At 40.8% G+C, this 288,358-nt stretch overlaps 1 protein-coding gene across 1 annotated transcript; it reads left to right on the top strand.

Moving 5' to 3' along the window:
- The first annotated feature begins 51,361 nt into the window (after nt 1-51,361).
- Nucleotides 51,362-175,377, top strand: znf516 (zinc finger protein 516). Its single transcript, XM_007900570.2, is given in 7 exon segments — nt 51,362-51,611; nt 119,883-122,580; nt 136,322-137,647; nt 137,650-137,916; nt 144,000-144,107; nt 164,496-164,531; nt 173,679-175,377. Coding segments are annotated over 6 exon segments (4,365 nt in total). The 5' UTR covers nt 51,362-51,611; nt 119,883-120,176; the 3' UTR covers nt 173,903-175,377.
- Nucleotides 175,378-288,358: the final 112,981 nt, after the last annotated feature.

The following is a 288,358-nucleotide window of genomic DNA, read 5'->3' as shown; positions in this document are numbered from 1 at the left end:
ATTAAAAATCATTATGCTGAGCATTCAGGGCAAGTATACACCCAAGTGCAAGAAGGCAAATTAAATGAAAACACACCAAATAGGATAAAAATAAAAAAAGGACTTCAACAGAGAAAGATATATAAACATTTTTTAGAGAAAGGAGTGGATGGATGATCAGTGGGTTGAAAACAAAACTGTACGATTAGGGGAGCCAAGAGAGAACTGGAAAGGGACATAATGTGGTTGTATTATGCAAGACAAAATGTCTAAAACTTATTCCAATATTATAACAGTAAGAGAATAATCAGGGAAGATGTTAATACCCTAAGGAATTCAAAGATGAGGTTGAAAAAGAGAATAAACTGGAGATAGTGAGCATATTAAAGAATTAGTTCCTGAAGATTTTTATCAAGAAAGATACCTGTCCGCCAACATCCAGCAAATGTTTGAGTTCCAGGTACTGCATTTGGAAAGTAAAAGTAGGAGACGCATATTCTCCATAAAGAAATCAGAATTTGCCAAGAGGGAAGCCGAAAGAGATCTTGGAGTATTAGTTGACTCATGGTTGCTCACCTTGTCAAATAAACAAAGCAAAGAGCATACAGGGTTATATTGTTAAATCAGTTTAGATACTCAAACGTTGTATCGTGTTCTGATCAGGGTACACCTGGAATACTGCATACAGTTCTGATCACTTACTCCACACACCTCTGTTTACCTAGCAGAAAGTAGGAACCCGGTTGTTAGTCGATTGGCAGATTGCTTTCCGGAGGTAATAATCCCTTCAAATAAATAAACAAATAAGATAATAACAATTTGGTCACTTAATCCACAGCTGACTGTGGGACACTGTTGTGCGCAATTGGCTGCCATGTTTTTTCCACAAAATATACAGTCACCTCACTTTACAGCATATTTTGTGAAGAGCTTTGAGGCGTCTCAACGATGTGATGAGGCGCTATATCAAATGCGAGGATTATTATTATTTTTATCCCCACAACATGGGGGGGGGGGGGGGTGATAGGCCTTAGAAGAATGCACAATCTGGAACTCTTCAGTCTTGAAAAGAGACATCTCAGAGGAGGCCACACAGAGTTACGAGATTGGGAAGTAAAGAAGAGCAGAACAATGCTTTCCAAACACACCAAGACAGCAGAACTAGAGGATACAGGTTTAGAGTTGCAAAGTGCAATTCCAAGACAAACACCAGAAAGTATTTATTTACCCATTGGGCATTTAAAGACTGGGATAGGTTACCAGAAAGATTGCTGAGGCCAAAATGCTGGACCAATTTAGAAAACAGCTTGATGGAGTGATGGGAGGATGGTAAGGTGGGAATTCTGGAAGGATGTGATCACATGGGCCAAAGACTCTTCTTGATCCGAACCTCTTATGATAGCTGTTTATGGACCCTTGTTGTGCACAAAGTAGCCACTGTGATTGTCTAAAGTCACTACACTTGGCAGAAACTTTCTGTGAATCGTTTTGAGATATTTTGACATTACAAGCACCATATCAAATACAGCAATTATTGTTATTATAACCCATTCCTACCTCTGTGTAAATAAATAGTTTCATGATTGAAACACGTGTCCAAATTTATCAAAATAAATCTTTAGTTCCACGCATGTCAGTATGACTAAGATATAAAAGATTTGTTAAAATATATCTTTCCAAATAGTCCTCTTCTTTACCATTCGATTTATGAATCATTTTTGTCTTTTAAATCCTTATCAACATTTTTCAATGGCTCAGTGATGTTGGCAGTCTAAACTATATTTCAAATTGAATGGAACTAATCCACAAAAATATACCTCAAGAGTCCTGCTGAGTTTTAAAACATATTTTTGCACTCTTTGCTTTGCAAATTTTGAGCAAAACGTACATTTATGAGCCTACCAATTCAAACAGTGGGGTGAAGTACATATGATGTGATGTAAGTGATGTGGTAATTTTCACATCACACCACATTTTTCAAACCAGTGTATTTGCAAAACAGTGTGACAGACTCAGAAGCGGTTGACTCTGCATGCGACAGAACTCACAATATCACAAAGAGGTTTGGCCCTTCACATGGAATTATATAGACTGTAGAGCACTGAAACAGACCATTCGGCCCAACTAGTCCTTGATTGTATTTGTACTTGACGTGAGCCTTTACCCCTTCTAATGCCCTCTTCCTATTACCTCTCATACCCTTCCAATGATCTCAGAATACCAACCCAACCATCTTCTCATGGGAACATCAAAATTTTTGCTTAGTGAGTCCAGGGCCTGGCTGTCTACCACTCCTCCTGGTAACCCATTCCAAGTGTTAACCACCCTCTGTGTAAAGAAATAGGAGTAAAAAATGCAACAATTCATAACAGGTTCAATAATTTATTATCAAAACTATTAGAAAAAGATAGAATTTCATTCAAGAATTATTGGCTGTTTTCAGGACTTACATCCTGTGACTTTGGTGAAATGTTCCATAAGAATTTTCAAAATTGTTCAGTCGCTACCTTGGATTGTTTATGAGTATCTGACTGCTGCTGATTTGATATAGCCCTTTATCGTATCGCCAAAGCATCTCAAAGCACTTCACAGGAGTAAAGTCAGTACCCTATTTTTAGATGTAAAAGTGCACTGTTCTCTGCAAACAGGAGAACAGAGATATTCCATTCCAACCATTGTCCAACTCCATCACTGTCTCACCCTTCAGGCCACTGAAACATGCCTTCACTACAACTAGGGTTGACTACGCCAACTCTCTGCTTGTCGGCCTTCCCAACTCTTCCCTCCACAAGCTGCAGATCATCCAGAACTCTGTAGCTCTTGTCCTTTCCTGAACCAGGCTCTGTGACTCCACCACACCCACCCTCACCCGGTTCCACTGAATCCCCATCCCTTCGAGTTTAAAATCTTCAACCTCACCTTCAAGGCCCTCCACGGAATTGCCCCCTCCTACCTCTCCAACCTGCTAACCCCTTATCAATCTGTCTGCTCCCTCCGCTCAGCAGGCTCTGGCCTGCTTGATGTCCCCCACCCGGCCCGCCCAACCATCAGTGGTCGAGCCTTCAGCCTGTCTGCCCCCACCCTCTGGAACTCCATCCCACATTCCCTTCGCCTCGCTCCCTCCCTTGCCTCCTTCAAGGCATGCCTCAAGATCCTCCTCTTCGACCGTGCCTTTGGCCACCCTCCTACCCTCTACTCTCCCTGATCCCAACCCTTCCCTCGCTCGGGGCCTAATCCCTAATCCCTGACCATTCAGCGCCTTGTGATGTCCTCTCGACATGAAAGGCGCTTTACAAATGTAATTTGTATTGTATTGTATTATTGTAATGCTAGAGGGTGTTTGGAACATGTTGGGATTGTCTAGGCAATAGCAATGAGAATAGTCCAGATACTTCAGAGCCAATTACAGTGGTTTGTTAGCATTCTTGTGGACCTAAGGCATTATTCATTGCATCTTAATAGCCTACTTTACATTTTGTTTGCTTAATTGTGGAACATTTCCAATTTATCTATACTAATACAGGGTAATTTTGGGGAGACATTAGCCCTTGTGATGGTTTGTGTGGTCACATTGACTTCCTGTAGCAATGATAGTGCATATTGAAGTTGATCTTTCGGAGCCAGAGAGACAGTGGAGCCTGGTGAGAACTGGGGTGATGGGAGTGTGGAGTTTGGTACCGGCAAGGAAGTTTTGCATTAGCTGGGGTTTATGAGTGGTAGAACTGAGGAGACCGATAAGGAATGCAATGGAAACGTCTAGATGGGTTATAACAAAAGCATGATTAAGGATTTCTGCAGTATTTGGTGTGAGAGAGACTAAACTAATTTACTTCAGTATTTAATTAAATTTATTGTATCAATTCAATATGTGACAAATTATCTATTTCATATATCCTGTAATCTCTGATTGTAATATTTCCACAGGCTTCTTTTTCTTATGTCTTTATAGTAGCTCTCTCTAGTTAGCATCGATTTTTGCAATTTTTTTCCTTTTCAGGTTTGGATCGTGCTTCGCAGTACAATCGCATTATAGAGTGTCTGGCTGTCCAGAAATACTTTGATTTACATGATAATGTAGATCAATAAATTCACTTGGTCCACATACATTTCAAGATAGCTTGCAAAAGTGACCAATGTGCCAGGAATGTAATTTTGCAGACACAGGTAAAGTAGTTCTTAAAGGGACAATCTTTTCAAAAATGCGTTTGACAAATCCTTGTTGATCCGTTGATCTAAAACTTACTGGTGTAATCGTAATACAGTGCATAATTGTGCCACTTATAAAATAATTTGTGCGTTTCATATCATAGCTTCCACATCGGGAGGATGTGGTAACATACTTTAGAGAATTTACTGGAAAGTGCAGTGGCTGTATTTTGAAGGCAGTCATTGAAACCAATTTTGCACACAGCAATGTCTCACAAACAGCAATGATGTGAATGACCAATTTTATCTGGGGGATTTTTGGTCAGTACATTGAGAGAAATTTCCTTCTCTTTTTGAGAAGTGCCATGGAATTTTTAAAATCTACCTGAGCAGACCTTGTTTTTTTAATCTGTCATCCAATAGGTGGCACCTCCATTAATGCAGCATCACTCCCCTAGCAATGCTTTGAAGTGTCAGCCTAGACTGTATGAGTTCAAAGTCCTGACATGGAGGTTGAACCCATAACCTTCTGACTCAAAGATGAGATTCCTACCAACTGAGCCAGGCTGACCTTATTAATAGAAGCTGTGAACACTGAGCAAGAAGTGGGAGGAATTCAGAGGTGATGATCAACAAGATTTTATGAAATGTATTTTTCAAAGCAGACAGGCTGCAATATACAGTAGTTTTGGAATAGTTTCGAAATTGGAATGGAAACTGAATATTTGGCTTCTGGTATCAGAGGGAGTAAGGCAAGCCTGAGTAATAAACTAGTGTCATAAGAGAAGATTGCGCAGGTTTGGGAGATGAATGCAACATTGAGGAGCTTGAAATCAATTCACTGTGGGACAAGAATGTTAAGAGTAGAAGGCATTGGGTAAGACACAATTCAGGCCACAAGGTATTGGAAGAGTTGAATTTTGTGAGTACACACTTGTTTCAACTCGAATTCAAGATCTTCATCCTCACCTACAAGGCCATTCACGGCCTTGCTCCCTCCTACCTCTCCGACCTACTGTCCCCCTACTTACCTGCCCGTACCCTCCATTCCACTGGCTTCGGTCTGCTCCACATCCCCTGCCCTAACCGCCCTACTATCGATGGCCGTGCTTTCAGCCTCTCAGCCCCCAGGCTCTGGAACTCTATCCCCCAGTGCCTTCGCCTTGCTTCCTCCCTTTCCTCCTTCAAGGCCGGTCTCAAGACCTTTCTCTTCAACTGTGCCTTGAGCTCCCCTCTCGACTCTCTACCCCCTCCTCGCTCCCTCCCTTCCCTCACCCTGACCATTTCCCCCCTGCTCGGGTCCCGACCCAACTGTCCAGCGCCTTGGGACGTCCTCCCGATGTGAAAGGCGCTCTATAAATGCAATCTTGTTGTTGTTATTGTTGTAGTTCAAAACCAGATATGATAAAGGCCTCCACTTGCTGGAGTCTAACTTAAACTTTTTCTATGGTCTCAATACATTTCCCAATGGCTGTTAGTCAACATCATTGAATTGCATGTAATTTGGCCTTTCTTTTGTACTAAATTGTCAGTCTCATTTATTCTGGTTACAAATGTTGATAAGTGGAAAATTGGAAATATTACACTGTCGCATTGTTCTTCTGAGGTTGAGATTAAGGTACATCAACCACTGATTCCTCCCTATTGTTGGGGGAGAGTAGAAGGAGTTTTATTTAAGTGGCATAAAACAAGGTTAACTCGAATACCACCCATTGGACTACACAAGAGCTTCTAAGAAGCATTGGAGTAGTGCAACCAAATTTAATTCAGACCCTTTGTATTTGTATTCCTGCAGAGAAAATCACACTGCACCTGAAACCATTTCCTTGAATTGCTTTGAGGAGAAAGGCTTTGCGATGGTTCAGTCCAGATTTATGATTTATGTTTGACAGAGAAGTGTCGCCAGAATCATTGCAATTCATCACACAAAGCGCACTATAAACATAACCATTATAAAGCCACATTAATGCTATAAATGGGCTGGTCAATTGGGCATGATGTGCCAAAAGGAATATCGTGTGTTTCTTTCTAACATTACAATATCTTGCTAAGAAAAATACATTGACCCAAATTATCTGGTTTACTGGACTGATTGAACATTGCAGCATGCCTTGAGCATGTAGTCATTTCCTCATTCTATTGGCAGGTTTCTGGGCTATTCATACTTTTCAATCAGAATGAAACCAGAATTAATGCACAGTGTGATCAACTGTCGGAATGTATTCACTTATTTAATTCCAAAGAGGGTTTTCCCCCCAGACTGTTTGGATAAACAGTGCCCCACATTTCTCGCTCCATCATCAATATTTATAAATGATCATCAAGGGAGAATTTACTGAAAGTCAGAATGCATTGAATTACTGGTGATTGTAAACAATGTGCATATAAAATCCTATTATCCAACCACAAATAAGATTATACAGGGTAAATCAAAAGTTTTTAATTAATAATTATGTTTTTTTAAGACAATATTCGCAGAGAGTGCAGCTATTACAGGAGATATCTTTCATTGTATTCGTGAAAGTTTTTGTTACCGAGTTGATACATGTTAACAGGTACATGGTATGCAGTTTGCCCATTTCATGTAGACTTATGAGTAAGGACTTTTGATTCATCCTGTATTTGCTCGTATGCAATAAAACTCCTTCACTCCTCTGTTTATCAACTATTTTTAGACCCTTTTAATTTGCATTCTAATAGTCTGAGCATCATATGATTTCAGTATCATGGGTTTTGCTGATGTTCTTAAAGGAGAATTTGTTTCAGATATAGACAGCTTTCTTTGCTGTGGATGAAAGAAAAAGGTACATCTTTATTGTGCCTTTTCATGTTGAGAGATCTCAAAGTGCTTTACTTTAACAACTACCAAGTGTAACAACTGTTTTACTTGATGCGGCAACTCTTTCGCATGGAACATGATAGATAAATAAATAATCCTTGCATTAGATATTGCATTCTTCATATCAGGAGTCCATCTCAAAGTGCTTCACATGACTCACTGTAAAATGATCCCCCGAAAGGCCATGATGTGAGTGATCAATTTATTTATCTGGAGAATTGTTGGCTAAAACACTGGGGGAGCCTCAGGGGTGCAACATATTAGTGCCCAAACATAATAATAATAATAATCCTTGCATCTTGATATAGTGCCTTAACACATCTTCGAGATGTCTCAAATCACTTCACAGAATATACTGTAACGTGAATTGACTGTATATTTTGTGGGCGAAATGCAGTAGCCAATTGCGCACACGGTAATAGGATAGGAAATGGAATCACATGAAAGGTTACACTGCAATGAAAAATGATATAAATTGATGATGTTTAAGAAAATAGCTTTTACATTTATTCAACAATTCAACTTGAATTGATGAAGGGTCGAACATGATACTATTTGCCTATTTTTCTTTTTCTTGATTTGTCTGCTGTGGATTTCCACCACTTCTAGCTTTGAAGTGAAAGTGCAATATGCAATGTGATAATTGTTACATCGGTGAAATTACAAAATGGTCCAAAACAATTTCATTATCACCTGGTTTTGGAGTGCAAACACATTCCCCCGTACCTCCCCCACCCTAACATTTGCACAATGGTTTGGGCAAAAACAAATCTTTTTACCACCACATGAAACCTGGCCTAAGGAGTTAAGACAATATTCTTCAGGAGCGACAGTAATGGGAATTGGATCAAATGATTGTGCTGAAGTCATGGTGGAGGGGAGTAGGGGGGTGGGTGGGTGGGTGGAATATCTCCAAATTCAATTGACATTTAAAGACTATTTTGGACCACACTTTTCTGGGAGCGTGAGAATTTTTACTCAAGCTGCAATGAATATTTCACCACTTCATTTTCTATTTTCAGCATTCACAGTGTATGCAATTTCTTTTTATTCCCGATCAAAGTGGCTCGCTTTGCCTCTTGCTATGGAATTGCCAGGATCTTAAAACTGCGGTATCAGGGATCTGGGAGTTATTTCCGAGCTGTGCAGCAATCTAGACCTTCTATGTACAGTATTTCGAAAAAAAAATAATTGCACATTTCAAAACCATTGGCACTCAAGAAATAAATTGTAATTTTTAAAAAAAAATTGAACTGGAGCCCGAGGTCATTAAACCTCCTGTAATACATACTGAATTGGATACTCCTGCTACAGTAATGAATCTTATTTTTCTCATCTTCCACCCCTTCTTTTACCTTTGCTGAAAGCATTTGACTCCTTTATCCTTCAACTGGATACAGTTCCACAGGCTCCAGGCGTTATGCAAATAGCTATGATTCACATGTGAGTCTTGACAATATGTGTTGGGAAGCTATTCAAACAAAAAGGCACTGGTTCGGGCACAGACCTACAAAGGGCAATTTCAAGACCAGCACTAGGAAGTATTTTTTTTACACAGAGGATAATTAATGACTGGAATGGGTTACCAGGAAGGATACTGGACTTATTTAATAAAAGGTTTGATGCTGTGATGGGAGGAAGTTAGGGTGGGTATTCTAGAAGGATGAGATCAAATGGGCTGAAAGGCATTCTTCAGCTGAACCTGATCCTGCTATTCACCAACATCCCCCTTCCAACACATAACCTTTCAGAAGCGTTCTCTGGAGCATGATCTGTAGAAGTGGGAACCCTGGATGAGCTTCTCCTCCTTAACTCAGGGTGCTGAGTCTAATTTAACAATTTAACTTCTGCCACCAGATGAGATTAGCTAACCCAGCGCAGATCAGAGATCAAACCTTTCAACCTGTATGATTTAAATACACACTAAAACATTGCTTGCAGATTTTAAACTCAGAAATCCCAATCACTTGCTCAGTGGTATATTCATTAGGTTATGGGAAATATCTGATTTGTCCATTGCTACCCCATTGCTCCCAGAAATCACCAGTGTCAAAGTTGAGTGCAATATAATCCTTGCCCAATGTCCACACACAAACACTTCCAATAGGGCTCACTGGGTAGAGTTCAGGCATGAGAACCCTTTCATTGCCTAGCTCAGGGCCTCTAAAGCCAACTGAATTGCCTGGGAATAGCTAACCCTGTACAGGCATAATAACATAGTCCACTTATATTGCTCATAGTATGTTTACCAACACAACAAAATTGCATGAGTATTTGCTCCCTCCGCTCAGCAGACTCTGGTCTGCTCCATGTCCCCCGTCCTGCCCGTCCACCATCGGCAGTTGAACCTTCAACCTTTCTGCCCCCACCCTCCATCCCACATTCCCTTTGCCTCCCTCCCTCCCTTGCCTCCTTCAAGGCCTGTCTCAAGACCCTCCCCTTCAACTGCGTCTTTGGTCATCCTCCGAACCCTACCCTTCCTGCCCTCCATCCCTCGTGATCCCAACCCCCAGCTGAGGTGCATATCCTTTTCTGTCCAGTGTCTTGAGACGTCCTCCCAACATGAAAAGTGCTATACAAATGTTATTTGTTGTTTTTTAGCCTTTGTAAAACATGAAAATCAGTTGATGGTATTCTGTGATATAAGTATGCATTTAATATCCAGTTTTGCCGATTCATCTGATGCATCCTTTTGGTTCAAGTACAAAATCCCAGGAGGGAGATGTGCATACCTGAAAATAATTTTCCACGATTGTTTCAGCCAATATGTGTGATTGTTGGCAGTAACATAGCATAATAGTGCAGATAGATCCTTGTTGTCTGCAGTGAGCTGCACTGTGAGTTTCTACAGGGTTACCAAAAAATTGTGGTACTATTACAATGTCTAATAAATCTTAAAGAAATATGATTGTTTTTAGATGATAAGGTAGCTTTATGACTTTTTGGTCACCGTGTACTTCATGTATCATTCTCTCTCTCTCTGGAGGTCGAGCTTTCCCCACAGAAACTTCAGAGGGAAAGTTGCACAAATTCAACCAGTTCAGCCAATGAGTTCATTTTTCAACTCTAGCCCTATGGTCAGGGGTTGAGGGGAAAAAAAATCAAAATAAGAAAGTAAACAAATGCTTTTCATAACAAAGTTGATAATGCATTTGCTAGTCATTAAATCTGTAATGAAATGTTACAGTTTTCATCTCGTTGGAGAAGCTAACAAAGGCTGATTGAGTTTCATTTAGCAAACTAAATCAGCCTTTAGTCCATTTAGTTCATAAGCTAATGTAATCTACAAGTGCTTAAAGTCTTTGCTGCAATGTTTTCTCTCCAATGTTCTCTGATCTTCCTCTCCCGAAAACTTTTGGCTCCTTTTTCCTTCATCTGGGGTTTGGTTCCATGGACCATAGGCACCCCATAATACCTAATTTATGCATTTAATATTCATGGGTGAGCTACGACAATAATAACAATCCTTCCATTTGATATAGTGCCTTTCACGTAAGGAGGACATCGCAATAGATTTACATAGAATGTACAGCACAAAAACAATGGATGAAGACTTACGTGAAGTATGAACACTGGTGCAACTTTTCAGTGCCAGTGTTGATACTCCACATGAATTTCTATCCACTCCTTATCCCCTCCAATACTCTTTTCCCTCACTTTTTTTTTGTTTGGTCTGACACTTGTGGAAACCCATCACCATGCTTAAGAATATTCATGCCAAGCTGAGATTTCCATGCATCCCACCTACACATGGAAATCTCAGAGATGCATTGTTGGACTGGAATGCACATTCTCACCCTGGAGGGTTGCATCCTGCTTATCTAATTCCAGTAAGTAATAGGCACAGGTTGACAAGAGCCAAGGTTTGGGGATCCCAGAGTGTGTGTTGGGGTATTGCTGGAGTCTAACAAGCTAAACTTGCATAGTTTGCCATTGAAATTGCTGTCCAGCAAGCTTTCCCTCTGCTTGTCCAACTAAGACCACCCTACCTGTGAGGACTTTGGCTTGCAAGGTTAACAGAAGCTGAGTGGGATGGCTCCCTGCCCCCAGTAACTGGTCTGCCCTTCCAGGTCCTGCCAATGAGCCAGCCTGGTGGTGAATTCATCAGCAGTGCCCTGGAATACTGTGGATCTACCTGGTTCAGGAACCAGACTACCAAGACCTCCACAGAGTATCTAGCATCGTCGTAAATGTATCTATACAATGGTGTCTCAATACACTTCATTGGATTTACTTTGCATTTTGTAGGCGAATGCGGCAACCGATTTGCACAAGCAATACCCACAAACCACCATGCAGTGGATGACCAATTTTATTTGGGGGATTGTTGGTCAGGACACTAGGAGAAACTCCCTTCTCTTTTTGAATAGTGTCATGGGATCTTTAACATCCCCTGAACAGCAGACGGTACCTCGGTTTAACGTTTCATCTGAAAAAGGGCTGTTAATAAACTATTCAACCATAAGAATACCTTTCACATTTAGGAGCGGGAACCTTGGCTGATTTCACCTTCCCTACCATTGGGTATTGAGACCAATTACAGCACCCAGACTTCAGATAGTTTAAGCCAAACCGTGATTCGGACTGTAACCTTAGCCCTTTATGTTTGAAAATATTTATTTATAGATATAATATTTAGTACAATAGAAATCCAAAACAAACACAGCATCTTCTGTTACAAATTTTTCCTTTTCTCCCGATACAAAAAACATTCCGTTATTTATGGTGCATTCCTTCACCACACATAGGTTGTGCACACGTTTTTTGGATCATTCCCTTGAACACTGTGGGGAGGCGCTCTGTAACCTTAGAACTGCACCGAGTGCTGTTATTATCTACTCAGCCATTGGAGGAGCCTAATTATCTGCGCCTAAGCAGTTAAGGCAATAAAGCTAAACTTTCATCTTAATTTTTTTTACTTCTGTTTAAAGATTAAGTAGATAATAATTAAAACATCATTATCTTCCTCCTTCTCAAAACCCTTTTAAAAACCCACTTCTATGACCATGTCTTTGTTTAAACTTTTTCATGATTGCTGCTTCCTATCATCTCTCTGAAGTGCTTTGAGATGCTCATCCTATGTGATGCGTATAAGATAAAAATCTTATATGCAAGTGGTTGTATTCTGTTTGTGTGGAAGCAGAAAGATACAGAAGAAGAGGTTGTTTTTATCAGACTAAACAATTCTCTACTGAATTTGCCTTCTGCTCATCTGTATAAATTGCAAACATTCAGTCATTTGATGTTGACTGAGATAATGCAGCTTATCCTGTCAACGTAGCACACAATGGTGTATGTTTAGATATGAGGGTTTCTTGATTATAGTATACCGTTGTCAACCATTGCTGTGGTGATGCATTGCTGGTCAGATGTAAATATAAGAAGAATCCTTGCACTTAGTTAATCACTTTTCACATTGGGAGGATGTCCAAAGTGCTTCATAAGATATACTGTAAAGTGTAGTGACTGTGTGTTTTGTGGACAAAACGCAGCAGACAACAAAAAGCCATGAAGTGAATGGCCAATTTTATTTGTGGGATTGTTTGCCAGGACAGTGCATGAGATCTTTAAATATGACAGGGTTGGGTGTTTTAGGGTGCTGGAGTTGTGTATATTTAATACAATGATAAGGAATCCATTCTCCTGTCTCACTGTGCTGTTATGGGCAGAGGCCCCAAAATTCACCATGGTCTTAAAATTTCAAATAGTGAACAATATTATCAAATCCAGACTTACGTTGGAAGCCAGTCTTCTCCCAATTCTTCGTGGGTGCTATGGGGAACCGTTTTCCAAATTAAGAGGGGTTTAAGAATATTCCAAACATCTGCATAACCTTAAAATTTAAGACAGTAATGGCTAAAACCGTAAAGAATTTTAAGCCCTGAGATGGTTCCACACAAGAAGGAAAGTAAAATTCATAGAGAATGCACTCTGACTAGTCTTCCAGATAGGCCAACCTGGATTTCTGAGGCCTCATAGTCTCACAGAAGGACAACTTTCTGTGAAATTTTTGCTGCACTATGTTTCTTTTGTAGTTCCCCCTTCCCCTTCCTCAGCTCCCTCCCCCTCCCCCACAACTTGGGCTCCCAACCAGTCCCATCTTGAAAGGCCCTGTGTAAATTGTTCTTCTTTCATTGGAAGAGGAAAGAAAATGGGGTTCAGATACCCATGAAAATTGCCCATGATGTACTGGCGGGATGTGGTCCCTCTCTCAAATTCCAGTCACACAGAACAGGCTGTTCCCTCCTGGAACTTGCAGTATTATATTGGAACATGAGTGAAGATCAATCTTACCACATTGTTACAGCCCAACTTCCTAAACATATGAGTGCTTTTGTTTGTGTGACAGATATAGGGCATCTGAACCCTGAGATTAGATTATAGCCTCCATGTCACAACCTTGATGTTAGATACATGTTGTTTTCATTTTACTCCACAGGGGACCACAGAATGGGGAGGGGGAGGGGGGTTTAGTTGGGGATTGGCCAGTACTTTTTCTGTTGACATGAGCTGTTAGCGCACTCCCGTACCCTAATACGCATAGGTTGTGCACACATTTTAGAATGCACTTGATTGTTTAATTTATAAAGAGCGGATTCTGGTGATTCAGCAGTTATCCTTCCAGAAAAGCGTGTACATTCACATCACAGCGAGTGTCCATATTACATTGCAAGGGAAGCCAGGAGTCAGGGGGATTGCATTTCACTAATGCTTCTCCAGTTTCTTCAGTTCAAAGAGCACTGTGGTATTAATATTCTGTGACTAAACCATCTTCAGAGTTCAAAAAAGAGTCAAGAAATAAGTGGATCTAAATCTCATCTGAGAACCTGCAATCGGTGCATGATTTAATAGTTATTATTTTTTTGATTTGGAGCCAATTCATCTGCATTATAAAATGGATGTGAATAATTATTTACTTTAAAATATTTATACGGGTCAAGTCTATAGAGGATACTTAGTGTGAAACTGTGGCGTGCATAATTTATCTATGAATGAGGAAGACCTAATAACCAGTGAGGAACAAAGATCTAAAGGCATTATTATAGTCATGAGTGGAATTATTTCACCGGAGTAGGAAATGTGAGCTGGCTCTCACCCCCTTCCAGTAGTGAAAGACAGAGTCTGGCACACTGAAAGGGTATTCAATGAGGAAGTGGGTTTTGAGAAAAGTGACAAGGATGATTCTGGGAATTTGTGGTTTTATGTTACTAGATGGAACTTGCATTTTGTAGAATTTGCATTCTTACAGCATATTATCTTGTTGAAACATCTCAAAGCTCTTCACAAATAATTACAAAAATTTCCTGTAAGTTGTAGTGACTATTTTTATAAGCAAATGCAGCCATTTGCGTCAGCTAGGTCTGAGAAACAGACTCAAGGAGAATGATCAATTACGGTGCGCATCAGGCTGCCTTTCGAAAGTGGCAAGAGCGCCTTATCACGGGTGTGCGGGGATGCACGTGGATGTGGTGTACACAGGGGTGACTCCTGACTGTTTTAAAGGGTGCATCCCAAAAAGTGTGTGCACAACCTATTTGCGGTGAAGGAATGTACCCTAAACAACAAAATGTTTTTTGTGTCGGGAGAAAGGGAAAAATTGTAACAGTACGTTGTGTTTGTTTGGGATTTCTGTTGTACTAAATATCATATTTGTAAATAAATGTATATTTTCGCAAAAAAATATCAATTAGGCTTGAGGTCTGTTCACAAGGACACTGAAAGAAACTTATTTCACTGTTTGAATAATAATAATCCTTGCATTTTCACTTTTATCACGTCGGAAAGGACAACTCAAAGCTCTTAACAGGATTTTACTGTGAAATGTAGTGACTGTCCTTAAGGCTTCGACCATGAGAATTTTCAGGCATCTTGCAGCTCCACAACACCATTCTCCCTGCACTACCTCGCCCAGTCAACTATTATTCATGTGCGAGCTTTCGTTGACAGATTATTTGATCAAAGGGAGGCATCAAAACCAAGCCTGATATTGTCCTTCCCAAGTTTGCCAACATGCATCTTCCAACCAAAGGAGTTTGTGGGATAGTGAACAAACAAAGGAACCTTGGCTTATTTTTTTACACATCTGGTTTTTGGTCACTGAGACAAGTTGTAGCACTGTACATACCAGCTTGACTGGCATTAGTTAACTGCAGCATAGATTGGAATTTGAACCTCCAGCATTCTAGACTGTACAGCCCAGACTCATTGGGTGGTGTCTTTACCCACAAAGGTAATTGCATTAAAATAAAACCTGTTGCCCCTTCCAATCTCTACTCTTGAATGACTTTATTGGACTATTAATTGAATTAACTATGAGTGGAGTTGATATGCAGAGTCTTTTTAAAGTAATTTTAATATATTTAATTCTTTGTTGCCTTCCGCAGCGGAGCTCTAATAATATAAATATCCTTGCATTGGATATAATGACTTATCATGTCGTTGAAATGTCTCAAAGTGCTTCACAAGGTATATCGTAAAGTGGTGTGACTGTTTTTTGTGACTGAATACGACAGCCAAATTGCATGCAGCAGTATCCCACAAACAGACATGGAGGGAATGACCAATTTTTTTTTAAACCCCACAGAACAAATTAACTGATAAAAAGAAAAAAAATCTCAAAATATATGTACGTTCAAAAGCCACGAGAGATTCAGATGAAGGCGATCCTCCGGATTGTTTAGCCTCAAACCTTCCAGTGGGCTCAGGCTGCTATAAAATGGGCAAGCCTATTGTCTACTTTTCTTTTCAGAAGCATTTTACATTTGATTTTGTTCCAAAAATGCTTTTAGAATACTATTTAGTTATTAGGATGAGTGCAGTGCTTTCAGATGAGCTGCCTTTACAAGTAGAGCAATTTTCTAAGCGTTTTGGCATTCAGAATACTGTAAGGTATATGCCGGAGAGTTCTATAAACAGAGCTGCAGTTCTCCTTTCACTTGTCAAAGTCTTTCCCCTGTGATATGTTGAATATAAACACATTAAAGGACTAAAACAATAGACTGGATTTGCAAAGAAAAGATCACACTCTATGTAAATGAGTGCATCAAAGGAATTATCACAATATAAAATAAGACATCTGTCTGAGTGTTATGACACTTTGGTGTCTCTAGACTACGTTACCAAGAAAATGAATCTCTTTGCTCCAATCTCAATAGGTTCTTCTCTCATCCTTTTTTTTGGCGGGCTTCAGGCCCTCTGCCCCCACCCTCTGGAATTCCATTCCACGGTCGCTCCACCTCGCCCCCTCCCTTGCCTCCTTCAAGACCCGTCTCAAGACCCTCCTCTTTGACAGCGCCTTTGGTGCCCTCCTACCCCAACACTTCCTGCCCTCCACCCCTCATGATCCCAACCACCAGCTCAGGTGCGGATCCTTGCCTGTCTGGTGCCTTGGGATGCCCCCCAGACATGAAAGGTGCTATACAAATAAAAAAAAATATTTTTAAAAAGTGCTCCAAATTTTATTGGGGGTGAAACCACATTTATCATAACTGTACAGATGTGTCTGATTAATAAGCACAGGGCCTCTATGGAAAGCTTAAACAGCAAGCAGATGATGAAATTGTAAAAGTTCTGTAAAGTGTTAACAATTTAACTAGTCTACACAAAATTGGCAGTGGAAGAATTTAGAATGAAATTAAATCTTTTTTTCCAAATTTCATTTGGATTTTAATTTAAAGTGAAATTACATTGTTTTAAAATAACTAATTAGCACCAGTTCACTGTAGCACTGATGTTCTGTGGACTTGCAATATACTGTACATGTGGAACACCTAGCTTCTGCTGGTGTCTGTCCACCTTTCCTTGGTTAAAAAAAAGGCGAGTTTCCAGGTCAACTGGTTGCCCTTTATATCATTTTATATCATGTTGCCTTGTAGCTCAATGGTTAGAGCACACGCTTTGCAAGAGAGACACCTGGGTTCAATTCCAGGCAGGGCAAAACCTTGGGCAAGTTTCCTTACTCCACACGCCTAATAATAATCCCTCCAAAAAACAAAACAATGATAGATTGGTCATTTTCAGTCCACGACTGTGTTCAATTCACTTTGCAGTCTATTCTGTGAAGCTCTTTGAGATGTCGAGAAGACGTGAAAAGCACTATATCAAATGCAAGGATTATTATTATTATATATGATTATTATTATTATTATTTCCTGTGTGTCGCTCATGCACACCAATATGCAGGAAGTGCTCCAATGTCACATCCTGTGCCTTGCTCAAATGCTCTATGCACAGAAAGCTCTATACACGGGAACAACATCCTGATGTGTTTGACAACAATGGTTTGGTAACCAAGCTGGGAGTGGAAGCTGATGGCATGGGAGAAGGGAAAGATGTCGAATGGTGCAGTCAAAGATTTTTTCTCAGCCATTTTTTTTTGCATTTTTTTTTGACATGGGAGTTTGAGTTTGGGGACTCAGACCATCATGTTATAATTATTGAACCACTTTTCTCCTTCTCCCCCCTCCCTCATTGAAAGAACAAATTGTCAGAAATTGTAGCATACATAATGATGGAAGAACACATCCATGTTCAAGTGGACTAACTTAATCTAACATTAACATCAAGCCACAGGTTTACAATAACTTGCACTTATATAGAGCCTTTCACATAGTTTGAACGTCTCAAAGCACATCACAAAAGACAAAAGAGATGACCAAGCCAGGAGGCAAAAGGATGTGAGGCTGTTGACTTAAAGCAAGGTAAAAGAAATATGTTTTTAAAGAGAGGGTTGAATCTAAGGAAAGGAGGTGAAGTGGGGAGGGTCTAATACCCATATTAGTTATTCCTTGACAACATTTATCAATAGTAATTGACCCTAGTGATAATACACATCACAGGTGGCAGCATTCACCCCAATTATTTTTGCCTTATTTGTAGCCGTGGCGAATGTTGCCTGCAGAGGGAAGGAGAGCAGATTTAATTAGTGGGGATGGAATGGTTGGGTTTGATTAAATTCAAAGTTCATGCAATGTCTGTACTGGGTTTTTTCCAAGAGAAATCATTAGGGTGGAAATTCATGAAATGGTACATTTTGTGTGGTCTGTGGACGGAGGGGCTCAGGAAGTCAAACAGTCTATTCTAGTGCCAATTTTCTAATGATTGCCCGATAGGCTCCATCTACAGGTTTTTTTNGCTTAATGCTTGAGGAGAGTTGCAGAAAAGGGCTGGTCCTCTTTCTTAACCCAGAGGTAGGCAATAATTTACCATGCTCTCCTCCACAATTATTTCAGCTAAAATGACTATTAAACAATGAAAAAAGCTGTTATTAACTAAATCCACTATTTAAATAAATTGGCGGCAGAACTTGTTTAACTTCTCTTGTAAAGAGAAGATAGTCCTCCCAAACCACTTTGTTGTGGCCATAAGGCTTGGAGGGGGAAACAACAAGTCTATCTTGTTCTTTGCTCAGGAAATAAATAAAACTGAACATTGAATTAGACTGCAGTACAGCTCAACAGCAAGAACTTCCATTTATGTTATGCTTTTCATGTAAAAGAAACATCTTGAAGCACTTTAGGAAGTAAGGTTTTTTTTACAAATAAAAGTGAATGTTATTATATAGGCAAACACTGCAGTTAATCTAAACCAGCAACATCTCACAGGCAACATCAATAAAATAAGTGGTTAATTAATCTGAATTTAATAATAATAATCTTTACATTTGATGTGGCTGCACGGGGTGGTAAGCATCAGGAGCAAATTCATGGGGACACTCTGGATTTCCCATATACTCTGTGCCTTTCATATTGGGAAGATGTCTCAAAGGATGTATTGTGTATTTTGTAGACAAATCCAGGCAGCCAATTTGTGCAAAGCAATTTCCCACAAACAACTATGAAGTAAATGATCAATTTATTTTATCTGTTGGCCAGGAGCAGGAGAAATTCCCTTCTCTTTTTAAATAATGCCATGGGATTTTTTGCAACTACCTAAACAGGTAAACGGGAACTCAGTGAACCATCTCATCTGAAGGACAGGATATTTGACAGTACAGCACTCTCGCAATACTGTATTGGAGTGTCAGTCTAGACTGCGAATTCAAAGTCCTGATGTGGGGTTTGAACCTATAATCTTCTGACTCAAAGGCAAGAGTGCTATCAAGGGAGCCAGGTGAACATCTAAATATGTATTGCAGTACATAATATTCTGACTACATGCAATCTCTTCATAATTATTTTAGTAGACCAAGGAGAATTGCCTATTATTATTAGGCATAAACATCATGACTGTTTTGGGTTGATCCTATAGTACAGTAAACTCATGGTAACTCGACCTTGGCTTAACTTGTCACTACCACTTAAGCTACCATGCTGTCAATATCCTGGCCACTTCCCATGCAAAATGTTAATAAGGGACTCCCCTTTACTTGTCACTCTGCTTAACATGTAACTAGCCACATTCTAGAAATTTTTGAAGTGCTTAAACTCATCCTATAAGATGGCATCTCACATTCCAGAGGTCTCCTGCCCTATGCTGTGAATGGTGCGGGAGCTAGGTGGAGATTGGGTATGAGATAACACCTCCCTATCTCTGTGATCTTTACAATACATTCATACAATTGCATAGTTGATTAAAGACTTTTTCTGTTGGAACAAAGGAGGTTGTGGGGTGACCTGATAGAGGTCTTTAAAATTAAGAGGGATTTGATAGAGTCAGGAGAGAACTTAGTTTAATTGGTCAGTGAGTCAGTGATTAAAGGGCATCAATTTAAGATAAATGGGAATATTAGGAGAATTTATTTCATGCACCAAGCAGTTAGGATATGGAATAACCCAACGGGAGCAGTATTTGAGGCAGAATCCATATTAGCTTTCAAAAATGGAGTTACATAGATATCCAAAACGTACTGAATATGAGCATATGGGGGAAAGGGCAAGTAAATGGGACTGAAAAGACTGCATGCTGAAAAAGCCAGCACAGACATGATAGGCCAAATGGCCTTCTTCTGTACTGTAAATTTCTATGGTTCTAAAACAAATTATATTTAGAAAGCACTTTTCATGTTGAGAGGTCATTTCAAAGTGCTTTACACAGCCAACGTGGCACCTGAACTGTGGTGGGAGGGGGTTATTAAAGAGGGTAGAAATCAGGTAAAGATGACTGAAAGCAGCCCCCACTCTATCTGTCTTCAAATCCCACCTTAAACTTAACTCTTTGAACACACATATAGTCACCTCCTCCTTCCTCCTCCTCCTCTCCCTTTCTCTTGCTTGGCCTCTGACCTCATCATTATAATGTGCTCTGCGATGCTACACTTCGTGAAGGCTGCTTTATAAATGCAAGTAGTTGTTGCTGTTGTTTTGCTCTTGTCAAATTGAGGGAAAAATCTCTTCTATGCTCTTTTATAAGTAGAGTTTTGTGAAATTGAGCAAGAACAGTTAATAACAAGATCCAGGAGACATTAACATTTCCAGCTGAGGAAAAGCAGCATTCCTATTCTGTGTCTATCACCGCATTATATAATACAAGTAATTTCCTGAATTATTCCCCTGCTCCTGATTCCTAGCTTTCATGCAATGCAAGAATGGTTGCACTCCCACTGACAGCCCTGTGTTTAGTTTTCCTGCAACCTTTACGGATATAGTTTTGTTATTGGCTGAGCAGTTTGATTAACGTTCGGTCTCCAGAACAAAGATGCTTTCTCGAATTCACTTTGCTTACTTATCTGTTGTAACTTTTTTACTGCACTGTCAAAAGCATTGAAGCATTTGCATTGCTTCATATCTGGAATAGATTTGATGAATTTATTTGGATTAAAAGGTAAAACCTCAAGGCAGTAGGGCCTCACGTTCTCCAAACATCTGCAACTACTAATTCAAAGCAGTAATTTCTGGTTTGATATACCATTTACCATGTGCTCCAGCCTGCATGGATTGACGAGTAGTTTATCCTAAAGTGGGATGGGGAATGATAGCACATCGAGAACCTCTCCTAGAACTTGTTTAACTGCCCTCGGGGGTGGAGAGGAATTTTCCAGGTAAATCGTTTCTTCCCTGAATTAACCACTCTTTTTTTTTTGGATTCCTTTATTTTTTACCTACTCTAGTAGGGTCCAAGTGACCAGCACCTTAAAGAGTCTAAGTTGAGAGGAAGGTGGAGTAGAGGTTATTTCGGGAGAGAACTTGATGATGAATTTTTTGGCCCCTGCCTGTCTATATAGGGGTCTACCTGGCTCAGTTGGTAGTAATCTTGCCTCTGAGTCAGAAGGTTGTAAGTTCAAGCCCCACGTCTCAGGACTTTGAACCCACAGTCTAATCTGACACACCAGTGCTGTCCTAGAGATAGCTGCATTGTTAGAGGTGCTGTTCTTCAGATGAGATGATAACCAGGGCCCTGAATGCCTGTTCACGTGAGGTGGACTATACCATGGTATTACTTGAAAAAGGAAGGCAATTTCTCCCGATATCCTGGTCCACAATCCCCCAGATAAAAATTGGTTATTCACACCATGGGTGTTCGTCAAAAAGCAAAATACTGGGTTTTGCATTGTATGAGATGTTAGTCCTGTGATCTCTAACTGCTAGGGAACACACACTGTCTCACCTGCTGAGTGCTCCCAGTGACTTCTGTTTTTGTTTTCATCATTGTGGGCAAATCGGCTGCCTGCTTTCACCTGCAAAATACACAGTCACTACACTTCATAGCAAAATTAAGTGAAGCTCTTTGAGATGTCCTCTTGTTATGAAAGGCAATACGTCAAATGTAAGGAATATTCATTCATTCATTCATTCATTCATTCATTCATTTATTTATTTGTTTGTTTGTTTGTTTATTTATCTATTTATCTATTTGTTTATTTGTTTATTTTTTATTTGTTTGTTTGTTTATTTATTTATTTATTTATTTAAGTATCAATGTATCAATCCTTCATCAGGGCATGTATTAGCCAAGCCAAATAGAAAATGAGCCACACTGACTAGGAACCCTGATTTCCACATTTCTGTGCTAAGGAGAGGAAGAAGCAGCAGACAGAGCTTCTGAGCCTGGTTGCAGTCCAACGGCCACTGCTAGGAAGAATGGGTTTTGTGTTCATGAGGAGGGCAGAATTGTTTTGGGCTATAATGTCACTGCTGCCACTGAGCTCACACATGAAGAGCGACCATTTGGGCAAAGTACACAAGGGCAACATGGAAAAAGCAGTGTGTTTATAGCAAATGTAACTACTGCCAAAATATGATGTTATCGTAACTGCAGATGCTCTGTAGTCCATTGTTAGCAATGCTGTAATATTGCTCTACTGTGAGAATGTGAGGTGAAGAACAAGGAAAATGTGTGTGTGTGTATATGTGTGTGTGGGTGTGTGTGGTGGGGGTGGAGGGGGGAAAGAGAACTGCACAAAGATTACTGCCTTCTTAACCAAGCTGTGTCTGAAGCACATGTTTGGTGGAGAATCCGGCAAGTCCACACTTGGAGAGATGCATTGGGGAAAAAGTTATTGCTTTTGCTTGATGCTTATCGTCCCGGGCAAACCAGTCTTCTATGTCTTGAGTCATGATTCCATACGCTTTCAGGGGTGCTTGAGGAGAAAGGCATCTTCATATATACTTAGAATACAAAGCAAAAGTGTACTCAGCATAATTGTACTCCTTAAAGAAATCAAGGCGTCAACAGTCCAGAGTGATGTCTCTTGTATTAAGCACAGCACTGTAGGCCACATTTATATATGCTGCCTGATCATGGATCATAGGTCTTTTTCAATAATGTGGATTCCCTTTGGGGCTTCAGTGAATGGTCTTCAATAGATTTGTATTCACTCACAAAATACACAGTCAATTTACTTTACAATATTTTGATGAAAAGTCATAGACCTGAAACGTTAACTTATTTTCCGCTCTCCATAGATGTTGCCTGACCTGCTGCATGTTCCCAGAGACTTCTGGTTTTACTAATTTACAACATATTTTGTGAAGCACTTTGAGATGTCTCAATGATGTGATAAGATGTTATATCAAATGCAAGACTTATTATTATTAAATTTAGTACTAACTGCTCATGATTAAAATGAATGAGGAGCTTCTTCTCTGAACCCTCTGCATGATACACTATGTGCTGTTTCAACAACGTGCATTTATATAATGCCTTTTACATAGGGTAGAATCTCAGAGGACTATTAGATAACATGGTACCTTGAATCATTGAATCTTACAAACATTGCAGAACAATACAATTTACAGTTTTAATAATAATAATAATAATAATAATCCTTGCATTTGATATAGCGCTTTTCAAGTCGGGAGGACGTCCCAAAGCACTGCACAAAAACACACTGTAAAGTGAATTGATTGTATATTTGTGGGCGAACGTGGCAGTCAATTGCGCACAGCAATCTCCCACAAACAGTCGTAGATTGAAAATCACCAATTTATTATTGGTTTTGGTTTTGGAGGGATTATAATTAGGCTCTGTGTGGAGTAAGGAAACTTGCCCAAGGTTTCGCCCTGCCTGGAATTGAACTCAGGTCTCTCGCTTGCAAAACGAGTGCTCTAACCACTGAGCTACAGAACTCTACATAGACTCCACTCCACTATTATAGTGCTTTTCATGTCAAGAGGATGTCTCAAAACACTTCAAACTGTTGGCTGGGCATGCAAGCCTGGGAGTGGGAGCTGGAGGTTGGTGGGGAGTTTACTGAAACCGCTGTTCACTTGCTGAGGGGCAAGCTGAACAAGATGTTAGGGATGTTAATTGACTTGTCGCTCACTATGTCAAAATAATGTAATGCAGCAATTAACCAGACAAACAGAATGCTGAGCTATATTGTTAAATCAGTTGAGTTTCGATCCCCAAACGTCATTCTCAGGCTTTCCAGTGCCCTGGTCAAACTGCACCTTCAATACTGTAGTCACTGTGACATAAGGGGGCTGCTAAGGACCTAGAGACAGTGTAGAGGAGAACAAAGAGGATGATTCCCAGTGTTAGAGGAATGAGCTATGAGCAACGATTAGACAAGCTCTTTAGATCTGAAATTTCATCTAGTTTTAGCCTTTAAGACATTTTGACATACAAAATGAAGACTGCAGAATTTGAAAAATCCTTAAATTCAATTTTAATTTGGGAGCTGGTTTTCTGCAGTTATTGAACGAGACTGTTTTCCAAACTGAGACTGCGTTGAACAATTTTCCACAATTATGCACAATTTTCAATTTTAAAACAAAAATGGTCTCAGAAGCTAAGACATCATGAAATTTTAGTCCTGTATCTATAAATGCCAGGGAACACACACTCTCTCAGTCTGGTTCAAATCTATAAATCCTACCCCTCTGGGAATCTAAAATTCTGATTTCATCTTTCTAAAATATATAATAAGCCATTACTTATACATGGTGTATTTTTTTTATTTAGAATGCAGAAAATAAGGATCAGAAGATACGTAAGGAAAAAATCTATTGAATCCTTCTATGCCATATGTGGGAATGGTCCATATATGGATATATGATTGGCCATATGACTGAAGTATGTATGCAAACCATATGCTAGTTTTAAGTTGAACTGCCTGAGAGGTTTCGTTTAAGATGGTGCCAATTGAAATAGTGTGGATCGAATCCCACCTCCTCCCCCTCTCACTCTTTCAATAGTCATCTGCCATTTTGGCAACTGCACTTGCCAGCACTCGCCATTCCAACAGCCCCATAGCGCTCAGTCTCTTTTGCTTATGCTTCAAATTTAATTACACTTTTAAAAAAATCAAGCATAGATATGTTCACCCAGCAGCCTGCAAGCAGCAAGGTTAAGTGATACTGTATATCTGCAGATCTACTCCAGTGTCATCCATCTGTGTTGCTATTAAACCAGGATAACCAAGCAGCAATGCTCGATGCAACTTCGTAGATTGAACAACTGAAGCCAGAGTACACAATGGCAAAGTATAGATATGCTGTAAGTGCTTATGATGTTTTAAGTTGATGAACTATTCCATCCATGTACATTCTATTCACCCTTTAAAAAGTATTAAATTTTTACTTCTGGGTTATGTCTTGTGTGTATATTTTTATTCCCCTAAAAATATTGATACCTCTTACATTTTGCATGTGGATGTTTGCATAACTTCAAAATAATATAATCACAGGAATACATTCTGGCTGTCAGTGCATTACGCTCATGAAAATATTAAAGGATTATATTCCGTTTTTGCTGGAAGAGAATTGCTAAATTGTTGAATTTATTAAGCCGCACGCTATGCAAATGATGTAGAATTTAGCAACTACTGTTTCTGACAGCTGTATTTTACCAAAAAAAATTGTTTTCAGACTTAACATTGAGACAAAGCTCCTGTTCTTTACAGAGGGAGGCAAAAAATGGAATATAATTTGCAGTATTTTACATTGTGTTAAATCTCCATTAATTCTGGAATGTATAAAACTGGAATTATGTTAAACACTGGGTCAAAATCTTGCTCTGACTATTGCGGTCTAAGCATATAAAATGCTCATTTGTTCGCTTGAACTACTGCTTGTTCCCTTATTATACTAATTCTATTACAGATGCAGTTTGAATATTCAGGCTCTCTTACTCATACAGTCAGGCACAAAGCTCCGCAATGTCATTAAAATGTTTGCGCTATTCAATTTACAAATACTAAAAGATTCTGATTTAATATGCTCTGCAAAGGATCAAAAATAAAGTGAGTAAATTGCTTACACAGCAATGACTTGTTCACTTCTACGCTCAGTATGCCCTGAAGCCAACAGGAAAGCGGGTCATCAAAATCATCACCTAGACCACATAGAAATTCTTGTATTCACAGTGTTTCAATTGATGGAGATTGTGCCTGCAGCTTCCCCCATGGTTGTAGATTTAACAATACTAAGTAATTCATTAATTGATTCATAGAATGATAGGGAAAGGACTAAGCTCGATAGCAAGGATTTGGGATAGACCTCAGGGAGCTGCCAAACTTCTCTGGGGTTGTCAAACCGATACCCTTTATATCAAGGAGTTTAGTACCGTTTCTCTTGCCACCATTGGGGAAAAAAGCAACAGGCAAATATTATTACAAGTTGCTTTATAAAGAGCCTACAATCGGCTGGAACTATAGGTAGTAAAGTTCTCATTCAAATCATCCTTGTTCATGTCATCTGCGCATCTTATGATCTGTTGAAGGGTGTGGAATCTAGCCTTTTATAGAAATTGTACAGTAACTGCACATTAAAAAAAAGGAGTATTTTTTTAAAAAGGGGGGATTGTATATCTAAATAATAATAATAATCATTGAATTTCATCTTCAGTATCTTTCAGGTCAGGAGGAAATCCCAAAACATTTCACAGAATATGCTGGAATGTGCAGTGACCTGTGTGTTTTGTGGACAAAATGCAGCAGCCAATTTGCACGCAGCAATGTCCCACAAACAGACATGAAATAAATGACCAATCTTATTTGGGGAAATGTTTGCTAGGACACTGAGAGAAACTCCCTTTTCTATTTGAATAGTTCCAAGGAATCTTTAATATCCATCTGAACAGGCAGATAGTACTTCACTTTAACATCTCTTCCAACGAATCACACCTCCAAACATGCTGCACGTCCCAGCACAGTATTGGAATATCAGCTTAAACTGACACTCCAAGTTGCAATGTGGGGCTTTAACCCACAATCTTCTAACTCAGAGGCGAGAGTGATACTAAATGAGCCAGACTGGCACTTACATAAGTGAATATCTCTGCTGTCCATATTCTCACCTACAACAAACTCTACACCTCATCACCCATGTCTTTGCCAGGCTCCACTGGCTCCCAATTGCAGAACATATCAATTTCAAGATTTTCACACTTTCTTACAATCAATTCACTCCCAAATGCCTCCCTACCTCTCCAATCTACTTACACCCCATTCCACTACCCGTCCCCTTCATTTAGCTGGCTCCACTCTTCTGCACGTCCCTCGTCCCCTCCACTTCAGCAACGGTAGCTGTGCGTTCAGCCACTATACTCCAAAACTCTGGAACTCTCTGCCTCAGACCCTCTGCCTTGCCCCCTTCTTGCCCATCCTCAGATCGCATCTGAAGACCTTCCTCTTTGATAGCACAACATTCATTTTCTACATTGTGAATACAGTTACTGTAATTTCATATCCCACTTCTCAGCTGTGATTGAAAAGAATCATAAGCTTGTTATTTTCCATTACAGCAACTTCTTCCACCAAGGAGAAAACTAAGAGATAACATAAATATTATAAAGAAGAATTAAATTTGAAAAGCAGTATTAGGTAGGAGCAAGACTAGTTTTCCGTTGATACAAATCACTCCACTCATTGGGCAATTCACGACGATTCTTCATCTCCAACTACACTTCCCCAACTTGATCATTGTCCTTGTGTTTGTTTTTTGACAGTAAGACCGATCACAACCTCTATTACTTCTCTTAAAGTAAAACAGTGTAAAGTCAAAGAGGGAACATTGTATCATTCACATACATGAAAAGGGGAAATACCTCCCCACACACACCCCCAATACACACATACTATCGATAACTGAAATGACTTCTTCATGTCTCTTATGTATATGCAGCTCCAAACTATGCTGAAATCAAGCTGTTCAATTTCACTGAATGACAGATTCATATTCAAATACTTTGGAACCCTGTAGCTCAGTGGTTAGAGCACTCGCCTCACAAACGAGAGATCTGGGTTTGATTCCCGGCAGGGCGAAACGTTAGTCAAGTTTCCTTACTCCACGCCTCTGTTTACCTAACACTAAGTGGGTACCTGGTTGTTAGTCGATTGGTGGATTGCTTTTCCAGGGTAATAATTTCTTCAAAAAAATAATAAATTGGTCACCAATCCACGACTGCTTGTGGGACACTGCTGTGTGCAATTGTCTGCTGCGATTTGTCCCCAAAATACAATCGATTCACTTTACAGTATATTCTGTGAAGCGCTTCGAGACGTCTCGAAAGCCTGATAAGGCGCTATATCAAATGCAAGGATTATTATTATTACTTCAGTGAAGTACTGCAAAGGTATTGTTTCACAGATCATTCCCTGCCACAGTTTTCTTTTCTACCTCAAGTTGGGTTCCTGACTCCAGAATGTTACCTAAGTGGTTGTTCTTTACATGTGGGGTAACACAACCAAGTCCAATCTTGTTTCACACAATGCACACAAATGCACACTTTTCATTAGAAATGTGTAGATAGCTATCAGAAGCAGCAACCCTTTTTCCTTCCCCTCCCCCACCCCAGCCTCAAGGGACTGAGCCCAATTGCAGCATTCCTTTCACTGCTTTGTCTGAGATCAATTGTCTTGGCAGAGACCGATGATTGAATATGTTATTGATTTTGTAGATTACAAATATCTGTGAAAAATAAATCCCAGGGAAATGACTGCACACCAATTTTCAGTCATCCGTTAAAAGTGAATAACGTAATTAGGAATTCAACAACTGTTCAGTATTGTATTAAAATTATAACTCTTCAATCCTACCACACATTAAAAAAAGAGTCTGACCACAATTAATCATCATGAAATGTAGGGCATTTTCATAGTTGTGAAGTGAGTAATATAATTTTTATTCCATGTGGTCAAACTGATGTCACGTGAGTTCGCACCTTGAATTTGTATTCATCGACTGTTTCACTGATGGAACTTTAATAATAAGGTAGAAAAAAATCAATGTGAGCACATCAGAATGATTTAAAGTTGAATTTGACTCTGAATTGAATCAGAGTCGTTTCAAATTCGAATGCATTTATTTTGCAGATTATTGTACATTTCCCGTCGTCCTGTCTTTTCTTGACTACTGCGCAAGGTCCCATACAGCTCATTGAGAGACCAGCAGCTCACCGTGTAGAGAACCATGGAATGAATACGCATCGTGCCACAATGCAGCACCCTGTGCCACCACTACAGAGTGCCAGCAAATCATTCCATCCACTTTGCATTTCTATTGATTTGACAACTCACCAAGTACCATCAATGGAATTAAATAGGAGTCAAAATCATAGTATTCTTGCATATATTTGGGGGAAGGAATTCCATCTGGGTCCAGACTTACTTCGATTTATGAAGCATTTTCGAGCATCCAGAATTTTGCAAATCTTCAATTACAGCTTCAAATTTGAAGCAGGTTTTCTGCAACTTGTTTTAAGAAAATACAGAAAACCAAGATAAGAATGAATTCAACAATTTGTCAGGTACTAACCTACTGTTGCTTAACACAATCTGGATTCGGACAGTAGCCAGGAATAAGCCCAGAGATGTCTTTCTCTGCGTTCACAAATAGCAATAAAGATCTGCAGAAACCTTCAGACTCGGAATATATTTAGGAATATCAGAGCTCTGTTTTCTTCTGTAATAGGCACAGTGACCGATAGGCAGTGACATGATGTTCTTTTCAGGCATCAGCAAGATGCCTGTATGCCACCACAATCTTACATCTCACTCTGAATAGGGACATCCCCAGGGGCAAGTTAAAGCTGAGTTAAAGCTAAAGTTTCACTTCAGACAAATTGATCACAAAACAGATGACGATTTCTATTGGCATCATATCAGAGGGGAGTTCCTACAAGCTGGAATTAAATATTTCTGGTTTCCTTATTAATAATAATAATAATAATAATCCTTCCATTTGATATAGCGCTTTTCATGTCGGGAGGATGTCCCAAAACGCTTCACAGAACACAATGTAAAGTGAATTGACTGTATATTTGTGGGCGAACGCGGCAGCCAATTGCGCACAGCAATGTCCCACAAACAGACGTAGATTGAAAATGACCAATTTATTATTGTTTTTGGTTTTGGAGGGATTATTATTAGGCGTGTGGAGTAAGGAAACTTGCCCAAGGTTTCGCCCTGCCTGGAATTGAACCCAGGTCTCTCGCTTGCAAAGAGAGTGCTCTAACCACTGAGCTACAGGACTCCACAAAGAAATTAAGTATTAATTAAATATTAAGAAATGTTATTAGAAATTTCAGTACATATAGCCTCAATATTTATGTCTAGAATAATATTTCCATTCGAGGGGATAACTGTATTTTTGTGGGTCATCAAACAAATTCCCAGGGATTATATTTCAGCAACATCTTCATAGATGTGGCTTCTCAGCTTCTGAAGACTTTGAATACTTTCATCTCTACACGTTTGAGTTGTTTTGGGTGGAAATAGCTGCTGTTCTGTTTCATGCCCTGTTTCCTCCTGACTGCAGGGTGCACTCAACTTATTCCAGGCAATTCAGATACTGGGCATTGAGATTGGTTATTACAATGGGATAATCAGAAGCCTGGAGCCACAGCTACATGCCACTGTAGTAAAATAGTAGCAAAGAAAAGGAAATGTAACAGGGAACCAAGAAGCCCGAAAATAATTTGTTGTAGACTGTGTAATCATTCCTCTGTTTCAAGGTCGTAACCTGCTCTTGTCCTTATTTAATCAATCACTGATGTTTCAAATAGTTTACGGCTTGGCTGATACTTATCAAAGTATTTGGAAGAAAAAGTGGTTCTTTAATTTTTTCGAAAGGAGCATTCAGTTGTCATCAGTACAAACCAAAATACAAAATTTGTTGGATCTGAGTGTAGATGTTGGCTGTGAACTCAGGGCTGGGTTATATCAGGGAGATATGTGCAGGGCCTATGCGATTTGTTTTATGTTTGGAAAAAATTGTACTAATCTTTTTGCAAATATGTTAATGCTAATAAAATATCAAAAGGATATAAATGAGCAAATTACTTAAAGGTTATAAATACTAGGGAGAAAATGCAGTGCTAGTCTATAATCTCTTTATAACGTTTAGGAGTAAGATAATAATATAATAATAAGTAACTAGTACATTAAATTGACATGTTGTTTGTGTAAGTGTGTTGTGTCCCGTCATTGTTGCAGTCAGCCCACAATTGAATGAACACATTTTGTAGCATGCACGTGACTTTGAGTGACTCCACTGCTGTATTGTCCAATCTTGCATTTAATTGCAGACTGGGCTAACCCTGGAATCATTCAAGCATGGCCTTATTCTTAATTATGTTACATTTAAGATATTTTAAGGTGTGTTTGCCTCTCTGATAACATTTGCTGGAAAATTCAACTACAATAAATCCCTAGTTTACTGGACTCCGGCTATCTGTTGCTCATTGGTTAGAGCACTCGCCTTGCAAGCGAGACACCTGGGTTCAATTCCAGGTAGGGCGAAACCTTGGGCAGGTTTCCTTACTCCACACACCTAATAATAATCCCTCCAAAACAAAACAATAATAAAATTGGTCATTTTCAATCCACGACTGTTTGTGGGACACTGCTGTGTGCAATTGGCTGCCGCGTTTCGCCCACAAATATACAGTCAATTCACTTTACAGTATATTCTGTGAACCGCTTTGAGACGTCTAGAAGATGTGAAAAGCGCTATATCAAATGCAACAAATTATTATTATTATTATTATGATGATGATTATTATCTGGAATTGGTACCTAGCCAGACATTCCTATTGTGTCCCTGCTTCATTATGCTTGTCAGGGTGGCCAGAGATATCGATTTTGACTCGCTTTGAATCCTGCGAGCAGAAGATAGCTTATTATCTTCTGCTTGCAAGATTCAAACAATTACAATGCTGGTAATAATAATAATAATAATCCTTGCATTTGATATAGCGCTGTCTCCGAGATGGCTCAAAGCGCTTCACAGAATATACTGTAAAGTGAATTGACTATATTTTGTGGGCAAAAAGTGGCAACAGTGTCCCACAAATAGTCGTGGATTGAAGTGACCAATTTTTTTAAAGTAATTATTACCCCCGGAAAAGCGATTCGACAATCGACTAACCACTGGGTTTCTACTTACTGCTATGTAAACAGAGTAAGCATGTAGAGTAAGGAAACTTGCCCAACATTTCATCCTGCCAGTAATCAAACTGTGCCATTTACTGGCCTTTTCCAAAACTGAAAAAAGCTGGTGCAGAAAAAAGCCTGGCAAACAAATGCTATTGATGTACCATTTACATATCACATGTCCTGGGCATTTTTCTGAATCAATTTGGTCATGCATTCAGGATTATGTCTCGCATTGTGATCTAGTTGCCATTATTAATGTTATCTGCATCAAGAATTGCACTAACCTCCTGTTTTTTCCTTAAGAATAATCTTTATATTTTGATATACACGAGCATGTTTCCTGTCAGGAGGACATCTCAAAGTGCTTTTCAGAATATATTGTAACGTGAATCGACTGTGTATTTTGTGAGTGCATGCAGCAGCCAATTTGCACATAGCAATGTCCCACAAATAGCCATGAAGTGAGTGACCAATTTTAATTTGGGAGATTGTTGGCCTTGAAGCTTTCTGCTTGAACGATAACTTCTGGCAGCGAATTTCAAGTTCTCACTACCCTCTGCAAAAATAAATTTCTCCTAAACACCTTTTTAGATTTGCTATTAGCTATCTTTTATTTATGCCCGTTCATTTTGGACTCCACAACTGGAAACAACCTATTAATATCCACGTTATCAAATCTTTCACTCTTTTTCTCCAATGAATCGTTTAGTGCTATGAGCCTGTTACCACTTGCTGTATTTAAACATTGCTGGAGTGGGAGGCAAATGAGTACTAAAGGATGGAATTTTGCATGACCTCTGTAATGTTTTGATGTTTCATGGCAAAAGAAATTGCAGAATTTGGTATGTATTTCAATGGTATAAATGTTTTCTCAAATTCCTTTACTTCTCACAGCCGCAATACTGAACCACTAATTGCTGTTTGCCCATCTCCGTAAATAAGATGTGTTCACTAAAAATAAGAGGCTGCAATAATAATCATATTGACAGATAACTCAGTTAACTCATCACGCTTGTCATTTTTTTTGAGAAAACGCCATTTGGGGAGAAATTCCATCTGGTCTAGATTTACTCTATTTACGTAGCATTTTACCGCATTCAGAATTTGGCAAATTGTTGAATTTCTTTGTTGTTCTTAAAAAGCTTACAGAAAAACGGCTTCAAAATTAAGGCTGGATTTAACAATTTAACAAATTCTGGATGCTCTGAAATGACACAATAAATAGAGCAAATCTAGACCCAGGTGGAATTTCTCCTGATATGTTTTGACACATATGAGACACATTAAAGTATATACAATGTGATTTCCAAGGGACAGAATGCGATAGATAATCCTATTACACAATCTTTATTCAAATGGAATTAATGGAAATCTTACTTGTAGTATATTGGTTCTACAGGAGGGTATTAATGATTCTGTGACACTCCTTGAAAAGAGAAGGGAGTTTCTCCCAGTGTTTCAGCTGACTATCCTCTTCATTCACCTTGTGGTTGTTTGTGGAATCTTTTGCGTAAAATGGCAGCCGCTTTGCCTGCAAGAAAATGGTCATTACTATAAAGGGTTTAGAGATGATTGCAAGTGAAAAGTGGTATAAAAATGCAAATTGCTTTTTTTTTCTAAACTAGTTGTTTACAGACATTTATTATCTGGAACTTAGGCACAATCTTCTGAGTCATGCTAAAAGTGAAAGGTATTTTAAGTATAATTTTGCATTTTTATTTATTGTGTTGCTTTTTGCAAAGGGACTTTCAGCTTTGAAAGTTTAATGTCAATGTTGAAGGTCAGACTGAAAACTTCCACACCTTCGGTCGAGCTGCGACAGTCAGAGAGTAACTCATATTGGAACTGAGTAACTGGCAAAACTAATATCAGAACTTCACAGATATACAAAGTTGTTCTTTCGGGCTGGCTGGATGAAAGCCAAAGCAAACAATATCATTTGTGCTTCACTAGTACATTAGATTCTTGTAAAGCCACATTAACAAAATGTGCTTGTTCTCAATGTTTTCTCTATATTTTGAAACAACCCATTCCTCTCCCTTTCCATGTCACTGGAATTTAATTGTTTTTAATGCTGAAACATAGTCCCAGATCCTGGCAGTGGAGATTCAATATCTTATTTCAAGCATTTAAAAGTAGCTCATGTGGAGAGCTTTTAGATGTTAAGATACGTTTAAGCCACTGAATTGAACACCAAAAATATATGTGACAAAAAGGGGAACTTTCAATACTGAGTTAAAGCATTAGTTTACCTCACTTTGTGGTTGTTGTGGGAACTTGTGCTGTAATCGGGAGTCGATACTAGTTTGACATTCCACTAAGCCTTATAGCATATAAGACTATTTCATCCTAAAATTTTAAACCGCACAGAATTGTGGAGAAAAAGGTCAGTTATCATCTAAAAGCTGGTACTGTTTATGAACCGCAGAAAAACGGCTACCAAATTAAGACTGAATTTTTTAAAATTCCGTTATGTAAAATAGCTAAAACATGGAAATAGGCCATTTGGCCCAACTAGTCAGTGCCGGTGTTTATACTTCACATGAGCCTTCATCTTGCTGAATTCCTTCTAACAAATCCCTTTAGTCCTTTCTTCCCCCATATTTGTAATAAGTTTTATCTTAAATACGTTGCATAATTCTGCACAATCTGAAACTGAGGTTCCAAGGATGTTGGCAGCCCTCCAATATTGCCCAAATGGCTCTTCTTCATGTGAGAACCTAGGTAGAGAAGTACATCTGTAATGGATATTTCATATCATTTACCTCCTTTACATATTATGTTATTACATATCATTTACACATCAATATCGCCTTAACTCTCACCAACTTGGCCGTTCCCTTCACTTCCCTTCACTCCATGTGCCCCAGTCCATCAGCAAGTGGGTTTTCAGCCAATTAACTCCCACTCTCTGGATTTCCACTCCCAGGTCCCTCTGACTTGCTGCTTCTCTCCCTTCTTTCAAGGTACACCTCAAAACATCCTATTTGACTACAGTTTCAGTCATCTTTCCCATCCCCACCTCTTTCAGTTCCCACCCTCAGCTCCGGTACCTAGCCAGAATTGTCAAGCACTTTGGAATATCCTTCTGGCATGAAAGGCGCAAATAAGTATAAATTGTATTGTATTGTATTTTCACCCTGTACTTACATGACATCCATACACATAGAGTTTCTGGCAGTGAAATTATTCTATGGGAGTTGAATAGCAGTCAGGTCTGAGAAGACTTGTTGATTTCCCTTCTTTACCATTGGGCACTGACTCCAGTTGTGGGTCGGCTATCTTATAGCTGACCCACAATACCAGGTCAGCTATCTCATAGCCTTATCATGTCAAAATGACTCAAAGCGGTTCACAGGAGTTACTGTGAAGTATAATTACTGTGTGTTTTGTGGATAAACAGAGCAGCCAAATTTGTGCACAGCAATGTTCAACAGCCGTGAAGTGAATCACCAATTTTATTTGGAAGATTGTTGATCAGGACACTGAACAACTTCCTTTTATTTTCAAATAATGCCACGAGATTTTTAATGTCCACATGAACAAACAGAGGGGACCTTATCACATCAACGAATGGATTTGGGCTGGTAGATGGTTAATCCATCTTACGCCTGTTCCTATAGTGAGTGAAATTGGTCTGGTCAATCATGTGAATTTTTGATGCAATCTTCATTCCATTCACTAAATGTCTTCTCTCAGCAATTCTATCTATAGTGACATTGCCCGGAAAGACTGCCAATCGTAGGCTCCGGCCGAGTGAAAGGTTCTATATCTGCTTCACCACAAACATCCACAGAGTGTGTGCTGTTTCTACATTTTTAAAATCTTTACTTTAAAAATTGATGATAAAAGGCATGATCAATGCAGTCACCATGCCACCAATCACATCTGTGCACACTCCTCCATCTGCAAACCCAGTAAAATTATCTGTCAAAAACAATGCGCCAGAGGAACAAAGCCTCTTTTTAATGCAGAATTTATTAAGTACTCGGATGCACTGCCGGATAATCTTCAACATCATTTGTTGTGTAACCAACCCAACCCCTAAAAAAAATAAACAGTGTTGGATTCAGATACGTAATAAAGCAAAAAAGAACTAAGTAGTATCATGCATTGGCTCTGCTAGCTGGAAGAGGGGGGTATGTGCATTTGTGCTGGGGGTTGGTAAAGAATAACAATCACTCCTTGTTTCTGCAGAATCTACTCTCTACCCTCTCAGTACCGCAGTGCATTTCAATTTCATAGTAACACGACACCCGCCAAGTTATTTCAACTGGAGGAATTTAGTTATTAAAGCTGTAAACAACTTTGAGTTAACTGTGGTCTTTGTTGCGAATCCATTGATATGCTTTTTTTTGTCGGGGAGAAAGCAATCATTTGCTTATTACAGGATTCCTAGCACCTTTTGTTCAAATTAGCTGAACAATTATTAAACTGTGGCTTGGATATCAATGTATTCACTGGACATAGAAATTAATGTCCTCTATTTTTATTTTCAGAAATATCGATTACCGACTCCCTTCCCCCGCCCTCGATAACTGACTCAATGCTGATCTACATGGCCTGTAACCTAAGTGGTGTAACCTGTGGAATTTTAAATGCAGCGAAGCCCTTGGGAGGCAGAGTGAATTGACTGGCAAAGAGTAGAATAAGTACTGTATTTCACTTCAATGTCAACATAACCGATTGGCCTGCACAAAAGTTGACGTGATGTAAGGCAATCAGAGGTTCTTTAAATGACTGAAACTTGGGTAACTGAACTGCTTACAGGAAAACAGATTATAAGATAAACATCTGTTAACAAGATCGTTTATCTCAGGACAAAAATAGGTCAGCTCTTCTTTAGGAAACCCAATTGTAGAATGAGTAGTTCTGTATTAACTAATAGGTTATGAAACTAATGAGCTTCAGTGCTCTGTCTGGAAGCCAGTAAAGCTCTTGCAATCCTTGGCTCGGAGGTAGTTTTATTGTTTTTTTGAGGGGAGCTTGTATGTGCATGCTTTTTATATACAAGCCCCTTGGGGAATTGACTAAATGTCAAAGTACCTTCCCTTCTAATGAGTCACTGAAGCGTTCCACTTCATTTTTTAAGCAGCATTTTCTTAGTGCTATTGAAAATAGGTGGATTTATTTTGATTAACACACCATTAAGAGAGTGGATTAGAGCACTGCAGGGTACAGAGGCCTTTCGTTAATTCACTCTTGTCACTATATGTTTGTTGTAAGCTTGCAGGCTGCTGAGCCACAAAATCCCCAAATGAAGATATAATCCCACACAATGGGCCAAACGGCGTTCTTCTGCGCTGTAAACATTTCGACCATCCAAAATTACTTTGCGCAGCATGGCAGTGAAAGAGTCTCGATGAGTAAAAGCATGGCTGACCAATCGCTGCATATGACTAACCCGTAACATTTTCAGTGCTGTGGTTGGTTATGGAATCAGAATGGCAAGAGTCACAAACTATGCAGTTATTTTGTTTAAAAAAATAAAGCTGCTTAGATCACCCACAGCAATTTTTTTAAAATCTGTTTTGTAATTTAAAAAAGAATTACTCAACAATACCACTTATTTTTTAATGTCGCCGAGACAGGTCAGAGTAAATCCTAATCTGTGTTCTTCATCACCAGTAGCAGCTCTCGCCTTCACATGACAGTTTGTATATTTGTCCTGTAATTTTTCAGGAGGTGAACTGAGAAGAAGACTGTGGCTGGACTCTAAAGAGACATACACTTCCTCCAAAAGTAATTGGATTTACTTTCAGCACTTAGGCAACTACTGAAGACAGTGACTAATGTGCTTTGATTGTAACTGTGTTCAAAAATATGTGTAACATTTCATAACTTCAGGAAATATGATGAATAAATTCAGCCAACATGATTCAGAATGCTCAGGCTAAAGGAACAGGCACAAGTAATATATTCAGTTGATATTGTTGCTGGATTTTATGAATGCGTGGGTTAAGTTCTAGAGGTAACTTCCTTTGACAAGACGCTCACCCAAGGTCCCAACATCCTGTTTAAGTGGACGTTAACGATCCCATGGCACCTGAAAAGAAAAGGGAGTTTCTCCTGGTTCATTTACCGTATGGACTTCTTTCCCCATCTTCAAGTCACGGCTGGAGACCTTCCCCTTCGACTGTGTCTCCAGTCACCTCGCCCCTCTCCCCAGCTCAGCATTGTGCCACTGTCAAGCACTCTGGAACACTACCCTGTGTGAGGGGTGCTATATAAATCAAGTTGCTTTTGTTGTTGTTATGGCTGTTTGTGAGATATTGCTGCATGCAAATTTGGGTATCACGTTTGTTTACAAAATACAATCACTACACTTTACAATAATTCTGTGAAACTCTTTAGGATGTCCTCCCGACGTGAAAGGCGCTATACCAGATGCAAAGATTACATTTATTTTGTAGAATAAGGAGCTCTGAGTTAAAAAAAAGACTCACTTGTTGCTGTTTTGTTTAAGAGTAACTTTGCTGGTATGCCCTTTGTTTTGAATGAAAATATCTATTAAGGACTGACTTTCTTGCACTTACATGTGATTTAGCAAGAACTATAAGACAATAAATATGCCGTAATTTGTAGTGCTGATAGAAAATACTGTATTCTTGTGAGCTCGAGCCTTTTTTAATAGCCCTTTCCTAATAAGAACAGAAAATTCTAGGATATTAAGGGGTGGAAAAATGCACATGTCATGTGATAATTATCCCCAGTGATAGCAGCACATATCAGATTTTCAGTCCTATGAAGGGGATTGTTGCAAAATTTCAAGAGAGATTCGATGGACCATGGTGATGAAACCAAAAACAGTGTTCAACACACTTTCAGCTTCAGCACATTGGTTGGGCCCAGAGGACTCTGTGCTCACAATCGTGGAGAACACAGTTTTTGAACTTCAGAAGTTAGGATAATAATACTGGCTTAATCAGCCTGTAAAGAGCAGTGCTACTACCTCTGAGCTCCTCAAAATGTATTATAGATACTATAATGGAGGATTACGATGGGTGGAGGGTCATGTGGAGCATAAACACTGATATGGACTAAGTGGGTGAATGGTCTCTAATGTGCATGAAATTGTTTTTTAAAAACTGAATTTCTTGTACTTACATGGGTTTTGGAGGCTCCGTGAGCCTATCTTCTCCATTCTCGCTCGGCTCCATTGACTCCCCATTCCACAGTGGATCAAGTTAAATATCCTCGTTCTCACCTTTCAATTCCTTTACAGTCTTGCTCTACTTTATCTTTGTGATCTCCTGAAACCCTATTGACCCGGCCACACCTGCCACTTGTCGCTGCGCTCTTTCCTTTTGGAGCGGTCAGTTCTCTGGAATTGATTAATGTAATTTTTACTGTGTTCTTCACCATGAGGAATACAGAGATCTTTAGGCCCCACCACTGCCAATCCTGTGTGATTCCAGCTATGTTATTTTCCCCCCTCGTCCACTCAGCCTGTATCAAACATAATGGCAGAGTTATTTTCAAAAGGAAAGTGAAATCAGGGCAAACTGATGTGCGCACTTGAAACCAGTCAACAGTTATTGACTGGAATTCTGACATTTCTTAACAGAGTCATTATGATCATTCTTTGTTGTTAAATTCTCCCTTAAGTATCTAAATAAACCATGTATTGCAGTGATCAGTCATTAAGATATTGGCATTATTATATGTTAACAACCTGGATTCTAAGAGCAAGATCAATTGCCACAGCTCAGTAGTTACATCATTACCCATCGACTAATTTAATTTACTAATCTAAGCATTACAGAAGATGTTTATTAGATTAAGGATCCCACAGAATATAATTGATTCCTGTGACTAGGGTCCATTAGGGTCTTTGTACTTCCAGAGTTTTCAGCCAGATGCTTAAGAAACTTTGCTGCACCAGATTCTTTTATTTTCGCTTACACATACATAGTCACTACACTTTGCAGCAAATCCTGTGAAGCGCTTTGTGACATCTCGACAATGTGATAATATGGGCTGTATCAAATTCAAGGATGGATATGAATATTGTTATTTACTTTGGCAATCTCCCACAGCCCCTATGTCTCATTATCTGAACCGAATTCATGCAGCATTCGGAAACCTGTCATGCCAACTGAAATCTCTTCAGTAATTTTCTTTATTCAATTTACTTTCCCTTACCCATCTGACCATGGGAAGCATCACATCTCGGTTTAGCCCTCTTCTTACCCATTGTCTACACATATTTTCCAGTTAGTGATTGGAGCACTGGCCAAAAGTCATCTTGATAGTACAGAAGTGCTGAGCACCATTTGGAGGAGGAGAGGGGAAATGTGGTTTGCAACAAAGTCAGGTCTGAAAAATCTTAAATGAGACTCGTTTCTTTGTTAGATGGTGGTCTAAAAATACTTTCCAACATAGAAAACTGAAGCTATAAATTATAATGGCTAAGATTCAAACCTTGCTAAGTTAAGGTTGGAACTGATTTAAGTTCTGAGAAGACTGAGGGAGAATCCGTTCTCCGGACTGGGGGGAGAGGTGCGGAGGGGTGCTGCAGGACAGGTGAGGGGTAATGATGTCAATCCGGTTGTTGAGAAACAGATTATTAAATGCAAGGATTATTATTATTATCATTATTATTATTAATGGCAGAATGTGACCGCATATTCTGTTCTTGTGTTAATTCTCATATCACGTACTCCATTTGTCCCCCTTTATTTGTTCTCGGCCCTCGATTCCACGAAAATAGAAATACACTGTGGTTCATTACAACCACAATCATAAACTCTTTTAGTCCCATAAACCAAGATTACCTACAATGACAGATCCATTTTATATTCAGAGACTAGTAATAATATAATAATAATAATAATATGTTGTTGAATGGGCATACTATGAAGGTAGATTCCATAACATAATGGCTTATGTACAGTTTGCATGTTGATGTACCTGACTGTGGTGCAAATCATCTCTTTGAACTGCTGTGAAATTGAAGCTGGCCGTTTAAGAAACCATAAAATTTGCAAAGTGAAGAACAACTGTGACAGGTATTTCCTTTCTTTTAACCCGAGACCTTATTTACGAAAATAAAGTTACCACATTTCCATATTCAAAGCATTTGCATGCATGACTGCACAAGGATACAAAATGGTTTCAGTATGAATATGTGTGCTGCATTCTTTATAAACACATGTTCGGGAAAGAAATGTACCCGAGCTCAGTTTGATATTCATATCCTTTCTGAAATATGACCAAAAATTAACCCGGCTCGTGCTTTATCAAAGGAACGTCAGTGTTTTTCAACAAAGTGTCCTTCTCAGCTTCAGAAAGGCAACATTAATACTGGCAGCTCAGCAGCTATTTTGTACCTATCCTCACAGGAAGCACGTGCATTTGTTTTCTTTAACCATTATTCTCCCCTTTTCCTTACTGGTGCCAGGAACCCTCCATATAAATTGGCTGCCACGTTTCGCCAACAAAATATATTTTGTGAAGCGCTTTGAGACGTCTCGAAGATGTGATAAGGCGTTATATCAAATGCAAGAATTGTTATTATACCTCAACCAAGTGGCTTATCTTTATGTGCACCTAGAGAGTGAGTGTTGGGAGGCTTTTCAACTGTTCAGGGTATTACATTAAGGCTCAAACCCGTTCTCATCCAGCATCCACAGACACATTGAACTATAATATTTATTAATGGCTGCAGCTTTAATCTCTTGTTCTGTGATGCAATCTGACTCCTATGATTGTTATTTTACTTTATGTACTAATCTATATGTAGTGTTGTAATCAAAGATGAGCATGTTTTGTGAGCAATGCTAGTTGAGATTTCTTCAAAGTACAGCTGGTGTTCCCAAGTTAGCTGATTTTTGTCTGCAGTTGGTTTTGAATGAATTGCCTAAGTAGCACTTCAGCTACTGACTGCAAAGGGTCACGCTAAGCACATCACTATTGTTGCTCAATTAGTGATAAGGACAAAAGTTTTTTTTAACAAAGATGGTTTCATGGAGCTAGTCTTTCTGACACTCATTTCTCCTCAGCAGAGATGAAAAGGGAATCTGAATGCTGGAGACTGGGACAAAAAAAAACAAATGCACAACAGGTCAATCAGCAGCTGAAAGAAAAAGGCAACATAACGCTAAAATGTTAACTTGTCATTCGTTTTCAGATGCTGAATGACCTTCAAAACATGATCACAGAAGATTTGATTAATACAACATTATCATAACAGATTTCATTTATACAATATGATGCAATCTATTGCTTACAGCACATAGAGTGTTTGGAACATTGGAATTCTGTACCCCATTCAAGAGTAAAATCTTCATAAACCAACAACAACAACAAGATTTCATTTATAGAGCGCCTTTCACATAGGGAAGACGTCCCAAGGCGCTGGACAGTTGGGTCGGGACCCGAGCAGAGGGGAAATGGTCAGGGTGAGGGGAGGGAAGGGAGGGAGCGAGGAAGGGGGAAATGGTCAGGGTGAGGGGAGGGAAGGGAGGAGCGAGGAGGGGGAAATGGTCAGGGTGAGGGGAGGGAAGGGAGGGAGCGAGGAGGGGGTAGAGAGTCGAGAGGGGAGCTGAAGGCACGGTCAAAGAGAAAGGTCTTGAGACCGGCCTTGAAGGAGGAAAGGGAGGAGGCGGCGAAGGCACTGGGGGATGGAGTTCCAGAGCCTGGGGGCTGAGAGGCTGAAGGCCCGGCCACTGATGGTAAGGCAGTTAGGGCGGGGGTTAGGGCAAAATGCCAAAAACCACCCTCGATTCCAGGCAGGGCAAAACCTTGGGCAAGTTTACTTACTCCACGCACCTAATAATAATCCATCCAAAAAACAAAAAACAATAATAAATTGGACATTTTCAATCCACGACTGTTTGTGGGACATTGCTGTGCACAATTGGCTGCTGCGTTTTGCCCACAAATATACAGTCAATTTACTTTACAGCATATTCTGTAAAGCGCTTTGAGACGTCTAAGGCTACACTCTCCACCTCTCAAAGCCAGTCAGGAACCTTGGCGTTCTTTTCGACCCTGAGCTGTCCTTTCTTCCTCATATTCACGCCACAACTGGAACCGCCTTCCATCACCTCCGAAACATCACCAGACTACGGCACTACCTCATCCCTCACGCTACTGAAACTCTGGTCCACGCCTTTATCACCTCAAGGCTGGACTATGGGAACTCTCTCCTCGCCGGCCTTCCCGGCACCTCCCTCCACAAGCTGCAGGTCATTCAGAACTCTGCAGCTCGTGTACTGTCCCGCACCAGGCTTCGGACCACATCACTCCCACCCTCGCTCGCCTCCACTGGCTCCCCATCCCCCAGAGGATCGAATTCAAGATCCTCATCCTCACCTACAAGGCCATTCACGGCCTCGCTCCCTCCTACCTCTCCGACCTACTATCCCCCTACCTACCTGCCCGTACCCTCCGTTCCTCTGGCTCCGGTCTGCTCCACATCCCCCGCCCCAACCGCCCTACCATTGGTGGCCGGGCCTTCAGCCTCTCAGCCCCAAGGCTCTGGAACTCCATCCCCCAGTGCCTTCGCCTTGCTTCCTCCCTTTCCTCCTTCAAGGCCGGTCTCAAGACCTTTCTCTTTGACCGTGCCTTCAGTTCCCCTCTCGACTCTCTACCCGCTCCTCGCTCCCTCCCTTCCCTCCCCTCACCCTGACCATTTCCCCCCTGCTTGGGTCCTGACCCAACTGTCCAGCGCCTTGGGACGTCCTCCCTACGTGAAAGGCGCCCTATAAATGGAATGTCGTTGTTGTTGTCTAGAAGACGTGAAAAGCGTTATATCAAATGCAAAGATTATTATTATTATTATGGAATGATAGAAGTGAGGCTAGGAAAATAATTAAAATATCTTGTTAAGGCTGTTTTTTGTGGAAAGTTCTTTTTTAAAAAAAAATGTAATGCTTTCTGGCTCCTTTGATATATATAATATATATATACATCAGTGGAGAGTCAAATGCCGACTTTGGCCCTACCTACCATTTTCATTGAAAATAACGAGCTGTTTAAATTAACGTGTTCCTTCAATTCGTCATGTCTTGTAGAGATAAAATAGACAACAGTGACAACTCGCACTTATACAATACCTGTCACATAGGAAAACATCTCAAAATGCTTTACTGAGACAGTGTGGGGGTCCAAATGAAGTGAGAGAGGAGTGAAGGGAAATGAGGAGGAAGTTGACCAAAGGTGTGGACAGAGATAGTCTTTCAAAGGGGTTCTCAAAACAGAGAGGTTGTGAGGTGAGGAGACTTTGGGAGAAAGTTCCCCAGGGCAAGGATGCAATGGCTTAATGGAAGGTTTGTCTGCCAATGGTGGGGCAGAGGAGGCTTATTTAGTCATTCCTCATAGCTCATCCCTCTAATACTGAGAATCACTCTCACTTCTACATACTTCATTGCCTCCAGAGCCTGGGCCATCCTCTTCTGTTGTGGTGACCAGAACATTATCCAGTACTCATGGTGCAGCCTGGCCAGTGCAATGTGCAGCTTCACTGTGATTTCTGGGGTTCTGAGCTCAAGTAACTTGGCATCATCTTGTTTCCCTTGTTTATTGCAGCCTCGCACTGTTTTGACATGGTGAGTGATGGATCAACTAACAGCCGTGGGTCTCTTTCAACTTTCCCCAATACAAATATGTATTTTTACTGCCAATATGCAGTACCTTACACGTTTCTGTGTTGAACTTAATTCAGTCCAGGTGTAGACTCCACCGAGCTCTATTTTTAACCTCCTGTCTGCATCCTTTGATTCCATCCTTCCCCCTAACATTGTGTCATCTGCCAGTTTAATAACCTTGCATTTGTTTGACTTGATTTTTTTTGTCTTGCTCCTATGTTTACTTGGTTAACAGTTAACCCCCAAATGTGGCCATCACTGTTGACCTTTGTGTACCCAGTTTAAAGCTACGTAAAAATATTCTTGTCTATAACTGATGTCCAGGCATTGTTCGGGAGGATAAGCTTTGTGGCTGACTACTGTCAAAGCGTACAGAATAGGGAGATCATTAGCATTTCAGTTCTGGGTTCTTATGAATCCTCTTGTAATTCAGGGAAGAATGACTGGATCCTAGTCAGACATGTTCAAAACGCATTTTCCCTTACATCATGCTCTGGCGTGGAGGGCGCTATATAAATCCAAGTTGTTGTTGCTGTTGTTGACGTGGAGCATTCCAGATGGCTGTAAAAACAGTGAAAGACGATGGCACTTTGAATGCAGAGGTCAGCAACTCTACACTTGGCAGTTGTGAGCCACCTGTGGTCAGATTCAGTGCCACACATGGGCAGATTAATTGCAATTCTGAAAATCGTTTTTTTTTAGATATTTCATAGCCTGTGAGGTTGTGATATGAAGTGCTGCAAATGTCACCTCATTTACTCTTATTACACGATAAATATGTACATAGATGAGACATGACCAGATCGGTTTTTCACACTCGAAGTCATCAAACTTTGATGTTCCACATAGTAAATAAAAAGAGAAATGTGGTGATGACTGTGTGAAGATTGTTACTCATTCTAGAATTTCAGGATTACTGTCCAGTTTTAGTGTTGAAAAGGACTGAGATGTTTGCTTTTGACTGCATGAAGTGGATGATGGGGGTCGTGGCGGTAGTGTGGCCTTCATATCCAGGGCGTCACTTGCCCTATCCCCCTACTCCACGGACTCGTTCCCCTCTTTTGAACACCTTACCCTCTGCCATCCCTCCCACTTCTCTCTAAAAATTCTATTACTTTACCGCCCCCAAAAAATCCTCTCCCACCTTCATCTCTGACATCTCCACCCTCCTTGCTTCCTCTGCTCCGACCGTCTCATCATCCTAGGCGACTTCAACCTCCACTTCACCCCTCCTGCTCCACCTCCTTAGACTTCTCCTATCTCCTCTCCTCTCTCAACCTCTCACTCCACATCCACTCTGCTACCCACACCCACAGTCACCCGCTCGACCTGGTGATCACCTAGGGCCTCAGCATCTCGGATGTCACCATCACTGACAAGGCCATCTCTGACCACCATTTCATCTCCCTCAACTCCCATATCCTTCTCCCCACTACCTACAAATCTATCACCATCCTCTACTGCCCGTGGAAGAAGATCTCCCCACAATCCCTCTCCGCTGCACTGGAGTCCTCTGATCTCCTCCCCCTCTGGCCCTCCTCAGGGCTCTGTCCTCGTTCCCCTCCTCTTCACTCTCTACATGCTCCCCCTTGGTGACGTCATCTGCAGACATAGGGTAAATTTCCACATGTATGTGGATGACACCCAATTCTACCTCTCTGCCTCCACCCTGAACTCCAAGACTACTGGCGTCCTGATCGACTGCCTGTCTGACATCAAGTCCTGGACGAGGAACAACTTTCTCCAACTCAACGTCAGGAAGACCGAGGGCTTCCTGATTGGCTCGCGCTGCGCCTCCGCACCTCAGGTGCTGGCAGCATCAGCCTCCATGGCTGCACACTCAACCTCACTAAGCCAGTCAGGAACCTGGGTATCTTGTTTGAACTTGAACTGTCCTTTCTCCCCCACATCCACCCCATGACCGGCACTGCCTACCTACACCTCCGCAACATTGCCAGACTCCGTCACTGCCTCACCCCTCAGGCTGCCAAAACCCTCACCCATGCATTCATTAGACTCCATTATGGGAACTCTCTCCTCATCGGCCTTCCCAACTCTTCCCTTCACAAGCTACAGATCATCCGAAACTCTGCAGCTTTTGTATCTCACGCACCAGGCTCCGTGACCTCATCACTCCCACCCTCGCCCGACTCCACTGGCTCCCCAGAGGATCGAGTTCAAGATCCTCGTCCTCACCTTTAAGGCCATCCATGGCCTTGCCCCCTCCTACCTCTCTGACCTGCTGACACCCTACCAACCTGCCCGCTCCCTCCGTTCAGCGGGCTCAGGTCTGCTCCATGTCTCCCGCCTGACCCGCCCCACCATCAGTGGCCGGGCTTTCAGCCTTTCTGCCCCCACACTCTGGAACTCCATCCCGTGGTCCCTTCGCCTCACTTCCTCCCTTGCCTCCTTCAAGGCTGGTCTCAAGGCCCTTCTCTTCGACTGTGCCTTTGGCCACCTCTCTGTCTTCCGTCACCCCTACACCACCCCTCCCCCATGTTTGGGCCCCGACACCTGACTATTCAGTGCTTTGGGACGTCCTCCCAACGTGAAAGGTGCTCTGTAAATGTAATTTTGTTGTTGTTGTTGATGCCAAGTCGCTGAATTACATGAATAGTTATTCTCTTTATGAAAAAACTTTGAGTCCTGCAAGATTGTATTGATAATGCCGAATATTGCAACAGAAATAGCTAAACATTTACTAGGAATCAAAAAGTAAACCATTGATCAGGAAGTGCGAAATTATGATGACTTTACAAACAATAAGATGACAAGAATCAGAATATACAATGCAAGAAGATACAGCATACTGTTTGTATTGCATGTCAAACAACACTCAAAAAAAAGGCGTGATTGTTGAAAATGTTGGTGGATGGATTAATTGATGGAGTACGAAGACCTGAATTTACACCTGTAAATAACCATATGGAAAGTTCCTAACACAGTATCAACTCAAAGCAGAAGCCGCATGCATCCCCACAGGAGATGGAGGGAAAATAGCTTAGTGAATCATACTTCTACCTTGCACCGTCTAATGCTGTTGTCAATTTGAACATTGCTGAATGCCGGAATCAGACCACCTGTAAAACATTATCTGGAGTGATGCATGATGTGCAGAGACCAAAAGAAAAGGCAGAACAACTCACCTGATGGGTCAATGGATAAGTACACCGCTGTGTGCTGTGGCACCGAGCCGCGTAATGAAGAAATGTCTCCAGTTTTGACCTCTAGTCTTTGATGAGGATAAAATCCAACAGTTTAATCAAATCAGTTACAAAGCATATATACGTTTGATCAAAACCTTTGGGATGAACATGCATGATTGACAGGAGACTGACTGTGCCTGTAAACAATATGTCAATGTTGAAGTAAAACATATTACTATCACAAATTTGACTATTGACATTTATCACTCAAAATGTTAATCTTGTCTTAGTTTTTACAAACAAGTGCCCTAACTGTTTTGGATGCCTTTCCCTGTTGTGGTAAAATTATATATATATATATATGTATATAATACAGTATTTACAAGCAAAATATATTTTTTAAGAAGCTGGTCTGCTCTGCCAGAGTGAATGAATGACAATACTGTACTTTAAATATAAGTAAGTGAAATGTTAGAAACTGAACAATAAAGGTTTGCATTATCCCAGTGTGAATCACATATCATAAGCACTTTTCTTGGAACATTACACCACACTGACAGTCAGCCCCCTCCAACACAATCCTTTTTTGGCTCTTGCCAGCCCTTGCTCTAGTTGCTACACTTTATATTCAGCACTCACTAATCATTCAGATTCTCAGCCATTCTGACCTCCACATTTATTTTAAAAAGTGCTGTATTAAAACGTGTAAGGAACATATCATGAGAAGATGGTTTAATTGTTTTTTTCCCGTGACATTCAGAAAACTCCAACTTTGATGTTGTGGCTTAAGCCATCCGAACACAATCACAATCAGCCTTTCTCGGCACAAATTCTATATGTAGAAGGTTTATTTAAACAGCCAAGACTTGTCGTGACTGTGTTACTTACAGCCAGAAATAAGTAGCAATCGTCAGAGTTTTTGTTTAAAAGAGTGCACATACAATTCCAGTTGCTCAATAACAATAGTATTAGGAAATCAAAGGGTGGAACCTTTTACTGATTTAATAATAACAATCCTTGCTTTTCACATCTTCTAATCATCTCAAAGCGCTTCACAGAATATACTGTAAAGTGAATTGACTGCGTATTTGTGGACGGAACATGGCAGCCAATTGCGCACAGCAGTGTCCCACAAACAGTCGTGGATTGACGTGACTAATTTATTATTGGTTCTTTTCTTGAGGGATAATTATCAGGCATGTGGAGTAAGGAAACTTGCCCAAGGTTTCTCCCTACTGGGAATCGACCACACGTCTTTCGCTTGCGAGGCGAGTCCTCTAACCACTGAACTAGGACTACACATAACAGCAATAACACAGCCATTTGAAAAAAGTTACAGTCAGGCTTGTATGGATCATATAATGGGAAGATGTTTTAATTGGTGGCCGTGCTTTTAGATACTACACACCGAAACTTTGAAACTCTCTCCCTCAAGCCCTCTGCTTTGCCCACTCCTCTCCTTTTTCAGATCATGCTGAAAGCTTTGTTCTTTGACTGTGATTATAGTCATCACCTCCCCCTGGCTTCGCGTCAGGCTCCGCCTGTTAAGCACTCCAAGCCGCTACCTCTGGTGAAGGGTGCTATATAAATGCAAGTTGTTGTTGGTGGTCTATAGTCAAACATGTCTTCAACAACTTTTCAGGGATTGGGCCAAAGCGCCCTTTATATAAGGGTGGCCTCTGAGTAAGGGCTCATTAGGGTGCAAACCAGGCTGTCTGGCTTGTCCCTGGGTGGTTGTTAAAGGGGGTGGTTGCTGAATGAAGTGGTTGTTTGATCAGGGTTGCATTTGATATCACGTCATCGAGACATCTCAAACAGCTTCACAGGATTTACTGTAAAGTGTAATGACTGTATTTTGTAGGTGAACTGTAGGCATTGGCCACTCTAGATAACTTGCATTTAATTAGCGCCCTTCACTGGGGTTCGGGTCTCGGTGCGCTTAACAGTGGCAGAGCTTGATGCTGAGCTGGGGGGAAGGAGAGAGGTGACCGTAAGCATGATCGAAGAGGAAAGTCTTCAGGCGTGATCTGAAACTGGGAAAGGAGGGAACAAGGTGGAGGGATTGAGGGAGAAAATTCTAAAGTTTCGGGGCGTAGTGGCTAAAAGCACAGCTACCGATTTGGGGGCAATGGGGAGAAAGCAGGAAATTGGAATTGAAAGGATTAGTTGAGGCACAAATCAGCCACAATCTAATTGAATGGCGAAACAGGCTCGGAGGACTGAATGGCCTCCTCCTGTTCCTACGTTCCTATGATTAAAACATCTTCCCTTTTACTGTATATTCTGATGGATGGGGCTGGAATCATGCGCGAAAAAAATAAGGAAACGTAATAAAATGTCTGCCTGGTGGTTTCTGGAATATAAGGAGCTTAGTTTACTTTGGCTCCAAGCCACGGTCAGCCCTTCCAAGAAGAGAAACAGGGTTGGTTGGGCTGGTATGATTAGTGCTGTAGCTGCTCAGGGCTTTGTGGAAGTTAAGAGAGTAGATGAGTGGAGTATTGCAGGGTATTTATTGCTCAGTCAGTCAGTCAGTGCAGGGGCGGGTCTGGGCTGCACTAGTTGGTTGAGTGAAACTGCTGTCACTTCATTACTCCTTAGTCTCAGCGCACGTCACTAATGTAATACAAGAAATTAAACAACAGGGGGTTTGTTGTACAATAATCACCAACTTGTACTTCCCACAGGCATAAACAACCTCTTCCTTCTGGTTTTAAAATAGCAATAATAATTATTGTTGTTGTTGTTGTTGTTGTTATTTGTGGGGCTCTGGGGCTGGTGCTGGGGCTCTGGGGCTGGTGCTGGGGCTCTGGTGCTGGGGCTGGGGCTCTGGGGCTGGGGCTGGGGCTCTGGGGCTGGGGCTGGGGCTCTGGGGCTGGGGCTCTGGGGCTGGGGCTGGGGCTCTGGGGCTGGGCTGGGGCTGGGGCTCTGGGGCTGGGGCTGGGCTGGGGCTCTGGGGCTGGGGCTGGGGCTCTGGGGCTGGGTGGGCTGGGGCTCTGGGTTGGGGCTGGGGCTCTGGGGCTGGTGCTGGGGCTGGGGCTCTGGTGCTGGGGCTCTGGGGCTGGTGCTGGGGCTCTGGGGCTGGTGCTGGGGCTGGGGCTGGGGCTCTGGGGCTGGTGCTGGGGCTCTGGGGCTGGTGCTGTGGGAATCACCTCTGCAAACAGGAGAGAGTGAGTGTCAGGAGGAGAGAGAAAAAAGGAAACAATCTTCAAAGTTAAAATCAACTCATCGGATCCCGAGAAAATCCCACAGCAGCTTGTGATATCAACCCTGGGATCTGATCTGATGTGATGTGATCTGCTGCCTCCACCCACACCCACACACACACACACCCCCACAGCCCGTCTGGGTAAGTTGGTGCTGTATTTGCAGGGAGAGGGGTGTGGGGTGTGGGGTCTGGGGGTGGGGGGGTCTGGGGTGAGTGAGTGAGTGAGTGGGGGTTTCAGTGGGGGTTTGGTTTGTGTGTGAAGGACATTTATTTGAAAGAGTTGTAACGTGTCAGTGTTATTCTGTTTGTACAGATAAGGTGTGTTTAACATAAATACATTGCTTACAATACACACACACACACACAAATACACACACACACAAATACATACACACACACACAAATACATACACACACACACACATACACACAAATACACACACACACAAATACACACACACACACACAAATACACACACACACATACACAAATACACACACACACACACATACATACAAATACACACACACACACAAATACACACACACACACATACACACACACACACACAAATACACACACACACAAATACACACACACACAAATACATACAAATACACACACACATACACACACACACAGACACACAAACACACACACACACACAAATACACACACACACACACACAGCCAGAATAAACTGCACAAGTTGCAGTTGTTCCCCAGCCCGGCACTAGGAGCCGGCTCTCGGTTTAGCTCAGGCTCAGACTGGATGGAAATTCAGCATAAATTATATAGGGGTTTGGTTTGTGAAGATACTGGTCAGCACAGTCTGTGGTTAGTGGAGTCGATCCTGTTTTAGAGCCAAGGGGACGGTGTGTGTGTGGGGGGGGATTGCACAGGCGGGTTTTGCGAGCCTTTTTACGAGGGATGTCTGGATAAAATGTAAGTACAGCACAGAATGTGTGTGAGAGAGAGAAGAGAGGAATATCAGAGAGAGAGAGAGAGAGAGAGGAGCTGCTCAGAGAGAGAGACTGAATGAAGGGAGAGAGAGAGAGAGAGAGAGAGATGTGCAGTCAATAGCCAATGTTGGCAGATTGGGCGGGTTCACGCCCAATTGGGCGGGTTTGTGTTGCACTGACTGAACAGATGGCTTGTGTGTATGTGTTTTAAGTGTGTCTCTGTGTGTGTAAGTGTGTGTCTCTGTGTGTGTATGTAAGTATGCGTGTGTCTATGTGTATCTGTATATGTGCATGTATATGTGTATGTATGTGTAAGTGTGTGTGTGTAAGTGTGTGTCTAAGTATGTATGTGTGTGTGTGTGGGGGGGAACAATTAATTTATATTTTTTCAAATTTTAAACCTGCAAAACATTCTTATTCTTGTTTTTCCATCTGAAGACCTTTTCTTGCACAGTTTGACAAAAGCACTGAATTTTCAAAAAGGGAAATGCCAAGTTTTGAGCTTCTCGGCCTGAGATTTTCGACAGTACTTGGCACCGATGGCTGTAAAATGATGGTTATGTTTTTATTTGTGGCAAATAAGTGCTTTCGTGTTGAGGGCGAATTATTTTCCTTTCCTGGATTCAAAAGTTACTTTTTCCCTTCCTGATAATAATATGTTAATGAATAACATTACCTCAAGCTTTGTATTGGTGAATTTGGTGACTGAATTATTTTATCTTAATGATCATTTCAAGGAGTGAGCAGGAGCAGAGGTGGAGGCCAGACTTGGTATTAACTTTTTATAAAGAGGCTAAAACTGTGGCAAGTTGTGCTTTTACATTGGACTTCACTTTTGCTCCCGAGTACTGTGGGTCACAATGACTGTAAAACACTCCTTGCAGGTTCATTTGTTTTTCTTCAATTTAGTTTAGGGTCGTTTTTGTGCCAGGTTTCATTGAGTAACTGTTAATCTGGTAGTTATTATTGAGAATGTAAATATCTTTTGCTCTTTTGTTAGTCTGATCATGATTTTAGGGCTTTGAATACTGGTCGTCATTCGGACTTTATAATATATGTATGTTTTACATTGTATAAGGTCTGTAACAACAGTGTTATATAGCTAAGTAAAGGCATAGGAATATTTTATGTTTCTTAATCTCAGTATTCTCTTTACTAAAACCCAAAATATAAAATATAACAAATAATCTACATTTACACTGCTTTTGTGATTATACTGAAGTAATTTCACCCTTATTTTCTATTGAGTTTCCTTAAACATCCAAATCTACTCTCCATTTGGCGTAAACACTTGAGGTCAATGTAATTTACCCCAGTTACTCTATTCTTGTTTACAGTAGTTGCTGTTACACATATGTGTAATATGTAGCGATATCATATGTAGCGTATCATATCATATCATATGTAGCGATTCATGCTCCATCAACAATTGACTGAATTCACAATGTTCAAACATGCAGGTACAGAATATATGGTCTCCAATTTCACAATAACTTTGCTTCAGAGAAACAGGAACCAGTGAGAGTTATACAAAAATAGGCAAATATGATTTGCCCATCTGCATCTAAACTATGCTGCTTCCAGTTTCTTTGTCTTTTATGCGTTCCAATCCTCTTGACAGTGCTTACGGTCACCATCCCTTTCTCCCTTGCCCGGTGTCCAGCTCTGCTATTGCTAAGAGATTTAATAATAATAATAATAGTAATTTGTTTGCATTTGATATAGCGTCTTATCACATCTTTGAGACATCTCAAAGTGCTTCACAGAATATACCGTAAAATGTAGTGACTGGGCAAAAAGATTTAAGTTGCTGTTGTTGAAAGCACTGAGCTTTAGAATATGGTTCCATGGATAGCTGCTGCCCCATCTTCTCATTATGTGACCCAGACAGTGAGCTTTGGCCTGCTCCTCAGCCATGGAGGAAATCATAGCTGAACTCAATTCTGTTCTCATGTAACATCTGCACTTGCACGCAGAGTCAGTTGCCAGTGAAAAGCAGTGGGAAATCTTGACTGATTTTATTTGCCACCATCTCCTCTAGCTCAAGAGCTCTAAGGCCCATTGTGGCAACTGATGGCCTCATCAGAGAAAAAAATAATTTAGCGCAGAGCTGGATTGAATCTGTGATCTTCTGGTATCTATGGACTATGGGGGTGGGTATGCTGTTTGCTTTAATGGAGAATTCAACAAGTATCCCTCTCAGTACTGTATAACTTTACCACTGAAGGAAGACAACTGCCATAAAATCTAGATTATAATTTTTATTTTATATTTAGAAGGCACCAAACAAGTTTGAAATGGACGAATGATATACCAAATTTACAGCACCAACAAAAACAGTAAAATGGAGAATTTAAAGTATTTCTTGGCAGATTAAATGAACAACACCATCACCATTGTCTAGTAGGTATCTGCTTGTTCCTGAAAAGTCAGCTGCTTGCTACCTCTATTGTCATAGGGACAAAAAGGAGCTGTTCAGCTCTCATTTGCTGCTGCAGGTAAAGTATCAAAGCGAGGTGTGATAAATAGCCCATTTATATTGGTCTTTGTAAACCATAGTGCTTTCCATTTTCAGTGTAGCCCAGTTTGCAAAGGACACCGTGATAACCTATGAATAATTTTCCCAAAGCAGTTCTTGTAAACTTCTGTTTATCAGTGGTCTATGATGAGTTTGTGGGGGTCACCAAATCCAGTTTAACTGCTAGCCATTTCCTCCATAATAGTTGTACCCAATCCACTGCACTGATCTATTAATTAAATACAGATTAAATATAATAGTATATTGCTAGGGGGTTAATGTCATCATTTTAATCATGGGTATCCTTTTCTCTTTTGTTTCAAATGACAAAAAACACAGAAAGTTGAGATGAATCTTATTTTACTGGAGAATACCCGTATCATATTAGAGAAGTATATTAAGATTTATTTTACAATTTAAAAAAACTTCAGTAAGAGTTGCACTGGTAGTGGATTATTATGTCTAGCCATGTTTGTTCCTTTTTAGGGTGAGGGACTTGGTGACGCACAAAATTGCTGCAATCAGCATCCTGGCCTCTACCAATCTTCCTGGTAACCTGCTAAAGCTGTTACTTACTCTCTGTGTCAAGGAATATTTCCTGGTTTCTGTGTTAAGCTTACCCTGAAACATTGCCCTCTTTCCCTGTCCAATCTGAAATATGTGTTTTGTTTCGGGTGTAGTCCACACTTAGCTACCTGTTCATGTTGCTTTGAGAAGCAGATGAGCTAGAACAAATACTGTTGTGTCTTGGATCACTAGAACCAGTTTGCTGCTTTCTAGTTTCATGTTTTGAACTGTTTTGGAGCACACCTTTCAATATTATGTGTGCATGATCAACAGAACAGGGCAGTGGATGCCAAGTGGAACATCACCATCACATTGATGCTCTTGATGATTTCATACATGTCTGGGTAAAGAACAGCAAGGCATGGGGAAAGCTCCGGGCAGTTTGACTGGAGCTCACTTATCCACAATATGACAGCAAACCACTGCTCCAGCTGACAGTATTGACAGAATACAGCACAGTGAACCGGAGAGATTGACCACAGTTAAGCAATAGCTTATTTTATTTAAGTACTCAGTGTACCTGGCTCAGCACTACAAAGCAACTGATAACGTTTGCAGCATCAAGTTCTGCTTTGGAAAGTTTCCTGTTGCTGTCAGGTGGTAACGGATGACTGACTGTAATGTGGTATTTGTAGAAGTACGGAAACATTAATGTGTGGAGTGTTCTTAATATCTGATTGCTGACACATTGTAGCAATACAGATTTATTAAAAAATCTCTTTAAATGGTAATTGTGAGTACTAAAGGCCTTGCTTGTCATGGCTTTCATCTCATTTTTGTTTGTTTGGTGACTCACAGGTTTGGTAGGAAAAAGTTTGACTCAACAAATCTTGCTTTTGCCAGATGAGTCCCCAAAGTAGGCTTTGTACTACTGGAAAATACGGATCATTTGCTTGCAGTTTAATACAGAATTGGTCATAATAATCTACACCAACATTCCACAAATCCTTCAGCAATTTCACAATTTTTCTGACACTTAATACTCACCTAATGTTCGTGGAACTGTTTTAGTAGAACTGTTTTGAATCCAACAAAAACACAATTCTTTGTTTGAAATTTGCCATTAAAAAGGAACCAAACAAACCTGTGAGATAAAATGAAGAACCAAATAATAATAATAATTCTTGTAATTGATACAGAGCCTTATTATGATCACCATTTTTTTATCTGGAGGATTGTTGGACAGGACACCAGGAGAAACTCCCTTCTCTTTTTCAAATAGTGGCATCTTTAATGTCCTCCTAACATATTCTCGTTTGGGAAGAAGGAAGTGGTGTCTCCTTGGAGCTGAACTAGCTCCATAGTGACATGTTTGACAACAGAATGTCAAAATTGAGTCAGCTCTCTGGCGATCTTGATAGTACAGTTCCTGCGCCAGGTGGGTCTGCAGTATTCCAGGAGACTGCTGACGACAGCACAGTTTGGCTGATCGGCAGGACCTGGAAGGACAGATAAGTCATTGGGGGCTCCTGCAAAGCCAAAGCTCTAACGGGTCTTCGCTGGACAGGCAGCAGGAACACTTGCCAGACAGTGTTTTCAATGGCACGTTATGTTGTTTTAGCTGGTTAGAAGCCAGCAGTACCCCAACACATACTCTGGGTACCCAAACCTTGGTTCTTGCCTACCCTCCTTAATTAGATAAGCAGGATGCATCCCTCCAGGGAAAGAGATAGTATTCCATTTCAATAAATATCTCAGGAGTTTCCATGTATAGATGGGATGCAGGGAAGTCTCAGTTTGATTTGGATACTTCTAAGCATGGGTGATGCATTTCTGTATGTGTCAGACACATGGCTGACCCAAAAAAAGTCCATCTGAACAGGCAGATGGAAGCTTGGTTCAATGCTTCATTTGAAGGATGTCACCTCTGACAATATAATTCACCTCCAGCACTGCATTGGAGTGGATTCTTATGTAGCATAGAACCTGTAGGATAGAACGAAGAACAAAACACACTTGTGGGACAGAAGAAAAACAAAATATACTTGAAGGAAGAATGAACAATTTAGGATTTAATTGAAACTTTTTTGAGATTTATTGAATGCGAAATTAGCAAATGAATAATATATCTTGTATTTGGGAATGTAATCTCGATTTGTGTCTCAGAGTCATTGTTTAGTGTGTCATGGTATAAATCATCTCTTATGCTTCCTCTGTCCTGTTGCTGGTTATAACGTTATGACTTTTTAGTTCTTTTAATGAGCTGTGGTGGTAATAATAATCATTGCATTGGATATAGAGTCTTATCCCATCGTCAAAACATTTCAGAGCGCATCAGAGACCTTACTGTGAAGTGTAGTGACTGTGTATTTGTAAATGAATGTCCGGTACCAAGTTAGAATAGGGAATTTTTTTATTTTGTTTTTGTATTTATCCACCTTCTCACTTCCCCTTGGCCAAGGTATTGTAGCATCATTCTGAAATTATTAGTTTGGGATAATTTTCTGAAGATACAATTGGTGTATTTTGGCTAGCAGTCTAAACAAACCGAGCCCAATCTGCCTGCACCTCTTTTCAAAAAAATAAATAAATGTGCATTTATAAAACAAGTTATGTGTCATTCCAAGTGTCAGTGGTGAGTTTATTCTCCAACTCTCAAACCAAGCTGCTGTGATGTAAGCGTTGTCCAAACCCATTATGCTTTCCCTTAACTCTGCACTGGAGACATCAAAGAGCAATCTAGGATGTTGCAGTGTCATCAAATTTCAGGACACCCTAATTTGACAATAATAATAATAATCATCCTTACGTGTGATATAGTGCCTTATCATGGGGTTGAAATGTCTCAAAGCGCCTCACAGGATTTACTGTAAACTAAACTGACTGTACTTTGTGGGCAAAACAAGGCAGTCAATTGCACACAGTGGTGTCCCAATTGTGTAACCAATTTATTTACTTTTGTGGAGGGATTATTACTTCCGGAAAGTGATCCGCCAATCGACTAATAACCGTGATCCAACTTTATTATTTTATGAATAATTTAATCGTTCCAAGTTTTTATTTTTTCAGACTCCAAAGCATATTATAGAATAAGATGGCTTCCAATGCAAAGGATCACAAGTAGGTTATGTTTAGATTTGCAGGTTTTACTTTGCACATGGTTTGGTGTTTTTNCCCTCTAGTTTTTNAATTAAGATCAGACATATCAATGTTCAAAAAAGTAAACTTTAATATTTAAACATTTTAATATCCTTTATCTGTGGTAAATTACACTGCACTGTGGCTCACCTAAATTTGATTCCCCTTTTCAATCTAGAAACCAAAAGCATCCACGAAATTTGATCAATTTGTACATAAGTACTTTTGGAGATATAAATACATGGTTATCTTTTGCAAAAGTAATAAATTCCGTACTAACATTTATTATATTGCCTTTTTAATATAAAATAAGAAACATGGACTGATTTAAACATTCAGCTTTTTTTATTTGAGCAAACTGCGTTTGAAGAGTTGAAGATGAGTCCCAGCTGACAATAAGAAGGGCAGGAATCCTAGGCAGGAATGAAAACTGCAGTCATTTTAAGGTCTCACTCAGCAAGATGTTAAAATGAATAGATCCTGCTTGAGGCCATGCACATCCTTGAACTGCACATACCATTCTCCGCTCAAGTTTGTCACACAACTATCATTTGAAAAGCCACTCTTTTCAATTACTATAAACATTTTCTCTAACAGATAACATGTTTCTTTTGCATGTTTTGAGAACCTTACTTTAGTAATAATAATCGTTGCATTTGATATAGCGCCTTATCACACTTGAGAAGTCTCAAAGTGCTTCACAGAATATACTATGAAGTGGATTGATTGTATATTTTGTGGGCGAAATGCGGCAGCCGATTGATAAATATTTTGATGAAGGTTTGATCATGACAACCCCTACCTCCTCTCCCAATTGACGTGGTCTTGGCTCATTGGATTTTTGGATTTGAGATTTTTTTTCTTTCTTGTCAGCCGCAGAAACTCTCCCCTCTCCCTTGCTTGGCATCCAACCCAATCCTTCCAAGATGTTACCCTACTTGAAGAGTATCATATAAATTCAAGTTGTTGTTTCTTGAAGAAAAACTCCTTGGTTTTGCACCATCTACTAATGCAGCGAATGAATCACAAGCAGATAACTTAAACCAGGTTAAACTATCTTATCACAACTATTCAATTACATGCTGTGGCTAAATTAAATTAGGACTCCAAAGTACGTAAAAACCTAAATTTAAATATATATATAATTGTTTAAAATATGTTCATCAATTGATTTCCTTAATTACTTCATTATTTTTTACTTAAAAATGTAAAAGAACATCTGGTTAAAGCTGCTCTGGGGGAATTTCCATTTTAAAATGGGGAGAGCAAATCCCTCAAGCATTATTGTGTCTCATTTGCAATATTTCTTAATGGGATTCCTCATTAAGGAAATTTTTATGAAGGAATCCCATTAGATTACCGGTCAACCCATGGGAACAGCGATCAGATGTAGATTGTATTGGAGTTGAGTTCCTGTGTGATGTTACCATGAAGTACGTCTATATTTGTACTTAACATTGATTCACCTTTTCTGTGCATGTTTTAATATTTCTTAGAGAAACTAATCGGTATGTTGTTTTTCTTTAAAACTACACCTTTTGGTTTGCTGTACTTAAATACTGAAACAAACCAAATGTGGATTGTCACTAACAATAATTGATTCCAAACCTCTGTTACCAAGGAAAAGGTACGACTTTACGATAAATACATAATATTTAGATGTACTGTACTGGCAGCTTATCTCGCGGCACCTCACAGTAAAATTCTGTGAAGCGCTTTCAGACGTCTCGATGACATGATAAATCACTATATCATATGTAAGGATTATTATTTATTATCTGAAAGTGAGGATGTGTGAGATAACTCAACAGAAGGTAAACAGTTTTATGAACTTCATGCTGGATTAAAATTGTACCCACAATAACACAAGTAATCTTTTAAATTGAGGAACACTTAATGCTCACACATAATGTTCACTTAACTTTTCAGATTATTTTACAAGTATATCTCCTGGCTATTGTTTTGCTTTCAGACTTTAAATATTCTTTAGTAATTGCAGCTTAAATTCTTGTAGCTAGGGAGACATTGCACATAGTCCCTTGGATTCTGTAGAGACTTTTCTTAAGAGGGTTTAGGGTTTTGTTGTACAATTAAGTATTTGGATAGAGCATACATATGTAATAGAGTAAGCAGCACCTCTCTTGTGGGAGATGTCCAATTAATTTACGTAGATATCATTAAGGTATTTAAACAATGATTCTAAACAAAGATGCTTATCCTCTATAGTATTTCTATGCTGGTTGCTTGTTGATTAGGTGCGGTGACTGACACATTGGGAGAAAAATTTCAGCAGTCAAATGGTTAAAGAATAAAAAGAAATGCATTTTTTTTTAGCTGGTGTATAATATTCCGTGGTCAGCACTCAGCTTCAATAGCACAATCGTGGGAAGAGGTGCAACAAGTCACAGTCTGGCATGTGAGGGCCCACAACACTATCTGAAAGAGAAAGGAGTTTTTCCTGGTGTCCCCTGGCCAAAAATCCTCCGAAAAAATGTTTATTCACTTCATGACTATTTGTAACACATTACTGTTATTATTGTTATATAAAATATATACGCAAATAAACAGGGAAAAGCAGGAAAATGTAGCTAGGTAATAAGAAAAAGTGCTTTCTACCACAGCATCAAAAGGCTTGCTCACTTATTTTTGTCATGCAGAATCGTGGCACCTTCAGTAGTTTACATCGTGACATAACAACAAACCCAAAGACGTGACTGGAGAAGAAAGGTAACACAAGGAGTATGTAAGGTTATTTTGTAATTAGTATTGTTGACATCTGACAGATTTCACAGATGTAATAGTTTAGAGTCTTGAGTGAGACACAAATGCAGGAGTGAAGAGACATTTGTGCAATCCAGCAACATAGTCTGTGTGCAATGCAGTACGAAAGTGTGCTGTGAAGTCCTTTGTCAATCTATATAGGAAAGGAAATTCAGTAATTGTTCTCTAGAGGCATTTCATGTTCGTACATGTGTGATTGTCTGCCCAGTTCATTACTGAGGATAGCCTTGGTTTTGTCTTTCTTCTTGAATGTTGCTGTGTATTCCATTAGAGCTTCCACTGGGCTGAGAGAATGCACATCTCCTGCCACCTGTTCAGTAGGTTCAGTAGGTGAAGGATGGATTGTTAAAGGGGGACAATTGTAATGTATGAAGTGATAATTATCACAGATGATATTATCATATTGTCGATGTCTGGTTCAGAGAGACTCTTCCCATCACATCTTTATCATAAAAGTTAAGCCTGAAACCACTTGTGCCAATGGAATTCAGTGGCAGGTGCTAAAGTTGAATTAAGCGTATATCCCGGGAACCGGAACCGAATTCTCCTGTTTTTCATGTTTATGTTATAATTTATTTCAAGCCCCACGAGTGTGATCTCACAGTCTCTTTTGTTTTGCCCACAAAATATACAGTCAATTCACTTTATAGTGTATTCTGTGAGGCGCTTTGAGGCATCTTGATGTGATAAGATGCTATATCAAATGCAAGAATTATTATTATATTATTATTAGGCTGACTCACCAGTGCAGCGCTGGAGGTGAACTGCATTGTCGAAGGCGCTGTCCCTCGGATGAGACGTTAAAAAGGCCCAGTTCAGATTCCAAGGCACTATTTGAAAAGAAAAGGAAGTTTCTCCTAGTCAACAATTCCCCAGATAAAATTGGTCATTCACTTCATGGCTGCTTATGGGTCAATGCTGTGTGCAAATTGTTTGCCGCATTAATTTATAAATATACAGTCACTACGCTTTACAGTTAAATCCTGTGAAGCACTTTGAGATCTATTGACATGTTAGGTTATATCAATACAAGGTTTATTACTATTATTATAAAACTTTGTTGTGAACATCACTAACCAATATCATGTAGCACATTGGCTCTTGGCATTAAGTAACAGTCATTGTCAGCAAATAAATGAATTTGAGACCAAATAACACATCTTATGAATTCATAGTAAGTTATAGAGGTATATATGTTCCTGTAATGTAATATATAATATATGCATATCTGTCTCGTGATAATTTGGGGCCTATAATTTTATGCCGTGATTCAGTGTTATAAGCCTCTTTAGTGCATTACTCAAAACCCTCAGTGTAAAAACAGCTTTGTAATTTCTCTGAGGTTCCTGTTGCTCTCTACAACACAATAGATTTGAGTTACATTATTTTTATTTCATTTTGGGAGTACCATTGATTGTAATACCGGTAACAATAGTGCACAAAACAACAAAAAATCCCAAGTTAAAGTGAAATTAATGTTTTTTTTAAAAAAATTGTGTTTCGCGAAATATTTCTGCCTCTAAACCCATTCTTCCTCTAGCCCACCACCCATCCACTCCAAAAATAATACTCTGCTTGGTATCACAGGTTCTGGTGCATCAGAAATAATTAGTATTGTACCAGTCAGTCATGAAAATTGGTAATGTCATGAATGGAGTCATGCATTTGTGCCTTGAGGACCTTCACCATATGATTTAGACAAAAATTGTGAAGCACAACTTTAAACCACACCTCCGTGGTGAGTTTGGCACAGATTGATTTGAAATAATGGATGCGTGTATTCCACTCTGATAACCACTGTCGTCTTAATGTTGTTTGCGGAAGTTGTTTGTTTTACAGCAATGGGTGTTTCATGTTCTCTTTGTGAAATTTCTCACTAAAATTTCATCTAACTCATACTATTTCCTCTAGGCCCTTTTTTTTATACAGAACTGATTGAAACAGATGGACCAAAAGAAAATAGTACATTCTGTTCTGAAGGTATATTAAATGTAATACAGATGATGTCTGAACTGTTTTCTAATGAAAACATACAAGTATAAAAAAACTGATTAATATTGACAACAGCTTTAAAAATGTTCAGAACAAGCACCAATGCATCTATTTAGATAAATGAATTTAATTTCTGTTTTATTCCTATTTTCCTGTGAATTGAATACAGGATTAAAGTGAATAATTCATCTTTTCATCATGTTTAAACCAATGTGCACTAGAAACTCCGTAGTGCAGTCTGCATTGCGATATAATGAACACTGATTCATGAATTGCAATGACTAATGTAACAGATGGATTCAGAACGTCTAAAACCATCAGCTCGCATGATCAGAATGTAGGATATGAATATTATAGTAAGTTAATCGGAAGCATTGATACATTCATTATGTAGATGACAAGCAGCATGTGTTGCATGCTTTTGTTCATTCACAGGGACACGGTTTTAGCAATCTCCGTAGTGGAGTTGCTTATTTCATTTCAATAAATTGACCTACATTTGCTTTATTACAACCAGGTGGTTGTATATTTTCTCAGGAACTCATCAACAATTCCTCTCCCACCATTCTCCAACTGTGGTTGACCATGGTTAGTGAGTCACAGTTTTATTTTCTCAGCAATGAGCAGCTGTTTGGGTAATTTAAATACACTTTAATTCTGTAGGGTAAATGAAGAGTTATCCTTAAGTGAAAGGCAAATATAAAACTACACTTCTGTTTTAGATGAAATCAGTTTCCCTTCTCCTCGGCCTCTATTAGGAACATTGGGGAATAGGAACAGGAGGAGACAATTCATCCCATTGAGCCTTTTCCCAGTGGTTTATAAAGATTATGTCATATCTTTTAATATTATTTCCCTGCGGTTTCTCCGTTTGCCGTAATGATTTTACTTCCCACATTTTTATCTGGCTCCCACGTCAGGACTTTGAACTCACAGTCTAAGCTGAGGGAGGGAGGACTGACTATTGACTGCATCCTACGGATGAGATGTTAAACCAAGGTCCCACCAGGTATATGTTTAAAGATCCCATGGCACTATTTCTAAAGAGAAACAAGTTTTTCCTGGTGTCCTGGCCAACAATTCCCCAGATAGAATTGGTGATTCAATTCATGGCTGTTTATGGGACATTGTTGTATATACAGTAATTCAACTTTATTATTAAATCCTGTGAAGTGCTTTGAAACATTTTGATGGAATGAAAAGGTGTGATATTAAATGCAAGTCCAATTGATTGAACTTTAAGGCTATCAACTATGCACATCGATCTGAACATTGAGGTTCGACCACGAGCAAACTTTTAATTCTGCACTAATAAGTGCACAGTGAAGTTAGGGAATAACTTGTGTTATACTCCAGTGTGGGTCATCAAAGGTTGAAAGTTTTTTTTCATATTATTTCAATTCATTATTGTTCCTATAATTTTCCGCCAATATTTTACCCACTTACCCATTCTCTCTGGAAGGTAAAGATGCATGATGAGGTACAGATCTACAGATAACAATAGACCAGTGCTTCATGAGCCTATGGTATTAGCCATCCCTCATGTGTCCGTCTAGACAGTGAGAATCAGAAAGCTTATTCAATCACTACTGACCCAGATCTGGTCTCTATCTGACATTCACAGTGGACCTTCAACTACAAAAGTCACTCCACTTTGCACTATAACCTACAAAGTGCTTTGAGGCGTCCATTTGACATGAGAGGCGCTATACCAAATGTAAGGATTATTAAATTATTATGTTATATCAGTTATTTGAATAGTGATCATGAACAGGGACGTACCCTTCCCCCACCTCCGCAACATCACCTGACTCCACCACCGCCTAACCCCTCAGGCCACCGAGACCCTCATTCATGCATTTGTTATATCTAGGCTCGACTACACCAACTGTCTACTTGTTGGCCTTCCCAACTCTTTCCTCCACAAGCTGCAGATCATCCAGAACTCTGCAGCTTGTGTCCTCTCCCACACCAGGCTCCGTGACCGCATCACACTCACCCTCACCCAGCTCCATTGGCTTCCCATCCCCCAGAGCATAGTTCAAAATCCTCGTCCTTGACTTCAAAGCCCTTCGCAGGCCTTGCTTCTTTCTACTTCTGTGACCTGCTAACGCTATATCGACCTGTCTGCTCCCTCTGCTCAGCAGACTCTGGCCTGCTCCATGTCCCCTGCCTGGCCCACCCCACCATCGATGGCCGGGCCTTCAGTCTCTGCCACCATCCTTTTGAGCTCCATCCCACAGTCTCTTTGCCTCGCTCCCTCCCTTGCCTCCTTCAAGGCACGTCTCAAAACCCTCCTCATCGACCGCGTCTTTGGTCACCTTCCTGCCTTCCCTGCCCTCCACTCTCCCTGATCCCAACCCTGCTCGTGTCCAAATCCCTGACTGTCAAGTGCCTTGGGGCATCCTCCTGAAGTGAAAGGCGCTGTACAAATGTAATTTGTTTGTTGGATGGTGGTGGTGGTGGTTTTAGTTTTCTCCTTGCCTGGGTAAGCAGAAGTCAAAAATTTACAATTGCTTACAAAATACACAGACATTACACTTTACAGTACGTTCTATACCAAACGCACGGAATATTTATTTATTGATTTGTTTGTTTGTAGCATATCGAATGGCACCCTTACTAAGTTTAGCTAGTTCGACACAGGGTCAAAGATGTGCAGTAAACCCTCCCCAAACCCTATCTTCTCTCCTCATGCCCCCAAGCCTGCCTGCCTGCCCTATTCAGCCACTCAGTAATGGGGGTGGGACACTTATTTTGTTATAATTTCAGGGTGGCGGGAGGATGAGAATATCAGTTGCGGCAGTGATTACCATATTTATGTTCCCATCCTGGTTAGCAGATCTACCCCTGCAGTACAAACAGCCATTTCGTGAACCAGCTTGTGATTAATTTGATTGCTGAGGCTGGATTATGGCTCTGAGTCTCAACATAGATAAGGTATAAATCTCCACTAATTCACATTTATTATGATCGACTGCAGAATTATACTGCATAAAAAATCTGTTGAATTTTTATATTATAAATTTCAGACTCATCACAGTGTCTATTCAGTTCAGCAAGCGGTAAAAGCTTTCACGCTTTCAACTGGTCTGAGTTGACTTCATTATCCTTTAGATCGGGGCTCAGAGATAATAGTAAACAGCTGTTGCAGGATTCATTTCAAGCACCCACTCACCTACATACTGTATAAAGCATCTATTCCTGCCTCACTTCTTTATGCAACCAACTTTTAGTAATAACAAGACTAGCTTCATTTACAAATTTGCCATCCTATGCAAAACCATGTATTGTATATAAGTACAAAGTAAATAATATATAATAAATCTTGCATTTGATGTAGTATCTTATCACATCATCGACATTCATCAAAGCGCTTTGACCGACAAGGGAACTGTTTCATGGGATTTTACCATGTATTTTACTGTATACTATGTTTGTAAGCTAAACACGACAACTAGTTTGTGCACAGCAGTTTACCATAAACAGCCATGAAGTTAATGACTCATATTATCTACAGGATTATTGTTCAGGAGATCGGCAGAAACTCCCTTCCCTTTTCAAATGGTGCCATGGGACCTTTAACGTCCACCTGAAGAGGTAGATTGGAGCTCAGTTCAAAATCTGATCCAAAGTAGGGAGCCTCCGTCAATGCAGCACTCCCCCAATACTGCATTGGAGTATCAGCCTAGATTATGAGTAGTATTAGCAGTGCACAGTTCTGCCTTTCCTAGTATGAATGAAATACATTTTGTTCAATGTTAAGATGTGTTGGAAGAATCAACAACTCATCTTCACGACATCAAAGCCCCCGTGGGGACCAAAGCCAATAGATCAAATGACCAATAGGGGAATTTTTTTTAAAAAGAGGTAAAGTGAAAATGTTAAAAAATAGACTGAAATACAGTGGTAATTTTTTTTCCCAGAGGTTACGTTTCAAATAGTTGTAAGAATGCTCCACTGAGGTTTTCCTTTGTCTGTATCCAATTAGAAATTTATTACTGCAGTATTTGTGTGCCAGTTGAATATATTAAAGTTGCAGTTTAAGTATTTTTGTTATTTTTGGCTAGCTATTCACAACACACAGTGACATGGGTTTGCATTATTTAAGACCCAGCCAGCAAGTATAGTCAAATATGTGTTCAGATTTCATCGTTTGAGTCCTGTTTGTTGTCAAAAATGTAAGAAATATTTTTCATTTGTGATTTATAGGCTTTCCTTGGTTCTTTTTAAGGGGTAGAGTGTTTTGCAAGGCGCTTTACAAATATCATCTGTCACTGCAAAAAGTTAATATTTTTATCTTTAGTCTTAAATCAAAGCAATGATTTTAATAAAAATGTGAAAATTTCCCTGAGAAGGTTTGTGCTGAGAAAGATTGCAGACAACATGATGGCTGTGCAGTGGAGTACTCAATGCAGGTTATTGCTGGCTTCTCCAGAAATTAAGTCTGTCTGTAATGTAAACTCCCAGACATGAAAACGCATTGTAACATTACCCTACGGAGATGGCTAAGCTTGGTGCTTAATATAATTGGGGTTACACGCATTTCATAACCAGATGTGCTGCTTGTCCTGTATCAGAGGATTCTGTTCACTAATGGATCCAACATTTAGGGAATATGTGATGTGCATTAAGTACAGTTGTGCAGCAGTATGTAGATGCTGCAGTGCCACATGAATCTGACGCCATTGTCATTGACCCAGTGTGAACTTTGAAGTTTACTATCTGTAACTAACGCAGGGGCTGAGCATGATTTCAAAAGAAGAGGGCTCTTCTGTCTTTTGTTTTACAATACAAAATTACATTTGTACAGCGCCTTTCAAGTCGGGAGGACGTCCCAAGCTTTGCATAACAATAAGCACCCCACCACCGATAGTGTATTTAAAATATACTCATTAGTAGGCAAGCATGGTGTAGATTTAAACATGCTTAGGTAATACAAAATGCTAGTATTCTAATGGGTAGCGAAAGATACCAGTGACTACCTAACTTAGCCAAGCCTTTCACAACAGAAATAAGCACAATAACTGTCTGATGTGAGACGATGGCACAAGGTCAATCTGCATTCTTCCCAGGAATAGAAGAGATTTAGCATGAAGCTTCACTGATTCAGTAGCATGTTCCACTGACATGTTTTCTTTTCTGAACTTGCTGTATTAATGGCACATTTCTTTTTCTATTTGGTTGCAAATGATGACATTGCCTCCTTTCATACATTTATATGCACAGTAGTAGACATTACATTCAAAATCATTTATGCATCAGGGGGTTTAGGTAAAAGCTTTTTGTCTGAATAAAAGGCATGTGTGCTTAAACTGGGAATGTTTATCGTCAATTTAATCCATTGCAGATGAATACTTTGTAGTTTCCTGGTGTATGATAAAATGATTTCAGAAAGGGTTAACAGAAGAGGATATTGCAAATATGGATGAGTTATTCAAATTTGCCCACACACATATGACATAATATTAATATTGCACTACTGAATGATTTTGAGAGTGATATTTAATGAACAGAAAATCTAAATAGATCATTATAAAACTCTACTAATCCTATTAAGATAATTCTTATTAGGTTTTTCTACTTTCTGGTGTTTTCTTTTCTTCTTGACTAGAAATTAAGTCACCATTTCCTTTGTTTAATTTATTGCAGAAGTAGTGCAGGATTGTAAAAAAAATCAAACAATGATTCACGTTTCCTTTCAGAATGGGAAGTTAAAACCAAAATGTTGCCTGGTTATTTTAATTCAGTGACTGACCTTGATATCTAAAGAACAAATACTGCTTTCTGTTTTACCAACTCAAGAGCGAGTTTCGAGCAGTTGCTGAACAGTTTGTTTAAAGTTTAATGCTACCCCACCCCCTTTTGGTTTCTGAACAGGGCCAGTTTTGCAGCAAAACTATTCAATTCTACACTTAACAGCTGGCTGTGCTGAGGTAAGCGTATGTTCAGTTTTATTGTGCATGTTGTTTACTGTAATGTTAAGAATGGTGATTGTGATCTTTCCTGTTCTATTAATAATTACAGGCAAAATACAATGAAACGTTTTAGCAACACTCATTACTAAAAATAAAATGGAGAAAGTACTGCCTCACCTCTGTAATTTTAGGAAATGTTTTCCAAACATACTGTGAAATAGGTCTCAGTTACTTAAAGCAAAGTAAATGTTTCTTTCAGGGTTTAGACAATTACTGATCCAGCCATTCATTTCCTTGTTACCCCATGGGCACAATTATACTTCCAAGTTTACAACTTGCTTTTCCCTTTCCCTCCCTACCCTTGCTTTCTTTCTTTATTTTGGGCTCACTAATCCATTCAGCATGACTTAATTTTGTAATCTGAGCATTGTTGTTTCAAATATACTACTCTGTGCAGTAAAGGAAAATGTGAACACCCTCAGACTTTGCAACAAACATTTTAAGAACTGATTGGTTGATCAGAGCAGAAAAAATAAGCAATCATTAAGCTACTTAAGTAATTCTCAAATTACTGAGTTTAGCCTTCTTGATTTTGTCTAGTGTAATACATTTTAAGCAGCACAGTATAAGACTGTTGGCTGAATCAGTCTAGTGTTCCATGATATTAGAGTGACTTTGAAGACTAAATTTCATCTCTGTAGATATGTACCAATATGTGATAATTAGTAGTTCTACCTGGGATTCAAGGTGTGGGCACAAACTGAACTGTAATCAATGGGTGACGGACTTTGTAAATGGTCTTGAAGGCAAATCAGTTTATCATAGGGCTGCTTTATCTGGGTTGCTGTTGGATTAGTGTTGATTAGAGATTATAGGGTGCTTCTCAAATTAGGAGTTGGTTTGCCCTGGGGACTAATATCTAGTTAATAATCATCTCGGCATGGCTGGATATTTATGTCTGGGTGCTGTTAGAGTTCCTTTTCCTTCTGACTGATTGGAGTTTGAAGGAAGATTATTGTACAGACAGATTGAACAGGAAATGATTGGAGCGCATGGTTAGGAAGGACCACCGCTAGTTCTAAGCCAGACGTATTCTCTAAAACGTGTGGTAATGATTTTAACGTTGAAGAGGAAGCCTATCTTTATGGCTACACAATTAAAGGCACAGCACCACCGGTAAAAAGGTTAATAGGATGATGCCTGAAATTTCACACAGTCTTAGGTTGTTAAGACTTTTTTCTTAAAATTTAAATGCATAACTGTGGAAAATTTCCAAATCCAGTTTTAATCTGGAGCCTGATATTCCACAGTTCTTAAAAATAACCAGCTTCCAAATTAAGATAGCATTGATGAGTTTTCTACAATTCAATGCGGTATTAAATTGTAAAACAGGATAGTCTTAATAGGCTAAGACTAGGTAAAATGTCAGGCCAAAAATATTTGCAATGATAAAGTATGTATGGCTTTATGGTTTCATATCTTCAATAAACTTCCTCAATGAATATGTAGGAAGATATATCCAGTAGATATATGTTCTGTCGCATTGTGCAACTTACACAGCACTGATGTTTGAGGGCAGAGATTCCACTTGGGTCTAGATTCACTTTCATTAAGGTGGTGTTTATAGAGCAGCTAGAATTCGGCAACTTTTTAAATATAAGCGACAATTTTGAAGTTGTTTTTCTGTAAATTCCTTTAAATAATTAAAGAAGTTAAAACTGAATTCAACAATTTGCAGGATTTTGGACACTCTCAAATGTTACATAAATAGAGTAAATAATAATAATCCTTGCATTTGATATAGCGCCCTATCACATCTTCGAAACATCTCAAAGCGCTTTACAGAATATACTGTAAAGTGAATTGACTGTATATTTTGTTGGTGAAATGTAGACCCAGGTGGAATTTCTCCCCTCAGATATCAGTCCTGAGTAAACAACGACAAGAACAACAAGATTCCATGTATAGAGCGCCTTTCACGTCGGGAGGACGTCCCAAGGCGCTGGACAGTTGGGTCAGGACCCGAGCATTGGGGAGAAATGGTCAGGGTGAGGGGAGGGAAGGGAGGGAGCGAGGAGGGGGTAGAGAGTCGAGAGGGGAGCTGAAGGCACGGTCAAAGAGAAAGGTCTTGAGACCGGCCTTGAAGGAGGAAAGGGAGGAAGCGGCGAAGGCACTGGGGGAAGGAGTTCCAGAGCCTAGGGGCTGAGAGGCTGAAGGCCCGGCCACCGATGGTAGGGCGATTGGAGCGGGGGAATGGCTCAAGTTGGCAGAATATATATCTACTGGGTATTTTTAGTAGCTGTACAGACCTTGTGAAACTTGAGATCTGAAAGCCCAGAGGTATGGATCTGATTCTGCATGGGTTTCCTACATAGACTGATATAATAAACAGGAATACTGTTACAGAGAAGAGAAATTGGCTTTAAAATGTTCTTGGTGAATTTGCTGCATGTTTGTAGGTAAAAAGCATTGTGCACAGAATTGCGCATACGCAGTGGTGAGTGTTCCATGAGTGTCAAAGGTGCATTGTTCTCAAGTCACTGTCAGTGAGAATGATGTACGACCGACTTCCAGTGAATGAAAGAATGTGAACAAAGCACTGCGCAGTGTGCTCCACAGGTTTAATAGTGTTTGCTTTTTAAGGCATCTTAATATACATCATGAAGTTTGGGCTGTTAAATGGGGATTTATTGCAGTAAACAATTGCTTCATAAGGAGGGAGGAAAGACTAGCTGGGGAGAATTCCCTTCTTAAATCACTCAAGCATCTCCCCGTACAACCCACACCTCCTATGGTTTGTTGATAGAACAGCAGTGTATGTACCAATGGAAATACCAGTGTGTTGTGACACCCAATCTTTCCAATCACAGATAAATAATATGATGTGACAGAGGGGAAAAAGAAAGGAACAACGACAAATTGCATTTATACAGCCCCTCTCACTCCACTTGTGGAGTTTCGTAGGGTATTGGTTAGAGCAATCGCCTCGCAAGCGAGAGGACCTGGATTCGATTCCTGGGCAGGGCTAAACGTTAAGCAAGTTTCCTTGCTCTGCACTCCTCTTTTACCTAGCAGTAAGCAGGAACCTGGTTGCTGGTCACTTTTCCGGGGTAACAATCCCTTCAAAATAAATAAATAAATAATTTGGCACTCAATCTACGACTGTTTGTGGGATCTTGCTGTGCGCAATTAGCTGCCGTGTTTCGCCCATAAAAAATACAGTCAATTAATTTTACAATATATTCTGTGAAGCGCTTTGAGACATCTCGAAGACATGATAAGGCGCTATATCAAAAACAAATATTATTATTATTCACATTGGAAGGACATGCCAAGGTGCTGGAAAGTCAAAGATTTGCTCCCAACCTGGGGTTTAGAATCAAGAAGGGTGGAGGGCTCGTGGGGTGGAGGTTGGAAGATGACTGAAGTCATGGTCAAAGAGGAAGGTCTTGAGATGGGCTTTGAAGGAGACAAGGGAGAGGGTGAGGCAAAGGGAATCTGGGATGCAGTTACACAGGATTAATACGAAAGGCTGAACGCCCAGGTGGGGGATGTGAAACAGGCCGGTGCCCTCTGAGCGGAGGGAGCAGGTAGGTTGGTAAGGTTGCAGAAGTAGGGAGGAGCAAGACGGTGAAGGTTTTAAAAGTGAGGACAAGAATCTTAAACTCTAACCTCTGGGGGAAGGGAAGCCATTCACCCCTGGCAAGGGTTGGGATTATTGACTCACGAAGCTTAGTGCGGGAGAGAGACACAAACTGCAGAGTTCTGAATAATATGCAACTTGTAGAGGAAAGAGTTGGGGAGTCCAGTGAGCAAGGGGTATAGTAAAGCCTTAATGTAATGAAAGCACAGATGAGTATCTCAGAGGCCTGAGGGGAGAGATAGTGGCGGAGGCGAGTGAAAAGCAAACAAGTAAGCGAGAAAGAAAGAAATAAAAAAAGGAAGAAAGAAATAAAGAAAGAGAGAAGAAGGAAGAACTGGAACATCTGATATAAGGGCTGCCAATGGCTCAGTGAGCAAATAATAATAATACTTACATTTTAGATAGCACCTTTCACATTGGGAGATCGTCTCAAAGCACTTCACAGGATTTTTATTGCAAAGTATAGTGACTGTGATTCATAGGCAAGTGCAGCAGCATTCCCTTCTTTTCGAATAGTGCCATGGGATCTTTAACGTCCACCCGAAAGGCAGATGGAACCTCTGTTTAATGTCTCATCCGAAGGACGGCACCTCCTACTACGCTACACCCCCCAGCACTGCATTGGAGCATCAGCTTAGACTATGTGATTCCAAGACCCAACATAGGGCTTGAACCCACAACCTCCTGACTCAGAGGTGAGAGTGCTACCACTGCGCCAGGCGCATAGCAATGTCCCACAAACACACAAGTGTAGTAAGAGTTGTGTCACTGTATTGTTCTGAGTCAAGAAGTTCCTAGGTTGGACTTCTGAACCCATCCTTAGTTGGGTGATCTCAGCTAGGTTAGCACTGACATTAGGTGAGAACAACATTGGGATTTTGCTGTCATAATGTAAAATAATAATATAATAATAATCCTTGCATTTGATATAGCGCTTTTCACGTCGTCTAGACATCTCAAAGCGCTTCACAAAATACACTGTAAAGTGAATTTACTGTATATTTGTGGGCGAAACGCGGCAGCCAATTGTGCACAGCAGTGTCCCACAGACAGTCGTGGATTGAAATGACTAATTTATTATTGTTTTTTTTCTTGAGGGATTATTATCAGGCATGTGGAGTAAGGAAACTTGCCCACGATTTCTCCCTGCTGGGAATCAAACCCAGGTATCTCACTTGTGAGGTGAGTGTTCTAACCACTAAGCTACAGGACTCCACATAGCCTGCCAAGATGCCCAATTTCTGATCAAGAGAAGAATTGTTTCGGGTGAGGTTTTAGTAAGCTGCTGGGGTCCATGGTTTCTTGCTCCATTCTCAGTTGCCACTTTCAAGTGAGAAGGGGAAAGAAAATCTAATACAATTTTGTAACCCAAACATCTGTTGCAGATTATAGCTATAAAACTTTGTGCAATTTATGAGCAGAACTTAATCGGGCAATGTTTGCTTTGAGAGTTGTTTGCCTATTTTGGTTACATCTGATTGTTTTTGGAAGCTACACATTGAAAGTAGACAGTTTTATTGATGTATGTGTTGCATTATAGTTACAACATTCAAAAGTGGAACTGTTAACCAGGGTATGTGTAATCAAGAGACAAAGCTAGTTTGCATGGCAGTTTCTTCTGCTTGTAGGGTGAAATCAAAGACAAAATACACTTGTAAGCTGCAAATGGTTTCATTTTGCAAAATTACCTTCAATGGGATTTTATTTCCTACCAGCCCCGGGCTATCTTGTTATCTGTTTAATAAGCAAAAATTTGCAGTTAATGTGCACACTCTGCATAGAAAAATGGCTTTGAATTGCCTCAGTGAACTTGATAACATGCTGAGTATCTCTTCCTGAATGGTAGTTGCAGACCACTTATTAACTTTGGGTGTGTTTGTGCAGCAGTTTCAGAGCAGGTTGCTTTGCTAGCTTGTGTACCCTACCAACTCATCTGAACAATTTCTCAACTGCTGCAAAGTCTAGGTGGGTTGCTTTTTTTCCGAAACCTATTTCACTGCCGAATTGTTTCACTGTAGTGCAGCAAACGGAAATAGGTGATGTCTGATATCTCTTGCCTTTTTTAACTATGGGAAATTTTAGTACAATCAGAATGGCTTCCTGTTTAAAATGCTAACTTTTGTTGCAAAAAAAATGCAAAGCTGGAATTCAGATAAAACCGAAACCAACTGTTTCTCATTGACCTTGAAACTCGTTTGCTTTTGTTGGCACAAGCTGAAGAAATATTCGAACATACTGACAGTAAGTTGGTAACAATAATTATAGGGGGGTTGCTGGGTGTTGAGTGGTAACTATTTACATTTGTTGATATCATTAATGTTTTCTATGCAGGATAAATGAGTGATCCTGTCATTTTTGTACATTTGTTCATTTTGCACGACAAGAAGGAAATTATTTAAATAGCAGATCACTTCACGGCCCATAGAGATATTATTGATACAAAAGCAGCAGTTACACAATGCACTGTATATTTTATGCATTAAAACCTTTTGAGGACAGAATTGGTAACCATGGTATAAAAAGTTACAGCGATTGTTAATGGAAAGAATCCCTACCACTCAAAAAAGTTAAGTAGTGAAGTGCTAATGGCTAATGCTTCTACTTCAAGCATGTTCTGTAATCTAGGGTGACCATATTCTGTAAACCAAATCCAGGAACACATATGAAAACAATCCTGATTACTGGCAGTACTGGAGAAGCGTGTTGGATTAATGGCTGTATTTCTTTGATGAGTGTATCTGTTTTAGAATTGTATTCTTGCGCAGTTTGTTGCTGAACTCAATAGGGCAAATTTGGCCACATCTGGGGAATATCCCTGGAAATCGAGGACATATGATCTATGTGGTTCTATGAAGATTTCAAGTGTAGCAGTACATTATTAGCACTGGCAACTTCAGCGTTCTGAGGTTAAAGCTCCTTGACCCTTCAGTTTTTATGGTTCATTTCACTATTGAGTTTCCTGAAAAAGGGAACCACTTTTATTTTGAAACAATAGCAGGTTTAAAATAAAAGTGCCAAAATAGGAAATTGTCAGAATGATCACTGCAGTTTGTGGTGGATGGTTGCAGCAGAGTGTGTGCTACAATGTGTTATGGGATGTGGGTTATATACCTGTGAAATCCCACATAGCAGTTGGTTATATCCTCAGCAGCAGGTGGAAAGTGATAGCCAGGCACTACTCTATGCAGAAGACCACTATCGTCAACATAAAGAACAACTGGATAAGTTAAGACATTTCACCCTCAAAAAGGATGTCTCGGAAAGTGATTTTATAGAGGTATGTAAGATTAAATATAAGATATAAATAAAATAGAGGAAGTAAACCCCAAATAATACTTTCAAGCAGCAGACAATATGTTGCAGACTCAGGGCTGCAAAGAGCAATTTCAGGACCAACCCCCGACCAAGAAATATTGCTTCACTAGAGGTCAATTAACAGCTGGCGTGGTATGGCCTGGTTGCTTGATACTGTAATGGAAGGATTTAGAGAACTGTTGGGTCAAAGGCTGTCTTCATCTGCACTTCTCATTTGATTAGATAAAAATTGATCATTTGCAGCATGGCTGTTTGTGGGACACTGCTGTGTGCGAATTGCCTTTGCGTACAAAACACACAGTCACGACACTTCAGTAAAATTCCTGTGAAGCAGTTTGAGGAATCTCGGCAATATGATAAAGCACTCTTTCAAATGCAAATATTATTATTTTATTATGATCTGGCAAACCTTTTGTTCACTGGTGGGAATGTTGGTGTTGACAGAGTCCTGGTAGCATGTTGTATGTTTGACCTTGTGTCTGGGGGATAGTGTATGACTTAAAGCAGAAGTGGGTACATGGATGACACCCAACTCTATCTCTCTGCCTTCACCCTCGCTTCCAGGAAACTGACGTCCTGACAGACTGTCAGTCAGACATCAAGTCTTGGATGAGAGACAACTTTCTACGGCTGAATGTTAACAAGACTGAGGCCCTCCTGATTGGCTCACACCAGCGCCTCAGGCACTGGCAGCATCAGCATTCACGGATGCACACTCCACCTCACCAAGCCAGTCAGGAATCTGGGTGTCTTGTTCAACCATGACCTGCTCTGCCTTCCCACATCTCTGCAACATTGCCCAACTCTGCCATTGCCTCACCCCTCAGGCCGCCAAAACCCTCATACATGCATTCGCCACCTCAAGGCTTGACTACGGAAACTCCCTCCTTGTCGGCTTTCCCAACTCTTCCCTCCAAAAGCTGCAGATCATCCAAAACTCTGCAGCTCGTGTCCTCTCCCACACCAGGCTCAATGACCCCATCACCCTCACCCTCGCCCGGCTCCACTGGCTCCCCATTCCTTAGAGGATAGAATTCAAAATCCTCGTTCTCACTTTGAAAGCTTTCCACAGCCTTGCTCCCTCCTGTACCTCTGACCTGCTAACCTCATATAAACCTGTCTGTTCCCTCCATTCAGCAGGCTCCAGCCTGCTCCATGTCTCCCGCCCAAACCGCACTACCATCGGCGGCCGGGTTTTCAGTCTCTCTGCCCCCACCCCTTGGAAGTCTATCCCTTCACCTTGCTCCCCCCCCCTTGCCTCCTTCAAGGCATGATTCAAGACTCTCATTTTCGAACTCCCCCTCCTACCTCTCTGCCCTCCCTAATTCCAACTCTGCCCCCCCCCCCCCCCCGCCACGCTAGGGTCCTGATCCTCGACTGTTAAGCGCCTTGGGATGTCTTCCCGAGATGAAAAGCTCTTTACAAATATAACTTGGTTGTTGTTGTAACCTGAAATAATGAAGAATAAACAGGTGATCAATTCAGTATAATTTGAAACTGATTTGAAGGGACTGAAGCCAGTCGATTTTGCCCGTCCTAGCTAAACTTTTAAGCAGCAGCAACTGTTCATGAGATGCATGGATAATTGAGGTGACCACAGAGAGAAAGTATGGTTGATTTAGGGGGGGTGTTCATCTGTTGTTTGATTTCTTGCTATCATGCAAAGTTTAAAAACAATCCTGTTCCCATGCCCACATGGTTAAAGACCGTGGGCACACTGCCTCACTACCTCAGAGTTTCCCCTCTGTGGGTGCGTCCATACACATAGGAAACATACACAGGCGATTGATAGACACACAAATGGCATTGTGTTCGTCTCATTATTAACCCACTGCCGATTTATGGTCTTGGCTGTGGGAAAACTATACCTGCAGATAAAGCCATGATTCACTGCATCTGTGCACAATGGGTGTTAAACCAGCATAAAATGCCATTGTAGATATAGCATCTTCCTTATAAATAACCAATTTAACATAATTCAGGACCAGCAGTAGTGGGAGGAGGAGAAAAAGAAGTGCCAGAAAGGTTTCAAGGGTCCACTTTTCCGTTTATGTTCCATTTACTAAAGGGTCTGTGAGGTGGGCTCCACTAAGTGCAGGCCACATAAGCAAATAATTGGGGAAAAAAATTAAATCAATCAAGCCGGTTCCTACTACACATTAGTTAAAGTAAAGAGAGCACGAGAAATTAAAACATTTAGTCTCCAGTCAGGCCAGGCGAGCCTGATTTCATGTGTCTCCGCCAATTAATGGCCTGAAAATATTTTAAACAATGTTGAAATCCAAGATGATGTTGAATCAGTTCTGCAGGAGCTGGATGGAGAGACCATTCTCCAGAAGTTAAGGTGGGGGAAGGGGTGTTCATCACCAAAACTGGCAATTGAACGCCACTTGCTTAAAAAAAACTTGCTTAATTAAAACGTCAAGTGAGAATCATGAAGCTTTGTAGTCGCGGCTCTGAATGCATGGATTTTATGTTGCTACGTCAGATAAGAACTTTAAAATAACTTTTAAAGTCAAAATAAAAGCTGGAGGAGTGAATACTGAGTAAAGTCGTATATAAGAGCAGCTGGACAGGGAGGCAAAAAACATTTGTCGGACATGGTTGGGGGTGCCTCTAATCTCTGGAACTCCCTTCCTTTGCCCCACCTTCTTACCCCTCTATGCTTGTCTTCAAATCCTGTCTTAAAGCTTGCCCCTTTGACCTCGCCTAGGGTCGACCTTCCTGCTCTCCCTTGCTCGGCATCCCACCCTATCACTGTAAAGTGCTCTGACATGCTGCTACATGAAAAACATTGCATAAATGCGAGTTGTTGATGTAATTATCTATGATGATATTTTGGGACCGGGATGGTATTAGGAATCCTGCAATTTGAATCACGTTAGCTTTTCACTATCATTTATTGCAACTCACACATCCAATGTGTTTGAAGATTTTTTAACTGATGTTAACCTACACTGAGCTGACTCCGGCATGTCCCATGCAATACCAGGTTGGAAATTTAGGAAACTCTCTCGCTGAAGGGATAACATATCAATGCTACTATTTCTGAATGTAATGCAGTCGTAATCCAACTGACTATATCTCATATTCCAAATTTATGAGCTGCGCTTGGATTTCTGAAGCAAGACTTGCTGTCAGATGTTGTCACTGGACTATAGCTGGCAGCATATTGAATGAAATTGAAAATGACATAAATTGGCAGTAAAAGTCACAAGATACTTAAAGTCTGAAAATTTACATTTTCCCCCACCAACGACATTGTGGAGATTTGGGTTGAGAAGTTCCACTTACTGGAAAGTCTAGCGTCTTTGGAATTGTGTGGTTGTACAGGGATTGTCCCTTAGTGAGCACAAATGAATAAAAATGTGCACAAATTGGCTGACCTATTTGCCTACAAGTACATAGTCAATGCACTTTAGAGTGAATCCTGTGAAGTGCTTTTATGTTGTGGTAAGGCGCTATATTAAATGCAAGAATTAATACTATTAATTGCTACACATTAGCAAAATAAAATTGTCCCCCTTCCCCCTCACCCACCCACTAGTTTAATGATTCAAAGATCTTGACTTGGTCACTGGACTGGTCTTTAATTAGTAGGTTCATATTAAGTCCTTGCCAAGTGTGAAAGTTCTGAAATTTCTGAATGTATGTATCCAGGTTAAAACATAAATTATTGAGTAACCTCTGCCATTGCCCTTGTGCACAAACGTGCTGGCCATCTGATTTGGAATTGGATCATGCAAAGAGGTAGTTTGAATGCTGAATGTACTGATCTCACCTAGGCCAGAACTTGGGGCTGCAGAAAAATGCCTTCTAATGAGGAGAGGATTGGCCTCTACTGTGATGCTTTCTACTCAAATCCCGTTGTAAAAGCCCTCTGATTTTAGAATTTGCCATGTCTACACTCACTTGGTCAAAGAGAACAATCACTTGGAGCAGTCACTGGAAGTAGAGCTGCTGCCTCCCACAAAATCATTACCTTGCCAGAGTTAGCATGTTCAGCAGAGAGTCAAGCGAGGTGATGGAGAAAACAATGAAAAAATAAAATTATTATTGAGTAAGTCAAATTGCACAAGACACAGAAACTGGAAAATTGGAATAATCCTTGGAATGGAGAGGAAGAACTCAGTTCCACTCTAAACCAAAGCTGCCAGCCTGCTGAGAACTGAACAGATTCCTTCCTCCTTCCAGGTTGTAATTGTACGGTTACAAAGAAAACAAAACTGTGGTTACAAAGAAAGTTTGGGCTAGTTTGGATCTGTGGCTTGTTTACATTTTTGTCTCTTTAAAAACGTTATCTAATGGCAATAAAGAAACACACAAAATGTTCCAACGCCTGGAATGCAATTTCCACCCACTCTATTCAGAGTTTTTGTTTTATTTAACAATCTGGGCCATTATTTTAACGTTAGTGTTTAACTTTTGTTTTGGCCATAATATGAGGAGAGGGATGGTGTTTTCTTCCCTTGTAGCTAAGATTACCAATTATCAACTATAATTTCTAATTGTAATCTTACTCCAATAAGATTGGCAACTTTACAGATGAATTAGCTGATCTCACTTGGGCTAGCAGTAAGTGAGTTACACTCGGCCTCAGTAGCTTTAACTAGAGATGGGCAATTCAGTCTGCTCTTGATCCCTGCTCAATATATAAAAACAATAATAATATTAATCCTTACATTTGATATAGCGCCTTATCACGACATGGAGACACCTCAAAGCGTTTCACAGAATATTGTAAGATGAATTTGTTGTGTATTTTGTGGGGGAAATGTGGTAGTCAATTGGACACCACATTGTCCCACAAACAGTTGTGAATTGAGTTACCAACAACAACACAACAACTTGGATTTATATAGCGCCCTCCTCACCAGACGGCGTCTCAGAGCACTTCACAGAAACAGATCCTGCGGCTGAGCCAGGGGGTGGGGGAGGAAGGTGACCAAAGGCGCAGCGAAAAGAAAGGTCTTCAGCAGAAAATGGGAAGAGAGGGGACGAGGCGAAGGGAGTGAGGAAGGGAGTTCCAGAATCTCGGAGCATAGTGGCTGAAGGCACGGCCCCGAGGGTGGAGCGGAGGACTCGGGGGACAAGGAGGAGGCCAGACCCGGAGGAACGAAGGCAACGGGCACTTTTTGAGGAGAGAGGAGGTCAGAAGGGTAGGGGAGTGCAGAGGAGTGGAGGGATTTGAAGACAAGGGTGAAGATCTTGAAGTCAATCTTCTCTGGGACAGGCAGTCAGTGCAGTCTGGAAAGGACTGGGGTAATCAGGGAGCGGAGTTTGGTGCAGGTGAGAATGTGGGCGGCAGAGTTTTGAATAATCTGGATTTTATGGATGGTAATGAATGGGAGGCCGGTGAGGAGGGCGGTAGAATAATCCAGCCGAGAGGTGACAAAGGCATGGACCAGGGTTTCAGCGGCTTTCGGAGAGATATTGGCGGAGACGAGCGATGCGTCGGAGGTGGAAGAAAGCGGTGCTGGTGAGGGACCGGATGTAGGGAGGAAGGATAATTGGGGGTCAAACCTGATGCCTAGGTTGCGTACGAGTTCGGAGAGCTTTAGGGGGAGGTCGGGTAGGTGGAGGAGGTGAGAACCGTGAGATTTTAGACGTTGACGAGAGCCAAAGAGTATGGCTTCCGTCTTGTCAAAGTTCAGCTGAAGGAAATTTTGGCTCATTCAGCCCCTGAGGTCTGCCAGGCAGGCTGACAGAACATCAGGGGACTGGGGGTTGCAAAGAGAGGTGGAAAAATAGAGTTGAGTGTCGTCCGCGTACATGTGGAAATGTACCCCATGTCTGCGGATGACATCCCCAAGAGGGAGCATGTAGATCAGAAAGAGGAGGGCGCCAAGGATGGATCCTTGGGGTACCCCGCAGGTAACCGGGTGAGAGCGGGAGGAGAAGCTGTTTGTGCAGATGTACTGCTGGCGGTTGTGAGATAGGACTCGAACCAGGCGAGTGCGGTCCCACTGAGGTGGAATACCAAGGAAAGATGGTGGAGGAGGATGGTGTGTTCAACTGTGTCGAAAAAAGCGGAGAGGTCCAGGAGGACAAGGAGGCAGAGGGATCCCTGGTCACAGATAGAGAGGATGTCATTTGTGACTTTCACAAGCGCAGTCTCTGTACTGTGGGCAGGGCGGAAACTGGACTGGAGGGGTTTGAAGAGGGAGTGAGAGGAGAGGTGTGCATGAAGTTGATTGGCAACAACGCGTTCTAGGACTTTTGCGAGGAAGGGCAAGTTTGAAATAGGGCGGTAGGTAGTGGCTGAGGTTTGAGGAATCTAGGGAAGGTTTTTTGAGGAGGGTTTGATGACAGCAGTTTTGAGGGGGGCAGGGACTGATCCGGAGGAGAGGGACTGGTTGATGACATCAGCCAATAGTGGGCAGAGGAGGGGGAGCTGGGTGACCAGCAAGTTGGTGGGGAGGGAGTCGAGGCAGCAGGCGGTGGGTTTCATGAAGGTGATGGTGGGTGAGAGGGAGGAGGGAGAGATGGGGAGGAAGGAATGTAGGATGAGGGTGGTGGTAGGAGCAGATGATGGGTAGGGTGAGGGGGACAGAGAGGGCGAGGGGTTGAGGGGGACAGAGAGCGATACCAATTATTTGGGGGCTGAATAGATTGTTCCTGATAGGAACATAGGAACAGGAGTAGGTTATTCAGCCCCTTGAGCCTGTTCCGCCATGCTATAAAATCATGGCTGATCTGTACCTCTACTCCAAATATCCTCCCTTGCCACATATCCCTTGATACCCTGACCTAACAAATATCTATCCACCTCAGTCTTGAAAATGTGAATGGATCTTGAAAATGTGAATGGAAAGAGATGGAGAACAACACTCGCTGGGAGGCAACGGATGATAAATGTACTAAACGGGGATTAATCCCATAGCTCCTCTGAGTGCACAAAGCCCGGTTGATGCTCCAGAGCGTTGAACAATGGCTCCAGATTTGCATTAAAATTCTGCAATCCTTCGTGTGACAAAAGTGATGGCGTTCAAATGTACATAACAATGAGCAAGGACTTTAAGAAAGCTGTTTTTGATATTAATAAAGTAACTGAACAAGCTGTTAAAGCCTTCAAATAGATTTAACAGCTTTACACTCGTACGGCACTTTTCACACACGCGGAAACATCTCAAAGTTTGAGCAGGAATTTGAATTGGCTGGGGGAATCAGGAGAGGTATCCGAAAGCACAGGCAGAGAGATAAGTCTCCAAGTAGGTCTAAAGCAGAGAACCATGAGGCAAGACAGACGGATTTCAGGAGAGAGTTTCAGAGGGAGGGAGCAAAGTGGCTGAAGGCTCACCTGCCGAAGGTAGGATGGAGTGGGCGGGAGGCATAAAACAAGTTGATGGAAAGGAGTGTTAAAGTGCCCAGGGTAAAGTACTTAAAATGTCTTCTGTTCAGTGATGCCTTCAGAACTGAAAACAGCTAGAGCTGTTAGATGAGTGTTTGATTTCTGAGCATGCTCATTTTAACCTTATCTTTTATACCTACGTTAGATTAAATTCAGTGTAAAATGCTTTGAAAAGACAGTAAATGCTTTGTGTCACTGTGACTGTGGCTCCTATTAGATTCCTAAATGTCCACATAGGAAGAAAAGTCCTGTCTCCATGGCAATGAATCAGAAGCACAGCCGTGATGGGGCAAATGGCCTCTTTATACCTTGAGAGTTTCTTTATATCTACGAATCGGCCAGATCCTAGATAATGGTAATCATCCCTGCAGTGCGGTTGCCATGCTGATGAGTTAAATCACGAAGTGCTTTGTTATGTAACATTTCTTTGATGAAAATATTTTCCCAAGATGGACAGATACTGTGTACATGGTGCAGAGCTGCTTGAATTTAAAATATGATCCCTACAGTAATAGGTTCTGAAAAATAATGGTTTCTCTCATGACAAGAAAACCAAATCGGTCATCCTCTGCACTGTTTGTTCTGATGTAAATTACTGCAGGTAGATCCTCTGAACAATGTACTTTCACATATTAAAATGTAAACCCAAAAAGAACAGCATATTATATAAAGCTTAATGGAACAGTAAAGATTTTTTTATTAAAAAAATTGTACATGAATTACAGAAAGTTATTTTCTGATAAAGGTCCATTTGCTAGATCTACTGGCTACATATTAACTTGTTATGTAACATGCTTAAAATGTCTTAATACTCTGCCATGGCTTCAGAACTGAAACGGGTGGCTGCAGCTATTAGTAAGTGTGCGATTACTGATTATGTTCATGTTAACCTTGTTTTTCATAGCTAAACTGGGATAAATCAAATGATGTCTTACCAGCATACACTGCTTCGCTTTAAAGCTAATTTGATCCATGTATTGATTTTTCCTCTCATTAATTTCTATGGTGTTTAATTAATGTAAGACTATTTTACTAAAGCTCATTTTATATCGGCAAAAGAAAGTCCGAAATTTGACCTCTGTTTATTGCATCCTGAACTACTTAAACTACTGAATACTTATTAGTACCGGAACCAGCAAGCTCTGTCTGAGGTGTCAGTTCTGGTGTATGTGGAAGCCTGGAGTGGAAGAATACAGCCTTAAACACCAACCACGAGCCTGATGTTTCTATCTGATGCCCACACACCGACACCCCATAAGTTTGCTGCCTCTCCATAGAACCATAGAAATGTATGGCACAGAAGACAGTCATTCTGTCCATTGTGACTGTACCAATTCCCTCAAGAGCAATCATTTCAGTCTCATTTACTTTAACCATTCCACCATAGCTGAATCTTTTTAAGATATATATCTAGTTCTCTCATGATGGCCAATGTGATTCTGCCTCAACCTCTGCTTCTGGCAGGGCATTCCACATCCTAACTACTTGGTATGAAAAAAAATTCTCCTAACCTCTCCATTTGTTCATTTTCTAACCATCTTACATTGATGCTGTCTAGTTACTGATTCATTGACCAGTGGAAATAATTTCTCCCTACTGATTCTGTTTATAAACCTCTCATAATTTTAAGACCTCTATCAGGTCACCTCTCAAAACCTCTTTTTTCCTGTGGAAAAAGTCCCAGCTCCTCCAGTCTCCACTCAAAGGCCAAACCATTCAACCCTGGTATCATCCTAATAAATCTCCACTGCATCCCCTCTAGTGCCTTGACGTCTTTCCTAAAGTGACATCACCAACAATGGACACAATATTTTAACGGTGGCCTAACTAATAATTCCCATAAGTTTAGCATTACCTATTAGCTTTTATATTCTCTAGTCCTATTTATAAAATACAAGATTCCATTAGCTTTTTGACAATTTTGTCAGTCTGCCCTCCCAGCTTTAAGGATTTATGTACATTAACCCCCAAGTCTATTTGCTCTTCCACTCCTTTTAATAATTTAACACCTAACAGATACGTGTCCTCCTTATTCTTCTTCCCAAAACCTTATATTTGTCCGCAATAAATTTCATTTGCCATTACTCTGCCCAATCAACTAATCTATCTATGATCCCCTGAAGTTGCTTACAGTCTTCTTCGTTGTTAGCTACATTCCCTATTTTTGTATCATCTGCAAGCTTAGAAATTGTGCCCCTTTATCCCAGAATCCGATCATTTATCTAAATTGAGAAAAACAGTGGTCCTAACACTGAACCCTGGAGCACACCACTATTTACAAATATACACATACGCCTGCAGTGTTTATCAAGTGCCTGACTTGTAGGTTAACATATTCCTGGAAGCTGGTCCAGGAAGAGACTGCAGTGGACCCAGTAATAATTCTTATTTCAAATGTTCGAGTTGCTTGTTAGTATAAATAGGAAAGCTCCATCAATATTAACTGATCTGTAGACTGATCAGTATAAACAATTGCAAGAACCTATAATCAGCCGTGCATTTGATGTAGCACCGTATCATGACCTTGAGACATCGCAAACCATTTTGAAGGATATACTTTAAAGTGGTATGACTGTGTATTTTATCTTTTGAAATAGAAAAAGGCCATTACTCTCATAAGGCCATCTTTTTCACTGATTTCAACCTGCCTACCTCTCACTAAGGACTTCACTAACCGCATTGGTTTACAATTACCCAGTCACTACACTTTAGAGGATATCCTATGACGAGTTTTGAGATGTCCTTCTGATGTGAAATACAATGTATCAAATGAAAGGATTATTATTATATTAGAGACAAGTGTTTATTTTTGCCCACAAAATATACAGTAAATTCACTTTATAATAATAATCCTTGCATTTGATATTGCGCTTTTCACGTCTTCTCGACGTCTCAAAGCGCTTCACAGAATAGACTGTAAAGTGAATTGACCGTATATTTTTGGGCAAAACGCGGCAGCCAATTGCGCACAGCAGTTTCCCACAAACAGTTGTGGACTGAAAATGACCAATTTATTATTGTTTAGTTTTTTGGAGGGATTATTATTAGACGTGTGGAGTAAAGAAACTTGCCCAAGGTTTTGCCCTGCCTGGAATGGAACCCAGGTGTCTCGCTTGCAAGGCGAGTGCTCTAACCACTGAGCTACACGACTCCACAATATACTTTACAATATATTTTGTGAAGCGCTTTGAGACATTTCGAAGACATGATAAGGCGCTATATCAAATGCAATGATTATTATTATTTTTCTTCTAAACACAGTATAATAGTTTGGCGATTCAAGTTTACCCGTGCTTTTGACTGACCCATTAATTATCAATCAGCAGTATTATGGTCACATATAACAATTTTTTTAGAAAGTGTAAGGGCTCCTCATGATGATCTAATGGGTAAAGGCACTGCGCATGCAGAACTGGTCTGGATTGTTTTCCTTTGATATTATGATCATCTAACCAAACATACAGTGGCTGATGTTCAGATTGTTGGCAAATCTTTTGTCGTGCTGCATATTGAGTTTGTTATCACCCGAGAGCTTTTAAGTGTTATTCTGGAGCTCTATCCTGGAGCCCCTCTGCCTCGCCTCCCTCTGCCCTCACATTTAAAGCTCAATTTAAGACCTTTTTTCCCTGCCTTCCTCAGATATATCCCGCATCTAGCTCAGACTCCCAGACAGCTCTGTAAAGGGTTTTGAGATATCCTCCCAATGTGAAGGCGCTATATAAATGTAAACTTGTTGCAGATGTTAATGTCGCTACACATATTCAGATATGGGTTTAATACAATGGTAAAGAATCACTGCCAGTAAACAACAGGCAGTCAGTTACAGAGGAGGAATGAGCCTAATTGATTGAAATAACTGGTGTTTCAAAACTATTTGGTCACAAATGGGTACTGGACAAGGCTTTATGACTGTCGACAGAATTGGGTTAAATTTTATTTTCCACCCTGAAATCAATGGAATTTCCAGTTATTAAGCAATGTGAAGCAATACTAATCAATTTGCCAACAGTGGTGTGTGGTCTAATATGTGCAATTAAAGCTTTTTGCATCACATTGTATGCTCAATAGAGATGTAGGTAAAGTTTGCGATTGCAACATTTGTTAGAGAAAATAAGTAGTGTTGCAACTGGCACATGCTGAGCTATCTATGTATCTAATAGTACAGTAGACTTTGAGAAGTCGAGAAAATGTCAGGAAATGTAAGAGCTGCAACAAAAAGATGAAAGACATCAACAATGCCTTGTTCCTGTGTCTGTACGTGAAATGGAAAACTTGCATGGGGCAGAAGAAAGCAAGAAGTAATTAGAGAAACAAAGCAACTGTGTACATTTTCACAGGTTAAAAAAANGTTCCCTTGTGAATGTAATTCTGAAGAACTGGGTGTGGAAGCATGAGAGAACAGTCTCAATTCACTGCCTTTGAACTATGAATGAGCTGCATATATTTATAATAAGAGTTTTTTCTTCCAGTAGAAAAGGGGAACCAATAAGTAGTTCATGGACATCAATCAAATATGCATATGGAACAACAATAATAATAACATGCATTTATATAGTGCCCTTCACATGGGTAGTATCTCAGAGCGCTTGAAGACTTCTTAAAATTATAAAAATTATAAAAAATTATTAAAAAATACAGAAATCTGTATTTTTGTAGCTATTATTCATGCTCTTATGAATGATTAAAGTTTACAAGAGTAGTGAATGCCATTCACAAGAATTGATGACTGAGGATATGCTAGCGACCTTACCAGAAGATCAAAGCCCTTCGCTATTATCCTTTTGACTAGCTGCCTATGATATTGGCTGGCTGTTTTTTTCCCCCCTTGCAGGACCCTTTGTATTATATACCATTTTAAGCTTGAACACATGTTCTATGTCCGAAATGTATTCTTTATAGTTCTGTTGATTTCCTGACAGTTTTAGAAGCTCTTGTTGAGCTTTTGAGTAATGATGGTCCAGGTCCGTCAACAAGACCCCTGTTCTATTGCAAATATGCAATTTTGGTAGCAAGAAAGAATGTTGAAGTCAGAGATTAGCATTTTAGTGAAATGCTCAGCTTCATTAAAATATGGCCTGCATTATGCCTTTCATTTCATTATCACTTTTCGCCTGTAATTCACATTGAATTGTACAGGTAAAGTGGCTAATTTGTACTTTTTGAAGCAATAAGTTTGAATAACTTCAGATAACTTCTGATTGTGTTAATGTACAGCTAAATGGTGTTATTGTACTGTTAGTGGGATTAACTGATTTACAGTTTTTTTATTTAGTTAATCCGGTAAATTGTGGTTCAGTAAATTGGGAGTTCAATGCTACAAATCCAATAATAAGTAAAATAATAAAGCTTATGTTTGATATTAAGCCTTAGCACTTCATCCAGATGTCTCAAAGAGCTTTACAGGATTTACTGTAAAGTGTAGTGCCTGTGTATTTGCAATCAAGGCAGTCAATTTGCTCAAAGCAATGATCCACAAACAGCCATGATGTGAATGACTGATTATTTATCAAGGGAATTGTTGGCTGGACATCAGGAGAAACTCCTCTTTACGAATAGTGCCACAGGATCTTTAGTGATCGTCTGATCAGGCAAACAGGACCTCAATTTAACATCACATTTAAGTGACGATGCTTCTGAAAATGCGGTGCTTCCCCAGCACTCTACTTAAGTGTCAGCGTACACTATGAGTTGTCTGTGGCACTTTCAGGGACTTGTCAATGTGTTCGTTATATATCATATGGTCACAGCACGTGTGTTAATTAGCAGAATCAGCGTTAATTAACACATCACTACTTCACAATGTTGTCCCATGGTGTTAATTGTGATTGGCACATGTGGTAGTGAGTTACACAACTCTTCAGTGCCTTTGTGCTTGGTACCTCAAATATGCCCTCGGGTAGTTGTTTTAAAGCTGAAAGAATGATGTTCTCTTGCCGGTTAAATGTGCACGTGATCTAAAAAGGATGTAATCTGATTCAGAGGATGACTAGTGTTGGAAATGCAAATTTCAGGCGGGTGTTGGGGGACAAAGGATATCTTTCTCGAACCAAGATAAAGATATAATTTGCAAGGACAGTGTGAAGAAACTGTTACATTTTTTCCAATAGTCGACGATGACGCAGGCTGGAAAAAGCAGAAAATGTTCTATTTTTCAACTCCTGCTTCGCTTACCATAAAGAATACAACAATCTGAAAGAAACGTGGTGAACAAGCCAGGCAATTCATGAGGCATTTTCTTATTCTACAGCACGTCTCTGTGTGTATTGTCCTTCCTCTTTTATTTTTATTCATCATCCACTTCTTATTTTACACAAGTATATTAACGAAAGCATGCTGGCATACATGTATCAAATCACAAGAGGAAGGGGACAGATTCCAATATCTAGCTTTTCGTCAGGACTTGGAGGAGCAGATCAATCACATAGCACTGGAATTCTTCTGAGTCTGCTCTTGCTAAATCTGCAAGCCAAAGCCCTAACAGGTAGGGTGGTCTTAGCTGGAGAAGCAATGGGAAGCTTGACAGGCAGTGTTCACAATGGCAAGCAATCTTTACATTTCCATGCATTTGATATATCATACCGAAACATCTCAAAACGCTTCACAGAGTTTTTCTGTAAAACACAATGATTGTGTATTTGTAGGCGAACACTACAGCCATGCAGTGAATAATCTACTTTTTATCTTGGGTATTGTTGTCCAGGATAAAGGGAGAATTTTGAACAGGACACAGGCAGAAACTCCCTTCTCTTTTAAAATAGCACAATGAATCCTTAAAATATGATATGCATTTTGTATACACATAAAAAACTAATGTCCTGTCTTATGGTACAGTACTTTTCCAGATAGGAACTGAAATCACTGCAGCATTTTATTATAATGTAAATTTAATCCATACTCCCAATTTTTGGCAGTATCAACCAGATTAAAGTATGCATATTTAATAATGATAACCAAAAGCTTTTAGCTGTAAATTCCTCTGAAGGGAATGTGGTTCAGTATTTGGCTTTGCTCGGATTTCACATTTTGCCGTTGTTACGATTTACATAGAAATCTTGTTATGAAGTGACATGCACATCAAGTACAGCATTCAGTATTTTGATTTTTTTNGTCTGTTTATCAAATTACAACAAGTGAAGTGTAATAGCACAACTGACAAGAAGATGTTTTAGGTCCAGAAAATAAATAGAGAATAACAAATACCTGGAAGTGATTACAAGGTAGGAATCGAATCTCGGGATTCATAAATTACAGACTGCTAGAGCTGATTTTGACTATTTTATTGACTGCGTCTCAGTATTCTCAGTATTAGATTGCTGCTTTGTAGCACTTCTGTGTGATATAAAGTGTACCAAAAGAATGCAGAGATTTTACTAAATGTCTATATCTGATACAAAATATAGGCTCAGTTGTTAGCACTCTCACCTCTGAGTCAAAAGGTTGTGGGTTAAAACCTCACAGTGCTTGGGAAAGCACTACGTTGTTAGAAGTGCTGTCTTTTGAATGAGATGTTCAGGTGGACATTAAATATTCACTATTGAAAATACAAGTGAGTTTCTCCTGGTGTCCAGGTCAGCAATGATCCAGTTGCAATTGGTCATTCACTCCCTTGTTGTTTATGGGACATTGTTGTGTGTACATTGGCCTACAAAATACACTAAACTGTAAATCCTGTGAAGGGCTATGAGACATTTTAACAATGTGATAAGGTGCTATATCACATGGAAGGATTATTTTATTATAATTATTATTCCAGTAACGTAGTTTCACGTCAGTTTCTGTCATGATATGTAACATAACAGGCCCAAATGTCTTAGACCGTAAGACCATTTTGTTTTTAAATTTAAAGATTGTTCAGAATTTTTAGTCTTCATTTGAAATCTGATATCCACAGTTTTTTAAAACAGTAAGCTTCCAAATTAAGCATGAATTCAAGAAATTTCTACAATTCTACAAAATATACAGTAAGTACACTTAAAAGTAATTCCAGTGAAACACTTTGAGAAGTCCTCCCGAACATGAAAGGATCTATATCAATGCAAGGATTATATTTATTATTTATCTTAACTTTGAAGGCAACGGGTCTTACAGTTGGCAATAACTGTGTATTTCAAATAAATGAATACAGCTTATGGTGAGTAAATTATTCACTGCACTGATGGTAAGAACTCAATTATTTTCTTTTTTTTACAGTGCTTTTTGTAGGATTGTTTTGGTGGCTTAGAAATGTGTACCAAGCAAGAGACTGAATGACAGCTCATTTATGGTCTGATGTTTTAGACCTCTGTAGCAGCATAATGGGGAGTGACTGAGGACTATTATAAACCCTCTGGATGCATAGACAGGCACTTATTGCTTTTTTTCCTGGATCTATCGACCAAATAAAGGATTCAACCACATTGTCTTTGTTTGAAAGGACAAGGTAACCTTATTTAAAGCAGTCATTTAAATACAGTTTAAACCCATTTCCCATTGTACAGATCACCTGTTCATTATTTTTTTTAAATGATAACTTTGCTTGTGTGGTGAAAAAAGTAAGTTTCTGAAATAGTGTTACAAACTAAACCAACAACACTGCACAGAGTCCTGCAGATAACTTTTACGGTACTAATAGAAAAACGTAAAGCAAATGAGATAGTTATGTGTTGTGCAAGGCTTTCTTATAACAGCTGTTACCATTTTTTTCACATGAAGTATAACAATTAAGGCAGTTGTGAAAATCATTTCACAAATGCTGGGGATCTTGTAGCGTTGAGGTAAATGGAAAACCTCTTACAATTTTTCCATTAAACCACAGAGATGCTGGATTAATTTATGCTTTTTCTTGTTATAAACTGCAACATGGTTTAAGCCATGTATCAGTTGAAAGACCTTATTGTCATAATATAGTGTTCGAAATCTCTTAGTGCAATATTAATCTGTTGCTGTAATAACTATTGTAGCTATTGGCTACGGGTGGGGGGATTGGAGGTTGTTGAACAGTGGAAGTGGTGAAGTGGAATTTTGCTGCAGCAAATTCTGAAGATTAATGTACTGACAGGAGAAGAATGCATTTGATTATATCTGTTCACTCTATTTCAGTTATGCATTTTTGTTTGCTTAAACAAGGCCTTTTTTTCTAATTGTAAAGGTTTCACTCAAACCATGGGAAAAAGACACTGAGCCAAATGTACTTCACAAATCCAATGTGGGCAGTGTTACCCTGAGCTAAAATAACATTTGAAAAAACATGCTCAAAGCAGGCTTGAAATTAACTCTGAGCCTTCTAAACACAGACCAATCAACTTTGTGATGGTCAAGTGCCAAATCTTATGCACCAGCAGATGGTGCACAACATGGAGAATTCCACTTCTCCACTTCCATTTCCACTGGTCAACAAAAATTGGCCGTTCATTTCATGGCTGCTTGTGGGACACTGCTGTGCACAAAATTCGATTGTCGCACTCACCTACACATTACATAACCATTACAACAACAACCCCCCTCACACAGTGTAGCGTCCCAGAGACTTGACAGTACTACACTTTACAGTATATCCTGTGAAGCTCTTTGAGATGTCTTCCTATCTTCCTATGATTCCTATGTGAAAGGCCCTATAATAATTGTAAGGATTATTATTATTATTATAAATGCCTATTACAACAGGTATCTGTATAATTGCACCTAAATGAACAGAGCACGTTGCTCTGGTTTTCTTCTTCATCCATCTTCTTCTCAAGAGGCTGCTGATGTTTGCTGAAGTATGGTTCCACAGGCACCAATTATTATCTCGTTTTCAATTCAATTAGTATCTCGTCCAATTGTCATGTAAGCGTTTAGTCAGTGAAGGACAGTAGGGAGCTTACTGATCCAACTCACTGAATCAGTGGGCAACCTCGATGTTCAGTTCAACCCACAGCTCTCTTTCCTTCCTTACATATGGTCCCCAACCAAGACCACTTTTATTCATCATATCACCCATCTCTGTCCCTATCTCATGCCCACGCTGCTGAAACCATTATTCTCACATTTATCACTTCCAGACTCAACTTCTTAAATGCCTTCCTCGCTGGTCTCCTCAGCTCACTAGTCGCAGGCTCCAACTCGTCCAAAACTCCATTGTCTGCATTCTTACCCACATGAAACATTCTCATCAGGCTCCACTGACTCCCTCTCTCCCAGTAAATTGATTTCAAGATCCTCACTCTCACCTACAAATCTCTTCATGCTCTTGCACCTCCCTACCACAATGATTGTCAGCCTCATTCTTCTGCTTGAGTTGTTGTTGTTGTTGAGAACCCTGGTTGATTTTTTTCCCCAATCCATCTCCAAGATCAATGCTGCAATCCCAATTGTTATCTGACTGACATTAAATAAATCAGCAAAGGAATGGAACCTGTGACCTTCTAATCTGTATGACTTACTTCTACATCAACCGGTGACTTTACCCACAAGGCCTTCAGATGAAGCACTGACTTTTTCCTGTCATTACATGCTTAAAGATAGTTCAGCAGAGTTAAAAATGTGGCTTCTCATTGGTTACACTTAGACTGCAGACAATAAGCAGGGTAAGTGGTGAAAGAGGCAAGCTGCAAATTGGTGCAATTTTTGGCAAGGTTATCGTGCAGTTATGCTTGTCTCTCACATCAGTCAACATGAAGCATTCAACCACACTGATCACAAGATGAGCGGTAGAACTTTTGACCGCCCCACTCCATATCTATCTTTAAATTCCATTTTAGCACTCAACTCTTCGATCGCGCCTATGGTCATCTCCCCCTCCCCCCTCTTCCTCGCTCTGTGGCCAACCCCACCACTGTACAGCTCTTCCAGACTATTATTAATCACTCCATTCTCTGTGAAGGGCACTATTTAAATGCAAGTTGTTACTGTAGTGAAAGGTTAATCTACCTTGTTTTGGTATGTACTCTGTATGTACTCAGTCTAAACATGTATAAATGTGCACCTTTTGGTATTTTGTGAGTGGTAATAGATATGGGTGTAATTTGAGTGTATTGCAACTTTGCACTTAAAACAGCACAGATTTAAGTATAATTTTGTCTTGCTCCTACAGCATTTTTAATTTGTAGGATGATCTTTGTAAATTGATGCTTGTTAGAGTATTCTATGATTCCAGGGTTGGTTACCTTGTGTCTCTATTGAAGGCTTTCTACATATGACTTTGGGCAATACCCTACCCCAGTTCGGCTTCCACCTTCAGCTTGGGTGCCCATCCAGCATCGTCAAGCTCTATGAGATGGCCTCCTGATGCATATTATAAATTGCATTGTATGATGTCCATTGCCCTTCATTTATCCTAGATTGCCATCCATTCAAATATCAGTAAATGCCCCAGTAAATCGGAATTCAATTTCTCTTTTTGTTTTAACTGCAGTATTGTGCATCATATCTTCTTTATATGGTTTGTGTCAGCTAGATCTTAATAACATTTCACAGGTTGTCCTTGCTAGAAGATAATGTTTAGTCAGAATTGTTTTCACATCTCAGCAGTTTAACCATGTGTAGAGGTGACCCTTGGGGGCTTACCAACACGCAGCAATGCACTCACTCGCTGATAGATCGAAAGGTCTTGACTTTAGACGTTTGAGCAGCAGATAAAGGAAGGGAATCTTACAGTTTCTCTGTGTTGTCATTGCTATTTCTTCATTGTGCTTTGAGTCTGTAGCTTGGAGTGATTAATAAAATAGCTGTTCTGACAGCTGACTGAGCAGTGCTCAAAAACCAATGCAAACCAGAGGAGAAGAATTCTATAAGCGGAATGTCAACTCTGATATTGCTTGTATACATAGAGTTTTACAGCTGTACATCTTCGTCACACCCGTTAAGCGGGAATGGAATGGAAAAAGTGGACAAAGGGCAACCTTAGGGAGTCAAAACATTCTGCGAGGAAGAGGAGATCATGTTAACAAATAAAAGGGAGTACAGTGCTGAGTTGAGACTGGAGACTTTAGTGCAAGTTCTGAGTTTCCAAATTGTTACACTTATGACTTATGAAGTCAAGGAACATAAATTATGACAAAGCTCTTAGTCTTTCTTAATGGAGAAAACAAGTGTTTTTTTAACTGAGGAGAGAATATGCAAATAAAATTGACTTTTTAAAAATAAATTTAGAGTCAGTTTCCCCTTTTTGGCCTTCTGGCAATGTAAATATAAATTATTTAAAAGAAAAACAAGGGCCATATACTGTATGTGCTACTACCTTTAACAGCTGCATTGTTAGGCTTTCCAAAGAAATTACCTGCACTGTTATATAAAGAACGGCTGCTTTGCCAATGAAAGTAAATACTTAATAACTAATGGCGTGCCACACAATGCCTTTGGTTTTCTGTTTGCTGTTTTGTCATTCCGTGGAAATTCTTTGGAAAACCATGTGAGACTTTGGAACAGGTTGGAAGAGCTAGATTCCAGCTGCTTTTGGAACTACGACTGACGCCGAATAGAAAATGTTTGCATGGTAAAAAATAGGTAATGATTTGAAATAGGTTATAAATTCAAGTAACTCCCGCCTACAAACGAAGACTAAGAGAATTCTATCCACTCATCTAAATGGGTGCAATAATATTCTGGGAATTTTTTAAAATTGTTTTCCCAAAATTACTTTTTTTCGGAAAAATATTGAAACCCAACCTCTGCTCCAAATATGAAGTTACATTTTTTAAAATCTCTGAATGAAAGTTACGCTGAAGATTTTTAATATTTGTAATTCAAATCAAACGATCAGCCACCTTGTGATGATGGGCTTTGTGGCTGTGTGCGAGCTAAGAAAGATAAACAACTGTGAGCTTTCTAGCATGTTCGGCCAGCCAACAAGCCCGAGAACTCATTGAACTTTTGAAAATGAATGATACTAAGTAGAATTTATATCTTGGTGTTTGGAATCTTGCCTGGAGTTGCTCTTGAATTTCACTTTCAGTCCTCAGCAGCGAGATGCATCACAGAACGACCATCAACACAAAGGGGGAAAAATAAATAAAACAGGAAATGCTGATAACTATACTTAGTTCTGAAGAAGCAGACACCCAGAACCTCCTATAGTCCCCAATTTTCTCTCCTTTTCTCCTTAGAGACTTATTTATACTTCTACAAGGTATCTTTCTACAGATCTTGGTCACTTCTCTTATAATAATAATAATCATAATACTTGCATTTGATATAGTGCCTTTTCACATAGTCTTTTCCCTCAAGTCTGTTGTCCAAACTGACAAAACATAATAAGTTCCTCTTCAAACTTAGAGACAGCAATTTCTGCAGTCATAACAACCTTGCACACGAACACTAAATCAATTACAAAGAAACCAGTCAGGCTAAAGGATGGTAACCTTTGGGGTTTGAGGTAAATGAAATGAGCCACATGGGACAATTTCACAGAAGGTGCTGCTGTATTCTCTCTCAAATATCTAAACCAGACCAACTCACTGCAGAACCTATTAGATTATTCTCTTTACGCTCTACCACTAAGTCTTAACAGTATAGACATAAAATTCAAGTAACAACAATACACTTTACCCCCATACACTTTTACCTCTCAAGATCTGGCGAGGTATCCATTCGTGGCAATTCTCTAATTTCCTCCCATCTCACTGAAGAGGGCTATTCTTAACATGCCTACCTTGATAGAGGATGTCAGTATTTGACCACAGTGGCTGAGTAACTGAACCCTTTCCTGGCCTCACTAAGCACAGAACAGGGATCAAACCAGTGAAGCTTAGTTCCAGGCATCTGTAGTTGAAAATATCCCATCTTGCCTTGTCACATTGAGATACAAATACACTTTCATTCACCTACAAATAACAAGTGTACATTCACTGCACTTCACAGTAAATCGTGTGAAGCTTTTTGAGATATTTCAATGATGTGTTAAGGGCCTATATCAAATGCAAGGATTATTTTATGATCTGGCAAAAATGAGTACTGTTATATACATATATCTATAAATTAGACTTTCAGAAGGTTAATTTATAAATACTGGAATGGTGTACTGCCATATTAGAGCGAATACTAAAAAGGTTTTCTCTGTGGAGTGAGGATACAAATTTATCACTTTTCAAATCGAGTGACAAAACCACTCGAAAAATCATGGGATAAAAATCGAACTGTTATGCAGTATTTATCATCTATCCCTGCCAACTTTTTTCTAAATAAATAAATGCAATATTTTCCATTTTTTTTAAATGAGGTTTTATAAATGTAAACTATTAAGCACCCAGAACCCATTGGGGATGGCTTCAAGCTTCTCCTTGAGGTTCCATAATTTTAAACTGTATAATTCTACCACATGATCTGGTTTGCTGTTAAGCCCTTATAATAATGTCATAATTCTTTCAATTGATACATTCCCGGTAACCTCTCAGAGAGTCCAAGTGCTTCACAAGTCATTGCTCTCAAGTGTAGTGACTGTGTATTTCATCTATAAAAAGGGGACATAATCTGAAAATGAGAGTTAAATTGGTTAGAAGTGAAATAGAGGGGCAGGGGGATTCCCACAAAGGGTTGTGATAATGCAGAATTCACTGCCGCAGAAGACTGTGGATGCAGAGTTGATTGGGATGGGTAAAAAGTAGCCAGATGGTACTAGGGAAATTTTGTCCCCAAAATGCAGTCAATCCACTTTACAATATATTCCGTGAAGTGCTTTGTGATATCTCAATGACATATTAAGGCATTAAATCAAATCCAAGGATTATCTAATTATCACTTGGGAAATATTCAGGTGTGTGGAGAAAATCAAGGACACAAATCTGCCGGGGTTCATGATTGCTGCCCAGTGATCCCTACTAGAAAGTGTATGTGATTTGGACGGGGTTTATTCACGGGCAATACCTTTTATCATCAAGTAACCGGTGGACAGTCAATGTTCATACATGAATTTTAGCTACTTGGGTTTAGGAACCAGAGGATAATTAACATTTATGCCCTCAGTATGGGGGGGGGGGGGGATTTGTGGGAAAGAAAGATAGTTGTATCTGCGCAGGCTAAATGGATATGTTAATATGCTGTGGTAAATTGGGGCATCATACCAATGTGAAAGACACTATACAAACGTAATTTGTTGTTGTTGTAAATTCACAATAATTACAGAAGGAATGAGACGGAAAGTACAACACTGATTTGAGTTGGTTTGAGTTGGTTGAGACTTTCAGTATTAGTTTATTGTTCGACCAGACACACATTCAACAATCCCACTGCACTGCAATTTGGAGTAAAATACAGTAAACTCTTTGACACAACCTCTTGACATCAAAATCGCTGTATCAAATGCAAGGATTATTATTATTGGTTGGGCTAATGCAGTAAAGAGAATTTAAAAATAGCATCAATAACAACTTGCATTTATATAGTCCCCGTCACGCAGGGAAGTGTTCCGGAGCGCATGAATATTTTTTTCCCTGGAAATCAAATCTGAATTTTACATCTATTCTGGGGGACTTTGCAAAATAGATGGTAAATATTCATTTAAACTTCTTTGGTGGATGAGAAAGTTTGGATTAGGATTTTAGCAATTGATGAAAACCAAAATGTGGGAAGATAAAGCTTGAGAGCAAACAAGCGACGAGAAGAGATTTTGTTTTGCTTTCTGGCTATTTTTGTGGACTTCAGTGGCTTTCAAAAACTACATTTACTTCTTCTCAACTCTGGTAAATATCGCAAATTAGCTCCCCTTTGTCATATAGACAGCACTTCTGTTCTCTATTAAAATTCTTACATCAATGATAACCATGTGGTAATAGTTTAGACCTGTCACTCTCTGCAGCCAATTCTCTGACTTTCGCTTCCCATGAATCAGACATCTCTTAATAATTATTGGTTCAGCAATATCCAAGAGCATTTCTTTCAATTAATCCTAATTTACCAGCAGGACTTCATCCAAACCACAGATGAAACTGAATATAGGAGCTGTTGTGCTTAGGTCATGTATCAAACCTTGGCCGTAACCACTTGTAGGAGATGATTAGGACTTACACTCACCTTTGGATGTAGCCTAAAGGGGAACGATGATGGTCACATTAAAACACAGGCAATAAGTAAACTTGTTGACACCAATCTCCGGTCCATCCTTAGGAGCCAAAGAGCCACAGGCACCTTCACTATAACTCCTAGAAGTCATTCTGTGTTCATAATCATGTATGGTTTAAATTAATGGACTTGCTGACTGTAGGAAATAAAATGCGCTCAATAGGCAGGGAGCACACTCTATAGATATCAAGATGTATGGCCGTGGTTCTTAGGTTGTCGGTAAACAATAGAACCATAGAAATTTATTGGAGGAAGGCCATCATGACGGTGACAACTCCATCAAGATCAAATCTTTCAGTCATATTTACACCCCCTTTCCCCGAGTCCCTTTAGCTGACTTGTTTACAACAACAACAAGATTCCATTTATAGAGCATCTTTCACGTCGGGAGAACGTCCCAAGGCACTGGACAGATGGGTCAGGACCCGAGCAGGGGGGAAATGGTCAGGGTGGGGGGAGGGAAGGGAGGGAGCGAGGAGGGGGTAGAGAGTCGAGAGGGGAGCTGAAGGCACGGTCAAAGAGAAAGGTCTTGAGACCGGCCTTGAAGGAGGAAAGGGAGGAGGCGGCGAAGGCACTGGGGGATGGAGTTCCAGAGCCTGGGGGCTGAGAGGCTGAAGGCCCGACCACCGATGGTAGGGCGGTTGGGGCGGGGGATGTGGAGCAGACCGGAGCCAGAGGAATGGAGGGTACGGGCAGGTAGGTAGGGGGATAGTAGGTCGGAGAGGTAGGAGGGAGCAAGGCCGTGAATGGCCTTGAAGGTGAGGGTGAGGATCTTGAATTCGATCCTCTGGGGGATGGGGAGCCAGTGGAGGCGAGCGAGGGTGGGAGTGATGTGGTCGCGAAGCCTGGTGCAGGACAGTACACGAGCTGCAGAGTTCTGAATGACCTGCAGCTTGTGGAGGGAGGTGCCGGGTTTAAAGATACAAGCGTATTTATCTAGTTTCCTCTTGCTGCCTCAAACACCACTCCAATGGCATTTCATATCCTAACTACTCTGTACGTGAAATTTTTATTTCTAACATCCCCCATTTGTTTGTTTACCAAGTATCTTAAATTGATGACCTCTGGTTACCAACTCACTGACCAGTGGAAATAATTTCTCCCTATTGGCTCTTTCAAAACCCTCATAATTTTAAATACTTCCATCAGCTCACCTCTTAACCTTCATTGTACCTCCAGTCTCCGCTCATAGGTCAAACCACTCATCACTGGTATCGTCCTAGTAAATGTTCTGTCTTTTTGACTGTGCGAGGTTAAGTCTGGATATTTACATTATAAACGTCTGTCGGCAATTGTGCTGATGACTGCAAAAACTTGCTCAAAAATGTTGAACTCTGACCTTTGAAAGTTAGCAGTCTGTTTTTGTTCATAAGTGAATTGGTCCCTCTTCAGTTCCACAGGAAGTGATTTCTGCTGGAAACGCACAATGACAAAAGAAGCACTCAGGTAAACATGACCAAGCTCCACTGTGAGCTAATGATTAAAACAAGATAGACAAGACAGATGTCCTCATGTTAAAAGGAAGACAACATACCAAAGTGCAAAGCCATCCAATTGCCTGTGATACTATAATAATACGAATCCTTGCATTTTGATATAGTGCCTTTCACATTGGGATGACATCTCAGAGCACTTCACAAATGTAGTGACTGTATTTTGTAGGTGCACACAGCAGCCAATTTTGCACACAGCAGTGTCCCACTAACAATCATGAAGCCACTAACGATCTGTTACAACTGAATAATATGTTATGACTGAATTAAATACATATGGACAGTTTTGGAAAAAATCACTATCAGCTTGTCTTTTTGACAGCATTTGAACTCTGGAATTTTAAAATGAGTAAAATTACTCCCATTTTTGTAACCAAGAGGTGTAAAGAAACATTGTCGGCGATAGTTTGGGAGCTATAAGACATCAACTGTTGTCCCTTGGGCAGTGTCAGGTTTAGCTATATGTCCACTAATAAATTGATAGTTAACATTCTAGTTAGTCACTATAGAAAACATTTGGCCTGTCTAAATTAGACAGTCTATGAATATAATCAGATATTGAGATTGGCAAAGTATTGATGCTCAGCAAGTGGTGTCACAAGCACATTTATGATGTAGAGCATCATCTTTGCAAAGTTTGTTGGATATCTAAGGCTCAAAATTCCACATCATTTTAGGATCGCACAGTAAGAAATGCTAGAGCTCTTCAATCTTGAGCAGTGATTAGACAAGCTACGGTTCCTGAATCTTGATGACTTATAGAGGTGTATAAAAGTTCAAATGGGATAGAAAAAGTAAACCCAGATCAATACTTTGGATACACCAAGACAATGGAACAAGGGCAAAGGACAATTTCAGGTATCAGGAAGGTTTCCTTCACCCAGAGAATAATTCACGATTGAAACAGCTTGTCGTGAGGATCCTGGGCTCATTTAAAAAAGCAGCTTGATGGTGTGATGGGAGGATGGTAAGGTGGGTGTTCTGGAAGGATGAGATCAGATGGGCCGAAGAGCATTCTTCATCCAAGTCGTTGTGATTGCCCAGAATTGTCTTAATTTGGCAGGTGGTTTTATGCAGTTGTTAAAAAGAAATTGGCTCAAAAATTAAGTTGAAATGGTCTGATAGGGCAAGATTAGGTGAAATTCTGGGAGAAAATTTCCTCACATGGCTAAGCTTAGTGGCTCTGACACTAACATGATATGATCGGCCCTAATAGTGCATGTTACTAATGTGCACACTTAGTGACGTGAGGAATTTGCGATTGCACATTTTTCCTGCACTACATTTCTACCAAATGTTTAATTCCTGTCGCCTTAAGTCACCCTCCTACCCCTACCCTCCCTGCCCTCCACCCCTCCTGATCCCAATACCCAGCTCTGCTCCAAATCACTGATTGTCCAGAGCCCAGGGACTTCCTCCTGAAGTGAAAGGCGATATACAAAATAATTTATTGTTGATGTTGTAGTATTTATTTTTATTCCTAAATATTGGACAGGGACAATCCAAGAATAAAAAGAGTTTTGAGTTTTACAATGCTTTATTTAGAGAACCCATGGGTGTCAGGGATGCTTCAGTTGCAGAATAATACCCTCTAATTTAGGTATAAGTTACATAACATACAGTGAATGCAGAAGCGCTGATGGGCAATCATGCGGTTATGATACGGGTTGGAATTTTATGGATTCCCAACAACAATGGGGCTCCCACTGCATATTGTTTAGCTAACATTTGTTGCATAATGAGATCGAACCAGGTATAACCATTGTATTTCTTTACTCTTTTGAAAAATATTTGAAAGCAAGGGAGTTTAATTGTTTCGACTTTCTTTCATTCTTTTAACACAATGTGAAGGTCTGTAAATTTGTCCTTGCTGATGATCACTCAGTGTCCTCACATTCTCGGGATTCAATAACACAGATTTCATCAGTATTCACAGCTTAAAGAAAATTGTAATGAAACAATGCAAGTGGGCACATAATGCCAAGATCATAATAATGATTCTTTTGATTTTTAAGAGAGACTGACAATGCAATTCCCTCTTTAGCAGCCAATCTAGTGTGGATTATGTATTTTTAATAGGTGTTTACAGTTATTCTTTTATATACTTTATGATACATTGCTGACAGTGCAGCTATCAACGCAAATTGATATCATCAGAGCTCTCAAGGGTTGGTTTATTGTTGCTAAAAGTAATACAGAGAGTCGATTTAAATTTCTGTTAAGTTGCGTTGTTTCTACCAAAGGAAAAGATAATGTGGGAAATGTTCCTGTGCCAAGTAGTGCTAGAAGGCATTGGTTTCCCTGACATTCCATCCACAATTACACAGAGCAACTTTACAACAGATTGAATTGATGCTATCTCCAGTCACGGTGTAGCCGATCTATCAAGCTCTTTACATAGAGACATTGTAACTGAACAGATCTATGTTGTTATGATTTTGTCTCGATTTATGTCCTAGGCAGTATAGCCTCCGATGAATAATGCAGATCTGATGTAATTGTCCCAGGGCTAAGTAATAATAAATCTGTACTTGTTACATCCCATTTATTTCTCTTCCAGGCAGGTGAGTGAGCTGTTATTTCAACTCCAATCTACTAAACTAAGGTTTCATTTCAAAATGAAGTTTTTTTTAATCATTTGGATTTGTACCTGTTCAAAAAAAGATCGGTGCTGAAAACTCTCAAGTCATCAGATGTGGGTGAATTATCACAATAAATCTGCCTGTAAGTCACTTAGAGCAGCATTTATTTTAGAGATTCTCTTGCCTTTTCTTTCTTGATATCGTTTACAAATAATAATAATAATAATCCTTGCATTTGATATAGCGCTTTTCACGTCAGGAGGACGTCCCAAAGCGCTTCACAGTATATACTGTAAAGTGAATTGACTGTATATTTGTGGGCGAACGCAGCAGCTAATTGCGCACAGCAATGTCCCACAAACAGTCGTAGATTAAAAATGACCAATTTATTATTGTTTTGGGGTTTTTGGAGGGATTATTATTAGGCGTGTGGAGTAAGGAAACTTGCCCAAGGTTTCGCCCTCTGCCTGGAATTGAACTCAGGTCTCTCACTTGCAAAGCGAGTGCTCTAACCACTGAGCTACAGGACTCCACAATAGTTCAGTAAGCGTGCGTAGGTTCAACCAATGCACAGTTCAAAGGTGATGGCTTTATTATTAGCTGGGTGCACATACTTGCAGATTCAGGCTTTTGATGAGGTCCAGTTAATGGATGTGATGAGCACTCGATCCAGGACATTGCTTCAAATACTTTAAGCAGAGGTCTTTACTGTTGTTTTAATGCAGGCCTTTATTATTGTTTTAATGTGCGACCAAGGAAAGTCTGTAAAAATAATGTTTTTAACAAAAAGTCAAGCATAATATGCTCAATCTTTGAATTAATTTAAGCTTGTGTACTCTTTTATACATGCTTGCAGGAAAGAGAATTAAACAAAAAGGCAGTTTACTTAAAGGTTGAAGGGCCTTTTCTGCTGGGTAACAATCGCACAATAATAATAATAATAATCTTTGCATTTGATATAGCGCCTAATCACCTTTTCGAGACGTCTCAAAGCGCTTCACAGAATATACTGTAAAGTGAATTGACTGTATATTTTGTGGGCAAAACGCAACAGCTAATTGCGCACAACAGTGTCCCACAAGCAAACGTAGACTGAGTGACTAAATTATTATTATTATTACGTTGAATAATATTATTATTACCCCTGGAAAAGCGATTCGCCAATCAACTAACAATCGGGTTCCAACTTACTGCTAGGTAAACAGAGGCGTTTGGAGTAAGGAAACTTGCCCAATGTTTCGTCCCGCCCAAGTCCTCTCGTTTGCGAATCGAGTGCTATAACTACTCAGCCACAGGACTCTACAGGACATGTACATAAATTCGATTTGCTGTTATTTTCATTATGATGCAGATTGAAATAAACTTTTTGGAAAGATTCCATACATTAAACAGATGCCTCTAAATCAAAGCCCCAGGATCAGAGCTCTACAAAATGTATCATTAATGCAATACATATGGCAGTCTTAAACTTTAACATGCATTTAGGCAATGAGTTAGGCTGAGGTTAAAGTAAACATAAGACAGTTACTGTTCAGGCACTGCATATATTTTATTCATATCATTTTTGATTGTTTATGTCAAATTGGCTTTGTTGCTCACTGAGCATAGCAAGTCAGGTTGAATTTAATAAATCAATAATCATGTGGAAATGTTCCCATTTGCTATTTTTCCCGTTTTCATATACAGATGCAAGGTCAAAGCTTTGTGCATTTCTTTCTTCTTAGCCCCCTTCCCCCCTATCCACTACTGTGATGGTTGCTATCAGCAGTAACAAAAGTACTGTCAATTTACAGCTAATTTTGGCATGGATCATTGCAAAAAAAAATCTAGGTAAGCGTTTTATATTAAAGCAGACTCTTCAAACCAGTGCAGCTTTTGTGGTGCTTGATGACTGACGTCGATTTCTCTTTCATCTTGAAATGTGAAGCTTTAAAGGTAACACAGCATTGTAGAAGAATAACAACAATGTAAGATTTTTTGAATGTTGTTGAATATTTGTTGAATTATGAGGCATATACTTACACTTAACCTGGAAAAGTGGATGTTTTCTTGGTTGTGTTTTTGTTGAGAATTATTACATTAATTTAAGTATGCTGTTTCAGAGTTTATAGACACGACTGTAAGTCTCAATTGATTGAGATAATGGGTGATCCTGATAATAGTTCTTTTTCATGCATTTGTTGAACCCAGCAGTGGGTGGGGGAGGGAAGGAGAGAAGAAAGAGAATAATGTAGTTTGCCCATAATAGTTTATTGATTTGTCTAAGAATAGCAAAGGCCCGAAGCCTTTATCATCAATGGGACTCTTCCTCTTGCAGCAGCGAGTGTATTTCACGTCATCAATCAGGTCTAGAGTCTATAGAAAATGGGCTTTCAAGCGAAGATCCTGTTTTTAGGAGGATTTGTGGTTTTTGGAATTCTTTGTCTTATTTGCAACATAGTTCCTCCCACCTATTTTCCTTTCTGGTTTTCAAGATGGTGTGAAGTTGCAAAGACATGTGTACAAGTGGATCAAAGTCCTTGTTTGATATTCTGTCATTTTGCTGGAAATGGAAGCAATGTCCATTCAAAATCCTTTTTGTTTGACGACTCACAGAGACTTATAAATGGAACGTCAGTCATCGAGCTGAATATGCCTGAAAATAACACACAAACCTTGTGTGTAATTCATCACTTGGTGGTGTGGTAGATTCTGAGTTAAAATAGGCAGCTTCTGCAAATCAAGATTCGCTCGACTGGTATCCTTATTATTATCATTAGGTACTATTTGCCATAGTGCCTTATAATGTCTCAAAGTGGTTCACAGAATTTACTATAAAGTGTAGTAACTGTGTATTTGTAGGCAAATATGGCAGCCAATTGGTGCACAGAAATGTCCCACAGCCATTTTTTTAAACCTGGTGGGTTGTTGGTCAGGACATCACGAGAAACCTCCTTCTGTTTTGAATAGTGTTACAGGATCTTTAAAGTTCAACCAAACAGGCAGACAGGACATCAGTTCAACATCTCATCCGAAGGGTGGCACCCCTGACAGTGCAGCATTCCCCCACTGCATTCGAGTTTCAGCCTAGACTGTGAGCTCAAAGCTATGTGTCAAGTGTTTCTCAGTTGGTAGCACTATTGCCTCTGAGTCAGAGGTTGTGGTTTCAAGCTCCACATCAAAACTCCCATAGTTTAGGCTGACACTGCCTTACAGGGTCTGTTGCAGTGTTGAAATTGCTGTCATTTGGATAAGATGTTAAGATGAGGTTTCATCTGGCTGTCAGATGGATGTTAAAATTCCCAAGGCCCTATTTGAAAAGAAATGGGAGTTTTTCCTGTTATCCTGGCCAATTTCCCTCAAATATTAGCCATTCACTTCATGGCTGTTTGTGGGATATTGTTCAGTGCAAATGAGCTGCGCATTTGCCTATAAATACTCAGGAATCTTCACTGGGGAATATTTCGTGATCAAGGCACATTAATGTATTGGCACGATCCTTACACACGGCTTCCTTAGTGTGGGTCAGCGCTGCACTGTAATTCAGGATCTGAGATCATCAGACTATCGCATGGATAACAGAGAGCTTGAACCACAAGCAGGGCATGGTGAGATGACTTCATTTCATGTAATCGGTGGTTAATATAAATGAGAAAACTTGGGTTGCTCACAACAGTAATCAGGCCCTACATCATCCTCAGTTTTCTTCCCATTATACCACACGTGTGAATATGATGTTTATAAAATACTCTGGTCTCTCAAAGAGTGCCTGAGTGTGAATTAATATAATGCAGTTGATAAAGCGATCTCCGGGAATGCTAGTGCTTCACCACCAGAAAAATAGCTCTGAGATATAAACAGTAACTTCAGCTGGGAACTGCAAAAGAGCCTGGAAGTGAAATGCCAGCCACAGGTTTATACTGAAATTTGTGATCACAAGACATTCAACCATAGTGGGGGGGGGAGGAATTTACAGCTGAGTCTGCCCAAGTCTGTCCTCCTCCAACATCCACACTCAGGAGAGAGAGAGCTCTCTGAAGAGCAATCGGAAGCTGGAACCCTGGCTGATATTCCCATAAGGGAGTTAAGGTCAATTGTAAGACTCCTCTCACTGTCCAGCTGAGATAATGTAACTGCACAAAACAGCCTGCAGTCTTTCTGTCTGTGCGCCCCAGTGCTGTCGTGTCTGCCTATGCCCATCGAGGGAGATCGGTCATATATATTGTTAATTCAAGTGTCTTCTAAATTTGAGAGTATTGTTTCTCATTCCTTTCAACTTTATTCTACAATTTGGTTTCTTAATTTTCTTTTCATTACACCTGCTCCGCAACCCTTAAACAAAAAGGGAGTGTCTCTCCTGGTGCACGACAGTCTCCCAGATAAATTGCTTATTTACCTCTTTCTTGGTTATGTGAGAATTTACTGCATGTAAAATAGATGTCACTTTTGCCTATAAAAACAGTCACTACACTAGCACTAATCTCTCTCTCTTCCTTCCTTCCTTCCTTCCTTCCTTCCTTCCTTTCTGTAATATTCAGAAACTGTATATTTGCATATTTATAGGGAACCCAGCCTCCAATTTGTGCAGAGCAATGTCCCACAAATAGCCAGTGTGAATGCCCAATTTTATCCGGGGGATTGTTGGCCAGGACACCAGGAGAAGAAACTCCTGTTGCTTTTTGAATAGTGCCATGGGGATCTTTAATATCCAATTGGATGGCACACAGAATGAGCACAACTTGCGTGAACCCTCATTGCTTTTAACGATAACTTGCACTTCTATAGTGCTATTCACATAAAAGAATGTCTCAGAGCACTTAATACGTGGACACTGAGCAAGTGGAAGAAATTTATATGTGACGAAAAGGCACCCGAAGATGCACTGAAAAGCTGAATGTAATGAGATATTGACACATCTGCAGTTAAAGTAATTTTAGTTGCTTGAATATATTTTTAAATCAACATTGGGGTGAAGTTTGCAATGCTTCATACAAATGTGTTAATTAACACAAGGAACACGTTAATGGAACACCACAAATCTGTTCCATTTTGCTAATTAATTCCAGCTTACACTCACACATACTCTACCACTGCAGAACACCGTGTCGTTGCTCTCAGTCCCTTCCATGTGGCCACCACCTTTTATAGTTACAGTGATCCCAATGGCAAGCTGTGCCGTTTTAGTTAGTTAAACTCCAGCAGTATCCCAATTGGCTTCTGGTGGCAGATTTAAGTTGGGCCACTGCATGGAATACTGAAGAGGGCGGTCACTTGGATGGGAATTAGTGCAGACCCAGCCGTGTATCACAGGGTGTGTATATGTGATGTGTATATGCGTGAGGGTACACCAGTGTTAGTTTTCAAACAGGAGCAAATTTGCAGCATTACATAACGTGCAAACTAACACGAGGAACGTGTTATGATACTTTACAAATTTCGCCCCATTAAATTTCCCTGTGGTATATTTTTGAACAGAAAAATATCCCTTTCCAAGTGAGGACGGCTTGTTCAAATAAAGGCACAGTTATGTAAATGGTACATTAAGAAAGGGATTTTGTTTTGAAAAGCCCATTGTTCTCGCCAAAATTTCAATGTTGATGCAATGAATGTATTAATGTCAAAAAAACTCAGAACGTTTCAAAACAAAATCTGCTTTGGGTCACAAAACACTCTGTAATCTAAACCTCACCACTTTTATTGTTGAGAATGTCAGGATTTCCTGAATTTAAGGATGTATCTGCTATTTAAAGTCTTATATGTTGTTTCTTCCTTTTATAAAAACACATTTTTGAATGGTTATTCTGACTGAACAATAGTGATTTATGTCGCATACAATAAGCAAATGTTTTATCTGTAATTTGCTGTAAAGGCACATTCATGCGTACCATGGATTTGGCATGAAAGGCACTGTAAGCCATTTATACTCATTATTATGCACTGTGCAGTAAATGGTGAGTTGTTTGTATGTATTTACACTGTGTCCTTAAAATTTGCAGCCACATGACTAGTTTATAGTGAAGATAATGGAGCATTATGCTGACAGGAACAGTCGGATCCCTTCCTTTCTGTTCCTGTTGCTCTTCCTTTCCGTTCACTCAGCTTTCAGGGAAAACTGCAGTCCCGAAAGCCGAGAGGATCAACTCATGAGAATACCTCTTTTGTAGCTTTTCAATTTCTAACCTACTTATTCCTCTGTTTGCCAGGAGGACCAAGTAACCAGGTAACTTGGTGTAGTCTCAACATGGAATCTGAAGAGTAACTGCAGTTTAGGGAGGAAGGAAAGCTTAATAATATTCCTTGCATTTGATATAATGCCTTATCAGATCACAGAGATGTCTCAAAGCGCTTTACAGCATCTACTTTAAAGTGGCTTGACTGTATATTTTGTGGGTGAATTACTGCCAAATGTAGCAATTTAAAATTATTCTTGTGTTTGATGTAGGATCTTATCACATCATTGAGACGTTTCAAAGAACTTCGTAGAACTTACTGGAAGTGTAGCAACTATATTTTCGCCCACAAAATATATAATCAATTCACTTGTTATGTGAAATTTTAAAATTTAAATTTGAAAGGTAAAAGAAACTGCACCCGAGGGAAAAGGAAAGCCTATGAACAGGATGAAGGAAAGAGAGAGAACCCACTGTGTGCTATCAGACATCTCTGTAGTTCAAAGCAATGACCACCTATCCTCTCTAGGAATGTGGAGGACAATTTTCTTTTTAATTTTCTTACATGTTCCTGCAAATAAGACGGTTTTTAACCCAGTAAATTATTTTATCTGTATCCTGGGAAAAATAAAGTCCTATGTCAGAGCAGCTGAAGTTCACCAGGTCTCCTGGCAATTTATAGTCCGTTTTTATTTGCTTAGCAACAAATGTTGTCAATGTTCAGTTATCAGAATGATAAAAAAATATTATGACAATTAATCTTTACAGCTCCAGTGGGGCTCTGAAAAGGTTAAGAGGGATAAAGTCGCACAATTAAAAATGAAAATGATACTGTCAGAAGAAAAAGCTACAATATAGGGTCAGATATCCCATTGTGGATAAGGAAACTGCATATAATTGGTCATGTTGCAAAATACAAATTTACTACAGTGCTATCTTTAAAACTTTTCCATCAGACGTTATAGTGCCACTATTATATCACACAATGTCAACCCTTCTCTTGCTCTCTCTTCAATTATCCCTGTCTCTCTCTCTCTCTCTTATTCTCACTTTAATTCTTTCTTGCTTTCTGTATCAAACTTTCTCTCTGAATCTCTGTCTTTCTGATTCTTTTTCTCTGAGTTTAGTTCCTCTAACTATTTCAGTCAGTCAGCATCTATATTACTTTCTCTCTTTTGTAGTCTTTCCCGCTGCCCCTGACTTTCTTTCACTTTCTTTCTCTGACTCCCTGTCTCTAACCTTTCACCACACACTATCATGGATTGCTCTCTCCCCCGCTGTTAATCACAGTCACTCTATCCCCCCCGTCAATCACAGTATCTCTATTCTTGCCAGTCACAGTCACTCGACCCTCCTATCAATCACAGTCACTCTACCCTCCTGTCAATCACAGTCATTCTATCCTCTGTCAATCACAGTGACTCTATTCCCTGTCAATCACAGTAGCAATCACAGTCACTCTGCCCCCAGCAATCAGAGTAATAATTCTATCATGCTCATAGTGCTAACAATAACTCATAAACTTAGTGGACAAAGACGTCTGCTGTGTGTTAGTTGCTAAGACAGTGAGATTTGTAGTGGGAAATCCCATTGTGAATCACAAATCCCAAAGATCTCAAGGTTTAGTATTGGCCCAGGATAGATTTCAAGGAGGAACATGGAAGTGCCTAACAAGATGCCTTTATTCACTTTATCAAAATTCACTTTAGCGGAGGCATTTCTTTTCTGACAAGGCTGAAGGAACTCACTTGTTAGAAGTTTTTATTGCCTTGCTGTCTCCTTGTATGGTTTGGCTCCTATGTCTCTTACGAATCCTCTGCTGCCTATCTCTATCTCCACCTCTCTTGACTCATCACTCATGTAGGCAGCACCACCCCTGGCTGCCTTTCACATTTTCGTTCCGCCTCCTCCCGTCACAGTCACTACTACCTTCTGTTTTCTTCACGAACCACCACAGCAATATAGCTCAGGAGACACCATCGACCACCACAGCTATAGAAAAATGATTGTCATTGTTCAGCCTTTCTGCTCTTTTTTTTCTTCGAGCAAACATTTCATTCCTCTTGAGTAGAATTACCATATTATTTTAAAATCATATCAATCCATTCCTATCTCGAAAATGTTCACTTTAACACTTTTGTATATTGCATTACGTTTTCATGCCCTTTTTTCATAGTGTGGACCAAATTCAATATCAAATTGTTGAATTTATGCCCAGTGGAATATCACAGAGATACTGTTTTCAATATTTTATTGGTCAGCCACATGTGGAAATCCATCACCATCCTTAAGAGTATACTGAAAAACCAGACTGAGAGTTCCATGCATCCCACCTATACATGAAAATCTCCATGTATTGGAAAAAAATGCACACTGTCCCTGGAGGGACGTATTCTGCTTATCTAATTACAGCGAGTATTAGGTGTAGGCTGGCAAGAGCTAAAGTTTGGGAACCTCATAATGTGCTGGCGTTTAAGCAGGTAAAACCACATAGTTTGCCAGTGAAAGCACTGTCTGGCAAGGTTTCCTGCTGCCTGTCAAGCTGGGACCAGATAATTGCATCTTAAAAGAACCTTAATATTCTCAAATTTGCAATTAGTTCTCCCAAAGGGCTAAATCCAATGGAATATTGGCTTGCTGGTTAGTGAGATACCAACTTCACATAAACTTGCATTTATAAAGCACCTTCACACAGCGTAGCATCTCAGAACAGAGATCAGCTGAAATTGGAGTTTGCAACTTCTGTCTTCCAGTCTGCAAGACATGTGATGCACTGGAAGGTACCTTAGTTCACCAGGCTATTGAGAAATGTTACATTTTAATAATGCTTGCATTTGATATTGCGCCTTATCACGTCTTTGAGACATCTCAAAGGGCTTCATAGAATATACTGTGAATTGACTAATTTGTGGGCGAAACATGGCAGCCAATTGCACACAGCAGTGTCCCACAAACAGCCATGGATTGAGTGACCAAATTACATATATTTTTTGAAGGGATTATTACCCCCGCAAAAGTGATCCACCAATCGACTAAATAGAGGCATTGGGAGTAAGGAAACTTTCCCGACTTTCACCCTGCCCAGGAATCAAACCCGGGTCCCCTCCCTTGCAAGGCGAGTGCTCTAACCACAATGCTACAAGGACTTTTATTAGTTACTGATGTGTAATTGTGATAACCTGCTCAATGCATTGGTTTAAAGGTTCGTATCCTGTTGACCTTACTCTTGATGATGTTTGAGTTCTTTTTCCTTCTCCTGGGATTCAGTGAATAATGTCCACTTGGGTGAAATGACTGTTATTCCAGTAAAAGGAAAAAGGATTCAAACACCATTGGGAAGAGAGAGAAAAATTGGGAAATTGGAAGAAAAAGAGTAGTGGAAAATAAATGACATTTATATTATTACATCAATGTTTAACTTTCTGTATTTGAAATAATAGCTGGTGGAACCTTGTTTACTCTCTGTAAAAGCTCTCACTGTTTGTAATTTGGAAATGTACATCAAAACAACAGATTCGTTCTGATCTTCTCATAATTACATAGAAAATTTCAAAAGGGGTTGGTTCGTACATGTATAATCTGTGTTTGATATTGGAACCAGTCTGATAAAGTATATCACAAAGTACTTTATATGTATTTATTGGTAATGCGTTTGCCTTTGCAATGTACTGTGTGGTCAGGTTTTTGAGGACTGGAAGATATTCATTGCCAAGTCGCGGCTAGTAAAATTCTAGCAAGGAAAGAATGCAAAATAATAAACACAGTGGAGACTAAATACAGCACAGACAGCATAAAACGTAAGTTCACAATCATATTGGGGAAATACCTGCCTTAAAGCTTCACTGTAGAGTTCAAACCCTACATGTTCAATTTAATGAAGAATCCCAGGGCATTGTTCCATTCATTGTACAATTTGAAGATATTGCTAACTTACCATTGACGTGGATGTGCAGAAACAATTTAAATTAGGGTTTAACCCATTGATGACCAATCCTGGTATTTGCTTTCACCCACTTAGCAAGCTGTTTGCTAAACTATAATATTAAGGAAGAGAGCCCTCTGTTTATCACCTCGACATCTCATCTCTGTGCTGACCCTGCCATGAGTGAGTGAGCCACTTAGCACAAAGGGTATAGGAGTCTCGATTCAAGAGACTGGTGGAGTTCAATTGCATTGCAGATAATTAATAAAATGCTATGTTTTATCTTCTGAGAATGGAGGTTGCAATCAGCTAGAGTGTACCAGTGGTTATGGAAATGAAGCTCATGTGGCCAAATAAATGATGTTCTGCACTAGCCTGTTATTTAGGTGGATGACTTTATTTTGCCAAACTATAATTTACAGGCCAAGTCAGTATTAAGGGTTTTGATGTTGGGATGCACCATAGTGTGAATTTGATGAGGTAGTGAGAAGAGCAAGTCGGAGCTTTTATGTGCTCATTGCACATTGGCAGTATACAGGAAAAAAATCCTTGAGTCGCGTTTTTTTTCCCCCCAGATGTAAGTTCCTTGCATATGTACAGTCTTAAACTGAGCGCAAGACCAATACATCAAAATGGAATTTATAAATAATGTTACTGCTGCCAGCGTGTTTGCTTTTGTACGTCTGAACTCGTAATGATCAATCTGCATATTTCAGCCCTGTAAATAAAAGGACTACATTTCCATGTGGAATCACTTAAGTGCCATGGGATTTGAGCATGGCTTCTATTTTGCCCTGGATGAATTCCAGATTGGTTACTTATGTTGTAATCTTGTGATCAGATAGACTTTGCACATCATGCAGGGCAGCCTTCAGTGGTTGGTTGTTTCAGGGAACGTCACCCCTATAAATGATGTAAGAGCCCAGCGCTTTTGTAAAGGATTCAAAGAAAGGAAGCAAAAATGTGCTGCTTTCAAGTAAAAAAAAGTAAAAAGCAAACATTTTTGCCTACAGAATACACACTTTACAGTAAATCCTGTGAAACGCTTTGAGATGTCCCCTGAAAGTGAAAGGCACCTATATCAAATGAAATGAAATGATTATAATAAACCAACCCATTCTAAATCCTCCTGGCATTGTCAATCCTTAGCTTGTTTAAAATGGAGTGTAATCATACGGTATATTAACCTCTTATTTCAATTTATTTTGATGAAGCAACATCTTTTGCTATTGGTACTTCCCAAGCTGCATTGTTGCGACTGTTTTGTTCACTTTATAAGGCTGTCAACATTACTTGTCCTGACTTCATCTTTTAGTTTAACACAGGTATTTTATTTCCTAGAATAAATAGGGACTAAATACTGTATCTATTGCACTGCACGTATTGTGGTGAAAGGAGAAAGTAATAGATTGCATATTGTGTCCAGTATGTGAAACAAGTTTCACACATTGCACACACAATGTGCAATCGATCATGTTTCACATATTTGGAGGAGCTTTATTTTCAAAGCAATACAATACAATTTATATAGTCTCATATCGTGAGGACAATGCAAAACACTTCAATTTAATAGTCATTGTGGAGAAAGTGGATAACTTTTTAAAAGGTTCAGAAATGAAAATATTATTGGCAGAGGATGCATAGATGCGGTTATTTATGAAAAAGAGAAGTTGAGCGTTTCAGCTGTAATCATTAAAAATAGACTAAAACTGACCTTATTTGGGTCTGTTTATCCTCTTAGTGCATTGAACTGCAGATTAACATTTTTTCATTTTGTAACATAAGACAAGAGCCATGCTATTTTCTTATGGTGCAGCACTGAGAAGCTCGGTTGAATTATCAGAACTCTGAACTACAAAGTATGTAATAATAACCAAACAATAATAATAATCCTGGTATTTGCTAACAGCACCTTATCACATTGATGAAACGTCTCAAAGCGCTTCACAGGATTTATTGTAACGGGAAGTGACTGTATTTAGTAGACAAATCTATGAATAGTTCACATGATGAAATGGTGTTAATTGAAATTTTAAAAATCTTCAGATAATGACGATGATGGTTACTGGAGCTATTTCCGGTTAATTGTATGTGTCACTGGTTGAATTATAATAAATAAATATAATTCTTGCATTTGATATAGCGCTGGTCACGTCTTCTAGAAGTCTCAAAGCTCTTCATAGAATATACTGTAAAGTGAATTTACTGTATATTTGTAGGCGAAACACGGCAGCCAATTGCACATAGCAGTTTCCCACAAACAGTTGGGGATTGAAGTGACCAATTTATTATTGTTTTTTCTTTTAGTTTATTTTTTTTAGACTAATTAAGGAATTATTCCCATGTTAGCAGTGAGGGTAGATGGGAGGGCACAATGACCTTTGAATGGGATGTTAAACTGAGGTCCCGTCTGCCTGATCAGGTAAACATTAAAGATTCCGTGGTACTATTCGAAAAGAGAAAGGAATTTTTCCTTGCATCCTGGCCAACAATCCCCCAAATAAAATTGGGCTGTCTCCTACCAAGCCAGTCCGGAACCTTAGCGTCTTGTTTGACCCTCAACTTTTTTTTCTACCCCACTTCCGTGCCATGACCCGCTCTGCCTCAGCAACATCATCCAGCTCTGCCACTGCCTCACTCCGCTGGCTGCCGAGACCCTCATACATGCATTCATAACATCCAGGCTGGACTACGCAAACTCCCTGCTTGCCGGCCTCCCCAACTTCTCCCTCCATAAGCTGCAGATCACTAAATTCTGTGACCCTATCATCCCTATCCTCGCCTGACTCCACTGGCTTCCCATCACACAGAGGATACAGTTCAAGATCCTGGTCCTCACCTTCAAAGCCCTCCATGACCTTGCTTTCCCCTACCTCTGCGACCTCCTAACCCCCTACCAACCTCCCTCCGCTCAGCAGGCTCCGGCCTGCTTCACATCTCCAACACCTTTGGCGGGCGAGCCTTAAGCCACTCTGCCCCACCCTCTGGAACTCCATCCCGTAGTCCCTCCACCTCTTCCTCCCCCTCCCTTGCCTCCTTCAAGACCCATCTCAAGACCCTCCTCTTCAACTGTGCCTTCGGTCACCCTCCTTCCCCCCCTGCCCTCCACCCTCCCCGATTCCGACCCCAGCTCGGGTTCGAAACACTGATTGTCCAGCGCCTTGGGACGTCCTCTCGACGTGGAAGGCGCTATACAAATGTAATTTGTTGTTGTTGTTATAACTCTTTGTGGTACATTGCTATGCGCAAATTGTATTAAATAATAATAATCCTTGCATTTGATCTAACGTCTTTCATGTTGTGATGGATGACATCTCAAAACCCTTCTCAGGATGTGCTGTGAAGTGCAATGACTAATTTGTGTGCGAATGCAAGCAGGCAATTTTTAGCCAGGAGTGTTCCACAAACAGCCATGAAATGAAGGACCAATTTTATTTGGGGGAAATGTTGACCAGGACACCAGAAGAATCTCGATTGCCTTTTGACTATAAAATACACAGTCACTACACTTTAAAGTAAATCCTGTGAAGCATTTTGAAACATCCTTTTGGTGTGAAACAAGCTGTATCAAAGGCAAATATTATTATTTTAGTAATTATTATTCATAAGTATTATTTAGTACTATCATTTTTCTGACTTGAATACATTCAGCAGAGCTTGTAGGAGGTTTGTTAGTACTTCCTGTGGTATCATTCAATTCTTTTTCAAAAAAATAATAATGGCAAACTCAACGTAAGTAGTCCCAGATGGGGGATATTTGCTATGAAGCTTTCCAAGATTTTCCTGTGGGTTCTTGCTAGTTGCTGTGCACATCTTTGAACAATTCTGCTGTGCCTGCTGCAGAATAGATTCTTGATTCAATGCAGTTTTGTGTTCAGTGGAAGTTTATGGCTACAAGGACTGAGGTTAGCGACGATGATCTTCTGCCGTCCATTCATGGTCCTGCAACATCCTCTCATTCTTTTATTTTACATTGGATTGTTCCTATTCATTAAACTCCAGGACCAGCTGGCTGATACCACCACACTAGGCACTGAGCGTCATAACCCCATCCTCACCTGGCACCACTGGCTCTTCCTCTGTGACTTTCTAAAACCCTATAACCTGCCTGCTCCCTTCACTCGGCAGGCCTTGGCCTGTTTCATGTCCCCCATCCTGCCTGCCCCACCATCAGCGGTTAGGCCTTCAGTCTTTCCGCCTCCACGTTGTGGACCTTCATCCTGGAGTCCCTCCACTTCACCCCTTCTCCTTCTCGCCTCCTTCATGGTCTGTCTCTAGACCTTCCACTCCGAGCGCACCTTCAATCATCTTCCCACCATTTCCCTCTCCCCCCTCCCTTAGCCCACTCGAATCCAACCAACAGCTCAGGTGCAAACCCTCAACTGTCCACCTCTGGGACGTCCTCCCGACATGTAATTGGTTGTTGTTACTGGTAAATATGTTGCCCAGAGTTAATCTGAGGTGGACGGACTTGCACCGTCCCAGCTCTGATATTCAATCTGCGTTGAATTTGCTGACATCAGCTGGGATGGTGTCAGGGGAGCTTGAATTAGCCGCAGTGCCTTACAGTATAGAGGGAAGAAAAATGAGTTGTAGCTCCTGATTACTATCCAATGAATCCTTGCTGGAAAGAGCAGGTGTATAGACACCGCTGTGTGAGAAGAGGATTGGGCAGAACTGTGACACTTAACGTGGGACAAGTTAGCAATCTACACATAGGAGGGTTATTCTGCTGCACTCACTAAATGTAACAACTTTGTTGCTCTGTGCATAGAAACACATGCAATTTTATTGATATGTTATGTATAATTAGAATTTCACTGCTTATTTATAAAGTTATTCTGCTAAAGTTAGCAAATGGTCCCCAGAGACAGGATGACTGATGTGGGAATGGAAAATGTTACACCAGTGCTATAAGGATACTCATTTGAGTTTGGGGCTAAGGCACGTTGAGTAGATTTAGCTTGAGGCTGTATCTAACTAACTGTGTTATACTGGGAGTGCTCAACTTTGATACTGGTTGACTGAAATAGAAGAGCATACCATTTTCCACCATTGAACTCTCATGTTGACGAGCACAAGAATCACAGTCTGGATCTGCGACATATTCAAACTTAAAGGATAGGAATGTGCGATCCTTAAAAAAGGCAGAAAAATGTAATATAGATGCATAACGGTAATCGGAGCCCCAATATGTTCCTGTTTAATTGGCCTATGTGCTAGTGCCCTTTGTAAAACGAGATGTCAGATACGTACTTTTAAGAAGAATGAGCTGTATTGCTAGGGGTGTGTATTGCCAATGGTGGAGGACAAGTTACACACGTGGGAGATTGACACGTCCTGCATATTTGAGGAAGTGAGACAAGAATACAGAATTTGCTCAAAAATGTGATTTCAGGATGATTGAAACATGAAAATTGTGTCATTGTGGTAGCATCAAGGTAAAACTGTACATATGCTGCCTGTTTTTCCCTCAAACATTGTATTACAGGATTTTTTGATTTTTTAGGATCTTGCTGTCAAGTGTTTAGATCATTTTGGTGGGTGGGCAAGCAGGTTAGAAGCGGGCTTTTTTTTCCCCCATTTCCCTTGCTGTTGCTTCATGTTGTGCTATTTTCTTTCTCCCCTCCCGTCCCATACAAATAATTTGATTTGTTCATTCCTCCTCGTTCGGCACGAGTCGTTGATGTTGTGGGTATTAACTAGTGATCTGCAAGAATGTAGCTGGATCATCAACAACCAATTCTGGTCCTTTACCTGCAAAAGACTTCTAGTGACAGCACTTGGGGGGCGGGGGGGTGGGGGTTGCATTGTTAGAGGTACCATCCTTCAGATGAGGTGTTAAACTGAGGACTTACTTTGAAGTGGAGTGACCGTTTATTTTGTAGTCAAACACAGCTACCATTGTACACACAGGAATGTCGCACAAACAGCAATGGAATGAATGAATAATTTTATCTGGGGAATGGTTAGCCAGGACACCGGAAGAAACTCCCTTATCTTTTTGAACAGTGCCATGGGATCTTTAACGTCCACCTGAATCGGCAAACGGGGCCTCGGTTTAAAAAATCATCTGAAGGACGACACCTGTAAAAATGCAACGCAGCCCAACACTGAATTGTGGAGAGTCAGCCTAGACTATATAAGTTCAAAGTTTCCAACATGGGGCTTGAACTCACAACCTTCTCAATCGGAGGTGATAGTGCGATCACTTGAGCCAGGCTGACGATCTGGCATAACCTGCTATCTGGAGTTTGGTAGCATGTTCAGTATCAGAGGATATAAGGATTTACCTATCTCATCCTGCTGCAAGTGTACCTCCCGTCAGCTGGTCACAAAGTCGCTTTGACTGCCGCATTGGAGGCAGTTGCATTTCTCAGGAAATAAGAGATAATCATGGATTTCAAAAAGTAATAATATTGCTGTCAGCAGTAAAGGATCAGCTTGCCGTACGTGCATTGTTAAATAGATGATGCATGTTAGGCATCCTTGGAAATTGATATTTATCTAATGGGCAGATGTGATTTGATGATTCACTTGTACTACTCATACGTCTGTCTGACTGATAAATATTGCATTTTGTGTTGGCTGTTTATACGTCCTTGAACAAGGCAATTGTGGCATTTTCGGAGCACAGTGCTCTTTTATGTGCAACGTAAGAATGTTTGGTTTCTATTTGTCTACTGTAGTACTTGGAAATAATGCAGGTAAATATTTATAAAATTGTGAATTCTTCTCCTTTGTCTGCAGACGTGAATATGTATGAGTTTGTTGAGATCCAAGTGTTATTCAAGTCATTTTTTACATGCACCAGACCGTGATGAGGATTTATTTAGTGAAACATAGTAACGTCTAATCACATTTAATGTCTATAATAGCAATGTTATTAAATAATTTTTTTAAAATCATTTTTTTCCTTTCCATATAATTCTAGGTTTCAGCTGTTCCTTTTTAAAGTAATCCTCGACCAGCAGACTCCATCCAGCAAAGAGGCCAGAAACGAAACAGCGGCATTTTAAAATAAAGGCTGACAGCCAACCATCGAGGGAGCTATGAATTGTGTGGAAGTTTAAGACACGTTTGTATCTATGGGATGGCTTCACTGGGACAGGCAGTGGAGGGAGAAAGATTCTTGCCTTGCACTGTAAGTATCGTGCGGACAACAAGTAAATATTTAAGAAATAAGACAGTGGCGGTGAATGAAAACGATAATCCAGACGTGGAACACATGGAGGCAGAGAAGCTTGATGCGAATTTGGATGGCAACGACAGAGATGAGAGGAAATCTCCAAAGTTTATTTGCCAAACCTGTGAAAGGAGCTTTCCTTTTCTCAGTGTACTGTCAGTCCACATGCGAACTCACACAGGGGAAAAGCCCTTTAAGTGTCCGTATTGTGACCACAGAACCTCCCAGAAAGGTAATCTCAAAATACACATCCGAACCCACAAGATGGGAGACCTGAGTGAGGGACATGAGAATGACATGGGTGATCAACAGCTCAAGGAGGTCAGTGCATCGGAGAAGCTGAATGCATACACGAACCCAATGAAAAGCAGGTCTTCTTCCAATAAGGTACAAAATGGAGTTACAAAAATAGACAATGGGAAGATCATTCTACGAAGGCTGAAAAAGGAAAAGGAAACGCTCAGTGCTAATGGCAGTGAGACGTTCCAGTGCTCTTTCTGTAAAGGGAAGTTTGGGAAGAAGCATGAACTGGAGCAGCACGTGCAGCTGCTGCACAAGTCTTACAAATGTCGGCTGTGCAAATACATCACGTTGAGAGAAGACAAACTGCTGAGCCACATAGAAAAGATCCACATCACCGTCGAAACAGCAAAAAGCGAAGCCGAGAGCAGGAAAAGTGAACAAACTGTGAACGAGTACACATGTGAAATATGCAGACAGACGTTCTCCCAGTCCTGGTTCTTGAAAGCCCATATGAAAAAGCACAACGGTTCCTTTGGACATGGCTGCCACGTTTGTGGAAGGAGGTTTAAGGAATCTTGGTTTCTCAAAAACCACATGAAGGTGCACGGGACGAAGAGTGCAAGCAAGAATAAAGTCAGTAAAAGTGACGTGGAGAATACGGCCACCATCAATGATGTGGTTCAGGAGGACACAATCGGCCATGCCTTTTCACAGTATAAAATCTGCATGAAATGTGGCTATTTGTTTCCAAATAAAGAAAGTTTAAGAGAACATGACAAACTGCACTACAGAACAACTGAAGCTTCCCTTGGAGGAAAATTAAAGTCTAAAAGAGAGACGTCAATTACCAGAGGCACTGAAACCGCAACCACAAAAGAATATTTCCTGAGGTGCCTGAATCTGAGGCCATCTGTGACATTGGACAACTTTACAAGTCGACTGTCTGCAAAGGGAATAGCTGAGCTCGACCCAGTTAGTAGTCACCAGGCTTGGCATTTGGCTACCAAAGGAAAAGTAGCAGAAGTCACTGAGTATGCACGGCACAGTGGGCTGAATGGTGTACTTCAAGTTTCGGATATCACTTACAACAAAGAGGAAGGAGAGTACATTGTTATCAGTGCTGAGAAGCGGAAACGGGATCAAGATGCTCATCGCACAGGCTACCCAAAAAAACGGAGTAGGACAGGTAACCTGTGTGACAAAGACAGCTCATTGCCAAACAGAGGTAGCTCTGTGGATGCCAAAAACAGCACCGATTTTAGACCTCCATCTCGCCAGAGCAGGAGGTCATCACAGAATAAAAGCACTGAGTGTTTTGAGTGTGGCAAGGTGTTTAGAACTTATCACCAGGTGGTGCTCCACTCAAGGGTTCACAGAAAGAACAGGAAGAGCACATGCAAACGTGAACAGGCATCCCAGGGTGGAAGACGTGGCTCCACCAGTGAGGTAGACTCCAGTTCAACCAGTAGACCTAGCACCCCAAGCTCTGCTTCCGTTCCAGAGGATGTAGTGATTCCAAAGCTTGGGGAAGAAGGCATCGTCTGCTCCAAGGACGGTCCACATATAGCCTCAGATGGTAGAGCACAGATCATATTAGAGGAGTGTTCACAGACCCTGTTAGAGAAAGGTGCAGAGACCCTATCAGAGGAAGGTGCACAGATCCCGTCAGAGGAGAGTACACAAACTCTATCAGAGGAGAGGACACAAACTCTATTAGAGGAGAGGACACAAACTCTATCAGAGGAGAGGGCACAAACTCTATCAGAGGAGAGGACACAAGTTCTATCAGAGAAGGAAGCACAGGCATTATCAGAGGAGAGTGCACAGACTCTATCAGAGGAGAGTATACAAACGCTATCAGAGGAGAGGACGCAAACTCGATCAGAGAAGGAAGCACAGGCGCTATCAAAGGAGTGTAAAGAAATTCTATCAGAGGAGAGGACACAGGGTCCATCAGAGGTGTGTACACAAATACCAGAGGAAGGAGCACAGACTCTATCAGAGGAGGGAGCACAGACTCTATCAGAGGAGGGAGTACAGACTCTATCAGAGGAGAGTACACAGAAGCTATCCCAGAAACTCTCACAGACCCCTTCAGAGGAAAGAGAGCAAATCTTGTCAAAAGAGGGTACACATATCCTATCAGAGGGTCGTTTACGGATCGTGTTGGAGGAGGATGTACGGTTGCCATTGCCATGTTTAGGTAAGACATTTTCTGTAAGGCAGTTACAAGGCAAGCTCTTTGAGAAATCCTCCCAACATGAAAAGCACTATATATATGTAAATTGTATTGTAAATTGTGCTGCAAACTGTTTTGTGAAAACATTGGGGGGGGAAATTGTGATATACATTTTTCAAAAAAATTAAATCATCTGGGGGTGTGGGTGACCCTAACGAGCAGCATGTTTCGTCTCGATGCCTAGTTACCCTGAGAAGGTGGTGGAGCCTTCTCTTTAAACCTCCGCAGTACTTCTGGCTATAGTGCTCGTGGTAGTGACTCATTGTGGGAGCACCATTTTAGTGGTGTTGAGGAGGGAGTTCCAGGATTTTGACCCAATGACAATGCAAGTCTGTGTATATCCATGTCAGGATGGTGAATGACTTGATGGGAACTTGGAGATGATGATGTACCCACAATATTTGCTGTTCTTCTCCTGGATGGTGGCAGGAGATTTTATTCGGCAGATTTTTTATTGTAATTTAGCCAGGTCCAGGGGCATGGAATTGATTCCTGAAGATCTTTTCATTTATACTTATTTTTAAAACTGGCCAAAAAAATCCCTGCTGCTGGAGAAAAGGATTAAAGACTCCCACGATTGTCGCTCGCTATTTTTAAGTGAGCGAAGCTTTTAATCCCATCCCCAGGAGCAGTGGTTTTGGACTTGTTGCCAGATACTGTGGTGTCCTTTGGCTCCTCACTAACTTTTAAAAAATGTGTGTGTGGGGTGGGGGGCAGGGTGGGGTGGGGTGTGTGGGAATGGAGGAATTATTCAGTGCCAAATCTGTCATGAACATCAAAGTTTCTCACATTTATAATACAAAGTTACATTTAACATTTCATCTCAGGAGGATGTCCCAAAGCACTTTTTACCAGCAGTTACATAGCAGTTCCTTAAATATTCCCGATGATGTGTTTTAGCACTGTCCTAAAATTAACCCAATATTTCTGTATAATTTCTGGTTTACATTACTCATCATAATTATAATAAAATAATCCTGGCATTTGATATGGTGCATTTCACATCAGGAGGTCATCTCGGAGCACTTCACAGCGCTTTACTGTGAAGTGGGGGTGACTGTGTATTTGTAGGTGAACGTGTTACAGTCCACTTGAAAGATGGGACCTCAGTTTAGTATCTCATCTGAAGGACAGCATCTCCAACAATTCAGTCCTCCCCCATCACTGGACTGGAGTGTCAGCCTGGTATGTATGAGTTCAAAGGCCCAATGCGCAACATGAACACGCAAGCTTCCAATTCAAAAGTCAGAATGCTACCAACTAAATCAAGCTAATTATAAGTAAGGAACACATCATGAAAAGCCTTTAATTTGATGCTCTTTGTTGACCCACCCTCTGTTCACCATCGTTCAGATCACTGCCTCTGCACTGATTCAATACAATGCAACATATTTACATTGTTTAGCACCTTTCATGTTGGGAGGAAGTCCCAAAACTCATAATTCAATAATATCAGCACATCTTTGATTTTCATGTGCCCTTCCTCCCATAGATTCAGCAAAATGATACAGTCTGCCTTACAAATACACAGTCATTACACTCTATCGTAAAATCCTGTGAAGCGCTGTGAGATGTTTCAATGATGTGAAAGGTGGTATATCAAACGCAGGGATTATTATTACTGTATTATTATTATCGACATCTGAGTGCTGTAGAGGAGGACCAACTGAATCACGTCAGTTTCTTCTGCTGGACTCAAATGCTGCTTTGAGCACAGCAGATCTCAGCGGGTCTGAAGCATGAAAATCCAAGGCAGTGCCCATATATCTGAATCAGGTCGAAGATGGCGATTGTGTAGAACATGAGGGTGGAGTCTTAATTATGCCATAAACAGTATGGAATTAGCCTTGTTTTGTGACGCTAGGTTTCACAAGGAACAAGATATGAAACATGTGAAATTTCACAACATAGTTGATAGAACATAATAACAATAATTATTATAGAACATCAGCAGTTGGGATAAGATGTAGCTTTGTCGTATTTGGTAAAGGTCAGAAATGTCTGTATATATTTATGTATAAGTGTATGACTTTAAGGAGCAGAAGAAATGACACAGAAGCACGTGACATAAAGAAGCACCTATTCAGCATCAGACCGATGGTTTTACTTTACTGGGATGGTATTGATGAGTACAAGGTTATTGGTACTGTAAGAGGCGAGCAGTGAAGCTAAGGCATATTGGAGCAGAGTTTCCATAGGTTAGTGTAATGTGATTCCGATTACTTTAGCAGCTCCTTTTTGAGGATATTGAAGATATGGCTGTCAAATTGCATTGAACTCTTGCAGTCCAGCTGTTTGTAACATTTATTTTTGTTAGATCCCACTCACTGTCAGTATTATGTTCACATAGTTAGATTTTGTTTATTTTCAGCAAATAGAAATTGCAGTATTTAAATACGAATCATGTTCTTTGTAAATGTTTACTTTATCAACTAATGTCAGCTTATGGTGGTAATAACTATTCTAGTGTGCTTATGTTTGAATGAGGACTGAGAGTGCTTTTTAGGAATGAAATGCAATGAAGTGCTTCAATCAGCCCTCACTTCAACATAAACCACAGCAGAGTATTCATTAACACCCTATCAACTTCAGTTCTGAGGTATCAATATTAGCTAACTAAGATCTATTAATACAGCTTTTAGGACTATCTAGTCTAACTGTATGGCTTTTGGATATTTAAAACATGTTGAATGATTAAACGGTAATGGAGAATTGGTAATTGAAATATGCTGCAGGGCTAATACATTTAGAATATTTAGCCGATGTCTAACAAAACCAGGAGCTGCACACTGTTTAGGAGCTATCTTTAGAGAATTTGCCACCTCTGTCTTTGTCTTAAACGCTATCACATGAACTGTGTCAGACATGAGGCTCTTTCGATAGCTGAATGGGCAATTGTACTGTCACAATTGTACAGACTAGAAGGTTGCAGGTTGCATTCCCAGTCTACTTAGTTTAAATGTTTTAAGGCAATGCAACAATTTGGAGTGCTGTGCAGTTACTATGTGGGTTAGGGATTGGGGAGAAATCATCCCACTCCTGATTGTTATCCAATGTCCCTTTCTGAAAAAATGCATGGATGTGGATTTTGAACGAATACAGGAATGGACTCATTTGTACCGTCAGCCACCACAATCAAAATATGAGACATTCCTTGCTTCTCCACACACTGCACTGAAGGGTCAGCCTAGACAATATGAATTCAAAGACCTGATGTGGGACTTGACCTCACAGCTTTCTGACTCAGAAGGAGTGCTACCAATTGAGCCTGTTTTGAAGGCAGGGAGGGAAGGTACAGCTATTTAGCTCTATATATTCTGCATATAGCAATAGTCGTTCCTGTTAGATGATCGTATTGTTGGAACTCAAGTGGTCAGTAAAAATCCCAAGACGCTTAGAAAAAAGGACGAGTTTCCTGGTGTCTTGTCAACAGCCTCCCAGCTGATTCATGGCTGTTTGCTCTGAACAAAATGGCTACTACGTTGCCAACAAAATAGCTGTCACTACACTTGAACACAATTTTGGTCAGCCACATGGAAATCTGTTTACAATCCTTAACAGTATCCAAACCTAACTGCTGAGATTTCCAGATGTGTATGCCACCAACACGTAGAAATTTTCTTACTTCTGAACTAGAATATGCACGCTCACCAAAGTTGGAACAGTATGAGGCACAGTTTGGTAAAAAAAAACAAGTCTTGGGGATTCCAGAGTTTGGTCATTTAGAGCCATGCAATTTGCCATTGTACATGATCTGGCAAGCTTCCCGCTGCATGTCCAGCCCCGTAGGGCTTTGGTTTATGGGGTTAACATGACCTGAGTGGAAAGAATCCCAATCCCTATTGATTGGCCTATTCACATAAGCACTCCAATGCAACAACAATAACAATGTGCATTTATATACCCGATGTGGGACTTGAACCCACAACCTTCACGTGGGTTAGCGTCCTGGAGAGCTTAGTGCGTTGCTGGGGGTGTGCTGCATTGTTGGAGGCGCTGTCCTTCAGGTGAGATATTAAACTGTGTCGGCATTTGCCTGTCACTACATTTTACAGTAAATCCTTTGAAGCGCTTTGAGACGCCCTCCTGATATGAATGGTGCCATATCAAATATAAAGATTTTTATTAGAATTATTATTCCTTCAAGTCCTTGCTCCTGCAAGTCCTGTTGACAAGCCAGGCTGGCTGGTCATCATCAGTCGTGGCTTGACAATAATTGCAGTGAAAACTTTGAGATGTTTCAACATGCACTGTAAAAATTGTAAGCTCTTTCTTTTTTCATCCTGCACATTTTAATAAATGTTTATTTCAGTATATTTCAACACCACAAAAATATTTCTGCAAAGTCTTTCAGATTGCCAGAAATTCAGCCTAAACTCCAATTTCTCTCTCAACAAAAAATTAGAATTGTAACACCCTTAAATATATGCTGTTGAAAGCAATATAAGCAACTCATGATACTCACTTGTTTTGCCCCAGTGCTTTCAAATTTTATTTTATTTATGATCTTTTCTGCTGTAGAAAATATTTTAAGCCAACAATTTATGCATTTTATTTCTATTGTCTAGTGTTAATATTCATGCCAATACATCTGCTTTTAAGCTTATGGATTCAGAAAGGTTTATTTACTTTTGGTTAGATATGCTGACATGAAGCATTAGGTAATTTCTTTGTTGGAATTTCTAGACCGTACATCATTTGTCAAAATTTGCTGACATTCTTTACACTGTATGGTGACAGTCACATCTTTCTCTCTTATAGAAGCTTATCTACAGTCTGTAAATAACCTGGGTGAAACAAACAATGGCTGGCATAATTATGTTTGGGAACATTTGCTCAATAATCGTACTTTTTGGAGTGGAATAATAATTTCCAGAGGTCACTCTTTCCACAAAATGTACGCTTTTAACAGAATGCAAATCAAGTACAGCAGGCTTTATTTTTGGAGCTGTAAGTGAGAGTTGGTACTGAAATCATTCAACCATTACAGCTGTATCTCTGACAAAAAGACATTGATAGGTTCTTAGAACGTTTTGCAAGAGACGGAGAAAGATGAATAATACTTATTCTTGTTCACAATGATAACTTCATTGAACCTGATAATATGATTATTAGCATGTGCACATCATGGGTCAGGGTATTTGAACAGACAATAAAACTCCTGAGACTCTCACAATAGGTAAGTGATCAGAGGCTGAGTCAAATTGCGTGCATGATGATTTAAAAATAGCTTGTATGCAATTAGATAAAACCTACGTAGATGTAACAGAAACTTGCTCTTGCAAACTGCATTTGAGGATTAGCAAGTTCTTTCTCAGTGGTTACTTTTATAAACTGAATAAAACATACTTTTTCCTTCAACCGATTGCTGAACATTATTAAAATTATAAAATATAAAATACATTGAACATGTACGCAGTATATTTTAATACACTGAGCCGGTTGCCCAACTACATTTTTGAGTTGGCATCTAGAATTCCTCATGTGGTTATTATTGTCACTGCATAATTTATAGTAATCTGCAACACTCCGTGTTGTGAAATTACATTATATTTTACCAGTTTTTTTTACGCAAGCAAAAATTAGAACTTTGTCAGTCATTCATTTTTATTGAGTAGTTTCTCTAAAGAACCTACTCAATACGATTGCTTGTCTGTCATAAAGAATGTTCCACAGATAGACTGGTTTAAAGAAGCTCGCACACGCTCAAGAACCTTTTCACTTGGAGTAATTTTGAATCCATAAAATTTAAATTACATTGATTTATTTCATTCAGAAATAAGAGGCTGTACACTGCTCTCGAGACAACACCTGCCTCTGGTCATAGCATTGGGCTTTTGTGAGACAGGTCAGCTATTCTGCTTTGCTTAGAGTCTTTGCTATTCTGGCCTACAAGCATAGTAACTCACTGAATAAAGCACATGAGCTATTGTGACGAGATAAGGAACCATATCAAATGCAAGTATTATTATTTACTCCAGCCTTCAGTATGCCTAGCAGCCATCATTAAAGTATAAAGAGAGTTTGTGGACCCAAAAAATATGAGATAATTTCTCATTTTAAACATGAGTTCAGCAGTCACTCTATTTCTTGTGGTAAAAATATTTATTGTGACAGCCCACTTGAAAGCACTGGTTGATTGTTATCACGGTAAAAGATATAAGTTATTCTAACTAACTTATTGTTAGTGTTTGCCCGCAAATACACAGTCATTCCACTTGAAGTACTTCGGGACCTCCTGTCGACATGAAAGGCGCTGTACCAAATGCAAGGATTATTAACATTAGAACTAACATTCAGTGGCTCTGTTCAATTTAATGGCTAACTGGCTTGAAAACACACTTAAGATTAAGAACCAGAAGGTGAAAATAAAAAGGCTCTGGCTGGTAGTAGGACATTTCCCCTTTTTATTGTAAATGACTAATATTCAAAGCATGTTTGTAATATTACATTTGCTGAAGGCTCTCCAGCTGTGGAGCCAAGTGATGAGTGCAGGAGAGATTGGATGCTACAATTGGCCATAACGGTCTCGGCTTGGTAAGAGGCTAGTAAAATTGCGCAAGCATCCCTTTGAATATCATGAATATTAGTAAGTCATTCAGTGTTGTATTTTAAATATTGCTTTCAAACATTTTGTACTGTGTGCAAAAATTATTTAAAAGGATTTCAATTTACGAGATTATTTAGAATTTTAGGATGATAAGCTCCCTTGGGCTTACTGATCATGCATTCATGTGACGTGTTTTTCTCCAGTGTTTTGTGCTATCTCTGTGGTGCTGTGGATCTTTTCATTGTATTCCACTTTTCCAACACCTGCTTGCACTCATTAATACAGTAGCACTGCGCCAAATGTTATTTGTGGAATTTTCAAGCCTTTGTTAACCTGGGGCTATTTTAGTCTATACAGTACTTAATTTTGCCCTTTCTGTCGTTGGCAGAGTCAATTGTGCTCCAAAGAAAGCGTCTTGGGAATTAACAACTTGTTCAATATTTAAATCAGACAAACCTCTATAGAATACTGTTACCTCTGCATATATGCCATAGTCTCCATTCTGCATCCAACAATAATACAATACAATTTATACTGGTATAGCGTCTTTCATGTCAGGGGGACGTGCCAAAGCACTTATAGTCACATACATTTTTCATTGGTTAAAGGAGATATAAAGTCTAAGGAAAATGCTTTCTGTTCAAAATAGTGCCTCAATATTGTTGAAAACATGTAGTTTGCCAACTGAGTCTTTGGTTTGATCCAATACATGGATCCAACTCCTGCACTCAGCCTCTCTAATAGTGACATCTGTTTTGGCTGTGAAAATATTGTTTGATCCTCTCTATATTTAGGAAGTGTTTTGAACAGAAAATACTTCTGCTGGATTTTATTTGCCCTTCAGGTACCATTTTTTTGTTCATAAAGTAGCAGGTTTGAATATTTCTGATTAGATGTCATAATTTATAGCAGATTATAGTTAGCAAGCTGCATATAAAAACTTGCAGTGGACCTGGCTGGTGGTAAATGGAAACACTAAATCACTCTATAAATCTTGAGATTCACTTCAAGGCTGTTTGTTGGTCATTATTGTGCACAAATTGGCTACCACATTCACCTTATAGTTGTTATTGTTATTAATCAAGTTTCTTTACTGGTAAATTGGTAAATTGCCTCATTGTGTTTTAGGTTCATTAACTTGACAAATTCCACTAATATTGACTGCGTTATTTTGGGACTTATTGTGACTTGATGCTTCATTGAGTAGCCTCAGATGCTCTAGTGACCTGCCATAATATGTTCTTTTATAACAGAAATTGGTCAACTCAAGAAAACTGCTTTTAGTGATCGAGCTGATCCTGGTACTCATTACTTTTATTACAATGTGAGTTTTCTTGTTCGTCAGGAATGCCAGCTTGGTATTGAATCAAATTTAATAATAATAATAATCCTTGCATTTGATACAGCGCTTTTCACGTCGGGAGGACGTCCCAAAGCGCTTCACAGAATATACTGATAGGGATAGGGATAGCCTATTCCAACATTTCAAGGTTCTACAGTCATTATGTTAAGCACCAAGAGAATTTTCCTAGTAGCAAATGTGCTGCTTGCTACTGACTGAATGATTATAATAATCCTTATAATCCTTTGATATGACGTCCTTCAACTCGAGATGGCATCTCAAGGCAGAATATATTGTAAAGTGCAGTGAGGGTGCATTTTGTAGCAAAATTGCAAAATGCTTATGGTGAGCTTGTTGTAATTTCTTGAGAAAATGTGAAATGTCTCTTGTTTATAAAATAATGAATAATAATCCTTGCATTTGATACAATGCTTTTCAAAGCGCTTCACTTAATACACTGTAAAGTGAATTGAGTGTATATTTGTGGATGAAACGCGGCATCCATTGCATTTAGTAGTGTCCCACAAACAGTCGTGGATTGACGTGACCAATTCATTATTCTTTTTATTTTCTTGAGGGATTATTATCAGGAATGTGGAGTAAGGGAACTTGCCCAAGTTCACCCTGCCGGGATTCGAACCCAGGTCTCTCGCTTGCAAGGCGAGTGCTCTAATCACCGAGCTACAGGATTCCACACATCTCGTAAATTATCTCACGAAATACTTTTTTCAGGACAACAAGCTGCCTTTAAAGCACTCTATTTTGAGGTGTTTTAGCTTGGTTTCAGAATCGGGTGGGACTGAGGGAGTCTTAGTGTACTATTTTTCAACAATAGTAACCTTTTAAGTTCAGTTTAAAATTTCAGGTATGCCATTGAAAATACAACAATGGGAATTCCAGCCAGGTCAGAATGGAAACCCGTTAACCAGATAGACAGAGAAATGCCTTTGTATGCTTTAGGAAAAAAAGCAGAGGCGATAGATGTGGGTAAATATCAGACAAGGTGCAAGTTCATGTCTGAGTGAGAGTGTTCAGTGGTAAAACGTCTGTGAGAAGCTATCACCAAGGTTGCTTATAATTAGAGGGTGCAGTCATTTGTGTAACTCTATTCATTGCTGGCAGTACATACAGTTCTCTTACGACTGATTTCTGCCAAAGAATTTACAAAGAATTGTGCAGAAGTTGGCATTGTTCACATGAAGTAAATGCACAAATATCTAATAAAAAACAGTAAGTCATTGTTTGGTAGTTGTAAAAATATTTTGCCTGCTTCCAGTTTAATGCTCTAAATCCTCAGCACGCTATATTTAATTGACGTTTGGGTCATTCTAACTCACATGATAATTTGAAATCCCTGTTTTATAATTTCTGTTTTGTCAGCATTAGCATCAAATATCCTTCCAGACTGTACATTTGAACTGTAGCCATAGTTGCTTCATTGGCGGACTTGCCTATGTTGTCCACCTCTGAGACTCAGCTCTTAAAGATTTGGATTATTCATTCGTCATTGCTTTTGACATCTCTAAATGTGTTGGACAGGAAGTGGCACCAAGCACTACTAAAGTAGTTGAAATCTTATGATCTTCTTGCTTATTTAGTTTCCTTACAAACCAAAGCTGATGATTCATCCTACATTCTATATTTCCATCAGCTCATGGGTTCTCAAATTCACTTTCTTCCTCCTCCATCCATCAAAAAACTCATTAACTGTTTTGCTGATGATTCCACTACACGTTGATAAACCTTCAAATCATACCCATTCAACAGGCACAACCTTTGTTCTACTCTTAATAATTCCTCTCGTGAATTATTAAGGCTTGATCTCCTCCAGGACCTTCAATAAGACAAGGAATTATTGTTGCTTTCAGATCTTTAAAGACATAGGGATCAGTTTGGTATTAAGAAATCCATTAACACCTCAAAATCAACTCTAATTTCTTCATATCCTTCACAAGTCTGACGAACAGATAAAGTAACTGTTAAGCTTTGACTGCTGTATCCTTAATCCTTTATCATCTATTCCCAGTCAAGAGTATTCAGGATTTTCCCTAGAAAGTAAAATACCCTGCGATGAGTATTTGTGTCATTTGATGCTTGCTGTTGAAACTGGCTCCATAACAGCATTTAAAAAAGGAATGAAATAAATACTTGAGGGAAAATATTCTTAAAGGCAATGGGGAAATAGTAACAGAGTGGGAATCGTCTAGTGCGAGAGTTAGTTGCAGTAAAGGAACATGCTAAGTGATTTCCTTCTATAGACTTGCTACCATTCTAAATATCTGTACTTTATTGATGAAAATGTCTGACGAAGTATTTTTGCTCATATTTGAAGATATCATTTGAAGAACCTGAAGTTTTAAAATCATTTACTATTAAATATTTTCAAACAAATTTGCCACAATCAATGATCTTACAATCACTCAAATGCAAGTTTCACAGCTTTGCTCGTTCACACACTGAGTTTCCGAACTCGGGAGGTGGGTGTGAGGAGGTGTTAGATATTCTCCCATGACAAAGGCTTGTAGCTGGAGGCAGACTTGTCCAGGGATGTGGTCAAGTGTGGGGAGGGCAAGCAAAAGGATTTAAAGGGGAGATTACCCACCAAAATATGGTTCCTTAGAAACCTGTTAGAGAGAGAAAAAAATCTCTGCACAGGTCAGTATCAATGACAGATATTACTTGTTTTATTCAAGTTTTATTCAATGTTATAGAACTACGTTTGCCGAGCACCAAGCAATACTCTGCATCAGATGTTGTACATTCATGTTCAAAGCTGAGCCCTTCCCATTTTCATTTATGTAATAGTTTATGTTCTTTAGGAAATAGTTACACCAGATGGAGAGAGATTTAAACATGTTCTTGAATGACCAGCTTCCCAGCCTTGCGTGTTACTGCCTGAGAAATCTGCAGCATTCTTTTCACATATGTCTCTAACTTGCATGAGAATTGGCTTTTGTGGTTAATTATTATAGTGTCTCTGGTTATAGTTGCATCAAGTGATTGATAGCGAGTTTATGTGTGTTTGTGTGGGGATGTTATGCTTTAGGAAAATGTACTTGGATAAAATTGAGCAATGCATGTAATTCTTGTACAGTTAAAGCACTGTACTTGTCCCTAACTTGATGATAAGAGGCAAATATTGCAAGTACAACAGCTTTTTTAAAAAAAAGGATCCCTTTTCCTTTTAGAACTATTCCAATTTGTAGTTATGATCAAAGCAGATTCACTGTTTATACTTGATGCAGTCTCTGCTGCTCCCTAGTGAGAGAAGAGTGTGGAGGAACATTAAAACTACATGTGTTCTGCAGCGAATGTTTCTGCTCAGTTGCAGTTTGGTATTGGAACCGCCTAGTGGCACATTTGTGACTTGCTGTTTAAGAGACTTGTCACCAGATTTCTCCTTAAGCATCAGTATGAAAACTGAAACACCAGTGCATCTAATCATATCTGAAACGGATGGGAATGCGGTGAAATGTTTATAAATAATTTGTAATTTTAGAAAGATGTAATATCTGTTTTGGTGATCATTTCAATGTTTGGTGGACCTGCTTTCATGACCTCTGTGGTATATTTAGTATTTAATTGGTGTGTTATTCAGTGGTATCAACCTAGTGGCATTAATTTTGATCAGAAAAGTAGTTTCAAAACCCTGGCCAAAAATCTCCCAGGTAAATTGGTCATTCTCTTTATAACTGTTTGTTGGTCCTTGCTGTGTGCAAATTGGCTACCTCGGAAATGCACAGCAAACATTCAATGCACACTTGAAAAGCAATTGCTTATGAAGTACTCTGCAATGTTTCAATGTGGTAGACACTATATAAAATGCAAGTACGGTATTATTATATTTTGAGTTTGTAATGGACAATTAGCAATGAGCAACTAGACAAAGATCAGCCGATTTAGCAAATAGTCAGTCAGACCAGTTAATAGACTTAAATAATAAAATAATCACCCTTGTATTTCATATAACACCTTTCACATGTCTCAAAATGCATCACAAGATTTACTGCAATGTGTATTTTGCAGACGAATTGGGCCGACAATTTGTGAACAGCAGTGTTTCACAGATAGCCATGGAATGAGTGAACAATTTTATCTGGTGAATCTTTAATTTCCACCTGAACAGGCAGATCGGACCTTCGTTTAACATCTCATCCGAAGAACACTTTACTGACTTGGATGATCTTTGCAGTGTGTTGCCAATCAGGCCAAGATGTCTAGAAAACACTGCTGGATGTACTATTTCAAGTTGAATTGTATTCAGTATAACATTGATTAATCAGTGTTTCATTTGTTCAGAGTGCAAGGTGAACTGTAGTGGTCTGACTTTGCAGTCTGTGGGCTATCAGACAGTAAGATATCAGTGGATGGGATTGCTACCTTAAACATAATGGTCCCAAAATATCACTTATATTTATTTCTACTCTCCTTTTCAATGCTCCCCGGATGATGATAGGGTGTCAACCTAGCTCAGTTGGTATCACCTTTGCCTCTGAGTCAGAAGATTGTGGATTTAGGCCCCACATCAAGATTTTGAACTCATAATCTAGGCTGACACTCCAGTGTTGCTCTGCAGAGGTGCCTTCCTTCAGATGAGATATTAAACAAAACACAAAATATTGCAGATGCTGGAATCTGAAACAAAAGCAGAGAGAACTGAGAAAACTCAGCAGGTCAGGCAGCATCTATGGAGAAAGGAAAGTGAGTCAACGTTTCGGGTCCACAACCCATCGTCAGAACTGGGGGAGATATTAAACCTAGGCCCATCAGCCTGTTCAGGTGGATGTTAAAGATGCCGTGGCAATATTTGAAAAGAGAAGGGGTTTTCTCCCGGTGTCCAGGCCAACAATCCCCCAGATAAAATGGGCAGTTTGTGAAACATTGCTGTGATGATGTTATACTGTTTGTTTACCCTGTACAGTGCAACTATACACACTTCTGACTATGATCTTTTTCCTCTGATGTACCAACTTAGTTGGAATGAGGAACACTCATATAATGCGCAAAAATAACCTCCAAGGTGCAGATTCCAGATTTTCAACTTTTGAATGTTGCCGTATTAATAAGGAGCTCATTCGGGATTGTTCGAATTATTATTTGTCACTTAACTTGTAGGCCTAGGAGAGATTGCGGCTGAGAAGTGTTCAGAATGTTAAGCCTCATCTGGGACCGGAGCCTGTGACCGCGGAGGTGTTAAATGAGCACTTCACTGCTTTACCATCAGGCCTCTGATCCCATGCGTCTTTGGGAGATGTCCTGGTGTTGTGTTACTGAATTCTAACTGCACCACTTCTGCTGGCAAAGAAACACCACAGGCACCGTAAAGGAACATGAGCTCTGCAGCTGGAGCAGAGGAAATGTGTAAACTAGCTCCTCATAAATAAAATATTTTTAAGTACGAATTTATTTGTACTTCAGGAGGAAGTTTATATGTGTCAAACCTTTGTTTCTATTTCTTTATTAAAAAAGTTTGCGCAGACCTGTTTGGTAATGTGGCAAAAACAGAGCACCACAAATTGAAGACACATGTTCTTTCTTCATACACTACAATATGCAGCCAGACTTGTTTTGTGGTTGATAATTTAATTTTGTCCTCTACCAATTCAACAGAAGATGACCAAATTACATTCCTGCCGTTTAATCTCATCTGAAACCAAGCACAACAAGAAGCGACTTTTGTTTAATAAAAAAATTGCTAAACGCATTCTCTGCAATTCTGTAACAACAGTGCATTTATTCCTGGTCTACAGTAAAGTGTGTTTTAATTGTGAGTGCATCCTTTCTGAAAGGCCCTTGTTTGTTCTTCTCTGCAGGAGAAAAGCCATACAAATGTTTTCATTGTGACTATGCAGCGACCAAGTTGATCTTACTACAATGCCACATGGATCAACATAACATGGTACCTCGGGTTGAATCTAATGAGGACATTACAGACACCAGCAACAGCACTCAGGCAGCTTTGTCTCGAACAGTGGGAACTGGAGCCTCTTCCCCTTCTGGGGATGCCACTTACTATTTGGATGTTAAAAGGTCTGACATAACCTCTGAGGAATACAGATGTAAAGCCCAGATTGATGTACCAGTGAAACGACAGAAAAAGGAGCGCTCTGGCTCTTACGAAATCTTGGAAAATGCCATTCACTCCAGCATACCCACCACTTGTCAGAAAATGTCAGACAGTGGAATAATTTCGACGAGTTCAGAGTCAGCGCAGTTGGACAGTTCAGATGAAAGTACTTCAAGTGGAGAGCTCCTTTCACAAGATATAGGCAAAGGCCAAGCTATCGATGTCCAAGGACAAGTAGCCCAAGATAGACTTCCTTTGGATCTGACCTCAGCACTTCTTAAAAAGAGTACTTGCAATAGTAACTTAGCTCTGAAGGATTCATCTACCTCATTGCCACAGAGTTCCGTGGTGACCCACCTCTGTCAGTTTTGTGATCACACGACCCTCTACCCTGAGGTTCTCTCAATGCATCAACGTGTTGTGCACAAGTTGAACCTTGATGCAGTAGTTCCTAAATGGCTTCCCAGGAATGGGTTCAAAGACAGGCAGCAGGACATGCTTCACGGTGCCGGAGGTAGGCGGACTGGGCCGCCTCCTGTACTGGAGGGTAAAGACAGCTCCCCTTTACCCACAGCTAGAGCCATGCGCACCCACGCCCCATGTCAGAACAAATCGCCAATCCCAATAGCAAATGTGCTCCCCTCAAGAAAACGGCCCACACCAGTACACCGCGGGGTTTATCCTCAGCCGGAGAGAATGGGGTCTGTGGGCTTAGGCCTGGACACCTGCTGGCAGCAGAATCTGAACAGTTGCAATCAATATGACTTTGCTTCAGAACGACAAAAGGTGAGGTCAAAGCCAGAGGTCCAGCAGAAAACGTCTCTGGTTGGTAACCTTGAAAACCACCTGCTGCCCGCCCAGGCTGCAATCCTGAGACCTGGCATGCCAAGCGAGACCACCGGAATATATCAGGAGGCATTTTTCCCACAGGAGGGTGTCGGGTACACACTTCCTGGCTCCCCTTTCCAATCTGACTCATCGAAAATCAAAGTCAGTCAGAAGCCTGAATGCAGAGTCATATCCACAGGTGAACAGTACGCAAACATAAAGACATTGTTATGCTTCAGCGACCATCCCCGGCGAGAGGCTTACATGAGTTGACATCATCCAGAAACTGCGACCTTGGCGGGCGAGTGAATGTGCTGATGTGGCAGCGCTGTCCCAGCTCTGTGGGAGTCTCTGCACCATTACGTACTGCTATCAATCGAGAGTCACCATCTGAACCTGATCAGGCTTCCAAGCACATGGATGTTTATAATATCTTTCAGACTTACAGTCCCCAAGACCTGTCTGCACTGTACCAGAGCTGGGGTGCTAACAGCTGCTTCTCGGATCCAACAGGTAAACGCAAAGGGAGTTTGTTTTCAAGCTGGTTTTAGGATCCACTTTGAAATGCTAAAGTTTAGCAGCACATGGCCCACAATTCCATTCTACATAGCCGAAAAGACTTGTTTTCAAATTCAAGATCATGAGAACTTTGGAAAATTCTTAATTTTAGTCTTAATTCAGAAGCTGGGTCGCTTTAAGAACTGCAGGAAACCCGTGTCCAAATAAAGACTGAATTTAAGAGTTTTCCACAGTTCCTCATCGATCTTGACTTTTAAATCAAAACTGTCCTGCAAGCTAAAGCTAGGTGGAAATTCAGGTCTTGTCTGTCAGCCATTCATGTGTCAAACACTAGAAAATACCTATAGTGATCTTTTCCTTATGAAAACCCACCATGTACGAGGATTGGAGCATTCAGTGCTCCAAGACGCTACCCAGAGGATGCTATATTGCATGTAGCTGCAAAGAAAAAATCTGTAAAGAAAAAATTGCTACTTTAGGAATTGGCACATAATGGAGCTCTAATAATAGTTTAATTGTTGTGGGGAGAATGAAAATTTACAGTTTTGTATTGGCTCAGTGGCAGGGTGTGGATTGTTCGGATAAGATGGCTTTCTGGTACATTACGTGCAGGATGTGTGTGTTTGTGTGTGTTTGGTGGAGTGTATGTATGTATGAGGTATGTGTGTATGGTGTTTGTGTCTATGTGTAGGGGGGGTATGATCTGTCCCTCATCAAAAATACCATGGCAGCCCATTCACTTACTGCATCCACAAGGAATTGCCAGGCTCCTCTGAAACCTCACTTTTGAATTTCCCAATCAGCCATTGCCCTATAAGCATTCTGCACTCCAGAGCTGTGTTTGTGGGTGTCAGGCACTTTGCATCTTCACTTGACTCATTTGCTGTTTATAAATGTCATCAGCCCATTTCTGCAGGGCCAACATGATTGGCTGCGCTGTTTTTGGCTCATGCTAATGAAATGAGATTTCTCGTTTAGGGAAGCGGGATCCTCATACGAATGTGTTAGCATTTAGCTAAAAGAATTTGTTAAACATGGTTTGATCCCAATGTTAACGAAAAACAAATGTCGGTCCCATTGTGTCCAGTGCATCTTTTCCACTCCAGAAATGCATACGCAAGGAGACAGCTTGCCAACACTGTACATCGCACACTCTCCCGCTTTGCAGTATAGCCTTAAGCTGTCCCCACAGTAAGCCTTTTGTTAAAGTAAGTGTTTGCTTTTTCGTAGATGACAGGCATTCTGACCAAATTAATCCAGCTATTTTGAATGTTCAAATGCGAAATCAGCTCTAAAATTGTAGTTATAAAAGAGGAAAAAAGGCTAAGTTTCATGTGTGTATGATCCATGTAACAGTGTAACCATGCTAATTATTGTCGATTTTTTTTGTGAACCAAAGAAGTACTGTATGGTTGTCAGGATTCTTTTGAGTAGATTTGTCAGGTATTTCTGCGAGCAGATTCATTCCTAGAGAGTTCAGTCGGTCTAGTTTTAGACCTTTCAATTTCCTGAATGGAAACCTCCTATCAGAGATATTGTTGAGAAGTCACAGGGGCGCATGCAGTCAACCTTTGGCAGTATTTGCTTAACAATGATCAGATAAAACAAAGCAACTTGCCACAAATCTCCCTCAGTGCTGTGTTCTTATCAGTGACCTGTTCACACAGCACATTTACATCTGTCTGTGGATGAATTTTATAATCTGTGCTCCTAACACCCCCTCCCTCCCATATCCCATTACCATCTGTTTGTGTGTTTGTTTTGAAATCTGTGACCTGTTCACATGCCATTTACATTTCTTGGTTTTCTTGTAATGGATGATCCAGTCACATGCTATATTTGCATATGTTTATACATATATATATATACATATTTCGCCCACAAGATATACAGTCAATTCACTTTGCAGTATATTCTGTGAAGCGCTTTGAGACAACTCGAAGACGTGATAAGGCGCTATATCAATGCAAGGATTATTATTTATTATTATTACATATGTTCCCTTGTCAAACACATTCTGGAAGATTTAGAAAAAAAGGATAACATTGCATTTCAAAAGAATAAGGAGGTAGGGGAGAGGAACACCTTGCCAGCCATGTTTTGAAATTGATTAAAGGCTTGTTATCTGTCCTGTAATTCATTTTAATTCAGTAATATTCAGCAAAACACAGTTGCACCTTCTACAGGTTATATCCACAAGATATACCATCATTGTACTTTACTTTAGACTGTGAAATGCTTTGGGGCATCCTCCTGACGTGAAGGGCGCTATACCGAATGGAGAGGTTATTAGAATTATTACAAAATAGCACTATATTCATTTATTTTAAGTGCAGCCTTTAAGTAAAATTAGAGAGATTCGTATTTTTTGAGTGTCCAAAAATTTTATTTAGCGTATCATGTTATCTCAAATCCAATAGAATCCCGAGTTCCAACTATTTATTCAGCAAACCTTTTTTTAGATCTCTCCTTCTCAGCATTTACTTCTCATATCTGGAGCCCTCTTGTGAGGCTATTTCACATCATAAGCAGACGGAGCGTAGAGTAGACTATATATTTCCCTGTATTTGGAATGGAAGTGCACCCTCTCCCCAGAGGCATACACACTACTTACATCCCGGATAAAATCCAGGATTTGCCTATTTATTGGTCTAGCTTCCAGTTTCTTCATGGGAGTTTCATGAGGCACTGGGTTGAAAGCCTTCTAGAAATTGCTGAATGCAACTTAGAGGGTTTCCCCAGGGACCTATGATGTTCTGGAATTCCATATAAAGTAACAATCTACCCTATTCACTCCTTGCAAGAATAGAAATCAGCCAGTTCTTTCTGATCCTTCAAAACCGTCCAATATGTGTGCTGTGTCTGCCCAAAGCACCACCTTGAGCCACAGGGATGGAGTCGGTGGTGTTGTGAATTGCTCCCTCTAGTGGCCCACATGAAACCTAAATGACTAAACCAACCAGCTTCACTCAAGAACAGTGTACAGTGGATCGCAATGCCTGAAATTTAGACTTCAAGCTCCTGCATGCAAGTCCAGTATTGTACTGTTGAGCTGCTGCTGCATTAACATCAGCTCTAGCTATTTTTGTTGAATAAGTGGCAATAGAAAATAAAATAAATACAATACAAATTTACCTTTGTATAGTGCTTTTCATGTTTCACGTCAGAAAATAAAGCCTCTATAGTAAAGTTGCTTAATTTTGTTTTTAATGAAAGGACTTGCATGTTTATAGTGCCTTATCACATCGAAACAACGCAAGGTTCTTGATTATCAAATATGGTGACTGATTTTGCGGGTAAAATCAGAAGCCATTTTCCACACAGCAACGTCCCACAAATAGCCACAAGATGATTGTCCAATTTTTACCTGGAGGATTCTTGACCAGGACAAGAGACATGGAGAACTCTCTTTGTCGTTTCAAGTACTGTTGTAAAATCTTTAGCATCCAATTGAAGAACAGGCAGACAGGACCTCAGTACCCTCTACAGCCCCAGGGTTGCAGGCCAGATTATGAGCTCAAGCCTTGATGTGTCACAGAACTTTAGGCTTTACCACACAGAGCTTTCTAATACCGAGGTAAGATAAGCTGGACTGCCAACAAAACTATAAATTTTATTGCAGGATATGTAACAGTAAAAACTCTGGTATAAAATAACATTTTGTAGCTTATTTTTATCCATAAATGTCTCTAGTATTACCACATCAGATGGAAGAAGTGAATAAATAATTCCGGCTCTGCAGTCTGACAACACTGTGCACAGTAACTGTCACTCAAATATCCTGCTCCCACACCCTGTGGTGCCCAAAATACTAAATAAATTTATACTTGGGGACAGTTTATTCCCATTGCACTTACTAGTAAACTGTATGCCATTCTTTTCAGTTCCCTCCCAGAACTGGCAGAAAAATATGCAATGATAATATTTGCATTTGATGTAGCACCTTATCACGTCAACACATCTCTCAAGAGCTTCACACAACAATTTACAGCTCAATCTTTCCTGTAGGTCTGAACGTTAGATATTGACTGCATTTTTCCAATGATACGTAGTCAGTTTCCCAACCCTGCAGATACTGTCCAAAAGACGAGGCATTTCATTGATTTGCTTTTGTAAACTGGAAACATTGGCAAATATGGTCTGGGCATCTTTTGGAGCACAGAACCTGACCGGTAGACTGTACATAAGAATATAAGAACATCATAAACGTTAGATGAAAAAAGACCAAATGGTTCGCCTTCCACTTTCCTGTAGACAGTGCTCTTTCCACGTCCAACTTCACAAAGCCAGCAAGTTTGAAAATGACTTGATAGGATAGGAAGGGATTCAAATGAACTCACCAAAATAATTAAGTTTCTGTTAAGATTCAACCCTTGCAGAAATGGCCTTTCTTCCTGGCCTCTAGGTATAGAGGACCATGTGCTGCTTCTGGTATATATGAAAGGTCATCTATTTATCCAAAAGAAAAATGTCATTGACATGAAGTGAAACACTTCTCTTTCCTTGCACTACTTTGCCCAACATTTTAAGACAAGAGCATATGTTGGTGCAGGCTGGCACCACAGTAAATTGCCTAAACTCACCAGCTACATTGAGAGGAGATGTGATGAATCAAGGAAAATCTACTTCCCACCCAGACAGATGGCAGACAGATGGCAAATGAGGTTCAATGTCTATAGTCTAGATGGTAGGAACCTAAAAGGAGTAGAGGAGCAAAGTGATCTGGAAATTCTGATGCAAAAATCTCTAAAGGTAGCTGCCCAGGTAGATAAGGCTATAAAAAATGCCAATAGGGTCTTGGTCTCTATATCTGGAGGGATAGAATATAAAAGTGCGGTGATGTTGAATGTATACAAAACCTTGATTAAATCACATTTGAAGCGTTTTGTCCAGTTCTGATCTCCAAGAAGGATATAACAGCGAATGAAGTACAACATAGGTTTACAAAGATGATACCAGGGTTGGCAGGTTTCTGCTATCGGGATAGGTTAGGTCTTTTTTCGTTAGAGAAGAGACATTTAAGTGGGGAACCTAATAGAAGTAATTAAAATTATAAAAGATAAATAGGCTGTTTCCACTTGTTGGGCAGTCCGTAACCAGGGGACACAAGTTTAAGATAGTGACTAGGGGATCAAAATTAGAATTTAGTAGGCACTAGTTCACAAGGAGGGTAGTGAGATTGCGGAATTTGCTGCCTGAAGCGGTGGTTGGATCAGATAGTGCAAATGCATTCAAGAAGAAGCTAGAAGTTCACATGGCAGAGAGGGGAATAGGAAGGTATGGGAAGGAATAAGGAATGGGTGAAGACTCGTATGGAGTATTGGTGACACCCAAATGAAAATAAATAAAGATGTGGAAATAAGCATTATATTCATTCCAATCATTCATTGACCTTTACTAAATATTTTATTGGCAAACATAGATATTATGAAGATATATTGCAGCATGCAGACCTATGCTTTGGCAATGCCATGTTAAATTAAGCTGCTTGCCTTGATGATCAAAGCTAGAAGAACTCTTTCTCTATCGAAATGTCTGTATAATGACATTTTCATTCATAGATGTCTACATTATGTGCCTTCAAGGTCTGAGGTCGGTATAGCAGTGGTAGGCAGGTAGAAGGCAGGCATTTGATCAGCCCATGATGTCTTCGCTCACTTTGCATTTGTCTCCAAGGTATTTGTACCCATAAGGGATGGTCAAGCTCTGGTTCCACTCGCTTCCCATTATTCATGTGACTTATCTTTGCTGCGGTGGCGTCAGTTTGATTTGCCTGATGTTACCACTTGACATAGCCGGTTGATGGCTGAAAAGTGGATCCAGCTGCTCTGAAATGCGCACACCTGACATGCCAGTGTGGAGTGGGCACATCACAGGGTAAATCTTTTAATTCAATGTAATTTATGCATTTTCGCAGTCCTGTGTGTGCTTGCCCTGTCAGTGGTTGTGATAATGAAGGCTGACAGTTGTCATCCAAGGGCCTGAAGGTAGCCTCACATAATGACACATTAGACACTACTAATGATGTTTTCTTCTGGCGTAATGTTTTTTCGCAACTTTTTTTTTAATGACCGCAGGGATGACATTCTGCGCTCAGACGCGACATGGAGAATATATCTGCAGAGAATGTGGAAAGTGCTTCAGCCAACCCAGTCACCTCAGGACCCATATGAGGTCCCACACAGGTAGGGATTGCACTGACTTTACTGCAGCACCTCTCACTCCCTTTAAAGTTGCTTGCACTTAATTTAAAATGGGTGAAGCATTTCTCCTCTCTCTCTCTCTCCTCCCGCACCCAACCAACTCCACCCCCATCATCCTCACTTCTTGGCACTCAGCGCTCCTGGTAAAATAAAATAAGTCAGTCTGTAATTGACAGACATGTGCACGCTCTTCATGGGCTGCAGTACTAATTAATTTCTGTGGTAAAAATTTCATATGTGCCATGAGCAAATGTCGTTGTTTCCTGGGCTGTAAAGTAACCTTTTACATATTTATCAGATGTCATTGTCACAGTTCAAATTGGACATGTAAATGAATTCATTCGCCAACAGCACTATGAAAATGAAATGTAGACAACATCCATTTTAATATAATTCAGCATCCTTGCAAAATTTGTGATTTGTTTAAGTGACACAAACAATTACGGACTTTTCTGACCCACTCATCACTGGCCATGGTTCATCTCTGTTCCGATATCGGGACTTTCAGGGCTTGCAACTCTTTTGATCATTTTTACTTTATTTCCTTTTATTCGTTTTGCTTCCATTTTTTTTCTTCGGCTGAGAAAATTAGAGTGGCCGTCTCTGCCCCGTTTGTGTCTCTACCCACCCCGCTTTGTCTGCTCGAGCCAGAATAGCAGAGCGAACACAGACTATGTCAAGCTACATCACATGGGCAAGATCTTAAAGAATACGTTTTAATTCCTTTAGAAGTTGGATTTGTGATTGTGCAGATTGCTCCTGCACCAGTAGGATTTCAAGACAATCACAAAGGAGGAGATTAGTGACCACTGAGGCTGCCAACCTTACTTTAGAGACTGATTTCATGTTCTCATTGATGTGCGACATAAATTGAAACTGATTGAAAATGGAGCCACGTTTGCTTGTTTAAACAACATGACTAAAAACCCTGCAGTGTTGATATGCATCTTTTTTTACAAAATGAGGAAACAATAAATGTTGTACCATGATGGACGAACAACATAAAAAGTGTGCAAGGTTTGGTTTGGTTTATGCAAAATAAATACAATGCTGATTAGCGGAGAAGAGACTTTCAGAGAGTCTGAACGATTAAAGTCTTCAGTAATTCCACATTTGCAAAGTTTCAGACTTGCTTCATCAGGAGGTTTATTAGAGTCGTTGGTAGTCATGAGGGAGTAGGAATCAAGTGGTTAGGAGAGGGGATTAGGATGCTGGAAGCTCAGGTGAAGAAAAACACCCGCAGCGAGTATAGAATCATAGAATTTACAGCACAGAAGGAGGCCATTCGGCTCATCGTGTCTGTGCTGGCTCTTTGAAAAGAGCTATCCAAATCAATCCCACTGCCCCCCCACTCCCCATAGCCCTGCAAACTTGTCCTCCCCAAATAATGATCTACTCTCTTAAAAGTTGTTATCGAATCGGCTTCCACCACCCTTTCAAGCATTGCATTCCAGATCCGAACAACTCGCCGTGTGAAAAAATTTCTCCTCACCTCCCCTCTGTTTCTTTTAACAACTATTTTGAATCGGTGACCCTGAGTTACCGACCCACCCGCCAGTGGAAATATTTTCTCCTTGTTCCCCCTATCGAATCCCCTCATAATTTTGAAAACTTCTATTAAGTCTCCTCGTAACCTTCTCTGTACCAAGGAGAATAATCCTAGCTTCTCTAACCTCTCCTGATAACTGAAGTCCCTCATTCCTGGTATCATCCTGGTAAATCTCCTTTGTACCCTCTCCAATGCCTTGACATCCTTCCTAAAGTGTGGTGCCTAGAACTGACACTGTACTCTAGCTGAGGCCTAACCAGTGTTTTTATAAAGGTTCATAATAACTTCTTGACTCTTGTATTCTATGCCCCTATTTATAAAGCCTAGTATCCCGTATGCGTTTTTAACAGCTTTATCTACCTGTGCTGCCACTTTCAAAGATTTACTTATATGAACCCCCAGGTCTCTCTGTTCCTTCACCCCCTTTAAGATTGTACCATCAACTTATATTGCCTCTCCTCATTCTTCCTCCCAAAATACATTGCTTCACATTTATCCACATTAAACTTCATCTGCCACGTGTCTGCCCATTTTGCCAGTCTGACTATGTCCTCTTGCAATCTGCTACTATCCTCCTCACTGTTTACTACTTTTCCTAGCTTTCCTAGTATCATCTGCAAACTTGGACATTGTACTCCCTGTACCCAAGTCCAGTTCATTTATATAGATCAAAAAGAGCAATGGTCCCAACACCGATCCTTGGGGGACACCACTGTACACTTCCCTCCAGTCAGAAAAACAACCGTTCACCACTCTCTGATTTCTGTCTCCCAGTCAGTTCTGTATCCATGCTGCCACTGTCCCTTTAATATCGTGAGCTTCTATTTTGCTTACAAGTCTCTTATGTGGCACTTTGTCAAACGTCTTTTGAAAATCCATATAAACTACATCAACTGCACTACCTTCATCCACCCTCTCAATTACTTCATCAAAAACCTCTATCAGATTTGTTAGACATGATTTGCCTTTAACAAATCCGTGTTGGCTGTTCTTTATTAACTAATATTTTTCTAAGGGAAAATTTATTTTGTCCCAGATTACAGTCTCTCGAAGTTTCCCCACTACTGACGTTAGGCTGACTGGCCTGTAGTTCCTGGGTTTATCCTTTTGCCCCTTTTTGTACAGGGGAGTAAAATTTACTGGGATAAATGGCCTGTTAAGTGCTGAACATCGTATGTGATTCCTGGTTTTGGAATTGCCCATAAGAGACCGAAAAAATAACTTAATTCAGTCGGTTTTCTGTTCTGCTGCATTTGAATTGTTGTTATTCGGCACCAGATCTTGGTTTGAGCGTCTGAATTTCCGCAGCCTCGGTACAGTACACAATCTTGCCCTACACCCCACCGCTGTGTTCTTATAAGCCCTTCCCGACCCACCCATTCCCTACGCTTGGTAGACACAGGCCTGCTTCATGTCCCCCGCTCTGCCCACCCCACTTTCGGAGGTTGGACTTTCAGCCTTTCTGCTGTCACTCCCAGAGTCCCTTCACCTCGTCCCTTCCTTTGCCTCCTTCAAGATCTGCCTCATAACATTCCTCTTTGACTGTTGTTTCAGTCATCTTCCTATCCCACTCCCCCTTGGACCCTAACCCTCCTGAATCTAACCTCCATCTGGAGTGCAAACCCTCACCTGTCCAGTGCCTTGGGACATCCTCCTGACCTGCAAGATGCTATATAAAAGCATGTGTTGTGGTTGTTGTGCAGTCATAGAGTTTGGTGGAAGATAAGTACAGCCTTACTGTACTTTAAAGAAAAGGAAGAAAATAGCAGCGCTTCATAATGCTTTCAATGTGTTAAGTATTATGACCCCATAGTGCTGTGTGAAATTCTGCCAATTTCACTCCATGGTCGCCTAATAGCTGTTGGTCTCAATCATATATTTTTTACAATTTGCTGTTGGGACTTACTACAGTCAGGGACATTGAAGATGTGCTGCACATCTAATGGTTCAGACTCAAACCTGATTTAGGAAAGTAGAGGCCTGAGGTTTCCTGTGGCCTTGGCCCTAAGACTAAATTGAAAAACATGCAGAATTGTGGAAAATAATTTGGAAGCTAAGGAGCTGCGGAAAAACAGCTTCCAAATTAACACTGAATGTAAAACTATTTCCAAAATGCTACACAACTTTAAATGTTAAAGCAGTAGTCTTACAGTTAAGAGGACAAAACAATTTCAGGCTTCTAGCTGTCTGAAAGTTCACCTGAAGACTATTTCTCTCCTCCTTTGGCAGTCATTATAAACCGACTTCACTGCACAGTATATACATATATTACTACAGTTAAAAGGAAATCTGTATTGACATGTTTTATCATTATCTATTTATGCTTGAGATATTCTAAAATTCAGCAAATGCAGTCCTTAGTTATGGGCAGTCATTAAGAATTAGGTCTGATAGTTAAGCCTGCAGTGAGTTTAGCCTGTGAAGAAGACATCCATATATGATATAAGACAGTCAGATAAGTAAGTGCATCATTATAAGTGTGAATGATGCATGGATAAGCCAGACTGATGCAAAGTGACAGAGGCCAAATGGTAAGTAATGCAAGCAGCGGGCACTCTTACTCAAATGTTTATAATTAATGTTGTCAGTGATTGCTTTCTTCAGCATAAATGTTCAAATTAAAAAGGGCAGTGGCTCCAGGCAGCTATTAGCACACTTTCTTACTCTAAGTGTTGTATTAAATTGGTACTTTTTGGCCACAAGCTAACTATCGTAGTAGCTGGTATATTTTGTGACTATTGTTAAATCATAATAGCTAGCTTTCTTTCCTTTCTGACCCCCTCCCCCTCCCAATGGCCGACTGGCTATAAAGGCACTGTCTGGTGCAGCACTAGGCTACACGGAACGGAAGGATACAGGTTCAATCCCAATATGTACTGATTTAGCTGATTTCAGCTGAGGCAAGAGCTGAGGGCACTGAAATTGGCCTCGTTGCCACTGGGCTGGAGGGAATAGTCAGATCGGATCCCCTGGCCATTGACCCTCTCTGCATGTATGCATGTGTGCATGCATGTGTGGAGAACCAAATCAATGTAGGCTGGCTTCGCCCCCACACCCACCCCCACCAAATAATGCAATGCTCCTGAGCATTGCACTGGAATGTCAGCCTAGACTATGAGCTCAAAATACTGATGTGGGGTTTAACCCACAATCTACCAACTCAAGCTACCAACTAAGCAAGGCTGACACCTACACCTAACATTTTAAACCTATCCACGGTGCTAGAAGGGTTACAACACACAAATTGTAGAACAACAATATTACAGAACCTCCTTAAGGGTACTGAACTGGTTAATGCTGCTTTAAACCCACATACTCGACTCCCAACAATAAAGACTTTCAAATGGTTAAAAGGTTTGGTTATTTGGAATGCTTATCCACAGATGGGAGAGTTCATTGATGTATTCCTCACACTAGCATTTCTTTGATGCAGTAAATAATATGTAAGCATTGCATGCCCTCTTTCTTCCCCTCTACGCCACACCACCTGCACCAGCAAGGTTATTGTGCCTAGATGCCTTGAGTAATGATATTGCTATAATATCTGTAGTCCAGACAAATGTTTTGACCCAGTTCATGCAGACATATGTATATTTTAAGCTTTGACCATCCCACTTGTGTCACCCTAGTTTAGGTTTAACATATTCCTTGCTTGTAAGCAGTGACAGATTGACTCCGCAAATGAGCTCGGGATTTTCAAGGGAAAAGGGGGGTGGGGGGTGCTGATTTGTGCCACTTCAAATTGTGCTTGAAATCTCTGTCGTTGATCCCCAACAAAGAAAGTCCAGGTTAGTAAGATTCCCATTTCAGTGTCGGAGACCAATATAGCAGTCCCATTTCCCATATCTCTTAGAGGAACATCACTAGTAGCATTTCCATTGTGTGCCCCTATGTTCCTCCTAGATCTGGGTTGGGGTTGTTCAAACTTATTCTATGTTGATCCTCTGACGGTCCCCAGAAAATGAAGCTTTTGTTCCATCAGTCTGGGCTGGATTCAACGAGGCCACAGTGGTAGAGGGGTAGTGTGCTTAACCCACTCCTCTACCCGTGAAACGTTTGGATGAAGAATAGTACATATTAAAATAAAGTCCATCTTACTTATCAAACTGCTACTTGATAGGAAGAGATGTCCACTATTGGAGAAACAAAAATATTGCAGAAGAACACATAGGCTTAGGTACCAAATGAGACCAGGATGCATAATATGACTGCCAGGTAGAAGAAACTGTAATACGATGCATGGAATACGGCCTCTACTCTTTTTCTACGGCCTGAGCTAGAGTCACTACACTTCACAGTAAATCCTGTGCAGCCCTTTGAGGTGCCTACCTGATATGAAAGGCGCTGCATCAATTGTAAAGATTTTATTTTTTTAACATTCCCAGATGCTGTGCTCATCTAGCTTTCCATCTGTGCCTGGAGAATAAGAGGGAAAAATTGAGTTCTGTGCAATTTTGATTAAAGTGGGGAGTGGGACTGATTATGTAGCTTTTCCAAAGAGCATGCACAGGTACGATAGGCCGAATGGCCTCCTTCTGTGTTGTAATATTCTATGATCTGTTTTAGTTCACTTCTCCCTGCTGTTTATAAATAGCCATTTTTTTTAACCTAGTTATATTGATTTTTATGAAAGCATTATCATTCTACATTGCTTTGCAAAAGAACGGATGGAGTTAGAGGAAAATCAACTACACTACCTTGTTTTTGGGACCCCAAGTAGATCATGCAAGGAGTCCAGGAGTTTCAAATGTCTCTAAGCACTGTATGTTGCCAGAATCTATTAATATAGTCCCTAGCTAATCCATCTTTCGCATGAATTTTCAATGGGAGAAAACGTACCGATGTAAAGATCCCATAAGGCTGGTTTACTCAACAACAAATTTGTCCTGCTAAAATTAACAGTTTAACAAAAGTAGTGGACTGTTACTAATACTTGGGGTTTGGGCCAATAAAAGTATCATACTCCCATCTGCCCAGTCTCAAAACACTACATAAGGCAGTAATCTGTTACAGGGTTCTCAGGAGAAGAAACTAATATAACGCAGATCGTTAATTAAAGTTGTTGTCTTAAGAGTTGTGAGTGTATTTTCTGACTGATGTAGACTTCAATGAAGAAGTGTTTCCTGGACAAAATTGCACAATCAGCCAGGTCTAAAAGTGGTTGTACATTTCAAGGTCATACAACAAACCTGAAACATTTTATAGTTTTCCATTTGCCAACAACAATACTATTTCTCATTCATTTTTAGATCTCCTCCCACTTACTGTGGATTTGGCCCTTACTTTGTGCCTCAGTTGGGAGAAATCTGATGAATTTTGTATTGCAAGGCCCCATAGGCACAAAATTCTTAAAGGGACAGGCACATGACTTTCCATGGCCTGGCCTCTTTAAAGTGCAATTTATGATACGTAGGGAAGTCCTCCTCATACATCTTGTTTGACAAATGCCTGAAAGTGATTTTCAATAGTTACTTTTTTTAAACACAAATACTTTGCATAGGGCATTCCTTCCAAACTCCACTGCAGAATGATATTTAAGTAAAGGAGCTTAGCAGAGCAGCTGGTGACTGAGCTCCTGAGTGCTGAACGTTTATGCCTCAGTGTTCCTAGTCAGCATAGCCTGGTCTGTATTTTTGTGTTTGGTCAACCAAACGTGCAGAAACCCATCGCCGTGCTGTCGAGAATCCAAACCAAACAACAACAATTCCACATTTATATAGTACCTTTCACGTGGGGGTGTCAAAGCGCTTCAGAGAACTGACTGGGAGCCCTGGTTGGGGATAGGAAGCACTAAGGAAGGTGGAAAAAGGAGAGGAACAATGACCAAAAGGGTGAGTTCCTACGTATAACGTAGCCTGATCGGAGGCAGATAATAATAATAATAATAATAATAATCCTTGCATTTGATATAGCACTTTTCACGTCGGGAGGACGTCCCAAAGCGCTTCACAGAACACACTGTAAAGTGAATTGACTGTATATTTGTGGGCGAACGCTGATGTGAAACTAGGGCAAAATATGAATCCAGCCCATAACTTATTATATGTTCCGGGACGCTACCCTGCATGAAGGGCGCGATATAGATTGTTGTTGTATACATCAATTTTTTATGAATCAAAATAATAATAAGCCTTGCATTTGATATAGTACCTTTCAAGTCAGGAGGACGTTTCAAAGCGCTTCACAGGTTTTACTGTGAAATGTTGGTGGGCTAGGTGCAAGTGCAAATTTCTTTCCCAAGTAATGAATATTCTAGGATAAAGTTATTTCAGCAGCTTTGTCGCAGAGTATTCCACTCTAATCTTCCAGAAAAGCCATGGTAAAAAAAGAAAAGTTTAGAAAACAGCCCCTCCGAACGTCTTTGGGCCAAAGCACCGAGAGTGAAACAAAGAGTTAGCATCCATCTGCTAGCTCCTGTCTCATGTGTTTTACAATTCATTTGGACAATATTTCTACTGCTCATGAAAGACCTTTCAATAAAAAAAACTGCACAGAAATTCAATTGAAACACACTTAGCTGATTCAATAAAGAAATGGTGACTATTTAGTCCGTTTTAAATTTGATGGAAATCATTTCCCTATACTGTTTCAGTTGTACTTGTTCAATATATTTCTGTTTGGGGCATAATAATCATTTTAAAAATGTCAACAGTTTCCCCGACAAAGCTGGTAAACTTCTCAAATTTATGATTTCTTATAAAACACAACAGTGATGAGGGATAAAACGCAGTATTCCTAAAAGCATTTAGTTACTTAATTATTTATGGCATGTTTGGGGCTGAACATTCCACTGGTTTCTCAAATAGTCCAGGCTAACGCTCCAATAAAATGCTGAGGGAGCACCAAATTGTCAACCAAAGCCCCGTCTGCCTGTTCAGGTGGATGTTAAAGATTCCATTGCTGTGCGCAATTGGCTGCCACGTTTTGCTCACAAATATACAGTTAATTCACTTCACAGTCTATTCTGTGAAACGCCTTGAGGCATCTGGATGATGTGAAAAGCGCTATATCAAATGCAAGGATTATTATTATTATTATTATTTGAAAAGAGAAAGGTGTTTCTCCCATTGTCCTGGCCAACAATCCAGCAGATAAATTTGATCATTCTGTTCCTTGGCCAGTGCTGTGTTCAAATTGACTGCTGTGTTTGCCTACAAAATACACAGTCACGACAGTTTACATTAAATCCTGCGAAGCTGTTTGAGGCATTTCGATGAAGTGATCAAATGCAAGGATTATTCTTATTTTCCCTCAGCCATTTTTCCAGAATGGAAACAAGGGACATGTTTGATTTTAATGAAACAACGTCTGATTTTTTTTTCATTCATAGCTGCTAGAAATGATCTTTAACTTTAAATTGTTGTTTGGTAAAATAATTTTGGGGCCAAGTATCTGGTAAGTAAGCAGAATCGGTGGTCTCTGCAGTCTGATTAAAGACGTTTGAATCTGTGCGGAATTATCCTCTACTTCTCCTCCCACCCCTTCCACCCAACCCTGAGGACTTCTTTGCATTGAGGCTGTTTCTGATCACAGGGTTTGCTTGTTTGAGTGCAGTTAAGCACACAGGAGAGGTTTAACTCAGTCATTATACTGTGAAGCAGCACTCAAATGATATCTCTCAAGATTTTGAAACAAAGTACTGCCACTTCCCGATATCCTTGATGCCCACAATTTTTATAAAGCAAACCAATGTGCAGAAGTCGGAGGTGTTTAGTTTCATAACCATTCTTTAGGAATGAAGAGACACGATGGACCGAATAGTCTTTTGTGTCATAATTTTCTAAATGGAGTTCTAGAACAGATTTGATGTGATATAAGTTTTCTTGTGTGAAACTGTGCCATTGTTCAGCGCTCCAAGATGCTGTCAAATGTGAGGGGGCCTATATAAATACAAGTTGTTGTTGATGATTATCGCCTTGGGCCCAATTGATTTTTAAAAAATGTGGGCTAGGAACAGCAAGGGTTTGGCCTTCCTCAGATGATCAGCAACAACAACAATAACTTGCATTTATATAGCATCTTGGAGCTCTTAACAGAGTTTGACAACGAGCCAGGGAGAGGTATGCAGATGACCAAAGACACGGTCTGCAGGTGTGATTTAAAGATGGGCAAGGAGGCAGATCAAGCATAAAAAAACATATACTGAGCGGAGAATGTAAGATTTAACACTATCTCAGATTCTACAATTTATAATTGAAAAATTAATCATTGAAACTCAAGATGGCGATGGATGGAGGTGCGAAGGCAGCAGTCAGGAGACGACACTGTCTAGGAGGAGTGCTGCCACCTCGTGGCATTCAGTGTTAAACAGTAAACATCACAAATTCTGCTTCATAGCGATAATTAATCCCAGTGATAGTTATGAAACTATCATGGAATTCATTCATATGTGAAACATATTATCAAGGTTTAGTTTACGCATATTTTAGGAATGATTAAAATGTTTCTGGAAGCAAAATGCACTGGCTGACCATCTGAAGATGATCCGAGGGTAGAAAGAGCTAATTAGTGTGGCACATGGTGTGAACTTCTACTATACTCCGATACAACTGAACTACTAGCATATAAGTAGTCAATAGTAATACAACCATGTGTTACAGCAATACAGAGGATCACGATCTAATCTCTTCTCGAGTGCATATGTGTTCCCAATACAGGAGGGATTCCTGAAGTTTTGCTTTGACAGTTTGAGTACTGAGTGTTCTTCACAGTTCTCAAAATACATGTGTTTGGACACTGGCCACTGCTTCTGCAGTGTAATAGGACGACCACTCCTGCGGGATCATGGCTTTGTGCTGCCATGCTCCTGTGTGTTCCGTTGGCCTCCCCGAATCATCTCGATGAGGACGAGGTGACTGCCCCAGGGAAGCAGGACTTGTTGACCTGCACTGCTCTTATAGCCTTGGAGTAACTCATCACCGTCCTTCTCTGTTGGGGGCACGGTGTGGGAACACTTAACCGTGGGCCGTGAGAAATGTTGTGAAATAGCAGCATATCTTTTTCGCTGACATAAGCAAAAAAAAGAAAACGCAGGCAAAATCCATCCTTCTTAAAAATTATAATTCTGGCAGAAAAAAAATTAAATATAGTAAAACCTTGCATAAGTCTAATCGTCTAAGTCGTACATACATCCGATCCACATTCAGTGTCCTACCAAAAGACACTTAGATTTCTTTTGCACTTTATACATCAGATAAATGGCTATATCTTTCCTGGTTCCAAATAATCCTAAATCCTATGCAAATCATCTCCTAACTCATTAATCCGCTACCCCACTTATCAGCCTCTTTGAAGCGCAGGAAATGAAGTCTTGATCCATTATTGCATGTGCACTTACCAGCTACACTGAAGTATGCATGCGCAGTGTAAATTATTGATTAAGTCATATATTATACAACTTATGCAAGTTTGCCTCTAACTTATACTTTGTGTAAATCATATTAAATGTTATGATCCTGATTGATATAACTCACCCAAATTCAAAATCTGTCTCAAATATTTTGTACCTCTTTGACCACACTTTTGTCATCTTTCCCCTGTCCACATCCTATTGGCTCCGATCCCCAGCTTTTGTACCTAATCAACATTGTCAAGCACTTAAAAGGCATCTCTCGATGCCACATAAAAGGCAATTATACCCTATATAAATGTGAAGTGTATCGTATCCACGTCAACTCGATTTCCTGCTAGTCTTGTATAGATCTCTACAGGATTATCAGTAATAATCCTTTAATAACCCTTACATTTGATATAGTGCCTTATTACGTCTTCGAGATGTCTTTAAACGCTTCACAGAATATTCTATAAAGTGAATGTATTTTTAGTTGATTGACTCGAATTCAAGATCCTCATCCTCACCTACAAGGCCATTCACGGCCTCGCTCCCTCCTACGTCTCCAACCTACTATCCCCCTACCTACCTGCCCGTACCCTCCGTTCCTCTGGCTCCGGTCTGCTCTGACTCCCCTCACCCTGACCATTTCCCCCCTGCTCGGGTCCCGACCCAACTGTACAGCGCCTTGGGACATCCTCCCGACGTGAAAGGCGCTCTATAAATGGAATCTTGTTGTTGTTGTATATTTTGTCGGCGAAATGTGGCAGCCAATTGCACATAGTTGTGTCCCACAAACAGTCATGTATTGAGTAATCCTAATTTTTAAGGGATTATTAGCCCTGGAAAAGCGATCTGCCAAATCAACTAAAAATCGATTCCTACTTACTGATAGGTAAACAGAGGCCTGTGGAGCAAGGAAACTTGCCTAAGGTTTCGCCCTGTCTGGGATATCATACATATTCTCTGCAATCCCCCATTCCACAGCTCAGCTCTGTATGCACTGTTAATCATTTTGAACTTTTAAAAAATGGCTTTTGATGTTATTCACATTTCTCTTTAAAAATTGGGATGAATGATTTGGGTTATTGGGCTCGGGTGCAATCAGCTCCTGGCTCCCAGGGTTGCTCCTGTGCTGGCCACCAGGTGGGGGAGCAGAGCCATGCAGCAAAGCATGTTCTCTCATTTTCCTTTCCTTCCTTCCTGCAAAGTTCCTCTTCTGTGTTGAGTATGTGCTTCTCCTTTCCACACCCCCTCCACTCCACTTTGACCGATACAGTGAATTCACTGTGTGAGGTAACCTTGGCACTAAACTCTTGTGAGCGAGCCGTCTCTGAACCCACCCAAAGCATTGTGCTCACCAGGCTGGTCAGCGTTGATTCTGGGCAATTCTGAGGCCAGGAATAGAATTACAAAAGTGTATGTGATCATAATTAATTCATGGTGCTCTCTGGATAAATAAAACATGGGCAATTTTTCTTATTGTGATTATTATTTTAGTGCTGGATTGCTTGCTACTACATTCCCCAAAGGAGTTTCCTGCAGCAAAACCAAACATCGAAATAAAATGTAAATCAGACATAACAGACATTAACTTCACAGAACAATGACTGGGTTTAAAATAGTGCTGTAGGCACACCTACGACTATACTAGTCTGTTACCAATTTAGAACTGGAGGAGCACTTGATTTGTAAAAGGCGTGTCTTTTAAATACAGTGTAGTTAAATGTTACCTAATGTTATAATATTTATCTTTTAAATAGTTATAATCCAGGTCCACTCAATATTTAGTAATGAATGGACTGTTACATCAATGGACCTGGGTGTGTATGTCTCCATCCCCCCCATGGAGACATCCAAGCAACTAGTCCACTGCAGCTTTGAACATCCAGTTTGTATCTTTCACTGTCACTTAACAGACTGTTGACAGATGGTTAAACCTTATACTTGAGGCAGGTAAAAGGAAGATGGGTTTGTATCCCTAGGATTCATGTTCATGCTGTACAATTCTACAGCTCTGATTTGAGGGGCTATCCAGGTCCCAGAGGCTATGCACAGGAGAGTAACATGGACGGTCCCCAAATATAAGAGGGATGAGTTATGAGGAACAATTTAAGAAGTTAGATTCTTCAAGATTGAAAGGAGACACCTCAGAGAGGACTGTATATGCAGTGCTAAATGAGATTGAAAAAGTAAGTCCCAAATAATAATTACAGATATGACAATACTGCTTGTGGAACACTGCTGTGTGCAATTGGCTACTGCATTTCGCCCACAACATACACAGTCAATCCACTTCCATTATATTCTGTGAAGCGCTTTGAGACATCTCAACAATGTAATAAGGAGCTATATCAAATGCAAGGATTATTATTTTTACAGCAAAAATATTTAGTGTGATGAAGTGCAATTTTAGGGCAGACAGCAGGAAGTATTTCTTTACACAAAGAGAAATCAACAGCTGGCCTGAGTTAGCAGGAAGGATAGTTGAGGCCAGGGCACCGGACTTATTTAAGAAACAGCTTGTTGCTGTAATGGGAAGACAGTATTCTGGAAGGATGAGAACAAATGGGCCGAAAAAACTTATCCATATTTCTCTTGTGATCATATGAGATACTTTGCTTTGGAGGGCTCTCTTACAAAACTATATTTCTTTACAATTTAACAGTTGATAAATGCAGCATTTAAAGTTAAACCAATATTACCCAAACCAGCTGGGACCAATATAGGGAAGATTTAAACGTTGGCTTTCAGCATGTCCATTGGAATGAAGTCATGGAGGGTCTTCACCCCATGATCAGTCATTGGCCACTGGGATGTTGTCACAGGCGAAAGGTCCCACTTTGTTATAATTATGGAACAGTGTGATGGTTGAAAAACACATTTCACACCAAATAATAACTCAAATGTATATTAAACTGTGACCCGATCTCTGGTTATAACTGACAGTGATTCACTGAGAAGTATCCATTATCGATATTCTTACAGGCAGGGTGAAGCCTTGGGCAAGTTTCCTTACTCCACACGCCTAATAATAATCCCTCCAAAAACCCAAAACAATAATAAATTGGTCATTTTCAATCTACGACTGTTTGTGGGACATTGCTGTGCGCAATTGACTGCCGCGTTCGCCCACAAATATACAGTCAATTCACTTTACAGTGTGTTCTGTGAAGCGCTTTGGGACATCCTCCCGACGTGAAAAGCGCTATATCAAATGCAAGGATTATTATTATTATTATTAAATAGTGTTTGGTACACACTGGTTTGACCTGGATGAGTTTATTTTCTTTGACAACTTTCTCATTGTTGATTGTTTGGAAACCTAGTTCTGAATTATTGCTGGCCAGAAGAGGTATCAATTGTTTAAATTTACAATGTATATACAATTGGAGTTTATTGGCGGATGTGTTGCTGCCTTAAATCTCAGAATACTGGACTCATAAAAGCTGACAGGTTTTTCCTCTTTGCAAAACTCATTGTCAGGAAGTTTGAAGAGCCCTGTTGATAGGTCCGAAATATGTATTTGGAAAAATGTCTAAATCTTTAAATGCCAAAGCAGTTTAAAGGAATCATTTTGATTTCTTTAGTATGGCTGATATCTGTTCGCAGTAACTCAAGAAATTTTCCCCATCAAGTAATATTTGCATATCTTGTCTTTCTATTACAATGGGTCTGTAAAATGCATACTCTTATTGTGGTTAAAGTGCAGAGATGATTACTGAAACACTATGCTTCCCTACCACATTGCATGAGAATAGCAACTGGTTAAACAAGCGTTCCTACCAGCAGAGGAGAACAGTCAATAACATCCATGCATGGATTCGAATGCATAATTTTTGATAATATTTATTTACACCAGCAAATAACGCAATACAAAAATAAAACCATCAAAGTGCATAAAGCATGTGCATGTTTTAAATATTAACTAGTTTTTCTGCTGCGCCAGTGTAGTCATCTTTCCTGGAAATTGTTGCATTTGCTGTTGTCGTTCCAGCGTTGCATACTAATGATATTTGTAAATATAAACAGCTTTCAAAATACACTCAGGTTTAACCAGGATATAAATGAATGTTGATCAGGTGGAGACTCTGACCTTCTCTTACCTTTTTGTGGGGTATTGAGTTAGGAAGCAAACCTGGGAGATAAAAAAATTTTAAATTCAAAATAATTGCTTTTGCCTTCATAACTCAACAGAAGAGGATTTTTTTTCAGGTAGAAACTTTGAAGCTCAGGAACCTCTTTTCAGTTATAAACTCGTGCTTGCTCATTACCTGAGAGGAATGGTCACTGAGTGACGGATTGAAGTTAGTTTCCGCATCTATTGGCTCACTAATGGAATTGCCGGTGTCGCATCAGTGGTAATGATGCTGACAGCTCATTGGAGCTGCAGTAAAATAGTTTACGTGTTTCAAATGGTACATTGGGATAAATGAATGTTGATCAGTGACCTTCTCTTGCCTTTTTATATGGAGTGACCAAGAAATGGTGAAACCAGAGGCTGAGGACACATTAATGTGAGCGGAACTGCAATATGCTATCTTAAATCATGCCATTTGCTCCCTTTGCAACAACAACAACAACAAATTACACTTGTATGCTATAAGTGTAAAGTATACACTTTACTCTGGCAGGTCGCAAAAATAGTACATGAGAAAAAGGTACAGTTTTTAACAAAGATTCCAAACAAAATGCAACTTTCATGGGTATCACTTCCTGCATGCTGAGCCTGTACGGTGATCGGGAAGTGACGTCAGTGGGGACCTCACGTCACGATAGTCAGATCTTTTTTAACAGAGAAGTCAAAATGGCTGGCATTCAGGAATTAGGTCACCACAGAAGTAACTTGTGCATGAGCATACTCACAAAAGGTGCACTTTGTTCATTAAAGCACTTTGTGATTAAAAACACCACAGTGGGTGTATTGGAGTTGAATCAGAATTTGTCTCCCGCTTGCCGCTAAATGTGATCTAAACTAAATATTGTCCATTGTGCCTGTAGCTTGGGAAACTGTATCTTGTCCTCATCTACTATATTGCGTGTTTTGCCAGAGAAAGATGCTTTCCAGTAGATCCTAATACATCCCAGAGTTTCAGTTCTTGCCCTTTTAAATGCACAAATTTTCACATTTTTAGAAAAGTACATTAAGTTGCTGGTGTCCACACTGAAATCCAGTACATGTACTGAAATCTGTCATCATTTATCCAGATCTCCAAGCGTTTTGATGAATTCTTTCTTTCAATGTCCAGAAATTATCAGCATTACTGTTTCCTGTAATGTATGGAGTGGTCAAGCCACTGAAACTGGGGTGATACTGTCCAGCATCAGATCATTCACACCATACTCCATGCTTTTTGTGCTTTGCCATTTTCTTTGCCACCACTGAGCATCCGTTGCACTACCAATAGTGGAACTTACAGTGTCCAGGAGTGAGGCAAAGTTGTTTTTTTCTCAAATGCACTGAAGAAAAACTGATTTCAATCTCGACTTTTATCAGTAGAACCATACCTAGGAACATAAGAAAATATGAACAGGAGGAGGCCATCTAGCCTGTTTCCTAGGTTTATTAGACTTTTGTGGATCTTTTAATCCTGATCGGTGAAACAAGGGATTAATGCATTGTAAGGAAGTGGTTACTGTAGGTGAAAGAAAGTGCTCTTTGCAAATCTCCTGTTTTTTTTCAGTTTAATAAAATAATTCAGACTTCAAGTGAAGAATCAGCCAAGAACAGCGTGCAAAACAATGCAACATCTTTTGTCATCAGTTATCAACAACCACCTTGTTTCTAAGCCAGAATTTTTCTTGATACGTGGATTCCTGTAGCTCAGTGGTTAGAGCACTCACCTCGCAAGCGAAAGACCTGGGTACGATTCCTGGCAGAGCGAAATGTTGGGCAAGTTTCCTTACTCCACATGCCTCTGTTAACCAAGCAGTAAATGGGAACCTGGTTGTTAGTCGATTGGTGATCACTTTTCCGAGGGTAACAATTCCTTAAAAAATAAAATAATAAATTAGTCACTTCAATCCATGACTGTTTGTGGGACACTGCTGTGCACAATTGGCTGCCACGTTTCGCTCACAAAATATACAGTCAATTCACTTTACAATATATTCTGTGAAGCCCTTTGAGAAGTCTTGAAGACATGATAAGGCAGTATATCAAACACAAGAATTATTATTATTATCAAGAAGGGAAAATTGGTCCCTTGGTGAATAAAGGTACTGCCTGGAATAGCACCAAGTACATCACCAAATCATATGGATTAATTCCTGGTGGTGCATTGAGTTAGTTCACATCAGCTAGGGCAGCTATTGGGGTAGTGCTACTTTCTTTAATGTCCCTGGGTTAGAGAGAGGAAAGTCAACTTGGATTCTCACAGCTGATCACTAACCCAGGATGTGGGTGTGTGGATGTTGGGTGAGGACAAGATGGGGGTTGGTTGTGATACCTCCAAGAGTGAATAACCCGTCTACACTCTTAAGTTCACACATGAAGAATATGTTAGAACAAAGCTGCTGGCACCTTGTTTAACTATAGCCATGACTCCTCAATCAGTGCCTCCAGGAGAGGAGGAGGTGAGAAAATTGGCAAATAAAAAAGAGCAAATTGTCTCAATAAGAAAATCGCACCATGGCATCAACAGTGAATTAAGTCACTCTTCGGGGATTTTTTTTTCTTTCTGCATTGAATGAGGAAAATAAAGTCTTACAAGAGTGATGTCTCCAGTTAGCATTTAGAATAGGAAAAATTCCTGAATTGCTAATGATTGATTAAAGCCATTTTTTTTCCCCCGGGTTCTTGATACATTCATGGAGTGTTATTAGGAAGTTGTGTACCCCCAGCTGATTTAATCAAAAGCTGGGCACATTCACAACACATTTCAGGGCTAAAGAAGAGAATGACAAAGAGGACACACAATATAAATTACAAACAAAATTCTCAGTACATGATCTGCTTATTACTTTATTAGTTAGTAGCCGACAGATTTATAAAGGGTTGTACACTTACTTTGTGTCCTGCTGTGTGTTATATTAATCTTGTTTCGCATTTTCTTTTTCCTTTTTCTTTTAAAGAAGCCTTTCACCCTAGTGTTGCCGGGTTTGTCTGCATTGTCCTTTTCCCCCCGACATTTATCAAGAGTAAAGAGCCTTTACGTAAAGGCAAGATAACTAGACTCAGTATCCCAAACATACTATTTCACAAGCAATCAACGGGTTTTATTCGCAGAACCCGTTATTTATCATTGTAAAAATTCAAAATAATAAACTGTTACAAAATCTGTATAATCTTCATATGATCCCCTCAAAGTCTCAGACACTGGATTCCAGCTGAGAGTCTAGGCAACTGTCTGTTTTCTTAGCTTCCGCTGTAGCCTCTCTATGGGCAGCTGGTGTTTTGATGGCTGACCCAAGATGCCTTCCCTCCCCTTCTTCCCCTCCATGAGGAATTCCCCACCCTCCCATTGACATGGAAACCGCATATCCGCTCAGTAAACCAGCCAAAAATGGGCAACTTTCCATTTGGAGGAATCCAGTGTGCGGATGGCAGCCAGGTCTGGGATAGGAGCCAGGGTGTTTGTATGATTTGTCAGCCGATGGCAAATCAAACAGATTTAGCATAAAGAGGGTCAAGGTTTAAAGGTAGATTTAGGGTTAGTTATCAGATTAAGATTGTTTCCTTTTGGGGGAGAGTTAAAGATTTAGGGCTGAATTGTCAGTTAGCTGTATCAAAACAGGTCACACAAGGGAGAAATTCTGCCTGGATCTAAGTTTACTCTATTTAGCATTTAGCATATTTAACGTCTGGAATTTGGCAAATTGTTGAATACTGTCTTTGAAGTTCTTAAAATAACTTATGGAAAAATAGCTTCAAAATTAAAGCTGCATTACAAAATTTCCCAAATTCTGGTTGCACTAAAATGCTACATAAATTAAGTAAATCTAGACCCAGGTGGATTTTCTTCCCTAGTTGGTCTATAAGAGATCTTTACTGATTAGTGTTGCTAGCTATATAAAAATCTTATTGAACATCAGTTGTTTGATATGGAAATACATGTGTCGTGGTTGAATAATCCATTCCGCAGCTTTAATCCTCGAAAGATATGCAACAGCTTGAAGTACACTGTATGGTAATGCCTTTGGTGTTTGTTTTTTTGTGAGGTACAGTATTTATTATTATTCTCCCCACATCTCCATCATACCATCCCCAGCCAAGAAGTCCAATAGGTGACTTGTTCAAAAATCTAGGCAACGGTTGTTCAGTAATTGATTGCAGGGAGTTGATTATTGAACTTACTTCTCGTGCCTCGCTTTCTCTCTCTGTCTCTCTCACACACACACCTTGCCTCCCTTACTCCCTGAAAGGATACAGATGCCCTTTCCACATTTCACATTTGGCATATGAAAAGCAGATCCAGGCATGACATGAAGTAAGTGATAAGAACATAGCAGAACTGTGTTTAAGACTTTATGACTGAGAAGGAGGTACCGATACCAGAGGTACACGGAAGACAAGAGGTTAGCAAAGGGGAAGAGATACACAGGCCTTACTATAAACAATGGTAATGGATAAACTAATGGGACTGAAGACAAATCTCCAGGCCTAGATGATTACCACATCAGGGTATTAAAATAAATACATGAAAACATTGTAGATATTATATTATATACTTTTAGAATCCATTATTGGGGCAGAACTAGATAAATAGTGTATGAACAAATCAGGGAGAGTCAGCATGGTTTTGTCAAAGATAGATCAAATCTAATTTGCTGCATAGAGTTCTTTGACAGAACCACTGAGGTTATAATTAAAGGAAGATTGATGGATGTCATTTAAGTGGGTCTTCAGAAGCTATTTGATAAAGTGCCACGTAAGAGAATACTAGCTAAAACTCAGGTATATAACTAGAGGTAATATTGTGACATGGAAAAAAAACATTGGTTGGGAGGCAGGAGACAAAAAAATGAGATTAAAAGGAAATTCTTATTTTGATGGGCAGTGACTAGTGATATTGGTTTATATGAATGTTCTGGATATAGGGATATCATACCTCTTCAGAATCTTAAAGACCTGTATTACATAGCCTCTCAATTTTTTCTGGTTACTTACAAAGTATCCCATGAAATTCAGTCAATTGATCCCAGAAAGTATTCAGTTCCAATGTCAGTGGACAGTGTGTAGGGGAAGGGATCTCCTTCTAAGATTGGAGAAAACTATCTTGAAGAAATTACTTTTTAAAAAAGTCCAAATCTTTGAACAATTGAATACATTTGAAATCTTTACCATAAATAAAAACATGCACACTGCTTCACTCTTTACAACTTAACTATTTGTATTTAATGTCAACAAAGTGATTTTCTATGAATTTGTTTCTGCTGAACAATTAAAGAACATAATTAAAGGAATGTAAGTCATCATAAAATGTTTATTTCTTGCTCTATTCTCTGAATTAATTAAAGCATTTTAACCTTGTTGTATTTCCTATTTCAGTGCAAAATTCCTACTGCAGTCCTCAAATGGTTACAGGCAAGTGTTCCATCCTATGAATTTTAGTAAACGTATCTTTCAGAGCTGGAATAATTTATGTGCAAAGCCATGCAGATGCAGAAGTAACCAGGTTTCTCCCCTGCTTTATCATAATGGTCAAAACTGAGTCACCACTTCTCTCGTCAAAGAAGTAAAACAACAACAAATTGCATTTATATAGCACCTTTCATGTCGGGAGGATGTCCCAAGGTGCTGGACAATGAGGGGTTTGCACCTGAGTTGCAGGTTGGGATCAGAGGGGTTAGACAGCAAGGGGGGTAAAGAAGGAAGATGACCGAAGGCACAGTCAAAAAGGAAGGTCTTGAGATGGACCTTAAGAAGGCAAGGGATGGGGCTAGGCGGAGGTGCTCTGAGATGGAGGGTAAGGACAGAAAGGCTGAAATCCCAACCACCGTTAGTGGAACGGATAGGGCAGGGGACATGGAGCAAGCAGAGGGAGTGGAAAGATTGGTGAAGTTTTAGTATGTCGCAGAGGTAGAATGGAGCAAGATCATGGAGGGCTTTAAAGGTTAGGACAGGGATCTTGAACTCGATCGTCTGGAGGATGGTGAGCCAGTGAAAGTAAAAGCGGGCGAGGATCAGCTTGATCAGTGAGTGATCAGCTCACAAAGCTGATCAGTGGATAGAACAAGTATGCTTGCGAACTCACTCCTTGAATTCCTGTATTCCATTTTTTTTCCTTCGTTACCTTCCCTCCACCCTCCACGTCTCCTTCCCCTCGCACGCCCCCACGCACACACTATATAGGAAAGGAGGGGAGAGAGGAGCAGTCATAAAAGCACATTGGTGCTAAAATGATCCAGAAAATGGTTTCCCACATCCACACCTAATGTTCCGAGCGCACTCACTCAGAGATAAGCTTCTTTCCTTAAGAAGATAGATTTTTTTGTCTAATCAAAATCAAGAAGGGACTGGGAGCCATCTGGAATTTGAACAAAATAACTATGGGAGGGGGAGATTCCTGGAAATTGCAGCCTGCCTTGTTAGCATCACAATTGCCGGATTGCTTTTAGCTTTTTTTAAATTTGAATTTGCGTGGTTATTCATCAGTTGTGGATCATCCTCTTATTTTACAATCACTCACCTGTCGTGAGTTGCCAGTTCTAATCAATCAGGTGCAGGCAGATGACAAAACAGTTCAGCTTGTTACACTTCAGATGATGATGCTGCTTTTTCGTGCATAATTTATCCTTAAGTGCAGTAAAGATATTGAGACTCGAAATCCCGAGCATGTTTTCTGAAGTGGATCAAACACACTGAGCTTGAATCCAGCACGCTTTGGGAATGGATTTTAATTGCTACGTTGTATGTGTCCTTGTGTGTTTATTACATTTGTATTCCGCTGGTTTTAGCTGCAGCACTTACAGTAGTAATGTTTCAGAGTTACATTGAAATAATTGTGTTCTTCACCATTCCCACAAACAATGCAACATCGCCGGTGCTGGCAGACATTCAAAGGCAAAGTGGACAGAAAGTCACTCAAATAATACTTAGTAATTTGATTACTTACACTCTTAATTTACAAAGAACTAAAAAATGAAGTGTCCACTGTCAATTTTTAATTTTTTAACAAAAAATAATTTTTGGATCGCTTGTAGCCCCCAAAATCTGTGGCAAAATTGAACAGTTTGATGGATTGTTCCATCTGGGATTGTATATCTGCTTGCTCTGAGTGAATTATCTTTGCAAAAATGCAAAAATACATTTACTGATTGACTGCAGGAAATGCAGATTTTAACAAAGGAAAAATTTGTGCTTTTTTATTATCTTAAAATAATCCTTATGTTGAACCTAAGCAATTAAAGTTGTTATATGCCATTAGGAATAAATGAACAGCATTTATAATATTTAGTACCTTTAATTTTTTTTCAAATACAGAGCTAGTTCATTGGACAAAATGCTCCATTTACACTGTAACATGTGTTTCTTTTTGCAATCCAAATGTGATTTAAGAATTTGAAATTGCAGGGTGAAGGCTTGGCTGTGCAATGGATGGATGAGTTTTTACATGTTTCACACGCAGCTTCAATTAGAAATGCCCAAATTCAATTGCGAATTTTACTTCACACCCTGATAGAAAATCTATTTTAATTTTGTTGGACAAAAAAATTATTGCACCCTAGGTAGACTATTTTTAGCTCCTTGCTGCACAGATCTCTTTTTCACAAAAAGCTGTGAAACGTTTGTTGCATTTCATCAGCTTTATGAACAGCTGTTATTTCTCAGAGAAAGGGGGCTGGTGATCTTCTGTAACATGGGCATGAACTCTAGCTGAATGAAAGCACAGGATTTTACAAGCATCATCTTTACACAATGCCACTCCTTAGGCGCCAACAACAGGATACTTCATCCCCAGCTCTCTCTTCCGCTGCCGTTACCACCCATACTTCCAGATATCAGAACACTCAGTGGTGACATCTTTTTTGTCATGCTTGCGATAAGTTCAAAGTAACCTTGCAAAAACTCGTGGACAACAGGACTTATAAATGTATGGGGAGAAATTCCATCTAGGTTTAGATTTACTCTCTTCCCATAACATTTTAGAACATCCAGGATTTGGGACAATTCTTAATAAAAAAAACAGCTTCCAGGTTAAGACTGAATTCAAGAGTTTGTCAAACTTTGGATGCTTTAAATTGCTGTATAGAGTAAATCTAGACACACACACACATACACTGTAAAGGCTGGGGCTGCACTATGAGTGATGCTCAATAATAATAATAATCCTTGCATTTGATATAGTGCCTTATCACATCATTCAGACGGCTCATATTGCTTTGCAGAATATGCTGTAAAGTGAATTGACTGTATATTTTGTGGGCGAAAAGTTCAAAAAACAAAGTGCTCAAATATCAACTCCACCACTTGAACATTGCTCAAAGTGCCTAATTCTATTCTTTCAACAGAGAAACCTAAAATATGCAGTGCACATTGGATGCTGACATTTAAAGGCAGGAGATCTGAAGACTAATTTTTACCATCTCAAGTCAGAAGTTGTAGAACACACTCACACACAGATGCACACCCCATGACTCAATGTTGTGGGCCACACACTGTAGTAATCTCTAAAACCTGTGGGGGGACACAGAACGCAGGTCAAGAACATTGGTGCCATTTGTAAACAAGCTCACAATCCCCTCCTTTGAATGTGTTGCCAAATCAGTTGAGTTCAGATCCTACAAAATGATGCTCAAGCTGTGTGCACTATTGTGCAGACAGAATTTCATGCTTCTGAATTTCGAAAGATATGTTGTACAAACTGGAATCAAGTGTTACCGATCCGTTGAATATTAAGCATTTCTCTGAGTAAATTTGCTACATTTTATCATGTTGAATCTGTTTTGAAATTTAAGTCAATAATTACTGTCTAGTTTCAGCTCTAAACACCCCACAATTTTTGCACAATGGTTTGCTCTGTAGGAGACTTTTTGGCTGTCATCTTTGTTCAGGGTCAATCAGTAAAAATATGTGTGCTCTGGTATCAACTTAGAGAGGACGTCTTAAGCTGTTTTTACAGGTTATTGGCTGATAAAGCTGGTATCCAATTTTTAGAATATTATTTTCCATAATACATAGGTTTGTGCATTTAGAGCCTTGAATCCCACTAGGTTTTAGTTTGTGTCACCATTTTTGACGTAAAATTTAAGGTCATGCAGGATTGTGCAAAAGTCTTCAATTCAATCTTAATTTAGAAGCCGATTATTTTAAACAACTGCCTGAAATCTGCTTCCAAATTATGACATTATTTAAGAATTTTACGCAATTATGAACAATCTTAATTTTAAGCTAGAATAGTCTTACAGGCTAAGACTAGATGGAAATTCAGGGATTTTAATAAGATACAAATTTAGTCCTTAATACTTTTATAGTTATGGCGTCATGTACAACAGTGATATTTCTCTCCCGTCAATCCACTTTTCAATATATTCTATAAAGCGCTTTGTGACGTCTCAACGACGTGATAAGGTGCCATATCAAATGCAAACATTATCATTATTATCATTAGCAACAGCAGGAGTGACAGCAGACAAAGGCAGAGCAGGTAGTCACTGACTGAGCTTGTTTTGTCACCAATTCCTCAAACAAGGCTGGGTCTATTTGCTGTCAATTACCAGGGCTACCAGCCTTCACTAAATCCAATTAAATGTAGCAAATCGAGTGGGGTTTCCCTTGCAGAAATCTCCCTGGGATTAGATTTACTGTATTTACGTAATGTGTCAGAGCATACTAAATTTGGCAATTTCCTGATATCAGTCTCAATTTTTAAGACAGTTTTCTGTAATTCCTAACAGAAGTTACAACAGTAACTTGCATTTAAAGAGCATCCTTCATACAAAATAGTCACAGAATGCTGACAGAAAACCGGCTTCAAAATTAAGATTGTGTTAAAGAATTTACGAAATTCTATTTGCTCTGAAATGCTGGGAAAATAGAGAAAAACTAGACCCAGGGGGAATTTCTATATCCCTTAAGTGTACATCTAAATATTTGCTCCACTCAGCAATCCGAACACAAGAGGGCCCAAAAGGGCATAACCGGAAGGAAATTGAACAAAACCTTCCTTCCCCAGGCTGCCCTCACAACAGGTTGCATGCGATGGTAATTTTAACCCCAAAAGCTATTTTCACAAAATTGCTGTTGTTTAAATATTATTAAATATTAATATCAAACGCAAGGATTATTATATAATGAAAATAAATATTATTATCAAATGCAAGTGCTCTGGGGCACTACCATGTGTGAAGGGCGCTATAAACTGGAAGCTGTTATTATACACACGTCCTGGAATTAGAGACGCCATACCAAATGAAAGGGTTATTATTACTATTAATCCCTTTTTCTGAAGGACATATCATTGTATTATGTACTACAAAACAAATGCCCTGATAACGTACTACAATACAAATGCGACTATTGTATTCACAGTATCTGTGTGGCATTGCAGTAAGTGATGAGATCAGTTGGGCTTAGTTTTGTTGGAGGTTTCATGTAAATGGCCCTTCAGAGCAGCAGTGATGTAATGCTTTAGCAGATGTATTCTGGAAACCATATCCATCTAGATTTTGTATAATAACAGATGCTGGTGAGTGAGTTATGGGATGGAATTCAGCTCCTCATTTTAGCTGACAATTTTAAAAGTCTTGATGTGAGTGCGACACGGGCAGTTTCTGTTGTCGTCAGAGATTTCATTTCCCATTAAATTATAACGTTATAATTCTCACCAAAGTATCTGTTTTCTCTATGTGTAATCAGAATGGGCACCTTTGCCAATTCCCAGACCAGATGGGGTGTGCTCATAGGCTAGGGCTGGCTAGGGCTAGGTGGGTGGGGCTAGAGGGGGTTCAGCCCCCCCCCACCATGTATCCAGAGCTCACCTGTTTAGGGGAGCTGGGAGGCAAAAACCCTGAGGAGGATCACAGCCCATCCTCCAAATAGCCTCACCGCGCATCACCCTCTCCCAACTCATCATGGGCTACACCCACTTCTGGGCTGGTGGGCTGCTTGTTGCGGTGTCCTCACCTCTGATTGACCAATGCTCCTGTCTGTCAAGTCAGTGGCTCCCTTGTCTTCATGGAATCCGACCCTTTAACTGAGCCCCACCCTCCCCAGAATATTTTCATCTGCTGCCTATGGGTGATGGGTGTCATAGTCCCAGACTAGATAGGGTGTGGGTGGGGAGTGTGTAGGGGCACGGCCATGGCTTGGCTCTGATGTTCTCAGTAAAAATCTTCGAAAACTAACACCTCCATATGACAAGTCATGTCAGGAAGGAGGAAAAGTAATCTATGTATTATTTGTGGGGGGAAAAGCACACTTTCAATATCCTAAGCATATTTTAGATATTTCAGATGACCTATTCAATAAAATAGATTGTCTGGTCCAAAAGTTTCATATAATGTATGATAATAGTCCTTGCATTTGATATAGCGCCTTAATGAGATGTCTCAAAGCATTTCACACAATATATTGTAAAGTGGATTGACTGTATTTTGTTGCTGAATGTAGGAGACTGATGGCCAGCCAGTGTCAGAATTGTGAGGACTGAGTGCTCTGTCTGCCTACTTTGTAGTCAGGGACCAGTTATTTCAGCATCATGATAACTGGATATTTACATTTCCCGTTCTTGCCGTGGTAAAAATAGAGGATTACCCGATCAATCCTGTGCGTGTAGAGCAATGGCTCAATAATGTTTTCATCAACATTTTGGTTGGAGTAAAAAATGCTTTTGAAACACATGTTCTATAAGTGATATGAATAATTTATTGGTTCACACTTGAGAAGGTTTTAGGGTAGATTATTCCCCGGTTGCAACAGCACAAATGCATTTTTGACTCTCAGCAATGAGCACCTCACTTTTTAGGCACAGTTTGTTTTTCAGCTGCACCTTCAATGCAAAGGCAGCACTTTTTGAGGCTATAACTGAGCTAAATGCGCCTCTTTGTGGAATTTGGAAGAAAAGATGGTTCAATACATTTATTTCACATCTGGTTGATGTCACAAAGCGCTTGAATTTCTGGCTGGGCTCCAGAGCTGAGGGTGAGAGCTGGGGTGGGGGATGGCTGGTGGCAGCTACAGGTTGAGGATCGGAACGCAGAAACTTTCTTTGAATGCAAGCAATTTGCAGAAAAGAGAGCAGTTGTGGAGACTCTGATTTTTTTNCACCATTGAATTTTTGTGCCACGGTAAAATATAGGCAAGTTAGTGTAGACGTGACAGTGCCAGCTCGTGCTGCACTTCCTCAGGATTGTGTGAGCAATGGGAAGTCATCACAGCACTGAGCAGTAATCCTTGCAGTGAGCGCAGAAAAGGCTTCAAGGATACAGCAGCATTTGCAAGCACCTCTCCAGCTTATTGTGGCCCATTACCCATTAGATGAGAGCTTGAAGCAAGTATTGAAGATTATTCCATGCCAGGAAATTGAGTTCTGGCAGTTCGGGGTTAAAATAAACTTGAAATTCTGGATATTTGAAGTTGATCACTTCATGAGTTATTGTATTATTGAACTGCATTTCGAAATAGCTGCGTTCTTCATCTGTCTGAATTCCATCTACAGTATTAATCTGTCAGGTTCAAATCTTTTTATTTGTACTCTGCATTGACTTTTTTGTACATGGCTTTCATTCTTTATGAAAAGCTACACAACTATCCAGGGTGCTGACAGGTCATTTTGAGATTTTTTTTTCCCTTCCGCTATCTCATGTCTGCTCCAGTCCTATAATGTCAGGGCCCAGTTTTTCGATTTTTTTTAATATGAAGTGTCTGGGCCAGCCCAGTGGCTATGCCACAGTCTAGGAGACCTAGGTTTGAATCCATCCTGAGCTGACATTCACATTCGGGCTCCCCCCAGACAGTGAGTGCTATTGATATTAGCTGCTGAGAAGACTCACTTCAATCCTAGCTTCCAGCCACAGAGCGACATTGGCCATTGCTGTGAAGGTCCTGCAGTTAGTTAGCTGCCCTTCTCTCACAGTACAGAGAGTCCCTCAAACATGAAGGAGAGGTGACGCGAACCAAAACAAAATAAAATAAGCAGGTAATTTGGTGAAAATTAACTCAAACTGACTTTGAGGTGGAACTCAGGTTCACCGTGATACAAAATTTGCAGAAATTTGTCAGAATAGAATAAAGTTATTGTTTTCCATTTAGTATTAATCATTTCCAACAAATGCATCGAAGCAGCAAGAAATAATTCTTGAAATAACTACTCGATATCCCACTACTGTATCTTTCACTGCCACAGGGATACCTAGCCAGGGATGACTATAGGAAGAATCCAACTGAGGTCAATCCACGCTAATAAAAGTAGAATTACAGTGAAAGCTCTTCAGAGAAGAAAGTCATTCTCTGAAGGGACAACAGTAAATTAATTTTATTTTTGTTTACCTAATGGATAGCTCGCATGAACTCAAATAACCCCATGTCATTTGAAGTCCTACTGCTGTCATCTTTGCTGCTGCTTTTTATATCAGATTCAAAAATTTGTTTTGTGACACTCACCAGGACATGTCTACAGTACTCTCCCATTTTATTTTTTTCAATGTGTCATAAAGCAGCTATGAACACAGTTATCTTGTATCTTCTGGATATGGATTTAAGATTAAATAGTTGTTTTCACCCTCAGCCGTGAATTGCCAATAAGCTTTAGACATTACCCATTTCATAGAATTGGAAAATTTATAGCAAGGAATGAGGCCATTCACCCCATTGAATCAGTGTTGCTTGCAGCTTCCCCACTGAAGCAATGTACACTGAACCCACTCCCCCGCTCTTTCCTCAAACCGTTTAGCATTATTTTCCCTCAAATATTTAACCAATTCCCTTTCAAATGTTTCTTATGGTCGTTTTATGCTACAATAGCCAAGCAAATTAAACTTTTTTTTACAAAAATACTTCTCTGCTACTATTCTATTGGATTTATTTTCTTCCTCTTACAGTTGGAGTAAAATAATTCCTTTCAGTATTACATGTAATGGCTTTGGCAATGCTTGGAAGTCAAACAAAATTTGTACCCATCTAAGTCGTCGTATGACATGCACAACTTAAAAAGAGAAAAGAGTTGTTTCTCCCAGGATCCTGGCCAACAATCCTCCAAATAAATTGATCCATTTTACTATTTGTTTTCGCTGCAACCTATCTGTTCCCTTCCCCCCTCCCCCCCCCCCCCCCCCCCCACACACACACACAAGTTAGCTTCCTTCTTACCACTATACTATTTCATTCTTTAGGAAGTCAGACAATCTGGGCTGAGAACGTTTACACAGCTACTGTCATTGAACCTACGCAATCAACCCATAGCAGATTACTTCAGCGGGCCAGACCTGCCCTGGCTGCCTTTTTGCCTCACTGAAATGTAACACTCCACATCCTTGAAATGGTGTATCTCAGCAGCCTATGCAAGTACTTTATCGCAAGAACTATTTCCCATATAGACATATCATTGATACATTTTATTATATTGGCCATTTGTTCGCAGCAGATACATGTTGCTTATCTCAGCAAAGTGTTAGATCTTTTAGAGATTAAATTGCTTGTGTATCTGTGAGGAAATACATTCTCAAAATGTGCTTTTTTTAGAGGTTCCCACTTGCCTGTATTTAATGCTACTTCTTTATTCTCATATTACAGGAGAGAGACCTTTCCAGTGCAGATACTGTCCGTACAGTGCCTCCCAGAAGGGGAACCTGAAGACGCATGTACAATGTGTCCATCGTGTGCCCTTTGACAATAACCAGTACCCAGACCGGCGATTCAGATTGTCTCGACATGATGATCTCCACAAAGCAATGGAAGGTCACTTTGAACATTTTACATCAGATCACCAGGATTCCGAGGCAACTACACTGGAATGAGCCATCCCTTGAACTCTTACTTTCAGTCGGAGTGAGTTGAGGCCATTTCTGAAGGGAGAGTTTGCAACTGCTGCTGCCTTTTTGGGACATGGGGAGGCAGTAAACAACTGTTTAAAGGCAGAAGTTGAACACTCCTCCTTTCCTGATGAATGACTGCAGTCTCTAGACTGTTTGAAATAAATAGTGAGATGGCCCTGGGAGCAGGACGCTATGAAAGGTGAAGAGCTGTCTGTTCAGAATACATTTTATTGATCTTTTCAGTTTTACTTCTGCTGTTTTCTGATAATTACCTAAGAAGTCTTTGTTAGAGCCAACCATGCTTTTTCTCTGAAAGGGATCATGCTGGGCATTCTGGACACTCAACAAGAGTGTCAGGGGGGAAAATCATCAATGGCGACTCGTAATCCAACCCTAACAACAGCAACCAAACTGGTTGTTATATAAACAAAGTTCAATAGTCATTATATGTCAATTGATTTTTTTTGTACTGTTTGTATGACCTGATGAGGCTCTGTTTTGGGAAAATCTTGTACAGTAGTGTAACAATAAGTTATGGTTTATTTTCACCCAAGGTGGTTGATGACATCAACAACCTTTGGCCTGTCCGTATAGAAAGATACTTCAATTTAATATTCGTTATGGTCTGTTTTATTTTAATGCCACATTGAATATAAATTGAATTGGTATTCGCTTCTCTTTTTTCCTGTCTCTCAGCAATGCATTGTGCTAGACTACGGGATCTCTCCTATCAGTCTCCCAGTATCACAATGTACTATTAGAACAGATATCACCCATCACTCTCCCAGTATCACTATGTGCTGCTTGACCGGATACCCCCATCAGTCTCTTAGTATCACCATGTACTTCTCTACTCTAATGAATCAGCTGAGCCAACACATTGTGCTGGAGTCTTTCTAACATTGGCCATTTGAAATTTCTCTTGTGGTCCAATAGGCAGGAATTTTAAGGGACCATTTTCTACTCTTATGACAAGAATCGTTCACCAGATAACCAGAATTGGTCATCATTTAGCAAGATTATCGAGGAAGTGAATAAAACGCAATCCCTGATTTCAGCCATAAATAAGACATAGAGAAGGAAAATTTTAATGATGTTCTGGACTTTGTAGAAGGGTGTGTCGGCTTGCCAAAAGTTTTAGATTTTATCTCAGTGGTGTCCTCTTACACAAAAGCTTCATATACCTCTTTTGTTTGCCAACACCATCTGAAATGATTTTCTAGCTGAGGGGCGATGGCTGTAAGCAAAAGTCATTCATGTACAGTGTAGTGAATTTCTACTCAAAACAACTGTGGCACTCTGGAACTTGTTATTAAAAATGCCCTGACATTTTCAAAATGTTGTGTCCTGGAAGAATCTCTGTGCTGCAAGCATTACAAAAGGCAGCTGCTTTCAGAAAAAGAAAGATTAATTGAAACAAAAAAACTTTTCGATGATCTTCAATAAATATTTTCATTTACCATTTTTGGTGGAGGTAGAAGTAATTGAACAAAACCTACTGTGCTTGATTTATGTTCCAAGACGTTAGTTTCCAATTGCACGGTGATAGTTCTTTTTCTGCACTAATAGAAACAGCAGCTTGCTGAAAGGACACTGTTCTAACGGGGCTCTGTAGTGAATAGTTAAGTTATATAAACATCTGTCTAGGCTAAATGATATGAAAATCTGACTGACAGATAATTGAGGAAAGCTAGCTAAAAGAAACACACCGCTGTGATGAAGAAAGCAAAATGTTTGAAGCTTGTATTTTGTTATTTCATTTTAATCTATATATTCATATTTGAAACTTGACAACTATTTTGTTATTAATCGCAATGAGCGTTGAGACCTGTGGAATAATCTGCTTTGCTTCTATTTCCAATTTTCTTCAGAGTACTCCATTATGTGAAATTTTAGCAAAACCTTTTATTTTGTCATGAGCTTTTGTAAAAATAACACACGCTCGGTAATAACCTACATTTTCTTCTTTTTGTTCATTTGTATAACAGGAGCCACAGTGTACTATTGCTATAAAATGCCTTACAACTCGATGTAATCTCCAGCATCAACAGTGTAGCCATCTATCTGCCCATTTACACTGAGACAGGCTTACTTGTAATCAGGGTGTCCGTTCAGACTTCAGTTTGAGATTATTTTTCTCCTCTCTTTAAGATGTTGACATGTGCTTGAGTATGGTTTGTTCCATGGGCGCCAGACACCCTCCAGTATCTCAGCCAGGCGGCCAGCGGCCATTCTTCTTGTGTGAACACTAAATGTTGGCAGGTTAAATGAGCATGGAGAGGGCTCTCGCCAATCTTGTCCTCTCCCACTGCCACACACGAGCGCTTTCTATCAGGAATCATTAGTTAGCAATCAGGAACCCTGCTGATTTCTTCTTTCCCTCGCTCAGAGATACTGAAGTCAATTCTTGTCATCCTACCCTCATCCCCGCTGAGATCAGCTACAGACTTAAGAGAGGTTGAAATTTCTCATGTTCATAGCCTTAAGACCGTTGTGCAGAATTATGGAAAATACTTCAATTCAGTCTCAACTTCGAAGCCATTTTTCTACAGTTTTTAAAAAGAACTCTGGAAAACCAGTTTCCAAATTGAGACTTAATTTAAAAAATGTACAATCTTACATTTTCCTGTCCTGATCAACCATCCCCAAACAAAATTAGTCATATACTTTATGGCTGTTTTTGGGACATTGCTATATGCAAATTGGCTGCTATGTTCATCTACAAAACATACATACTAATGGGAGTTCTGTGAAGCACATTGAGATATCCCCTCAAGATGAAAGATGCTGTATGAAGTGTAAGGATTATTATTATTTTGAAACAATGGTCGTGAGATTAAGTCCATGAGAAGTTTTGGGTAATAGATATCTTGAAAAGAATTTTAGGAATTGTGGAATATTATTGTGGAATCTTTTTGCCCCAAATGAAAGCCTCGTTTGATAAAATATCAGCTGGTTTGTACATTTTGTGCTCCAATAACAACAATAAGCATGAATGAGTATTGCACTCGTATTTTCGTCTTTGTTTAATATAAACGACACGTATAAAACATGTATTTTGATTTTCTTTTAAAAAAACTTTCACGTGTTCATGTGTATACCATTCCTCAGCCACTGTCTGCCCACTCCACGCCTCACCCTTCAGAAAATCCGTGGCTTACAACAGAGCAGCTCCCTCTTTGTAGGGATGTACATGACCTCTACTCAGACCTATGTCCTCCTCACAGAGGTATAGATTGTCAACCCCTGCACCGTGTGGACCTACCTTCCTCACTCCCCAGTGTAAGCATTTTTTCTGCCTGGTTTCTTTTTTCCCAAATGCCTTTTGGATTTTTTGTTTCTTCCCATTTATTAAAAGTTTACTTCTTGTGATCCCTGCTTTGCCTCTTAAGAAATGTAGTTCCCCCTCTTAAAGTTTGCCTTGGGGTAGTAAAAGATCAGACATGACTTGTAATGAAACATTATGCATTGTGCACCTTGCGTGTAATTGCCGCTTGTATCTCATGGTCACCTATTCACATGGAATGTAGGGCAGAATCTGCTGCTTCTGTTGCCACAGTAACTTGTGTACAAACCCTGCTTAGATCAGGATTTGCCAGCGTTCTGCAATAATCTAATGTAAGACCAGTCTGCAGCATGTTTTTAATTGTGGGTTATTTTCTTGAAATCACAAGAACAGGGGTTGTTTTACATATATTTTTATTTAAATGTTCCTACTTTTGATATAGTAATTGGCTTTTGTGCAAAGCCCAAAGTGCAAAAGTATCGATAGCATTCCGTGGAGTGTGCACTTTGATTAAGAAGATTGTAAATATCTTTGATTGAAAACAAATGATTACTCTACCTACATGTCGCATCTAATATAAGGAAAAGGTTAAAATCTTGAAGCTTCATTTCCCCCTTTCCCCTAACGTCTCAGTCTTTGTTGGATTGATTTCAAACGGTATTAAGAATATCTTAATCTTATTGTTTGCAATAAAGGAGTCAAATCTGTAAATTAATTCCAAGAGTAGCTTCCAGTATAACAAAGGCTATTTTCCACTAACAGTATTGTGTTGCATTGTGTTATTTTACTATAAAATTGTTAGATCAACATATTTAATGTTTAGTATTTATTCAGTTGGTTATCTTTTTTTAAAACAAAACACAGAATCTTAATGTGATGTTTGCAAGATACTTTTTTGACTGCAATTTAGTGCGATTTTTACTTCTGATTTCCACTTCTGAGCAGATTAGTAAAGTGTAAACGTTGTTTTGTCCGATTCCACATTAAACTTTTCTATAATCTACTTTGTTGCCATGTGCATGTGTTCAGGGTTCCTGAAGTGGATTGACAGACTGACAAGTGCCCTGACGTGGTGGTGCAGCTCACAAGCATTTCATGTTGAGTTATGATACTCATCAAGAGGCTTGCAAGGAGTTCCTGCTACCCGCTATCCACCTAGTGATGGCTCTAAAAACCTGCACTTGTTGGATACCTAATGACCAACTGGTAATGATCCTGCATGGGACAGGAATATTAGCAGGATATCCTCTGGGCTGAGATGGCTCCAAGGTGACATGCCTGCCAATGGGATATTGAGTTGATCCTCCACTAGTGGTCTCAGTAATCTGATTCCTGAGCCAGGAGATCCACAGTACTCCAAGGCACTGCTAATGACAGAACAGCAAACCTAGCTCGCCGGCAGGACTTGGAGGGGCAGAACGGTCACTGGGACCAGGGGGAATTCTTCCCACTCAGCTCATATTAACCCTTTGGTCACCCATCAGTGCCTTGTCCTAGTGCACACTCAACCTCACTTAGCCAGTCAGGAACCTGGGTATCGTGTCCTTTCTCCCCAACACCGTCCTTTCTCCCGGTACTGCCTACCACCATCTCTGCAACATTGCCAGACTCCACCACCGACTCACCCCTCAGGCTGCCGAAACCCTCACCCAGGTATTCGTCACATCAAGGCTCGATTACGGGAACTGCCTCCTCATCCCCCTTCCCAACTCTTCCCTTCACAAGCTGCAGATATTCCAAAACTCTGCAGCTCATGTACTCTCATGCACCAGGCTCTGTGACCCCATCACTCCCACCCTCGCCCGACTCCACTGGCTCCCCATCCCCCAGAGGATCGAGTTTAAGATCCTCGTCTTCACCTTTAAGGCCATCCATGGCCTTGTCCCCTCCTACCTCTCTGACCTGCTCACTCCCTACCAACCTGCCCACTCCCTCCGTTCAGTGGGCTCCGGCCTGCTCCATGTCTACCACCCTACCATCGGTGGCCGGGCTTTCAGCTTCTCTGCCCCCACACTCTGGAACTCCATCCCACAGTTCCTTCACCTCGCTTCCTCCCTTGCCTCCTTCAAGGCCAGTCTCAAGACCCTTCTCTTCAACCGTGCCTTTGGTCTCCCTCCCCCCTCTCTGCCTTCCCTCACCCCTACACGTCCCCCCCCCATGTTCAGTCCCCGACACCTGACTGTTCAGTGCTTTGGAACGTCCTCCCGACGTAAAAGGCGCTCATAAATATAATTTTGTTGTTGTTGTCATTCTTCGTGTGTATCTATAGATAGTTGGGGTCTTCCTTAGACTAAAAACAATCTTTTCACTACTTCAATGGAAAGGTAGTGCCGATGATAAGGTATGGCAGTGACTGTGTGAGGCTATGTAACTGGAGGATATCATAGCTGAGCTAACATGACCTGATATACACAAACACACACTTCCATTCAGGCCTCATCGGAAAGGATTCAGACTAGAAGCTTCATAACATAAGAGTGAAATTGCACATGTGATGTGATAATTGCACTGGTGGTAGTTATCACATTACAGAAAGTTCTGCCCATTTGAGATGACCACCCCCCTCACTTTCATCACAATAGTTAGGCCCAAAGCTGCCTATGGCTTCCATTGACATTTGAATGATTGAAATACCAATTTATTCAACAGCAGAAATGCAGTAAAGATGATTGTTATGAACCAACACTCGTTTGCTGTGCACTGCTGGTCATAGGCAGCTTCAACTCAAACCTCTGATGATGAAGAGGAGGAGATTTGCACCCATAGTCAGACAACAACAAACCAGATTTAATTTAAACAAATTCAGCCTGAAGTAAACCATGATTCCACCTCATCTATATGAGAAGCATGAAAGTTAGTTACAGTGTTCACATTGCTGGCCCATCTTAGATCAGGCAATTCTGCAATGACCAGAAACTTAACCTAGTCTTCTTTAGCATACAAGGTTTTGAACCATATTATGCAGTACCAACTGAACCTTTGCCACTAAGAGAGCTTTGTCTCTTTTAAGCATCTGTCACAATAATGTGCTTCAGGCTTACTGATTTACAAGCTGTATCTTCTGGTATCTTCTGTTTTGCCTCATGGGATAGCATATAAACCATTTTTATGGATTCCTTCAAGGTTGTATGTTTCTCAGCATCTTTTCTTAACAAGCCCATTACTTCTTTCTCTTGGGAGACAACATGGTATGGTCTTGTCTTTCAGTGATCATGGAATCTTAGGAACTTTACACTACAGAAGGAGGCCATTCAACCCATCATGTCCGTGCTAGAGCTAGAGCCGCCATTGGAGTTATCCACCAATCCTATTTCCCTGGTCTTTCCAGTATCATTTAAAGTTATTCTTCCTCAAGTATTTTATCCAATTCCCTTTTAAATGCTATTCTATAGAGAAGTGTCCTTTCTTCCTCACATCCGCGCCACAACTGGCACCGCCTTCCATCACCTCCGGAATATCGCCAGACTACGGCACTACCTCACCCTTCACGCTGCCGAAACTCTGTTCCACGCCTTTATCACCTCAAGGCTGGACTATGGGAACTCTCTTCTCGCCGGCCTTCCCGGCACCTCCCTCCACAAGCTGCAGGTCATTCAGTATTGTTCTGCACCAGGCTTCGCGACCACATAGCTCCCACCCTCGCTCGCCTCCACTGGCTCCCCATCCCCCAGAGGACCGAATTCAAGATCCTCATCCTCACGTACAAGGCCATTCACGGCCTTGCTCTCTCCTACCTCTCCGACCTACTATCCCCTTACTTACCTGCCCGTACCCTCCGTTCCTCTGGCTCCGGTCTGCTCCATATCCTGCGCCCTAACCGCCCTACCATTGGTGGCCAGGCCTTCAGCCTCTCAGCCCCTAGGCTCTGGAACTCTATCCCCCAGTGCCTTCGCCTTGCCTCCTCCCTTTCCTCCTTCAAGGCCGGTCTCAAGACCTTTCTCTTCAACCGTGCCTTCAGCTCTCCTCTCGACTCTCTACCCCCTCCTCGCTCCCTCCCTTCCCTCCCCTCACCCTGACCATTTCCCCCCTGCTCGGGTCCCAACCCAACTGTCCAGCGCCTTGGGACGTCCTCCCGACGTGAAAGGCGCTCTATAAATGAAATCTTGTTGTTGTTGTTGTTTATGGTGTTTGTTGTAACAATACTCTGTGTAAAAGCGTTTCTAATCTTCACTTTTTTTTCTTTTGGTTATAATCCCCAATTTTCATTGTTTGAAAACCATTGATCTTTAGCTCTGATTGGTTTCTAGTTCCTACTTAGTTTAGTTTATTGAGCAGTGGTTATCGAACCTTTGATGTTAAATAGAGTTATCTAATAATTTGGTACTTGCATTTGGTACAGAGCCTTATCAAGTCATCAAAATGTCTCAAAGTGCTTCATAGGATATACTGTAAAGTGGATTGACTGTGTACTTTGTGGACGAATGAATGGAAAGATATTGTACAGAAACAGTCTATTTGGCCCAACTATATAAATGCTGGTGTTTATATTCCACATAAGCCCCACCTCTCCTCTATTAACCCTCTATTCCCTTGTCCCTCAAGTGTGCATTGAGTTTTCTCTTAAATATATTGTTGCTACTTGCTTCAGCCATGGCTTCTGGCAGTGAGTTCCACATTTTCACCACCCTCTGTGTGAAGAAGTTCCTCCTAAATTCCCTATCAGATCTATGTCTCACTATTTATATTTTGCCTCTAGTTTTGGACTCAACAATGAGTGCCTATCAACATTCATCTTATTGAATCCTTTTATAATCCTAAACACCTCTATTAGGTCCCCCTCTCAATTATCTCGACTCTAGAGAGAAATGTTGTGATATCTGTATCCAAATAATCCCTTCAAAATTTTTTTTTAAAATAGTAATTTGGCACACAATCCAAGACCGTGGGCCACTGCTGTGCACTATGTCTCCCGTGTTTTGCCACAAAATATACAATCAATTCACTTTACAGTATATTCTGTGAAACGCTTTGAGACGTCTTAAAGACGTGATAAGGTCGCAATATCAAATGCAAGGATTATTAACAATAGCATTCTTATAATATAGTGACCATAACTGAACACAGCACTCCAAATGTGGTCAAATTTATTTAAATTTAATATTACTTCCCTGGTTTTATACTCTATTCCTCTAGTCATAAAACCAACTACTCTATTTGCATTCTTTAGATTTTGCCCATTTGTGCTGCTAGTGGTTAGCATGTTAACCACTCAGTACTGTTTTAGATTGAATGGTGTAGCAGTTTACCTTCTTTTCTTCAGTGAATCCCTTGTATTTAATCTTCTTTGATCATGAACGGTTCAGTTCTGAATCAGTGTGCTGCTTTCTATTGTAATTTTTCTTTTCAAATCTTAATTTGTTATGCGAAGTAGAAGTTGGCATCTTCGGTTGATGAGCTCAGGAAGTTCTATTTACAATTTTTGACCAAAATTAAAAGTCCTCTCATACCTGAAAGAAGCTACGTCAAATCTAAGGCTGCTTTTATTACATACATTGTTATTATATACCATATTTAAGTGTCGCTTGATTGATTTTATTCAACTCTGGATATTGCTCAGAGATTCTGCAATTTTACCACAGGATATCTACTCTCCGTTCCTCTGGCTCCGGTCTTCTCCATATCCCCCGCCCCAACCGCTCTACCATCGGTGGCCGGGCCTTCAGCCTCTCAGCCCCTAGGCTTTGGAACTCTATCCCCCAGTGCCTTCGCCTTGCCTCCTCCCTTTCCTCCTTCAAGGCCGGTCTCAAGACCTTTCTCTTTGACCGAGCCTTCGGCTCCCCTCTCGACTCTCTACCCCCTCCTCGCTCCCTCCCTTCCCTCCCCACACCCTGACCATTTCCCCCCTGCTCGGGTCCTGACCCAACTGTACAGCGCCTGGGACGTCCTCCTGACGTGAAAGGCGCTCTATACATGTAATCTTGTTGTTGTTGTTATTGTTGTTATACAGAAATCCCAGAATTTCTTGCTAAAAAATAACTATGAAACTGTTAAGTTCTTCTTTCTTACTTCTAACAGGTATCTTACCCAAAGGGAAACAAAAGTCCATGGGGTGAAATTTGCCATGTTCATAATTTATCACATTGGAAGCATTATGAAGTGCTGCTAATTTCACCCCATCGCTCGTTTTGCAGTGGTTATTAAGGCTGTTCTGATGCTTGGAGTTGTTGACAACACACTGTGAGGAAATGTAAGTTGCCATGGGACACGGGTGGTAATCAGGTTTTCAACACATTTCTCTGCTATCAAAATGTGCGGCATCTGCTTCACTGTTGGTTGTGAGGTGGTGATTTGGATCAGCTCTAGTTCAGATGCGGTCTGGTAGCTCTGTGGTTATCCATTTCCCCTCATACAAGAGAGAATTTTGCATATGTTACTCCCGTTTGCAATTGAACTGTGATATTACATTTCTCCTAGACTGCTGTGACTGCGCTTGATGCATATAGGGAGATTGTAATATTTGTTTTTCCCCCAATGGTATCTAATCTTTCAGGCTGTTAAATGTAATCTCTTGGATACATTCATCTGGAACCTACCAAGGCTTTCACAGGTATGTGCAATATGGTGCTGTAACCATCAGTCATTCGGGTTGGAACAGGAGACACATAGTGGTATTTGAAATGGGGTGCAATAAAGAGCCTGATGTCTGCTCTTTATTGCACCCCAGCAGGCTCTTTCAGTAAAGAGCCTGATGTCAAGAGGTGATAGTGGCGTAAAACAAAAGGTTTTTTTCAACAAAAGGGGGGGTGGTGTTGAAACAAAACTGGTAACAGAAAGTGGGGGGAAGGAAAGGTGAGCTGTTACAGTCTGAAGTGGCTGAAATTGATACTGAGGCCAGAGGGCTGTAGGGTCCCTAGTAGATAGATAAGATGTTGTTTCTCAAGCTTTCGCTGTGGATCACTGGAACAGCGTAGGAGACCATGGATGGAGCGGTCAGACTGTGAATGGGAGTGTGAGTTGAAATGGCAGGAGACGGGAAGATCAGGGTTGACCTTGCGAACCGAAACAAAAGGGTTTTTTCAACAAAAGGAGAGAATGTGTTAGTTGATGGGTTAAAGAGACCACTATCACCTCTTTAACCCGTCAATTAACACATTCTCTCCTTTGTCCTCTTTTTTTTGTCTTCTTTGTCGTCCTTGTCCTGCCACCCCCTCTCAACATGTCCTTAAAAACCTCTCCTTCCCAACATGCTCCAGTTCTGACGAAGGTTTGTGGACCCAAAACGTTGACTCACTTTCCTTTCTCCATAGATGCTGCCTGACCTGCTGAGTTTTCCCAGCTCTCTCTCTTTTTGTTATATTATCTGACTTTGTAGTCCAAACTCATAGGATTTCTATTGTTACTTCCTACATACAATACCTTCCATTTATCTATATTAAACTTTGTTTGTATGGATCAAACAAAAGATACCTAGAACTTAAAAAGGTTTACTTTAAAGTTTATCGGGGGCCGGGTGGGGGTGGCTAATCTTTTCTATTTAATTTAACTGAATGTTTTTCACTTAGAACTCACAATGGAAAATTCAACAGATAATTCCACTCTTTTAAACATCCCGTAACCCATTGTTTTTTGATACAAAATCTGTTTCCCTCATCTCCTGTATCATGCACCAACGGCAGGAAGGAGTTTGGATGGTTAGTCAGTTCCCAGACCTGTGTCATTCTGAACATACCAATAGACAAGAGTGTGATGGGGTGGATCAGCCTCTGAGTTTCCCTGAGTGCTAGAGCGGTATTGTCTGGTTTGTGCATTAAGTTCTCAGTCTGCCTCTGTAGGGGAACTACACTTTAGAGTCAGCTCCTCCCAGATCCGCTGGAGCATACAAAACAGACACAACACAAAGCAAATCCTCCACACCATGGTACATCTCTACCTTATCAACTAATTCTCTTATAACAGAGATAAATCATCCTCTTTGGGGAGAAAGGTAAACAGAGTCTCCTTGGAGCTGAGTTGGTGCCAAGGTGATTTGATGGCAGTGGAATATGAGAACTGAGGGAACGGAGAACAGGGAAATTTCCAGGCTTAGATAATATAGATGTGTGGAATGTGTGGTGAAGGGGCACAGTGAAATAGGCCACCTGAGACCTATTGCCTGGATGAGAGCCATCCTGAGTTGAGTAAATGAGGCGGCTCTGATACCTGGAGGAGCTGTGGTGAACTCATTCCAGATTCAGATGTGAACCAAGGCCCTACTTTCACAGAAGAGATTCACGTTCATGCTAACACCCACCACTCTCCACATACATGTGATTCTACTGCTGTGATGGCTACTTCCCTGTATGAAGACATCTTCCCTACTGACAGGAACGCTAATTGAAATATAAGTGGTTCTTTTGTCATTCACCCTGTCCCAGTTGAGGGGCAAATAGAGCTTTATAAAATGAATCCTGGCTTCTCTGAAGGATTTATTAAAACAAATGAGAGAGAGAGTGCTAATCTAACCCCCACCTTTGCCCCCACCCCCACTTCCTCCCATGGTAACGCTCCTCCAACTGATGATTCTCCTCAAGGCAAATGTTGTTATTACACTTGACAAATTTAGTGTTGCTGGAGGATAGTCTTTGTTAATTTTGTTTGTCAAAAGATTTTGTGAACCAACTGAAAGAAATAATCATCTAATGGATATGGTGCCTGCTCTTATTCATGTCAATATTTCCAGTGAGTTACACTTCATATTCACTGCGATTGGCAAGAGCTGTTCTGTCGGAATTACAAAACCTATTTATGACAAAACCTTCTAATTTTTTTTGTTCTGCTTCCTGCCATATCGTTCTTCCCCACTGAAGTGCATATTTTCAGCTGAGAGGACAAGGGTCTAGGAATATTCTTGCTGCAAGGATTTAACATTGGGATGAAAGAACTACAGACGCCGCACTGGAGAGGAAGCCTAGAGCGAGATTCTCAATGATAGCTGGATAAAAACAATTTCAAATAAGGATCTCAACAATGACTTAAACTGTCCCCATCTAATAAATAAGAAATGTGGAGATGAAGTTGTGATGTTTCATAACATGTACCTTGTGATAACTATTCTTGTAATAGGTCCCTTTGTGATAACTCTCCACCAGACACCCACCCACCCCTCATACACAACCACCCTACTCCAATACCTACTCCTTAACCCCACCAAACCCACAACCACCCCCACCACAGTAACCAATGTGTGTGCGTGTGAATGTGAGAACAACTTGTTGCTGTGACGGGGACATTCTTAAAGGATGAGATCAAATAGGCTGAAGAGCCTTCTTCATCTAAACCTCTCTTGTGATAAACGTGTGTGTGTATGGAGGGGGTAATGCAGTCTGGTAGTAACAGTGCATGTGTCTGCTCCTCAGATGTTAAGTGAGAAGAAGGTGGGAAGAATCCTAGTAATGGTAAACATTAGTCAAATTTGTCCAGCGTTCCTGCTGCAGGTGAAGCTGCTAAAAATTGTTGATGAATGTCTGAGTTTTGAGATTTTTACCTATTTTATTCTTTCTACATAGTTTTGAATTTGCTTCTGTAAATCCCAAATTGTTGGCATTCGGAGCTGAAAGACATCAATTCCTCAGTCTTTCTGTTGATCTTGGTGACAGGCAAATCTTTAGAAGTGATCATGAGATGGAGTTCATTGAAGATCAGCCTCGATTAGATCAAATCTCTGTTTAGTGCCCAGTGTATGCAGGACATTTCCTGTTAAATCGCCATGAAAATCAAGATTCACCGTGACTCGAACAATAAAAATCAGACTTAAAGCAACACAATTTGTCCTGGGTCCCAGCTATCAAGACTGCCACGGCAAGAGGGTTTGGCCAGGGTACGGATTGGCATTACTGAAGTAAAATTCTAGTGGTACAAAACGATTCGGCCTTCACTAGAACATATCCCTTGAAAGGACCACCTGATAGCTTTTAAGAGACCATTTTAATGCCTTCTTCCTCTGGCCCCATACTTCCTTTTATCCCTCTCGTCCCCAGATAGTACATGGCAGCTACAAATGGGAGCCGACAGCATTTCCTAATGGAGACTTCACGCACTCTGCCAAACTGCAGCAGAGTGCAAACAGATCTCAGACTTACCTCCTACTCACGCCATGATTAAATACTCCCCTGTTCAGGAGACCTCAGAGGCAGTGGAGAATTGTACATTTCCCGCCTTAATTGGCTTCCAGCATCAATTAATTGGTGCTGCTGATAACCACTATTTGCCACTTACATCACCAGGAGAAACCGTCAAGCTTAAATGGATGAAATGGCACTGCTGAAATTCTGATTTCTTTGCTGTCGCTGTTCTAGCATAGATCTATCTGACTGACAGGGAGAAAATCTCCCCCTTTAATGGCAGACCATGAGAGCGAACAAGCACTCACTCTGTCATTGTGAAGAACCATTTGATACAATATTCTACGACCAGGTGTCAGAGTTTTTTTTTGTCTGCAATCGGTAAGATGAAAATGCATATAGGAGGGACCAAAGGCAGCTTTCATTCTTGTTGACAACTTATACTGAGGCTCCAATCATGGTTGAGTTTTTTACCTGTAAAATTTCAGACCTGATCTGAATCTCATCTGGGATTTGATGAGCCATAGAACCTGAATACAATCCATGGAGGGTAAATACAATAACGGCACATGAGGTAAACATTTGAAGTTAGATTTATTGATATGTTTCTTTACATATTTTTGCATCACGGCTTAAAGTCACAATTACTATTTCCTAAGAATCCTATTTCCCCGAATGCTAGGAATGATAGTAAAACTATACTGGCCTCACCACTCAATTGGCAACATCTATTTTCTTTCAGGGAGATAAGCAAGGTCCCCTTGGAGCTGATCAGCCTTCCTCCCTGAAAGAAGAGTTGATTGGCTCCAAGATGACATGCATGGCAATGGAATAACAGAAACAAGTCAACCCTCTGTGGCGATCTTGATGATGCGGTACCTGAGCCAGATGGATCCGCAGTACTCCAAGGCACTGCTGACGACAAACCAGCCAGGCTGGCTTGTCAGCTGGACTTGGAGGGCAGACTAATTAATGAGACAGAAATTCTTTCCACTCTTCTTCTGCTTCCCCTGCAACCCAAAGCCTTAATGGGTTGGGTGTTCCTAGCTGGGCAAGCCATAGGAAGCTGACCAGACAGTGCAATCAATGGATGAATAGCTTAATTGGGTAAACTCTAGCAGTACCCCAACGCACTCTCTGGAGTCCCCAAGCCTTGGCTCTTGCCAAACTGCATCCAATGTTCTCCAGAATTAAGTAAGCAGGGTGTGTCCCTTCAATGAGAGAGTGCACATTCCATTCGAAACACAGGGAAATTTCTATGTTTACATGCCATACACATTTGGAGCTCTCAGTCTGGATGCTCTTAAGCATTGTGATGGGCTCTCACATGTATCAGACATCCGGCTGGAAAAAAGCATCCTCAGTCTGCAGCAACCAAAACTATTCTGCCTTCAGTACAAATTCCTTTTGGATTTATGGGGTGGAAATATAATCTTTCCGGGCACATTGCATCCCTTAATTATTAGCGTCCCTTAACTAAGCAACACACTATCTACTGGACAGAAAATACAATTAAAATGCCCCCCTTAACAACAGGTATGCAATTGAACATGAGACTGCCCTTCGATTTCCTCCCCCTCTCCTCAGCCTCTAGACAATATTTCTCCCACAGGCTCTTCAGATTGAAAATCCCATTTTGTTTTAGTTAGTAGGATATCAAGGCCTTTTATTCCCAGATGCTAAAGAGGTGGTTACGTTTTAACTTTTAATCATTTCAAATTTTAACCTCAATTTTAAGACGTTTTCCGGTGACGATGTTAATAACTTGGCTTGGAATACAGACCTTCGGGATCTTTGCTTGCTTTAAAAAAAAGGTTCCTTCCTTTTGTCAGGCAAAGATCACGGAAGCCTTTATTCCAGGCTATAAAAAATCTTCACGTCGGAAAGACACCTCAAAACCCTTCACAGGATATAATGTATTGTGCAGTGACTCTGAGGTTTGCAGACTGCCTGAGCAATCTGGAGCTTCTTCACTGGATACCGATTTAAAATTAAGATAAAAAAAAATCAAAGTTAAATTGGTGCTTCACAGCCTGGAATAAAAGGGCTCAGGATTCTTCCTGGCATGAAACCAAGACAGCCATTTTGAACGTGATCTGCATTACTTGTTGGAGAATGTTCATTCCAAAACCTGTTCACTCAGGACAGGCTTTAAAGTCTTATTTTAATCACATTTTTGGTCCAGTCGATAAAGCATTTCTTAACTAAGGAATGTCATTGATCAAGAAATAGAATGTGGATAGAATTCTCCCCTCCCCCCCAGGCATGTTGCTACCAGTGGAGTGGGGTGGGTGGGGTGGGGGTTGTTACTGTATCCAGGTGTGGAGTGAGACCACCATGGGTAATGTGCACCATGTCCATCAATAACTGTGCCACGTCATTCATATTGATGGTGTCTGTCAATTGTCCTACTTACTCTGAAATCCTACACCACCAGCAAACCACTAATGTAAATGCAATCATAAGTGGACTACCTAGGTTCTCCATAAAATTCTAAGCAAGCTCCACTGGAACTATTGCTATTTCTGAACTGTTCCCCCCAACAGTGCCAGAGTGCAGACCAGCTAACTTCCCTTTATGTTTTCCAACTTATGTGTGCAATAACTGAATGTAACTAATTTAGAAAGAAAATACTTTCTTTTCTATAACTTACAACAGTTAAACAGTTTGAGGCTGATTAAAGAACTCGGGAGAATGCCACTCATACTGGCTAGATCCTAGTATTTAGTGAATAAATGAGTTGTTAAACTGACCTTTTTAGATGAACAGTGAATGGAACAGCATTTGTGAAGGTGAAGAATGAGCGTCATTAACTTACTGCTTAAATGTGCATTGTGCATGAGGACTGCAAAACCATGCACTTAGAAAAATGCCTTTATTGTTATTTACTTAACCATTAAGTGTCCGTGCAAAACAAAAATGAAGAGGATGTGAAATTTGTCTTTTAAATAATAGGTCACATTAACACAGTTTACATATTACAAGTGCACTTACTGAACTATGTGGGTCTTTATAGACTGATAAAATGGTGGATGCTCATTATTGCAAAATATCACCACCTACAGATTGATACAATGGCTAAGTGCAGCATACAGTAACACATTTTCCCACTAAAATTGAAATCCCACTAAACTATTTTATATTGATACCTCTGGCTTAACTGATTGCATTGCAAGCAACCTCAAGCCATTGCCCAAATTGGGAGTTCGAGTGCAATAAATGAGAGACTAATGCGTTTAAATAGAAAAGGCTGTGTTTACGCTGCACCAAGTTCAAATTACTTTTCCTCAAATTTGAGAATCTCATGTAATAAACTCAAACCAGAGCAGTCACATTGGACCTGATATGGAACATTCCACTGCGCAATTTGATATTTAAACACAGGAACAAGTGTATTCTAGCTGGAAATTCATAGCCACCTCAAAACTGAATTGATTACACAAACAGCATATGTCTCCAATAAAAAGAGAAAAGGTTGAAATAAACACAGCAGGTCGATCAGCATCTGAAAGAGAAAAATGGTTAATGCATGAGAAGGATCCACCCCGAAACATTAACCTCTCTTTCTCTTTCAGAGGCTGATAAACCGCCTGTGTAATTTCACCAATATCTGGGTTTACTTCGCATTTCGAACATTCAGTGTTTTCCTTTCTGTGCTTTGTATGCATATTCTTACAAAACATACACTTTACAGTAAATCCTGTAGAGCGCTTTGAGACAACCTCCCGATGTGAAATATGTTGTATGATATGTAAGGATTATTATGTATCGCTTGCAAGTGTCTCTCCTTATTACTGAAGGATTTATGATTAAACGAGCTGTTCATCAACTGGTAGGTTGGTTAATTCTACAGATGATTGCCTAAAATACAGAACTGTGTAAAAATCATCACAAAACTAGAGATTGCTCCAAAGACCTGATGAGTAAAGGCACCATTCAGTACAACCCATGCATTTTACAGGTTTGTACAATCAAATCCAAGTCTATGTTGAGTTACAGTATATTGAGATAGATATGTTAAACCAGTATTTCTTAAAAGAACAGCTTGTTTTTTTTATAGCATCTTATACATCAAAACATCTCAAAACATTTCCAGTAATTATTGTTAAGTGGAATACTATATATTCATAGGCAAATATGGCAACCATTTACATAGGAAGGCAGGAGGTGAATGACCAATTAATCTGGGAGATTGTTGATCAGGATCCAGTGAGTCCACAATGCTCACAATGCTCCACAATAAACGCCCTTCTGTTTACAGATAGGGTCATGGGATCTATACATATATATGTATATATTAATACATTGGCTGATGTTAACAAAAATAAGAAATTATTAATACAAATTGAAACTAGGCTTCTTTGCTCTTTTAGAAACCTATATTGTTTAAACATACGTTTCTTCCAATGGGAGATTTGTCAGTGTATTGAATAGTGTCCTGTTCAGTTCATTGTTCCAACAGTCCTTGAGTCAGTTCACTCCCGTTTGTGAACATGAATTATCTAATGAGGAAGCAGTGGCAATGAAGCCTCTTTAACAACCTGAACGCTTTAATAATGGTATTTAAATGAGAAGGTTGGACTAATGTATTTGTGGAGAGAGACTTATAGCTGTCATGGGAGGCAAGGCAAGTTAGCACAAGCAGGTTTACTAATGAGGGTCTGGATCTCCTAATGTAATAAAATGGGGGCACGTGCTTTTTGAACTTTCTAGGAATCCACAAAACACACGGGGTGCTGCAGACTGTAGGTGGAAGTTGTGCTCAACATGGTTGTCTATAATGCATTATTCCTGGCAAGAGTTCAGGGGAAATGTAATTGATTTAAAAGAAAAAGAATAAGAATTGAAGACTGTTGTGGTTTGGACATTCTATGATAACGGATTTCAACAGGTAACTGTTGCATTTGTGCTACCACTACAACAGCATTGTGGTCCTATAATGGTATAAGAGTACCACAATGGTGCCAGAGAACAGTATATTATCTACCCCAATGCTCAAAGTTCAATGAAAATCATTGTATTTTTATAGTGGGGTGTACGTAATCAGTCTGTCCTTACACTTTGGGTAAATCAGCAATGCTGTGGAAATGTTCTGTGGGTAGTTGTTGCTGGGACACATCTAGACTTGTATATTGGAAATCGTGATGGAAGAGCTCATCTATTGCCTCCTAACTACATTTGTCTCTCTCAGGATAAATTCCTGTTTGATGCTTGAAAGCTACCAGTTGCATTAAACAGTTCAGTGTGACATCCAGGGGACATTGTGATACCTTAACATCTATAGACATTGCAGTAGAAAGGGTGCAATATGACACTTATAATAATAATAATAATCCTTGCATTTGATATAGCGCTTTTCACGTCGGGAGGACGTCCCAAAGCGTTTCACAGAACACACTGTAAAGTGAATTGACTGTATATTTGTGGGCGAACACGGCAGCCAATTGCGCACAGCAATGTCCCACAAACAGTTGTTGATTGAAAATGACCAATTTATTATTGTTTTGGGTTTTTGGAGGGATTATTATTAGGTGTGTGGAGTAAGGAAACTTGCCCAAGGTTTCGCCCTGTCTGGAATTGAACTCAGGTCTCTCGCTTGCAAAGCGAGTGCTCTAACCACTGAGCTACAGGACTCCACAAACTACAGGACTCCCCACTTAACTGGGTTGGAGGAGTTTGCAGAATGCAGGGCAGCCTGCATGGACACATTGGCTTTCAATCATGTCACAGAAGTCAACTCTATTACTGGTGCAACTCCAATTCCCTCTCCATTAACATGACTTACTCTGCTTCTTCTCAAAACCTGGATGACCATGAATGCAACTACGATCCATTTAGAAAAGCAACACATCAAAGCCAATGTTTTATTCTCTTAATAATGGCATTTCCAACAGATGCAAGACAAGAACCCTGCAACTTGTATAATTTTTTTGAGAGACAAATGAGTACAGATGCAGCCAGTTTTATATTCATGACAATATGTGGCCTTTGATCATTTCCAGTGTGAGCGTTTTAATGTTTGGCATACCCGTACTGTTTAAAGCTGATCTTTGGCATAAGCTAGCAATATATATACCACAAGCGGATCACACACAGCAAAGGGTTTGGAATCCTATCTTGATGAAAGTCCAGACATACTTGTTAAAGGCACATGATGAGAAGTGTTTTGGACATGTAGAAATTACAGTCTGTTACATGACCTCCCCTATGATATACCGTTTTAACACAATAGAGGCCTCACATCCTATCACAGAAGAAAGAATCAGAAACCATTCCTGACTTGCTATGAAAGTGAATTTGTCAGTAGTGAGCACAACAGGTACAGCGTTGAGAAATGAATCCTGTTTTTAAGTTGTAGCAAAATAAATCAATCTCATGACAGATTCAATCCAACGGACAATCTATTCTGAGCATCATCTTACTGTAATCTGAACCATTCGCTAGCATTAGTAAACAGAGCACTAATTGGGCCCAAATGTCTTTTTTGATCAAATAACTTATAATGGAGACATCAATATACAGAACCCCTCACAATTCAATGTGAGAATACAGCACATGTTGGCACCTGGACTGTACAATTATTATATTATTATTACCATTTGGTACCATTCTCATTTCTGGTTCAGAAGGTTGTAGTTTCAAACCGGGGCTTGAGTCCTTTACCTGAGTAAGTTAAGGAGAATTCATCTATGTTTTCTCATCGACACTAAAAATCTTATGTTACTAAAGGTTTTTTTTGACTCCCTTTATCCTGACCAATGTCTCTCCCTCTTCCATATTCACCAAAATAAATAGTAACTTGTCGTTTCTCTGTGTAATGTGACTGCTGAACAGTTGCATTTATAATAAGTAACTACACATCAAAAAATAACTCTTTGTGTGTGAAATGTGATGCATTTTGATGTGATAGGGGTCCATGTTAAATCCTTGACTTATTATAAATATCCTACATTTGCATACACAGATCATCCATAAAAATATATTTAGATATACAATACAATACAAAGTTACATTTGTATAGCGCCTTTCATGTCGGAAGGATGTCCCAAGGCTCTGGACTATCAGGGATTTGGACCCCGAACAGGAGGCAGTTGGGATCTGGGAGGGCGGAGGGCAGGGAGGGTAGGGGGTTGGCCGAAGGCTTGGTCGAAGAGGAGGTTTTTGAGATGTGCCTTGAAGGAGGCAAGGGAGGGAGGGAGTGAGGCAAAGGGAATGTGGGATCGAGTTCCAGAGGGTGGGGGCAGAGAGGCTGAATGCTCCACCACCGATGGCGGGGGTCTGAGAGTTGAGGCAGTGGCGGAGCCAGGTGATGTGACGGAAGTGGGGGAAAAGCAGAACGAGTCAAGTCACGGATGTGGGGTAGAAAGGACAGTTGAGGGTCAAAAAAGATGCGAAGGTTCTGGACTGGCTCAGTGAGGTGGAGCTGCATACACACAAACAGGGAGGTATGTATACTGTATATACATCCAAAGATACTCAGATACACGTATTTATATTGTAAATGTCACACACAGACAAATAGACATACTGTATTACACACACACACACATACAGATGAGCTCTGCTTATTTTCTCCTCATTGAAGTATGAATTGATCTTAACAGTAATCCACTATGTTGTTTGATTGACAAGCTCTGATCTGAGCCTTCATTGTGTGAGTGCAATGAGGTATAATGCATAATGTTGTTACAAGATATTAATAATACCTTGACAACTTGCAAGGAAGATTCAAGATAATGATTTGAAATATCCTGGAAAATGTTCCCTAAATAGAATAAGATGAAAAATCGAATCTAATGCAATTTAGTGAAATTGAATATACTATGTACGGAGAGGGATCCTAGCAGGTCTTGTGTAATAGGTCAGTGTGGGCAAAATTACCCTAAAGCCAGACTTGTATGATCATTAAGTATTATGTCAGAATCAAAACTGAGTCTCAGAAACATTTTCATATATCGGGAGATTGCCATTAATTTCCTCCCATTAGAGTAGGTTCTATGCAGATTTAATGGTACGTTTGTATATGTATCATTTAGAGCACAGGTCATTGAATACATTCTTGTAATTCAAGGTTCTTCAATTTACATAATTTATTCAGGAGCAAGAGCTAGGGTGAAGATCCCCCTCCATGCATTTCCAAGAACTGCCACAATTAATGTTCTGAAATGCTAGATTTCAATAAGTAGCCTTCATGCTGGTCTAAGCTTTGAGCTCTGTGACTCATAGAACAACAAATGCTGCCAGTGTAACTATAAATACTGTACATTAAAAAACATTTGTTCAAGAAGGATCTGAACTGGAGGTTGCTTCCCCTTTCTAAACTTTTTGTTCTGATGAATTTTGTTCCCTTTTCTTTTTCTCGGCCTTGCCCAACTCTTGGTGAGCTACGCTTCCAATGGGGTCCAACTGGCAACTCGCCCAAATGGCTACCCTGCATGTGTGAGTCCCAACAGGGAGTGTGAGCAGTATGTTTGACCATGACAGACATCACAGCTGCACTTTCCGCAAGATCCATCACATTGACAATAGTCCAGCAGAGGTTCCTGGTAGTGATCAGAACTGAATAACTTTCTCCCCAGCCAGAGTCACTAATGATAATTGTAGCTCCTCAGCAAGTGCCCTGGCTGACAATAGAGTGAATACATAGTGTGTTCATTCAGGTGGAGAATATTGGTGGTGAGAAGCAGAATTTGGGCACCTGCTAAGGGCACACATTTCCGCTGCTGTAACGGTAAAGGTATTGGCAGGTTTGTGTAGGTGTATTTGTGACTCTGTTTTCAATTTTAATTGTCCCGCAGCAAGAGCTGGTGCTGATACACAGGAGAAGATGTCTCAGAGGGGACATCATGGAGGTGTATAAACTTCTAAATGGGATTGAAAAAATAAACCCAGAACAATACATTCAGTGGCACCGAGGCACTGGAACAGGAGGACACGGGTTCAGAGATGCAAAGATCAATTTCAGGACAGTTACCAGGAATTTTCGTTTCCAGCGGGTAATCAACAACTGGAACAGATTACCAGGAGGGTTGCTGAAGTCCAGATACTCAATTTATTTAAAAAAAACATGCTATGATGGGAGGACAGTAGGGGGGTATTCTGGAAGGATGAGATTAGATAGACCAAAGGATTTTCTTCATCTAAACCAATCTTGCGGTCAACAGTCTCTCCCTGAAGCTGTCAATCAAGCTGGTGATGATTCTTCTTACTGAATTTAATGTATTGGGATTCTTAACTCTCCCAAAGCATTGGTGACGTGGCTGTGTGCCTGGCAAATTGACTAACCTCAATTATTTCAGCCATAGTATCATGAGAAGGAATTTGGGGCATCAAAGTGAGTTGTACAGTGAGTGTCACCTCAACAGGTTTATTATGTTTACGGTACTGTGGTTGTCAAGCTCATATGGGCACAAGCTCGGTAATGGGTTCCTTCGTGAAACACCTAAAACATTGATTATTTAAGCTTGTTGAGACTTCCTTCTGATATGAAAGGCGCTATTTAAATGTGAATTGAATTGTTGTTGTGTTGGTTAGGTCCAAATACCTGACCTCTGAATGAATAGCCATCTCAAGGCTAACTACTATCCCATTTTCGTATCTTTCCTTACAAGTGCTGCCTCATTCCTTGTCTGCCTAGCACTCTGGTTTGCCTCCTCCAGCAACAACAACTTTTAAATGTTTAAAGCACAAACTCAGCTGCAACATCAATCACATAACATTATTTCTGAAATTTACAGTCAAGAGATTTTTAGGTGAATTAAGATTCAAACCTACAACCTTCTGGTGTGTCGTTGACTTTGTACTGGACTGGGTGGTACTTTTACTCAGTGGGCTATCAGGGGAGGTCTGCCAAGGTTTTGAAGAGCTCACTGAACTCTGGTACACTCGGATACACAATATAACATGCAGCCATCATAAGATGCATCGACAGCTTCAGGCATATAACCTTGTACTGAAAATGGTGAAAAAACATAAATGGAAGATAGTTTTCATGTGAAACAGATTGAAATGACTGATTCAGTTCACAGCCTACGCCGACACTCACTCAGTACTGGGGAGGTTAACATGATGCATAAAACTGTACCTCCCAAACATCTGATTGCCACTGAAAAATCACACAACTCTTAGGAAACAGTACTAATCAAATTTGACTGTTTGAGGGACACTGCTGTACAAATTGGCTGCTGCTTTTCGTAGTCACTACACTTTACAGTATATCCTGATAAAGCGCTGTATGAAATGCAAAGATTATTATTATAAAATAATGAAACACAAGATGCTGTCTCACTTTGATTATCTGCAAGAACCTTGTGCACTGCTTCACATAAATTGCACTGCCTCTCGGCTTGAAAGAAGTGCATGGATCATGTACAATGCTCTTCATATAAATCTTTAATGAAGACTGTACAGTTAGAAAACAAAGCAAAACTGTGTTCAAGGTAAATTCAGTTCTAAACGTTGTGGTGGTGTTACAAATCCAGTAGGTGGCGATCAAAAGCAACATTTTTTTTCGCCAGGTGTAAGCCATTGTCCCAAATCACACACCTTGAGCGCAATCATTCAAAAANTAAATTGTATTTGACAAAATAAATGCCTGACCTTTTGGATCTTTGACAAGCTTATAAAAATAAGCAGGGATGAGCGGGCAATTCTGATTCGCTTTGGTTACATGACCTTGGTAAACAATTTATTTCTAATCGTCCCTTTCCTCCCAGTCGGATCCTGATCCGTGATTTCGGAATGGTATCATTTACGTTATGCGCCTTGATTTATTTTATTGCCTTATCATAATTATCTACATTTAAATTTCAATTAAATGCTAAAAAATTACAGCAAGAGACAATGCAACACACAAGACAAAGGGAAACGTATACAGCACAGTACAGCAAGCACGCAGCCCAGGTTAGTGATAATTCCAGCGAATGTATTGTCACTTATTTATTGGCTGTCTCCCATTGTTTGTAATTTAAGAAGGAAATTTTTATTATTTTTATATTTTTTGTTACTTTTATGCAGTTGCAGAATCACTGGGGGCAGGGATTCTCCCCCACTTGGCTTCCTGTTAACCCTGCAAGTCAGAACCCTAACATCAGGGTGGTCCGAACTGGGTAAACAGCTTGTGGAAAGCTTGCTAGTCAGTCTTCTCAATGGGAAGCTATACAGTTTTAGCTTGTGAAATTCTTGGAGAACCCCCAATTCACTGTATGGAGTCTACAATTCTTGACCCTTACCAACTTGTGCCTACCAATTATATCTGGGGGATTGGTTCAGACATTGGCAGGAACTCCTTTCTCTTTACAAATTGTGCCATGGGAACGTTAACATCCACCTGAATGGGATCACAGTTCAACTGTTTATCTGAAGGACAATATAATACACCCCCAAGACTGCATTGGAGTGTCAGCCTAGGCCCTAGACTATGTGAGTTCAAGTCCTGATGCGGGGCTTGAACCCACAACCTTCTGATTCGGAGTCAAGAGTGCTACCAACTGAGCCAAATTCATACACTATATCTATAGACAATTCAATATCACATTCAACCATAGAAGGGTTGGAAGGCTCTCTAGCTATGGAATACTTACTTTTTATGACTTTCAGATCCACTAGCCATTTTACATGTATTGCAAGAACCATACTGTTCATGAATAGAGTTGAGAGGTGGGATCCATGGACCCTTAATCCCATTAGCAGTCAATGTAATCTCATCTCCTAACTGAACACTTGTCCAAATTGTGAAAAATTACATTTCTGTGATCTGTCAAGATCTCAGTGCAATGATCAGTGTGAAAGGACCATTTCATCTATTATACAAGACCATAATATAATCTATTAAAATGCTAAATGAAAGCTCTTTTCTGCCTTAAAGAATCTTTGGATACATTTGATATGCTTTACCACTCAATAATTGAGATGCTTTCCTCTCATGGTATAATGGGTCAAATTGATGAAATTCACAAGAAAGGTGGCACATGTTAACTTTAGAATCTTCAGTTGGCCTGAATAGATGGATTAGATTTGGCTAATTCCCAAACTTGCTAAAGTGCAAAAAGAGAAATAATTGAGTAACACCTGACTATAGAGGGAGTGAGACAACTTGCTGTCGAGAGTGAAATGACTGTGTAGAGAGTTTGACTGTGGGGAGAGTGTTGACTGGGGAAAGTGTTAACTGTAGAGAGTGTTGACAGTAGAGAGAGTTTGACTGTTGAGAGAATTTGACTGTGGGGAGAGTGTTGACTATAGCGATAGTGTTGACTGGGGAGAATGTTGACTATAGAGAATGTTTATTGTGCGAGTGTTGATTATAGGGAAAGAGGAGTTACCAGCTATTCAGAGACGACATTTTGCTTTGTAGTCTTCCTTTCACACTTTAGCACTGATGGACTCTGTAACTGCAGCACAATTATCTCTCCAAAGATGTGACCAGCAATGATCCAATGTATGTGGGAAGATCAGGGAACTGACATTAAAGTAGATAGCTCCAGTGGAGAGGTAGCAAGCTGAATTACCAACTTGGGCTGACATTTCTGATTCCATGTGTCATACATGAGCTCTGAATGATAAATGAATGAAAATCTACAGTCAACACTCTCCCAGAGGAAATGTACTTTACTACAAAGTAGAGTTCATCTGCGTAGAATACAGGGATCAGAGAGTGTGTTAAATGTATCTAAATTAGTTTAGGTCAACAGATAGGAATGTTGTTCAATAAACATTGCTCGTTCATAGGATCTCATAGGGAAAATGTGATCTGATACAGATGTTGTGGTGCATATTATGGGATTGAGGAAGAGCTACTTCTTAGCAACAGGCATTGCTATAACACCGACTAATACAAGACAAATAATGGGCACCATTTTGTTCAGTTCAATAGTTTCTGTGATAGATATGAGTCATTCAGCATAAAATAGATTTTAAAAGAACATCTTGTCTGTTTCATCACATATATTGCATGTCCCAAAGTGTAGGGTGAGTGAATGGAGACACATGAGGTAAATCAGCCATGCTCATTTATATAGTTATCACATCTCTGCTGCATTGTATCACATTGAAAAGTAGAGTCTTATTTGCACATTGGATCTAAAATGCAACGATTTCTAAATCTTCTGAGCTATAACAATTATGAATTATGAAAAGAATTATAAAAACAATGCACCCTATAAAGTTATTACTAACTCTGTAACACGTGAATGCACTAAACACCCTTCTGAAATGTGTGACTATGAACCCCATGAAGACTGGGCATTTTGCTATCTTTTTACCTCTACTTAATAATAATGATCCTCACATTTGATATATCACATTGTTGAGACGTCTCAAAGTGCTTCACAGAATATGCTGTAAAGTGAATTGACTGTATATTTTGTTGGCGAAACGCGTTAGCCAATTGCGCACAGCAGTGCCCCACAAACATTCGTCGATTGAGTGACCAAATTATTATTATCTTTTTAATTTTATTTTTATCAAAGGGATTATTACTCCTGGAAAGTGATCCGCCAATCGACTAACAACTGGGTTCCTACTTATTGCTAGGTAAACAGAGGCATGTGGAGTAAGGAAACTTGCATAAGGTTTCGCTCTGCCCAGAATCAAATTTGGGTCCTCTCTCTTGCGAGATGAGTGCTCTAACCAGTACGCTACAGGATTGCACAGTCAACAAATAACGTTCAACAAACACCTAAGATTATTTGCACAACATCCATACACGATGAATCATTTTCTGCTGCTTGCACATTAAACAAGCCTCGGCACCATTGCAGAGGCAGTGAGTCTCGTTGCTCAATCTGTTCGACCCAGGAATGTTAACCAAACCTTACCCTGGCTGCATTGAGAAGCACTGGCAAGAGGCACATCTCACATAGATGTGTCTGAAAAGAAAGAGGTACAACAATACTATTTGTAACAATTTTAAATCAAAAGAGTCAACCAGAAGATGGAAATAGGAAATATAATCATCCTTCCTGGGGTTCATTTTCTCTATGTGTCAACTAATCCGAGATCTTTACAGCTATTGCATAATGCCTTTGCAGACTTAAAAGAATTACATCCCCCCCAGCTAATCTATCTAATTGTTCATTCCTAACACAATTAAAGTCACCTCTTGCTATATTTACTGAGCTCGAGAAGACAGCTAAGAGGAGGTATAGATTGCTGGTGCATTTTGAGGACTGTATTTCACACACATAAATTTAGCCTCATAATTTTCTCCCTCACAGACGCATGCTTAATAAGTGCATATTTGTCATAATCGAGAGATATTTGTCAGTTGGTGAAGTTAATTTTATATACCAGTTAATAAAGTTAATTTTGTGTGGTAAAATCAAAGTTTCTTCATTATTTTTACAAAAATGGTCCTTCTGTAGTGGTTAACATCCACTTTCTGTCAAATATGCTTCCTACAGCGTGCTCTCCGTTTCATGACCATGGAAATATGCTTCTTCTTAATAGCGAGATTGATACAATTTATATATGGTATTTAAATATATTTATAATGTTGTATATCTACATGTAGCAGCTTTTAAAAATATGTACACTTTAGAAGCATAGGAAAATAGAAACAGGAAGAGGTCATTCGGCCCATAAAGCCTGTGCAGTACCATCAGTTGATTAATTCTTGTCTGATGTTTCAATCCCAATGCCCAGCCCTTTCGCTATTCCCCTTTATTCCTCAACTATCCAAGTATCTGTCCAGCTCTCCTTTGCATTCCTATTGATTCCATCTCTACAGCTTTCTGAGACAGAGCATAATATATCTTCACAACCCTTTATGTAAATAAATGCTTTTTAACCTCAGTTCTATTTATTTTGTCTCTGATTTTAAGGCTATCCCCCCTTGTATTGGATCCCTCTGTCAAGGTGCACAAAACTGATCACAGTACTCCAAATGAGGTCTATGTAAGTGAAGAAGCTCTTCCTAACTTTTATATTCTTGTAATGAATGCCAAAATACTATTTCTCCTTCGGATGAGACATTAAACAGGAACGAAAAGGGAGTTTCTCCTGGTGTCCCTGCCAACAATCCCCTAAACAAAATTGATCACTCACTTCATGGCTGTATGTGGGACATTAATTGGCTTCCACATTCACCCAAAAAATACATACGGACACTAAACTTTACAGTATATCTTGTAAAGCGCTTTGAGACATTTCGAAGATGTAATAAGGTGCGATATTAAATGCAAGGATAATTATTATTATTATTCCTTTGTTGACTAACACAACAATGTAGCATCATCTATTGTGGGGAAATTGTGGTAAGTCACAATGCAAAGCATCCCTCACATCTCTAATTATTACAAAGGGGATGCTTTGTGTTTAGTATCAAAACTAACTGGTTGGAGTTGAACATTTCTCTGATTTCTGTCAGTACTGGATTGGCATCATTTGCTTTAAATTCGAGCCACATAATTGGCTTCTAACTTCAGAGTTTTAATTGTACAGCATAATTATTTTGAAGCCACTATTTGGCAAAGGCGCACAAAATCCTCACTCTATTTTTTTCACAAAGCACGTCGCAGGTAATTAATGTTCAGCTTACTGACTGTGCAATTGTAAGCAAATATGGCAGACAGTTTGTGCACCACAAATCCCCCCATTCAACGATAGTCCAGTAAATAGAACTGCAGTTTACAGACCAGGAGCTCACTGGATCAAATCCCAGTCCATGCTGAGTTTGTTGGTCTCAGCTGGGTTTCAGTTAGAGAATAAATTAACCCTAGTTTTCTTAGGAAGAGAAAATCAGATAGGGTTCCTGCTCCTAGCTCTGCTATAGCATCCTCTACTGGTAGTGCACATGTGTGGCAGCCAAGTGGGGAGAGGTCAGACTCTGCTGGGATCTACAGTGGAGTCTGCGGACACTCACAGCCAAGGCTCAAACATGAATAACGTCCACAGTTTCAATCAGTCTGGTTTGCTGCAGGACTTGGAGGAACAAACAAATTGTTGGGGGTAGGGATTCTTCCCAATTGGTTCTTGTTAACCCTGCAAGCCAAAGCCCTAATGAATAAGGTGATCCTAGCTGGTGTTTGCAATAGCATGGTTATTAACTGGTTAAATTCCAGTAGTATCACAATGCACACTTTGGATCCCTTGGCTCTTGCCTTTGGAAGACTTGGGTCTTGTCAACTTGCACCTATATTTCCCAGGTTTACACAGAATGTATCCCCCTGGGAAGAGAGTGCATACTGCATCCCAGACAAACTAAAGCTATATGTATGCAGAATTTTCGATGAATTGGTTTGGAGACTCCTGATCATGATGATGGGTTCCTGCCTATGGCAGACACCCAGCTGACCAAAATAAAAATTCTCCAGCTTCTGTCCTCATTGCAAGTTTAAAATTTTCCATTGTATCAAATGCAAGGATTATTTGTTTTATCAACACAAAAATGTAACCATTTGTTCCACGCAAAGAAAGGCAATCTGGTCAAGAGATAACTAAAACTCAAAGACAATTAAGGCTGGAGTTTAAAGCAAATAGTGCTAATCCAGTACTGACATTTACAAGAAATCTGAGATGTCAGTCCTTGCAGCACTTGGTTCTCCAAATGTTGCAATAAAAGGTAAAACAAAGGTTCTATTTGAAGTAATGTAACTCACAATCTAAAACCTGTGACTGAAAAATATGAGGTCAAAATTGTGGCTCATGATATTATCACTGGGGATATTATCACATCGACTGTAAATGTAGTAAAAGTAGTTGGTATTGTCACTGGCCTCAGGGATGAAGTGCCCCATCCCTGAAACCAGTGATATCTATTGAGTACATTCGACCACATTTTTGGTCGATGTGATAATATCACATACCACAATTCTAACCCCTGTAAGTGGACTTCAGTCCCTGGAAACAAGTATCAGTGCAAGCTTTTATGTTTCAGAGCTGAAGTATTATCAATAATCAAGTTTTTAACCTTTGTTTTGCACCCAGTGTTTGTATTGACGTTGAGAAATAATATTGGCGACCATTGCAGAGCATATGCACTACTGCTGTGCAGCCCTGTGGGTTGCATAATTTAATAATCCTGACTATTGCCTGGGAGCGGAGAACAAATCATTTTTTGGCTTTCAGTAAAAATGCAAAATCTATGCTTTATGCTTGCTCTGGGGATTGGCAAATTTGCTTTGTCCTGTTCTGGGAATTGTGCCATTTGGGAAAGAAATTTCCCTTATAAAGCTACGCTAAGTAAAAGAAAATCGCTTTCTGTCAATGAAAGCTGAGACTATCGAGACAATGCAATAAATTTTAAAAAGTACCAGTAAATCTTCGAGTTGCAAATGAATGAAGTTGAAGAAAAATGTATTCATGTAAAATATATTTTAGTTCAAGGAGTAAAACAGACAGTAAAATATCATTTTCATTAAAGGAGACAAAAGATAATAATAATAATAATACTTACATTTCATATAGCCCCTTTCAAATCAGGAGGATGTCTCAAAGCAGTTCACAGGATGTACTGTAAATTGTAATGACTCTGTGTTTTGTCGGTGAACATTGCATCCAATTTGTATACAGCAATGTCCCACAAACAGCAATGAGTTGAATGACCAATGTTATTTGTTGGATTGTTGGCTAGGACACCGGTAGGAACTCCCTTCTCTCTTTTCAAATAGTGCCAAGGGATCTTTAACGTCCACCTGAAAGGGCAGACAAGACCTTGGTTTAACGTCTCATCTGAACGAGGGCACCTTTTGTAACTAAAAACGTGTTTGTTAATGATCAAATCTGCTATAAAATATTATATTTCTTTCTTGCATTGATGTGTATTATCATGTTGTGGGTTTGCAACCAAATGAAAAAGATTTGACTAACAACATAATACAATTAATTTGTCCTTTCAGTTGGAAGGACATCTTAAAGCACTGGATACTGATGGCTGGGTGGGGGAGCCGAGGGGGAAACACGACCGAAAGTGCTAGCAAAAAGATATGTTTTGAGAAGCGGGGGACGAGTTGGAGGGAACTCTGGGATGGAGTGCCAGAGAACGGGAGCAGAATGGCTGAAAGCCAATCCGCTGATGGTGGGTCAGATGGGGTAGGGGGAGAGAGACACAAAGCAGTCCAGTGCTCACAGAGCGAAGGGAGCAGCCTCTTTAGGGATTATATTTTCTCCCAATCTTTTTGCTTGAGGTACTTTCATTGGATTTTGTGCACAGAGAATGTGAGATAGGACCAGATAATGCACAGTACATATTAGCACCCAAACCGTGAGAACACAGTCTTCTTGTAATTCGTGATGCTGAGTGACACTAGATTGAATAACTCGCCAGTACTTCAAGAGTTATAAAATCCAAGGCACAAGTGGTATATTTTTTATGGATCATTGCTCCCAAATTGTATGTTCTGCTTCTAGTGGGACTAATATTTCAATTCAACATTTGTTCCCCTAAGTTGTCAGGTTTGAGCTATATCCAAACTCAATGTTATATGTTGTCACCAGTGATTCGCAGAGTTCTGGAGAAGCATCATTGTGTCAGTGTGCTTGAAGGCCTGGGTTTAAATGCCTGGATTGTTCCAGCTGGTGATCATGTTATTCTCTGATTATACTGTGTGTTTGGTTTTGGGCATGCTATAATGTTTTCCTCACATTGACATCACCTACACAGCATAATAAGCATCACAAGATTCAAGATCGGTTTGAATGAAGAAGGTCCTTCAATCCATTTTATCTCATTCTTCCAGAATACCCATCTAAATGTGTTCCCATTACAGCATAAAGCTGAATTTTAAGTGAGTCCAGTGTCCTGGCCTTAACTACCATATTGGTAACCTGTTTTAGTTATTAATTACCCTCTGAGCAAACTCGCTGGGACCTGTCCTGAAATTGCCCCTTTACAACTCCAAACGTGTCCCATTGTTCTACTGTCTTGGTGCTTTCCAATGAGAGAAATAGATATTTCTTCAATTTACACATGAGTCAAGCTCTTTATTCTTGACCCAATTTTATTTGGTCAGCCAGCTGGCAATTTGCGCACAGCAATGTCCCCCAAACAGCTTACATGGAGCTTAATGCTAAGGCTGAATATTTGCAGAAGTCTAAAGTTTTTATCATTAAACTACCTTGTAAGGCAGCTGACCAGCTGGACCAGGCCATAATAAAGGTCGGGAAAAGCCAGGCCAGTTAACAATTGGATATAGAAGAATCTTTATGCTTCCAAATTTTCTTTAAATTTGCTTAAGTGCTGCAAGCAATGAGGTCCAAAGAGATCAGTGATGGATAGCTTTCATTGGAGACCTTTCGCAGTCATCCAGGCTGGGTGTAAGGTAAGGCCAATTTTATGTTTAACTCACCATCAGAAGGTAGGAAATGTTGACAGTACCTTGTTGGGATTGTCATTGAGGATAGTGACTGTGAGGAGGAACGAATTCTGCCTTGAGCCTGGGAGGTGACTGGGCATTGACCCTGAGAAAAGTGAGAGAATATAATCAACATGAGATGGAGAAGCAGATGCCTCACAGGTGGTGGGCTCTGCTTACTGCCACTGAAACAATATAAATCTCGCTGCAGCGGGACCATATTGCTCATGTACCAGTAAAATCAGTCTGATTTCTAAACATATATGGCAGGATTAAAATGCTTTTGAAGAAGGAAAGAAAGCCTTTTTCTCTTCTCTGTGTGAAATATCCCTAAAGAGCAGAATATAAAGAAGAAAACAATACAATTTACATTTATATAGCACCTTTCATGTTGGGAGGATGTCTCAAAGTGCTTTAAATAATTGGCTGGGCACTCAAGCTAGTTGTTAGGGGGTGGGGGGACCCAAAGAGGGTGGAAAGGGGGAAGAAGTATGATAGGCAAAGAAACTAAAATAGAATGGAGTTTGTATATACATAATATGGCTCAGTGAAGATACCAGGTGCCCTTACAATGCTATCATTGGTTTGAGGCCTGAATTTTACACAATATAATTCTCAGCGATCCTCTCTGTGCTTGAGTGGATGATGACATGGTCCACTTGAAACTAAAAAGTGGCTGTGCATTGTTCTGGGAACACTGTTTATTCATTCACATTGCAGACACTCCTGCACAGAGACTAATGTACATGGACTAATGCAAAGGGGTATATACATAGGGCCAAATGCACATATTGCGATAGAGGATACTACTGTCTCTATCACAACCTTCCTGAATGATTTTATGGTGAATAACCATGTGAAGGGATATAGATTAATGGAAATAAAATGCTTAAGAATGGTGTGAATGAAATCAGTTGAGTTGAGACTAGAAAAGCACCTGCAGCTGACGCTGTAACCTACAAACGTATTTTGCTGTGTGGGCTGATGAGATACTTTAACTGACTTTCCTGTCTATTAAACACCTTTATAATCTTAATTTTTTTTATTTGTTGACTAATGCATTCATTGTTGTAAATGTGCATAGTTCAGCCTGAGTGCTAGCAATATGTTTTATATTTCCAGAGGGTTAATGCTAGATTGCAATAAGATAATGGATGTGGAAGGAATGATGTGATGTTAATGCTTTCTCCAACTATAGGCACAGTCTGGATTATTATGCTCTTGATTTACATACACTAAGGCCAAGTGTTAGATTCATAATTACTACCGTTCAATTCAAACCCATTCTATGGAAGTGATTTTTAGTTTTAAATTGCTCCTTTCTCTTTTCTTTATTTTAGTTTATTGTTAAAAAATACAAAGATTATTATTATATTATTATTAAGAGTTTTTGTATGAACCAGTAGTGTTTAGTATTGACTGGAGTGAACAGCTAGCTAATATTCTGATACCTAAAAGAAAATAATAATTATAATAAAAATCCTTACAATTTGGTTTAATGTCTTTTACCTAGGGAGGAAGTCCCAATGCACTTCAAAGGATATACTGTAAAGTGCAGTGTCCATGTATTTTATGTATGAATGAAGCAGCCAATTTGCACACATCAATATCCCACAACAGCCATGAAGTGAATGACCAATTTTATTTGGAGGATTGTTGGCCAGGACATTTGGAGAAACTCTCTTCTCTTTTTGAAAAACGTCAAGGGATCTTTAAACGTCCACCTAAACAGGCAGATGTGTCTCGGTTTTAAAGTTTCATCCGAAGGATGGCATCTCCAACAATGGATCACACTTATAGCACTGCATTGGAGAGTCAGCTTAGACTAGATGAGTTCAAAATCCCAATGAGGGGCTTGAACCCACAACCTTCTGACTCTGAGGTGAGGGAGCTACCAGCTGAGCCAGGCTGGTCACTCCCTCGCCTCAGAGTCAGAGGGTCAGACACACAAATCATAGAATTATACAGCACGGAAGGAGGCCATTCAGCCCAACGTGTCTGTGCTGGCTCTTTGAAAAGAGCTTCTAAATCAATCCCACTTCCCCGCGCTCTCACCATAGCCCTGCAAATTTGTCCTCCCCAAATAATTATCTATTTCTCTCTTAAAAGTTGTTTTAAGAGAATATGCAGGAATAGTTTTATAGTCACAAGTGCAGTCGTACAGGAACAACTGTCCAGCATTGAGAGCAGTGGTGAGACGAGAAGGGAAAATGTAACATTGAAATTAGTTCACTTAGGGGATTGTTCACTCCCAAACTGCTTGATAGCAAGTTTGGATTGCAATTTTTGAAGATGTGATCGCACAAATGTCCCTGTCACCTTGCTTCGTAGAATATTCCATTTACATTTACTGCTCTCTCCAGTAAAGATTCTTGCCCTGCTATCTGTTCTGAATTTACTTTCACTCATTTCCGTTCACATCCTCTGGGTCTACTTTCTTGGCTGACTTTGTATTGTTACTCCAACAGAGAAACGTTTGTCAAACACATTTTCACCAAGTGACTTTTTAAGAACAATAGGGTAAAATATGCAATGTTTCATAACTGATTCAAGCGTAGAACAAACTATAAACAGTGTTTGCCTGTGGTATTCTTAGAGTCCTGCTGTGGTGGACAGCTCCACATACACATTCACTACGCTTCACAGCAAAATCCTGCAAAACACTTTGAGACGAATGAAAAGCAAGGATTATTATTATTATTATGCCAAAATTAGCAGTTATCTCGCAATGTACCTCTTATGTTGGTCAATGTGGAGAATCAAAATAGAGACAACCAGAGAGAGGGATGATGTACATCATCCTTCTTTCAACTAACTCCATCCATTGAATGTTCTTCCTGATTGATTGAATGAATGGCAATTTTAATATGGTTCCTCAGCCGCATGGTGATGCAGTGTAAAGGGGTGGTTGGTGCAGTATGACTACATGGTGCAGTAATAAATCCTTGCATTTGATATAAAGCCTACAAAATGAATTCAAAACGTCTCAAAGTGCTTCACAGTTTTCTATTAAGTGCAATGTGCATATATCTTGGCAAACGCAGCAGCCCAATTTGCACAGAGTGATGTCCCACAAACAGCTGTGAAGTCAATGACTATTTTTGTCTGGAAGATTATTAGCCAGGACACCAGAAATAATGAATGGTACCCTGGGATCTTTAACATCCTCCTGAACAGGCAGACAGGGACCTCTCCTAAACGTTTCATCTGAAGGACGGAACCTCTAAGCAGCCAATGTGTTAGCCTTGACTATAAACTCAAAGTCCCAAAATGACATTTGATGATTCCACTAATGTTTGGGGTTGTTTTAAGGATGAATGTGCATGCCCTAGTGCACTCTGCATTACCTAACCTTGACATGAGTGACTATTTCTTATGGGACAATTCAGACTGTGCTGCTTCTGCTATTAGAACATATTTTAAGAAGGAAGGAAATAAATGGATGGTGTATATTGTCTTACCTCCAGCTAACTCCACCCGCTGGGTACAGAGCCAAAGGGTCATTCTCCAGCTACTAGCAATAAAAAGGTTTTGGAAGTATGAGATTGCTTATCCTGCATATTTGGCACAGAGCACTAAACAATTAGGACAGGAAAGCTTATAATAATAAATGGAATGTGTACAAAAAAACAAGTGTAAGTGGTTTGAGACTATTGATCGAGGGTAAACTTGAGAAAAGGAAGAAATGCTATACAAAGGCCAGAGGAATAAATTACGTTTTTAATATGGTGCCTCTGTCACATGGAGATGCAGTGTAATAGCGTTTCAGTTCTCTGTGTCACTGTGATTTCCCTCTCCCCCCAACACACAAACACAGAGAATAAATTTCTGATCTTAACTATGCTTGGAGTGAGGAGGTGAAAAGGTCTCATGCGCTCTGAAGGAAAGGGGACAAGAGGGGAAAATCAGACGGACTCAACACCTCTGAGCCAAAGTTATCAATAGACCTGAAGACTCGATCTCTGAGATGCGAAATGGTGTATTTCAGTGCAACAATTCATGATAATAGAAGAGTCATCTCAACTTTCTATGATGTCTCATGGAACACATTGCACAAACTGTATAGTCACAGGCATCCTTTGAGCAGCAGTAATAAGAAAGGAAGGAATTTGCATTTGTATAGTGTCTTATTGCATCAAGATGTCTCAAAGGACTTCACAGGTAAATATTGTCAAATATAGTGACTGTTTTGTAAGCAGTCGTTAGTACCAGAAATGTCCTACAAATGGCCAGGAGGTGAACTCTCAACTTCACTGGAGGATTGTTGGCCAGGATACCAGTGACATTCCTTTCCCTGTTCAAGTAGTGCCATGGAAACTTCAATGTACATCGATCTAAACAGGCAGACGAAAAGCATTACAAACAATAACAAGGGGCAAATGAGATGTTTCCTTACAATGTTTAACATTATGCAGCAATTGCCCTTGAAACAAATGTCAGTAGTGTGTCTGTTAACTGGTTGCACTGCACTTTACATCAATGTTGCCTTCCCTCTGTCACTGCTGGAGCTCACTCAGGAAAAACAAATAAAATAAACTTCTCAACGATAGATGCCAGGTCAAACCTGAGCATGTTATTGCAACCAGTGGCCTTGCTATCAGGTAGGCAGTTTAGGCTGCATTTGCCTTGTGTACTTTACAAAAACCTGTTCATTGTCAGATCCTTGAAGAGGCTTCAGTGTTCCTCTCTCCCTGTTCAATCAGGCTGCCAGCCAAAAGCAGTGACAGCAGAATCAAAGAGAAATGTCAGTTTAGAAATTTTCAGGAGATTCCAACCAGCGGGAGGTAAATGCAAAGGAGAATAGGAAAGATAACAGATTGTGGCAAGAAGCATCGACATGTACATAACATGGACAGCTGAAAAAGGGTCAGAATGTAAAGAAGTAGCATCGTTTATAGTGCATTTTGAATACAGTAAATGTCTGATAACTTGTCACTCAAAGGGAAAAGGGTTCAATGACATGTTATCCGGAGTGGCGAGTTAGGCATATGTATACATACATAAATTAATGTGGCTGGGATAATGTCAGAAGGATGACTTAGATAGTATGACAAATTAAGCCAGGGTCAAGTTATCAGGAATTTACTGTATAGCTTAGATGGATAAGACAGTAAACAGTGGACTGCTTTAATTCCCAAAGCCCAAAGTTTTAACAACTTTCACACAGAGAGTACTTTATTAAATATTCCAATTCTCCATAGTGATTTCTAAGTCTGCTTTTCTGTTGTGACATAAAAGGTGACTTTTTCAGCTGTGAGGGTTCATTGAATGACTGTGTTTTGTAGGACTACACAGCATTATTTGGGGTATTGTTGGCCAGGGCACCAGGAGAAACTCTCTTCTCTTTTCAAATAGTGCATGGAATCTTTAGTGTGCGCCTAAATGGGGAAACAGGACCTTGGTTTAACACCTTAAACAAAGGGCAATGCAGGCCTTCCCCAGCAATCTATTGTATTAAAGGGTCACCCTAGACTATGAATTCAAAGTCCTGATGTGGGGCTTGAACCCACAACCTTCTGACTCAGAAACAAGACTGCTACCAACTGAGCCAGATTGAAACAAAGTTTTAGAACCATACAAGACAAGTTTGAAATTTTATAAAGCATTACCTCTGTTTACTTCAAGATACTTCAAGGCCCTCACCCTTGTCTTCAAATTCCTCCACTCCTCTGCAGCCCCTACCTCTCTGACCTCCTCTCTCCTCACAACAGTACCCATTGCCTTCGCTCCACTGGGTCTGGCTTCCTCCTTGTCCCCGAGTCCTCCGTTCCAGCATCGGCGGCCGTGCCTTCAGCCACTATACCCCAAGGCTCTGGAACCCCTTTCCTCACTCTCTTCGCCTCGTCCCCTCTCTTCCCACTTTCAGGTCTCAGCTGGAGACCTTGCGCCTTTGGTCACCTTCACCCCCTCCCCTGGCTCGGCCCTGGGCTCCATTACTGTGAAGCGCTCTGAGACGCCATCCGGCGTGGAGGGCGCTATATAAATCCAAGTTGTTGTTGTTGTTTACCTAGCAGTAAGTAGGAACCTGGCTGTTAGTCGATTGGCGAATCGCTTTCCAAGGGTAATAAACACTCCCAAAAAAATTGGTCCCTCAATGAATGTTTGTGGGACACTGCAGTGAGCAATTGGCTCCCACATTTCGCCCACAATATAGAGTCAATCCATTTTACAATATATTTTGTGAAGAGCTTTGACACATTTGAACAACGTGATAGGGCACTATATCACATGCAAGGATTATTATTATTATAATTATGCCGGCATAAAACGCTTGAGGTGGCAGTATACCCTCCCAGGTAGCAGTCTCTGCATTTCAGACCTGGATTGCCACTACCTTTATTTTCCCTTGAATTCAGGTAGTATTATTGTAAATTTTAACCAAAGAGGAACTTCTAACCTATTTTGTTTATTCAATATTTATTTTCCAGGGTTTAACTGCCAAGGAAGGGTAAAATCTGCCCTCCCTACAGTCCAGGAATCATTTTCTACCGATCAACGGGCTTGGCCTGCGGTCTAGTGGTTGGAAAGGACCTTGAAGATCACAGCAACTTTATGTTTATGTCACTGAGAAACTATTATAAGCAATTGTAAATGTACGGTATTTATTTTTATTATTGCACTGCATTAATATAAATAAAGTAACCTAGCACTGGTGCAATTCAAAAATATAATTCAATCTGTGGCGCTCCCTAATGTCACTTGAAATATTTCCCAGCACTGGTTACTCTATTAATCTTCTAGATACTACAGTAACCCAGTTTGATTAATATCTTGCTTGTTTATTCCATATGACTGCACTCCAAAGATCCTTTGGGAGATTATTGGCCTGTTGAAAATATCCTATTTTTTTCTATTGAGGTAGGAATTGTATAAAGGATGCATTGCCCCCTTCAAAACTTTCATTTCACTCTTCAGTTCTTGCTGAGAAAAATATAGTAACAATAGAGGTAAAACATGCTGCATTTCATAAGCAATTTGACATGATAATTACCAAAAGCCAAAAGTTAAATTGCATATCCCTCTGTTTAAAAATATTTCTGCATGAAGATAAAAGGAAACCCTAAAGGGACTGGTTCTGTCCCTGACAAAATAGACTCCACATGATGGCACCATCTGAGTGACATTCCTGATAGTCCTGACATAAAACAGTGGGGAATGCGAAGATATCAATAAACAAGGCCTCCTCGTAGATCTACTGTGTCAGCCCAGCTCTGTCAGAAGCGTTCTCACCTCCAAGCCTCTGGTTTGAGTTTTAAGTCCCATGTCGGTACTTTGAACTCACAGTCCAGCCTATCACTCCAATGCAGTAATGGGGCTGTTGCTGCATTGCTGAAGATGCTGTCCTTCAGCTCAGAAGTTGAACAAAGGTCCCATTTGCCTTTTCAGGTGGGTGTTAAAGATACCATGACACTATTCAAAAAGATAAGGGTCCTGGCCAATAATCACCCAAGTAAAATTGTCACTCACGTCATGGGCTGATTGAGGAACATTACTGTGCACAAATTGGCTGCTGCAAATCATCTACAAAATATACAGTCATGACACTTTACATTAAAGTGCTTTGAGATTACTCCTCCCCCCCGCAACATGAACAGCACTCTATTACATGTAAGGATTTTTATTATTGTAATCCAAATATTCCCAAATCCTTTGCTTCAACATCTGAGGGTTCTGGATTAGCTTTTTCTCTTTGATTGATTGCTCTTTTCCTTTGCATGTACTGTTCCACTACTGAACAGAAATTCTGTGGCATTTACACATTACCCATACTCAACTGTACTTTTTCTTACAGTATTTATCTCTGAATTTATTCAATACCTGAAGTTGGAATGGAGATACCTACTCTGATATGGATATTATCTTCGAAATCCAAATGGATATTATTCACTTCACACGTTTATTTCTCTTAAAGTAAATGCTATTTATTTCTCTCACTCCTGCCTCCTGTGTTGCTTTCACCTTCTCTCTGCAGCTGTCTTTCAATCCCAGGTTGCCCAGAACTTTCAACACATTGCCTGTTGCAAACTCATGGCTTACAACTGCTTCTCCATTGTTCAGTCACATGTGGTGCTCTTTCATGCTCAGGGTCCTCCTATCATACATATGCACATGGAGCTTTCCCTGAGTGGCGACAGAGAAATGACTTTCTCCATGGAAATGCTGCACTTGCATCCATTTTCAAAGTGACCCTTCAGAATAATGTACTAACACTGTGTAATGCTATGCAAAGAAGGTTTGTTAAACAGACAGCAGTGCAAGCAACACGGGCGGCAAAACTCATCAGTTTTAGTGCATGGTGGTTCTCCATAATTCGATATGGTGTGAACACTCATTCTGACACATCCTGACAGATAGTAAAAAAGATGACTTCAATCATAGATTAAGACCCAGCCCACGTGGGACTTAGAACACCAGCAGAATGGGGCCATGCAACAAATTGGGATTGCAGCTTTGCATTAAGTTAATTGGATACCCCTCCTCCAATAATTGGTTCAATTGGCATCTTTAGCCCACCAGCATTAAGCATTTTCTGTTCTTGGTAATCGTGAATCTGCATTTGCCTAATGGTATTGTTACTAACCCAAATTGATAATAATAATCCTCACCTCTGCCTCACCACCTTGTAAAGAAATACAACAAATTAGAGCCCATTATTTGAAAGAATGATGAAGAAAAAACTGAATTTGCTAAGTGACATCCTTCCGATGTGAAAGACACTACATAAATTGTTGTTGTTGCCCATCATTGTTGATAAATCTGTTGTGTGTAGAATAACTGAGCTCCACAAACACAACCAGCATTCCTGTTCATCAGGAACAGCCATAAGACCTTCCAAACTTTGGTTACAGAGTGCTTAGGTTGCAAAGTGAAATTTCAGGACAAGCACCGAGAAGTATTTCTTTAATGACCTGCACAAGCTACCAGGGAGGATGGTTGAGGCTAGGAAACTGGGCTCATTTAAAAAACAGTTTGATGCTATGAAGAGAACAGTATGGTGAGTATTCTGCAAGGATGAGATCAGATGGTTCAAAGGGCCTTCTTCATCTTAACCTATCTTGTGAAATTTACTGAAAACAGGGTGTGACTCATTCAGTACACCAGAACCATGGCACAAGTAGAAAACACAAGACAATCACAGTTGATACAAAATGAATACAATTTCATGGACCTAATTTCATAACATCCCTGACATGTAAATACATTATATCACACACATTCTATAACTGGGCTTACTTTCATGGGGTCGTATTTGCTATGGAGCTGAAAATTGCAAATCTAGCAATTCCAACCCCTAATATTTCTTGAAATGATTTTCTGATGCGAGTTGTAGAACGTGTAATTTGGACTTTGGATTCAGTGTCTAGGCTGACACTGCAGCACAATGTTGGAATGTCGGACTTGCTGTCCTTCTGATGAGTCGTTAAACCAAGGTCCTATCTGTTTGGTCAGGTAGATGTCAAAAAGAGTTTCTCCCCTTGGTTAAAAAAATCCTCCAGATAAGTTGATCATTCACCTCCTAGTGGTTGGTGGGGCCTGTACAAGGTGAATTTACTTCTACGTTTGTGTGTAAAAACAACCACTACACTTACAGTAATTACTGTGAAGCACTTTGAGATGTTTATAGACACAATATCAAATGCAAGAATTATTGTTATCAGAATTTGGGGGTTTCTATAACATTTTTGAAATTTGATATTCACATATTTCCTATTAAAAAATTATTTAAGACGCATCGGGAATTATTAGGCGTTTAATAATTATGTATTAAGAATCGTAAATTAGACTGAATTGTACAGGTTTTTACATCCAAAGTGCCTTCTGTCATCTCTTCTCTATTTCATCAAACTCACAAGCTTTACAAAACACACTGAGTTAAATGCTTTATTTCTATAACTGTGAAAACATCTGTAGCTCCATCTCTCTAAATCTCAATTAAAGCTTTTTTATATAAAAAAAAGTACAATTCTGTGCTAAGGAGCAAGAGCTCTGCTGTGGTGCTGCTGAGCTATTCAATTCTGTATTCATTGTTAATAAAATACCACTCCAGAGCAAAATGAAATGCTTGTAAGTCATTGATATAATGGCAGTAATGGAGCATTGTAGCTACTAAATTAAAGGGACCTGCAGTGATTGGTAAAGCAAAGTGACAACTCCCCTTCCCCCACCCACGAGCTGCCTCCCATTCCCACACTATGGCCCATACACAAGTCACTTCTGTCTCACTCCAGGCAATGATTTATTTTCTTCTTAAATTGCTGAGACCAGTTACTTTTTCTTTCTGCTTTTATTAAAGCCTCACAATTCTTAAATGAAACTATTGATTTAAAGTCAATTTAGCAAGGATTTAATTTGTTTTCAGCGGATTAACATGGGATAATTCCACAATAAACTGGAGTAGAAGCATTCTTTCAAATTATTTGTACTTGTGTTTTGTTCGTGCAGCAAAAGCTGAGAAATCCAGGGTAGAAAGCTGGAAATTTGCTCATAAATCAGTTTTAGTTCATCTGCCTCTGTGTCTGACTGCCATGCACCTCAACCTTGTTCTCGCCACTTCTCTAATCAAAAACCATGTTGGGTTTGACTCGCTGTGTCAACCAGGGAGATGTCAAAACTATTCAAGCAAATGTTCTTTTTCTGCCCTGCAGTGTCTGTGCATTAAGGTAGTGGGATCCACTGTGAGAGTAATTAGTCACATCCTTCAGTTGATGTCTTTGCATGCTAAATATTCCAAGGTTCTGGAAACAACAATAACAACTTCCATTTATATAGCAGTTTTCATGTAGGGATAATATCTCAAAGTGCAGTACAGTGGTGAGGTTGGAAGCAAAGCAAGGGAGAAGAGAACGGCAGCTGACATTTCAGTCAATACGTGGCCTGTACTATGGATGCACAAGGAGAGGCTGCCATTTCTGACCAATTCCTTCCTGACCACAAACCCATTTGAAACTCTGCCTCTTACAAACTCGAGACCAAAAGCAAGGCAGCGTCTCTAAGCCAAGTGAGACAGACACCCTGAAGGAAGAAGACAACTGGGACCTAAAATTCCAAGGCCGTGCATCACCACGTTGGGAGCTGCGTAAAAATCTTTGGTAGGAGGGAACTTCCTTTTCTGTGGGCAGCATAATGTTTCTGGGGGAGACAGGTGGACACACAAAGCTCTATAGACTAGTCACTGCGCGAGTAGAGATATGTGAGTGAACAAGAAGCAGCGAGAAGGACCTCTCTATATCACCATATCCATACACATGTGTAACTGTACACGGGTCCCTCAGGCCAACCGCGCAATGCCACAATTAATACAGAATTTAGGCAAAGACAATCGCTCCAATATTTGTATAGCAAAGTAAAATTATGTGCTCACATACAGCAGTGCCCAGAAGATAAATTTGCAGCGTTGCTGCAACCAGACAGCCATTCTTCTGGACCCTCTTTCATTTAAACCAGAAGCTGGTGTTTGTAGTGAAAAAGATTGTCACAAGTTAGTCCAAAAATGCCAAAGCACAAAGAAGCTGCCTGGCACACGGACGGTCGTTGGCAATCAAAGTCAAAGGTTCCTCCCTGGTAAGCAGCCCCTGAGACAAGGGATAGCTGCTTCCTGGAACACCTCCCTGTATAATAATAATAATCCTTACATTTGATATAGTGCCTTGTCACATCTTTGAGACATCTCAAAGCACTTCACAGAATACATAGCAATGCATCTCATCTGAAGGTAAAGATAATTGTGGACTGGCATCAACATCCAGCTGTAGTCTACATATTCTGTCACATCTGCTAGGCAGAGCTCTCAGCGGCATTGATGCTACAGGCAGATTTCTCTGGATGGGTCATTTCTGAGGGCTAGTCACTTCACTGTGAACAGCCCCCATGTCCAGGCAGTCAGAAGGCCTGGTAGGATGACAGTTACAAGCATGTAACCTGTCACATTAAGCTCAGAGCATTGTTGCAGCCTCGTGTAGAATTGTAGCTGCTCAGGATCTTCAAATCTTAGCATTTGATTCAGTTATTTGACAACTTCTTGGTGCATTGCAAAGCACAGCTTGCAGTGAAGATGGCACATATTGCTTTTTGTCAGATGCCGGGTGTAGGAAACTTTATTACATTCATAATCTTGCTATGGTGTCTCAATATGTACGTTTCCCCAACCGATATCAAGGTCAGAATTATCTTTTTGCTTGTTCAGTAGACAGTACAGTACTTTACTAAATTAAGAATTTCATTATAATAGTGACTACATTTCCAAAGTAATCAGGATGGCACCCCAGTGCAGTGCTGGGGAAGCACTGCATTCTGAGGGGGTATCCTTTGAATGTGACTTTTTTGGGTCAGCTGCATGTCTGACACATGTGGAAATCTCTCACCATACTTAAGAGTATCCAAACCAAGCTGAAAGTTCCAATGCATCCAACCTACACATGGAAATGTACATGCATTCAAATGGAATGGGCAATCTTTCCCTGGAGGGATTCATCCTGCTTACCTAATTCCAGGGAGTATTAGGCACAGACTTGCAAAATTGGGCTTGGGGACCTAAGAGTGTTCTTTGTGGTACTGCTGGAGTAAAACCAGCTAAAATGGCACAACTTTCCATTGATAGCACTGTCTGGTAAGATTTCCCTTGCTTGTCCAGCTAGGAGCATGGTGGGAAGAATCCCTGCCCCCAGTGTCTGGTCTGCCCCTCCAAATCCTACCAATGAGCCAGGCTGGCTGTGCTGTCATCAGCAGTGTGCCAGAATATTGTGGACCCTGGCTCAGAAACCGGACTCCGAGATCACCACGGAGGGTTGGCTCGATTCTGACATTCTGTTTGTCAACCATATCACCTTGGAGCCAGTTTAGCTCCATGGAGACCCCCCTTACCCTTACCTCCCCCTGAAGGTCATTTGATATCCAACGAACACAATTTTGAGCCCTCTTTAGGTAGATAGCAGGTACCAGGAATTTCCTGCAAGCTTCCTGGTTGGCAAGGTCCAGTCAGCCTGTTCTGGAGCAGTTAAAGATCTCGTGACGCTGTTTGAAAAACGGACATTTCTCTAAATGTCCTTCCCAATCCCCCAGATAAATTGATCCTTCACTTCATGGCTGTCTGTGGGTCATTGCGGTATGCCACTTATCATTATAATATAGGGGTTGCTTTTCATTCATTTGATGTGATAATTAACAATCAGGAAGCTGGGTCCATGAAATCGACTTTGACTGGCAGTTAGTACGATAGTGGCTGCTCTGAAGTTTGTTTTCAATATAGTCCATGATCTGGCTACCTGGCAGGCATTTGCCTCAAGCCAGAAATACTAAGCCACGGACTCCACTTCATGGCAATTTTATTGAGAGCGGCTTTGGGATCAGCTCATCAGATGTAGTACATTAGATGTAATAAGTATCAAATTGATTTCCAAATTACCATTAATTATTGATAACGTTGTCTTTTTTCCATCAGCAGAAGGTCTGGGATCCTTCATTGGCATCATCAACAACACATTTTTTTTCTTAGGAATAGTGATTCTTGTCCAGGAAATTCTGTTCCATCTCAATAATGAAGCACTTGGCCTCTGCTTGGTTTTTGTGTCATAACTGCCGCCAGGAACTCACTAGCACGAGGTAAGCAGTCAAATTTGTTTCCTACCAGTCCTAGGTCACAAGTCAATTCTCAAACACATTGTATTGACTAAATGTTGTCCTTCTGTCAGCTCAAAATCTGTTGTAAACCTCTATTGGTGTACGAAAGAGACAAAATATAGACTGTTTTGGTAGGCAAACGTTGTACTGTACATGTATTTGTGTCAGCAAGGTCCATGCAAAGAGCCACAATGCAAATAATCGATAAATCAGGAGAATTGTCGGCAAGAACAAAAGCAAAACAAACCTCCCTTCTCTCTTCAACTATTGTTGTTAATATTAACAACAGACAGATGTGAAGTGAATTACTGCACTTGTGTCTCTATTTTTTGGAACATCATCACTGTGCTTAGAGATTCCAGAAAACACTCTTAAAAAGTAATTGTAGCAAACCCAATTCTGGCAGCCTGCACTGGTAGAAACTCCAAGAAGTCAAAATTAGACACATATCATATGCTGGATAATAAAAGATGGTTCCCAACTCCTCCCTCCACAGATCATCCAGAACTCTGCAGGCCGTGTCCTCTCCCACACTAGACTCCGCGACCCTATCATCCCCATCCTTGCCCAACTCCATTGGCTTCCCATCACTCAGAGGATACAGTTCAAGATCCTGGTCCTCATCTTCAAAGCACTCCACGGTCTTGCTCCCCCCTACCTCTCCAACCTCCTAACCCCCTACCACCTTGCTCGCTCACTCCACTCAGAGGGCTCCGGCTTGCTTCACGTCCCCCACCTTGCTCGCCCCACTGTTGGCGGGCGGGCCTTCCGCTACTCTGCCTCCACCCTCTGGAACTCCATCCCACAGTCCCTTCGTCTCACCCCCTCCCTCGCCATTTTCAAGACCCACCTCAAGACCCTCCTCTTCGACCATGCTTTTGATCTCCCTACTTTCCCCACTGTGGTCCACCCTCCTCCACCCGGACCCCCAGCTCGGGTCCATAACTCTGTCTGTCCAGCACCTTGGGACATCCTCCCGATGTGAAAGGCGTTATACAAATGCAATTTTGTGGTTGTCCTTCTTCTTGTCAGCTGCTCAAGAAACTCGGCACATACCACACATCCAGTTCTAATCACTCTCAGTGATGATAGCAAGTGCTCTGGAGCTCAGCACCAAGGCCTTCCATTAAACTGTTATACTATTTGTTAGCTGTTTAATGAGGGAATGGCTTTGCTTCAGAAAAATACTAAGTAAATAGAGTTCATGTCTGTACCATTTCCCGTCTCTGGATGTATCTGGCCTCAGAGCTGTTGAACTCTGGTGCTTGCTGACAGAGTCAAGCACAGAGAATATAAAATGACTCCCACCCTATCAAATAATGTTGACATCAGCAGATAATGCTGGCACTGTGTGCAAATGCCATTGTGCTCATTAAAAGAGTTTCTTAGTATTCCCTTCCAAAGTTAAGATAATTTGTTCCTGTGACCTTAGTGAACAAATCTGTTCAGAGCTACAGCATAATTAAACTTACTCAGACCTTGCAGCTACGATTAAAAACAACACGTTTCAACAGCTGTCCAGGCACACCTCACTCCTATTTTAAATTTGCAGGATAGTGAACAGTAAAGCTCAAAATCACACTATAAAAGAGGCAGAAGTGCAGAACTGGGGAGCAGAAACGAGAGCCAGAGAAGTGTAGTAATATTTATGCCCATGCATCTTCTGGGCGAACCAACAAAGATAAAATAATAGATTATTTTCTAATTTGCCACTCCGCTCACCCCAGTTTAGTTATTTTCTCCTCGCATTTGAGTTTTCCAGCATCGCACACCATTACTGGCTGAAAGATTGACTTGGCTCATGGCCTGCCAAAGGCATACTTTAACCTATTGCTGGAATATGTGTCCACCTGACTTTTCCTCCACCTGACCAGTAGGGAAATGTGTGTGTGTGTATCAAATGCAATGATTATATGCAAGAATATCAAGCATTATTATTTTCTCTTCTGCTGCTCGATAAATAATGTTCATCAAAAACATTATTTGGGTGGAGCTACCTTTGCTCTGTGCTTCCTGTGAGAAAGCAGCTGAGATTGGAGCAGTCTACGTGGGAGTTGTTGCTGTCAACCCTCACTACCATACGGACATGGAACACAAGGAGGAGGGAGGAGGAGAAAATATATTGCACTTCTCACGCTCACTTTAGTTCAGGCTGTGATAACACAAGAGGTCAGAAATATGATAAATAACATCCTTTGGCCAATGTGGATCACACCCTTTCACAATACCCATCTTTGCCCATTTCAACATCAAACAATATAGTTCTGTTGATAGTATGCTTGCCTTAAAGTCAGAAGGTTCAAGCCCTGTGTCAGGACTTTGAACTCGCCTGGCATTCCAGTGCAGTGCTGAGGGGTTCTGTCCTTCAAATGAGAAGTTAAACCAAGGTCAGTTTGCCTCTTCAGGTGTACGTTAAAGATCACGTGGTACTACTTGAAAAGAGAATGGAGTTCCTTCTTGTGTTCTGGTCAACAAACCCCCAGATAAAATTGGTCATTCACCTCATGGCTGTTTGTGGGACATTGCTCTGTGCAAATTGGCTGCCACATTTGCCTAGGAATACTATCACTACACTTTATAGTAAAATCCTGTGAAGTGCTTTGAGACTTCTTCCTGATATACACATGCATGTATGTATGTATTCATGTATGCACATATGTATGTACTTCACTTTAATCAACGAGATCTCAGTTCTGTTGAAAGTGCGTATCAGAGCAAGTTCTTGTGGTTCAACATGATGTGCCTCACGTTTCTCTGTAGGAGACAACCTTTAGCTTGTTCAGGTGTACATTACGGTTTTTCCAAAGAATGCTTTTCCAAGCTCACAGATTGGACGCCACCAGGAAAGTCAAAAACTCCAGACTTCAGGCAATCCAATCAATATTGCTACACTGCACAGTGATAACCTGACACAGGTTGACAAACAAATGTCTTTTTGAGGGTAAGGTTTACAGTGTTTCATAACCCAGCAAAGAAATGCCACAAACATCACCCTCATGGTTACAATGAACTATTGTGCTGCTTTTTGATGAACATTATTTATCGAGCAGCAGAAGAGAAAATAATAATGCTTGATATTCTTGCATATAATTATTGCATTTGATATAGCGCCTATCGTATCAGGAGGACATCTCGAAGCACTTTACAGGGTATATTGTAAAGTATAGTGACTGTAATTTATAGGCAAACGTGGCAGCCAATTTTGCACACAGGAATGTTGCAAACAACTATGAGTGAATGACCAGTTTCAAATCCGCCAGGGTAGGGAAGGTACACACAATTATCCTTCTGCTACCTTGTCCTTCCTTCCCTCCTGGTCTCTGGCAGCTAAGCCATGACCGCCATCCCACCTCACCCCCTCTCCAACCTGTAGCCTGTGGGCTGATGAGGTCCCGCTGATTGCTCGCTCCCGGTCTTTGTAGGCGCGTTTTGGCTGCTGGCCCGACCCAAGCTGCTCCCCCTGGAAATGTTCCTTCTCTTACCCCACCCCTTATCTGCTACTCCCACCCTATTCTTCTCTCCCATCACCCTCCCCGCCTTCTCTTTCTCCTGGAATCCACCATTACCTCCCTCTGCTCCAGAGTGGGCATCCTCCGCCTGGCCCATCGTGGCTCCCAGCTTTGGTTGTCCCAGAGCAGCCACCCCAACTGTCCCCTCTGAAAGGCAAACACCTCTTTCCCCTCCCTCAGCCAAACTCTTCACCAACTCTCCCTGCTCCTCAAACTCCAAAGTCATTTCTCCCCCACGACCCCAAATCCTCTCCATACTAATCTCTCCTCCGTACGCCCCCACCAGCAAACCCATCCGCATTTCCATACAAAATGTCCGCTCCCTCTCCAATAAAGCCCTCACTATTCACGGCCTCATGCTGGATGAGCACATTAATATTCTTGGGCTTACGGAAACCTGGCTCTCCCCCAGTCACTCCATTCCCCTGGTTGAAGCCTTCCCTCCTGGCTACACCTTCCACCACACCCCAGGCCCTAACCAATGCGGCAGCGGGTGGACCTCATCTCCCAAGCTTCCCTCGGTCTATCCCCTTATCCTCATTTGAGCACCTCACCCTCTACCATCCCTCCTCTCTCTCACTCAAAATTCTCCTAGTTTATCAACCCTCAAAACCCCTGGATCCTTCCTCTCCAATATCTCTGCTCTCGTCCCTCTGCTCAGAACACCTGCTCATAATGGGCAACTTCAACCTCCACCTAAACTCCCCTTATACCACATCCTCAGATTTCACTGCCCTCCTCTCCTCCCTAAACCTCACTCTCCACATCAACTTGCCGACCCACAACCATGGCTACCCCCTCGACCTCGTCATCACACATGACCTCGACATTTCTAACCTGTGCATCACAGACAAAGCCATCTCGGACCGCTTCCTCATCTCCTTCTCCTCTCGCATCCCTCTCCCCTCGATCAAGACCTCAACCATATCTTTCCGCCCAAGACCCTCACAAAGGCCCTCTCAGCCTCAGACCTCCTACCCCTCTGGCCTTCCACCAGCAGTGACCCTGAGGCAGCCATCAAGCTGCTCCATGATTGCCTCTCTTCCACCTTCAACTCCCTCATCCCCCTGAAATCCAAGACTGTCTCCAAACACACTCATATCCCAAACCCAGTTGCTCGAGTGTAGGTGGCAGAAAACCAAACTCACGGTTCACCACCAGCTGTGGATCGAGCATCTTCACACCTACTGATGCTCCCTTTCGCAAGCAAAAACTTTGCACTACTCAAACATCACACTGGAGGCCAATAATAACTCCAAAATCTTATTCTCCATGGCCCACCACCTACTCCATGTGGCCCCTCAAGCACCCTCAATCATCACATCTAACACCAAGTGCGAAGAGGTCATGGACTTCCTTACCTCTAAAATTGACAGCATCCGCCTGGCAGCTTCATCCCTCTGCCCCATGTTGCCTACCTCATGCTGTCTCCTTCACCCATCCCACCCTCGTTCCATCTCCTTCACCCACCCCACCTTCAGCTCCTACCACAGCCCCCATCCTACATTCATTTGCCCCCATCTCTCCTTCCTCTCTCTCATCCACGATCACCACAATGAAACCCACCACCTGCTGCCTTATCCCCCTCCCCATCCAATTGCTGATCACTCAGCTCCCCCTCCTCTGCACACTGCTTGCAAATACTATTAACCAGTCTCTCTCCTCAGGATCAGTCTTACTCGCCCTCAAAACCGCAGTCATCACCCCCCTCCTTAAAAAACAACCTCTCGATCCCCCCTCGGTCAACCTCAGCTACTACTGCCCTATTTCAAACCTGCCCTTCCTTGCCAAAGCTCTGGAGCGCATTGTTGCCAACCAACTTTGTGCATACCTCTCCCTCCACACCCTACCTGAACCCCTCCAGTCCGGTTTCCGCCCTGCCCACAGTACAGAGACAACGCTCGTAAAGGTCTCTATCTGTGACCAGGGCTCCCTCTGTCTCCTCATCCTCCTGGATCTCTCTGCCATGTCCGACAAAGACGATCACACCATTCTTCTCCACCTCCTGTCCTCCATCATCCACCTCAGTGGGACGACACTCATTTGATTCGAGTCCTACCTTACAAACTGCCAGCACTATATTTTTGCAAGTGGCTTTTCTTCACGCTTCCACATGTCATCTGCAGGGTACCCCAAGAATCCATCCTGGCCCCCTTCTCTTCCTCATCTTTATGCTCCCTCTCGGTGATCTCATCCGCAGACACGGGGTTAACTTCCACATGTATGAGGATGACACTCAACTATACTTTTCCACCTCCAGCTGCGACACCCAGTCCCCTGATGTTCTGTCAGCTTGTCTGTCGGACATCAAGTGCTGGATGAGCATACATTTCCTGCAGTTAATTGTCAACAAGACGGAAGCCATACTCTTTGGCTCCCACCGACGTCTTCTGTCCCACAGTTCCGACCTTCTCAACCTACCCGACCTGTCCTTAAAACTCTCCGAACCCCTGCGAAACCTAGGAGTCAGGTTCGATTTCCAGTTATCCTTCTTCCCCCACATCTGGTCCCTGACTAGCACCGCTTCCTTCCACCTCTGCCACATTGCCTGTCTCCGACAATACCTCAACCCAAAAGCTGCCGAAACCCTTGTCCATGTCCTTTGTCACCTCTCAGCTGGACTTCTCTAACACCCCCCTCGCTGGTCTCCCCTCCTCCATTATTTACAAAATCCAGCTCATTCAAAACTCCGCCACCCACATTCTCACCTGTACCAAACTTCATACCCCAATTACTCCACTGGCTCTCTGTCACAGAGCGGATTGACTTCAAAATCTCACTCTAGCGTTTAAATCCCTCTATTCCTTGGCACCCCATCTCTCCAACCTCCTCTCTTCCCACAGCAGTACCCACTGCCTCCACTCTACAGTGTCGCCTACGGCCTACGGTCACTTTCCCCCGCCCCCTGGATCGGCCTCGGGCTCCACCATTGTTAAGTGCTCTGAGATGCCGCCTGTCGTGGAGGGTGCTATATAAGTGCAAGTTGTTGTTGTTGTTGACCAATTTTACTTGGGGGGATTGTTGATCAGGACACCGAGCAAAACTGCTTTGTCTTTTCAAAGAGCAGCATGGGATCCTTAAGATCCAGACAGGACCTCGGTTTACCTTTCATGCACAGGACAGCTTCTCCAATAATGCAATGCTTCCCCACCTCAAAGTCTCAGTGTGAGACATGGGGCTTGAACCCACATCCTTCTGACTCAGCGGCAAGAGTACTATCAACTGAGCCAAGCTGATTTTAAAGTTAAAAATGTTAAAGTCAAACATGTAAATCTGGATCTGAATTTCTTTGGCTTGTGCAGAAAGCATCGAGTCTCTCATCTTCTGTTGCATGATCTCCTGGCAAAAAAGCACAACGGTGACAGCCTGATTTAAAAAAACTGTGAATTGCATGTAGTTTTTGATGCCAGAAGCATTACTCAGTTGGACACAAAGAAAAATGAACTACAATGTACAGAGAATGTTTATCTCGTTGAAGCCTTTGATATAGACTTAGCCACCCCTTGACTGAAGCTCTGAATAGTGCTGTACTACGGAGCCCTGCAGACTCATTAATGTTATTTTATATAATAAACCATAGACCCTCCAATGTGTATCTGAATTAAAACATTTATTTATTGAAAGGAAACTCTGATGTGAAAGGCACTATACAAATGTCATTTTGTTGTTGTCATGTGCATTTTTATACAGTAATGAATGTCCCGGAACAGACTCATTTGGGTTTAAAGTTCAGTAACTGCCAGGATGGTAATGAGGGTGACTTCATTAGAAAGAACTAACCTGAATTTCTCTAATGCCTTACCACTGGTTAAACACCAGCAGTTTTCCAAAGCACACTCTAGACTTACATGGACTTACCTAAACATGTACGAATCTTTGGGGGGGGCCACTTCTTGACCGCCCCGCAGGCCATTTCTGGCCCGTGGGCCATGTGTTGGCCACCACTGAACAAAATGAATGACCAGTTACTCCTTGCATTAACTATGCTGCCCTTTTTACGCTATTCCCCAGTTGGAAATAGTATCAAAAGTTGTGGGGGTTAGGTATGGAGCAAGATGATCAAAATACTCCACAAGATGTATCAGATCCTGTACTGTTGTGGTAGGAGAAAAAGCCCAGTTGTCTGGTGGTGGTGGAGGGGAGCAGCAGATTTATGTTCAGTTGCAGAAATTTGGGCAAGGAACCAATATTCTGGTGTTCAGTGACCATTGAGGGTCAGGGAGCATTTAGGTAGAATCTCACACAGGAGTTGAATTTGCTGGGGGAAAGTATATTGGCTGTGGTGTGTTGAAAGAGTGGACTTCTCTCTTTCCATGCTTGCTTACGTAACTGAACAGTAGTGCTTGCTGGTTAGTTTCTCACATCTGTTCAATCCATTTCTTAGTGTGTGATCGTCCATCATCCTGCTTACAGAAAAGACAGCAGGGAAGAAACATGTGAACGTTTGTTGCATTGCTGAGCTGGATTTGTTTCCTGTAACTTTGTACATGGCATAGTTTTTATATATGAAATAGTTTTTATATATGATTTTATTTTATACCCTTGCATTTTAAACCCCTAACCACTGCCTCTCACTCCTCTTCTTCTTCTCTCAGATGGGATTATGGAACATGGATTCCTCACAAACACAGTTGATGTTAGTAACTAACTGAATGTTGGTCTGAGAAAGACCAGGAGTGGAACTGGTCTTGACTGTTCGTCCTTCACCCTGCGTGTGGGGATGGCACTGGTGTAGTGCTCCACCCAGTGGCCTGAGTCAGAACCACTGAGTGATATTATTTGGTCAACTGATTGTCTGACACATGCGGAAACCTGTCACTATGCTTAAGAGTCTTCAAACCAAACCACTGAGAGTTCTGCATGCGTATGGATTCCATTTGTTTGGTATGGAGTGTGCACCATCTCTCTAGAGGGTTGTACCCTGCTTATCTAATTCTGGATTATTTAGGCTCAGATTGGTGGGGTCAAGGCTTGGTGACCCTACAGTATGTATTGGGGTACAGCTGGAACTTAAACAACTAAAATAGCGCAGATTACCATTGTGAACACTGGCAGGTTTCCCGATCCTGATTCAGTTAAGACCACCTTTATCGTATAGGGTTCAAGTGGGAAGACGAAAAAAGAGAGTAGTGGACAGAAGAAACTATTATCAACTGCAGTGGGTCTCTGACCATTAAATTACAGGAGGTGAGGTTAAAGGTCACAACCTTCAGAATGTCAAGAGGCAGCACCACTGTTAATAGCGTGTACTTAGTTTATAACTGTGGTCCTGCTTTAGATATGACGCTTGCAACTTTGGGCTAGTTTTGCTTTGTAACTAACTGAATTTGTCAGTCATGTTCCCATCGATATGGCAGCTTCGGTATGTTATGCAGTGAATCCTTCCCTGGCACATTTGGCCTAACCAATTGGCGATTTCCCATTGGAAAGCATAGAGATTCCCAAAATTCCAGGGATTTACAAGGGTTAATTGCCCTTGGATTGAGAAACAGTGGTTGCAGATTTAAACTGAGTGCATCTCTGGTTTGATCGGCAGCTATCAATAACCATTTGCTGCCACCATCAGCCAAGTCATCATGTGACAGGGTTTGTTTCTATTGAAATCGTGCAATTAAAAAAAACAGTCAAATCTGCTAAACCTGTCCATATCTGCGATGCAAATAATCTGTCAAATGGCAACTGTGGGATGCACGCGTCACCAATCTGGATGACTTATGATACTGCAAGTGACATTGTACAGCTTTATCCATTTCATCAGATGTTGGTTTTGTAATTTTAAAAAAGGTTTCCTTTTGTTAATCTCTCGCTTTCACAAATGTTCTCCTCTAACCCCCTGTAGGGGTCACTTCCTCATGTTTGTGGTAAGCATTCCACAGGTTCCAGCAGAGTAACTTGACCATGTGGCCACTCTTTGTGTGTGATCCTAATCAGAGAGTACTGGAGGAGTGGTTGGGTCGATGTTCATCACTGTGTCAATAGATGTTATATGTTATCCAGTGAATGGGTGGTGGGGGTGGAGGAGACACAGTCAGAGTACTGAAGAGGCAGAGGAAACAGATCAAGCAAGAGGTAAGGAGAGTGAGAGTGAGTCCATTAGTGAAGCAATAACAAAGAAGACAGTTCCCTTCGGCTTGTGGGCTTGAAGAAGTAGCTACTCACAGACCTGGGACTTGAGGCAGCCGATGATGATTAAGACCAGTTAGGCATTTCTGTTAGCGTCTGTCAAGGATGTTAGACTTTACTTGCCCGAAGAGTTTCTGTTTCAAAGTACCTGTGTTTTTCTTTGGCTCTTAATTGCAAATATTCGGTGCTGGTAAAACTAGTGCTGTTTTAAACGTATGTGGCTTAGGTCTCTTCGTTCAGCAGGCTCCAGCCTACTCCACGACTCCCACCCGGCCCGGCCCAGCCTGCTCCACCATCAGCGGTTGGGTCTCCAGCCTCTCCGCCCCCACCCTTTACAACTCCATCCCATATTCCCTTCGCCTAGCTCCCTCCCTTGCCTCCTTCAAGGCACACCTCAAGACCCTCCTCTTCAACTGTGCTTTTCGCCACCTTCCTACCCTCCCTGCCCTCCACCCCACCTGATCCCAAACCCCATGCTTGGGTCCAAATCCCTGACTATCCAACGCCTTGGAACGTCCTCCTGACATCTAATGTGCTGCACAAATGTAATTTCCTATTGTATTGTACTGGTTAAGGGTATGAGTTACTAAGATGAGAAAAACAGGATGGTGACCAGATGTTTCTATTAGGCAGTGCTAAACTTTTTTAAGAAGAGTTAGGAGATCTCTGTTCCAGACTTATTATTTCAGTATTATTTCAGCACACTGATATGCTATCCTTTGTGAGGGCACTATATAAATGCAAGTTGTTATATTTATTAGCACAGAATATAGGCTTTTAGTAACAGCAATTGTTCACCCTCCTGTTGAGCTCCCATTCTGAGGGTCAGTATTACAGGGAGGGGCTGAGTAGTCAGAAACAATTGCAGAGCTCTGGATTACTCTTGTACACCTGGTAAAACCTCACTTTAAAGTGGCAATGAGATCACCTGCCCATTCTTTGTCAATTAGAGAACAACTTGTGGCACTAGGAATAGAGCAGAATGTGTGTTATAATGTTCTACTGTATGTCCTTAGACATCACATTCTTCACCCCACAATAATACCCACTCAAAATAATTCCTGACCACACAGGTGAGGAGCTCAACTTGGCATTTCAAAGCGCTGTACAGGATAATTCATTCACTCAAATAACAGTTCACCACCACTTAAATATCATTACAGAGTTTAATTAGGCTGCTGTAGCAAAAAAGATCCATAATGGTAGTAACATCTTTATGAAACATAAAAAGAGCCATTTTCTTCTCAGAGTTGTGCTTGGAAAATCTAAATATATATTTTATCATACAAATGATTTTTTTCTTTTGTTTTTTTTCGTAAATAAGTGCACCAGTTGTTGAAACTTTGTATGCGTCCATCTTGTACGTGCATCACCACCTTCAGAGGAGCCCAGCTGGCAGAGGCGAAGTTGCCTGCACAACTTCGGAGTCACTTTAAAAGTGGATTAAAGGGAGGAGCATCACAAAGCAGTCATCGGCTAAAGAAGCAAGGACAGACTGTGCAATTACAGATCTCGGTAGAACAAATGGAACTAGATGCGTAAGAGTTTGCAGTTAAAATTTACGATTTTTTTTACAATTTTTTTTCCTTTCAGTTTAAACAATGGTGTACAATTAGGTCAAGAGAAGGGAAAGGAGAGGAGGAGGGGAAGTGTGTGTGTGTGTGGTGGGGGGAGAGAGCAGGGCAACCTCCATACTCAAAACTACAAAGTGACTGCATGTAACGGAAAGCAATGGACAAGAGTTGTGAGTATAACCTGGGGAAGGGGACTTTACAAACAAAATAAAAATAAAATCCCAGCAAACACAGTAGGATCTGCAATCAAAATGTTTTTTTTAAGTTATCACATTATGTTTGAATATATTACATATATATACAGTCCATTAACGTTTTCCCAGAAAGGTGGCAGTGCAACACTAAAAGTCCTCAACTTTAAAAAAGATCAAGTAAGGAAACACATATTGTATCTGGATCTATATACAGCAGATACTGTTGAGTCTTGATAATAGTAGTACCTGGAATGTAAATATACAACATGCCTTCATAAAAAAAAAGGGACCCGACTGCCACACATTGAGACTTAAATGAAACAAATCAACTCAAAGCTTGTAAAATTTAGTCATCAAGCCGAAGCTTGCTTAATCCCGAGAAACTGAAAAACACCAATAACAGCAGATTACCTTCCTCACTGTGTGAACCATTACCCGCAAATATGTTCAAAATTGCAGATATACCATGGCATTTTGAGACATCAATATCACAGAATGATACCATTTGATTCTTTAACCTTTTTTATTTTTTCCCGCTGTGTCTTTCTGCATGTGGTCTGTTTGTGGATGTGTCGGAACCGCTGAAAAAAACCTACCGACTGTAGTTAAAAACGGGTTAAGTAGGACGCAGGTTACTTCGGTTCTGGTTTGGATATCCTTTTCCCTACAAACATCAACGGCTGCCCTGAGGGTCAGAGAAGGATTGACCGTGTCAAAGGCTAGGCACGTGATCGAGTCCTTAAACCCATCTGCAGCCAAGTTATCATGTGCATGACATTATTGTGAGAGTGAGATGCATGGATCCCTGGGGCAGTTGAACTGGGTTTTAGTTTGTGCCACCCTGTTAAACAGGCAGATAATGAAATGAGTTTATACTTGTATGTTAAACCAGCAAGCTAAAAAGGTGAGTCAGACTTATAATTTGAATTCAATTATGGTGATGCACAGACAGGGTTTAATTGACACCTCCCCACTCCTCCTTACGGCTGCTGCCAGCTGCTAATATTATTGCTACCTGCCTATCCCAGCTAAAGCCATGATGGATAGACATATGCAGGCACACAAAAGAACCTATTTGGACTGGTGTGTCAGCTCATCTTTATCAAGTGTTTCACAGGTATATTTTGTCGCCATGCTTCATTACCCCAGAATGGCATGCCTGAAATGTTTGACTGTTCTGTCGTCTTCCTTTCTGCTACTAGCTGTGCACATTGTTAGAGAGCGTTCCGACGTGAGTTATGGAGAGAATCGTCCAACTGCTATTACATTCAGCAAGAGGATGAATTGACACCTCGGAGGTGAACGATGGTATTATTCTGCCCGCTTATCTCAGGACAGGGGAACCGTGTTAATGAGGTACCACCTACCTCAGTTCGGACAGATAACTGCCATGGTGCAAATGTTACCCTCGTAGTGACTGGAGCCCATGCACAGCCTACCCCAGGGTCTCAACAAACACTGATGTTTTTTTGCTGCTAAACCTTGATATGTCGGTCTGAGTAACCTGGGCCAACCTATCAAGTGTCATTCTGTACAGATACAATTTCACTTCTAACCACCCAGTGACATTAACCATTCAGAAATCAGGTCGTTTGCCCGCTCGCAGGGAGAGCCCCTTATTTTAATGCTCAGGATCTCTGCAACTGTCTTTCTGCATGGAAAATCTCAGGTGAAGAGCCATTAGCCTTCTGCTGTTGCTGCTGGTTGACACACATCCAGTATTTAGTGGTAGACAGAGCCAGCTCCAGTATAGGCACAGCTTAGTACAGAACCCGGCTTGTTTGTACAGTACCACAGGAATGGCAGATACGGGTGTCTGTTATCAGTGCATGTCTTCACACCGACTCAGAGATCTTGTGACTCATCCCCCACCACCACTCGAACCGTGCAAGACTTGGATTCTTGGTACCATAAATCACTCATCATACTTGCTAGATCAGTGAATTTACAGCATGCACGTTGATACTGTACTGAAAACAAAACATGCTGAAACAGAACACACTAGTACATTTTGGGGCCAGTCTATTGTAAAATGCATTGTCTTATAATGTTGTGGGATTCAACCCACTTCACTACCGCCCAGCCACTCATATATTATAATGTCCACTGTGTTGTGACATGTCAAATGTTACATTTTCGCAGCTTATTGGTGAAACTTGTCTCATATGTAGAAATGCACCATATTACAATATTGTAGGGTACACTGAATCCACACAATGCCAACCAGATAGACATCGCACATTGAGAAAAATAAAGACTATTTCTTCTTTCATTCATTCCAATTTCCTGACACAATGCCATCTCCAGCACTTTTCTCACTTGACGTTGAGGAGTCTTTTAAGTCGTTGCTTGGAGAGCCGATGAAACAGCAACACTTTGTACGATAGATAGGAGAGTCCAGCATGTGGCAGTGTTGAGATCGCTTTCAGTGATGGTGGGTCCATGCACCAATCTTCCACGGCGTGATCAACGTTCTTCTACTAAGCTTTGAAGACGATCCATTAAACACAAAGGCCTTTTATTTGGGCTCGGTGGTGTATTGGGATCAAACAGCCCTGAGATTGCAGCCTCATGCGGGGAGTCCAGAGTCTGGGCTATAATGTCTGGATCTTCTTGATGTCCACCTCTTTTGCCTCGGATTAAATTAACAGCCCTCACTGTAACTCACTGAGCATCTGCAGATCCACACAACAGAGTACCCTATTTTGCCAGCAATTGCTGAATCAGTTACGTATTACTCTGTGAAAAAACTTCAGAACGAGTGCTTGAAGAAAAAAAACTCTTCCTCTCTCTTTCTCTCTTCCCCCCCTTCCTCCTACCCCCTTGATGGTGAAAAATCCATCAAATTAACACATCAGTGTACTTGAGTGTAATCTCCAGGGTTCAGTGCAGTGCTTTCTCCCTGCTCACGCAGGAGGCCAGCATGATTTATCAATGCAAACCTAATAGCATCAATATGAATCTAACTAAAAATCAATATTTCATTACCAAATTGTTAGTGAGAATGAAGAAGAATTGCAGGAGTCAGAGCGTTCTCTGGGGTAGGAGCATCTGGAGTTCAATGTGACAAAAAGAGTGATGCATGACTGGGGGCCTAAGAAAGGACATGAGGAGGACAGGCCACAATGTGGGCAACGTCTCTGCAAAGCTCTTGTTTGTGTCTCTTCTCTCTGTGAAAACAAAAGGTAAAGGAGAAAACGTTAAGTAGGAGGCGTAAACAAAGTAGAGCGAGGGTGAATAATAATAATAATAGGTATAAAAAGGAGAATAATTATCAAGGTAATTCCAAAGTTTTAAAGTTTTTTTTCAAAAACAAATTGATGTATAGCTTGTCTCCCAAGATGTAAGTATTAAATATAGTAGCTGATGCTTCCAGCATTCGCTCAGTCCAAGTTCTGTTTTTTCAATGAAGGACGCATCATTTAAATTACAGGGGCTTTGACATACAGCTGGACGAGGATGTTTTATACATTTCCTGATGACGTTGATATATTGTGCACCCACTTATCTAATGTAAGGACAGGATGTAACTCCTCCGCTGTTCTTACACTGCAGAGAAACGGGTTTCTTTCACAGCTAGTGATGCAAACTTGACTTGCACACAAATCAATTTCAATTCTGTAAAAGTGCCTTTGCAAACATATTTATATAGATATTTTGTCGTCTCTGCAACACATGAGGCTAAGCACCATAACGCCACTGAGAGGGCAGGCGACTGCTCCCCACTCTTGCTTCCATTTCCACGACTGCTCACTGGGAGGCGTGTAAAGGCATGGCCCACTGTGAGCTGATGCCCTTCAAATTAAATTATAGTAATAACCCTTGCATTTGATATATAGATTTCTACATCAGGAGGACATCTCAAAGCACATTACAGAATTTTACTGGAAAATGTAGTGACTGTCATTTTGAAGCAAACACAGCAACCAATTGTGCACACAGTAATGTCCCATACACATCTATGAAGTAAATGACTAATTTATCTGGGGGATTGTTAGCCAGGATATAATAAAATAATAATAATCCTTGCATTTGATATAGCGCCTTATCATGCCTTTGAGACGTCTCAAAGCGCTTCACAGAATATACTGTAAAATAAATTAACTGTATATTTTGTGGGTGAAATGCGGCAGCCAATTGCACACAACGGTGTCCCACAAACAATTGCAGATTGAAGTGATCAATTTATTATTTTCCTTTTTTTTGAAAGAATTATTACCCCCAGAAAAGCGATCCATCAGTCGACTAACAACCAGGTTCCTGCTTACTGCCAGGTAAACAGAGACATGTGGAGTAAGGAAACTTGCCCAACATTTCGCCCAGCTGGTCTCTCGTTTGCGAAGCGAGTGCTCTAACCACTGAGATACAGGACTCCAGGATACAGGGAGAAACTCACTTCTCTTTTCAAATATTGCCATGGGACCTTTCACGTCCATCTGAACAGACAGACGGGCATCGGTTAAACATATCAACCGAAGGACAGCACCTCTGACAATATAGCGCTCCCCTCAGCACTGTACTGTGTGTCGTCCCAGACTATGCGAGTTCACATGTTACTAACAAACCAGGCTAATATCGGATTTCTCTACTGCTCTCAGAAGGCAGGTGAGGTTGGGAAAGGTCACAATTAATGAAAGAGAAGAATGATATGGAGCATGTTCAGCTTTTTTATTCTTTTTATTCTATGAGGGAGAAAGACATACTGCTTGTCATGAGCAATGGCATATGAAATATTTGTAGGAATAATACATAGAAAAACAGGAAATTAACCATTAAAGTGTTAGTCTCAGTACCTGTCTTAAGCCAAAGGTTTCTGGTTTAAGTGACAGGATAAAGGGTAAAGATTTGAAGCTTCTTTTCTAATGTTAGTGATTTTAATCTTGGATAAAATATTATAGTCCTTATAATAATAATAATCCTTGCATTTGTTAGAGTGTCTTATCACATCTTTGAGACGTCTCAAAGAGCTTCACGGATGATAAAGAATATACTGTAAAGTGAATTGACTGTATATTTTGTGGGCAAAACACAGCAGCCAATTGTGCACAGCGGTGTCCCACAAACAGTCGTAGATTGAGTTACCAGAATTTTTTTAAGGGATTATTACCCCTGGAAAGCCATTTGCCAATCGACTAAAAAACAGATCCCTGTTTACTGCTGGATAAATAACAACAAAATTACATTTGTATAGCGACTTTCACGTCAGGAGGACATTCCAAGGCGCTGACAGAGGCATCTGGAGCAAGGAAACTTGCCCAAAGTTTTGCCCTGCCCGGGAATCAAACCCAGGTCCTCTTGCTTGTGAGGTGAACGCTCTAACCACAAAGCTACAGGACTCCATACAGGATTTACGTCAGAAACGTAACTTTTAATATCATGCCTGTAAGTTATTGTTCCACTACTAATGCCATGCATTTACACACAGCACAGGAAAGATTCTGAGGAATCACAAAGACACTAGTATAGCAAATCTTAATGTACGAGAAGATAATGGATGAGGAACATATTGTGCACAATAGCCATCAGTAATTGAACCATTTGTAGGATCTTCTCTCCAGAGGCCCGAAATTCTTATGGCTTTAGCCTTAAGACCATTCTAGGCTCAAATTGTAAGACTGAGCATAATTTGGGAAAGTTCTTCAATTCAGTCTCAAATTTGGAGGCTGTTTCTCCGTGCTTCTCTGTAAAAACTGTGAGAAACCACCACCAACAACAACTTGCATTTATAAAGCACCCTCACACAGGGTAGCATCCCAAACCATCTCTCAAAGGCTGCATTTAAGAACTTTCCAATACTCCAACTTTCCAAAATGTTACGGTCTCATGGTCAAATGAAAAAAGAGTTTCATTTGATATGGATCTTGGCGGGAAATCTAATGGGATTCATTAAGTACCAAAGGCCATATCCAGGTAAAATCTGCAGTGTTCCTCATCAGGTAGAAACACACTCTCCAGGTAAGCAGTTGCTTCCTTCATATCTCCCACTGCCACCATTTTTTAAAACTGAAGTGGGGAAAATTTATTTAGTAAGTTTGAAGTTCTTTATCGGCTTTGTGGTTGTTTTCTTTGAGATATTTATTTTCAGGTGTTGATCTGCCATAGGCCTCGGGCCCAGGCTGTTCGACTGATAAGATAAAAAGTTCATTTATGGCTGTGGAGAGTGAAGATTTCAGCCCTCCTTGGCAGATCAAGCCTGGAAAAGAAAATTAATATTAATTATCCTTAGGTTTGTTACAGCGTTTTTCACACTGGGACAAGTCCCAAAACGCTTCACAGGATATACTATAAATTACAGTGACTGTGTTTTCTGTGGGTAAAATAAATATCTAGCAAAAAAAAATGCAATGAATCCAATAGAGGGCCTAAAATTTATAAAAAATAAAGATTCAGACAAATAGTGGAAGCTGTAAAGGAAGAAAGGTCTTACCTATGTCAACATACAAGGCAATGTCAAACCCATTCTCATGTCTGAGGAGAGCTGAAATTATTATACAATGAGGGAATGACGCATATTACAATTCTAACATTAAAACAGGCTACATGTGAACTACTAAGACTTATTACATAAGCATCTTCCAGATAGATAAATAGTCTCTGTAAGAGGAGACTCCATGAGAGGCACTTTCTCCTTGAAGACTGCTAAAAGAAAAGGAACTGCATCAAGCAGTTTCCTATGGACCTAGTAACTTGTTCTAGCACCCCTGCTTGCAATGATGCTGCCTTCTGGTGAGCAGAATAGGCTTTGTCTCCAATACAGATCATGGCAGGGAGAAGATGGGTTCCCCCTCCCCCTCCCACACATGCACACATTTAGCATATGTGAAACATGTATTAAACAACAATGTGTTAATTTATAATTTTCACATTTTGGCAAGTGACTAAAAACTCATTGAAATCTGAAGAAGTCATTACTGTTGGTGAACATCAGCAGCAACAGCACTATTATTGTACTAACAGACAATGTTCTGTTCATTAACAAACATACAGAACACAGAGCGATGACTTTGTAATTGAGTAAGACTAATAAGAATACATCATTTAGCTGTGTGACAAACTGCGCTTGAAACCCCAACACAGGAAATTCGCATTTTGTCTTAATAAATAAATTACACGGGCTATGTATTATACATAATTTGAATCCTTGAGGACTTGAGTGATATATAATGCATAGGATCAGTCATTTATTTATTAAGACTAACTATGAATCTTTCTATGTTTGGGTGCCAAGATTTGCAACACATTCTGCAATATCAGATGAAGAGAATAAAGCGCTTTTTGTTAAGCGTGCGTGCTTGTGATAAACCTGAAATGTAATCACATGAAAGTACCAGCATTCAGTCACCAAATTCACTTACATTTCCCACTTAACGTGGTGACAGTCAAACCCAGACAGACATAAATGTTATTGTAATGGGTTACAGGGCAGTACAAGAGCAACTCGTAATGCATCACTGGATGAAAACTTTCTGCAAGTATCATACCCCATGCTGTTGTGTATAATTATTAGCTCAGCTTGAACATACTTAGTGTGGATTAACGAACATTTCAATTATAATTATAGGGAAAGTGAGGACCCAAGTAAGGATTCACTTGAAGTGTGCAGTTTGAAATTGTTCCTTCATTAAAATAGCTGCAAATATGTAAACCTTTTTACTTCCCAATTTACAGATTTTTCTGACACTTTGCATTACATCTTTAGTTTGCTTTTAATTAAGAAGTATATAGAGCTGTGAAAAAATGAAAATCGCAAGGCAAAAATCCCTGGTGTTTTGTGCCAATGGCAGATGTTTGTTAACAGGCTGACTACGGAGTAAACTCAAACCACTTGGGGATATAAGGGAGTGTTGACAGATTTAAGTTCATGGGACTAGAACTACTGAAATCCAAGAGTGTAACCTGAAGATTTCAGTGGAGCATGGTTTTCCAATCAACTGGGCTAGACGTCAGCTACACCTACCCAATATCTCCTTATAACTCATTATTCGTGTTCCCAGTTTAATGCCTGTCACCTAATAGAGTTCCGCTAAACAGTTCTTCCCTAATGCAGGTAATAATGCTGTAAGTCAACATTTAATGATAATAACCCTCTAAGTCGACATTTAATGAAAACATGCCATGTTAAACCCTGGTTGGGTGTAGGTGGATGCCAGCGCCAAGCTCTGAGTTTCTCTGAACTCAAACAAGAGCTACATGCAGTTATCATAATCATCCTTTTCCTTCTCTTCTCCCCCTCCCTCACCACCACCATCACCCCATCCACAAACAAAGAAAATGTTAACAGAGAACGTCGTAGAAATCATTCATAGAGACAAACAACTGCCATACAAGGGTTTAATTTATTTATTCAGTGCTCTGTTAACATCTTCAGTGGTTATGGATGGGAAGCCTCCTCTCCTGGCTACACTTTTCACATACGCCTCGCCCCAACCAACGTTGCGGCGTGTTGGCCATCAACTCCCAAGCTTCCCTCGGTCTATCCCCCTATTCCTCTGGCTGTTTCTCCTCCTTTGAGCACTTCATCCTCCACCATCCCTCCTCTCTCTCCCTCAAAATTCTCCTAGTTGACCGCCTCCCCCCCAACCTCCTGGGTCCTTCCTCACTGTTATCTCCTCTCTCCTCTGTTGCTCTGCACTAAACACCTGCTGATAATGGGGGATTTCAACCTCCATCTTAACTCCCCTCGCACCATCTCCTCGGATTTCACTGCCCTCCTTTCCTCCCTAAACCTCACCCTCCACATCAACTCGCCGACCCACAACTGTGGCCACCCCCTTGACCTCGTCAGCACTCATGGCCTTGACATTTACGACCTATCCATCATGGACAAGGCCATTTCACACCATTTCCTCATCTCTCTCTCCTCCCACATACCCCTCACCTCTTCCGCCCCCCAAAAAAGCTTCCCCTTGAGTCCCTCACAAATGCCCTCTCTTCCTCAGACCTCCTCTCCCTCTGGCCCTCCACCCGCAGCGATTCTGATGCAGCCATCAAACTGCTGAATGATCATCTCTCCACAACCTTCAATCCCCTGGCTCCCCTGAAATTCAGGGTTGTTTCCAAATCCACCCACTCCTCCTGGTACAACAGTCATCTCCACTCACTCAAAACACAAACCCGGATGCTCGAGTGCAGATGGCAGAAATCCAGCCTCACAATTCACTACCAGCTGTGACTCGAGCAAATTCACACCTACCACCTCTCCCTTTCACAGGCCAAAACTGACTTTTACTCCAAAGTCATCCTGGAGGCCAAAACAACCCAAAGACACTGTTTTCCACCGTCCATCATCTCCTCCGTGAACCCCCTCTAGCTCCCTTTATCCTCACATCAAACAACAAGTGCGAAGAGGTCCTCGACTTCTTTGCCTAAAAGATGGAAAGCATCCGCTTGGCTGCATCGTCCTTCCCCCCAATGTCCCCTACCACCCCACCCAGACCATCCACACCACCTTCTCCCTCTGCCATGGCTCATGCCGCTCCCCCTCCTTACACTCCTTTGCCCCGATTTCTCTCTCCTCCTTCTCAAACACAATCACCTGTATGAAGTTCACCACCTGCTGCCTCAAACCCCTCCCCACCCAGCTGCTGGTTACTCAACTCCCCCCCCTCCCCCCTGCTGACCAACAGAGTCAACCAGTCTCTCTCCTCAGACTCTGATCCACTCCATCCTGAAAACCGCTGTTAGTACACCCCTCCTAAAACAATACCACCATAGATCCCTGTAAACTCTCATACTACCATCCCATCTCCAACCTACCCTTCTTTGCTAAAGTCCTGGAATGCATTGTTGCAGGACAACTTCGTTCATGCCTCTCCTTTCACTCCCTCCTCGAGCCCCTGCAGTCTGGTTTGCGCCCTGCACACAGCACGAGACAGCACTTGTCAAAGTCAGAAACAGTGTCCTCTCTATCTGTGACCAGGGCACAATAAGACCATAAGACCATAGGATGTAGGAGCAGGCCATTCGGCCCCTTGAGCCTGCCCCACCATTTAATAAGATCACGGCTGATCTTCTAACCTAATTCCATTTACCTGCCCTATCTCCATATCCCTTAATCCCTCTATCCTTTAGAAATCTATCAAACTCAGTCTTGAATATGTTCAAGGAATGAAAATCCACAGCCTTCTGGGGTAGAGAATTCCACAAATTTACTAACCTCTGAGTGAAGAAATGTTCCCTCAACTCAGTTCGAAAAGGCTGACCCTTAATCTTGAGACTATGACTCCTAGTTTTAGATTCTCCAACCAGGGGAAACAGTCTCACGGCATCTACCCTGTCAAGACCCTTAAGAATCTTATAGGTTTCTATAAGATCACCTCTAATTCTTCTATATTCTAGAGAATATAGGCCTAGTTTACTCAACCTATCCTCATAGGTCAAACCCTCATCCTAGGAACCAACCTAGTGAATCTATGCTGCACCCTCTTTAAGGCGAGTATGTCCTTTCTTAAATAAAGAGACAAAAATGCACACAATATTCTAGGTGCGGTCTCACCAAGGCCTTATACAACTGCAGCAAGACTTTCCTACTCATGTACTCTAACCCTTTTGCAATGAACACCAACATGATATTAGCCTTCCTAATTGCTTGCTGTACCTACATACTAACTTTTTGTGACTGGCGAACAAGGACACCCAAATCCCACTGAACACTAACACTACCTAGTCTCTCCCCCTCTCGAAAATAATCCACTTTTCCATCTTTACTACCTAGGTGATTAACTTCACACTTCCTCACCTTATACTCCATCTGCCACCTTCTTGCCCACTCACCTAGTCTGTCTATTTCCCTTTGCATTCTTCACGTATCATCCTCACAGCTTACTCTCCCACCTATCTTCATATCGTCTGCAAATTTAGATATGTTAAGTTCCATGTCACACTTTAACATATGTTAAATTCATATTCTCAAAATAGCCATTTAAAAGAGGATTGCGAGAATGGGGAATATCCTGCCCCAGCAGGTGAAAGTGCTGAATTGATTGGGATGTTTAAAACAACAACAAGATTACATTTGTATAGCGCCTTTCATGTTGGGAGACGTCCCAAGGCGCTGGACAATGTACAGCATTTCAGACCCGAGCTCGGATCAAGGAGGGAGCGGAGGGGAGGGGAAGGGGTTTGGCCGATGGCATAGTCGAAGAGGAGGGTTTTGAGGCAGGATTTTGAGGAGGCTAAGGAGGGGGCGAGGCAGAGTGACTGGGGGATGGAATTCCAGAGGTTGGGGGCAGAGTGGCTGAAGGCTCTCCTGCCAATGGTGGGGTGGGTGGGTCAGGGGACGTGGAGCAGGCCAGAGCCGGCTGAGCAGAGGGAGCGGGCGGGTTGTTAGGGGTTTAGGAGGTCGCAGAGGTAGGGTGGGGTGAGGCCATGGAGGGCTTTGTAGGTGAGGACTAGGACCTTGAACTGGATCCTCTGAAGGATAGGAAGCCAATGCAGTCGGGCGAGAATGGAGGAGATGGGATCACGGAGTTTGGTGCAGGAGAGGACATGGTCTGCAGAGTTCTGGATTATCTGCAGCCTGTGGAGGGAGGAGTTGGGAAGGCTGACAAGCAGGGCATTTGCATAGTCAAGCCTGGAGGTGATGAAGGCATGAACAAGAGGGTTGAGGTAGTGGCGGAGTCGGGCGATGTTACAGAGGAAACTAGACAGAGATTGACATATGAATCTACACATGGAAACTTCCTCATGTCTGGAATAGAATGTGCGCCCCCTCATGCTTACGTAATTCTGTAGAGTATTAGGTGAAGGCTTGGAAACCCAAGTATTGGGATACTAATGGAATTTAACCAGCTAAAACTGCATCACTTGCCATTCAAAGCACCATTTGTCCAAGCATCCTGTTGCTTGTCCAGCTAGGTTAGCTATTAGAATGTTAGCTTGCAGGGTTAACGGGAGTTGAGTGGAAAGAATCCCTATCCCCAGTGACTAGTCCTCCCCTCCAGTTCCTGCTGATGAGCCAAGCTGGCTGGGCTATCAACTGCAGTGGCCTAGAGTATTGTGGAAATTCCTGGCTCAGGAACCGGACCACCAGAATCGCCATAGAGGGTTGACTGGATTCCAACATGGATTCCATTGACAATCATAGCCTTGTCATCCAGAGAGAGTGATGCTCCGGTGAATTTCTATACTGTGGAGAATGCAGTACACAGAACTTATTTCTGTGTATAGTACTCTGTAGTGCTCTGTTGAGCGAGTTAGATACATTATTTGGGAAGCAAGGGCATTGAGGGATATGGAGAAAAGGTGAAGAAATGGGAATGAGAGAATAGTCATAATCTAACAGGCTCGATGGGCCAAATTGACTTCCTTCTAAATTATTTATGACTCAGTTGAAGAATACAGTAATAGTGTACAATACAATGTTCCTATTTGTATAAACATATTGGTGTCTAGTCAATGTTACAGGGACGTACAGCTCCGGTTGCAACTCATATTATATCAAAAGGAATTAAGAGTTAGAGGACAGGTTGTCCATCATCAAAGCCCTAAATTCCAAGAGCACACTGTGTTCCCGAGGCGAAAAATAAAAATAACGTACTGAATTAGATCATTAAATGAAGATAAAACAAAGTGAAAATAAAAGAAGGAAACTGAGCATAACAGACAGGTCATTTTAAAAGATTCCAAATCATTTATCACCATATTTTAAAGACAGGAAGGTAAATATTCCTTTCTGCATTAAATTCACTTTCTAAAGTCAGTCACTAATGGGATTTCCCATTATAGTTGTGCATTCGCAAATGCGCTACGTGTAACTCTGATCGGAATTTTTACTCAAAGATAATGTTCGAGCACGGTCTGAAGGACTGACTGACTCCTAAATTTGCGTAATATGAAGCAAAACACAGGGCACAAGAAGGCATTCTTTAACAAGAGAAAGAGACCAAGAGATTTGAAAGGCATTTATTCCAGAGCGACGATTTAAAGCTTCTTAACATTATGATTAAAACATAAAACTAAATGTTAAGAAACTCTGTTCCAGTGGCTGAGATTAAAGGCCTGAGATCCTTGCTAACTAAAAAAAACACAAGATCTGAAAATATACGAATTCACCCTCTTTCAATTTAGGTTCAATTTATTGTCTCCAGCCAAGTTTATTTTGTACTGGGACATCAACAGTTTGGGAATCTGAAGAACATTATCTGACAGGCTGGACTAGATTTTAGCTGTAGCTTTGCTATTTAATTCTGTATTTTACTTGCAACCTACAAATTTCCCTACATTTAATAGAAATGCCAGTGAAGCACTTTGAGACGTCTTGGCATTATGGTTTATGTATCTGAGTTCTGTATCATGCACCATCTTTTAACCAGGATCCAGGTCTCCATTAATGCCACTCAGTAACCAGCTGCCAGTGAAGGATGAGAAGACAAGTGGATGAATCTCTCTCAGACTTTATTCCATACCGCTCACCCCAACACAAAGCTCCTCTCTCCTCCTCTCCATGTCTCAATACAAAATAAACTTGGCTGGAGACAATAAATTGAAGCTAAATTGAAAGAGGGTGAATTCAATTACAGTCAGTAGGACAAGAACAAAAGAGCTGACCATGAGGCATGCAAATCTGAAGCAACCTTTACCTCAGCACAAACCTGTACGATTTGATCTGCTATGAGAGCGCAGTGACGAAGCAGCACTGCTCTCTGTGCTTAAAATTCATCACATCACAAATATTTTTTTTAATATCAAAAATACTTTTGAGTGTTAAGGAGACACCCCGCTGTCATTTAATTGAGGCCGGACAGATTGAAGGATGGGACCACCCTTCCGTTCTCAATTACAACTCTGCTGTGCTGCTGTGCATACCATTACTGCTTAATCCCACCCTGGTCATAAAATTCAAGGTGCTCGCATTCGAATACACTCACAGGAACAGAATAGCTTTTGCTGGAGAGTGTGGTCACTCTCTTTCTTCAGTGGATTGTGAGGACAGAGGGTGATGGAGGGGGAGTGGGCTAAACAAGCCCCCCCACGTTCATACTGATCTCTTAAAAACTATGCAGGAATACAGTAAGAAAACTGGACAAGCAGGCTTGAAAAGATCTAGAACAGAAGTCTGGCTTGATCCAGTAAGGGCAAGGGCATCCCATCACTTAGCATGTCTTGTGCAAAGTACGCTGCAGTGCATGTTTACCAAGTCAAAGCACAGAACAGCCATGTAATGACTGCAGGAATATTGCAAAATGATTGCTTCTGCAGAACTCATAAGGCCAAGATGGGAGGTTGCTGCGCAAATGTGGTTTGTGATACAGCTTCTCTCATTACTCCATCGCCGCTCACATATTACATTTTACATGTCTATTTACTGCAGTGCCATCTCTCGCAACCCCTCTGAGCACCAAGCCTGAAAAGTGTCTGGAAAACAGACGTGCCAAACACACCTTCCAACGGCCCCCAGCCTTCCACAAACTGCACCGTTCAATACGTTAAAACAACACAAAAAGAAGCCCAAAGCACCACTGCCACGGACTTCATATTAAACCAGAATCCCGGCAGGCTGCCTGCTGCAATAATGTCATGCTATCCAATCACAATTTATATCATCACCGTAACATGAACTTCAAGAGGAGGACGGTGATAATTAACAGAAAATGCTGTATAAGCTTGATTTTTTTAAATTACTTTTCCTATTCAGGCTATGCATGTCAAGTGCAAAACTGTAACACAGGCCTATCTTTTACCACACCTTTAAGTTACATTTGCAGGCGGTGGGTGCGAGTGGGGGGAAATCTTACGGGAAAAGAAGGGGGGAGGTTAAGAGAGAGAATAGGGAATGAGAGGGGATTAGCCCTTTTGTTCCTGAATTACAGGAAACTCCTGAAAGGGTTCCATGGGGGAAAGGGCTCAGTAATGAGTTATGCAGAATGGTAAGTTAGGCATATGTATAAATACATCAATTAATACGGACAGGATATTGCCTGCATGATGACTGATTTGGCAGTGCCAAGTTAAGCCAGAGTCAAGTTATCAGGAGTTTATTGCAATAACCTTCCTAAAGAAGCTCCGTCTGCCACCTAACTGCAATACCAGAGATCATGCAAAAAATAACCATTTAAAAAATCATTTCTTCCTAAACCTCTCCTTTTCCGCATATCTTTTTATTGCTCTTGAGGATAAGGTGGTGGAACCCCATTCTAACCCGAGGTTTGAGGCCGGGAAGCCAAACCTCACGTTATAACTATTAATAAAAATGGCCACCCATCAATCAATGCTTCTGGATGGTCAAGTTGCTGCTCATATCACCTCCTACATGCGCACCAGCAAACTGTTAGCCACTGTCGTGAGCATTTCTAGCAGTTGCTGGGGGATTACTCAATGCTGAGATGCCTCTCCACCTGTACACTATTGCATCAAGCCAAGCTAGCAGTGCCAAGGGCTGAGAGTAGACTACACTTCTGGGATATACTGTGGAGCCTGATGTGAACACACGATAAGCAGACCCACGGTGACCCTGTGTATAACTTGATCCGACTGTAAACATCTTAAGACGTTGCTCCATGATTCATATCATGAGAATGATTAGAAATGGAAAAGACCATATGGTCAGTCTAGTCTTAAAGAAGGAAAAGCATTCCCAATCTCTCTCTCTCATATCAGCTTGATCAGCTTCATCACCAAATCCCCACTTAATTCTCTCCTGAATCTGTCAACACAACCTGCCTCAGCCACCAACCAGGGCAGTCCATTCCATATAGACATCTGTGTAAAGTCATTGAATCTGAACCATCTGATTACCTTCTCTCGTTTCAGTTTGAATCCATATCCTCCTGATGTAGAGTTTGTGAAATATATCACATTAAACTCCTGATAACTCAACCTGGCTTAACTTGTCACTACCACTTAAGTCATCATGCTGTCAATAACCCGGCTGCATTTACTTATGTATTTATACACATACCTAACTTGCCACTCTGAATAACTCGTCACTGAGCCGTTGGAGTGACAAACTATCAGGAGTTTAGTCCATTATTGTTCAGTTTATCTATATCATCTAGCATTATACTTCAATAAGATCTCGCTAAGCTTCCCCTTCTCCAGGGAGAAGAACTTTCCAAGCTTTAGGAGCCTTTCCTTGTAACTCAAATACCTAATTCCAGCTTTCAATTTAGTTGCCTCATTGATCACTGAGAAGTTATCTATTTCACCTACAAATACAGAATCACAATGTACAGTAAAATCCTGCTTTAGGACGTTTCGGTGATATAATAAAGTGTTATGTCAAATGTAAAGATTACTATTAATAATTTTATTATGTAAGAGGAAACTTGATGCATGCATGATGGGAGAAGAGACTAGCTGAAAGGATTATTTTCATTTTATTATTATACATGAACAGGAGGAGAGCAATGAAGACTGCAGGTTATTCTTCTGCTAGGTTTTGCCTGGCCAGACAAAAGTTACCTGAGCAAAGCCAGAGAGAGAGACAGTCAGTCAACAAATCAGGTCACAGCCTTGTCCTGGACAAGGACAGCAGCACCATGGTGCAGAGCTCACAGGACTGGCTGAGAAATGCAACATTTCTTAACAGGTTTAATTACATTACACCTGTTATAAAAAAAAATTAGATTTATATAGCGCTTTTCACATCAGGAGGACATCTCAAAGCACTTCATCCTGGGAACACAAGCCTGGGGGGGACAGAGGGGAGAGGTAGGTGACCAAAAGCACGGTCAAACATACAGGTTTTAAGGTGGCCTTTAAGCTGAGAGGGAGGGGGTGGACCTAGTTGGAGGGAGTCAGGAATGGACTCCAGGATGGAACATCACATGTTTCATCCAGAGTGTGTGAGCAAAGATTTATTTATATACTCAAAATATCAATATAATACTTTACTCTCCCAGCATCAGTTGTATAAAATACAAAGATAAGGGAATCAAGAGCTCGGATATTTTACCATTCCTCTTACCATTCCTCTGTGGTTTTAGGCTTCTCTTTTTATTTCCAGCTGGTGTTTTACCTTCATTCAACGATTATTATACAACTTTCCAACCTGTTTAACATTAGCTAACACTAAGAGGATGTGGAAAGTTTAAGAGAAACTTGATGCATACTTGATGGGAGAAGGGACTGGCTATAAGGATTATTAGTATTAATATATTTTATTATACATGAACCAGAGAAGAGCAATGAAGTCTGCAGGTTATTCTTCCTTTATGTAGCACCTTTATTTTTCTACAGACTTTGTAGTTGAGTAAAGAAAGTACAGTAAATACAATATCTTAACCCTACAAAACACATAGTCACTGCACTTACAATATAATAATAATCCTTGCATTTGATGTAGCACTTTTCACGTCTTCTTGACGTCCCATAGCGCTTCAAAGAATATACTGTAAAGTGAATTGACTGTATATTTGTGGGCGAACGTGGCAGCCAATTGCGCATAGCAATGTCCCACAAACAGTCGTGGATTGAAAATGACCAATTTTTTATTATTGTTTTTTTTGGAGGGATTATTATTAGGCGTGTGGAGTAAGGAAACTTGCCCAAGGTTTCGCCCTGCCTGGAATTGAACTCAGGTCTCACTTGCAAAGCGAGTGCTCTAACCACTGAGCTACAGGACTCCACAATATGTCCTGTGAAACGCTTTGAGACTTCCTCCTGATGTAAAAGTATTGGCATCAAATGTATGGTTTATTACTTTTCATTTCTGCACCACGGATCTAGTTAAAAGGGTTTCAGCACCTCAGTAAATTAGCACTTAAAAGCATGTAAACTAATTGTGGATATCTCTCGTCTGTTCCAGATGGGCCAAGGTTAACATTTCCTCCTCCCCTAACCCAGTGTAAGTGACAAATACTTTTGAAGTGTGCTAGTCATCACAAAATCAAAGATGCACATAGATCCGTTTTTAAGCTGCTCTCTGCTTCATTTGAAAGCAACTCTTGCTATCTGCAAGGTCCCTTCTTCAAGCAAAGCAGCCTACCTGCTATCTCTCAACATTTAAAACAGGGAGAATCAGACAGAAGCATTTAACGATCGGTAGAGGTACAGATTTGAGCCGCAGTGTACCAGTGGAGTTAATCAATGCATGGCACAGAATAATTCAGTAAACACTGAAATCGCAGATTGCTCTTCATTACACGCCATTCAGTTTGCTATTTTAGTGTTTTGATTGCCTTCTTTATTGTTTCACTGCTTCGAGCTGGTTTGCAGATAAAGGCGGAGCTGTCAGAAGTTCTGAATAGCTTGAAGCTAATTGCTGACCCTAACAGGCCCAATTAGCTGTTACAAGCCCTGTGAGGCAGCCCCAAGGGACTAATCCGCGAATTGAGACTCAAATACAATAGATGGCTACCTGTGCTGTACCTTGCTGTTATTAACTAGTCCTGAATAAAGGGTTCATTAAACAACGATGCTGAAATAGAGAGGGAGAGATGAGAGAGATACAAAGTGCTAGTAGGTACACGATTACAAAACAAAGGTGACACATAAAATAATGCTTAGAAATGTACCATAAAACTGCGTGTTTGAACGGTTCACATTACTGAGTTTACGGTATGTCCTTAAAAGTTAATCTAAAGGCCCCCCTGAGAGAGAGAAAAACAAATTTAAAGAAGACGCGAGGGAAGTAAAAGGCTTCACTTTAGCAGCTTGATTGAAATGGGTCTGTGGACTATGTGGCTTCCTTTTAAAGGTATGTTGATTGATCTGTGGATCTTTACCTGATGTTGTGGCGGTGTTTTTGTATTTCTACATGCAATGCATTAGACCCCAGGACGAGAGCTCCGTACATGTCACATGCTCTGTTCAGTGAAGCCTCAAGTCACAGAACATTGTTTGAGAGTAATTTGGTATCCAGACTCCAGTGGTTTGAAGTTACAGCATAATGCGTTAATTACAATGAAACGTCACCGTGCTTGCCCAATTATATGTCTGAACACCACCATCAGTGACGCTTCCAGTCATTACTTTTGACTAATTATTTGTCTCCTATTATAATTACTGGTGGAGCCAGGTACACTGGTAAAAGCCAGGCAAGATATTAACAAATTTAACTCTTTCCTGCCAGTCCAAGAGCTTCACATATTACCGCCACTTTAATTATCTGATTCAAAACAAGAAGCCTGCTGTGAATTTAACAACCGCGTTTCTGTTCAAAGTAGCTCTTCGGGATTTCATAGCATTCCCACTAAACACTACAAGGATCAAGATCGGTTTTGCTCTTCACAATAAGATACATTTTTGCCCACAAAATACACAGTCAATCCACTTTACAGTATATTCTGTGAAGCTCTTTGTGATGCCACAAAGACATGACAATAGCTATATCAAATTGATAGATTTCTAAAAGATAGAGGGATTAAGGGATATGGAGATAGGGCGGGTAAATGGAATTAGGTTAGAAAATCAGCCATGATCTTATTAAATGATGTGGCAGGCTCGAGGGGCCGAATGGCCTACTCCTGCTCCTAAGCCTTATGGTCTTAAATGCAAGAATTATTATTATTAATTCTACGAGGAGGGAAAATGTAATCACCTGTGTGCTTTTGCACCCTCTCTTATTTTTCATACCTCTATCCGGTTATACACCTATTCCTGATCGAGACTATAGTTAACTGCCAGTCTCTGCCAATACCAAACCACAGCTATCCAGGAGGGGGCAGTTATGAGCCCACCCTCCAATTGCTGATCCTGAACCACAGCAACAATTAACATTCAACAATCCAGGCACCTCCAGCTGAAAACAGGAACTTGCTGTGGGGGAATCTGGAAGCCAACTCGGATACATATCGCTCTGTGATGCAGGGAGTGGGGATGCTGTTCTTGTCAGGAATTAAATGTTATTCAAATTAATGGCTCGTGACATGTAAACAGTTTATCGCAATACGATGAGAGATTAGGATTGGGGTCGGGTGAAAGGCTGCTGTCAAATGTAGCTGTGATATTGGAGAATGCTGTCTGGAGAGCTCCACACTTATGGAAACGTGGTAGGTATTTATGTGTATGTTCACAAACATGATATTACGTAGGGTACAGTTTATTTCGCAGAAATGCGTTGCTCCCTTCTAAATCTGCTGCAATAACGTAACAAAGCAGCTGAAGTTATCTGGCAGCTTGTGTTGATATGAATTGTCATCATTATTTGGGGTTCAAAAAATCACTTCTCTTGAAAGTGGTAACATTATTGGCACTGGAAAAAATACTAAGCTGTGTCGTCCAGGATACACAGTGCTTTCGGCAGGGAAACCCTCTTTATATATTAAGAGCAACAACACAAATTACATTTGTATTGCACCTTTCATATTGGGAGGACATCTCAAGACATTGGATAGTCAGGGATTTGGACCCGAGCAGGGGGTTGGGATGAGGAGGGGTGGAGAGCAGTGACAATGACTTTGAAAGAACAGAGTACATTTCCTGGTCCAAACACTCAGCTGAGTGATTTTGTCCCTTCTCTGTCAGAGACCTGTCCTGAGAACAAGATGCACGTGGCAGAATTCTCCCTGCTGCTTACCTATCCATCATAAATGTCTGAAGGTGTCCACCATTAATGTACACGGTCACTATACTTAACAGCAAATCCTGTGAAGCGTTTTGGGTCATCCTCCTAACATGATAGAGCTATATCATATGCAAGTATTATTATTATTATTTAAGAGAAAATTATACAGATACACGATGGGAGAAGGGGCAAAAGGGGTATAGGAAAGAGTATAGGAAGGGTGGGGGTTCGTGTGAAGTATATACGCCAGCATGGACTAGTTGGGCAGAATGGCCTGTTTGGTTCCATTCTATGTAATTCCATGTAAAAACTCTCCAGAGTAGCTCACAAGTGCAACAGACCGGCCTAGGTAAAAAAGTGATACGTCCCAGTCTTTCACTAAGAAATCCAGGTCATTTAATGTATTTACCTGACACCAACTCCTTTGGTTGTTGACCCCTGGTCGATGTCACCGTGCCAAATTCCACCATTTAAAGAGTCAATTTTGCTGTATATTTTAATTATATTTCCCAATTAAAAATTTCGTCCGTGGTCTCTCACAAACATAACTTGACTCCACTTTGTTGTTTGTTCAGAGTGGGATTCACTCAAGTCGGAGTGATGATCTTCTGGTCATCCTAAACCCTACCCCCCACCCCACCACCTCCCGCCTAGATTAATTCTTGTTTCAAGCATCCGATAGAAAGGCAGAAAAAATGATCTTCTATGCTCTTTGGACAGTTATTTTTAATGACAATAAATAGGACATTGCCATCAGTTTCTGTGCATTATTGAGTTTATTTCACTTCCACGAACGACCCTACAGAGCAATTCTCCTGTGAAATGCACTCAGTAATGCACTAGCACCATGTCTTGCACTTTAGTACATTCATTTTTTAGTGCTCAATGTTCTGGGACTGTGAATCTTTTTTTTAAAAAAATGTTGTGGTTTTTTTTTAATCAGCAGTCTGAGGATAGTACCGGGATTGAAATATTCTTCCATTTTGCACCTAATATACGGTGCCAACCTGCAGCAATGCAGAGCTCTCCTAAACCACTATTACTTATTAATAATAATAATCCAAGGTGATAGTCTGGGTCAGTTTCTAGCACTCTAGCCTCCAAACTAGATGTTTGAAGCTCCATGTTGGTGCTTTGACTCACAGTCTAAGGTGGCACTCCAATACAGTCCCCAGAAGGTAGGGGTGGGTTGGTGATGCTGTGCTTCAGGTGCATTAAAATTTCCATGGCACTATTTGAAAAGAGAGAGTAAATTCTATCAAGTGCTTTGAGACATCCTCCCAACGTGAAAGGCACTATGTCAATTGCAAGGTTTATTATTTGATATAGCACCTTTCATATCAGGAGGACGTCTCAAAGCAGTTCATATAATTGTAGTGACCGACCGTGTAGGCAAACACCACAGCCGATTTGCATACAGCAATGTTCCTGACCAACAATACCCCCCATATTGAATTGATGTTTGATACTGGGAGAAACTCCCTTGTTTTTGCAAGTAGTGCGTGGGATCTTTAACATCCACTTGAATAGCAGAAAGGATCTTGGATTAACACCTCATCTGAAGAACGGCACCTCCGACAATGCAGCACATCCTGAGCACTGCATCGGAGTATCAGCCTAGATTATGAATTCAAAGTCGGAGATAGGGCTCGAACCTACAACCTTCTAAATCAGACTTGAGTATGCTACTAACTGAACCCCTGACACTTTGATCGCTAACCCTAATTTCAGAAAACTGCCTGCATTCCTCCGGAAAGACCTTCCCATTCCTGCTCATGATTCTTGGGCCCATTTACACAAAGGGAATAAAGCATTTTTACCTATAGATTGAATAATCCGCACAACCTTGTTTACATGCATCACATCAGGTGCTGCTTTGCTCTTAAACTTCGTTGAATCCTTTTCTGACAAATCAAGTTATTTTAGTCCATCTTGTCACGTAATTCTGGAAAGACAAATGTGGCATCGGGCCTACATATGGATCTCAGCATTTATTCGTACCAAATAACTTGACACCAGGAATCATTAGTCAACTGCATGTGTGTATGTGCATTTTAAACAGTCGGCTCATTTTGATGCTGAAATAATTCAAACCTGAATTATGTTTCACAATCTGCTTATTTTGTGGTATAATTTCTGAGTGTTTCTCTGAGGGATTTGTGTATGTTGCGACTTTACATGCAAACGCTGCACAGGGGACAGCTGCAGGAGTCGGGAAAAACTATCCCAGGATGACACAGGGTCAGAATGGTTCATAGTACAAAAGGATGCCATTTCTCTGTTGACTGGAGCTATCCACTCTAATCTCACTCTCCGTTTTTTCCCTCATCCTTTAATATTATTCAATGTTAGAGCACTACAAATTTGCACCCACTCTCCCTTCTTTCACCTACAAAACCCTTCACAGCCTACCATCTCCCCATCTCCTACCCCACAATTCTTCTCTCCCCGACCCATTAGCTAACCAGGGGTTTGCTGAATGTCCCCATCCTATCTCTGGAACTCCCTGCCTCGATCACTCTGTCTCTCCCCCTCACTATCTGTTTACAAATTCACCACCACTCCACCACCCATTGCCTCCTCCCAGCCGGCTCTGGCCTCCTGCTTGTTCCTCATCCCCTCCGTTCCACCATTGGTGGCCGTTCTTTCAGCCACTAAGCCCTGAAACTATGAAACTCTCTCCCTCAGTCCCTCTGTTTTGTCCCCTCCTTCCCCATTTTCAGATCACACCTGAAGACCTTCCTCTTCAACCGTGCTGACAGTCACCTCTCCCTGGCCTGATAGAGAGTGCTCCGCTACTGTTTTTTTTTTGTCTGACGCATGCGGAAAACCATCACCATGCTTAAGAGTATCCAAACCAAACTGAGAATTCCATACATCCCACCTACACATGGAAATTCCAGAGATAGATTGTTGGAATGTAATACGCACTCTCTCCCTGGAGGGACGAATTCTACTTACCGGAAGGCATTAGTGCAGGTTAGCAAGAGCCAAGCCTTGTTGACCCCAGTTTTTGCCAACCTGCGCTAATGCATTGGGGTACTGCTGGAATCTAACTAGCTAAAACTGCACAGCTTGTCATTGATATCGCAGTCTGGCAAGCTTTCCCACTGCTTGTCCAGCTGGGATCACCCTACCTATTAGGGCTTGGCTTACATGGTTGAAGGAAGTTGAGTGGGATGATTCCCTGCCCCAGGGACTGATCTACCCTTCCAAGTCCTGCCAGGCTGGTATGCTGTGATCAGAAGTGTGGAATACTGCGGACCCGCCTGGCTCAGAAACCAGATTACCGAGACCGCCACAGAGGGCTGGCTCGATTCCAACATTGTGTTGACAAACATGTAACCTTAGGGCCAATTGAGCTCCAAGAAGAACCAGCTTACCTTCCCCAAATGAGGATAGTCACCAGTTGGTCATTCGACATCCAACAAGCGCAGATTTGAGCCCTCACTAGGTGGACGGTAGGTACCAGGAACTCCCTGGAAGCTTGGGCAAGGTGGATTAGTTTGCAGAGGGGCAAGCAGATGCGGCCACTGTTAAGTGCTCCGAAACACTACGCCGCGTAAGGACGCTATATAAAAACAAATTGTTGTTTTTGTTAAATCTCTTTAGATCTCTTGGACTGTGTCTATTGCCACCTCTGTCCCCCTTCTCCCCCTCCATTGTAAAACGTTCCAAAATGTTAAATTCTATGTGAAGGGAGCTATATAAATATATAAATAATAATAATCCTTGCATTGATATACCGCTTTTCACATCTTCCAGATGTCTCAAAGTGCTTTGCAGAAGTGAATTGACTGTATATTTTGTAGGTGAAATGTGGCAGCCAATAGTGCACAGGAGTGTTCCACAAGCAGTCGTGGATTAAAGTGACCAATTAATTTTTATTATTTTTTGAAGGAATTATTACCCACCGGAAAAGTGATCCGCCAATCGACTAACAACCGGGTTTCTACTTACTGCAAGGCAAACAGAAGCGTGTGGAGTAATGACACCTACCCAATATTTCGCCCTGACGGGAATCAAACCCAAATCTCTCGCTTGCGAGGTGAGTGCTATAACCACTGAGCTACAGGGCTCCACATTGTCCCACAAACCGCCATGGAGTGACTGTTGGCCGGGACACTGGGCGAAATTCCCTTCTTTTTGAATAGTGCCATGGAATAAAGTCCACCTGAACAGGAAGATGGGACCTCGGTTTAACGGCTCATCTGAAGGATGGATGTTTTTGGTCAACATGTTTATTACCACCCTAACCCTCATTTTGCTCATTGTTCCACATTTCTGTATAACCCTTTGAGACATTATCCTAGGTGAAAATTGCTACTGTATATAAGAGTTGTCATTCAATTCCCTTTAAAATTCTTTTCCTGACTTTGAAAGCAGAAATTGCATTTAATATCACCTCCCAATGGCCCCCTCCTATTTCAATGTTCTTTTATTCTTTATGCATGTACTTCATGTTGTGCCAACAAAAGCGTACTGTGAGATAAGTAATACAAATTGATTCTCTCTCTCTCTCCATATATTTACCAGAGTGAATTTACATCTAATAGAGTGTATGCAAATAAAATAACTCATTGGAAACCCAAGATCAACCGAGCACTGCAGCTTTAATGCTTTAACTTACAAATGACGATGGCAGAGAGTCTGGATTCAAAGGCACTGTTCCTGTACAGCTGAAAGGAACTTTGGCAGAAGCTCTGATCCATACAGATCGCGAATTAAAGCTGTAACACAGGTTACACCCATAGCCCAAGCTATTCAGAACAGTGACGGTTCCAGGTTCGATCCTAGGTTGTGCTGACTCAGCTCATCGCAGGGTCCTACATTAGGGATGGGAAAAACTATCCTGGGCTGACACTCACAACTGGATACAGTGATGGGCAGACAGTAGGGTGGGAGTTCGGGAGGGATGAGATCAGATATGCTGAAGGGCCTTCTTCATCCAGACCAATCTTGTCCTCTTGTGGTTCCCAAGTGGCCCTGCTGGAGGGTGCAGGATCAGGCTTGGTTCAATCAAATAACACTCAGTGATACTCAGTGTTAGGGCTCATTCATGAATAACAAAGGAGCCATTGCCTTCTCTAGGGGATGGGGAAGATTGAAGGAGAAATATTGGTACAAACTGCAACACGTTATCAAATTTTTTTTAAACCAATCGTCCACTTTAGGTTTGGATCACTGAAGTGAAAACAGGAGCCAGTCTGGTAATGTCTGTGCACTGAGACTGAATGGCAAAGCGCACCTGTCAGGAAAATACGGGCTTCTGAAATCAAGCTCCTGAAATCAAATTGAAATAATGTCTAAAGAATAACACTGAAAACAGGAGTCAGTGTATTTTGGCTCTTACAGATTTAAAATCAAGTTTATTGTGATATCGATGGAAGACCGTATTAATTAAAATATATCTGTGTGTGGTCTGTGGTTTTATGATTGTGGGGAGGGTATGAAAGAAGTGTTGATTCGTTCAAAAACAGATTAGGATAGTTTTCTTTTAGGAAATAACATTATGGGATATAGTAGTTTGGGACATATATGCATGTGACTGCCAGGAAGGTGGAAGGCAAACTAGATGGACAGTGATGGGCACACAGTAGGGTGGGAGTTCGGGAGGACCTTGGTCTTTTTTCGTCTAGCATTTCTTATATTATTATGTTCTTATGAAAGCTCCTTGTACAGAATGTTACTGATTCATGGCCAGGCCCTAGAGGAAGATGCGGAGCAAAGATGACTCTTCATGGGTAGAGAGGAGGGGTGAGCTTGCTGAGGGTAACTAGTGTGTGCAGCTCTGTACAGCCAGTAACACAACAGCACTGGCAAAAGACCAGAAGCAAGGACAAGTGGTTGCTGTTCTTGGTCAGAGGTTACATGGACCCATGTAACAAAAATAGGGAAAATTGGCGGGGAACAATTGTAAAAAGAGGTCTTTCAGACACAATTTCTTCAACTTAAAAAAGCAAAGCAGTTTCTTTCCACAAATAAAGTGTAAGTAAGTGTTTCCATGAAGGTTCAACAATGCTGTTCCTCAATAGTGTCAAGAGGGTGCTGGTGCAACAAAGAGGAGACAGTCTCGAACATGTTAAAATGAGACAACCCCAGAATGCTTAAAATGGAAAATCAGCCAGTGCAGAAGTTGTTTTACTTGGAATGGATGAAGGTTTATTTTCCCCTCACTGCTATTCTCTCCGAAGTGCAATAATACTTCATAAAATCATAACGGAGGTAGCACTGAGCTTTGTTTCTTGAATGTGACTCCCGAGGAGAGCTTCCCATCACTGATTTCATCAGACATTACGCAAAATCACTCTTGCTTTTAAAAAAGGTAAAACCCTAAATGTGTTTTGGCATTAATCCCAGGTCGGAGCCAGGTTCTCACGGGTCAGCTTGACATACACAGAATTCTGCACTTTACATCTCAAGGGGTTTTATTCTGGCGCTCAGGCCATTTTTTATTCTGTGGTTTCCTGCTCTAGCTCTGTATGAGCCACAATTACAAGTGCTGCAGGACAGCATCTGGCTTCCCTTCGTTTGGATACTCTTAAGCAAGGTGATGGATTTCTGCATGTGTCAGACACCCAGCTGTCCAAAAAATCCCTTTTGAAAGGGACGGTAACTGTATAAGTAAAGAACTAAAATGGTCATTGTTGGACGAGTCTCAAATACAATATTTCTATTTACACAGCTCCTCCTCAGAGATCTGTGGATTCTTCAGTCTGCCTGTTAAACAGAACGACAATCTGCATTTATATAGCGCCTCTCACACTGGGTAGTGTGGGGAAGGTATAGGGCAAGGGATTCCTATGATCATATCTATTTCTTATCAGCAATAGCAGTGTGACTGGACATGCTGGGGAGAGAATTTTATTTCTTCACCCTCAAAAGTGTTTGACATTAAAATGTTGTCTGAAAACATATTGATGTCAATGGCAATGCTGATAAGAAGTGGACTCTCTCCATGGGATTCTCTTTTTGGCTTCCAACATCCTATGTGTCATTCGCAGGACAACTACAGGCCAAAAGGATAGAAGTAAAATGATAATCCTTGCATTTGATATAGCGCCTTTTATATTGGGATGATGGCTGAAAGCGCTTTATAGAATAGACTGTACATTGTAGTGTCTGTGTGTTTTGTAAGTGAACACACAGGTCCACCTCAGCACGTCATCCTCTGTTTTGTATAAAAAGTTGAACAAGTATTAAAATCGATTGTAAAAAATGCCCCGAGTGTCAACCTGAAATATGAATGAAAAGTTCTTGTATATGTTCATCACCCCACTGCCTTACATAAATAATCCTTGCATTTCATATAACCCCTAATATGTCGGAACACTTCACAGGGAACTGCACTCAAGTGTAGTGACTGTGTACTTGTCCATCCAAACAGGCAACTTGGTTTAATGTCTCATCCAAAGGACATTAGTTCTGACAACTAGCAATTGAGCATTGCACAGTGTCAGCCAACAGTGTTAGGTCACAATCCCGACGTGAGGTCTGAACTTACAACTTTCCGATCCAGGCGCCAGACTGCTACCCACTGAGCTAAACTGCCGCTGCCGAACAAGCACTCAGGAATAAAAGTCGAAAAGAAGCTTTAAAATGAAAGTCAGGATTTAATGTATTTAAGAAATTCGGTGAAGTATGGGTTAATGATAATGTACATGTACTGATGAACTCTCATTATGAGCTACGTGCTATTTTCAACTTTACTGTATCTCGACACAGGAGCATGAAGAGATCCATCCTGCAGCAGATGACAAGTTGAGTGATCACAAACTAAGCTACTTGGTCACAGTGACAAAGATACAACTTTTCCTTCACCATTCACATTGTACTCCCATCAGCTGTAAAAGACTCCTTCACAGTCATCAGACACCCAGGAGACATTCAGCACTACTGTACCTCCATCAATCTTTTTTTTGGAACTCCAGTTTAATCCTACTTTTTAAAAACAGATTCATTCTGTGATTGAAAAAGCACAAAGTAAGGAGAATTACAATTGGCACCGTCAGGGCAGAGTGCAACAGATCAGGCAATGTTTGAATTTCCAGTTCTGAGCAGCACAAAAGCTCCTGTGGACTTTTATTCCTGAGTGACTGTTTGGCTCAGTTGATTGCACTCTCACTTCCAGGTCAGAAGGTTGTGCATTTAAGTTCCATGATGGAACTTGAGCTAATAGTCTAGGCTGCTGCTACACTACAGTGCTGGGTGAAAGCTGCAATGTCAAAATTGCCATCTTTTGAATGAGCAGCTAAATCATGGTCCCATCCCATCTGCCTGTTCAGGTGGAGATTCAGCATCCCATGGCACTGTTCTCCTGACTGCTTTTAATCGGATTTTTGTTTGATATGATCGACCAAACTAATACCAATGATAATATGGCATGCTGCAGTTTCCCCCCCCCCCCCATATTGTATTATTCTATGCAGGTGTGAAATCCTAAATGGTAATTTAAACATGCAAGTACATTGTAGGTACAGAAACCTAACTGCAAAAGTAATCTTAGTTCAGCAAGTTCTGGAAATAATGATCTGGTTGGAAACAAATCTGCAGTAAAAATGAAGTACTGTATTTAATATACTATAGGCCATTCAGCATCTCGAGCCTGTTCCGCCATTCTATAACATCATGGCTGATCTGTACCTCAACTTCGATTACTCACCCTTGCCCCATCTCCCTTGATATCCTTACCTAACAGATATTTATCCACCTCCATCTTGAAAATTTAAATGGATCCAGCATCCACAGGCTTTTGGGGGAGAGTTCCAGATTTCCACTATTGTGTGAAAAAATGCCTCCTGATTTCACTCCTAAATGGCTTAGCTCTAATTTTAAGGCTATATGTCCACCTTGTTCTGGATTCCCCCACCAGAGGAAATAGTTTTTCTGCAGCTACCCTGTTGAATCCCTTTACTATTTTAAAAACCTCAATTAGATCAACCGTCCACCTTCTAAACTCAAGGGAATATATCCCTGAATCTAAGGCAAAGGCAAATTTAGAGTATGGGGGGCGGGGGGGGGGGGGGGGGGGAGTTGCTGCAGTTCGTGGAATTCATGGATTCTAAAATGGAATCTGATTTTTGGAGGTGCAATGAAAACACCTATGCTTTAGACTTAAGTAAACGCAGTAGCAACATTTCTAGAGAAAAATTAAAAAAGTGCAAATAATCCCTGCATTTGATATAATGCCTTAGCACATTTTCAAAGTATCTCAAAATGTTTCACATGATTTACTTTAAAGTGTAGTGACTATGTATTTGTAGGCGAACACGGCAGCCAATTTGCATGGAGCAATATCCCACAAACAGTCATAAAGAAAGTGAATGATCAATTTTATCTGGAGGATTGGTGACTGGGACAAAATCAGACTGTTAAGAAAGAATCAGGTTGTTAAGACAGTGCAGTTCGGACAACCTGTATATGCAGTATGTTCTAACGTTAGCTGAAGTTTCTGCTGTTAGTGCCTTCCAACTCTTTCAACCCATCCCTAATTCTGTACCGCCTGCACCTGGCTCTGGAACTCTCTTCCTCACTCCCTTCGCCTCGCCCCCTCTCTTCCTATTTTCAGGTCTCAACTGAAGACCTTTCTTTTCGACTGTGCCTCTGGTCACCTTCCTCCTCCTCCCCCTGGCTCAGCCCTGGGATCCATTACTGTGAAGCACTCTGAGACGCCGTCCGGTGTGGAGGGCGCTATATAAATCCAAGTTGTTGTTGGTGGTGGTGGTGGCAACCAAAGTGTGCACAGAAAAAGACACTTTCACTTTTTCCTATTAGTCAGTGCCTTGGCGATCTCAATAAAGCATTTCACAATACGTTTAACACAGTAAAAGGTTCTATGGAACTTGTGGAGTCCTGTAGGTCAGTGGTTACGGCACTCGCTTTGCAAGTGAGAGACCTGGGTTCAATTCCTGGCAGGGTGAAACCTTGGGCAAGTTTCCTTACTCCACACGCCTGATAACAATCCCTCAAGAAAAAAACAATATTAAATTGGTCATTTCAATCCACAACTGTTTGTGAGACACTGTACAAATATACAGTCAATTCACTTTACAGTTTATTCTGTGAAGCCTTTGAGACGTCTAGGAGACGTGAAAAGAGCTATATCAAATGCAAGGATTATTACTATTATTATTATAAAAGGTTCTCTCAGTGCACTGCTGAGAAAGAGAAAAAAAGCAATACGCAGAATAAATGAGACAGGAACAGAAATAAAGGGCCAGAGAGACACACGTGGACAAAAAGGGGAGCATCATAGAATAAGTAAGAAATACAAGAAGTGTTGCAGAGGAAGAGAGATACAGTTGGAAAGGAAGACATGCAATGCACATATGCCTCCCCTGTTTATTCTCTCCCTCTAACTACCTATTTAACTTAATTGAAAGGGTGCATGTAGATACAAGGAACACTCGTTGAACCCTATGTTAATGGGTGTCAATTAAGTGTGAACGAAGGAATCTATTGGGCTTCCTCCCTGAAGAGTTCAATCACAACGAAAGAGTACAAATAGGAGTTGCGCATGGCACACTTCTAGAAAATGGTGACCTAAATAGTTCAGTCTCTTAGCTGTCCAGTTAACACTTTGCTTACCTTTCTTAATTCCCGGCTCTTCAAGGTCCTTTGTCTGAATCGTAACAAAACATTGACAAAGTAGTCTGGTGCGACAGCAGTCAGTTATATTTACATCAGTGTTGGGACTCCATTACACATGACTCCTAACATTCAGGATTAAGACTACTTGTGACAATAAAGGTTGGCCATCAATATACGTGTAGACCATTTCCCATACAGATCATATCAAGCCATAAGATAAGACAAGCAAGTAGTCTGTGCAGATTCAGACTGGTGTCAATAACACTGGTGATGTTAATACAACCTGTCTCTTTGTGGCATTTACTCCAGTCTGTGTGCTGCGATCTGTGAATCTTTGAATTCAAAACTGAACCCTCAAAGACATTATCTTCTCAAACAGCTCAGAACATCAAGCCACTAATGGGGGTTGTAAAGTAAAATGATAACTCTTTTAAACCATGTACAGGAAATAAATCCACCTAATAAATTAATATTGTCCCCCACAGGTACACATTAAATAGCATATTTGATGGGAGTGCTTTCACATGCTGAAATTCTCCCCCCTCCTTCCCTCCCCCCCAGCATTGTCAGGACTGCTGCAGGCTTCTTTACACATATAAATTGCACTTTGTTTCAAACCAGACGTTGATAAGCCAGGCCTCTATTCTCAGTCGTCACTCAGTTTAACACCTACCTCCAAGCAAACTAAAAATTTGCCTCTATCACCCCACCGGGACTGGAGACACATGTAGTAGTGCCCGTGGTTTAGCTTTCCTCCCTTCCCCCACCTCAGTTAATACTGTGGCAAATTGCCAGAACACAACAGTATTATAAAAGAACTCCACAACTTCAGCCTATTGCAAAGCACTGAAGCAATAAGCCTCCTCCTAATTCAGTAACTCACTGCTGTGAAACACTCTCAATTCAGGTTGAGAAAAGCCCATAAATTTATTTCTTTAACCTGCTGAGAGATTATCAAGAGCTCAGTGACCACTCACACCTAGAGAGGCGGTGTCATATGACTTAATAAGTAATACAATTCTTGCTTCTAATAATCCTTATTAAAAAAAGGTAAATCCTAAAATAATATAGATTGTATTCCGCATGGAATACTTGATAGAGCATTGTGGTATCAGAGTTTACTCCAGCTAAAATGTGTCTTTTATACCTCAATCATAGCTTGGAATATCTGGCATCTGTTATCTACTCATAGAACTATTATTTTTTTGGGTCAAGCTGTCTCAATATAAGACAAAGACAATTTAAATACAGTACAGGTTTTAACTCCAAAAATGTCCACGTTGAGTTTCCCTTGGACTGATGTATTGTGCTGAGTCTGTGGCTGGCAGGATTCCTATTTAACAAGTTAAGGAACATCACAAATATTATCCACTTGACTCTATTCCTCGATCACACTGAAAGCCAGTACCCTAATAACACCTTAAAAGTTAGTCACCCTACCCACCCCCTCCCCACCTCACTATCCACAGGAGAGGTTGAGTACTCAAAAAGTGGCAAAAAAACTCTCCTTTTGTGAGTTCTGCGCAGCCGGAACCAGAGACGCATAAGCACGACAAGGAGTTTCCGCACGTGTCAGATTCCTGGCTAACCTAACAAAAAACGTCTGTGTTCTACAATTTCCCATAAAGTGTGGAACACTTTCTCAAAATGAGATGCCTCAGAGACAACTTTAATAGTGGTACATAAGATGCTAAATGGGATTGAGAAAGTTAACCAGAGAAGCACTTGCAGATACATCAAAACAGCAGGACAAGAGGGCACAGGTTCAGGGCTGTGAAGGGAAATTTTAGGATATCAGAAAGTATTTTGTTACATTGAGGCAAGTAATAGCTGGAATGACTTACTAGAAAGGACAGTGCAGGCTAGGACATTGGACCCATGTAAGAAACAGCTTGATGCTATAGTGGGAAGACTTTCTGGAAGGAGATCAAATGACCAAAAAGGCCATCTTGATTCAAACCTACCATATTAACTTGCAATGATTCCATTACTCCCATCCTCTCTGAGATCCACTGGCTCCCGGTAACCTAGTGTATAGATCCTTATAGATCCTTGTCCTGACATTCAAATCCTTTTGCGGTCTTGGCCCTCCCAGCAATCTCCTTCAGCTGTATTCTCCTGCACAAACCCTCAGCTCTTATGATTCTGGTAAACTACTCATTCCTCAACCCCTCCATCAGTCGATGAGCCTTCAGCCACGCCGTCGATATTATGACCCACTTTCAGGAACTCTCTTCCCAAATCCCTTCACCTTGCACCTTCTCTCACTGACTTTTAAAAATAGTATCTCTTTTAAACATCCCCTCCTTTCCTCCCAACTTGGTGATCACCCAACATCTTTGTAAAAGTGCTTGGAGATGTTTTCTATACTGTAAGTGAAAGTCGTTCTCTGTTGTGTTGTCACCAACATCAATCTCCGTACAACACAAAGATGAACACCTCTCTTCCTTCACTGACCAACGGCTGGATACACTTGGAAGCTTTGTATAAAAAGATGCATCAACTCTCGACTCAGTACGTGATACTTTTAAGCCACAATATTACCTCACAAAACAGTAATTATACATAATCCTTTCTAAATATCATATGAAAGATTGAGAATAAAGAAGTAAGTTTGGGGGCAAGTTTAAACTCCTATATGACACTATACACCTCAAAACCTAGTCCTTTGTTAAGTAACCCATACTCTAATAGACTAAACCAGCTCATCTCAAATCACTACACTGAGCTTCTGGTTCTTTAGAGAGCACTATTTATATAAGAGATGCTAAGCACGTTTTGCACTGCATTACAAAATAACTTTGCAACTACAGCCCACTTTAGTCCTGGATGACATTCAGTGTGACAAATCTGCTCCATTTAAAATAAATGACAGCCGACAGAAATGCTAAAGTGAATAAATTCGATGATGCAAAGTGGGTTGTGGGGAGGGGGGGGAGAGAAGAAAGATCACTTAACCTGCTTCAAGGACCTCCAACTCTAAATACGTTCTTTCCCAAACAATGCAGCGCATCCTAAGAAAAAATAAAATAATCAATTTCCATCTGTTCCCACTTTCCCTAAGCACTCGGCAGACATCCAAGGGCAAAGTTAGTGTCACACATGATTGACAGCAAATCACCTTTAACACTGAACCAATCATATTACACGGAGCGAGGTCAGGCTCAGTGGGATGTGACTTCCTGATTAAGGTCACAGTAGATCTCCATTTCCTTCTCTTCCTCCCCACAAACCCAATCCATTTACTTTGTAAAGAAGAATAAATCCTGGAAGAAAAAGTATGAGCGTACTCCTAAAACTTTTGTGTAGACAAACAGATGAGTTATTCTGAGACACTGCAAGTGGAAGTGGTGCTAACATTGTGATACCTTCTGCTCATGAATAAATATTTAATTGAATGTTGCTTCGAGTTCACCTGTTTGTCTTAACCTTCCCCTCCCCGATCTGACTTAACTTGCATTTATATAAAGCCTTTCATGTAAGAGAGAGCCTATCAGCGCTCTGAGATGCTATGCCATGTAGAGGGCACTAACTAAATGCAAGTTGTTGTCGTAAAAGAATGTCTCAAGAGCTTAACAATGAGAGCGAGCAGTAACTGGTAGGTTGTCAAAAGATGACCAAAGGAGGCAATTCAAAGCAATGGAACAGTTTCCCCTTAAAACTATTATTCTAAGTAAACCTTTTCTTTGAAACAGCACAGCCCACCCTAAGAAAATGCTCTACTTTCCTTCTCCTCTCCTGCCCAACCCACTCAGAACTGTAAGAGTAATGCATCGCTGTACTTTAATGTGAAATTTGGCCTAATAAGTTTCCCATAGACCTGCTTGAAATCACAAAGCCGCCCTTTATCAGAGGCGAGAGGTTTAATGCCTTCCTTTTGCACATTTTAGCAGGAGCAGAATGCTGAGGGAGCCCTCGCTACTTTGCTGCTTTTAAATCTTACAATAAACAACACTGCTTCAGGTTTGTGTAATTTATTTCATCCTAAAAAATGATGACAAGTCGAGCTCCTTTGGTGAAACACATGGTGTGGATACAGAGCGCGCTGTTTACCAGAACAGAATATTGGCCGCTTTCATAATCTAAACAGGTTGTTCACCAAGTTAGGGTACATTTTCGACTTTGAGCTGCACTCTTACACTGAGTCTCTTTGCCCACTGGTCCAGCGATAAAGATGGCCTGACTCAGAGGTTAATATGCAAATTACTACCATTTTCAGAGCCCTTTTGTGATCAAGTAACATCGTCATCTATCAAGGCTGCAAATTTGACTAGAGAAGATTCCTTTGAAAGCTTCTGCGGAAAATTATTCAAAGGTAAGTTGGAGGGAGGAGGAGCTCTTATAAAAAGAGTATAAAACAGAAATCTTGCAAAAGGTACAATCGTTCTCCACCCTCCATTTTCTCTTTTTGCTAGTTCTCCCCTCCTTTCTTGGTACTTGTAGTACAGCCTGCTCCAGAAGGAATGCTGTCCCACAGTCCTGGTGCCTGTCACTGCTCCCCATCACATGCCTGGTAATTAAACTCTAACTGATTTATTGACTGACACCAACAAATCCCAACCCAGTTTTTATGACATTCATACTTCCCTAGGCTAAATTTACTCTAACAACAGCTCTGCAATATATTGGCATCAACTGAAGTTTGCAAGCGAGGAGAGTCATTGCACAAATCTGCCCCCCATCCAAACACCAGAAACACAGCATCCCTCCCTCACTCTCCGTGATTTAAGAAAAAAAGCTCTGAGCAACACAAACACTGAAGATGAAATAAAGCACAACACTAGATTTTCATCTTGAACACCTCACGTACCAAAAGGGCTTTGAAGGGAAAACAAGATATGCTTTCAGCTAATATTACACGTAGTTCCAATTTTACCTAAGGGAAGGCAGATTTATTAAAAGTCATGACTGAAACTGCGTGACAGGTGCCAATATTCTCCACCCCGACAGATGTGTCAGTTTCTGAATGCCATTTTCTTGTCAGCAATCCCTAGATGGAGTTGCTCCCATCACCATTTGTCTCTCTTCCAGCTAGATCACACATGCCCATCTTTTGCCTCCAAGCTGCATGCATGTTTGATGTTCAAAATTCTCACACTGAGACTTATTAAAAATGTCCATTATTTTTATTTAGACTTACTCTCAAAACACGCTCTGATACACAAGCACTAAATGCACATGGAGATAGACAGACACGTACACACACTAACCTCCCCACTCTCCCAAAATATTTTAAAACCTCAAGCAGGTCCTTCACTGGGGAAACAAAAGCTAAGATTCCACACTGAGATATTTCTCACAGTTAATAATGAGGGCATTTTGTGGCGACATTTAACCCTAAAATGACAGCTTCTTCTCGTTTAAAAGCTGCTGGAAAGCAATTATCAAGAGATGGGGGCTTCTTTTTAATTATGGGCATCGCAAGTCGTATCCAGGAGATTGATATGTGACATGGCTGTAAACAAGTTACAGTTAGTATATTCTGCCTCTGAATTTTCACACTTTGAGCCAGCTCTTGTTACAGGCGCAGCATGCCAGTAAATCATTTCAGAAACTGTAATGCGTTCACTGGTGATGTTTGTCTGCAAAATGCTATGCCCTCTGCTCCTGAAACATAAATTCCTTGCAGTGAAGTAACTGCTGCTTCCCTTCCTTGTATTCTCTTATCTGCATGCTGGGTTTCCCCCCCCCCCCACCACCCCCTCAATTCCGTGCTGGCCTTCAATAAGGACAGTATGTTGCATAGCAGCTGCAAAAGGCCTCACAAACAGGAGCTGACGAGAAGTGACAGCTCTGTATATCTCTCACTGGCACTGACAGCTGACAGATGGATACCACTCACACACATAGAAAAAGCCCCCAGGATGATTCGCCAACATTACTCTCTGTTCATAGGGGCCAGATTTGATTGAGTGCTGCTCAGAATAATAAACCCTTGTCGATCCGTTGCAGTGCCAATTCAGTTACAGTGCCCTGATTTCTTCACTTTTGCACAGGGAGAGCTGGTTTCACAGACTGTGTGGCTTTACGGTTTATGAGACATTTGAAGAAATAGGGTAAATTACTATTGCAATAATATAAGGATTAAAGGATGATCAAATTGTAAACTATTATACTTCAAAAAAAATCTGACTTTTAAGTTTTTTTTCTTTTGACACATGCCTCACTGGACGCTTGTCCTTTGTGACCATGCAGATGAAGAATACTCGGAATCGGAGGGGACGGGGCGGGAGGGGGAGAAAGAGCACTATAGATTTCAGCATTTACAAAAAAAAGGGAGAAATGAAAAGCTGTTTGCCAGATGGATTTCGAATGACAGCCGTTTCATCTATAGAATACATACTGCAAAAAGCTGTCAGTATTCCAGCATTCAGCTTACTTCAGATAATCATGGATTAATTGTGAAGGTAAAAAAAAGGACACTTTTTTTTATCAAAGCTCTCGCCTCTGGCGAGCCACAGTGCTGGAGATCTGAAATGTTTTTATCAGAGTTACAATTCTGGCACCTGAAATTGTTTCTTTCATGTCTGATAGTGAGGAACGATGTGGCACACGTCCCTGGAGAAGCACAATTGTTACTGTGGTCTCATAACATATTGGCAGCTGATGTGGCATCAGTGTACACCTGTCACTCAAAGCGGAGCTGAACGCAGATGTGGCATGTGAGTGCAAGTTCAGCGAGTTGGAAGCTCCGGCTACAATGCGACTGTTTTAGTATGTGCATCCAGACGTTATCAGTGCTGTTTGTAAATGCAATGAACTTCCATTAGCATTTCTGCAGGGCAAAAAAAACAAATATGCTGCAAATGTTTCTCATAAATCCTCTTAAATTCCAACCGGGGGAAGTGGGTGGGGGGAATATATCTTTCTGCTAAAATTTGATAGTCATTTTTTAAAATGTTCCACTTTTTGTCATTAATTTTGTGAGGGAAGGCTCCAAGTCTTTAACCTTTACAGTCCTTTTGACGCAATTTTAGCTAATTTGTGAAACATTCCATTACAGATTAGACAGCTCGTTGTTTTTTGTTTCCTTTTTTTTAAACAAATCCTATTTTTTTTTACAAACTCAGTAACCTGCACAGATGAACATCTAGGAAGCAAAGTCCTAGTATGAAGCATCTTTGTCCATAAATAATTTATACATAAAACCTCCTGAAATGTTAATTTGAATTATACCCTTAGCCAAAGACACTAAACATGGCTGGATGAAGACAATCAGATGTTTGAAATCTGGTTTTGCGGTTGCCTGCTGACTGGTGCCAGTCACTGTGGGTGATATCAGAATGCAAACAGAACAGACATATGGACATTGGAAAGTGGCTTGTTTCATTGGCCACCTTTTCTCCATCCCAAACCCCAATGAGAGTGAAGGTTTCTCCCATTTTTAAAAAAATGAATTCATTAAGCCAAACAGTGTCAACCAAATAGATGTGCATCAGTTCAAAGTCAGGCCTGAGTGTGTGTCCTCGTTATGCTTTTACAATCACGCTGAACGAAAATATCTTTCTCTTTTCATCTCAGGCTCTCTCTCCCCTTTGTCGCCTCTTTCTGCCTACCTCTCAGTTATGAAGCATTTATTGTTTTTCTCCTCACCACACAACAGCCCAGAGAACAAGTAGCTGACCTGCTCCAGATCTCTGTCCCCTTTAGTAGCATTCATCTTCACTTGCTGTATTTTGTGTACTACATCTGACCAGGAATTAACTGGTGTAACAGAGGAACTTAACAATTCCACCATTTTTCACCTTGCATAGAGGCAATCCTCTCCACGGCAACAGCTGAGCCCAGGCATTCAGTAGCATTGTCCAATATGAAACCAAATTACTGCTTACCATCTTGTTCTGTTTCTATCATCTTTAATATTCCTTTTATGATTTCACTTCAGGTGTGCTTTGCCCATTTCTTTATTCTCAGACTTTCCCAATCTTCCTATCTCCTTCTCTTTGCCTTTCCATCATTACAGCTGTATCTCTAAGTTTTTCAAATTTTAGTTTTCTCAATCTTCCAGTTTTGTCCTCCTTCCATTGATCTTCTGGCTCTGCCCAACCCCCACTGCCATGATCTCCAGGTCCTAGGTCATCTTGTCAACAATGGTGCAATACTGTAGGTTTTAAACTTGATGGGGTCTCATTTTGTCAACTCAGTTCAGGATGTGGGTAACCCTGACATGGTGTATGAGAGACCTGAGCCTGAGAAGGACATTTATTACTCAGAGAAGATGGTGGCACTGGGACCTCCTCCTTAACCTGCAATTCTTGAAGTGCTAATGCTTCTGACTGTCCAGCGTCTTGTGGCGTCCTTCCTACGTGAAACACGCTATACAAATGTAATTTTGTTGTTGTTGCTGTTGCTGCTCCCATGTAAGAAAGCTTCAGGAATTAGATCTTATTTGCTGCAATTGATAACAATAATAATAACTCTTCCATTTGATACCGTACCTAAAATTTTGAGAAATGTCCCCATTCAGTTTCCTATCAAAACTACTCAGATTTCTTTGTACAAGTCGTATTAATCATCCTCTAACTCGTAACTCCAATCACTACCCTCCATTATTCCCACGCTTACCAACTGCATCGAATTGTGGGAAATTATGTCCCGACCCACTGATGCGCACATCAGCCTGTTGCAATGAGGCAACGACAAATTACATTGGTATAGCGCCTTTCACATGGGGAGGACATCCCAAGATGCTGGATAGTCATTGATTTGGACCCGAGCAGGCCGTTGGGATCGATAGGGGTGGAGGACAGGGATAGCAGGAGTGTGATCGAAGGTGAGGTCGAAGAGGAGGGTCTTGAGATGTGGCTTGAAGGAGGCAAGACTAGAGAAGCTAGGATTGTTCTCCTTGAAGTGGAGAAGGTTAAGGGGAGATTTAATGGAGGTGTTCAAAATTATGAGGGGATTTAATAGAGTGAACAGGGAGTAACTGTTTCCTCTGGCGGGTGGGTCGGTAACCAGAGGACACAGATTTCAGCTAGTTGTCAAAAGAAAAGGGAGATAAGGAGAAATGTTTTCACAAAGCGAGTTACTTGGATCTGGAATGCACTGCCTGAAAGGGTGGTGGAAGCAGATTTGATAACAACTTTCAAGAGAGAAGTCGATAGATATTTGGGGATGACAAATTTGCAAGGCTACGGGGAGAAAGCGGGGGAGTGGGATTAATTTGGATAGCTCTTTCAACAGCTGGCACAGACACAACGGCCTCCTTCTGTCCTGTATAATTCTATGATTCTATGATATGAAGGGAGGGAGCGAGACGAAGGGACTGTGGGATGGAGTTCCAAAAGGTGTGGGCAGAGTGACTGAGGAGATAGGTTGATATGGAACCACAGGAAACTTAATCTTGATTTATCGCTGTATGGAAAGAAGAACTTCATTTCCCGCGATTCAATACAGCTGTATGTGCACTTACCAGTTGCAGTGACGAACTACCGAATGCACATTTACCGGCTGCACTGAATTACGCGTGCGCAGAGCAGATTATAAATCAAATTGGATTTGATAAGATTTATACAAGTTTGCCTAGAACTTGGGACTTCTTTTCTTAATATGCAAGTCACTTAAACTATAATATTACAGAAATGGTGACAAGTAGAGAGATGACCTGAAGCAGCCTTATATTTACAAAACAGACTGCAATTTCCACGCCATTATTTAAACACAATGACCCTGGGGTTATTTTAGGGACATGACCCCTATATAGATCAATCAATTTAGATTAATTTGCCAATTCTCAGAAATTTGGTCAGTTGGTAGCACTCTCATCTCTGGGTCAGAAGGTTGGAGTTCAACATAAGCTTGAACAACCCAAGTCAACAGCTCATAGGCTAAGTTGATCCTCTGAGAAAGATCTGTATTTTCAAAGGTGCTTCAAAGGATGAGATGTGACACTGAGATCATGCTTGCTTGTTTGCATGGACGTTAAAGATACTTATGACACTATTTGAAAAGAGAAAGGAGTTTGTCCTGGTCAATAATCCTCCAGATTGATTGATCACTTACTACATTGCTGTTTGTGGGACACCCATGACTCAAATTGTTGCTGCACTTTCCTACAAAATGAGTCTGAACAGCAGATACATATCAAGTGCTTTGAAATATTTTGATGCAATAGGCCCCTATAAAAAAGTTGTTTTCTCACTAATTCAGTTACATTACAATCCTGGTTGATCCTTTGAAAGAAACTGGCTGCATCCATGTCAAAGCAGTCACAGTGCATTGGAGCACCACAAAATGGAGCACGGTACCACATAACGGTAGCAGAGAGCAACAACTTCAATTGTCCTGCTATGCTGAGTTTTCAATCTCAGTCGTGCTGCATAGGAACATGCTGAGTGAACGACATGCAGCTCCTTATGGGATGCGTTCACTGACACTGGTGAAGAAAGGTCAGTCACATCATTCTCCAGAGCATAGATAGAGGAGGAATGGTGAGGGCAATGGGAATAGTAAAGGGATAAAGCACAAGGAGAAAATGAGAGCTATGGTCTGCACCCAATTGGACACATAATAATCCTTGCATCTTACATGTTAACAGAGATAAAAAGGGATTTTTTTCCCTCAAGACACACTTGATGCTATTCTATTTATCCCAACACAATTTCCCTACTGTTGTGGTTGGCAAATGGTTATAGTCTATAGGAAATTATAACACCAAAATTTGCTGCAAATTCACCAGAAGCCCCCAAATCAGCCTTGTCTTTTTCTATAAGCTTATTTTGTCTTAAAATGTAACATCTTGCAAAACTGTGGAAATTAAAACTGAAATTAAGAATGTTCCACAATCTCTGAGATTCCTAACTCAGCAGTAATCTTGTGGATTGCAGAGGTTATAATAATAATCCTTGCTTTGATATAGCGCCTTATCGTTGAGACATCTCAAAGCTCTTCAAAATATACTGTATTTTTATGTTTGTTATGCTTGTTTTGATTTGGCGGTTGATATGCAGGCACTACAGAAAGAAACAGACAATGGCAAATATGAGAACAAGAAGAGGATAAAAATCCCCTGTAAAATCCCCCGTTTGGCTCAGTTGATAAAGGCCAGAGTGAAACTCAACTGGGCACCCTGTTCAATCCACATAACCATTAGTAAACATGTTAGCTGATCTCAAACCAGCACAGCAGTTGAGACACTGTCATCAACGTTGGAACTCCTAGACTAGGAATATATTAATCAGCCAGGGTGTCCTGATTACTGTACAGAGAATCCCTGCTGAAGGATAGGTGAGGAAGGGCAGGATCGGGTTCAGCAGTGATAAACCCACAACCCAATAACCTGCTGACACTTATTCACTTTCAAGGCCCACAATGGAGAATAACCAATTGGATGAGATAACAGGGGGTACCTGGTACCTGTAGAATCTTACCCCAGAAAATGGACAAAAAGAGTCAAAGATCTTCAAGAGAAGGGAAACAACAATTATAGGGGAAACTTACACCACTACCCATTACTCAAACACTGAAAGCTGAACACTTCTTTGATCTATAGTGATGCCATTATTAATCCATTACTGACCTGCAGTAAATGGTTTTACAGTCAGGTGAATTTGTTTTTGGGTGGGGGCAGGGGGGGTCGCGATAAGGTAAGGAAAGCAATTCCGGTTGCAATGAAGGGTTACACAATGAATTCCCGAAACAACAAGTGTCTTCTCAATTCGAGTTCAGAAGCAGTGTCGTAGGGTCTTTTGAAAGTAGCGTCTGAGACAGGTACTGCTTAAAGCAGGTGACCTTAAATATAGGTTTTGCTGTCTTTGTTAAACAGCAGTCTGTGTGCATGTACTTACTGCACCTGCTGTTCAAACTGACACGAGACGTCCATAAACATGTCAATCTTGCCACGGAGATCCTTGTGTTTGTGTGGAAAAACACATTTTACTAATTCCGCGAATATTTCTCGATGGACGGTGACTGGGTGGGGGTGGCGGGTGGAGGGGTGAAACATTACTGTCCACTGTTGCCTAAGTGGCTTCACAAGTCTTAAGAGGGGTGGAGGGGGGAGAGAGAGAGGGTAGGGGAAAAAAACTAAATCAATTCAGAAATCAAGGGCACATGTGATGAGGTACAAGAACAGCTTACATTTAAACTGATGTCTGGAGCGTTTAAAAGGGATGCTGCAGCTTTAAGAATTTTTTGTTAATTGTGCCGTCTTCCCAGGCCACACATAAAGATATGACAGTGTCTTTTTATTCTCACTGCCATCTGCCTGTTCATCATCGTGCTCTCCACAGAATGACAGCCATTCCAGTACAGGGTCCCAGACACTGCGGATAAATCAATCCATCAAAAAATTCCTCCATGAAACTTAATCATGAAAGGTCATGTCGGGGAGTGAGGAACAGATTAAATTAGCATAGTATTAGATATGGAAAATGATTTCTGTCAAAATCATCTTTACCACAATTATAATATGTTAATTACGTATTTCATTAAGGAAGTTGATTATGGTTCACAGATGAAATCATGCAGGCAAAGGCACCTGGAAGGAAGCATTGAAGCCTGAAGCCTTTTCTCTCACTATAGAGACTTCACTCATTGTCATGTAAAGGCAGAACAGAAAAGAAACAAGCCTTTTTTTTTACTGGCGAAAAACTGCACCAGTTGTAGTCAAGTCACAGTTTGTAATCCATTCAGGCTGCCCAGTGCAGGCAGCAGAGATTTCCCCCTTCCCAAATCAAGGATCAAAGGCTGAATTTGTAAAGCAAATGGTTGAAGAGCTGCAGTAGGGTTTGATGAAAACCCCACTCCAGGCCTCTTGGGAGATATTACCTTGCTCATTATTCCACTGATTGGCCTTATTTCATCCAAGGATTACTGCACATTCTTCTGACGGCTGATGAGCAGCTTCATGAATATACAAAATAATCCACCGGCGCTCGGCCAGCACTGATTATTTCTAAACTCTGAGGAGCAGCACAAATGAGCTGATAGAGAATATGCTGCTCATCCTCTCCATTTTCCCTCTGATCATGATATAAGATCCAGAACACTTATCGGGTTACGCAGACATTTATATCTCTGCAGTACGGCAAGTCACCGTCTAGATCAACATACCCTATACCCATATAGATCTCACTCTGGATCTATACATAGATCTATATGGAGATCTGTGCATCCATCGAGCTATATAAATGTCTCCGTCTCTTTCTCTCTGAATCCATGCATTTCATATCCGAACTCAGATCTAGACCTGCTTAGTATCTATAGCTTTGGGTGTGATGTTTTTTTTCGTGATTAAGATGCGTTTCCCAGAACGTGACATTTACAGACTCGAACACAATTAACTTTTTAATTTAAAAATAAACTTCTGTGACAACAGGTCCAATGATTCCAGTCGAGCAAAAAGTGAAAGCCACTGATTGTTGGTGTCATGTAGGTTTGCAGCACTAAGTGTGCACGTGTGGCACATGAATATTATAAAGGGGTGGGGGGCGGGGGTGGTCTTGCACAGACAGCTAATGAAAACAAGCAGACGATACAAATAGCTGTATTATACGCCTGTGTATTTTCAAATCAGACTTGTTGAAAAAAAGCAAATCCTACTGTACATACTAGATTAATAGCACCATTACTGTCTGTATTTACAGTTGCCACACAGTCAGTTGATATATGCTGAGCTTGCATTCTGTCCTTAAACCAGAGCATAATCTAGAGCAAAGGGGTGGGGGCTGGAGTGCAGGCAGGAGTTTGGAGGAAGCGAGTTCATACAAGTTTTACTTCCCTTCAAATTTCTTTGAGTCTATGGAGAATAAAGTTGAGGGATATGGGAAAAGGCCAGGATGTGAGTCTAGGCTAGAGATATGAGCCTAAGCTAAGGATAGGACCTAGGATAGGCACATGTGTGACTGAATGGGCTGAATTACCTGTTTCTGAGCTGTACCTTCTATGTGTTTTCCTCCCTAATCTCTTGAAGCAGTTGGCTCATGTTGAAGTATGGTTGCCTGCGCTCCATTCGTTATATTCACAAACAGATTACACTTCTAAATTTGGGCTTTGCTGGCAAAACCTCGAGCCATTCATCTCTCTTCCAGCTCGATCACACATGCCCATCAGTTTCTGGGCCCCTTTCTCCAAGCTGCATGTTTAATGTTCAAAATAAAAAAAGGCAAATTGGGAAAAAAGGCCAGATAGACAAAAGCTTATTCAGTCTGCGTTAGTCATGCTGTGATCAACTGTTTTACCTTTTTGTATTTTCCCGCACTCTGCCGGCATTTGGGAATCACAAGAAGCTGATTTTTTGACTAACAGAAATTGAAACGGCTTTCAATGTTTGCAAAGCAGATATCCTGATTAGCACATTAAATCCAGTTTGTGAATATTATAAATTGGACCCTAGTGAGCGTCAACAGGTTACGAAACAGCAGCGGGGAAGGAGGGAGTATCATAGCTGAGTGCCATCTGCACCTCACCTGCCGATGACCATTTCATCCACAAAATGTACAGTCAATTCACTTTACAGTATATTCTGTGAAGAGCTTTGAGATGTCTCAAAGTCATGAGAAGGCGCTATATCAAATGCAACCATTATTATTATTATTTGCATGTTCTTTCTCCAATAGAGCTCACTAGACAGCACAAGATTCAAGAGTGAGAACTCTATGATTCTTCCCTTCTTTAGCCATGGGATCAAAGTGGGACTTTCCCAGCATTTATAGCTTGGTTACACATGAGGTGCAGCTATTACCAACTGAGAAATCAAGCAAGCCATAATCATTTTGCTTTCCTTCCTATCAGTGAGATAACTCCCTGGACTGGTTTGTGTTTGCTGGTTAGTCTACCGTATGGCTTGTGTCACGCTGATCACTAAAAGCAATAATCTTTTGGCTACATCTAAAGATATAGATTCCATAGAAATCTTCCCCATTTGACCTTATTGTTGCATATGCCACCTATTCCGAATAAAAAAAATTCTTAGATTTGATGCAGCGCCTTATCACATCGTTGAGACGTCTCAAAGGTCTTCACAGCATATACTGTAAAGTAGATCAGACTGTGTATTTTGTGGGCGAAACGCGGCTGCCAAATATATCATAAACGAGTAGATACCTGTTTGCTAGTAGTAGGGCAAATACAGACTTCATGCTATTAACTCTAGACCCCCATGTGTTATTCTGTACCCCTTCTAAAAAAAAATTGAATGGCAACAGTACTTATTAAGAACACAGGGTTAAAATCACATAGTTATCAACCCTTAGAATTAACACTTATCACTCCAAATTTCCAAAGTACAGATTCAGCCAGCTGCTGGCAAACTAAAGATAATCTTTGCCACGGAGGTCCCCACTTCATCTCTCCCACCTCACTCCCCCCTCCCCACTCTCTCCATTCTATGATCTAATTCCCAGAAAGGGGAGGGTGATGGGTTGGAGAATTCCAGGATTCCTTTTTGAAGACATCAAAAAAGCTGTGAAGTGGGTCGGAGCACCAAAACAAGAACCTGTCAGGAAGGATTACAATCAGACAGTACCAAACAAAACTGTACGAACCAGAGCAAGTTCAGGGGATGCCTAACGGGGGGATCTGCAAACCTTTGATTCAACAGAGACTCCGACGTGCATTGAGAGACTCTGGATTTTGTTGTCACAGTGCATATACAATCAGGTTAACGTGGAAAAGGCGCTTTGAAACAACCAACTGACTCAGCGCATAGTAAATATTGCAAGAATCCCTCTAATATATAATGGAACATTCTTAAGCCTTCAGTACAACATTTTCCTTAAGGTTTTCCAATATACTCATGGTTTCTTTTGCTTGCCAACAGACAAGAGAATGGGAATAAATGGGTAGTACAAACATGATAGGCTTAATGGCCTCTGCGCTGTAAATTTCTATGGTTCTGAAAAACCTTCTCAGGATGTGCAGTGTGTATAATCCTTGCATTTGATGTAGCACCTTATCCAATTCAATCTTGGCCAGAACGCTATTTTCATTTTGAATTACCCATGGGATTGTTAACGTTCACCTGGACCTGCAGATGGGACCTCAGTTTAACATCTCATCCAAAGGACGGCACCTCCATCAATGCAGTACAACCCCAGCATCTCACTGTAGTGTTGTCTTAGACTATGTGAGTTCTAGGTTCCAAAGTAGGGCTTGAACCCGCAACCTTCTCACTCAGAGGCAACAGTGTTACCAACTGAGCCAGGCTGACACACTGAATCATTGCGGGGATCCTTCATTCATCATACCGATTTGAAGGAACTCGGCAATGCCATCATTCTCCTGACGCTTTTTCACCCACCCCATTCCTAAACGAATGACAGATTAATGATCAACAACAACAACAACAACAAGATTCCATTTATAGAGCGCCTTTCACGTCAGGAGGACGTCCCAAGGCGCTGCACAGTTGGGTCATGACCCGAGCAGGGGGGAAATGGTCAGGGTGAGGGGAGGGAGGGGAGGGAGAGAGGAGGGGGGAAATGGTCAGGGTGAGGGGAGGGAAGGGAGGGAGCGAGGAGGAGGAAGAGAGTCGAGAGGGGAGCTGAAGGCGCGGTCAAAGAGAAAGGTTTTGAGACCGGCCTTGAAGGAGGAAAGGGAGGAAGCAAGGCGAAGGCACTGGGGGATGGAGTTCCAGAGCCTCGGGGCTGAGAGGCTGAAGGCCCGACCACCGATAGTAGGGCGGTTGGGGCGGGGGACGTGGAGCAGACCGGAGCCAGAGGAACGGAGGGTACGGGCAGGTAGGTAGGGGGATAGTAGGTTGGAGAGGTAGGAGGGAGCAAGGCCGTGAATGGCCTTGTAGGTGAGGATGAGGATCTTGAAATCAATCCTCTGGGGGATGGGGAGCCAGTGGAGGCGAGCGAGGGTGGGAGTGATGTGGTCCCGAAGCCTGGTGCGGGACAGTACACGAGCTGCAGAGTTCTGAATGACCTGCAGCTTGTGGAGGGAGGTGCCGGGAAGGCCGGCGAGGAGAGAGTTCCCATAGTCCAGCCTTGAGGTGACAAAGGCGTGAACCAGGGTTTCAGCAGCGTGAGGGGTGAGGTAGTGCCGTAATCTGGCGATATTCCGGAGGTGATGGAAGGCGGTGCCAGTTGTGGTGCGGATGTGAGGGAGAAAGGACAGCTCAGGGTCGAACAAAACGCCGAGGTTCCTGACTGGCTTTGAGAGGTGGAGAGTGCAGCCTTGGATGCTGATGGTGTCAGCGCCTGAATCAGGCACTCTGGCTGATCGAGTAAAATACTGCATATCTACACCTGCAAAACCGCATGATCGCTTATTTTGTACTGAGGCTGAAATCCTGGAGCTGAAATCAGGTTGAAATTTGGAAGAAAATCTTTAACTGTAACCCGCGATTGAATTTTACCAGCTGAGCGAAAGGAATGGGTAGCTAAGTGGGTTATAAGCAGATTGGAGAGATAAGGAGGTGCTGGGACATTAATTGATTTGTAAGTAAGTGTAAGGATCTTGACATACTGTAAAGTGCAGTGACTGTGTTTTGTGGGCGAACCTTCAGGAGAAAAGACAGGGAGAAAACTGGAGGAGAAAAAAAATGATGGAGGGAGAAGGATAGAGATGATGTAGGGTTTTAGTAAATCAGTAAGATTTTAACCCAAATCGCCTAGCTGTAAGTTTGCAGCTCAAGTGATAGAGTCGTAGGGCTTTCTTAAATAATATAAATAAAAACAAATAGCTTTGAAATCTTCAAATGGGGCTAAAAAAATCAAGGGTTGCAAAACAGGTTGGTGAGCCTATGTATATCCTAGCCCCCAGATCAGGCACCGAGTGAGAGGTCAGGCAGGATTCCTTGGACCTGTCAACCTGCAGATCACTTCAGTGTTGACAAGTAACCTGGAATGAACAATGACTCTGAACCTCTGTAGCCTGGCAGTGTTAGAGGACTGGGCTCTCAGAGGGAATTAATGGATTACACAAAATAAAACACTGAAATTGTTGGCCATCAGTAAGTGTCAGAGTAGCGGTGTTGCTCCTCAGTATTTTATAATACACTTCCCCTGGCTGGATGTTCAGTGGTAACTTTCCAGAGGTCTGACCAAGAATAAAAATTGACTCCAATTAACCTCATTTCATCTGAAGCTTTACAGACTGTCTCCTTTGCATGCAAATTTCTGCTAATAAGGTCACAATTTGAGTGGATTAAAGGCCACTAAACAAACTTTTTAAATTACCCTTTCACCAAAGAACCTGTATTTTAATTCAGTCTTACTCAAGATTGTGTGTTTAGCACCGTGTATCTGCAACTAGCTCAAATTCTTGCAAGGGGATGAACTCCTGTGTTTTTGCTGGGCCAGCAATTTACAAAAAGAGATCTGAGAAACTGGCAGGAATTCCCACTTGGGATTGAGCAAATTGTAAAGCAACAACACTTGCATTTATACAGTGCCCGTCACACGAGGTAGCATCTTGGAGCGTGCAAACAATTGGCTGACGCATTGGAGAAAGAAACAAACAAATATTATAGGCTGAAGAGCCCTAGCATGTCTAATTGTTCCTCGTAGCCCATTCCTCCAGTGCTGGGGATCATCCTCGCTGCTCTCCTCTGTGCTGTCTCTAGGGCTTGGACCAACATCTTATGTAGCAATGACCAGAATTGTATGCAGCGTTCTGCAGCACGCCTGATCATAGTACTGCACAGTCTGAGTATGAATTCTGGGGATCTGAATTTAACTGATTTAGTGAAGGCAGCGCAAATGTGGAACTCTCTGCCTGAAGCAATGATTAAATCAGATAATACAGATACATTTAAGAGAAACCTAGACTTTCACATGAGGGAGAAATGAATAGAAGTGTATGGAGGGTGCAAGGAGTGGGTGGAGACTCACATGGTGTATAAACACTGGCACAGACTGGTTGAGCCAAATGGCCTGTTTCTGTGCTTTAAATCTATGTGATTTGGCAATATAGCCCAGCATCCAGTTTGCTTGGTTTATAACTGCCTCAGACTGATTTGACACAGTGAGCGACAAGTCAACTAACACCCCCAGATCTCTTTCAGCTGCACCCTTGGCAAATTCTATACAATCGCATCCATAAGATACATGTGTTTCCTATTCTTATTTCCCCTATGCAGTACATTGGGGAATGTACTGCATTGGGGAAATAAGAATAGGAAATTGCATTACATTTTCTACACTGAACCTCATTTGTCAGTCATCAGCCCATGTTTATACCCTATCAAACTCTCTTTGAATGACCTTTTCTGCCTCCACAGTTCCCTCCCAACTTGGTGTCAGTGCAAATGTAATTTGCTTTTACAATGGGTCTGTGAATCCAGGTCATTAACATCATCTTGAGTATCTTTAAAAATATAAAATACTGTAAAATCCCTTTAAATGTAAAGCATCCTTTGCCAATATTCCTTCCTAATCCAAATTCCATTTAGTTTAATTTCTTTGGTGTTTGTGGGAAATTGCTGACCCATATTGGCTTTCTCGTTTGCCTACATAACATCCACTTCATTTCTAATAAATCTCAGTCTTTAAAATACTTCAAAATGTTTCCTTTATGTAAAGGTGTTACAAAAATATAAATTGTTGCAATCGTGTCTTTGGGGTAATTTTGCTTGAGTCTGTTTTGATTTATACTGTACTATACATGTATACTTCATACCCCTCTTACTTGTGTGAGCAAAAAGCAACAATGGATTTAAGAGGAAACTCAATATGTACATAAGGAATAGGGAAATAGAGGGATATAGGAGAAGGGATAAGATGGGATGGAGGCTAGTGTGGAGTATAAACACCAGCATAGACCAGTGGGACTGAATGGTCTGTTTTGGTGGCATATCATTCTATCTAATTCTATAATATTTGTAATAATAATAATTATCCTTGCATTTGATATAGCGCTTTTCACGTCGGGAAGACGTCCCAAAGCGCTTCACAGAACACACTGTAAAGTGAATTGACTGTATATTTGTGGGCAAACGCGGCAGCCAATTGCGCACAGCAATGTCCCACAAACAGTCGTAGATTGAAAATGACCAATTTATTATTGTTTTTGGTTTTGGAGGGATTATTATTAGGCGTGTGGAGTAAGGAAACTTGCCCAAGGTTTCGCCCTGCCTGGAATTAAACTCAGGTCTCTCACTTGCAAAGCGAGTGCTCTAACCACTGAGCTGCAGGACTCCACGTAAATATATGTTGGAGTCCTGTAGCTCAGTGGGTAGAGCACTCGCTTTGCAAGCGAGACCAAGGTTCGATTCCTGGCAGGGTGAAACCTTGGGCAACTTTCCTTTCTCCACACACCTGATAATAATCCCTCAAAAAAATAATAAAACGGTCATTTCAATCCACGACTGTTTGTGGCACATTGCTGTGCACAATTGGCTGCCGCATTTCGCCCACAAATATACAGTCAATTCACTTTACAGTCTTTTCTGTGAAGCGCTTTGAGACGTCTAGAAGACATAAAAGTGCTATATCAATTGCAAGGATTATTATTACTATAAAACCTGGAAGTTCTATTTCAGAAAAAAAAGTCATAAACGCTCGGGCCATGGAGGGAATTAAATTGATAACTTTAAACTTAGAAGGATATATATTCAGCAACACTCCCATCCATAAATAGTGCATATAAACAAACTCCAATCTTATGAAATATTTTCAAAAAGTCAAATTCGGGTCCCATCATTGAGCAAAAATGCAAATATTAACAGACTTGAGATATGAACTATAAAACTGGTCATTGATTTCACATTTGGACATTGTTGTGGCTACCTTATTCGCACAAACTCACCGTCACACCACTTCACAGTAGATATATCAAATAAAGCGCTTTGAGACGTCTCGATGACGTAATAAGGCACTGTATCAAATGTAAGGATTATTGTTATAATGATCTTTGGATTATCTTGGCTCATAGCTGATGGTCTCCATTCTAATAAGAAGGGAAGATTGGAGGCATGACTAACCTTTGCATTTAAATCGTTCAGACATTTACGGCACTTGATCTGCACTGTGATCGTTTTACAAAGAAAGGTAAAAAAAAAATCAACACCGCAACAAATGCTGGGGACACACTTCAAAACAATCGACATGGCAAACACTCAAAAATTCAGCCCATGTTTGACAGAATCAAAATATTAGAGATGAAACAACCCTCTAATATGTGGAGAATAAGAAACAAACACGAGAAAGCCACCACACACTATTCCCAGAATGCAAATCTTTGTCCTCCTGCGGTGAACGATGATTCACAGCAGCCACACATTGTGTTTTCAAAATGCTCTTGTATACTCCAGGGCTTTCATTAGACTTTTCTATCGGCAGGGGAAATTTCAAAGTGAGCAGAGTGCTTGGTTGATATGCAATTAACCCTCTTTTAGTACTGAACGAGCTGGTATAACTTGTAAGTTTATTTTTTTGTTTTAATTGCAGCGTTTACAAATATTGTGCCGTGCATATTCTACTCCCAAATGCAGCTGTGCTTCATACCCATTTATAATAATAATAATCATCTTTGCATTTGATGTAGCACCTTATCACGTCTTTGAGATGTCTCAAAGCGCTTCATAGAATATACTATAAAGTGAATTGACTGTACATTTTGTGAGCGAAACGCGGTAGCCAATTGCGCACAGCAGTGTCCCACAAACAGTCGTGGATTCAGTGACCAAATAATTTTTTTACATTTATTTTGAAGGAATTATTACCCCAAGAAAAGCGATCTGCCAATTGACTAACAACCGGGTTCCCACTCGCTGCTAGATATACAGAGGTGTGTGGAGTAATAAAACTTGCCCATCGTTTTGCCCTGCTGGGAAAAGAACCCAAGTCCTCCCGCTTGCGAGGCGAGTGCTCTAACCACTAACCACTAAGCTGCAGGATTCCGCATTTCTTTGGAATTATATTTCCCGGTGTGTTTCCGCATTCTTTCCCCCGATTATTAATTCTTAGAAAAGAAACTTCTGTGTATACCAGACATGTGACTAGCAAGTTAAAATACTAGTGTACAATAACTATAGTAAGTGGGAGGAAAGTGCTATTGGTTGTAACAAATGAACTCGTTGAAGGCTAAAGGACATTTTGGGCCGTAATGGGCGCCCTATGTTTTAGTTACACTACACTTTAAACTCCCCCACTCCCCAAGACACAATAAATAACAACGGAGAATAATACAATGGGGATGAAAACATTTCTCTCCTCTGTGCTAGACAGTTGTGTGTTTCACAGACCCACATCGGTACTCAAAACTCTTAATGCAGGCTGTCACTCCAGTGCCGTGATGGTGGATGCTGTATTGGCAGAGGTGCTGTCCCTCGGATGAAGCATTAAACGTACGTCCTGCTTTTTAGTTGGACATCAAAGATACCAACAAGCTATTTGAAAAGAGAGGGGATTTTTTCCTGGTGTTCATGGCCAATAATGCTCCAGATAAAAATTGGTCACTCACTTCAGGGCAGTTTGTGTGCCAATTATCTACATCATTTACCTACAAATACACAATGCTTACACTCTACAGTGAATTATTTGCATTGTTTTGCAATTTACATTGTTATAGGTGTTATATCGAACACAAATATTATTTACAAACCGTAACTTGCTGCACCAGTGTCCTGGTCTCAACCACCCTCCATGAAACTGAGAAATTTAAAGCACAGGAGGAAAAGACAAGACACATGAATGCAACTATGCAGATTGCTCTTTCAGAAAGCCAGCATAGGCATGAAAGCCAAATTTGATTTATTTTGTGATTCTATGTAATAGGCAGTGAGAAAACAATAACAACAACTTCCATTTACATAGCGCCCTTCAGGCAGGATAGTGTCTCGTGGATGGGGTGGTGGTGGGGGGGGGAATGTAGGTATTTGACCTAGGCACTGTTGTGAACGTCACAGGCCCAGTAATGTTAACCCTGCATCGTGATCAGAGTAACATCCAACCCGCCCACAAAGCCATTAGTTTTAAAACAAAAACCTTGCAGTCCAATTCCTGTAAAATCAATATTGACAATGAACCTTCACTGGTCTGTAAATGTACCTACCTTGGCTATTTGAGCATATAATTGTATCTCCCTTTTGTAAGACACCACCAAGGTCAGTACATTTACCATCCAGCAGAAAAGCATGTACCTGGCTGCTACCTTTGGTAAACTTGCTGGGAAATAGCAGCAAAAATTCTTCATGTTCATCCTATGTATGGGTGGGGGTGGGGGTGGGGCAGGGGTGAGGGTGAGGGTGGGGCGGGGGAGAGGGTGGGGTTGGAGGTGAGGGCGGGGGTGGGGCAGGGGTGAGGGTGGAGTTGGAGGTGAGGGCGGGGGTGAGGGTGGGGGTGGGGCTGGGTTGAGGGTGGGGGTGAGGGTGGGGGTGTGGGTGGAGGTGGGTCGGGAATGAGGGTGGGAGTGAGGGCAGGGTGAGGGTGGGGGTGAGGGCGGTGGTGAGAGTGGGGGTGAGGGTGGGGGTGAGGGCGGGGTTGACGGTGGTTACTGGGGTGAGGGCGGGGGTGAAGGTGGGGTTAGGGTGGGGGTGAGGGCGGGGGTGAGGGTGGGGTTGTGGGTGAGGGTAGGGGTGGGTGCGGGGATGAGGGTGACGGTGAGGGTGGTTTAGGGTGGGGGTGAGGGTGGGGGTGGGTGCAGGGGTGAGGTTGGGGGTGAGGGTGGTGGTGGTCTGACTTTAAAAATATACTGAAACCATAAGGCAGAAGTAAACAATTGATATACAGATATTAAGGTAAACACTTTTCTACAGTTGTTTCCTCCCCCATTTTCTTTACAACAACGTGCACCTTTCTTTTCGACTGCGCCTTTGGTCACCTTCCCCCCCCTCCCCCTGGCTCGGTCCCAGGATCCGAAACTGTAAAGCGCTCTGAGACGCTGTCCGGCATGGAGGGCGCTATATAAATCTAAATTGTTGTTGTTGTTGATGTTATTAATATTAATACCTCCAAGCAGGTAAGCATCTCCGAGCCCCGCACAATGGCGAGCTTGGACCCTGAGCAAGGAAAGAGAGGAGGAGAGGTGCTAGGGTTTGAAGGGATTTGTATGTAAGGGTGAAGATCTTGAAACGATCCCTTTGGAGATGGGGAGTCAGTGGACCTGGCAAGTACTGGGACGATGGACATGAAGAGTTTGATGCGGATGAGGGATATGGGTGGTGGAGTTTTGAATGGTTACAGTATTTTTCCCTTTCAGTTTCTGCGATAGCGGGTTATGAACTGATAAGATTCAGACATGTGTAGAGTGGCAGTCCTGCAACTTGAACTTCCATTACATCCTGACCTCAAGTCTTAAAATAGCACCACTTACTGCAGTGTTTTATTGCATATTATTCAGATTCGCCCCCTCCTTCCCTCCCCTTCCCATTAAAGCCTACTTTAGGACTTACCTCTTCAACTCCACTTTTGGTAATCTTTTGGTAATCATTCCCCCCACCCTATGTGAAGACGCCTACCCTACGTGAATGGCATTATATAAATATAAATTGTATTCTATACCATTGGAATGAGTGTGTATGTTTGTGTATGTGTGTGTGTGTGTGAGTGTCTGTGTGATGGGGGCGCGGGTGGGGGGGGGGGGTAAGTTTGTTTTAGGTGTAAGTTTGTTGCCTTTCTATCTTCCACACAGGTGTCTCTTTGTCCCTGTTTATTTTCCTTCAGAAAATGAGGACAGAACCTGCCGGCCAGCAACAGTCTTCTTAAACAACGTCTGTCAACACCATTTTCTGTCCGGCCGCTAACTATCATGGAGGTGGGGTGACATTTGCAGTAAGTGAAAATGATGAGTATCACAAGGGCAGGATTTGTGATCCTCTGTGTCCAGTCTTGACGACTGCTTGCGGGATTGAACAACCCCTCCAGTGGCTGAAGAATGTTTTTTCTCGCCAGCTCATTTGACACTGTCCAGCTGCCATATTTTCTAAAAATTAGAAACAAGGTATTTTGTGTTTTAAATTCTGGAAGCAAGAATGGCTTTTTAAGGTTCAATTTTTTACACGCATAACTATTTTAAATGCAGTTATCTGGAAAGATCTGCAAAAATTCGCAATCTCCCCAGCTCCGATTTAAGCTTTATAGATTGGGCCAGCTATCTCTGTCTCTATTGATGGCTGTCTGTAACTCAATAGTTAGAGCACTCGCCTCGCAAGAGGACGTGGGTTTGATTCCCGGGCAAGGCGCAATGTTAGGCAAGTTTCCTTACTCCACACTCCTCTCTTTACCTAGCAGTAAGTAGGAATCAGGTTGTTAATCGATTGGTGGATCGTATTTCCAGTGCTAATAATCTTTTAAAAAAACTGGTCTCTCAATCCACAACTGTTTGTGGGACACTGCTATGCGCAATTGGCTGCCGCGTTTCGCCTACAAATACACAGTTACAATATATTCTGTGAAGCGCTTTGAGACGTCTGAAAAACGTGATAAAACCCTATATTAAATGCAAGGATTATTATTCATTATTATCGATTGATCCTTCCAAAATTCAAATCATTCGTAACCAGGTAACTACCCGGCTCAATTCTGAAGGAGCTTCCACTTTATTTTGTGCAAGAAAGTATATTTCTTCTCATATATAGTTGATCCGAGACCATTGTTTTTTGTATTTGTATCCCCCAGTTTATTGCAGTTCAATTAAAAGAGCCTGTTTATCTTCTTTTATCCTCACAGTCAATTTTGTGGTGTTTCTTAATGGCTAGTGGGAATTCCTCCTGGTAACCGGACGTACATCACACGTGTCATGCTGACTCATGGGAAGCCTACTCTGAAAAAGGTCAAGTTCTAACAACCTTCCTACAAACAGCGCCATGGCTTTAAATTTCTTAAATAAGAAATTCCAGTAAGAAATCCCATGAAATTGACACATTATCTTTTAGTATTTTAC

This window comes from Callorhinchus milii, unplaced genomic scaffold (genome assembly GCF_018977255.1).
Source record: "Callorhinchus milii isolate IMCB2004 unplaced genomic scaffold, IMCB_Cmil_1.0 Scaffold2, whole genome shotgun sequence".
NCBI classification, from domain to species: Eukaryota; Metazoa; Chordata; class Chondrichthyes; order Chimaeriformes; family Callorhinchidae; genus Callorhinchus; species Callorhinchus milii.
The sequence above is the reverse complement of the archived record's forward strand: the minus strand, read 5'-3'. Positions and strand labels throughout refer to the sequence as shown.